This window comes from Nerophis lumbriciformis, linkage group LG17 (genome assembly GCF_033978685.3).
Source record: "Nerophis lumbriciformis linkage group LG17, RoL_Nlum_v2.1, whole genome shotgun sequence".
Taxonomy (NCBI): Eukaryota; Metazoa; Chordata; class Actinopteri; order Syngnathiformes; family Syngnathidae; genus Nerophis; species Nerophis lumbriciformis.
The window spans coordinates 41,563,858-41,838,857 of NC_084564.2; the positions used below are offsets into that span (position 1 = coordinate 41,563,858).

The 275,000-nt window shown below is 39.6% G+C and overlaps 5 protein-coding genes across 7 annotated transcripts in view; 4 read left to right on the top strand and 1 right to left on the bottom strand.

Annotated features, from left to right (window-relative positions):
• The window catches only part of ppm1lb (protein phosphatase, Mg2+/Mn2+ dependent, 1Lb), a 249,386-nt gene extending 193,893 nt beyond the window's left edge, over positions 1-55,493 (top strand). The window contains exons 2-4 of the mRNA XM_061973249.1: positions 2,490-2,697; positions 45,829-45,990; positions 54,340-55,493. Coding sequence (XP_061829233.1) covers positions 2,490-2,697; positions 45,829-45,990; positions 54,340-54,680 — 711 coding nt within the window. The 3' untranslated portion in view covers positions 54,681-55,493. The remainder of the gene's footprint in view (positions 1-2,489; positions 2,698-45,828; positions 45,991-54,339) is intronic.
• Positions 55,494-74,635: 19,142 nt separating this feature from the next.
• Positions 74,636-95,690, top strand: LOC133614305 (ADP-ribosylation factor-like protein 14). The gene is made up of 2 exons (XM_061972155.1): positions 74,636-74,950; positions 95,130-95,690. Exons 1-2 carry the CDS (start codon positions 74,636-74,638, stop codon positions 95,424-95,426), a joined length of 612 nt encoding a protein of 203 aa, XP_061828139.1. The 3' UTR covers positions 95,427-95,690.
• An 8,664-nt stretch (positions 95,691-104,354) lies between these two features.
• Positions 104,355-173,874, top strand: kpna4 (karyopherin alpha 4 (importin alpha 3)). Its single transcript, XM_061973240.2, has 17 exons — positions 104,355-104,549; positions 115,197-115,241; positions 122,109-122,198; positions 143,817-143,846; positions 143,944-143,996; positions 144,161-144,256; positions 144,565-144,650; positions 153,552-153,638; positions 153,731-153,900; positions 153,976-154,020; positions 156,281-156,412; positions 159,215-159,343; positions 164,001-164,105; positions 164,187-164,258; positions 164,338-164,500; positions 164,587-164,681; positions 171,851-173,874. The coding sequence occupies exons 1-17, from the start codon at positions 104,481-104,483 to the stop codon at positions 171,944-171,946; spliced, it is 1,563 nt and encodes a 520-aa protein (XP_061829224.1). The 5' UTR covers positions 104,355-104,480; the 3' UTR covers positions 171,947-173,874.
• Positions 173,875-174,305: 431 nt separating this feature from the next.
• On the top strand, positions 174,306-222,854 carry trim59 (tripartite motif containing 59). 2 transcript variants are annotated; one of them, XM_061973239.1, is made up of 6 exons: positions 174,306-174,583; positions 182,661-182,710; positions 194,343-194,621; positions 208,120-208,341; positions 218,727-218,936; positions 222,223-222,854. In XM_061973239.1, the coding sequence occupies exons 3-6, from the start codon at positions 194,367-194,369 to the stop codon at positions 222,766-222,768; spliced, it is 1,233 nt and encodes a 410-aa protein (XP_061829223.1). In that variant the 5' UTR covers positions 174,306-174,583; positions 182,661-182,710; positions 194,343-194,366; the 3' UTR covers positions 222,769-222,854. The 2 variants fall into 2 exon arrangements, with proteins under 2 accessions (XP_061829223.1, XP_061829222.1); XM_061973238.1 differs by lacking the exon at positions 182,661-182,710.
• A 13,374-nt stretch (positions 222,855-236,228) lies between these two features.
• smc4 (structural maintenance of chromosomes 4) overlaps positions 236,229-275,000 on the bottom strand; it is a 110,362-nt gene continuing 71,590 nt past the window's right edge. For both annotated transcript variants that reach the window (XM_061973235.2, XM_061973234.2), the window contains 12 exons: positions 273,378-273,539; positions 273,077-273,302; positions 272,923-272,999; positions 255,431-255,583; positions 255,225-255,351; positions 254,967-255,156; positions 252,909-253,053; positions 245,942-246,115; positions 239,072-239,254; positions 238,782-239,014; positions 238,536-238,719; positions 236,229-236,497 (listed from right to left, as the gene is read on the bottom strand). In XM_061973235.2, the coding sequence (XP_061829219.1) occupies positions 236,333-236,497; positions 238,536-238,719; positions 238,782-239,014; positions 239,072-239,254; positions 245,942-246,115; positions 252,909-253,053; positions 254,967-255,156; positions 255,225-255,351; positions 255,431-255,583; positions 272,923-272,999; positions 273,077-273,302; positions 273,378-273,539 (2,019 nt within the window). In that variant the 3' untranslated portion in view covers positions 236,229-236,332. The remainder of the gene's footprint in view (positions 236,498-238,535; positions 238,720-238,781; positions 239,015-239,071; positions 239,255-245,941; positions 246,116-252,908; positions 253,054-254,966; positions 255,157-255,224; positions 255,352-255,430; positions 255,584-272,922; positions 273,000-273,076; positions 273,303-273,377; positions 273,540-275,000) is intronic.

Sequence of the window (275,000 nt, forward strand, 5' to 3'; positions counted from 1 at the left end):
CTATTGTAAGGTGTGCTGGATGCAAGAATTTGCCATGTTATTGAATATTCAACATTATTGTCTTTGAGGTCCCAAATGTGTTTGCTGAGTTCTGTGGTATTTCGCAGGTTTTGGTTCCTGAAAGAAGCCTTGTGATTGTTCCATCTGGTTTTGAACTCTCCTTCAGTTAATCCTACATATGTGTCGGATGTGTTAATGTCCTTGCGTGTTACCTTAGATTGGTAGACAACTGATGTTTGTAAGCACCCCCCGTTGAGAGGGCAATCAGGTTTCTTTCGACAGTTGCAACCTTTGTTGGTTTTGGAGTCGCTCTGTCCGGGGGCCGACGGCTCATTTGCAATTGTTTTGTTGTGGTTTGAGATGATTTGTCGTATATTGTTCATACAGCTGTAGCTCAATTTAATGTTGTTCTTGTTGAATACTTTTCTTAGGGTGTTGTCTTTGGGAAAGTGTTTGTCAATCAGATTGAGGAATTTGTGTCCAATGTTAGTTGAGACGTTTTTTGCTGTATGGGGGGTTGTACCAGATGATGTCGTTTCGTTTTCTGTTCTTTTTCGGTTGGTTTCCTGGCGTGGGTTCATAGGTGAGGGTGAAATTGTATCCGCTTTCATCAAGGGCTTTTTGGTACGGGGGGGTTGCTTGGTCAAATTCAGCTTTGCTAGATGACAGCATCGATAGCCTTTTATTAATTCCGGTAGGTATTCTTTTCGTGGTGGTGGGTGGGTGGTTGCTGTCATGGTGCACGTATTGGAGTGTTGTGTTGGGTTTCGTGAATGGTTGGTAGCTGTTATTTCTCAGGTTGAAAGTGACGTCAAGGAAGTTGACGGTTTGCTTGTTGGCTTCAATCGTGATCCGTAGGCCGTTCTCTTTGAAAATTTGGCATATGCGCTTCTTGGTATTCTCGCTGCTCCTTGGCGAGGCGCGACACACTGCCAGTCCATCATCACGGTAAATACCAAGGTTCAGATTGAGGCTGGCGAGCTGGGAGAGGAGGAAACTCCCAACGAGTTCACACGTTTCTGCTCCGTCAAAACTTCCCATAGTGACGTCAAATGTTGCATTGTTCTTTTTTTGCCATGGTGTACTGTTGTGGATGAGAATGGAGTTTTTTGCGTGGATGATGATGTTTCTTTCGTTGCCTGTGATTGAGTCGTAGTCTGAGGCGAAGTCTAGTGCTTGAGTCAGTAGGTCTTGCGTGATGGAAGGGTAAAATTCTTCGATATCAAAGGAGATAAAGTTGTGCTGTTGTTTGTCTTGGATGTTGTTGAACCATTTGATTACTGCTGCTGTATTTCTCCATTGGTTGAGTGGTGTTTTGTCCTTGATTTTTGTGTTGACTCTGTCCAGGATTATATATATATACGTATATATATACATACATATACATACATATATATACATATATATATACATATATACATACATATATATATACATATATACATATATATATGTATATATATACATATATATACATATATATACATATATATATATACATATACATATATATACATATATACATATATATATATACATATATACATACATATATATACATATATATACGTATATATATACATATATATATACATATATACATATATATATATACATATATGTATATACATATTTATACATACATATACATATATATACATATGTACACGTATACATATATATACATATACATACATATACATATATATACATATACATACATATACACATATATATTATGTATATATATATATATATACATATATATATATATGTATATATATATACACATACATATATCTATATATACATATACGTGTGTATATATATATATATTATATATATATATATATATATACAGATACACTATAAAATATCAACATCCCTACACTGTCAGCGGCTACAGTTCATGTCTTATTTGATTTTAATGACTTTTGAAATCCAATATGTTGACAGAAATATTGGGAGACGTGGCTGTTAAACTAATCTGTGAAAATATGCTGGGGTTGAGGTCAGGGTTTCCCGCAACAAACTCTGACTTTTTCTTCATGCACAAGCTGCAAGGATCCATTAAGAGATTTTGACAAATGGCTAATTCCATAAAACTCATATGAGCTCTTCATACAAGTAGCTTTGTCATAAACTCATGAATTAGTTCATTATTTCATTGTATAAAACATGTACATCATTGATTTTTTTTTTTTAAATAAATGTAATTAATAAAAATACATCTTTTTCAAATGTAAATCCAAAACAAAAACAATATATTTCATCAATGAAAACAATTTCATACTTTTTTACAAATCTGAAATAAAAAATAAATTTTATATCAAATTGCTATTCACAATACAATGGATCTGAGTATTATTTTACCAAAGTTTTATATTTCTCTCCTTCGTTTTTTTCCACCTTTTCATTGATATTTGACTTCACCGACAGACACCAAACATGATCATAATGAATTCCTCCTCTCTGCACTTTGTTATCAGGCGGCTGCTGACTATGCCAAGGCTCACCTGCCTGAAGCGCTGCGCCAGCAGCTGCTGACCTACGAGCGGGAGAGAGAGCGGGACAGAGAGAAGGAGAAGGAAAAAGAGGAGAGAAAAAAGATGTCCTACCCGTCCATCTTGGAGCAGCAGATTCTGGCGTTGGACCGGCAAATGTTGGAAAAGCTGTCCTCCACATACAATGAAGCAGGTAAGAAAAGATGTTATGAAAAATGTGTTTTTCCCAAGATAATAATGCTGCTTTAATTGATTGACTGTGTAAAAAAACAGGCTTCGCTACACACCACAAAGGAGTGCCTTGAGCTCTGCCAGTCAGTCAGCGACAGACGTGAACGCTGCACGTTTTATCATATTGTTTCTCATTAGCATTGAGGCTAACCTAGCGTGATGTGGCCATTGAAAAGTGAGTGTAATGTTAATGCTTACATAGCTATGCTAATGTTGCTAACGTTTGTGTCCTTTTAATTTTGTCATATGTAATATATGACATCTATTGTAATATGTGACATAATAAATAATAATAATAATAATAATAATAGATTTTATTTGTAAAAAGAACTTTACATTGAGCAAACATCCTCAAAGTGTATTAAAAAAAAAAAGATAATAAAAATAAATAAAAATAAAAACTAGAACTAGCACACATATATCTTAAAAAAAAAAGGCTTTTTTAAAAAGAAGGGTTTTTATGCCTTTTTTTAAAAGCATCCACAGTCTGTGGTACCCTCAGGTGGTCAGGGAGAGCGTTCCACAGACTGGGAGCGGCAGAGCATTCATCTATTGTAATATATGGCATCTATTGTAATATATGACATATATTGTAATATATGACATATATTTCAATATATGGCATATATTGTAATATATAATAGGCTCCAGCGCCCCCCGCGACCCCGAAGGGAATAAGCGGTAGAAAATGGATGGATGGATGGATGTAATATATGACATATATTGTAATATATGACATATATTGCAATATATGGCATATATTGTAACACAAGATCTATTGTAATATGAGATCTATTGTAACATATGGCATCTCTTGTAATATATGAGATCTATTGTAATATATGGCATCTGTTGTAATATATGACATCTATTGTAATATGTGGCATCTATTGTAATATGTGCCATAATAATAAATAATAATAATAATAATAGATTTTATTTATAAAAAGAACTTTACATTGAGCAAACATCCTCAAAGTGCTACAGTGTATTAAAAAAAAAAAAGGTAATAAAAATAAATACAAATAAAAACTAGAACTAGCACGCATACTGTATATCTAAAAAAAGGCTTTTTAAAAAAAAAGGGTTTTTAAGCCTTTTTTTAAAAGCATCCACAGTCTGTGGTACCCTCAGGTGGTCAGGGAGAGCGTTCCACAGACTGGGAGCGGCAGAGCATTCATCTATTGTAATATATGGCATCTCTTGTAATATATGACATATATTGTAATATATGACATATATTGCAATATATGGCATATATTGTAACACGAGATCTATTGTAATATGAGATCTATTGTAATATATGACATATATTGTAATTTATGGCATCTCTTGTAATATATTAGATCTCTTGTAATATATGGCATCTAATGTAATATATGGCATCTATTGTAATATATGGCATATATTGTAATATATGGCATCTATTGTAATATATGGCATCTATTGTAATATATGACATCTATTGTAATATGTGGCTTCTATTGTTATATGTGACATAATAATAAATAATAATAATAATAGATTGAATTTGTAAAAAGCACTTTACATTGAACAAACAACCTCAAAGTGCTACAGTGTATTAAAAAAAAGATATAAATAAATAAAAATAAAAACTAGAACTAGCACGCATATATCTAAAAAAAAAAAAGGCTTTTTTAAAAAGAAGGGTTTTTAAGCCTTTTTTTAAAAAGCATCCACAGTCTGTGGTACCCTCAGGTGGTCAGGGAGAGCATTCCACAGACTGGAAGCAGCGGAGCATTCATCTATTGTAATATATGGCATCTATTGTAATATATGACATATATTGTAATTTATGGCATCTATTGTAATATATTAGATCTCTTGTAATATATGACATCTATTGTAATATATGGCATCTATTGTAATCTATGAGATCTATTGTAATATATGGCATATATTGTAATATATGTCATATTGCAATATTTGACATCTATTATAATATATGGCATCTTAGATGAGCTTGGACCGAGCGGAGCCGGCAGCGTTTCTGGGTGTTGTTGATAAATGGCTTTTGCTTTGCATAGTAGAGTTTTAACTTGCACTTACAGATGTAATTACCAACTGTAAAGGTAAAGTACCAATGATAGTCTCACACACACACACACACACACACACACACTAGGTGGTGAAATTTGTCCTCTGCATTTGACCCATCACCCTTGTTCACCCCCTGGGAGGTGTGCGGGAGCAGTGAGCAGCAGCGGTGGCCGCGCCCGGGAATCATTTTTGGTGATTTAACCCCCAATTCCAACCCTTGATGGTGAGTGCCAAGCAGGGAGGTAATGGCTCCCATTTTTATAGTCTTTGGTATGACCTACCGATCTCAGGGCGGACACTCTAACCACTAAGCCACTGAGTAGGTACTGACAGTGGTTTTCTGAAGTGTTCCTGAGCCCATGTGGTGATATCCTTTACACACTGATGTCGCTTTTTGACGCGGCACCGCCTGAGGGATGGAAGGTGCGTATTATAATTGCTTACGTGCAGTGATTTCTCCAGATTCTCTGAACCTTTTGATGATATTACGGAGCGTAGATGGTGAAATCCCTAAATTCCTTGCAATAGCTTGGTTGAGAAATGTTGTTCTCGGGGGCGTGGTTGGGGGCGTGGTTAAGATATATATATATATATATATATATATATATATATAAGAAATACTTGACTTTCAGTGAATTCTAGCAATATATATATTTTATTTTATATATATATATATATAAATAAATAAAATAAATACTTGAATTTCAGTGTTCATTTATTTACACATATACACACACATAACACTCATCTACTCATTGTTGAGTTAAGGGTTGAATTGTCCATCCTTGTTCTATTCTCTGTCACTATTTCAGAACACACACATTATACAAATATACATTATAAAATCAATAAGAAAACGGGAGCTCTAATTTGGGAGTCTGAATTAGGATCAGAAGTTCCTATATAAACATTGCGCACTCACGTCGCCTTTTTGTATTGATTACTGCAGCTGTGCACTGGATTCATTCCCAAATACAAACTACAACTCACAAACACTTTAGAGTTAGGCTCCACCATCAGAATGTGTACTTAGACTTATAAAGATCACATGGATATTATTCAGTGAGTTGATTCACCAAAACTAACCTGTTATACAGGAGGAAAAAGCACACAGGACGTTCCAATTGTTCACAGACTGGTCGCGCTCACCAGAATGACAAGACACTTCCGGTCTGCAGGTGATAGCATTCAATTGGGAAGAAACAGCCCTACTGCCCCCTACTGACCAATGTGAATACTGATAAATGTGTAATGACAGCTCCAATAACGAATTCAAACCACAAAATAAAATAAATAAATCAACACAAAAATGTGACACATTATGGGTGGGTCACATACAGTATGCATGTACAGTAGATGGCAGTATTGTCCTGTTTAAAAGTGTCACAACATTGCTGTTTACGGCAGACGAACTGCTTTACGGTAGGTAGACGAAAACTTGACTGCTGTTGTTGTGTGTTGTTACCGCGCTGGGAGGACGTTAATGAAACTGCCTAACAATAAACCCACATAAGAAACCAAGAACTCGCCCTCGATCATTAGCGGTTTATATTGTGGGAAAGCGGACGTGTGAACAGGCTGTCAGCACGTCACTCAGGTCCGCATGGAGCTGGAGGGGGCGTGGCCTCCAGCTCCGCCTGAATTTCGGGAGATTTTCGGGAGAAAATTTGTCCCGGGAGGTTTTCGGGAGAGGCGCTGAATTTCCTGGAGTCTCCCGGAAAATCCGGGAGGGTTGGCAAGTATGTAGTTAGTGGACGTGGTGGAAGGATTCTGCATTTGAAAGTATTTCCACATGACAGGAAAACCCATTAAAACACTTCTCTAGTCCTCAGTGGTGTTTTCCCCCCACTCTTGTCTGTCAGAGGACTATTGTTGGACTCTGACTGTCTGCAGCCTTGCTTATTCAGCTGTTTAAATAGCAGCCATCTTCACAGAGCTTGTAGTCATTATCTCTGCAGGAAGGAGTGAGAAGAGAGAGAGAGAGGGAGAGTTGAGGATGCAGTGAGGTAAGAGAAGGGTCAGAGGAAATAATATGGAGTGTTCATAGGTGACATAGGGCAGGAAGACATGCCACATTCAGAGTAAAGACCAGGGTAATGACTATATGACAAAAGGAGGTGCAGCATGTTTTATTGACATATTCATAAATATTCCTGACAACCTTATTTTGGGGGTTATTACATGTTGGCGGTTTATTATTATTATTATTATTGATTGCTTGATTTTATCGCCAATTCCAAATGAAATTGAAAATCGTTTACCTTTTTTGAATAAATGTTGGACAATGTTGTTGTTTTTGTGCTTTCATACAAACAACCCAAAATGTTGAAAGAGCCATATTGGACCAAAAATACAAAAAACTAAATCTGTCTGGAGCCGCAAAAAATTAAAAGTCTTATATAAGTGTTATAATGAAGGAAACACATGATGTAAGTGTCTATATTAGCTATAATAGCCTACTATCAAAATGACTTTAAAAGTCTTATATAAGTGTTATAATGAAGGCAACACATGATGTAAGTGTCTATATTAGCTTACTATCAAAATGACTTTAAAAGTCTTATATAAGTGTTATAATGAAGGCAACACATGATGTGAGTGTCTATATTAGCTATATTAGCCTACTATCAAAATGACTTTAAAAGCCTTATATAAGTGTTATAATGAAGGCAACACATGGTGTAAGTGTCTATATTAGCTATATTAGCCTACTATCAAAATGACTTTAAAAGTCTTATATAAGTGTTATAATGAAGGCAACACATGATGTGAGTGTCTATATTAGCTATATTAGCCTACTATCAAAATGACTTTAAAAGCCTTATATAAGTGTTATAATGAAGGCAACACATGGTGTAAGTGTCTATATTAGCTATATTAGCCTACTATCAAAATGACTTTAAAAGTCTTATATAAGTGTTATAATGAAGGCAACACATGATGTGAGTGTCTATATTAGCTATATTAGCCTACTATCAAAATGACTTTAAAAGCCTTATATAAGTGTTATAATGAAGGCAACACATGGTGTAAGTGTCTATATTAGCTATATTAGCCTACTATCAAAATGACTTTAAAAGTCTTATATAAGTGTTATAATGAAGGCAACACATGACATAAGTGTCTATATTAGCCTACTGTCAAAATGACTTTAAAAGTCTTATATAAGTGTTATAATGAAGACAACACATGATGTAAGTGTCTATATTAGCTATAATAGCCTACTATCAAAATGACTTTAAAAGTCTTATATAAGTGTTATAATGAAGACAACACATGACGTAAGTGTCTATATTAGCTATAATAGCCTACTATCAAAATGACTTTAAAAGTCTTATATAAGTGTTATAATGAAGGCAACACATGATGTAAGTGTCTATATTAGCCTACTATCAAAATTACTTTAAAAGTCTTATATAAGTGTTATAATGAAGGCAACACATAATGTAAGTGTCTATATTAGCTATATTAGCCTACTATCAAAATTACTTTAAAAGTCTTATATAAGTGTTATAATGAAGACAACACATGATGTAAGTGTCTATATTAGCTTACCATCAAAATGACATTAAAAGTCTTATATAAGTGTTATAATGAAGGCAACACATGATGTAAGTGTCTATATTAGCTATATTAGCCTACTATCAAAATGACTTTAAAAGTCTTATATAAGTGTTATAATGAAGGCAACACATGATGTAAGTGTCTATATTAGCAATATTAGCCTACTATCAAAATGACTTTAAAAGTCTTATATAAGTGTTATAATGAAGGCAACACATGACGTAAGTGTCTATATTAGCCTACTATCAAAATGACTTTAAAAGTCTATATAAGTGTTATAATGAAGGCAGCACATGACGTAAGTGTCTATATTAGCTATATTAGCCTACTATCAAAATGGCTTTAAAAGTCTTATATAAGTGAAGGCAACACATGATGTAAGAGTCTATATTAGCTATATTAGCCTACTATCAAAATGACTTTAAAAGTCTTATATAAATGTTATAATGAAGGCAACACATGACGTAAGTGTCTATATTAGCCTACTATCAAAATGACTTTAAAAGTCTATATAAGTGTTATAATGAAGGCAACACATGATGTAAGTGTCTATATTAGCTATATTAGCCTACTATCAAAATGACTTTAAATGTCTTATATAAGTGTTATAATGAATGCAACACATGATGTAAGTGTCTATATTAGCTATATTAGCCTACTATCAAAAGACTTTAAAAGTCTTATATAAGTGTTATAATGAAGACAACACATGATGTAAGTGTCTATATTAGCTTACTATCAAAATGACTTTAAAAGTCTTATATAAGTGTTATAATGAAGGCAACACATGATGTAAGTGTCTATATTAGCTATAATAGCCTACTATCAAAATTACTTTAAAAGTCTTATATAAGTGTTATAATGAAGGCAACACATGGTGTAAGTGTCTATATTAGCTATAATAGCCTACTATCAAAATGACTTTAAAAGTCTTATATAAGTGTTATAATGAAGACAACACATGATGTAAGTGTTTATATTAGCTATAATAGCCTACTATCAAAATGACTTTAAAAGTCTTATATAAGTGTTATAATGAAGGCAACACATTATGTGTCTATATTAGCCTACTGTCAAAATGACATTAAAAGTCTTATATAAGTGTTATAATGAAGACAACACATGGTGTAAGTGTCTATATTAGCTATAATAGCCTACTATCAAAATGAATTTAAAAGTTTTATATAAGTGTTATAATGAAGACAACACATGATGTAAGTGTCTATATTAGCTATATTAGCCTACTATCAAAATGACTTTAAAAGTCTTATATAAGTGTTATAATGAAGGCAACACATGACGTAAGTGTCTATATTAGCCTACTATCAAAATGACTTTAAAAGTCTTATATAAGTGTTATAATGAAGGCAACACATGATGTAAGTGTCTATATTAGCCTACTATCAAAATGACTTTAAGTCTTATATAAGTGTTACAATGAAGGCAACACATGACATAAGTGTCTATATTAGCTATAATAGCCTACTATCAAAATGACTTTAAAAGTCTTATATAAGTGTTATAATGAAGACAACACATGATGTAAGTGTCTATATTAGCTATAATAGCCTACTATCAAAATTATTTTAAAAGTCTTGTATAAGTGTTATAATGAAGGCAACACATGATGTAAGTGTCTATATTAGCTATAATAGCCTACTATCAAAATGACTATGTGTCGCAGGCTGAAGCAAATCTTGGTTGACAGAAATGTTGAAATGTAATATTTATTCTACACATTTTTACAACATTAGACACCATTAGTAAATCAGAGGCTACTCAGAAGGTGAGATAACTCCTGGAAATGACTGGCTTGTAATGAGCAAAGGTATAGATGTGTGTGTCCAAGTTAAAGGAAACTGCAGGCTGTCTTCTTCTAATAGATTTATTACAATCTTTGGCAAGCTTGGTAACATTTGCTGTGGTCTGGAACAACATGGCATGAAATGCAGCCAATATTACATACAGATAATGTGTCATGAGACATGCAAATATAAATGATATACAAAGAGGATAAAAGTAAAGGATATTAAATGAGCTCAAATATAGCTACAAACGAGGCATAATGATAGCCTAAATAGCATGTTAGCATCGATTAGCTTGCAGTCATGCACTGACCAAATATGCCTGATTAGCATAACATCAACAAAGCTCACCTTTGTGCATTCACGCACAGCATAAAACGTTTGGTGGACAAAATGAGACAAAGGAGTCTTTCTGTGGCAGCGTCGGAGAAAGTTGCACACATGAAAACAAACTGCAGTGCGTTCAAGGACCACTGATATGTGTAGGACAAAAGGGCGCTCACCAAATACTCTCATAGGTGAATCATGTCGATATATACAAATGTTGCCGAGCCCTGGTTTAAGGAGACATGCTTAAAATGAAAACAAGTGAAGATGCCCAGTGAGATACATGGTGGTTCTTCTACAGGCATGAACCTTCCCCAACAGCGAGATAAATTAGATTGTGAACCTGATTGTAGTGATTCACTATGGACTTACGGGCCAACAGAAGGCAATGTGTAGTGGAAAGAAGAACATGTGACTGTCATGTGACACACACCTTACTGGACTAATGCTCCTCCTTAGATAAGATGGCCAGCAACATTACCTTCTCTTGTCCACCTCTACCTTCTCTTTTTCTTTTATGGCCGTCCTCTCTCACTGATCTATGTTGCTCTTGCCAGAAAAGCTCCTGTCCTGATGCGTTGTAGGCTTCTACGGTATATACCGCCACTAGTATAGTACCACCATACTAATGAATCATATTCCGTACTATACCGCCTCTAAAAAAAGGCATGCCCTTTTTTTATTTTTAACGGGCGCGTCGTTGCTGGTTTTACGAGCAGAGGAGCATGTTGGCCAGCGCACACACACAGAGTACTTACAAGCAGACACAGTGTGTAGACAGAAAAGGGAGAACGGACGCATTTTGGTGTAAAAAGTAAAGAAACACCCTCAGGAAGAGGTGGTTTAAGACATGGCTCGCTAGTTAGCAGCTAACATCCATCCTTAGCTACTTCTAAATCACTAATCCTCGCATCTATGGCGACAAATAAAGTATGTTTTTTACAAGTATCATTATCACTGGAGGACGAGGAATAGCTAAACATGCTTCACTACACACCGTAGGAGGATACAAAAGCTCTTCACCGTCACAATGTAAACAAATGCCATGGGTGGATCTACACCTGACATCCACTGTAATGATACCAAGTACAATAACGTGGTCGATACTACTATGATTACATTGATATTTTTGATCTTTTTTCCTTTTTTTAAAATGTATATTATGTTTATAAAGTCAGTAAATACGTCCCTGGCATACTTGCCAACCCTCCCGGATTTTCCGGGAGACTCCCGAAATTCAGCGCCTCTCCCGAAAACCTCCCGGAACAAATTTTCTCCCGAAATTCAGGCGGACTCAGGTCAGTTTCATCCTCCCAGCGCGGCAACAACACACAACAACAGCAGTCACGTTTTTGTATACCGTAAAGCAGTTCGTCTGCCGTAAACAGCAATGTTGTGACACTCTTAAACAGGACAATACTGCCATCTAGTGCATTTGATGAAAGCACTTTTGTGCGTGCCACACAGCAATGCATCATCAGAGAGGGCGTTCAGCATGGTTCGAAAAATAGTGACAGAGAATAGAACAAGGATGGCCAATTCAACCCTTAACTCAACAATGAGTAGATGAGTGTTATGTGTGTGTATATGTGTAAATAAATGAACCCTGAAATTAAAGTATTTATTTTATATATATATATATATATATATATATATATATATATATATATATATATATATATATATATATATATATATATATATATAATAAAATAAATATATGTATATATATATATATATATATGTATATATAATTTAAAAAAAAAATATATATATATATATATATATAATAAAATAAATATATATATACGTATATATATATATATATATATATATATATATATATATATATATAATAAAATACATATAGACATATGCGTATATATATATATATATATATATATATGAAATACTTGACTTGGTGAATTCTAGCTGTAAATATACTCCTCCCCTTTTAGCCACGCCCCCGTCCCACCCCGACCACGCCCACCCCAACCCCCCTCCCCCCACCTCCCGAAATCGGAGGTCTCAAGGTTGGCAAGTATGGTCCCTGGACACATGAGGACTTAAATTATGACCAATGTATGATCCTCTAACTACTTGGTATCGCATCGATACCTAAATGTGTTGATATCATCCAAAACTAATGTAAAGTATCAAAGAAGAGAAGAATAAGTGATTATTACATTTTAACAGAAGTGTAGATAGAACATGTTAAAACAGAAAGTAAGCAGATATTAACAGTAAATGAACAAGTACAAACCCCGTTTCCATATGAGTTGGGAAATTGTGTTAGATGTAAATATAAACGGAATACAATGATTTGCAAATCCTTTTCAACCCACATTCAGTTGAATATGCTACAAAGACAACATATTTGATGTTCAAACTCATAAACATTTATTTTTTGCAAATAATCATTAATTTAGAATTTGATGCCAGCAACACGTGACAAAGAAGTTGGGAAAGGTGGCAATAAATACTGATAAAGTTGAGGAATGCTCATCAAACACTTATTTGGAACATCCCACAGGTGTGCAGGCTAATTGGGAACAGGTGGGTGCCATGATTGGGTATAAAAGTAGATTCCATGAAATGCTCAGTCATTCACAAACAAGGATGGGGCGAGGGTCACCACTTTGTCAACAAATGCCTCAGCAAATTGTTGAACAGTTTAAGAAAAACCTTTCTCAACCAGCTATTGCAAGGAATTTAGGAATTTCACCATCTACGGTCCGTAATATCATCAAAGGGTTCAGAGAATCTGGAGAAATCACTGCACGTAAGCAGCTAAGCCCGTGACCTTCCATCCCTCAGGCTGTACTGCATCAACAAGCGACATCAGTGTGTAAAGGATATCACCACATGGGCTCAGGAACACTTGAGAAACCCACTGTCAGTAACTACAGTTAGTCGCTACATCTGTAAGTGCAAGTTAAAACTCTCCAATGCAAGGCGAAAACCGTTTATCAACAACACCCAGAAACGCCGTCGGCTTCGCTGGGCCTGAGCTCATCTAAGATGGACTGATACAAAGTGGAAAAGTGTTCTGTGGTCTGACGAGTCCACATTTCAAATTGTTTTTGGAAACTGTGGACGTCGTGTCCTCCGGACCAAAGAGGAAAAGAACCATCCGGATTGTTATAGGCGCAAAGTGTAAAAGCCAGCATGTGTGATGGTATGGGGGTGCATTAGTGCCCAAGACATGGGTAACTTACACATCTGTGAAGGCGCCATTAATGCTGAAAGGTACATACAGGTTTTGGAGCAACATATGTTGCCATCCAAGCAACGTTATCATGGACGCCCCTGCTTATTTCAGCAAGACAATGCCAAGCCACGTGTTACATCAACGTGGCTTCATAGTAAAAGAGTGCGGGTACTAGACTGGCCTGCCTGTAGTCCAGACCTGTGTAGATAGAACATGTTAAAAGAGAACATACGCAGATATTAACAGTAAATGAACGAGTGGATTAATAATCATTTTTTACAGTTTGTCCCTCATAATGTGTACAAAATAATAGGTGTATAAATGATGTTACTGCATAGACTAATTAGGAGTCTTTGTTTGTTTACTTACTACTAAAAGACAAGTTCACTATTTTATTTAAGGACTAAATGACAATAATAAACATGCTTAATGTACCTTAACATTTATTGTTAAAATAAAGCCAATAATGACATTTTTTGTGGTCTCCTTTATTTAGACAAGTATGGACCTGTATAGGACTTGGTCTATTTCTACTGACTTAAGGCGTAGAGAAAAGTGATGCATGTTGGAATTGATTACAGTCTTTTACTGATCAGGTAATTGCTGCTCAGTCTGTGTCTGATTCACACTCTTCTTTCTTTGCAATCAGGCTGCCAATTAAGCTGGCAGGGTCGTTAGAGGAGGGATGGATGGATGGATGGATGGATGGATGATGGATGGACTAAAAGTTGAACTTCTACTCCAACATATCAGATTTATCCCACAGCATGTGGTTTTTTTTGGTGTTGTTATCAGCAAACAAAAGCAGATGAACCATAGATGGGACTGATGTGGCAATAATGATGAGTTTATTATGGAAACAGTCACCTTGATGCAGTGTGATGTTGACCTTCATGCCACCGCATGACCTCTGTCACAGGTTGTGATGTGCATGCCAACATGGCGCCATTGTCTAGTCATGCATGAGTTCAATAATCCAAAGTTAATGGTGGTGTCAGCAACAGAGAGAACAGCAGAGACAAAATAGCTCGGCAGAATTTTGACCTTGAAGGCATCACAACTATGAATGAACATGTGGAGTTATGCACTTTAGAAATATATATATATATATATATATATATATATATATATATATATATATATATATATATATATATATATATATATATATATATATATATATATATATATATATATATATACATGAAATGTATATATATGATAATGATAAATTATATAAACACATTTAGCTGTAAAAACCTGCTGTGCAATATACAAACCCCGTTTCCATATGAGTTGGGAAATTGTGTTAGATGTAAATATAAACGGAATACAATGATCATTTTCAACCCATATTCAGTTGAATATGCTACAAAGACAACATATTTGATGTTCAAACTCATAAACTTTTTTTTTTTTTTTTTGCAAATAATAATTAACTTAGAATTTCATGGCTGCAACACGTGCCAAAGTAGTTGGGAAAGGGCATGTTCACCACTGTGTTACACGGCCTTTCCTTTTAACAACACTCAGTAAACGTTTGGGAACTGAGGAGACACATTTTTGAAGCTTCTCAGGTGGAATTCTTTCCCATTCTTGCTTGATGTACAGCTTAAGTTGTTCAACAGTCCGGGGGTCTCCGTTGTGCTATTTTAGGCTTCATATTTTCAATGGGAAACAGGTCTGGACTACAGGCAGGGCAGTCTAGTACCCGCACTCTTTTACTATGAAGCCACGTTGATGTAACACGTGGCTCGGCATTGTCTTGCTGAAATAAGCAGGGGCGTCCATGATAACGTTGCTTGGATGGCAACATATGTTGCTCCAAAACCTGTATGTACCTTTCAGCATTAATGGTGCCTTCACAGATGTGTAAGTTACCCATGTCTTGGGCACTAATACACCCCCATACCATCACACATGCTGCCTTTTACACTTTGCGCCTATAACAATCCGGATGGTTCTTTTCCTCTTTCGACGTCCACAGTTTCCAAAAACAATTTGAAATGTGGACTCGTCAGAACCACAGAACACTTTTCCACTTTGTATCAGTCCATCTTAGATGAGCTCAGGCCCAGCGAAGCCGACGGCGTTTCTGGGTGTTGTTGATAAACGGTTTTCGCCTTGCATAGGAGAGTTTTAACTTGCACTTACAGATGTAGCGACCAACTGTAGTTACTGACAGTGGGTTTCTCAAGTGTTCCTGAGCCCATGTGGTGATATCCTTTACACACTGATGTCGCTTGTTGATGCAGTACAGCCTGAGGGATGGAAGGTCACGGGCTTAGCTGCTTACGTGCAGTGATTTCTCCAGATTCTCTGAACCCTTTGATGATATTACGGAGCGTAGATGGTGAAATCCCTAAATTCCTTGCAATAGCTGGTTGAGAAAGGTTTTTCTTAAACTGTTCAACAATTTTCTCACGCATTTGTTGACAAAGTGGTGACCCTCGCCCCATCCTTGTTTGTGAATGACTGAGCATTTCATGGAATCTACTTTTATACCCAATCATGGCACCCACCTGTTCCCAATTAGCCTGCACACCTGTGGGATGTTCCAAATAAGTGTTTGATGAGCATTCCTCAACTTTATCAGTATTTATTGCCACCTTTCCCAACTTCTTTGTCACGTGTTGCTGGCATCAAATTCTAAAGTTAATGATTATTTATTATTATCAGTTTGAACATCAAATATGTTGTCTTTGTAGCATATTCAACTGAATATGGGTTGAAAATGATTTGCAAATCATTGTATTCCGTTTATATTTACATCTAACACAATTTCCCAACTCATATGGAAACGGGGTTTGTACACTGCAAAAAGTGAGTGTTCAAAAACAAGAAAAAAAAAATACAAAAATGAGGGGTATTTTATTTGAACGAAGCAAAATTATCTGCCAATAGAACAAGAAAATTTGGCTTGTCAAAACTTTCTAAAACAAGTAAAATTAACTAACCTCAATGAACCCAAAAATAGCTTAAAATAAGTATATTCTCACTAATAACAAGTGCACTTTTCTTGGTAGAAAATGAGACCTTTTTTCTCAATATGTTGAAAAATATTCGTAAATATATTTTTTATTTCATGCTTGAAATAAGAAATGATTACTTTAAAAAAGTAGTTTTATACTTGTGAGTGTTGATGACACAGCTTTGCAACACTGCAAAAAGTGAAGTCTAAGTAAGATGAAATATGTCAAATAAGGGTGATATTTGCTTATTTTCTGTCTGATAAGATCATTCTTCTCACTAAGCAGATTTTATGTTAGAGTGTTTTACTTGTTTTAAGTGTTTTGGTCCTAAATGATCTCAGTAAGATATTACAGCTTGTTGCTGAGATGTGATGACCTATATTGAGTAAAACATGCTTGAAACTAGAATATCAAGTGTTGCGCTACAAAAAGTCAGTGTTCAGGAACAAGAAAAAAAATACAAAAATGAGGGGTATTTTATTTGAACTAAGCAAGATTATCTGCCAATAGAACAAGAAAATTTGGCTTGTCAAGACTTTCCAAAACAAGTCAAATTAGCTAACTTCAATGTAAATAATGATTGTAAATAATGTAAATAATTCAATGTATATACTCTCATGATTAAGTTTCAATCAATCAAAATGAACCCAAAAATACCTTAAAATAAGTATATTCTCACTAATTGTCAAGACGTGGACTATGGTGTGTTTGTTTTCCCGAGATGCAAGTAAAGCTGGACTGGTCATGGCGTGAAGGTGAATACATATTTATTTATAACACTCCAAGGAACAAAAAGCGCGCTCAAGGCGGATGTACAAATTTGACTAACGAAAAAAAAAGACTTGCACGTGGGCAAAAAACTGTGAACAATGAAACAAAAACACTAACTGTGGCATTAATAAACAAAAAACTTACTTGGCATGGACTATGAAGTGCGCAGAGGTAAAAGTGTGACAGGGGTATGAATCCGGGATTTCGCCAGGACGACGAACTGAAAACAATGAACTTAAATACTACCGACATGATTAACGAGAACAGGTGCGTGACTCAAAACGTGAAACAGGTGCGTGACGTGACAAAACAAAAGTGCAGAAAAAGTCCAAAAACAAAACCGAACATGAACACAGACATGACACTAATAACAAGTGCACTTTTCTTGGTAGAAAAAAAAGAGAGACATTTTTTCTCAATATGTTGAAAATATTCTGAAATATATTTTTTATTTCATGCTTGAAATAAGAAATTATTACTTTAAAAAGGTAGTTTTATACTTGTGAGTGTTGATGACACAGCTTTGCAACACTTGATATAAATGATATAAACACATTTAGCTGTAAAAACCTGCTGTACAATATACACTGCAAAAAGTCAGTGTTCAAAAACAAGAGAAAAAAAATACAAAAATGAGGGGTATTTTAGTTGAACTAAGCAAAATTATTTTCCAATAAAACAAGAAAATTTGGCTTGTCAAGACTTTCTAAAACAAGTAAAATTAGCTAACCTCAATGAACCCAGAAATAGCTTAAAATAAGTATATTCTCACTAATAACAAGTGCACTTTTCTTGGTAGAAAATGAGACCTTTTTTCTCAATATGTTGAAAAATATTCGTAAATATATTTTTTATTTCATGCTTGAAATAAGAAATTATTACTTTAAAAAAGTAGTTTTATACTTGTGAGTGTTGATGACACAGCTTTGCACACTGCAAAAAGTGAAGTCTAAGTAAGATGAAATATGTCAAATAAGGGTGATATTTGCTTAATTTCTGTCTGATAAGATAATTATTTAGTGGTCAATTGTACGGAATATGTACTTCACTGTGCAATCTACTAATAAAAGTTTCAATCAATCAAAATAAACCCAAAAATACCTTAAAATAAATATATTCTCACTAATAACAAGTGCACTTTTCTTGGTAGAAAAAAAAGAGACCTTTTTTCTCAATATGTTGAAAATATTCTGAAATATATTTTTTATTTCATGCTTGAAATAAGAAATGATGACTTTAAAAAAGTAGTTTTATACTTGTGAGTGTTGATGACACAACACTTGATATAAATGATATAAACACATTTAGCTGTAAAAACCTGCTGTACAATATACACTGCAAAAAGTCAGTGTTCAAAAACAAGAGAAAAAAAATACAAAAATGAGGGGTATTTTATTTGAACTTAGCAAAATTATCTGCCAATAGAACAAGAAAATTTGGCTTGTCAAGACTTTCCAAAACAAGTCAAATTAGCTAACTTCAATGTAAATAATGATTGTAAATAATGTAAATAATTCAATGTATATACTCTCATGATTAAGTTTCAATCAATCAAAATGAACCAAAAAATACCTTAAAATAAGTATATTCTCACTAATTGTCAAGACGTGGACTATGGTGTGTTTGTTTTCCCGAGATGCAAGTAAAGCTGGACTGGTCATGGCGTGAAGGTGAATACATATTTATTTATAACACTCAAAGGAACAAAAAGCGCGCTCAAGGCGGATGTACAAAAACGAAACAAAAAGACTTGCACGTGGGCAAAAAACTGTGAACAATGAAACAAAAACACTAACTGTGGCATTAATAAACAAAAAACTTACTTGGCATGGACTATGAAGTGCGCAGAGGTAAAAGTGTGACAGGGGTATGAATCCTGGATTTCGCCAGGACGACGAACTGAAAACAATGAACTTAAATACTACCTACATGATTAACGAAAACAGGTGCGTGACTCAAAACGTGAAACAGGTGCGTGACGTGACAAAACAAAAGTGCAGAAAAAGTCCAAAAACAAAACCGAACATGACTAAAACAAAACATGATCACACAGACATGACACTAATAACAAGTGCACTTTTCTTGGTAGAAAAAAAAGAGACCTTTTTTCTCCATATGTTGAAAATATTCCGAAATATATTTTTTATTTCATGCTTGAAATAAGAAATGATGACTTTAAAAAAGTAGTTTTATACTTGTGAGTGTTGATGACACAGCTTTGCAACACTTGATATAAATGATATAAACACATTCAGCTGTAAAAACCTGCTGTACAATATACACTGCAAAAAGTCAGTGTTCAAAAACAAGAGAAAAAAAATACAAAAGTGAGGGGTATTTTATTTGAACTAAGCAAAATTATCTGCCAATAGAACAAGAAAAGTTGGCTTGTCAAGACTTTCTAAAACAAGTAAAATTAGCTAACCTCAATGAACCCCAAAATAGCTTAAAATAAGTATATTCTCACTAATAACAAGTGCACTTTTCTTGGTAGAAAATGAGACCTTTTTTCTCAATATGTTGAAAAATATTCGTAAATATAATTTATTAATTTAAAAAAAGTAGTTTTATACTTTTGAGTGTTGATGACACAGCTTTGCACACTGCAAAAAGTGAAGTCTAAGTAAGATGAAACATGTCAAATAAGAGTGATATTTGCTTATTTTCTGTCTGATAAGATCATTCTTCTCACTCAGCAGATTTTATGTTAGAGTGTTTTACTTGTTTTAAGTGTTTTGGTCCTAAATGATCTCAGTAAGATATTACAGCTTGTTGCTGAGATGTGATGACCTACCGTATTTTCCGCACCATAAGGCGCCCTGGGTTATAAGCCGCGCCTTCAATGAACGGCATATTTCAAAACTTTGTCCACCTATAAGCCGCCCCGTGTTATAAGCCGCATCTAACTGCGCTAAAGGAATGTCAAAAAAACAGTCAAATAGGTCAGTCAAACTTTAATAATATATTAAAAACCAGCGTGATGTGGGCGCGCATGGAGTCGTATATCAACATGGACAGAGCTGCGTGAAAAAAGCCACCCGGCCTCTTCGCGTAAACTTAAACTTACCTTAACCACTCGCTCATCTTTTCTTCATCCATCCCTTCAAGTTAGCTTTTATGATGACGCCGGCTGGAAAGGTCTCTTTTGGCAAGGTCTTCCTTTTGAATATCACCATGGGTGGAAGTTTCTGGCCATTAGCATGGCAAGCTAGAACCACAGTGAAGGATGACTTCTCATTCCCTGTGGTGCGAATATTCACCGTACGTGCTCCCGTTGTATCCACAGTGCGGTTCACAGGAATATCAGTTGCTGCGAAATAGTAATCCGTGTGCGGATGGAGAGATTGCGTCTTTTCATGAACCGGAAACCTGTCGCTTAGTAGGAGCCATTTTGTGGTCTTTACAGATGTAAACACACAAAGGAAATGAAACGTACGGTAATATCCGCGCGCTTTTTCTTCTTCTACGCGGGCGGGTGGTTGCTTACAGTAGAAGAAGAAGCGCTTCCTGTTCTATGGGGGCGGGTGCTTACCTTGGCGGTTGCTTGCGTAGAAGAAGAAGCGCTTCCTGTTCTACCGGGAAAAAAGATGGCGGCTGTTTACCGTAGTTACGAGACCGAAACTTTATGAAAATGAATCTTAATATTTATCCATATATAAAGCGCACCGGGTTATAAGGCGCACTGTCAGCTTTTGAGAAAATTTGTGGTTTTTAGGTGCGCCTTATAGTGCGGAAAATACGGTATATTGAGTAAAACATGCTTGAAACTAGAATATCAAGTGTTGTGTCATCAACACTCACAAGTATAAAACTACTTTTTTAAAGTCATCATTTCTTATTTCAAGCATGAAATAAAAATCATGATGCCGAGCGCATATCATTATGTCAAGATAATGGCACTAGCATTTACTTCATTTCAGAATATTTTTCAACATATTTTCAACACCAAGAAAAGTGCACTTGTTATTAGTGAGAATATACTTATTTTAAGGTATTTTTGGGTTCATTTTGATTGATTGAAACTTTTATTAGTATATTGCACAGTACAGTACATATTCCGTACAATTGACCACTAAATGGTAACACCCCAATAAGTTTTTCACACTTGTTAATAAATTCATGGTACAAATATATACTATCATCATAATACAGTCATTGTCATGTCTGTGTGATCATGTTTTGTTTTAGTCATGTTCGGTTTTGTTTTTTGGACTTTTTGTGCATTTTTGTTTTGTTTTGTCACCATAGCAACCATTAGTTTGTCACACACCTGTTTCACGTTTTGAGTCACGCACCTGCTTTCACTAATCATGTCTATAGTATTTAAGTTCATTGTTTTCAGCTTGTCGTTCTGGCGACATCTCACATTTATGCTTCTGTACATTCCTGACACTTGTTTTCATGTCCATCCTTCATGCTGCTATTCTTGTCCAAGCTAAGTAAGTTTTTGTTTATTAATGCTATAGTCTTTTGGTTTCATAGTTTGTTCTCCGCCACTGTTGCGCGCTTTTCGTTTGTACCGTATTTTCCGCACTATTAGCCGCACCTAAAAACCACAAATTTACTCAAAAGCTGACAGTGCGGCTTATAACCCGGTGCGCTTTATATATGGATTAATATTAAGATTCATTTTCATAAAGTTTCGGTCTCGCAACTACGGTAAACAGCCGCCATCTTTTTTCCCCGTAGAAGAGGAAGTGTTTCTTCTTCTACGCAAGCAACCGCCAAGGTAAGCACCCGCCCCCATAGAAGAGGAAGCGCTTCTTCTTCTACTCTAAGCAACCACCCGCCCCCGTAGAAGAAGAAGAAGCGCGCGGATATTACGTTTCATTTCCTTTGTGTGTTTACATCTGTAAAGACCACAAAATGGCTCCTACTAAGCGACAGGTTTCCGGTTCATGAAAAGACGCAATCTCTCCATCCGCACACGGACTACTATTTCACAGCAACTGCCTAAAGACTTTCAAGAAAAGCTGGCTACTTTCCGTGCATATTGTAAAAACAAGATAGCTGAAAAAAAGATCCGGCCAGAGAACATTATCAACATGGACGAGGTTCCACTGACTTTTGATATTCCAGTGAACCGCACTGTGGATACAACGGGAGCACGTACGGTGAATATTCGCACCGCAGGGAATGAGAAGTCATCCTTCACTGTGGTTCTAGCTTGCCATGCTAATGGCCAGAAACTTCCACCCATGGTGATATTCAAAAGGAAGACCTTGCCAAAAGAGACCTTTCCAGCCGGCGTCATCATAAAAGCTAACTCGAAGGGATGGATGAAGAAAAGATGAGCGAGTGGTTAAGGTAAGTTTAAGTTTACGCGAAGAGGCCGGGTGGCTTTTTTCACGCAGCTCCGTCCATGTTGATATACGACTCCATGCGCGCCCACATCACGCTGGTTTTTAATATATTATTAAAGTTTGACTGACCTATCTGACTGTTTTTTTGACATTCCTTTAGCGCAGTTAGATGCGGCTTACAACACGGGGCGGCTTATAGGTGGACAAAGTTTTGAAATATGCCGTTCATTGAAGGCGCGGCTTATAACCCAGGGCGCCTTATGGTGCGGAAAATACGGTACTTTTTTTTAATATATTAAATAAATCATGTACTTACATTCCCGTCTCGCCCGAGCCTTCTAGAAAAACTAAACCCCAGGACCGAGTCTTGACAGTCATCACACAAGTTAATAATGAGAGTATATACATTGAATTATTTACATTATTTGCAATCATTATTTACATTGAGGTTAGTTAATTTTACTTGTTTTGGAAAGTCTTGACAAGCCAAATTTTCTTGTTCTATTGGCAGATAAACTTGCTTAGTTCAAATAAAATACCCCTAATTTTTGTATTTTTTTAAAATTGTTTTTGAACACTGACTTTTTGTAGCGCAACACTTGATATTCTAGTTTCAAGCATGTTTTACTCAATATAGGTCATCACATCTGTAATATCTTACTGAGATCATTTAGGACCAAAACACTTAAAACAAGTAAAACACTCTAACATAAAATCTGATGTATGGCCGCGCAAGTCCCGGGATGCCCAAAATGTCCATAACACACCCATCCGAGACCCACGGGGAGGGGGGATAAACGTTGGAAAAGTCGACAAAAGTCCCAAAAATGTTCGAAATACCTACCCAGGTTCGAGTCCCACAAGTCCCGTCGCCGGCCGGGATGCCCCAAATGTCCAAAACGCGCCCAGCAAAGTCCCACGGGAAGGCGGGGAGAAAAGTGAGAAAAGTCGGTAAAATGTTAAAAAATCACACAATCAAGTCTTAAGACTTGTGGCACTCCAACCCGCGTGCACTCAAAGTCCCGTGGGACTTTGCTGGGCGCGTTTTGGACATTTTGGGCATCCCGGCCGGCGGTGGGACTTGTGGGACTCGAACCTGGGTAGGTATTTTGAACATTTTTGGGGACTTTTGACGACTTTTCTCCCACACTTCCCGTGGGACTTTGCTGGGTGCGTTTTGGACATTTTTTGCAACCCGGGACTCGTGGGACTGGAACCCCGGGAGGTATTTTGGACAAAATTGGGACTTTTGACCATTTTTGCTGCCTTTTCCCCTCTTCTTCCCCGCCTTCCTGTGCACCATTCCTGGGTGGGTTTTGGACATTTTTTGCATCCCGGGACTTGTGCGGCCGGTGGCGGGACTCGTGGGACTGGAACCCCGGGAGGTATTTTGGACAAAATTGGGACTTTTGACCATTTTTGCCGCCTTTTCTCCTCTTCTTCCCCGCCTTCCTGTGCACCATTCCTGGGTGGGTTTTGGACATTTTTTGCAACCCGGGACTCGTGGGACTGGAACCCCGGGAGGTATTTTGGACAAAATTGGGACTTTTGACCATTTTTGCTGCCTTTTCTCCTCTTCTTCCCCGCCTTCCTGTGCACCATTCCTGGGTGGGTTTTGGACATTTTTTGCAACCCGGGACTCGTGGGACTGGAACCCCGGGAGGTATTTTGGACAAAATTGGGACTTTTGACCATTTTTGCTGCCTTTTCCCCTCTTCTTCCCCGCCTTCCTGTGCACCATTCCTGGGTGCGTTTTGGACATTTTTTGCATCCCGGGACTTGTGCGGCCGGTGGCGGGACTCGTGGGACAGGAACTTCGGGAGGTATTTTGGACAAAATTGGGACTTTTGACCATTTTTGCCGCCTTTTCTCCTCTTCTTCCCCGCCTTCTTGTGCACCATTGCTGGGTGTGTTTTGGACATTTGGACAAAAATAGTTTCAAGCATGTTTTACTCAATATAGGTCATCACATCTGTAATATCTTACTGAGATCATTTAGGACCAAAACACTTAAAACAAGTAAAACACTCTAACATAAAATCTGATGTATGGCCGCGCAAGTCCCGGGATGCCCAAAATGTCCATAACACACCCATCCGAGACCCACGGGGAGGGGGAATAAACGTTGGAAAAGTCGACAAAAGTCCCAAAAATGTTCGAAATACCTACCCAGGTTCGAGTCCCACAAGTCCCGTCGCCGGCCGGGATGCCCCAAATGTCCAAAACGCGCCCAGCAAAGTCCCACGGGAAGGCGGGGAGAAAAGTGAGAAAAGTCGGTAAAATGTTAAAAAATCACACAATCAAGTCTTAAGACTTGTGGCACTCGAACCCGCGTGCACTCAAAGTCCCGTGGGACTTTGCTGGGCGCGTTTTGGACATTTTGGGCATCCCGGCCGGCGGCGGGACTTGTGGGACTCGAACCTGGGTAGGTATTTTGAACATTTTTGGGGACTTTTGACGACTTTTCTCCCACACTTCCCGTGGGACTTTGCTGGGTGCGTTTTGGACATTTTTTGCAACCCGGGACTCGTGGGACTGGAACCCCGGGAGGTATTTTGGACAAAATTGGGACTTTTGACCATTTTTGCTGCCTTTTCCCCTCTTCTTCCCCGCCTTCCTGTGCACCATTCCTGGGTGCGTTTTGGACATTTTTTGCATCCCGGGACTTGTGCGGCCGGTGGCGGGACTCGTGGGACTGGAACCCCGGGAGGTATTTTGGACAAAATTGGGACTTTTGACCATTTTTGCCGCCTTTTCTCCTCTTCTTCCCCGCCTTCTTGTGCACCATTGCTGGGTGTGTTTTGGACATTTGGACAAAAATAGTTTCAAGCATGTTTTACTCAATATAGGTCATCACATCTGTAATATCTTACTGAGATCATTTAGGACCAAAACACTTAAAACAAGTAAAACACTCTAACATAAAATCTGATGTATGGCCGCGCAAGTCCCGGGATGCCCAAAATGTCCATAACACACCCATCCGAGACCCACGGGGAGGGGGGATAAACGTTGGAAAAGTCGACAAAAGTCCCAAAAATGTTCGAAATACCTACCCAGGTTCGAGTCCCACAAGTCCCGTCGCCGGCCGGGATGCCCCAAATGTCCAAAACGCGCCCAGCAAAGTCCCACGGGAAGGCGGGGAGAAAAGTGAGAAAAGTCGGTAAAATGTTAAAAAAATCACACAATCAAGTCTTAAGACTTGTGGCACTCGAACCCGCGTGCACTCAAAGTCCCGTGGGACTTTGCTGGGCGCGTTTTGGACATTTTGGGCATCCCGGCCGGCGGTGGGACTTGTGGGACTCGAACCTGGGTAGGTATTTTGAACATTTTTGGGGACTTTTGACGACTTTTCTCCCCCACTTCCCGTGGGACTTTGCTGGGTGCGTTTTGGACATTTTTTGCAACCCGGGACTCGTGGGACTGGAACCCCGGGAGGTATTTTGGACAAAATTGGGACTTTTGACCATTTTTGCCGCCTTTTCCCCTCTTCTTCCCCGCCTTCCTGTGCACCATTCCTGGGTGCGTTTTGGACATTTTTTGCATCCCGGGACTTGTGCGGCCGGTGGCGGGACTCGTGGGACTGGAACCCCGGGAGGTATTTTGGACAAAATTGGGACTTTTGACCATTTTTGCCGCCTTTTCTCCTCTTCTTCCCCGCCTTCTTGTGCACCATTGCTGGGTGTGTTTTGGACATTTGGACAAAAATAGTTTCAAGCATGTTTTACTCAATATAGGTCATCACATCTGTAATATCTTACTGAGATCATTTAGGACCAAAACACTTAAAACAAGTAAAACACTCTAACATAAAATCTGATGTATGGCCGCGCAAGTCCCGGGATGCCCAAAATGTCCATAACACACCCATCCGAGACCCACGGGGAGGGGGGATAAACGTTGGAAAAGTCGACAAAAGTCCCAAAAATGTTCGAAATACCTACCCAGGTTCGAGTCCCACAAGTCCCGTCGCCGGCCGGGATGCCCCAAATGTCCAAAACGCGCCCAGCAAAGTCCCACGGGAAGGCGGGGAGAAAAGTGAGAAAAGTCGGTAAAATGTTAAAAAAATCACACAATCAAGTCTTAAGACTTGTGGCACTCGAACCCGCGTGCACTCAAAGTCCCGTGGGACTTTGCTGGGCGCGTTTTGGACATTTTGGGCATCCCGGCCGGCGGTGGGACTTGTGGGACTCGAACCTGGGTAGGTATTTTGAACATTTTTGGGGACTTTTGACGACTTTTCTCCCACACTTCCCGTGGGACTTTGCTGGGTGCGTTTTGGACATTTTTTGCAACCCGGGACTCGTGGGACTGGAACCCCGGGAGGTATTTTGGACAAAATTGGGACTTTTGACCATTTTTGCCGCCTTTTCTCCTCTTCTTCCCCGCCTTCTTGTGCACCATTGCTGGGTGTGTTTTGGACATTTGGACAAAAATAGTTTCAAGCATGTTTTACTCAATATAGGTCATCACATCTGTAATATCTTACTGAGATCATTTAGGACCAAAACACTTAAAACAAGTAAAACAATCTAACATAAAATCTGATGTATGGCCGCGCAAGTCCCGGGATGCCCAAAATGTCCATAACACACCCATCCGAGACCCACGGGGAGGGAAGGGGGATAAACGTTGGAAAAGTCGACAAAAGTCCCAAAAATGTTCGAAATACCTACCCAGGTTCGAGTCCCACAAGTCCCGTCGCCGGCCGGGATGCCCCAAATGTCCAAAACGCGCCCAGCAAAGTCCCACGGGAAGGCGGGGAGAAAAGTGAGAAAAGTCGGTAAAATGTTAAAAAAAAAATCACACAATCAAGTCTTAAGACTTGTGGCACTCGAACCCGCGTGCACTCAAAGTCCCGTGGGACTTTGCTGGGCGCGTTTTGGACATTTTGGGCATCCCGGCCGGCGGTGGGACTTGTGGGACTCGAACCTGGGTAGGTATTTTGAACATTTTTGGGGACTTTTGACGACTTTTCTCCCACACTTCCCGTGGGACTTTGCTGGGTGCGTTTTGGACATTTTTTGCAACCCGGGACTCGTGGGACTGGAACCCCGGGAGGTATTTTGGACAAAATTGGGACTTTTGACCATTTTTGCTGCCTTTTCCCCTCTTCTTCCCCGCCTTCCTGTGCACCATTCCTGGGTGGGTTTTGGACATTTTTTGCATCCCGGGACTTGTGCGGCCGGTGGCGGGACTCGTGGGACTGGAACCCCGGGAGGTATTTTGGACAAAATTGGGACTTTTGACCATTTTTGCTGCCTTTTCCCCTCTTCTTCCTTGCCTTCCTGTGCACCATTCCTGGGTGCGTTTTGGACATTTTTTGCATCCCGGGACTTGTGCGGCCGGTGGCGGGACTCGTGGGACTGGAACCCCGGGAGGTATTTTGGACAAAATTGGGACTTTTGACCATTTTTGCCGCCTTTTCTCCTCTTCTTCCCCGCCTTCTTGTGCACCATTCCTGGGTGCGTTTTGGACATTTTTTGCATCCCGGGACTTGTGCGGCCGGTGGCGGGACTCGTGGGACTGGAACCCCGGGAGGTATTTTGGACAAAATTGGGACTTTTGACCATTTTTGCTGCCTTTTCCCCTCTTCTTCCTTGCCTTCCTGTGCACCATTCCTGGGTGCGTTTTGGACATTTTTTGCATCCCGGGACTTGTGCGGCCGGTGGCGGGACTCGTGGGACTGGAACCCCGGGAGGTATTTTGGACAAAATTGGGACTTTTGACCATTTTTGCTGCCTTTTCCCCTCTTCTTCCCCGCCTTCCTGTGCACCATTCCTGGGTGCGTTTTGGACATTTTTTGCATCCCGGGACTTGTGCGGCCGGTGGCGGGACTCGTGGGACTGGAACCCCGGGAGGTATTTTGGACAAAATTGGGACTTTTGACCATTTTTGCCGCCTTTTCTCCTCTTCTTCCCCGCCTTCTTGTGCACCATTGCTGGGTGTGTTTTGGACATTTGGACAAAAATAGTTTCAAGCATGTTTTACTCAATATAGGTCATCACATCTGTAATATCTTACTGAGATCATTTAGGACCAAAACACTTAAAACAAGTAAAACACTCTAACATAAAATCTGATGTATGGCCGCGCAAGTCCCGGGATGCCCAAAATGTCCATAACACACCCATCCGAGACCCACGGGGAGGGGGGATAAACGTTGGAAAAGTCGACAAAAGTCCCAAAAATGTTCGAAATACCTACCCAGGTTCGAGTCCCACAAGTCCCGTCGCCGGCCGGGATGCCCCAAATGTCCAAAACGCGCCCAGCAAAGTCCCACGGGAAGGCGGGGAGAAAAGTGAGAAAAGTCGGTAAAATGTTAAAAAATCACACAATCAAGTCTTAAGACTTGGGGCACTCGAACCCGCGTGCACTCAAAGTCCCGTGGGACTTTGCTGGGCGCGTTTTGGACATTTTGGGCATCCCGGCCGGCGGTGGGACTTGTGGGACTCGAACCTGGGTAGGTATTTTGAACATTTTTGGGGACTTTTGACGACTTTTCTCCCACACTTCCCGTGGGACTTTGCTGGGTGCGTTTTGGACATTTTTTGCAACCCGGGACTCGTGGGACTGGAACCCCGGGAGGTATTTTGGACAAAATTGGGACTTTTGACCATTTTTGCTGCCTTTTCCCCTCTTCTTCCCCGCCTTCCTGTGCACCATTCCTGGTTGCGTTTTGGACATTTTTTGCATCCCGGGACTTGTGCGGCCGGTGGCGGGACTCGTGGGACTGGAACCCCGGGAGGTATTTTGGACAAAATTGGGACTTTTGACCATTTTTGCCGCCTTTTCTCCTCTTCTTCCCCGCCTTCCTGTGCACCATTCCTGGGTGGGTTTTGGACATTTTTTGCAACCCGGGACTCGTGGGACTGGAACCCCGGGAGGTATTTTGGACAAAATTGGGACTTTTGACCATTTTTGCTGCCTTTTCCCCTCTTCTTCCCCGCCTTCCTGTGCACCATTCCTGGGTGGGTTTTGGACATTTTTTGCATCCCGGGACTTGTGCGGCCGGTGGCGGGACTCGTGGGACTGGAACCCCGGGAGGTATTTTGGACAAAATTGGGACTTTTGACCATTTTTGCTGCCTTTTCCCCTCTTCTTCCCCGCCTTCCTGTGCACCATTCCTGGGTGGGTTTTGGACATTTGGACAAAAATAGTTTCAAGCATGTTTTACTCAATATAGGTCATCGAATCTCAGCAACAAGCTGTAATATCTTACTGAGATCATTTAGGACCAAAACACTTAAAACAAGTAAAACACTCTAACATAAAATCTGATGTATGGCCGCGCAAGTCCCGGGATGCCCAAAATGTCCATATCACACCCATCCGAGACCCACGGGGAGGGGGGATAAACGTTGGAAAAGTCGACAAAAGTCCCAAAAATGTTCGAAATACCTACCCAGGTTCGAGTCCCACAAGTCCCGTCGCCGGCCGGGATGCCCCAAATGTCCAAAACGCGCCCAGCAAAGTCCCACGGGAAGGCGGGGAGAAAAGTGAGAAAAGTCGGTAAAATGTTAAAAAATCACACAATCAAGTCTTAAGACTTGTGGCACTCGAACCCGCGTGCACTCAAAGTCCCGTGGGACTTTGCTGGGCGCGTTTTGGACATTTTGGGCATCCCGGCCGGCGGCGGGACTTGTGGGACTCGAACCTGAGTAGGTATTTTGAACATTTTTGGGGACTTTTGACGACTTTTCTCCCACACTTCCCATGGGACTTTGCTGGGTGCGTTTTGGACATTTTTTGCAACCCGGGACTCGTGGGACTGGAACCCAGGGAGGTATTTTGGACAAAATTGGGACTTTTGACCATTTTTGCTGCCTTTTCCCCTCTTCTTCCCCGCCTTCCTGTGCACCATTCCTGGGTGCGTTTTGGACATTTTTTGCATCCCGGGACTTGTGCGGCCGGTGGCGGGACTCGTGGGACTGGAACCCCGGGAGGTATTTTGGACAAAATTGGGACTTTTGACCATTTTTGCCGCCTTTTCTCCTCTTCTTCCCCGCCTTCCTGTGCACCATTCCTGGGTGGGTTTTGGACATTTTTTGCAACCCGGGACTCGTGGGACTGGAACCCCGGGAGGTATTTTGGACAAAATTGGGACTTTTGACCATTTTTGCTGCCTTTTCCCCTCTTCTTCCCCGCCTTCCTGTGCACCATTCCTGGGTGGGTTTTGGACATTTTTTGCATCCCGGGACTTGTGCGGCCGGTGGCGGGACTCGTGGGACTGGAACCCCGGGAGGTATTTTGGACAAAATTGGGACTTTTGACCATTTTTGCTGCCTTTTCCCCTCTTCTTCCCCGCCTTCCTGTGCACCATTCCTGGGTGGGTTTTGGACATTTGGACAAAAATAGTTTCAAGCATGTTTTACTCAATATAGGTCATCGAATCTCAGCAACAAGCTGTAATATCTTACTGAGATCATTTAGGACCAAAACACTTAAAACAAGTAAAACACTCTAACATAAAATCTGATGTATGGCCGCGCAAGTCCCGGGATGCCCAAAATGTCCATATCACACCCATCCGAGACCCACGGGGAGGGGGGATAAACGTTGGAAAAGTCGACAAAAGTCCCAAAAATGTTCGAAATACCTACCCAGGTTCGAGTCCCACAAGTCCCGTCGCCGGCCGGGATGCCCCAAATGTCCAAAACGCGCCCAGCAAAGTCCCACGGGAAGGCGGGGAGAAAAGTGAGAAAAGTCGGTAAAATGTTAAAAAATCACACAATCAAGTCTTAAGACTTGTGGCACTCGAACCCGCGTGCACTCAAAGTCCCGTGGGACTTTGCTGGGCGCGTTTTGGACATTTTGGGCATCCCGGCCGGCGGCGGGACTTGTGGGACTCGAACCTGAGTAGGTATTTTGAACATTTTTGGGGACTTTTGACGACTTTTCTCCCACACTTCCCATGGGACTTTGCTGGGTGCGTTTTGGACATTTTTTGCAACCCGGGACTCGTGGGACTGGAACCCAGGGAGGTATTTTGGACAAAATTGGGACTTTTGACCATTTTTGCTGCCTTTTCCCCTCTTCTTCCCCGCCTTCCTGTGCACCATTCCTGGGTGCGTTTTGGACATTTTTTGCATCCCGGGACTTGTGCGGCCGGTGGCGGGACTCGTGGGACTGGAACCCCGGGAGGTATTTTGGACAAAATTGGGACTTTTGACCATTTTTGCCGCCTTTTCTCCTCTTCTTCCCCGCCTTCTTGTGCACCATTGCTGGGTGTGTTTTGGACATTTGGACAAAAATAGTTTCAAGCATGTTTTACTCAATATAGGTCATCACATCTGTAATATCTTACTGAGATCATTTAGGACCAAAACACTTAAAACAAGTAAAACACTCTAACATAAAATCTGATGTATGGCCGCGCAAGTCCCGGGATGCCCAAAATGTCCATAACACACCCATCCGAGACCCACGGGGAGGGGGGATAAACGTTGGAAAAGTCGACAAAAGTCCCAAAAATGTTCGAAATACCTACCCAGGTTCGAGTCCCACAAGTCCCGTCGCCGGCCGGGATGCCCCAAATGTCCAAAACGCGCCCAGCAAAGTCCCACGGGAAGGCGGGGAGAAAAGTGAGAAAAGTCGGTAAAATGTAAAAAAATCACACAATCAAGTCTTAAGACTTGTGGCACTCGAACCCGCGTGCACTCAAAGTCCCGTGGGACTTTGCTGGGCGCGTTTTGGACATTTTAGGCATCCCGGCCGGCGGTGGGACTTGTGGGACTCGAACCTGGGTAGGTATTTTGAACATTTTTGGGGACTTTTGACGACTTTTCTCCCACACTTCCCGTGGGACTTTGCTGGGTGCGTTTTGGACATTTTTTGCAACCCGGGACTCGTGGGACTGGAACCCCGGGAGGTATTTTGGACAAAATTGGGACTTTTGACCATTTTTGCTGCCTTTTCCCCTCTTCTTCCCCGCCTTCCTGTGCACCATTCCTGGGTGCGTTTTGGACATTTTTTGCATCCCGGGACTTGTGCGGTCGGTGGCGGGACTCGTGGGACTGGAACCCCGGGAGGTATTTTGGACAAAATTGGGACTTTTGACCATTTTTGCCGCCTTTTCTCCTCTTCTTCCCCGCCTTCTTGTGCACCATTGCTGGGTGTGTTTTGGACATTTGGACAAAAATAGTTTCAAGCATGTTTTACTCAATATAGGTCATCACATCTCAGCAACAAGCTGTAATATCTTACTGAGATCATTTAGGACCAAAACACTTAAAACAAGTAAAACACTCTAACATAAAATCTGATGTATGGCCGCGCAAGTCCCGGGATGCCCAAAATGTCCATAACACACCCATCCGAGACCCACGGGGAGGGGGGATAAACGTTGGAAAAGTCGACAAAAGTCCCAAAAATGTTCGAAATACCTACCCAGGTTCGAGTCCCACAAGTCCCGTCGCCGGCCGGGATGCCCCAAATGTCCAAAACGCGCCCAGCAAAGTCCCACGGGAAGGCGGGGAGAAAAGTGAGAAAAGTCGGTAAAATGTTAAAAAAAAAATCACACAATCAAGTCTTAAGACTTGTGGCACTCGAACCCGCGTGCACTCAAAGTCCCGTGGGACTTTGCTGGGCGCGTTTTGGACATTTTGGGCATCCCGGCCGGCGGTGGGACTTGTGGGACTCGAACCTGGGTAGGTATTTTGAACATTTTTGGGGACTTTTGACGACTTTTCTCCCACACTTCCCGTGGGACTTTGCTGGGTGCGTTTTGGACATTTTTTGCAACCCGGGACTCGTGGGACTGGAACCCCGGGAGGTATTTTGGACAAAATTGGGACTTTTGACCATTTTTGCTGCCTTTTCCCCTCTTCTTCCCCGCCTTCCTGTGCACCATTCCTGGGTGGGTTTTGGACATTTTTTGCATCCCGGGACTTGTGCGGCCGGTGGCGGGACTCGTGGCACTGGAACCCCGGGAGGTATTTTGGACAAAATTGGGACTTTTGACCATTTTTGCCGCCTTTTCTCCTCTTCTTCCCCGCCTTCTTGTGCACCATTCCTGGGTGCGTTTTGGACATTTTTTGCATCCCGGGACTTGTGCGGCCGGTGGCGGGACTCGTGGGACTGGAACCCCGGGAGGTATTTTGGACAAAATTGGGACTTTTGACCATTTTTGCTGCCTTTTCCCCTCTTCTTCCTTGCCTTCCTGTGCACCATTCCTGGGTGCGTTTTGGACATTTTTTGCATCCCGGGACTTGTGCGGCCGGTGGCGGGACTCGTGGGACTGGAACCCCGGGAGGTATTTTGGACAAAATTGGGACTTTTGACCATTTTTGCTGCCTTTTCCCCTCTTCTTCCCCGCCTTCCTGTGCACCATTCCTGGGTGCGTTTTGGACATTTTTTGCATCCCGGGACTTGTGCGGCCGGTGGCGGGACTCGTGGGACTGGAACCCCGGGAGGTATTTTGGACAAAATTGGGACTTTTGACCATTTTTGCCGCCTTTTCTCCTCTTCTTCCCCGCCTTCTTGTGCACCATTGCTGGGTGTGTTTTGGACATTTGGACAAAAATAGTTTCAAGCATGTTTTACTCAATATAGGTCATCACATCTGTAATATCTTACTGAGATCATTTAGGACCAAAACACTTAAAACAAGTAAAACACTCTAACATAAAATCTGATGTATGGCCGCGCAAGTCCCGGGATGCCCAAAATGTCCATAACACACCCATCCGAGACCCACGGGGAGGGGGGATAAACGTTGGAAAAGTCGACAAAAGTCCCAAAAATGTTCGAAATACCTACCCAGGTTCGAGTCCCACAAGTCCCGTCGCCGGCCGGGATGCCCCAAATGTCCAAAACGCGCCCAGCAAAGTCCCACGGGAAGGCGGGGAGAAAAGTGAGAAAAGTCGGTAAAATGTTAAAAAATCACACAATCAAGTCTTAAGACTTGGGGCACTCGAACCCGCGTGCACTCAAAGTCCCGTGGGACTTTGCTGGGCGCGTTTTGGACATTTTGGGCATCCCGGCCGGCGGTGGGACTTGTGGGACTCGAACCTGGGTAGGTATTTTGAACATTTTTGGGGACTTTTGACGACTTTTCTCCCACACTTCCCGTGGGACTTTGCTGGGTGCGTTTTGGACATTTTTTGCAACCCGGGACTCGTGGGACTGGAACCCCGGGAGGTATTTTGGACAAAATTGGGACTTTTGACCATTTTTGCTGCCTTTTCCCCTCTTCTTCCCCGCCTTCCTGTGCACCATTCCTGGGTGCGTTTTGGACATTTTTTGCATCCCGGGACTTGTGCGGCCGGTGGCGGGACTCGTGGGACTGGAACCCCGGGAGGTATTTTGGACAAAATTGGGACTTTTGACCATTTTTGCCGCCTTTTCTCCTCTTCTTCCCCGCCTTCTTGTGCACCATTGCTGGGTGTGTTTTGGACATTTGGACAAAAATAGTTTCAAGCATGTTTTACTCAATATAGGTCATCAAATCTGTAATATCTTACTGAGATCATTTAGGACCAAAACACTTAAAACAAGTAAAACACTCTAACATAAAATCTGATGTATGGCCGCGCAAGTCCCGGGATGCCCAAAATGTCCATAACACACCCATCCGAGACCCACGGGGAGGGGGGATAAACGTTGGAAAAGTCGACAAAAGTCCCAAAAATGTTCGAAATACCTACCCAGGTTCGAGTCCCACAAGTCCCGTCGCCGGCCGGGATGCCCCAAATGTCCAAAACGCGCCCAGCAAAGTCCCACGGGAAGGCGGGGAGAAAAGTGAGAAAAGTCGGTAAAATGTTAAAAAATCACACAATCAAGTCTTAAGACTTGTGGCACTCGAACCCGCGTGCACTCAAAGTCCCGTGGGACTTTGCTGGGCGCGTTTTGGACATTTTGGGCATCCCGGCCGGCGGTGGGACTTGTGGGACTCGAACCTGGGTAGGTATTTTGAACATTTTTGGGGACTTTTGACGACTTTTCTCCCACACTTCCCGTGGGACTTTGCTGGGTGCGTTTTTGGACATTTTTTGCAACCCGGGACTCGTGGGACTGGAACCCCGGGAGGTATTTTGGACAAAATTGGGACTTTTGACCATTTTTGCTGCCTTTTCCCCTCTTCTTCCCCGCCTTCCTGTGCACCATTCCTGGGTGCGTTTTGGACATTTTTTGCATCCCGGGACTTGTGCGGCCGGTGGCGGGACTCGTGGGACTGGAACCCCGGGAGGTATTTTGGACAAAATTGGGACTTTTGACCATTTTTGCCGCCTTTTCTCCTCTTCTTCCCCGCCTTCTTGTGCACCATTGCTGGGTGTGTTTTGGACATTTGGACAAAAATAGTTTCAAGCATGTTTTACTCAATATAGGTCATCAAATCTGTAATATCTTACTGAGATCATTTAGGACCAAAACACTTAAAACAAGTAAAACACTCTAACATAAAATCTGATGTATGGCCGCGCAAGTCCCGGGATGCCCAAAATGTCCATAACACACCCATCCGAGACCCACGGGGAGGGGGGATAAACGTTGGAAAAGTCGACAAAAGTCCCAAAAATGTTCGAAATACCTACCCAGGTTCGAGTCCCACAAGTCCCGTCGCCGGCCGGGATGCCCCAAATGTCCAAAACGCGCCCAGCAAAGTCCCACGGGAAGGCGGGGAGAAAAGTGAGAAAAGTCGGTAAAATGTTAAAAAATCACACAATCAAGTCTTAAGACTTGTGGCACTCGAACCCGCGTGCACTCAAAGTCCCGTGGGACTTTGCTGGGCGCGTTTTGGACATTTTGGGCATCCCGGCCGGCGGTGGGACTTGTGGGACTCGAACCTGGGTAGGTATTTTGAACATTTTTGGGGACTTTTGACGACTTTTCTCCCACACTTCCCGTGGGACTTTGCTGGGTGAGTTTTGGACATTTTTTGCAACCCGGCACTCGTGGGACTGGAACCCCGGGAGGTATTTTGGACAAAATTGGGACTTTTGACCATTTTTGCTGCCTTTTCCCCTCTTTTTCCCCGCCTTCCTGTGCACCATTCCTGGGTGGGTTTTGGACATTTTTTGCATCCCGGGACTTGTGCGGCCGGTGGCGGGACTCGTGGGACTGGAACTCCGGGAGGTATTTTGGACAAAATTGGGACTTTTGACCATTTTTGCCGCCTTTTCTCCTCTTCTTCCCCGCCTTCTTGTGCACCATTGCTGGGTGTGTTTTGGACATTTGGACAAAAATAGTTTCAAGCATGTTTTACTCAATATAGGTCATCACATCTGTAATATCTTACTGAGATCATTTAGGACCAAAACACTTAAAACAAGTAAAACACTCTAACATAAAATCTGATGTATGGCCGCGCAAGTCCCGGGATGCCCAAAATGTCCATAACACACCCATCCGAGACCCACGGGGAGGGGGGATAAACGTTGGAAAAGTCGACAAAAGTCCCAAAAATGTTCGAAATACCTACCCAGGTTCGAGTCCCACAAGTCCCGTCGCCGGCCGGGATGCCCCAAATGTCCAAAACGCGCCCAGCAAAGTCCCACGGGAAGGCGGGGAGAAAAGTGAGAAAAGTCGGTAAAATGTTAAAAAATCACACAATCAAGTCTTAAGACTTGTGGCACTCGAACCCGCGTGCACTCAAAGTCCCGTGGGACTTTGCTGGGCGCGTTTTGGACATTTTGGGCATCCCGGCCGGCGGTGGGACTTGTGGGACTCGAACCTGGGTAGGTATTTTGAACATTTTTGGGGACTTTTGACGACTTTTCTCCCACACTTCCCGTGGGACTTTGCTGGGTGCGTTTTGGACATTTTTTGCAACCCGGGACTCGTGGGACTGGAACCCCGGGAGGTATTTTGGACAAAATTGGGACTTTTGACCATTTTTGCTGCCTTTTCCCCTCTTCTTCCCCGCCTTCCTGTGCACCATTCCTGGGTGCGTTTTGGACATTTTTTGCATCCCGGGACTTGTGCGGCCGGTGGCGGGACTCGTGGGACTGGAACCCCGGGAGGTATTTTGGACAAAATTGGGACTTTTGACCATTTTTGCCGCCTTTTCTCCTCTTCTTCCCTGCCTTCTTGTGCACCATTGCTGGGTGTGTTTTGGACATTTAGACAAAAATAGTTTCAAGCATGTTTTACTCAATATAGGTCATCACATCTGTAATATCTTACTGAGATCATTTAGGACCAAAACACTTAAAACAAGTAAAACACTCTAACATAAAATCTGCTTAGTGAGAAGAATGATCTTATCAGACAGAAAATAAGCAAATATCACCCTTATTTGACATATTTCATCTTACTTACATTTCACTTTTTGCAGTGTCCCCTATTGACCTTTTCCTCGGACTTTAGTGGAGGCAAACATCACACCAGCGTAAGCAAGTTTAAAGACAAGTCTGACTGGACAGTTGTTGGCAAAATAAAGTGGCTCCATCTGATCAAGCAGAACTCAACCCTGAGTTTACTGCTCACTTGCTCATCCGACCTTCCCCACTCTATGCTGTTATAGTACAGGCCACTTCTCTCTCTCTTGTCTTTGGGCTGTGGTGGCAGCAGATGGCCTCAGAGGCACAACTTTGGCTCTCTCACAAAAGTCTGGAGAGTCCTCACAGGTCTGTGTGTCTGGCTGAAGAGGAGACAAATAGAGGACCAGGTTTTTACTTCTAAATGTTTCAAAGCACACATCTCTTTCTTTGGGCTCATATTGAGCTGGCAAAAGTAAAAAAAAATGACACTTAACCGTATTTTCCAGACTATAAGAGCACTTAAAATCTGTTTTTTTTCCCCTCAAAACTCGACAGTGCGCCTTATAACCCGCTGCACCTAATGTATGGAATAATTCTGGTTGTGCTTACCGACCTCGAGGCTATTTTATTTGGTGCATGGTGTAATGATAAGTGTGACCAGTAGATGGCAGTCAAACATAAGAGATACGTGTAGACTGCAATATGGTGGCAGTCACACATAAGAGATACGTGTAGACTGCAATATGATGGCAGTCACACATAAGAGATACGTGTAGACTGCAATATGATGGCAGTCACACATAAGAGAGACTGCAATATGATGGCAGTCACACATAAGAGATACGTGTAGACTGCAATATGATGGCAGTCACACATAAGAGAGACTGCAATATGATGGCAGTCACACATAAGAGATACATGTAGACTGCAATATGATGGCAGTCACACATAAGAGATACGTGTAGACTGCAATATGATGGCAGTCACACAGAAGAGATACGCGTAGAGTGCAATACGATGGCAGTCTCACATAAGAGATACGTATAGACTGCAATATGATGGCAGTCACACATAAGAAATACGTGTAGACTGCAATATGATGGCAGTCACACATAAGAGATACGTGTAGACTGCAATATGATGGCGGTCACACATAAGAGATACGTGTTGACTGCAATATGATAGGAGTCACACATAAGAGATACGTTTAAACTGCAATATGATGGCAGTCACACATAAGAGAGACTGCAATATGATGGCAGTCAAACATAAGAGATACGTTTAGACTGCAATATGATGGCAGTCACACATAAGAGATATGTGTAGACTGATGGCAGTCACACATAAGAGATACGTGTAGACTGATGGCAGTCACACATAAGAGATACATGTAGACTGCAATATGATGGCAGTCACACATAAGAGATACGTGTAGACTGATGGCAGTCACACATAAGAGATATACGTGTAGACTGCAATATGATGGCAGTCACACATAAGAGATAGGTATAAACTGCAATATGATGGCAGTCACACAGAAGAGATACGTGCAGAGTGCAATATGATGGCAGTCAAACATAAGAGATACGTGTAGACTGCAACATGATAGGAGTCACACATAAGAGATACGTTTAAACTGCAATATGATGGCAGTCACACATAAGAGATACGTGTAGACTGATGGCAGAAACACATAAGAGATACGTGTAGACTGATGGCAGTCACACATAAGATATACGTGTAGACTGATGGCAGTCACACATAAAAGATATACGTGTAGACTGCAATATGATGGCAGTCACACATAAGAGATACGTGTAGAGTGCAATATGATGGCAGTCACACATAAGAGATACGTGATGACTGCAATATGATGGCAGTCACACATAAGAGATACGTGTAGACTGCAATACGATGGCAGTCACACATAAGAGATAGGTGTGGACTGCAATATGATGGCAGTCACACATAAGACATATGTGTAGACTGCAATATGATGGCAGTCACACATAAGGGATACGTGTTGACTGCAATATGATGGCAGTCACACATAAGAGAGACTGCAATATGATGGCAGTCACACATAAGAGATACGTGTAGACTGCAATACGATGGCAGTCACACATAAGAGATACGTGTAGACTGCAATACGATGGCAGTCACACATAAGAGATACGTGTAGACTGCAATATGATGGCAGTCACACATAATAGATATGTGTAGACTGCAATATGATGGCAGTCACACATGAGAGATACGTGTAGACTGCAGTATGATGGCAGTCACACATAAGATATACGTGTAGACTGCAATATGATGGCAGTCACACATAAGAGATACGTGTAGACTGCAATTTGATGGCAGTCACACATAAGAGATACGTTTAGACTGCAATATGATGGCAGTCACACATAAGAGATACGTTTAGACTGCAATATGATAGCAGTCAAACATAAGAGATATGTGTAGACTGCAATATGATGGCAGTCACACATAGGAGATACGTGTAGACTGCAATATGATGGCAGTCACACATAAGAGATACGTGTAGACTGCAATATGATGGCAGTCACACATAAGAGATACGTGTAGACTGCAATATGATGGCAGTCACACATAAGAGATACGTGTAGACTGCAATATGATGGCAGTCACACATAAGAGATACGTGTAGACTGCAATATGATGGCAGTCACTCATAAGAAATACGTGTAGACTGCAGTATGATGGCAGTCACACATAAGAGATACGTGTAGACTGCAATTTGATGGCAGTCACACATAAGAGATACGTGTAGACTACAATATGATGGCAGTCACTCATAAGAAATACGTGTAGACTGCAGTATGATGGCAGTCACACATAAGAGATACGTGTAGACTGCAATATGATGGCAGTCACACATAAGAGATACGTGTAGACTGCAATATGATGGCAGTCACACATAAGAGATACATGTAGACTGCAATACGATGGCAGTCACACATAAGAGATACGTGTAGACTGCAATATGATGGCAGTCACACATAAGAGATACGTGTAGACTGCAATATGATGGCAGTCACACATAAGAGATACGTGTAGACTGCAATATGATGGCAGTCACACATAAGAGAGACTGCAATATGATGGCAGTCACACGTAAGAGATACGTTTAGACTGCAATATGATGGCAGTCACACATAAGAGATAGGTGTAGACTGCAATATGATGGCAGTCACACATAAGAGATACGTTTAGACTGATGGCAGTCACACATAAGAGATAAGTGTAGACTGATGGCAGTCACACATAAGAGATACGTGTAGACTGCAATATAATGGCAGTCACACATAAGAAATACGTGTAGACTGCAATATGATGGCAGTCACACATAAGAGATACGTGTAGACTGCAATATGATGGCGGTCACACATAAGAGATACGTGTTGACTGCAATATGATAGGAGTCACACATAAGAGATACGTTTAAACTGCAATATGATGGCAGTCACACATAAGAGAGACTGCAATATGATGGCAGTCAAACATAAGAGATACGTTTAGACTGCAATATGATGGCAGTCACACATAAGAGATATGTGTAGACTGATGGCAGTCACACATAAGAGATACGTGTAGACTGATGGCAGTCACACATAAGAGATACATGTAGACTGCAATATGATGGCAGTCACACATAAGAGATACGTGTAGACTGCAATATGATAGCAGTCACACATATGAGATAGGTGTAGACTGCAATATGATGGCAGTCACACATAAGAGATAAATGTAGACTGCTATATGATGGCAGTCACACATAAGAGATACGTGTAGACTGCAATTTGATGGCAGTCACACATAAGAGATACGTGTAGACTGATGGCAGTCACACATAAGAGATACGTGTAGACTGATGGCAGTCACACATAAGAGATACATGTAGACTGCAATATGATGGCAGTCACACATAAGAGATACGTGTAGACTGCAGTATGATGGCAGTCACACATAACACATACGTGTAGACTGCAATATGATGGCAGTCACACATAAGAGATACGTGTAGACTGCAATATGATGGCAGTCACACATAAGACATACGTGTAGACTGCAATATGATGGCAGTCACACATAAGAGATAGGTATGAACTGCAATATGATGGCAGTCACACAGAAGAGATACGTGTAGACTGCAATACGATGGCAGTCACACATAAGAGATATGTGTAGACTGCAATATGATGGCAGTCCCGCATAAGAGATACGTGTAGACTGCAATATGATGGCAGTCACACATAAGAGATACGTGTAGACTGCAATATGATGGCAGTCACACATAAGAGATACGTGTAGACTGCAATATGATGGCAGTCACACATATGAGATAGGTGTCGACTGCAATATGATGGCAGTCACACATAAAGAGATACGTGTAGACTGCAATATGATGGCAGTCACACATAGGAGATATGTGTAGACTGCAATATGATGGCAGTCACACATAAGAGATACATGTAGACTGCAATATGATGGCAGTTACACATAAGAGATACGTTTAGACTGCAATATGATGGCAGTCACACATAAGAGATACGTTTAGACTGCAATATGATGGCAGTCACACATAAGAGATACGTGTAGACTGCAATATGATGGCAGTCACACATAATAGATATGTGTAGACTGCAATATGATGGCAGTCCCGCATAAGAGATACATGTAGACTGCAATATGATGGCAGTCACACATAAGAGATATGTGTAGACTGCAATATGATGGCAGTCACACATAAGAGAGACTTCAATATGATGGCAGTCAAACATAAGAGATACGTGTCGACTACAATATGATGGCAGTCACACATAAGAGATACGTGTAGACTGCAATATGATGGCAGTCACACATAAGAGATACGTGTAGACTGCAATATGATGGCAGTCACACATAAGAGATACGTGTAGACTGATGGCAGTCACACATAAGAGATACATGTAGACTGCAATACGATGGCAGTCACACATAAGAGAGACTGCAATATGATGGCAGTCAAACATAAGAGATACGTGTCGACTACAATATAATGGCAGTCACACATAAGAGATATGTGTAGACTGCAATATGATGGCAGTCACACATAAGAGATACGTGTAGACTGATGGCAGTCACACATAAGAGATACATGTAAACTGCAATACGATGGCAGTCACACATAAGAGATACGTGTAGACTGCAATATGATGGCAGTCACACATAAGAGATACGTGTAGACTGCAATATGATGGCAGTCACACATAAGAGATACTTGTAGACTGCAATATGATGGCAGTCACACATAAGAGATATGTGTAGACTGCACTACGATGGCAGTCACACATACGAGATACGTGTAGACTGCAATATGATGGCAGTCACACATAAGAGATACCAGTAGACTGCAATTTGATGACAGTCACACATAAGAGATACGATTGGACTGCAATATGAAGGCAGTCACACATAAGAGAGACTGCAATATGATGGCAGTCAAACATAAGAGATACGTGTAGACTGCAATATGACGCAGTCACACATAAGAGATACGTGTAGACTGATGGCAGTCACACATAAGAGATACGTGTAGACTGATGGCAGTCACATATAGGAGATACATGTAGACTGCAATATGATGGCAGTCACACATAAGAGATACGTGTAGACTTCAATATGATGGCAGTCACACATAACACATACATGTAGACTGCAATATGATGGCAGTCACACATAAGAAATACGTGTAGACTGCAGTATGATGGCAGTCACACATAAGAGATACGTGTAGACTGCAATATGATGGCAGTCACACATAAGACACACGTGTAGACTGCAATATGATGGCAGTCACACATAAGAGATACGTGTAGACTGCAATATGATGGCAGTCACACATAAGAGACACGTATAGACTGCAATATGATGGCAGTCACACATAAGAGATACGTGTAGACTGCATTATGATGGCAGTCACACATAAGAGACACGTTTAGACTGCAATATGATGGCAGTCACACATAAGAGATACGTGTAGACTGCAATATGATGGCAGTCACACATAATAGATATGTGTAGACTGCAATATGATGGCAGTCACACAGAAGAGATACGCGTAGAGTGCAATACGATGGCAGTCTCACATAAGAGATACGTATAGACTGCAATATGATGGCAGTCACACATAAGAGATACGTGTAGACTGCAATATGATGGCAGTCACACATAAGAGATACATGTAGACTGCAATACGATGGCAGTCACACATAAGAGATACGTGTAGACTGCAATATGATGGCAGTCACACATAAGAGATACGTGTAGACTGCAATATGATGGCAGTCACACATAAGAGATACGTGTAGACTGCAATATGATGGCAGTCACACATAAGAGATACGTGTAGACTGCAATATGATGGCAGTCACACATAAGAGATACATGTAGACTGCAATATGATGGCAGTCACACATAAGACATATGTGTGACTGCCATACGATGGCAGTCACACATAAGAGATACGTGTAGACTGCAATATGATGGCAGTCACACATAAGAGATACGTGTAGACTGCAGTATGATGGCAGTCACACATAAGACATACGTGTAGACTGCAATATGATGGCAGTCACACATAAGAGATACGTGTAGCCTGCAATATGATGGCAGTCACACATAAGAGATACGCGTAGACTGCAATATGATGGCAGTCACACATAAGAGATATGTGTAGACTGCAATTTGATGGCAGTCACACATAAGAGATACGTGTAGACTACAATATGATGGCAGTCACACATAAGAGATACGTGTAGACTGCAATTTGATGGCAGTCACACATAAGAGATACATTTAGACTGCAATATGATGGCAGTCACACATAAGAGGTACGTGTAGACTGCAATATGATGGCAGTCACACATAAGAGATACGTGTAGACTGCAATACGATGGCAGTCACACATAAGAGATACGTGTAGACTGCAATATGATGGCAGTCACACGTAAGAGATACGTGTAGACTGCAATATGACTCAAGTAAACAACACCAACATGTTATATGTTCCATTGAAAATATAGAACATGACACACGGCGCTCAAGAATCCATCAAAATGTTTTAGTAGGACTTTGGTAAGCTATGAAGCCACACCGCTTGATGGATTGTACTGTGCTTCAACACAGGAGTATTATTATGGTGTGCGCCTAATGTACGGAATAATTCTGGTTGTGCTTACCGACCTCGAGGCTAATTTACCTTTGTGCATTCACGCACAGCATAAAACATTTGGTGGACAAAATGAGACAAAGAAGGAGCGGAAGATTTTACATGTAAACAAACTGTTGTGTCACAGTCCACACTACGGTGAGTTCAAGAACCGCCGAAATTAGTAGGACAAAAGGGATGTTCCCCCAAATAGTGTCATCAGTGAAGCATACACACACACATATTAAACAGTGGTAGTTCTAACAATTGGGAAGGTTTGTGTCATGTTTGAAATCATTCTCTGCATTTGACCCATCACCCTTGATCAACCCCTGGGAGGTGAGGGGAGCAGTGAGCAGCACTTGGGGCCACGCCCGGGAATAATTTTTGGTGATTTAACCCCCAATTCCAACCCTTGATGCTGAGTGCCAAGCAGGGAGGTAATGGCTCCCTTTTTTATAGTCTTTGGTATGACTCGGCCGGGGTTTGAACTCACAACCTACCCATCTCAGGGCGGACACTCTAACCACTGAGTAGGTAAAATGCTCCAGGAGCCACATGCGGGTTGCTGACCTCCGCTCAAGTAGATATTTTCCTGTTCTGTGATGTCTTCAAATTAAAATTCCCAGCCACTCTCCATCTTCGTGTCCCCCCCTGCAGGCACCACGTGTCTGGTGGCCCTCTTGTCCGATAAGGAGCTGACGGTGGCCAACGTGGGCGATTCCCGAGGAGTGTTGTGCGATAAGGACGGCAACGCCATTCCTCTATCACACGACCACAAGCCGTACCAGCTCAAGGAACGCAAGAGGATCAAAAAAGCTGGTGAGTCAAGCCCACGTCTTTGCAGGCACATACCAACAGTACATACCGACAGACCGTCAACATAACAAGGACTTAGTCGTGTGGTACTGAAGCTGATGGACTGGAGGCACAGCCATCATCCTCTCTCCCACTCTGCTGCATCCTGAGGACCAGAGGAGTGAGTCCTGCAGGGTCAGACTGCACAATGGTCCATCACTGCCATCTAGTGGCTCATTTAGCTACTGGAGGAAGGAAAAAACGTACATTTCCATTACAGTACTATATATATATATACAGGTAAAAGCCAGTAAATTAGAATATTTTGAAAAACTTGACTTATTTCAGTAATTGCATTCAAAAGGTGTAACTTGTACATTATATTTATTCATTGCACACAGACTGATGCATTCAAATGTTTATTTCATTTAATTTTGATGATTTGAAGTGGCAACAAATGAAAATCCAAAATTCCGTGTGTCACAAAATTAGAATATTACTTAAGGCTAATACAAAAAAGGGATTTTTAGAAATGTTGGCCAACTGAAAAGTATGAAAATGAAAAATATGAGCATGTACAATACTCAATACTTGGTTGGAGCTCCTTTTGCCTCAATTACTGCGTTAATGCGGCGTGGCATGGAGTCGATGAGTTTCTGGCACTGCTCAGGTGTTATGAGAGCCCAGGTTGCTCTGATAGTGGCCTTCAACTCTTCTGCGTTTTTGGGTCTGGCATTCTGCATCTTCTTTTTCACAATACCCCACAGATTTTCTATGGGGCTAAGGTCAGGGGAGTTGGCGGGCCAATTTAGAACAGAAATACCATGGTCCGTAAACCAGGCACGGGTAGATTTTGCGCTGTGTGCAGGCACCAAGTCCTGTTGGAACTTGAAATCTCCATCTCCATAGAGCAGGTCAGCAGCAGGAAGCATGAAGTGCTCTAAAACTTGCTGGTAGACGGCTGCGTTGACCCTGGATCTCAGGAAACAGAGTGGACCGACACCAGCAGATGACATGGCACCCCAAACCATCACTGATGGTGGAAACTTTACACTAGACTTCAGGCAACGTGGATCCTGTGCCTCTCCTGTCTTCCTCCAGACTCTGGGACCTCGATTTCCAAAGGAAATGCAAACCAAACCAACCCAAACCATCAGTGATGGTTTGGGGTGCCATGTCATCTGCTGGTGTCGGTCCACTCTGTTTGCTGAGATCCAGGGTCAACGCAGCCGTCTACCAGCAAGTTTTAGAGCACTTCATGCTTCCTGCTGCTGACCTGCTCTATGGAGATGGAGATTTCAAGTTCCAACAGGACTTGGCGCCTGCACACAGCGCAAAATCTACCCGTGCCTGGTTTACGGACCATGGTATTTCTGTTCTAAATTGGCCCGCCAACTCCCCTGACCTTAGCCCCATAGAAAATCTGTGGGGTATTGTGAAAAGGAAGATGCAGAATGCCGGACCCAAAAACGCAGAAGAGTCGAAGGCCACTATCAGAGCAACCTGGGCTCTCATAACACCTGAGCAGTGCCAGAAACTCATCGACTCCATGCCACGCCGCATTAACGCAGTAATTGAGGCAAAAGGAGCTCCAACCAAGTATTGAGTATTGTACATGCTCATATTTTTCATTTTCATACTTTTCAGTTGGCCAACATTTCTAAAAATCCCTTTTTTGTATTAGCCTTAAGTAATATTCTAATTTTGTGACACACGGAATTTTGGATTTTCATTTGTTGCCACTTCAAATCATCAAAATTAAATGAAATAAACATTTGAATGCATCAGTCTGTGTGCAATGAATAAATATAATGTACAAGTTACACCTTTTGAATGCAATTACTGAAATAAATCAAGTTTTTCAAAATATTCTAATTTACTGGCTTTTACCTGTATATATATATATATATATATATATATACCAGTGACGTGCAGTCACTAGAGGCAGGTGAGGCGGGGCCTCACCTGCCATCATGGAAAGAAAAAAAAATTAAAAAGGAAAAAAAAAAATTAAATTGTTATATGTATCCAGTGATTATACGATAAAATTATTTTCCATTTAACTTCACCAGTTTTAGATTATTTTTATTCAAAATCGCTGAATTTTCACATTTGCCGTTCAAATACTGAGAAGAGACGGTGCGGTGAACAGCAGCCAGTCGAGGCACGTCACTCAGTGCCTCAACATGGATTGCGCAATGACTCGGCTAACTGCTGGCCTGCTGTGCAGTGAGGTCGTATTGCTATATGAACTATATTATACATTTCCATAGTTTAGTTAGCTGAGGTATATAATGTACAGTGTATTTTGTCAACAACTGTATGTGTGTAAAGTATTTCTTGTGCTGAGCGATCATAAAACGGCTGCAAAAGACGCACTGGCTGAGGCTCCAGTAATCCCGCCTCCTGCACCCCCGCCGTAGAATTGTTATATCAACTAAAGCCCACACTTCAACTTTCCACGTGCAAGATTGAATCTATTTTTAAAAATTATTTCATAAGAAGCCAAAAAGTGCAAAAACAATAATGTTGGTGTTGGAGGAGTTGTGAATGACTGCAGGGCCACAACATTAGATACACCTGCAGACTGCAGGTGTACCTAATTCACAACTCCTCCAACACGAACATTATTGTTTTTGCACTTTTTGGCTTCTTATTAAATAACTTTTGTAACCTATTTTCATGGGCTTTCCTCTTTGTGATGTTAAGTTCCTGTTATGCGCTGTTATACAGTATATGCCTTGAGCTCTTATTTTGAAGGCGCTAAGAGCGGAAGTGATGTCACGTTGCGGAGGTTTTTTGAAAGAAGGTAAATAAAGTGGTCCTCGTGTAAACCGGAGCCTCCGTGTTTGTTATTTTGTAGTTTCATACAGTATAGGCCACATTTATAAACCCTCGGTTACACTTTTTTAAATAGATTCAATCTTGCACGTGGAAAGTTGAAGTGAGGGCTTTAGTTGCGGCGCATGGACTTAATTTATAAGTAAAGGTAAGACCATAATAACGTTTTTTTTAATTAAATGTGCTTTTTTGTGTGCTACAGTTTGTATGTGTAAAGTTAAAGTTAAGTTAAAGTAGCAATGATTGTCACACACACACTAGGTGTGGTGGAGTTTGTCCTCTGCATTTGACCCATCCCCTTGTTCACCCCCTGGAAGGTGAGGGGAGCAGTGGGCAGCAGCGGCGCCGCGCCCGGGAATCATTTTTGGTGATTTAACCCCCAATTCCAAGCCTTGATGCTGAGTGCCAAGCAGGGAAGAATGCTGGTATGAGCTTTTAAACATAACCCCTTTAACGGCTGCCAATCAAATGGTGAATAAGATACTCTTTAGGGTTCATATGTTTGTAAATCTGACTGTGATGAAGTCAGTGCCTCACCAGCCATCAACCTCACTGCATGTCACTGATATATATATATATTGCTTTAGTATTTGGCCACCTGCCTTTACTTACATATGAACTTGAAGTGCCATCCCATTGTAATTCATCCCAAAGGTGTTCTATCGGGTTCAGGTCAGGACTCTGTGCAGGCCAGTCAAGTTCATCCACACCAGACTCTTGTCATCCATGTCTTTATGGACCTTGCTTTGTGCACTGGTGCACAGTCATGTTGGAAGAGGAAGGGGCCCCGCTCCAAACTGTTCCCCACAAGGTTGGGAGCATGGAATTGTCCAAAATGTTTTTTGGTATCCTGGAGCATTCAAAGTTCCTTTCACTTGGAACTAAAGCAACCCCACACCATAATTCCTCCTCCACCAAATGTCACACTCTGCACAATGCAGACTGGTCCATCAGATTGCCAGGTGGAAAAGTGTGTCAGTCCAGAGAAGGCGTCTCCACTGCTCTAGAGTCCAGTGGCGACGTGCTTTACACCACTGCATCCCACGCTTTGCATTGTATGTCTTAGATGCAGCTGCTCGGCCATGGAAACCCATTCCGTGAAGCTCTCTGCGTACTGTACGTGGGCTAATTGGAAGGTCACGTGAAGTTTGGAGCTCTGTCGCAACTGACTGTGCAGAAAGTCTTTGCACTATGCACTTCGGTCAGTTTACGTGGCCTACCACTTGGTGGCTGAGTTGCTGTTGTTCCCAAGCTCTTCACTTTTCTTGTAATAAAGTTGACTTTGGAATATTTAGGAGCGAGGAAATTTCACGACTGGATTTGTTGCACAGGTGGCATTCTATGACAGATCCACGCTGGAAATCACTGAAAGCGGCCCATTCTTTCACAAATGTTTGTAGAAACAGTCTCCATGCCTACGTGCTTGATTTGATACACCGGGCCAAGTGATTAGGACACCTGATTCTCATCATTTGGATGGGTGGACAAATACTTTTGGCAATATAGTGTATATCTATAAATAGTACAGGTCAAAAGTTTGGACACACCTTCTCATTTCAATGTGTTTTCTTTATTTTCATGACTATTTACATTGTAGATTTGTCAAAACTATGAATGAACACATGTGGAGTTATGTACTTAACAAACAAAAAAAAGGTGAAATAACTGAAAACATTTTTTTATATTCTAGTTTCTTCAAAATAGCCACACTCTTGGCATTCTCTCCATGAGCTTCAAGCACACCTGTGAGGTGAAAACCATTGCAGGTGACTACCTCTTCAAGCTCATGGAGAGAATGCCAAGAGTGTGCAAAGCAGTGATCCGAGCAAAGGGTGGCTATTTTGAAGAAACTAGAATGTAAAACATGTTTTCAGTTATTTCACCTTTTTTTTTATTGTTAAGTACATAACTCCACATGTGTTCATTCATAGTTTTGACAAATCTACTGTTGTGTTTACTGAGGGGAGGTGACAGCAAACAGACACCAGGGGGCAGTATATACAATTATTTATTATATATATATATATATAAATAATAATAAACAATACTACTGACCTAAGGAAATGGAGTGTGAACTATATCCAAAAGGGAATGGTGTAAGACTATGTGTAGAATTTAACTGAAGTGAGTGTTACCAACGTGTTGAACGAGATACGCGGAAGTCCAGGGGGCAGGCAGATGATCCGGGGCGAGAGCGAGGCGTCAGAATCCAGGGACGAGCAAGAGGTCGAGGAACGAAGGAGGCAGTCAGAGTCCAGAGGGAGATCCAGGGAAAAGTGAGATGCACAGCTCACTTTCCAGGTGACGAAGGGTACTGCGGGGTCACGGGAGAAGACAAGGGACAAATCAAGGCACGGAGAGGAAACACGAATAGAGAGCATGAAGCTTGTTGCTTACGGTACACCATGAGAAAACTAAGTTCCCGCGACGATCCTTGGGTCCACTGGTCCTTTATTGAGCTTGCCCTCATCAGACCCAGGAGTGTAGATTGCCGGTGAGTGATTGCAGCTGGTGGCTGCTGCAGGGCGGGGACGCGCGCGGCGCGTCCCTGGATGTGCGCACCCGTGGGCGTGTCCCGAGGTGCGCACAGACGGATGAGCGGCGTTGGCAGGAGCCTGAGCCGTAACATCTACAATGTAAATAGTCATGAAAATAAAGAAAACACATTAAAATGAGAAGGTGAGTCTAAAATTTAGGCCTGTACTATAGTATTTTTTAAAATCCTGGCTTTGACCTTGCTTGGAGAAGATTAAAGAAAGTTCCTTGATGTCAGGTTCAAACACTGATGACATTTATTAAACAAGACAAGAAGCAAGGAATCATGCAGAGACAAGAGTTCAATTTGGCTCAATGAGGAGAGACGTATTCAATCAATCAATCAATGTTTATTTATATAGCCCTAAGTCACAAGTGTCTCAAAGGGCTGCACAAGCCACAACGACATCCTCGGTACAAAGCCCACATAAGGGCAAGGAAAAACTCACCCCAGTGGGACGTCGATGTGAATGACTATGAGAAACCTTGGAGAGGACCGCATATGTGGGTAACCCCCCACCCCTCTCTAGGGGAGACCGAATGCAATGGATGTCGAGTGGGTCTGACATAATATTGTGAGAGTCCAGTCCATAGTGGATCTAACATAATAGTGTGAGAGTCCAGTCCATAGTGGATCTAACATAATAGTGTGAGAGTCCAGTCCATAGTGGATCCAACATAATAGTGAGAGTCCAGTCCATAGTGGATCTAACATAATAGTGAGAGTCCAGTCCATAGTGGATCTAACATAATAGTGTGAGAGTCCAGTCCATAGTGGATCTAACATAATAGTGTGAGAGTCCAGTCCATAGTGGATCCAACATAATAGTGAGAGTCCAGTCCATAGTGGATCTAACATAATAGTGAGAGTCCAGTCCATAGTGGATCTAACATAATAGTAAGAGTCCAGTCCATAGTGGATCTAACATAATAGTGTGAGAGTCCAGTCCATAGTGGATCCAACATAATAGTGAGAGTCCAGTCCATAGTGGATCTAACATAATAGTGAGAGTCCAGTCCATAGTGGATCTAACATAACAGTAAGAGTCCAGTCCATAGTGGGGTCAGCAGGACACCATCCCGAGCGGAGACGGGTCAGCAGCGCAGAGATGTTCCCAGCCGATGCACAGGCGAGCGGTCCACCCCGGGTCCCGACTCTGGACAGCCAGCACTTCATCCATGGCCACCGGACCTGTGCCCCCCCTCCACAAGGAAGAGGGGAGCAGAGGAGAAAAGAAAAGAAACGGCAGATCAACTGGTCTAAAAGGGGGGCTATTTAAAGGCTAGAGTATACAAATGAGTTTTAAGATGGGACTTAAATGCTTCTACTGAGGTAGCATCTCTAATTGTTACCGGGAGGGCATTCCATAGTACTGGAGCCCCAATAGAAAACGCTCTGTAGCCCGCAGACTTTTTTTGGGGCTGTACACTTAGTTACAGTTCCAACCTACGCTCTAAGGCACAGCCCACGTGCTCCTCTATTTATTTGGGAGGTCCCTGGTTACATCACTGAGGCTGCTTCTGAAGGAAGGGGGGGGTAATTTCAGCAGCCCCAGTTAGACACAATATGTGATTACCGTATTTTCCGCACCATAAGGCGCCCTGGGTTATAAGCCGCGCCTTCAATGAACGGCATATTTCAAAACTTTGTCCACCTATAAGCCGCCCCGTGTTGTAAGCCGCATCTAACTGCGCTAAAGGAATGTCAAAAAAACAGTCAGATAGGTCAGTCAAACTTTAATAATATATTAAAAACCAGCGTTCTAACAACTCTGTTCACTCCCAAAATGTACGCAAATGTGCAATCACAAACATACGTATATCAACATGGACGGAGCTGCGTGAAAAAAGCCACCCGGCCTCTTCGCGTAAACTTAAACTTACCTTAACCACTCGCTCATCTTTTCTTCATCCATCCCTTCGAGTTAGCTTTTATGATGACGCCGGCTGGAAAGGTCTCTTTTGGCAAGGTCTTCCTTTTGAATATCACCATGGGTGGAAGTTTCTGGCCATTAGCATGGCAAGCTAGAACCACAGTGAAGGATGACTTCTCATTCCCTGTGGTGCGAATATTCACCGTACGTGCTCCCGTTGTATCCACAGTGCGTTCACAGGAATATCAGTTGCTGTGAAATAGTAATCCGTGTGCGGATGGAGAGATTGCGTCTTTTCATGAACCGGATCCCTGACGCTTAGTAGGAGCCATTTTGTGGTCTTTACAGATGTAAACACACAAAGGAAATGAAACGTACGGTATATCCGCGCGCTTTTTCTTCTTCTACGCGGGCGGGTGGTTGCTTACAGTAGAAGAAGAAGCGCTTCCTGTTCTATGGGGGCGGGTGGTTGCTTACAGTAGAAGAAGAAGCGCTTCCTGTTCTATGGGGGCGGGTGCTTACCTTGGCGGTTGCTTGCGTAGAAGAAGAAGCGCTTCCTGTTCTACCGGGAAAAAAGATGGCGGCTGTTTACCGAAGTTGCGAGATCGAAACTTTATGAAAATGAATCGTAATATTAATCCATATATAAAGCGCACCGGGTTAAAAGCCGCACTGTCAGCTTTTGAGTAAATTTGTGGTTTTTAGGTGCGGCTAATAGTGCGGAAAATACGGTATTCATGAAATGGAAATGTGCTGACACTCGTGATATCGCCCTGTCTCTGCTTTGTCTGCGTCAAGGTACTCGATGTTCGCACTTGGGTCTGGACACAAACACTGATGCGAGACGACTCGCAATCCAGGATTGCAAGTTGTCCCTTTGTACAGATAGAAAAGTACAACTTCAGCACAATTGATGATAACTATAGCAACGGCCTTTAAAGCATAAGAGTTGTGTGATAACTTACACGTAATTATTCTAACATTTGACCAAGTAAGGAAGTCTTAATGTAATCCAATGGTCTCCAGGACACGTCCATGTTTGCGGATCCATTGCAGCTACACATTGTGGAATGTCTCGTCAACTCTTCCTGCTTCCTTATTTTGGAATGACTTGATCCCACAGGCGGCTTCATCAGCTTCAACGGCTCGTGGCGCGTCCAGGGCATCCTGGCCATGTCCCGCTCGCTGGGCGACTACACCCTGAAGAACCTCAACGTGGTGGTCTCCGATCCCGACGTGCTGTCCTTTGACCTGGACAAGGTGCAGCCCCGCTTCATGATCCTGGCGTCGGACGGCCTTTGGGACACCTTCAGCAACGAGGAAGCGGTGCGCTTCGTCCGAGAGCGCCTGGACGAGCCTCACTTCGGCGCCAAGAGCATCGTCCTCCAGTCGTACTACCGCGGTTGCCCCGACAACATCACCGTCATGGTGGTGAAGTTCAAAGGGAAGGCTGGTGAGCAGTAGACACTTTTTGTGGGATTTCTATTACAGATGAGCGCTCCGCCCCCTTTTTTATTTATTTGCTTTTAAAGTACGCAGTAAGGATGTCCGTCAAGCGTGGACGTGATTGTGTCGCGTTGAAGCAAAAAGAAGTGCACTACTCGGCTGCACTAGATGCAAATCCATGCTATAGCGCGGCTCCTCGGAATATTCCGAGAGCCACGTTCTGCCGTCCCATTGAAAATAACACGACACTTGCTTATTGCATCAGTATGAGCAGCTTAAAAGTCATTCTTTTAAATCTCTTCATGTCCCTAGAAACATTTCCTAATGGATTTAAGTCTAGTCCCAGACTTTAAACCTCTTCTAAAGTACCGAGGCCCTTGTTTTGTTGACGTCAACGCACCACGGGAGGTGAGTAACTTGATGTCATGCTGCAAGGTGTTCTACAAAAGCAGTGAACTTGTCACGTTGTGTAAATGGTAAATAAAAAGAGAATACGACAAATCCTTTTCAACTTACCGTATTTTCCGCACCATAAGGCGCCCTGGGTTATAAGCCGCGCCTTCAATGAACGGCATATTTCAAAACTTTGTCCACCTATAAGCCGCCCCGTGTTATAAGCCGCATCTAACTGCGCTAAAGGAATGTCCAAAAAAACAGTCAGATAGGTCAGTCAAACTTTAATAATATATTAAAAACCAGCGTGATGTGGGCGCGCATGGAGTCGTATACACAATGTTGTGTTAAATTGCTATGTGTGTGTATCTTTTCATCGTCTGTGGCTTTCAAACTGGACACGAAGTCATCCACTATTTATGTTCATATTTGACAATAATGTAACAGATGAACATTATTTATGTTCATATTTCACAATAATGTAAAATATGAACATTATTTATGTTCACAATAATGTAACAGATTAACATTATTTATGTTCATATTTGACAATAATGTAACAGATGAACATTATTTATGTTCCATTTTCACAATCATGTAACAGATGAACATAATTTGTCTTCATATTTCACAATAATGTAACAGATCAACATTATATATGTTCCATTTTCACAAAAATGCAAGGAAATGAACATTATTTAAGATCCACTTTCTTGATATTTCACAATAATGTAACAGATGAACATTATTTATGTTCATATTCACATAACACTCATCTACTCATTGTTGAGTTAAGGGTTGAATTGGCCACCCTTGTTCTATTTTTCGAACCATGCTGAACACCCTCTCTGATGCTGCATTGCTGTGTGGCACGCACAAAAGTGCTTTCATCAAATGCACTAGATGGCCGTATTGTCCTGTTTGAGAGTGTCACAACATTGCTGTTTACGGCAGACGAACTGCTTTACGGTATACAAAAAAGTGACTGCTGTTGTTGTGTGTTGTTGCCACGCTGGGAGGACGTTAATGAAACTGCCTAACAATAAACCCACATAAGAAACCAAGAACTCGCCCTCCATCATTCTACAGTTATAACGTGATTGGGCAGGTACGCTTTTTTATATTGTGGAGGACCGGAGTCCGCCTGAATTTCGGGAGATTTTCGGGAGAAAATTTGTCCCGGGAGGTTTTCGGGAGAGGTGCTGAATTTTGGGAGTCTACCGGAAAATCCGGGAGGGTTGGCAAGTATGATATGACATGTTGTTGCATTAGCTGGTTGTAGTGCAGAATATATGTATGTATATATATATATATATATATATATATATATATATATATATATACCGTATTTTCCGCACCATAAGGCGCCCTGGGTTATAAGCCGCGCCTTCAATGAACGGCATATTTCAAAACTTTGTCCACCTATAAGCCGCCCCGTGTTGTAAGCCGCATCTAACTACGCTAAAGGAATGTAAAAAGAACAGTCAGATAGGTCAGTCCAACTTTAATAATATATTAAAAACCAGCGTGATGTGGGCGTGCATGGAGTCGTATATCAACATGGACGGAGCTGCGTGAAAAAAGCCACCCGGCCTCTTCGCGTAAACTTACCTTAACCACTCGCTCATCTTTTCTTCATCCATCCCTTCGAGTTAGCTTTTATGATGACGCCGGCTGGAAAGGTCTCTTTTGGCAAGGTCTTCCTTTTGAATATCACCATGGGTGGAAGTTTCTGGCCATTAGCATGGCAAGCTAGAACCACAGTGAAGGATGACTTCTCATTCCCTGTGGTGCGAATATTCACCGTACGTGCTCCCGTTGTATCCACAGTGCGGTTCACAGGAATATCAAAAGTCAGTGGAACCTCGTCCATGTTGATAATGTTCTCTGGCCGGATCTTTTTTTCAGCTATCTTGTTTTTACAATATGCACGGAAAGTAGCCAGCTTTTCTTGAAAGTCTTTAGGCAGTTGCTGTGAAATAGTAGTCCGTGTGCGGATGGAGAGATTGCGTCTTTTCATGAACCGGAAACCTGTCGCTTAGTAGGAGCCATTTTGTGGTCTTTACAGATGTAAACACACAAAGGAAATGAAACGTAATATCCGCGCGCTTCTTCTTCTTCTTCTACGCGGGCGGGTGGTTGCTTACAGTAGAAGAAGAAGCGCTTCCTGTTCTACGGGGGCGGGTGCTTACCTTGGCGGTTGCTTGCGTAGAAGAAGAAGCACTTCCTCTTCTACGGCTGTTTACCGTAGTTGCGAGACCGAAACTTTATGAAAATGAATCTTAATATTAATCCATATATAAAGCGCACCGGGTTATAAGCCGCACTGTCAGCTTTTGAGTAAATTTGTGGTTTTTTAGGTGCGGCTAATAGTGCGGAAAATACGGTATATTCAATTGAATAGACTGCAAAGACAAGGAATTTAACGTTCAAACTGGCAAACTTTGTTATTTTTTTTGCAAATAATCATGAACTTAGAATTGAATGGCAGCAACACGTTGCAAAAAAAGGCATTTTTACCACTGTGTTGCATGGCCTTTCCTTTTAACAACAGGTTCAAACACTGATGACATCTATTAAACAAGACAAGAAGCAAGGAATTAAACAGAGACAGAATTCAATTTGGCTCAATGAAGAGAAACGCGTACACCTGTACCCTTGCACAGTGTCCCACCACGCTCTGACGAAAGATTGTACGCCTCCTCTTTTATTTGGACTTTCCCTGATTACATGGCAACAGCTGTTTCTAAAGGGAGGGGGGTCGTAAACAGCCGTCGCTAGTGATGGGTTGATGAGGCGTCATGAAGCGTTTCGACACATTGCAAAACTGTATTGATACTGTGTCGATACTGTGTCACTAAATACTGACATCTGCTGGACATTAAAAATCCCTACAGGCAACCTATGGACCGACTCAACTGACACTGATTTGATGCCCTAGTACAGGGGTCACCAACCTTTTTGAAACCAAAAACTACTTCTTGGGTACTGATTAATGCGAAGGGCTACCAGTTTGATACACACTTAAATAAATAAATATATTGTCATTTGTAAGTTACACGTAAGTGTGATTTAAACAAGAATACCTAAATAAATAAATGTATATATATAAAAAAAAATGGGTATTTCTGTCTGTCATTCCGTCGTACATTTTTTTTTTCCTTTTACGGAAGGTTTTTTGTAGAGAATAAATGATGAAAAAACCACTTAATTGAACGGTTTAAAAGAGGAGAAAACATGAAAAAAATTAAAATAAAATTTTGAAACATAGTTTATCTTCAATTTCGACTCTTTAAAATTCAAAATTCAACCGACAAAAAGGAGAAAAACTAGCTAATTTGAATCTTTTTGAAAAAATTAAAAAAAAGAATTTATGGAACATCATTGGTAATTTTTCCTGTTTTAGATAAATTTTAGAATTTTGATGACATGTTTTTAAATTGGTTAAAATCCAATCTGCACTTTGTTAGAATATTTAACAAATTGGACCAAGCTATATTTCTAACAAAGACAAATCAGTATTTCTTCTAGATTTTCCAGAACAAAAATGTTAAAAGAAATTCAAAATACTTTGAAATAAGATTTAAATTTGATTCTACAGATTTTCTAGATTTGCCAGAATATTTTTTTTTTTTGAATTTTAATCATAGTAAGTTTGAAGAAATATTTCACAAATATTCTTCGTCGAAAAACCAGAAGCTAAAATATTTATTATTCTTTACAATAAAAAATAAATAAATTTACTTGAACATTGATTTAAATTGTCAGGAAAGAAGAGAAAGAAATTTAAAAGGTATATTTGTTTAAAAATCCTAAAATCATTTTTAAGATTATATTTTTTCTCTAAAATTGTATTTCTAAAAGTAATAAGAAGCAAAGTAAAAAAATAAATGAATTTATTTAAACAAGTGAAGACCCATCCATCCATCCATTTTCTACCGCTTATTCCAAGTGAAGACCAAGTCTTTAAAATATTTTCTTGGATTTTCAAATTCTATTTGAGTTTTGTCTCTTTTAGAATTTAAAATTTAAAAAATACAGCTTGCTAGTAAATAAATAAAATTTAAAAAAATAGAGGCAGCTCACTGGTAAGTGCTGCTCTTTGAGCTATTTTTTAGAACAGGCCAGCGGGCGACTGATCTGGTCCTTACGGGCTACCTGGTGCCCGCGGGCACCGCGTTGGTGACCCCTGCCCTAGTATATACAATAATATAAACCAAGTCATTTAGGATTATTTCATATCTTCATTTAAATAAAAATATATTTGTATCTTTTTTTAGATACAGTCAATAAATAATGTGAACATGTATCATAGACTGGGAATTTTTTTTAATTTTATTTTTTTACACATTTTTATAAAAAAATAAAGTTTTTCCGACGTATTCCATTTTAGACGATTTCTCTTCTTAGTTATTATTTCTCCGGCTGTAGAAAAGAGCCGCTCACAGGGCACAGAGGAGGCGACACAGTTGGCGTATCGGTCACGTGACCAAAACAGCTCATGATCGGTCACGTGACTTTCTAAAACCGACACAGGGTTTTGCTCTATGAGCTCGACGCATGCGCCGACGCATCGGTGTTGCATTGGACCCATCACTAGCCGTCGCTTTTGTTACAAAACAGTTCAAAGAAAAGGTGCCTGGAGGGGGGGGTCAGGTCCTGCTTCCTACTTGTAGACCTCAGGTCAAGACAAAATCTTCCTGTCGATTACAACACATCAAAGAAACCGACACCTTCATGTCGCTTCCCATCCTACACAGTGGAGTTTTACAAGCCTTTCGATTGGTAAGATCAAAGACAGCTTTTTGTCCTCTTGCCGGGAACTCATTGACACACAAAGTTTTGTGATAACTTAGATACTGCGATGGCGGAAGAAGGCTGCAGCAGAAAAGGGTCCCCAGTCGTCTTGGACTCCATGCCACTGGACCCTGACCCGATTCTGTCAAGGATCGTGTGGTGACTGTCTGTGCACCAGTCTCCCACGTTAAACAAAGTCACGCACAGGCATCCTCCATAAAGGGATACACCCCTACCAGGAGGAGCAGAAAAGGGTCCCCAGTCGTCTTGGACTCCATGCCACTGGACCCTGACCCGATTCTGTCAAGGATCGTGTGGTGACTGTCTGTGCACCAGTCTCCCACGTTAAACAAAGTCACGCACAGGCATCCTCCATAAAGGGATACACCCCTACCAGGAGGAGCAGAAAAGGGTCCCCAGTCGTCTTGGACTCCATGCCACTGGACCCTGACCCGATTCTGTCAAGGATCGTGTGGTGACTGCCTGTGCACCAGTCTCCCACGTTAAACAAAGTCACGCACGGGCATCCTCCATAAAGGGATACACCCCTACCAGGAGGATCGTCATACTCGTTCGAGTGACCGCCAATGATGATGACAATTATTCTGACAGTAAAGGTTCGGGAACTGAGGAGACATCATTTTTGAAGTGGAATTCGTTCCCATTCTTGCTTAAGTCGTGCGTTTTTTAGGCCGCACATTTTCAACGGGAGACAGGTCTGGACTACAGGCAGGCCAGTCTAGTACCCGCACTCTTTTACCGCGAAGCCACGCTGTTGTAACACGCGACTTGGCATCGTCTTGCTGAAATAAGCAGGGGCGTCCATGACAACGTTGCTTGGATGGCGACATATGTTGCTCCAAAAGCTTCATAATGCGCCACACATTTTCGATGGGAGACAGGTCTGGACTGCAGGCGGACCAGGAAAGTACCCGCACTCTTTTTTTTACGAAGCCACGCTGTTGTAACACGTGCTGAATGGGGCTTTGCATTGTCTTGCTGAAATAAGCAGGGGCGTCCATGAAAAAGACGGCGCTTAGATGGCAGCATATGTTGTTCCAAAACCTGTATGTACCTTTCAGCATTAATGGCGCCTTCACAGATGTGTAAGTTACCCATGTCTTGGGCACTAATACACCCCCGTACCATCACACATGCTGGCTTTTACACTTTGCGCCTAGAACAGTCCGGATGGTTCTTTTCCTCTTTGGACGTCCACAGTTTCCAAAAAAAATTTGAAATGGGAACTCGTCAGAGAACACTTTTCCACTTTGTATCAGTCCATCTTGGATGAGCTGAGGCCCAGCGAAGCCAGCGGCATTTCTGGGTGTTGTTGATAAATGGCTTTGGCTTTGCATAGTAGAGTTTTAACTTGCACTTACAGATGTAGCGACCAACTGTGGTTACTGACAGTGGTTTTCTGAAGTGTTAATGAGCCCATGTGGTGATATCCTTTACACACTGATGTGGCTTTTTGATGTGGTACCGCCTGAGGGATCGAAGGTCCGTAATATCATGGCTTACGTGCAGTGATTTCTCCAGATTCTCTGAACCCTTTGATGATATTACCGAGCGTAGATGGTGAAATCCCTCAATTCCTTGCAATAGCTTGGTTGAGAAATGTTGTTCTTAAACAATTTTCTCAGGCATTTGTTGACAAAGTCTGTTTGTGAATGACTGAGCATTTCATGGAAGCTGCTTTTATACCCAATCATGGCACCCACCTGTTCCCAATTAGCCTGTTCACCTGTGGGATGTTCCAAATAAGTGTTTGATGAGCATTCCTCAACTTTCTCAGTCTTTTTTGCCGCTTGTGCCAGCTTTTTTGAAACACCAAATTCCAAATGAGCTAATATTTGCAAAAAAATAACAAAGTTTTCCAGTGTGAACGTTAAATATCTTGTCTTTGCAGTCTATTCAATTGAATATAAGTTGAAAAGGATTCTCTTTTTATTTACCATTTACACAACGTGACAACTTCACCACTTTTTGGGGTGTGGTAGATTGGTCATTCCCTCATTTTCACCGTGTCTACTTTAAAGTTGACGTGGTGTCCACGTTAAAGTCACCCTAAAGGGCCGCACATGCAATGTATCTTCTCCAGTGACAGCACTATAGAAATGAATCTTGGAAGTACTTTAGAGTAGTCAGTGTACAGCTTGCGTCGCTGAAAATAAGTCAACACATGGCAACACAAGTGAGTCCACATTTTTAACAGGTAGTATAAGTCTACACTGCAAGATAAGGTGTACATTGACTACTCTAAAGTAAATCCAATTGTTGTTTCTATAGTCGTGTTGCTTGGGAAGCTCTACTCACTTTGGTGAGATAGTGTGAGTCAATTAGGTTCTGGCTGAGGAAAATAAATATGGTGGAGTTACTGCTAGTCACCATGCAGAGTCATGTTCATGATAATAGTATGGGACTGCAACACCACTTCATTCTTTTGGACGTTTTAGTTCAGAATATTTCATGGATGCCTGATATTATTTTTTTATTGTTTTTGTTCCACGGCTTTTAAAACTCTAGATTGATCAGATTTTGGGACCGGTGCACCCAGAACAGTCCATATCACCCCCCATTTCATCTAGTCTTCATCGGCTTACAGTCTAATTCAGTTCAAGATTTTAGTCCTGACTTCCCGTGCGTTGCATGGTGGGGCCCCTCAGTACATGACTTGTTAAGCCCCTACTCTTCAGTTGCATGGTGGGGCCCCTCAGTACATCACTGACTTGTTATGCCCCTACTCTTCAGTTGCATGGTGGGGCCCCTCAGTACATCACTGACTTGTTATGCCCCTACTCTTCAGTTGCATGGTGGGGCCCCTCAGTACATCACTGACTTGTTAGGCCCCTACTTTTCAGTTGCATGGTGGGGCCCCTCAGTACATGACTTGTTAAGCCCCTACTCTTCAGTTGCATGGTGGGGCCCCCTCAGTACATCACTGACTTGTTATGCCCCTACTCTTCAGTTGCATGGTGGGGCCCCTCAGTACATGACTTGTTCGGCCCCTACTCTTCAGTTGCATAGTGGGGCCCCTCAGTACATGACTTGTTAAGCCCCTACTCTTCAGTTGCATGGCGGGGCCCCTAAGTACATCACTGACTTGTTATGCCCCTACTCTTCAGTTGCATGGTGGGGCCCCTCAGTACATGACTTGTTAAGCCCCTACTCTTCAGTTGCATAATGGGGCCCCTCAGTACATCACTGACTTGTTAAGCCCCTACTCTTCAGTTGCATAGTGGGGCCCCTCAGTACATCACTGACTCATTATGCCCCTACTCTTCAGTTGCATGGTGGGGCCCCTCAGTACATCACTGACTTGTTAGGCCCCTACTCTTCAGTTGCATGGTGGGGCCCCTCAGTACATCACTGACTTGTTAGGCCCCTACTCTTCAGTTGCATGGTGGGGCCCCTCAGTACATGACTTGTTAAGCCCCTACTCTTCAGTTGCATAATGGGGCCCCTCAGTACATCACTGACTTGTTATGCCCCTACTCTTCAGTTGCATGGTGGGGCCCCTTAGTACATCATTGATTTGTTAGGCCCCTACTCTTCAGTTGCATGGTGGGGCCCCTCAGTACATCACTGACTTGTTATGCCCCTACTCTTCAGTTGCATGGTGGGGCCCCTCAGTACATGACTTGTTCGGCCCCTACTCTTCAGTTGCATGGTGGGGCCCCTTAGTACATCACTGACTTGTTAGGCCCCTACTATTCAGTTGCATGGTGGGGCCCCTCAGTACATGACTTGTTCGTCCCCTACTCTTCAGTTGCATGGTGGGGCCCCTCAGTACATCACTGACTTGTTAGGCCCCTACTCTTCAGTTGCATAATGGGGCCCCTCAGTACATCACTGACTTGTTAGGCCCCTACTCTTCAGTTGCATGGTGGGGCCCCTCAGTACATCACTGACTTGTTATGCCCCTACTCTTCATTTGCATGGTGGGGCCCCTCAGTACATCACTGACTTGTTATGCCCCTACTCTTCAGGGTCTTCTAGAGCTCCCCAAAAACTCATTTTAAAACCCTGGCATTCTAGACTATAGCTCCCAGACTCTGGAACAACTTGCACCAGACCCTCCCTGATCTTGACTGTGTTGACACTTTGAAGAAACATTACAAAACGTATCTTTTTAGTAAAGCTTTTAGTTAATGCACCTTTTAACTATCTGTTAGGTTCAAACACTGATGACATATATTAAACAAGACAAGAAGCAAGGAATTAAACAGAGACAGAATTACATTTGGCTCATTTTGAGGAGAAACGTCTGGGCTGTACTCTTGTACCGTCTCCAGCACGCTCTGGCGAAAGGTTGTACGCCTCCTCTTTTATTTGGACTTTCCCCGATTACATGGCAACGGCTGTTTCTAAGGGACGGGGGTCGTAAACAGCCACCGCCTTTGATTACAACAGTTCGAAGACAAGGTCGTAAAACAGTTCACAGAAAAGGTCGTAGAACAGTTCAAACAAGCGTTGCCTGGAGGGGAGCCAGGCCCTGCTTCCTCTCCGCTTTGTAGTTCTTAGGTCAAACAATATCTTTCTGTTGCTTGCAATACATGAAAGAAACAGAACACCTTCATGTTGCTCCCCATCCTACACAGTGGATGTTATGATGTTGCCCCTGTTGTTTTCATTGAGTTGTTGTTTTACTTCACCTATGTTTTGCACGGCGCTTTGTCATTTTACCCGTGAAAAGCGCTTTTATAAATAACATTTAATGTCATTGCACCAATACAACATGAAACATTTCCTATAGTGGCTTACATCGATTGTTCATGTAAACATAAAATACACCACCGTGGAAGTCGCTTCCTAGCGGTCCCACTGACAGACACTTCACAGGAGCCAAAAATTTTCTCCAAGTCTCCTGCAGAACGTGACTTTTCAGTCACGTCCGTATCCTCTCTCCCCTCCTGCTCCCGGCCGCCTACTGTTGAAGACAACAGATGATTAGATTAACACGTACCACCTGTGAAATCGAATCGCCCGCCAGCTGTGTCTCGCCGTCAGCACTGCCACGGTGCTCTGTCCTCAGCACCATGGACAGAGGCGGTGACCTTTGCTCCTGCAGGCAGCGCTGGCCACACCTCCCTCCACAATAACATTGTTCAATAAAGTTCTTTCCTTCCCCCCCCCCCCCGAAGGAAAGGTGTTGAAGCTTAGGGAAGGCTAACTAAACTAAAACTGAACTGGCTACAAAGTAAACAAAAACAGAATGCTGGACGACAGCAAAGACTTACTGTGGAGCAGAGACGGCGTCCACAAAGTATGTCCCAACATGACATGACAATCAACAATGTCCCCACAAAGAAGGATAAAAACAACTGAAATATTCTTGATTGCTAAAACAAAGTAGATGCGAGAAATATCGCTCAAAGGAGGACATGAAACTTGCTACATGAAAATACCAAAAACAGAGAAAAAGCCACCAAAATAGGAGCGCAAGACAAAAAGTAAAACATTGCACACAGGAAAACAGCAAAAAAAAGCTCAATTAAGTCAGGGTGTGATGTGACAGGTGGTGACAGTACACCTACTTTGAGACAAGAGCTATAGTGATGCATGCTTGGTTATGCTTTAAAATCATATCCAACAATTGCGACAACGACTTTTTACTGTCAACCGAGTTTCGTTTTTTAATGATTTATTCTGGTGGTGTGCCTCTGCGTTTTTTTCAACGCAAAAAATGTGCCTTGGCTTAAAAAAGGTTGAAAAACACTGCTCTAGTTGTTATCTATTGTGCTCAAGCTGTACTTTTTCTTCTCGTGCAAAGGCACACAACTTGTTACCTTCCACTGCGTGTGAGGAGTGGCCTCGCCGCAGATGTTTCCTGTCTTTCAGCCTGCTAACAGCCAAAGGACGAACCAGCACCTCAACGAAGATAAGTAAAGCTAAGAGACAGGGCGCAATCACAACGCCCCCCCCCAGCACATTCCGTATCGTATTGTGCGTGCTGAGCTCCTCGCATAATGTGTGACCCCCTCCCTTTAGAAGCGGCCTCAGCGATGTAACTAGGGAACGTCCTAAACTGGAATAAATAGAGGAGCGCGGGGACTGTTCCTCAGAGCGTAGGGTAAGACTGTAACTTAGTGCGCAGCTCCATGCGTTGTCCTCATGAGCAAAATTGAACTCTGTCTCTGCCTGATTTCTTGCTTCTTGTTTTGTTTAATACGTTTGTAGATAGTTTGGTGCTTAAACCTGACAGTAATAAAATAGATTTTTGCTGAAATGGTTTTCATGGGAATAAAAAAGGCTCCAGCAAGCGAATACACTGTAAAATAGATGTTTTAAAAATGAATGTACATACTTTACTCATGTTGGCGTCTGCCTTGCTCTTCTTATGCCGCAACTAAGAAAGCGAGGCTGATTGTATAGCATCAGCAATATTTACAGTACCTGCCGTTGTTTTCTTTTCTCATTTTGCAGAATGTTATTTAGCATTTGTTTGGTTCACTTATGTCAGTGTGGGTTTAAAAAAAAAAAAAAAGATATTTTCAAGTGTACTAAAAAAAAAAAATTAACATTAAAATGATTCAATAATCTTTGTGTTGTGGGCTGTTTTTTTTTTTTTCTGTTTTCCAACTTTAAAGTTCCAATTTAGTGCAAAATTGACATTATAATTTGACTCTAACAGTAATGTGTCCGTCAAGCCTTTTTATGCACGCCAAACATAACAAAATCTAACATCTCCCTCCCTTTTTTTCCTCCACTCAGGGTTTCCGCGATGGCATTAAAAACCATTAAAAGTCATTTTGTGTAAATGAATGTCATTTAAAAGCATTGAGTACGAGGTCCAGAGGCATTAACAATATAACACAATATGTCAATATGTCAATCCATCATGAAAATGAACATAATGTTGTGTTCATTGTTAAATTGCTATGTGTGTGTTTCTTTTCATCGTCTGTGGCTTTCAAACTGGACACGAAGTCATCCTCTATTTATGTTCATATTTGACAATAATGTAACAGATGAACATTATTTATGTTCATATTTGACAATAACGTAACAGATGAACATTATTTATGTTCATATTTGACAATAATGTAACAGATGAACATTATTTATGTTCATATTTGACAATAATGTAACAGATGAATATTATTTATGTTCATATTTGACAATAATGTAACAGATGAACATTATTTATGTTCATATTTGACAATCATGTAACAGATGAACATTATTTATGTTCATCCATCCATCCATCCATTTTCTACCGCTTATTCCCTTTGGGGTCGCGGGGGGCGCTGGAATGTAACAGATGAACATTATTTATGATTCACAATCTTGATATTTTACAATAATGTAACAGATGAACATTATTTATGTTCATATTTCACAATCATGTAACAGACGAACATAATTTGTCTTCATATTTCACAATAATGTAACAGATCAACATTATTTATGTTCCATTTTCACAAAAATGCAAGAAAATGAACATTATTTAAGATCCACTTTCTTGATATTTCACAATCATGTAACAGATGAACATTATTTATGTTCATATTTCACAATCATGTAACAGATGAACATTATTTATGTTCATATTTCACAATAATGTAACAGATGAACATTATTTATGATTCACATTCTTGATATTTCACACTAATGTAACAGACGAACATAATTTGTCTTCATATTTCACAATAATGTAACAGATCAACATTATTTATGTTCCATTTTCACAAAAATGCAAGAAAATGAACATTATTTAAGATCCACTTTCTTGATATTTCACAATAATGTAACAGATGAACATCATTTATGTTCATATTTGACAATAATGTAACAGATGAACATTATTTATGTTCATATTTCACAATAATGTAACAGATGAACATTATTTATGTTCATATTTCACAATAACGTAACAGATGAACATTATTTATGTTCATATTTCACAATAATGTAACAGATGAACATTATTTATGCTTCACATTCTTGATATTTCACAATAATGTAACAGATGAACATTATTTATGTTCATATTTCACGATCATGTAACAGATGAACATAATTTGTCTTCATATTTCACAATAATGTAACAGATCAACATTATTTATGTTCATATTTCACAATCATGTAACAGATGAACATAATTTGTCTTCATATTTCACAATAATGTAACAGATCAACATTATTTATGTTCCATTTTCACAAAAATGCAAGAAAATGAACATTATTTAAGATCCACTTTCTTGATATTTCACAATAATGTAACAGATGAACATCATTTATGTTCATATTTGACAATAATGTAACAGATGAACATTATTTATGTTCATATTTGACAATAATGTAACAGATGAACATTATTTATGTTCATATTTGATAATAATGTAACAGATGAACATTATTTATGTTCATATTTGATAATAATGTAACAGATGAACATTATTTATGTTCATATTTGATAATAATGTAACAGATGAACATTATTTATGTTCATATTTGACAATAATGTAACAGATGAACATTATTTATGTTCATATTTGACAATAATGTAACAGATGAACATTATTTATGTTCATATTTGATAATAATGTAACAGATGAACATTATTTATGTTCATATTTGACAATAATGTAACAGATGAACATTATTTATGATTCACATTCTTGATATTTCACAATAATGTAACAGATGAACATTATTTATGTTCATATTTCACAATCATGTAACAGACGAACATAATTTGTCTTCATATTTCACAATAATGTAACAGATCAACATTATTTATGTTCCATTTTCACAAAAATGCAAGAAAATTTACATTATTCAAGATCCACTTTCTTGATATTTCACAATAATGTAACAGATGAACATTATTTATGTTCATATTTTACAATAATGTAACAGATGAACATTATTTATGTTCATATTTCACAATAATGTAACAGATGAACATTGTTTATGTTCATATTTCACAATCATGTAACAGATGAACATTATTTATGTTCATATTTCACAATCGTGTAACAGATAAACATTATTCATGATTCACGTTCTTGATATTTCACAATAATGTAACAGATGAACATTATTTATGTTCATATTTCACAATCATGTAACAGATGAACATAATTTGTCTTCATATTTCACAATAATGTAACAGATCAACATTATTTATGTTCCATTTTCACAAAAATGCAAGAAAATGAACATTATTTAAGATCCACTTTCTTGATATTTCACAATAATGTAACAGATGAACATTATTTATGTTCACATTTCACAATAATTTAACTGATGAACATTATTTATGTTCATATTTCACAATAATGTAACAGATTAACATTATTTATGTTCATATTTGACAATAATGTAACAGATGAACATTATTTATGTTCATATTTGACAATAATGTAACAGATGAACATTATTTATGTTCATATTTGACAATAATGTAACAGATGAACATTATTTATGTTCATATTTGACAATAATGTAACAGATTAACATTATTTATGTTCATATTTGACAATAATGTAACAGATGAACATTATTTATGTTCATATTTGACAATAATGTAACAGATGAACATTATTTATGTTCATATTTCACAATAACGTAACAGATGAACATTATTTATGTTCATATTTGACAATAATGTAACAGATGAACATTATTTATGTTCATATTTGACAATAATGTAACAGATGAATATTATTTATGTTCATATTTGACAATAATGTAACAGATGAACATTATTTATGTTCATATTTCATAATAATGTAACAGATGAACATTATTTATGTTCATATTTCACAATAATGTAACAGATGAACATTATTTATGATTCACAATCTTGATATTTTACAATAATGTAACAGATGAACATTATTTATGTTCATATTTCACAATCATGTAACAGATGAACATAATTTGTCTTCATATTTCACAATAATGTAACAGATCAACATTATTTATGTTCCATTTTCACAAAAATGCAAGAAAATGAACATTATTTAAGATCCACTTTCTTGATATTTCACAATAATGTAACAGATGAACATTATTTATGTTCATATTTCACAATAATGTAACAGATGAACATTATTTATGTTCATATTTGACAATAATGTAACAGATGAACATTATTTATGTTCATATTTCAAAATGTAACAGATGAACATTATTTATGTTCATATTTCACAAACATGTAACAGATGAACATTATTTATGATTCACGTTCTTGATATTTCACAATAATGTAACAGATGAACATTATTTATGTTCATATTTCACAATCATGTAACAGATGAACATAATTTGTCTTCATATTTCACAATAATGTAACAGATCAACATTATTTATGTTCCATTTTCACAAAAATGCAAGAAAATGAACATTATTTAAGATCCACTTTCTTGATATTTCACAATAATGTAACAGATGAACATCATTTATGTTCATATTTGACAATAATGTAACAGATGAACATTATTTATGTTCATATTTCACAATAATGTAACAGATGAACATTATTTATGTTCATATTTCACAATAACGTAACAGATTAACATTATGTTCATATTTCACAATCATGTAACAGATGAACATTATTTATGTTCATATTTCACAATCATGTAACAGATGAACATAATTTGTCTTCATATTTCACAATAATGTAACAGATCAACATTATTTATGTTCCATTTTCACAAAAATGCAAGAAAATGAACATTATTTAAGATCCACTTTCTTGATATTTCACAATAATGCAACAGATGAACATTATTTATGTTCATATTTGACAATAATGTAACAGATGAACATTATTTATGTTCATATTTGACAATAATGTAACAGATGAACATTATTTATGTTCATATTTCACAATAATTTAACTGATGAACATTATTTACGTTCATATTTCACAATAATGTAAAAGATGAACATTATTTATGTTCATATTTCACAATAATGTAACAGATGAACATTATTTATGTTCATATTTCACAATAATGTAACAGATTAACATTATTTATGTTCATATTTGACAATAATGTAACAGATGAACATTATTTATGTTCATATTTCACAATAATTTAACTGATGAACATTATTTATGTTCATATTTGACAATAAGGTAACAGATGAACATTATGTATGTTCATATTTCACAATAATGTAACAGATGAACATTATTTATGTTCATATTTGACAATAATGTAACAGATGAACATTATTTATGTTCATATTTGACAATAATGTAACAGATGAACATTATTTATGTTCATATTTCAAAATAATGTAACAGATGAACATTATTTATGTTCATATTTGACAATAATGTAACAGATGAACATTATTTATGTTCATATTTGACAATCATGTAACAGATGAACATTATTTATGTTCATATTTCACAATCATGTAACAGATGAACATTATTTATGTTCATGTTTCAAAATAATGTAACAGATGAACATTATTTATGATTCACGTTCTTGATATTTCACAATAATGTAACAGATGAACATTATTTATGTTCATATTTCACAATCATGTAACAGATGAACATAATTTGTCTTCATATTTCACAATAATGTAACAGATCAACATTATGTTCCATTTTCACAATCATGTAACAGATGAACATAATTTGTCTTCATATTTCACAATAATGTAACAGATCAACATTATTTATGTTCCATTTTCACAAAAATGCAAGAAAATGAACATTATTTAAGATCCACTTTCTTGATATTTCACAATAATGTAACAGATGAACATTATTTATGTTCATATTCACATAACACTCATCTACTCATTGTTGAGTTAAGGGTTGAATTGGCCACCCTTGTTCTATTTTTCGAACCATGCTGAACACCCTCTCTGATGATGCATTGCTGTGTGGCACGCACAAAAGTGCTTTCATCAAATGCACTAGATGGCAGTATTGTCCTGTTTAAGAGTGTCACAACATTGCTGTTTACGGCAGACGAACTGCTTTACGGTATACAAAAAAGTGACTGCTGTTGTTGTGTGTTGTTGCCACGCTGGGAGGACGTTAATGAAACTGCCTAACAATAAACCCACATAAGAAACCAAGAACTCGCCCTCCATCATTCTATAGTTATAACGTGATTGGGCAGGTACGCTTTTTTATATTGTGGAGGACCGGAGTCCGCCTGAATTTCGGGAGATTTTCGGGAGAAAATTTGTCCCGGGAGGTTTTTGGGAGAGGTGCTGAATTTCGGGAGTCTCCCGGAAAATCCGGGAGGGTTGGCAAGTATGATATGACCAATGTATGATCCTGTAACTACTTGGTATCGGATCCATACCTAAATGTGTGATATCATCCAAAACTAATGTAAAGTATCAAAGAAGAGAAGAATAAGTGATTATTACATTTTAACAGAAGTGTAGATAGAACATGTTAAAAGAGAAAATAAGCAGATATTAACAGTAAATGAACAAGTAGATTAATAATGCATTTTTACAGTTTGTCCTTAATAATGTGTACAAAATAATAGGTGTATAAATGACACAATATGTTACTGCATAGACTAATGAGGAGTCTTTGTTTGTTTACTTACTACTAAAGGACAAGTTGTCTATTATGTTCACTATTTTATTTAAGGACTAAATTACAATAATAAACATACAGGTAAAAGCCAGTAAATTAGAATATTTTGAAAAACTTGATTTATTTCAGTAATTGCATTCAAAAGGTGTAACTTGTACATTATATTTATTCATTGCACACAGACTGATGCATTCAAATGTTTACTTCATTTAATTTTGATGATTTGAAGTGGCAACAAATGAAAATCCAAAATTCCGTGTGTCACAAAATTAGAATATTACTTAAGGCTAATACAAAAAAGGGATTTTTAGAAATGTTGGCCAACTGAAAAGTATGAAAATGAAAAATATGAGCATGTACAATACTCAATACTTGGTTGGAGCTCCTTTTGCCTCAATTACTGCGTTAATGCGGCGTGGCATGGAGTCGATGAGTTTCTGGCACTGCTCAGGTGTTATGAGAGCCCAGGTTGCTCTGATAGTGGCCTTCAACTCTTCTGCGTTTTTGGGTCTGGCATTCTGCATCTTCCTTTTCACAATACCCCACAGATTTTCTATGGGGCTAAGGTCAGGGGAGTTGGCGGGCCAATTTAGAACAGAAATACCATGGTTCGTAAACCAGGCACGGGTAGATTTTGCGCTGTGTGCAGGCGCCAAGTCCTGTTGGAACTTGAAATCTCCATCTCCATAGAGCAGGTCAGCAGCAGGAAGCATGAAGTGCTCTAAAACTTGCTGGTAGACGGCTGCGTTGACCCTGGATCTCAGGAAACAGAGTGGACCGACACCAGCAGATGACATGGCACCCCAAACCATCACCCAACCATGCAAATTTTGCATTTCCTTTGGAAATCGAGGTCCCAGAGTCTGGAGGAAGACAGGAGAGGCACAGGATCCACGTTGCCTGAAGTCTAGTGTAAAGTTTCCACCATCAGTGATGGTTTGGGGTGCCATGTCATCTGCTGGTGTCGGTCCACTCTGTTTCCTGAGATCCAGGGTCAACGCAGCCGTCTACCAGCAAGTTTTAGAGCACTTCATGCTTCCTGCTGCTGACCTGCTCTATGGAGATGGAGATTTCAAGTTCCAACAGGACTTGGCGCCTGCACACAGCGCAAAATCTACCCGTGCCTGGTTTACGGACCATGGTATTTCTGTTCTAAATTGGCCCGCCAACTCCCCTGACCTTAGCCCCATAGAAAATCTGTGGGGTATTGTGAAAAGGAAGATGCAGAATGCCAGACCCAAAAACGCAGAAGAGTTGAAGGCCACTATCAGAGCAACCTGGGCTCTCATAACACCTGAGCAGTGCCAGAAACTCATCGACTCCATGCCACGCCGCATTAACGCAGTAAGTGAGGCAAAAGGAGCTCCAACCAAGTATTGAGTATTGTACATGCTCATATTTTTCATTTTCATACTTTTCAGTTGGCCAACATTTCTAAAAATCCCTTTTTTGTATTAGCCTTAAGTAATATTCTAATTTTGTGACACACGGAATTTTGGATTTTCATTTGTTGCCACTTCAAATCATCAAAATTAAATGAAATAAACATTTGAATGCATCAGTCTGTGTGCAATGAATAAATATAATGTACAAGTTACACCTTTTGAATGCAATTACTGAAATAAATCAAGTTTTTCAAAATATTCTAATTTACTGGCTTTTACCTGTATGTTTCATGTAGCCTAAGATGTTTTGTTAAAATAAAGACAATAATGCCATTTTTTTGTGGTCCCCTTTATTTAGAAAAGTATGGAAAAGTATTAAAATAACCAAAATGTTGGCATGGGGACAACACTATTGTGGACGGTTTAATCCGACACAACAACCTCATCATTTCCTCATAGTAGGATGAATAAAGTCTAGCATGTCCGGTCCTATTAAGTGGTCTAGTATTTCCCATTCAACAGCACTGCCAGGCTGGGAAATAATGCGGATGTTGTCCCAAATAAGGACTTCCTGCCATGTGTGCATGAGTGACGGTTGCGACCAGGTGTGACATGACTCCAGAGGAAACCAAAGAACCCGGTCGAGCTGTGCATATGCACTGTCACTTTTGATATAAATAGCTTTACTGAAAGCTGCACAGGGACTGGGAGGACCCCGTCACCAGAGAGGGGCGGTATCCCTTTAAAGTGTGTGTACATAAACCATAGTGACTGCTGCGGACTGACAGCACTGCAGGACCCACCGGGCGCCAGAGATCTTAGTTTACCCTGTTACGCAACCAGCCCGTTCAGAAATGGGGATGCACGGCTCCAAGCCTCGGAAGCAAGCGCAGGTCCTGATGCTGGGCCTGGACGAGTCGGGGAAGAGCACCCTCCTATACAAACTCAAATACAATGAGAACGTGGTGACCGTGCCCACTGTGGGCTTCAACGTGGAGACGCTGGAGACGGACAGGAGCGGCCCCGGTCTCACCGTCTGGGACGTGGGTGGCCAGAGGAAGATGAGGCCCCACTGGAAGCATCACTACGCCGACACAGCCGGACTGCTGTTTGTGGTGGACAGCGCGGACCACGGGAGACTGGATGAGGCCTGCAAGGAACTCCATCGGGTAAGTCCCGCACTTACCCTTTGACAGCACACATGGGTAGTCAATGATGCCTGGCACACCGCAGGACGGTGCATGCAAAGGACTTGAATGTTGGATGCAGCACTTTATATTCAACCCGTTGCCGTGGAAAATTATGCAACTTCACCTAACTGGTCCAAAAAATATTTTTTGCAAATCCATCCATCCATCCATTTTCTTCCCTAGGGAGGCGTTCGGGTGGCATCCTAAGCAGATAATATAAATAATAGATTTTTATTTGTAAAAAGCACTTTACATTGAGCAAACAACCTCAAAGTGCTACAGTGTATTAAAAAAAATATATATATATATATATAATAAAAATTAAAAAATTAAAACTTGAACTAGCACACATATATCTAAAAAAAAAAGGCTTTTTTTTTAAAAAAAAAGAAGGGTTTTTAAGCCTTTTTTAAAAGCATCCACAGTCTGTGGTGCCCTCAGGTGGTCAGGGAGAGCGTTCCACAGTTCCATGCCCGAACCACCTCATCTGACAGCGGCTTTACTTTGAGTTCCTCCCGGATGGCAGAGCTTCTCACCCTAGCTCTAAGGGAGAGACCCGCCACCCGGCGGAGGAAACTCATTTACCCATGATCTTGTCCTTACGTAGATCGACCGGTAAATTGAGAGCTTTGCCTTCCGGCTCAGCTCCTTCTTCACCAAAACGGATCGATACAGCGTCCGCATTACTGAAGACGCCGCACCGATCCAACCTCAAAGTGCTACAGTGTATTAAAATAATGAATAAAAAGATAATACTTTTTTTTTTTTTTTAAATAGAGCTAGCACACATATATCTAAAAAAGGCTTTTTTTAAAAGAAGGGTTTTTAAGCTTTTTTTAAAAGCATCCACAGTCTGTGGTGCCCTCAGGTGGTCAGGGAGAGCGTTCCACAGTTCCATGTGATCTTGTCCTTTCGGTCATAACCCAAAGCTCATGACCATAGGTGAGGATGGGAACGTAGATCGACCGGTAAATTACCACAACGGATCGATACAGCGTCCGCATTACTGAAGACGCCGCACCGATCCAACCTCAAAGTGCTACAGTGTATTAAAAAATAAAATAAAAAGATAATACAAATAAATAAAAATAAAAATTAGAACTAGTACACATATATCTAAAAAAAGGCTTTTTTTTAAAAAAGAAGGGGTTTTTAAGCTTTTTTCAAAAGCATCCACAGTCTGTGGTGCCCTCAGGTGGTCAGGGAGAGCATTCCACAGTTCCATGCCCAAACCACCTCATCTGGCTCCTCTCCATGTGGAGGAGCAGCAGCTTTACTTTGAGCTCCTCCCTGGTTGACAGAGCTTCTCACCCTATCTCTAAGGGAGAGACCCGCCACCCGGCGGAGGAAACTCATTTACCCGTGATCTTGTCCTTTCGGTCATAACCCAAAGCTCATGACCATAGGTGAGGATGGGAACGTAGATCGACCGGTAAATTGAGAGTTTTGCCTTCCGGCTCAGCTCCTTCTTCACCACAACGGATCGATACAGCGTCCGCATTACTGAAGACGCCGCACCGATCCAACCTCAAAGTGCTACAGTGTATTAAAAAAATAAAATAAAAAGATAATAAAAATAAATACAAATTAAAACTTGAACTAGCACACATATATCTAAAAAAAAAAGGCTTTTTTAAAAAAAAAAAGAAGGGTTTTTAAGCCTTTTTTAAAAGCATCCACAGTCTGTGGTGCCCTCAGGTGGTCAGGGAGAGCGTTCCACAGTTCCATGCCCGACCCTCCTCATCTGGCAGCGGCTTTACTTTGAGTTCCTCCCGGATGACAGAGCTTCTCACCCTATCTCTAAGGGAGAGACCCGCCACCCGGCGGAGGAAACTCATTTACCCGTGATCTTGTCCTTTCGGTCATAACCCAAAGCTCATGACCATAGGTCAGGATGGGAACGTAAATCGACCGGTAAGTTGAGAGCTTTGCCTTCCGGCTCAGCTCCTTCTTCACCACAACGCATTACTGAAGACGCCGCACCGATCCAACCTCAAAGTGCTACAGTGTATTAAAAAATTAAATAAAAAGATAATACAAATAAATAAATAAATAAATTAGAACTAGCACACATACATCTAAAAAAAAGGCTTTTTTAAAAAGAAGGGTTTTTAAGCTTTTTTTAAAAGCATCCACAGTCTGTGGTGCCCTCAGGTGGTCAGGGAGAGCGTTCCACAGTTCCATGCCCGAACCACCTCGTCTAGCAGCGGCTTTACTTTGAGTTCCTCCCGGATGACAGAGCTTCTCACCCTAGCTCTAAGGGAGAGACCCGCCACCCGGCGGAGGAAACTCATTTACCCGTGATCTTGTCCTTTCGGTCATAACCCAAAGCTCATGACCATAGGTGAGGATGGGAACGTAGATCGCCCGGTAAATTGAGAGCTTTGCCTTCCGGCTCAGCTCCTTCTACACCACAACGGATCGATACAGCGTCCGCATTACTGAAGACGCCGCACCGATCCAACCTCAAAGTGCTACAGTGTATTAAAAAATAAAATAAAAAGATAATACAAATAAATAAAAATAAAAATTAGAACTAGCACACATACATCTAAAAAAAAGGCTTTTTTAAAAAGAAGGGTTTTTAAGCTTTTTTTAAAAGCATCCACAGTCTGTGGTGCCCTCAGGTGGTCAGGGAGAGCGTTCCACAGTTCCATGCCCGAACCACCTCATCTGACAGCGGCTTTACTTTGAGTTCCTCCCGGATGACAGAGCTTCTCACCCTATCTCTGAGGGAGAGACTCGCCACCCGGCGGAGGAAACTCATTTAGCCATGATCTTGTCCTTTCAGTCATAACCCAAAGCTCATGACCATAGGTGAGGATGGGAACGTAGATCGACCGGTAAATTGAGAGCTTTGCCTTCCGGCTCAGCTCCTTCTTCACCACAACGGATCGATACAGCGTCCGCATTACTGAAGACGCTGCACCGATCCAACCTCAAAGTGCTACAGTGTATTAAAAAATTAAATAAAAAGATAATACAAATTAATAAATAAATAAATAAATTAGAACTAGCACACATACATCTAAAAAAAGGCTTTTTTAAAAAGAAGGGTTTTTAAGCTTTTTTTAAAAGCATCCACAGTCTGTGGTGCCCTCAGGTGGTCAGGGAGAGCGTTCCACAGTTCCATGCCCGAACCACCTCATCTGGCAGCGGCTTTACTTTGAGTTCCTCCCGGATGGCAGAGCTTCTCACCCTGTGGCTATGAAAGTAGCTTACCACCACCAGGTGTGAATGAATGATGGGTTCTACATGTAAAGCGACTTTGTGTACTTAGAAAAGCGCTATATAAATCCCAGTTATTATTATTATTATTATTATTATCTCTAAGAGAGAGACCCGCCACCTGGCAGAGGAAACTTATTTACCCGTGATCTTGTCCTTTCGGTCATAACCCAAAGCTCATGACCATAGGTGAGGATGGGAACGTAGATCGACCGGTAAATTGAGAGCTTTGCCTTCCGGCTCAGCTCCTTCTTCACCACAACGGATCGATACAGCGTCCGCATTACTGAAGACGCTGCACCGATCCAACCTCAAAGTGCTACAGTGTATTAAAAAATAAAATAAAAAGATAATACAAATAAATAAAAATAAAAATTAGAACTAGCACACATACATCTAAAAAAAGGCTTTTTTTAAAAGAAGGGTTTTTAAGCTTTTTTTAAAAGCATCCACAGTCTGTGGTGCCCTCAGGTGGTCAGGGAGAGCGTTCCACAGTTCCATGCCCGAACCACCTCATCTGACAGCGGCTTTACTTTGAGTTCCTCCCGGATGGCAGAGCTTCTCACCCTAGCTCTAAGGGAGAGACCCGCCACCCGGCGGAGGAAACTCATTTACCCGTGATCTTGTCCTTTCGGTCATACCCCAAAGCTCATGACCATAGGTGAGGATGGGAACGTAGATCGACCGGTAAATTGAGAGTTTTGCCTTCCGGCTCAGCTCCTTCTTCACCACAACGGATCGATACAGCGTCCGCATTACTGAAGACGCCGCACCGATCCAACCTCAAAGTGCTACAGTGTATTAAAAAAATAAAATAAAAAGATAATAAAAATAAATACAAATTAAAACTTGAACTAGCACACATATATCTAAAAAAAAAAGGCTTTTTTAAAAAAAAAAAGAAGGGTTTTTAAGCCTTTTTTAAAAGCATCCACAGTCTGTGGTGCCCTCAGGTGGTCAGGGAGAGCGTTCCACAGTTCCATGCCCGAACCACCTCGTCTGACAGCGGCTTTACTTTGAGTTCCTCCCGGATGGCAGAGCTTCTCACCCTATCTCTAAGGGAGAGACCCGCCACCCGGCGGAGGAAACTCATTTACCCGTGATCTTGTCCTTTCGGTCATAACCCAAAGCTCATGACCATAGGTGAGGATGGGAACGTAGATCGACCGGTAAATTGAGAGCTTTGCCTTCCGGCTCAGCTCCTTCTTCACCACAACGGATCGATACAGCGTCCGCATTACTGAAGACGCCGCACCGATCCAACCTCAAAGTGCTACAGTGTATTAAAAAATAAAATAAAAAGATAATACAAATAAATAAAAATAAAAATTAGAACTAGCACACATACATCTAAAAAAAAGGCTTTTTTAAAAAGAAGGGTTTTTAAGCTTTTTTTAAAAGCATCCACAGTTTGTGGTGCCCTCAGGTGGTCAGGGAGAGCGTTCCACAGTTCCATGCCCGAACCACCTCATCTGGCAGCGGCTTTACTTTGAGTTCCTCCCGGATGGCAGAGCTTCTCACCCTAGCTCTAAGGGAGAGACCCGCCACCCGGCGGAGGAAACTCATTTACCCGTGATCTTGTCCTTTCGGTCATACCCCAAAGCTCATGACCATAGATGAGGATGGGAACGTAGATCGACCGGTAAACTGAGAGCTTTGCCTTCCGGCTCAGCTCCTTCTTCACCACAACGGATCGATACAGCGTCCGCATTACTGAAGACGCCGCACCGATCCAACCTCAAAGTGCTACAGTGTATTAAAAAAATAAATAAAAAGATAATAAAAATAAAAAAAAATAAAAAAAATAGAGCTAGCACACATATATCTAAAAAAGGTTTTTTTTAAAAAGAAGGGTTTTTAAGCCTTTTTTAAAAGCATCCACAGTCTGTGGTGCCCTCAGGTGGTCAGGGAGAGCGTTCCACAGTTCCATGCCCGAACCTCCTCATCTGACAGCGGCTTTACTTTGAGTTCCTCCCGGATGACAGAGCTTCTCACCCTAGCTCTAAGGGAGAGACCCGCCACCCGGCGGAGGAAACTCATTTACCCATGATCTTGTACTTTCGATCATAACCAAAAGCTCATGACCATAGGTGAGGATGGGAACGTAGATCGACCGGTAAACTGAGAGCTTTGCCTTCCGGCTCAGCTCCTTCTTCACCAAAACGGATCGATACAGCGTCCGCATTACTGAAGACGCCGCACCGATCCAACCTCAAAGTGCTACAGTGTATTAAAAAATTAAATAAAAAGATAATACAAATAAATAAATAAATAAATTAGAACTAGCACACATACATCTAAAAAAAAGGCTTTTTTAAAAAGAAGGGTTTTTAAGCTTTTTTTAAAAGCATCCACAGTCTGTGGTGCCCTCAGGTGGTCAGGGAGAGCGTTCCACAGTTCCATGCCCGAACCACCTCATCTGGCAGCGGCTTTACTTTGAGTTCCTCCCGGATGGCAGAGCTTCTCACCCTATCTCTAAGGGAGAGACCCGCCACCCGGCGGAGGAAACTCATTTACCCGTGATCTTGTCCTTTCGGTCATAACCCAAAGCTCATGACCATAGGTGAGGATGGGAATGTAGATCGACCGGTAAATTGAGAGTTTTGCCTTCCGGCTCAGCTCCTTCTTCACCACAACGGATCGATACAGCGTCCGCATTACTGAAGACGCCGCACCGATCCAACCTCAAAGTGCTACAGTGTATTAAAAAAATAAAATAAAAAGATAATAAAAATAAATAAAAATTAAAACTTGAACTAGCACACATATATCTAAAAAAAAAGAGGCTTTTTTTTTTTTTAAAAAGAAGGATTTTTAAGCCTTTTTTAAAAGCATCCACAGTCTGTGGTGCCCTCAGGTGGTCAGGGAGAGCGTTCCACAGTTCCATGCCCGAACCACCTCATCTGGCAGCGGCTTTACTTTGAGTTCCTCCCGGATGGCAGAGCTTCTCACCCTATCTCTAAGGGAGAGACCCGCCACCCGGCGGAGGAAACTCATTTACCCATGATTTTGTCCTTACGTAGATCGACCGGTAAATTGAGAGCTTTGCCTTCCGGCTCAGCTCCTTCTTCACCACAACGGATCGATACAGCGTCCGCATTACTGAAGACGCCGCACCGATCCAACCTCAAAGTGCTACAGTGTATTAAAAAATAAAATAAAAAGATAATACAAATAAATAAATAAATAAATTAGAACTAGCACACATACATCTAAAAAAAAAGCCTTTTTTAAAAAGAAGGGTTTTTAAGCTTTTTTTAAAAGCATCCACAGTCTGTGGTGCCCTCAGGTGGTCAGGGAGAGATTTCCACAGTTCCATGCCCGAACCACCTCATCTGGCAGCGGCTTTACTTTGAGTTCCTCCCGGATGGCAGAGCTTCTCACCCTATCTCTAAGGGAGAGACCCGCCACCCGGCGGAGGAAACTCCTTTACCCGTGATCTTGTCCTTTCGGTCATAACCCAAAGCTCATGACCATAGGTCAGGATGGGAACGTAGATCGACCGGTAAATTGAGAGCTTTGCCTTCCGGCTCAGCTCCTTCTTCACCACAACGGATCGATACGGCGTACGCATTACTGAAGACGCCGCACCGATCCAACCTCAAAGTGCTACAGTGTATTAAAAAATAAAATAAAAAGATAATTAAAAAAAATTAAATAAAAAAATAGAACCAGCACGCATATATTTTAAAAAAGGCTTTTAAAAAAAGAAGGGTTTTTAAGCCTTTTTTAAAAGCATCCACAGTCTGTGGTGCCCTCAGGTGGTCAGGGAGAGCGTTCCACAGTTCCATGCCCGAACCACCTCATCTGACAGCGGCTTTACTTTGAGTTCCTCCCGGATGGCAGAGCTTCTCACCCTATCTCTAAGGGAGAGACTCGCCACCCGGCGGAGGAAACTCATTTACCCATGATCTTGTCCTTTCGGTCATAACCTAAAACTCATGACCATAGGTGAGGATGGGAACGTAGATCGACCGGTAAATTGAGAGCTTTGCCTTCCGGCTCAGCTCCTTCTTCACCACAACGGATCGATACAGCGTCCGCATTACTGAAGACGCCGCACCGATCCAACCTCAAAGTGCTACAGTGTATTAAAAAATAAAATAAAAAGATAATACAAATAAATAAAAATAAAAATTAGAACTAGCACACATACCGTACATCTAAAAAAAAGGCTTTTTTAAAAAGAAGGGTTTTTTAAGCTTTATTTAAAAGCATCCACAGTCTGTGGTGCCCTCAGGTGGTCAGGGAGAGCGTTCCACAGTTCCATGCCCGAACCACCTCATCTGGCAGCGGCTTTACTTTGAGTTCCTCCCGGATGGCAGAGCTTCTCACCCTATCTCTAAGGGAGAGACCCGCCACCCGGCGGAGGAAACTCATTTACCCGTGATCTTGTCCTTTCGGTCATAACCCAAAGCTCATGACCATAGGTGAGGATGGGAATGTAGATCGACCGGTAAATTGAGAGTTTTGCCTTCCGGCTCAGCTCCTTCTTCACCACAACGGATCGATACGGCGTACGCATTACTGAAGACGCCGCACCGATCCAACCTCAAAGTGCTACAGTGTATTAAAAAAATAAAATAAAAAGATAATAAAAATAAATAAAAATTAAAACTTGAACTAGCACACATATATCTAAAAAAAAAGAGGCTTTTTTTTTTTTTTAAAAGAAGGATTTTTAAGCCTTTTTTAAAAGCATCCACAGTCTGTGGTGCCCTCAGGTGGTCAGGGAGAGCGTTCCACAGTTCCATGCCCGAACCACCTCATCTGGCAGCGGCTTTACTTTGAGTTCCTCCCGGATGGCAGAGCTTCTCACCCTAGCTCTAAGGGAGAGACCCGCCACCCGGCGGAGGAAACTCATTTACCCATGATTTTGTCCTTACGTAGATCGACCGGTAAATTGAGAGCTTTGCCTTCCGGCTCAGCTCCTTCTTCACCACAACGGATCGATACGGCGTACGCATTACTGAAGACGCCGCACCGATCCAACCTCAAAGTGCTACAGTGTATCAAAATAATAAATAAAAAGATAATAAAAATAAAAAAAATAAAAATTAGAACTAGCACACATATATCTAAAAAAGGTTTTTTTAAAAAGAAGGGTTTTTAAGCCTTTTTTAAAAGCATCCACAGTCTGTGGTGCCCTCAGGTGGTCAGGGAGAGCGTTCCACAGTTCCATGCCCGAACCACCTCATCTGACAGCGGCTTTACTTTGAGTTCCTCCCGGATGGCAGAGCTTCTCACCCTATCTCTAAGGGAGAGACCCGCCACCCGGCGGAGGAAACTCATTTACCCATGATCTTGTCCTTTCGGTCATAACCCAAAGCTCATGACCATAGGTGAGGATGGGAACGTAGATCGACCGGTAAACTGAGAGCTTTGCCTTCCGGCTCAGCTCCTTCTTCACCAAAACGGATCGATACAGCGTCCGCATTACTGAAGACGCCGCACCGATCCAACCTCAAAGTGCTACAGTGTATTAAAAAATTAAATAAAAAGATAATACAAATAAATAAATAAATAAATTAGAACTAGCACACATACATCTAAAAAAAAGGCTTTTTTAAAAAGAAGGGTTTTTAAGCTTTTTTTAAAAGCATCCACAGTCTGTGGTGCCCTCAGGTGGTCAGGGAGAGCGTTCCACAGTTCCATGCCCGAACCACCTCATCTGGCAGCGGCTTTACTTTGAGTTCCTCCCGGATGGCAGAGCTTCTCACCCTATCTCTAAGGGAGAGACCCGCCACCCGGCGGAGGAAACTCATTTACCCGTGATCTTGTCCTTTCGGTCATAACCCAAAGCTCATGACCATAGGTGAGGATGGGAATGTAGATCGACCGGTAAATTGAGAGTTTTGCCTTCCGGCTCAGCTCCTTCTTCACCACAACGGATCGATACAGCGTCCGCATTACTGAAGACGCCGCACCGATCCAACCTCAAAGTGCTACAGTGTATTAAAAAAATAAAATAAAAAGATAATAAAAATAAATAAAAATTAAAACTTGAACTAGCACACATATATCTAAAAAAAAAGAGGCTTTTTTTTTTTTTAAAAAGAAGGATTTTTAAGCCTTTTTTAAAAGCATCCACAGTCTGTGGTGCCCTCAGGTGGTCAGGGAGAGCGTTCCACAGTTCCATGCCCGAACCACCTCATCTGGCAGCGGCTTTACTTTGAGTTCCTCCCGGATGGCAGAGCTTCTCACCCTAGCTCTAAGGGAGAGACCCGCCACCCGGCGGAGGAAACTCATTTACCCATGATTTTGTCCTTACGTAGATCGACCGGTAAATTGAGAGCTTTGCCTTCCGGCTCAGCTCCTTCTTCACCACAACGGATCGATACGGCGTACGCATTACTGAAGACGCCGCACCGATCCAACCTCAAAGTGCTACAGTGTATTAAAAAATAAAATAAAAAGATAATACAAATAAATAAATAAATAAATTAGAACTAGCACACATACATCTAAAAAAAAAGCCTTTTTTAAAAAGAAGGGTTTTTAAGCTTTTTTTAAAAGCATCCACAGTCTGTGGTGCCCTCAGGTGGTCAGGGAGAGATTTCCACAGTTCCATGCCCGAACCACCTCATCTGGCAGCGGCTTTACTTTGAGTTCCTCCCGGATGGCAGAGCTTCTCACCCTATCTCTAAGGGAGAGACCCGCCACCCAGCGGAGGAAACTCCTTTACCCGTGATCTTGTCCTTTCGGTCATAACCCAAAGCTCATGACCATAGGTCAGGATGGGAACGTAGATCGACCGGTAAATTGAGAGCTTTGCCTTCCGGCTCAGCTCCTTCTTCACCACAACGGATCGATACGGCGTACGCATTACTGAAGACGCCGCACCGATCCAACCTCAAAGTGCTACAGTGTATTAAAAAATAAAATAAAAAGATAATTAAAAAAAATTAAATAAAAAAATAGAACCAGCACGCATATATTTTAAAAAAGGCTTTTAAAAAAAGAAGGGTTTTTAAGCCTTTTTTAAAAGCATCCACAGTCTGTGGTGCCCTCAGGTGGTCAGGGAGAGCGTTCCACAGTTCCATGCCCGAACCATCTCATCTGGCAGCGGCTTTACTTTGAGTTCCTCCCGGATGGCAGAGCTTCTCACCCTAGCTCTAAGGGAGAGACCCGCCACCCGGCGGAGGAAACTCATTTACCCATGATTTTGTCCTTACGTAGATCGACCGGTAAATTGAGAGCTTTGCCTTCCGGCTCAGCTCCTTCTTCACCACAACGGATCGATACGGCGTACGCATTACTGAAGACGCCGCACCGATCCAACCTCAAAGTGCTACAGTGTATTAAAAAATAAAATAAAAAGATAATACAAATAAATAAATAAATAAATTAGAACTAGCACACATACATCTAAAAAAAAAGCCTTTTTTAAAAAGAAGGGTTTTTAAGCTTTTTTTAAAAGCATCCACAGTCTGTGGTGCCCTCAGGTGGTCAGGGAGAGATTTCCACAGTTCCATGCCCGAACCACCTCATCTGGCAGCGGCTTTACTTTGAGTTCCTCCCGGATGGCAGAGCTTCTCACCCTATCTCTAAGGGAGAGACCCGCCACCCAGCGGAGGAAACTCCTTTACCCGTGATCTTGTCCTTTCGGTCATAACCCAAAGCTCATGACCATAGGTCAGGATGGGAACGTAGATCGACCGGTAAATTGAGAGCTTTGCCTTCCGGCTCAGCTCCTTCTTCACCACAACGGATCGATACGGCGTACGCATTACTGAAGACGCCGCACCGATCCAACCTCAAAGTGCTACAGTGTATTAAAAAATAAAATAAAAAGATAATTAAAAAAAATTAAATAAAAAAATAGAACCAGCACGCATATATTTTAAAAAAGGCTTTTAAAAAAAGAAGGGTTTTTAAGCCTTTTTTAAAAGCATCCACAGTCTGTGGTGCCCTCAGGTGGTCAGGGAGAGCGTTCCACAGTTCCATGCCCGAACCACCTCATCTGACAGCGGCTTTACTTTGAGTTCCTCCCGGATGGCAGAGCTTCTCACCCTATCTCTAAGGGAGAGACTCGCCACCCGGCGGAGGAAACTCATTTACCCATGATCTTGTCCTTTCGGTCATAACCTAAAACTCATGACCATAGGTGAGGATGGGAACGTAGATCGACCGGTAAATTGAGAGCTTTGCCTTCCGGCTCAGCTCCTTCTTCACCACAACGGATCGATACAGCGTCCGCATTACTGAAGACGCCGCACCGATCCAACCTCAAAGTGCTACAGTGTATTAAAAAATAAAATAAAAAGATAATTAAAAAAAATTAAATAAAAAAATAGAACCAGCACGCATATATTTTAAAAAAGGCTTTTAAAAAAAGAAGGGTTTTTAAGCCTTTTTTAAAAGCATCCACAGTCTGTGGTGCCCTCAGGTGGTCAGGGAGAGCGTTCCACAGTTCCATGCCCGAACCACCTCATCTGACAGCGGCTTTACTTTGAGTTCCTCCCGGATGGCAGAGCTTCTCACCCTATCTCTAAGGGAGAGACCCGCCACCCGGCGGAGGAAACTCATTTACCCATGATCTTGTCCTTACGTAGATCGACCGGTAAATTGAGAGCTTTGCCTTCCGGCTCAGCTCTTTCTTCACCACAACGGATCGATACAGCGTCCGTATTACTGAAGACGCCGCACCGATCCAACCTCAAAGTGCTACAGTGTATTAAAATAATAAATAAAAAGATAATAAAAAATAAAATAAAACAAATAGAGCTAGCACACACATATCTAAAAAAGGCTTTTTTAAAAAGAAGGGTTTTTAAGCCTTTTTTAAAAGCATCCACAGTCTGTGGTGCCCTCAGGTGGTCAGGGAGAGCTTTCCACAGTTCCATGCCCGAACCACCTCATCTGGCAGCGGCTTTACTTTGAGCTCCTCCCGGATGACAGAGCTTCTCACCCTATCTCTAAGGGAGAGACCCGCCACCCGGCGGAGGAAACTCATTTACCCGTGATCTTGTCCTTTCGGTCATAACCCAAAGCTCATGACCATAGGTGAGGATGGGAACGTAGATCGACCGGTAAATTGAGAGTTTTGCCTTCCGGCTCAGCTCCTTCTTCACCACAACGGATCGATACAGCGTCCGCATTACTGAAGATGCCGCACCGATCCAACCTCAAAGTGCTACAGTGTATTAAAAAATAAAATAAAAAGATAATACAAATAAATAAAAATAAAAATTAGAACTAGTACACATACATCTAAAAAAAGGCTTTTTTAAAAAGAAGGGTTTTTAAGCTTTTTTTAAAAGCATCCACAGTCTATGGTGCCCTCAGGTGGTCAGGGAGAGTGTTCCTGGCGGTATAGCTCGGTTGGTAGAGTGGCCGTGCCAGCAACTTGTGGATTCCAGGTTCGATTCCCGCTTCTGCCATCCTAGTCTCTGCCGTTGTGTCCTTGGGCAAGACACTTTACCCACCTGCTCCCAGTGCCACCCACACTGGTTTAAATGTAACTTAGATATTGGCTTTCACTACGTAAAGTGCTTTGAGTCACTAGAGAAAAGCGCTATATAAATATAATTCACTTCACTTCACTGTGAAGAGTTTGCCTGCTCTCTGCGTGCGTGCGTGGGCTTTCTCCGAGAACTCCGGCATCATCCCACATTCCAGAGACACACATGTTCGGTTCATTCAGTGCTACGGTCGCTACAGCTTAAAATGGAAACGGCACTTTTTTAGACTGTATTTATATTATTCACATGTGAATAATATAAATACAGTCTATTATACAGCATTATTCACATGTGAATAAAATAAATACAGTCTATTATACAGAATTATTCACATGTGAATAAAATAAATACAGTCTATTATACAGCATTATTCACATGTGAATAGTATAAATACAGTCTATTATACAGCATTATTCACATGTGAATAAAATAAATACAGTCTTTTATACAGAATTATTCACATGTAAATAATATAAATACAGTCTATCATACAGCATTATTCACATGTGAATAATATAAATACAGTCTATTATGCAGCATTATTCACATGTGAATAATATAAATACAGTCTATTATACTGCATTATTCACATGTGAATAAAATAAATACAGTCTATTATACAGCATTATTCACATGTGAATAGTATAAATACAGTCTATTATACAGCATTATTCACATGTGAATAAAATAAATACAGTCTATTATACAGCATTATTCACATGTGAATAGTATAAATACAGTCTATTATACAGCATTATTCACATGTGAATAAAATAAATACAGTCTTTTATACAGAATTATTCACATGTAAATAATATAAATACAGTCTATCATACAGCATTATTCACATGTGAATAATATAAATACAGTCTATTATGCAGCATTATTCACATGTGAATAATATAAATACAGTCTATTATACTGCATTATTCACATGTGAATAAAATAAATACAGTCTATTATACAGCATTATTCACATGTGAATAGTATAAATACAGTCTAATATACAGCATTATTCACATGTGAATAAAATAAATACAGTCTATTATACAGAATTATTCACATGTGAATAAAATAAATACAGTCTATTATACAGCATTATTCACATGTGAATAGTATAAATACAGTCTATTATACAGCATTATTCACATGTGAATAAAATAAATACAGTCTATTATACAGCATTATTCACATGTGAATAGTATAAATACAGTCTATTATACAGCATTATTCACATGTGAATAAAATAAATACAGTCTTTTATACAGAATTATTCACATGTAAATAATATAAATACAGTCTATCATACAGCATTATTCACATGTGAATAATATAAATACAGTCTATTATGCAGCATTATTCACATGTGAATAATATAAATACAGTCTATTATACAGCATTATTCACATGTGAATAAAATAAATACAGTCTATTATACAGCATTATTCACATGTGAATAGTATAAATACAGTCTATTATACAGCATTATTCACATGTGAATAAAATAAATACAGTCTATTATACAGCATTATTCACATGTGAATAGTATAAATACAGTCTATTATACAGCATTATTCACATGTGAATAGAATAAATACAGTCTTTTATACAGAATTATTCACATGTAAATAATATAAATACAGTCTATCATACAGCATTATTCACATGTGAATAGAATAAATACAGTCTATTATGCAGCATTATTCACATGTGAATAATATAAATACAGTCTATTATACAGAATTATTCACATGTGAATAATATAAATACAGTCTATTATACAGCATTATTCACATGTGAATAATATAAATACAGTCTAACATACAGCATTATTCACATGTGAATAATATAAATACAGTCTATTATACAGCATTATTCACATGTGAATAATATACACACAGTCTATGATACTGCATTATTCACGTGTGAATAGTATAAATACAGTCTATTATACAGCATTATTCACATGTGAATAATATAAATACAGTCTATTATACAGCATTATTCACATGTGAATAATATACAGTAAATACAGTCTATTATACAGCATTATTCACATGTGAATAATTTAAACACAGTTTATTATACAGCATTATTCACATGTGAATAATATACAGTAAATACAGTCTATTATACAGCATTATTCACATGTGAATAATTTAAACACAGTTTATTATACAGCATTATTCACATGTGAATAATATACACACAGTCTATTATACTGCATTATTCACGTGTGAATAGTATAAATACAGTCTATTATACAGAATTATTCACATGTGAATAATATAAATACAGTCTATTATACTGCATTATTCACATGTGAATAACATAAATACAGTCTATTATACAGCATTATTCACATGTGAATAATGTAAATACAGTCTATTATACAGCATCATTTGCATGTGAATAATATAAATACAGTCTATTATACAGCATTATTCACATGTGAATAATGTAAATACAGTCTATTATACAGCATTATTCACATGTGAATAATATAAATACAGTCTATTATACAGCATTATTCACATGTGAATAATATAAATACAGTCTATTATACAGCATTATTCACATGTGAATAATGTAAATACAGTCTATTATACAGCATCATTTGCATGTGAATAACATAAATACAGTCTATTATACAGCATTATTCACATGTAAATAATATAAATACAGTCTATTATACAGCATTATTCACATGTGAATAATGTAAATACAGTCTATTATACAGCATCATTTGCATGTGAATAATATAAATACAGTCTATTATACAGCATTATTCACATGTGAATAATGTAAATACAGTCTATTATACAGCATCATTTGCATGTGAATAATATAAATACAGTCTATTATACAGCATTATTCACATGTGAATAATATAAATACAGTCTATTATACAGCATCATTTGCATGTGAATAATATAAATACAGTCTATTATACAGCATTATTCACATGTGAATAATATAAATACAGTCTATTATACAGCATCATTTGCATGTGAATAATATAAATACAGTCTATTATACAGCATTATTCACATGTGAATAATGTAAATACAGTCTATTATACAGCATCATTTGCATGTGAATAATATAAATACAGTCTATTATACAGCATTATTCACATGTGAATAATGTAAATCAGTCTATTATACAGCATCATTTGCATGTGAATAATATAAATACAGTCTATTATACAGCATTATTCACATGTAAATAATATAAATACAGTCTATTATACTGCATTATTCACATGTGAATAATGTAAATACAGTCTATTATACAGCATCATTTGCATGTGAATAATATAAATACAGTCTATTATACAGCATTATTCACATGTGAATAATGTAAATACAGTCTATTATACAGCATCATTTGCATGTGAATAATGTAAATACAGTCTATTATACAGCATTATTCACATGTGAATAATGTAAATACAGTCTATTATACAGCATCATTTGCATGTGAATAATATAAATACAGTCTATTATACAGCATTATTCACATGTGAATAATATAAATACAGTCTGTTATACAGCATCATTTGCATGTGAATAATATAAATACAGTCTATTATACAGCATTATTCACATGTGAATAATGTAAATACAGTCTATTATACAGCATCATTTGCATGTGAATAATATAAATACAGTCTATTATACAGCATTATTCACATGTGAATAATGTAAATACAGTCTATTATACAGCATCATTTGCATGTGAATAATATAAATACAGTCTATTATACAGCATTATTCACATGTGAATAATATACAGTAAATACAGTCTATTATACAACATTATTCACATGTGAATAATATAAATACAGTCTATTATACAGCATTATTCACATGTGAATAATATAAATACAGTCTATTATACAGCATTATTCACATGTGAATAACATGAATACAGTCTATTATACAGAATTATTCACATGTGAATAATATAAATACAGTCTATTATACAGCATCATTTGCATGTGAATAATATAAATACAGTCTATTATACAGAATTATTCACATGTGAATAATATAAATACAGTCTATTATACAGCATTATTCACATGTGAATAATATAAATACAGTCTATTATACAGCATTATTCACATGTGAATAACATAAATACAGTCTATTATACAGCATTATTCACATGTGAATAATATACATACAGTCTATTATACAGCATCATTCACATGTGAATAATATAAATACAGTCTATTATACAGCATCATTCACGTGTGAATAATATAAATACAGTCTATTATACAGAATTATTCACATGTGAATAATATAAATGCAGTCTATTACACAGCATTATTCGCATGTGAATAATATAAATACAGTCTATTATACAGCATTATTCACATGTGAATAATATAAATACAGTCTATTATACAGCATTATTCACATGTGAATAATATAAATACAGTCTATTATACAACATTATTCACATGTGAATAATATAAATACAGTCTATTATACAGCATTATTCACATGTGAATAATATAAACACAGTCTATTATACTGCATTATTCACGTGTGAATAACATAAATACAGTCTATTATACAGCATTATTCACATGTGAATAATGTAAATACAGTCTATTATACAGCATCATTTGCATGTGAGTAATATAAATACAGTCTATTATACAGCATCATTTGCATGTGAATAATATAAATACAGTCTATTATACAGCATTATTCACATGTGAATAATGTAAATACAGTCTATTATACAGCATCATTTGCATGTGAATAATATAAATACAGTCTATTATACAGCATTATTCACATGTGAATAATATAAATACAGTCTATTATACAGCATCATTTGCATGTGAATAATATAAATACAGTCTATTATACAGCATTATTCACATGTGAATAATATAAATACAGTCTATTATACAGCATCATTTGCATGTGAATAATATAAATACAGTCTATTATACAGCATTATTCACATGTGAATAATGTAAATACAGTCTATTATACAGCATCATTTGCATGTGAATAATATAAATACAGTCTATTATACAGCATTATTCACATGTGAATAATGTAAATCAGTCTATTATACAGCATCATTTGCATGTGAATAATATAAATACAGTCTATTATACAGCATTATTCACATGTGAATAATGTAAATACAGTCTATTATACTGCATTATTCACATGTGAATAATGTAAATACAGTCTATTATACAGCATTATTCACATGTAAATAATATAAATACAGTCTATTATACAGCATTATTCACATGTGAATAATGTAAATACAGTCTATTATACAGCATCATTTGCATGTGAATAATATAAATACAGTCTATTATACAGCATTATTCACATGTGAATAATGTAAATACAGTCTATTATACAGCATCATTTGCATGTGAATAATGTAAATACAGTCTATTATACAGCATTATTCACATGTGAATAATGTAAATACAGTCTATTATACAGCATCATTTGCATGTGAATAATATAAATACAGTCTATTATACAGCATTATTCACATGTGAATAATATAAATACAGTCTGTTATACAGCATCATTTGCATGTGAATAATATAAATACAGTCTATTATACAGCATTATTCACATGTGAATAATGTAAATACAGTCTATTATACAGCATCATTTGCATGTGAATAATATAAATACAGTCTATTATACAGCATTATTCACATGTGAATAATGTAAATACAGTCTATTATACAGCATCATTTGCATGTGAATAATATAAATACAGTCTATTATACAGCATTATTCACATGTGAATAATATACAGTAAATACAGTCTATTATACAACATTATTCACATGTGAATAATATAAATACAGTCTATTATACAGCATTATTCACATGTGAATAATATAAATACAGTCTATTATACAGCATTATTCACATGTGAATAACATGAATACAGTCTATTATACAGAATTATTCACATGTGAATAATATAAATACAGTCTATTATACAGCATCATTTGCATGTGAATAATATAAATACAGTCTATTATACAGAATTATTCACATGTGAATAATATAAATACAGTCTATTATACAGCATTATTCACATGTGAATAATATAAATACAGTCTATTATACAGCATTATTCACATGTGAATAACATAAATACAGTCTATTATACAGCATTATTCACATGTGAATAATATACATACAGTCTATTATACAGCATCATTCACATGTGAATAATATAAATACAGTCTATTATACAGCATCATTCACGTGTGAATAATATAAATACAGTCTATTATACAGAATTATTCACATGTGAATAATATAAATGCAGTCTATTACACAGCATTATTCGCATGTGAATAATATAAATACAGTCTATTATACAGCATTATTCACATGTGAATAATATAAATACAGTCTATTATACAGCATTATTCACATGTGAATAATATAAATACAGTCTATTATACAACATTATTCACATGTGAATAATATAAATACAGTCTATTATACAGCATTATTCACATGTGAATAATATAAACACAGTCTATTATACTGCATTATTCACGTGTGAATAACATAAATACAGTCTATTATACAGCATTATTCACATGTGAATAATGTAAATACAGTCTATTATACAGCATCATTTGCATGTGAGTAATATAAATACAGTCTATTATACAGCATTATTCACATGTGAATAATATAAATACAGTCTATTATACAGCATTATTCACATGTGAATAATATAAATACAGTCTATTATACAGCATTATTCACATGTGAATAATATACATACAGTCTATTATACAGCATTATTCACATGTGAATAATATAAATACAGTCTATTATACAGCATTATTCACATGTGAATAATATACATACAGTCTATAATACAGCATTATTCACATGTGAATAATATAAATACAGTCTATTATACAGCATTATTCACATGTGAATAATATAAACACAGTCTATTATACTGCATTATTCACGTGTGAATAATATAAATACAGTCTATTATACAGAATTATTCACATGTGAATAACATAAATACAGTCTATTATACAGCATTATTCACATGTGAATAATATAAATACAGTCTATTATACAGCATTATTCACATGTGAATAATATAAATACAGTCTATCATACAGAATTATTCACATGTGAATAATATAAATACAGTCTATTATACAGCATTATTCACATGTGAATAATATAAATACAGTCTATTATACAGCATTATTCACATGTGAATAATATAAATACAGTCTATTATACAGCATTATTCACATGTGAAAAATATAAATACAGTCTATTATACAGCATTATTCACATGTGGACAACCCTGTTATAAAGGGCACTCAATTCTACCTACGCACACATTAAGCTATCATGTGCCAGAATAGTAATGCATACGTGTTCTCTGTTCTGGCGCTTCAGGTCCTGAAGTACGAGAGCCTCCGAGGAGTTCCTCTGGTCGTACTCGCCAACAAACAGGATCTTCGCGGGGCTCTAAGCCCAGAGATGGTGTGCCAGAGACTGGACCTGAGGCAGGTGTGCCAGGGCAGCAGGGCCTGGTTCATCCAGCCGTGCTCGGGCGTCACCGGCACCGGGCTGGAGCAAGGCTTCAGGAGGATAGTCTATCTGATGAAGACCCCACTGAGACAGACGCGAGAGGACATTCAGGTCAAGATGAAATCCAAGGGCTTTAGTATCGCTGCTTTGATATGTGGCTGATAGCTCCTGGAGATCCAAGGATTCATTTAATCACACTTTGTGTTCAATCCACTTCTGCCTGCCTGAGCTGTACCATCCAAACAAACATCTCCAACATGGTGGTTTGAATCAAACACAAGAGAACGTGTCTTTGGGTTTGCCCAAAAGACTTTTTGAAGACCCTTGTTTTTCATTCCAACATTCCTCTACGCTAACTTCATGTAACACGTCTCAGATCCGGTCGACAATAGAGTGAAGTGCACCTGTGGAAGCATTCTTGACTATTTGAACACTGACTTGGTTGTATGGAACAATAAACATGTTGCTGCTATGTCTACCTATTATATATTCATGTATTATTCCATTACAGTACAAGCTTTAAATTTGATGGATTTTATTGAGAACATTTTTGAAAATGTCTTTGTGGAGGGGGGCGTGGCCTGCGGGCCTGCAGCGAGGCGGGGTGTACCAGGACCGGCCTCGAAGTCAGCGACAGGTGCGTAGATGGCCCACCTGGGCCTTGTTATCTAATCACTAGTGATGGGTCCGGCAACACCAATGCATGCATGCGTCGAGCTCATAGAGCAAAACCCTGTGTCGGTGCGCGTACCGCTTTTAGAAAGTCACGTGACCGATCATGAGCTGTTTCGGTCATGTGACCGATATGCGAACTGTGTCGCACTGGCGCCTCCTCTGTGCCCTGTGAGCAGGTCTTTTCTACAGCCGGAGAAATAATAACTAAGAAGAGAAATCGTCTAAAATTTATTGGAAAAACGTTGTTTTTTTAAATAAAAATGTGTAAAAAAAATGTATAAAAAAATTCCCAGTCCACAAGCATCCTCATTCACAACACGTTCTCTTAGATTTCCATGTTATGATACATGTTCACATTATTTATTGACTGTATCTAAAAAAGATACAACTATATTTTTATTTAAATGAAGATTGTCAGGCTTGGACGGAGGAAGGGACTCAGATGCAGAGAGGTGATTCCAAATAAAGCTTTTATTTTGAAATACTCTTTAAGCCTCCTGAGCCGAGTAAATTCAATTACTATGAAACACAAAAATACTGTCGACAAAATGTTCCAAAAAGGGAAAAACCGAAAATCACTCCAAAAAAAAAGGAGGAATACAAAAATAAGGACGATATAATTAGCACCGTATCTGTTATCAAAAACTTTAACAAAAAAACGCTCCAAACAGGAGGAAGAAAATAAAGACTATAAAACTTAACTACTCTAATCAATGTAAACAAAAAATCACTCAACAAACTTTGAGGAAAAAATCTTTAAGGAAAAATAATAACTCACCACTGCGGTAGAAAAAGGTAGGATAACAAAAGTCGCTCTGAGGGAGGAAAAAAGTCAATTCAAAATTACAGCGCAAGACAGGCACGAAAGCTCGAGACAATCTGGCACAGAACAAGGGGAGGCTTGGGCTTATAAAGAACATGAGGGTAATGGGAAACAGGTGGAAACAATCAAGGGTCAGGAATGACGTCAGACTGGTGACACAAGAGGAAGGACCCGTGATCTGAAACAAGGGGAGTTGCTTTTCAAAATAAAACATGTAAATCACAAGACAGAAAAAAACCAAGACAAGACTTCCCTCACCGCGGTGTGACAAAGATATGAAATAATCCTAAATGAAATACAATGACTTGGTTTATATTATTGTATATACTAGGTCATAAAATCAGTGTCAGTTGAGTCGGTCCATAGGTTGCCTGTAGGGATTTTTAAAGGGGAACATTATCACAATTTCAGAATGGTTAAAACCATTAAAAATCAGTTCCCAGTGGCTTATTTTATTTTTCGAAGTTTTTTTCAAAATTTTACCCATCACGCAATATCCCTAAAAAAAGCTTCAAAGTGCCTGATTTTAATCACCCGTCCATTTTCCTGTGACGTCACATAGTGATGCCAACACAAACAAACATGGCGGAAAGAACAGCAAGCTATAGCGACATTAGCTCGGATTCAGACTCGGATTTCAGCGGCTTAAGCGATTCAACAGATCACGCATGTATTGAAACGGATGGTTGTAGTGTGGAGGCAGGTAGCGAAAACGAAATTGAAGAAGAAACTGAAGCTATTGAGCCATATCGGTTTGAACCGTATGCAAGCGAAACCGACGAAAACGACACGACAGCCAGCGACACGGGAGAAAGCGAGGACGAATTCGGCGATCGCCTTCTAACCGACGATTGGTATGTGTTTGTTTGGCATTAAAGGAAACTAACAACTATGAACTAGGTTTACAGCATATGAAATACATTTGGCATCAACATGCACTTTGAGAGTGCAGACAGCCCAATTTTCATTAATCAATATATTCTGTAGACATACCCTCATCCGCTCTCTTTTCCTGAAAGCTGATCTGTCCAGTTTTGGAGTTGATGTCAGCAGGCCAGGGAAGCTAGGGTCGATAGGGGGTTTAGCTCGCTCGTCTGCGGGAGCAAACTGCAGCCATTGCTTGCCGTGCTAGCGAGGTCCTTTGTCCCTGAATTGCTCACACACTCCGGCAGATTCAATGGGGGTCTGGCGGCAGATTTCTTTGACTTTATGGTTGGAAATGCATCTGCTTTGAGTGTCGCAGGATATCCACACATTCTTGCCATCTCTGTCGTAGCATAGCTTTCGTCGGTAAAGTGTGCGGAACAAACGTCCAATTTCTTGCCACTTTGGCATTTTTGGGCCACTGGTGCAACTTGAATCCGTCCCTGTTCGTGTTGTTACACCCTCCGACAACACACCGACGAGGCATGATGTCTCCAAGGTACGGAAATCAGTCGGAAAAACGGAAAAAAACAGAGCTGATTTGACTCGGTGTTTGAGAAAATGGCGGATTGCTTCCCGATGTGACGCCACGTTGTGACGTCATCGCTCAGAGAGCGAATAATAGAAAGGCGTTTAATTCGCCAAAATTCACCCATTTAGAGTTCGGAAATCGGTTAAAAAAATACATGGTCTTTTTTCTGCAACATCAAGGTATATATTGATGCTTACATAGGTCTGGTGATAATGTTTCCCTTTAATGTCCAGCAGATGTCAGTATTTCGTGACACAGTATCAATACAGTTTTGCAATGTGTCGAAACGCTTCATGACGCCTCATCGACCCATCACTACTAATCACCTGTCACTCTGTATAAGCTAAGGAGAGACGTGGTTGGAGCTGGGGGAGAGCGAGAGCACGACGAACATTCACAAAAAGACGATTGCTGAAAAGCACTAAGAGACTTGTTTGGAGAAATAAAACCGTCTTGTAACAATGAAACGGGCTCCCCTGGAAATGCTTGGTGGTCTTCGGCGGTGTAACCGGTCCGGTCCAGCACCGCCCTCCTCAGGTCCGGGAAGCGCACTCGGGAGGCCGCCGGCAGGCTGAGCGCCACCCTCTGCGCCTCCCCCGCCAGCAGTGGCAGGAGACGAACTCCCCACTCCTATTTCGGCCATGCACATGCCTCTGCTGTGGCCACAAAAATGTCAATGAAGGCATGGGGGTCTTCCTCTTCCCCCATGCGCTGCATGGCGACCAGTGTTGGGACTAACGAGTTACAAAGTAACGTGTTACTGTAACGCCGTTAGTTTCGGCGGTAACTAGTAATCTAACGCATTATTTTTTCTATTCAGTAACTCACTATATGATGCGTTACTGCGTTATTTTACCTTATTTTTTTATGTAGTATCGGCTAGAAACAGAAGATCTGAGTGTGTTTTATTGCAGCGCTGCAGTGTCGTCATTCTGTGTCACAAGGAAAAGAAGAGGCGGGGTGGGGCGGGGGCTCCCAGACTGTAGTTGAGGGGCGCAGGGGAGACGTTCCTCCAGGGCCTATGTACTTCGGGGCTAACAACCTTCACTTTACCCGGAAGTGGGTCTTTACAGCTGAGGGTGAATGACGAGGCCGGCGGTTTGTTGCAACTTTGTGACTTTATTGCACGCAGCCATCCACCAAGCTAGAGCACCTGCACGCGCTCACTGTCGCCGGTCCCTCACCTCTCTCGCCCACTCACTCACTGACGTCACTCACCTGCTGTCATATCTTAAAGGGCCACACACACACACACACACACACACACACACACACATACGCTACTCTCATAACAACTAACAAGACATCATGGTGAAGCCATAAGTCGAGTTTCTTAACATGGAGACATTCTCAATACTTTTCTTTTGTCGAGCACAAAGAAAATAACATTTTAGTTAAATGTAAGTTGTGTCTTGGATCAAAGATCCTATCTACTTAAAGTTAAAGTTTCATTATGTTGCAGCTATTTAAAATAGTTTTGTCAATTTGTTCTGGCACATGTGAATAATGCTGTAAATACACTGTGTTTATATTATTCACATGTGAATGATGCTGTATAATAGACTGTACTTATGTTATTCACATGTGAATAATGCTGTATAATAGACTATATTTATATTATTCACATGGGAACAATGCTGTATAATAGACTGTATTTATATTATTCACATGTGAATAATGCTGTGTAATAGACTGTATTTATATTATTCACATGTGAATAATGCTGTATAATAGACTATTTATATTATTCACATGTGAATAATGCTGTATAATAGACTGTATTTTTATTATTCACATGTGAATGATGCTGTATAATAGACTGTATTTATATTATTCACATGTGAATAATGCTGTATAAGAGACTGTATTTATATTATTCACATGTGAATGATTCTGTATAATAGACTGAATTTCTATTATTCACATGTGAATAAAGCTGTATAATAGACTGTATTTATATTATTCACATGTGAATAATGCTGTATAATAGACTGTATTTATATTATTCACATGGGAAAAATGCTGTATAATAGACTGTATTTATATTATTCACATGTGAATAATGCTGTATAATAGACTGTATTTATATTATTCACATGTGAATAATGCTGTATAATAGACTGTATTTATATTATTCACATGTGAATAATGCTGTATAATAAACTGTATTTATGTTATTCACATGCGAATAATGCTGTATAATAGACTGTATTTATGTTATTCACATGTGAATAATGCTGTATAATAGACCAGTGGTTCTAAAATAAAAAAGTGGAAGTAAAATACAGCACTATGTCATCAGTTTTTCATTTAATAAATTGTATAACAGTGCAAAATATTGCTCATTTGTAGTGGTCTTTCTTGAACTATTTGGAAAAAAAGATATAAAAATAACTAAAAACTTGTTGAAAAATAAACAAGTGATTCAATTATAAATTAAGATTTCTACACATAGAAGTAATCATCAATTTAAAGTGCCCTCTTTGGGGATTGTAATAGAGATACATTTGGATTCATGAACTTAATTCTACACATTTCTTCACAAAAAAATAAATCTTTAACATCAATATTTATGGAACATGTCCACAAAAAATCTAGCTGTCAACACTGAATATTGCATTGTTGCATTTCTTTTCACAGTTCTTTTTGAGAGACATTTTAGTGAGGGTCAAACCATCATGGCATGGGGGAAACTCTGGCTTTATGGTAATGAATGGAATAGCCTACTTGATTTGATGTTCAGTTTATGAACTTACATTCATATTTTGTTGAAGTATTATTCAATAAATATATTTATAAAGGATTTTTGAATTGTTGCTATTTTTAGAATATTTAAAAAAAATCTCACGTACGCCTTGGCATACCTTCAAGTACCCCCAGGGGTACGCGTACCCCCATTTGAGAACCACTGTAATAGACTGTATTTATATTATTCACATGTGAATAATGCTGTATAATACACTGTATTTATATTATTCACATGTGAATGATGCTGTATAATAGACTGTATTTATATTATTCACGTGTAAATAAGGCTGTATAATAGACTGTATTTTTATTATTCACATGTGAATAATGCTGTATAATAGACTGTATTTATATTATTCACATGTGAATAATGCTGTATAATAGACTGTATTTATATTATTCACATGTGAATAATGCTGTATAATAGACTGTATTTATATTATTCACATGTGAATAATGCTGCAAGACTGTATTTATATTATTCACATGTGAATAATTCTGTATAATAGACTGTATTTATATTATTCACATGTGAATAATGCTGTATGATAGACTGTATTTATATTATTCACATGTGAATAATGCTGTATAATAGACTGTATTTATATTATTCACATGTGAATAATGCTGTATAATAGACTATATTTACTATTCACATGTAAAAATACCTAAGTGTTTATTGTCTATTGTGAGCAAACTGTGGTGCTGAATTTCCCCCAGGGATCAATAAAGTACTTTCCATCCATCCACCCATCCATTTTCTACCGCTTGTCCCTTTCGGGGTCACCATTCTATTCTATTCTATTCTATAAGTTTTAAAAGATATGGCAGTTTAAAATTTATACAATGGACATTACATTTCCCTGCAGTTTTAAGGTACTGTAAATAATATTTTGACGTTTCGAAGGGGCGCGCGCCTGGCGGGGGCGAGCTTTTAAATATAATTTTTTTGTAGTATTTGTTTAGGTCAAATAATAGACTGCATAATAGTCGGTATAATAGACTGTATTTATATTATTCACTTGTGAATAATGCTGTATAATAGACTGTATTTATATTATTCACATGTGAATAATGCTGTAGAATAGATTGTTTTTATATTATTCACATGTGAATAATGCTGTATAATAGACTGTATTTATATTATTCACATGTGAATAATGCTGTATAATGTATTTATATTATTCACATGTGAATAATGCTGTATGATAGACTATTTATATTATTCACATGTGAATAATGCTGTATAATAGACTGAATTAATTGTATTCACATGTGAATAATGCCGTATAATAGACTGTATTTATATTATTCACATGTAAATAATGTTGTATAATAGACTGTATTTATATTATTCACATGTGAATAATGCTGTATAATAGACTGTATTTATATTATTCACATGTGAATAATGCTGTATAATAGACTATTTATATTATTCACATGGGAATAATGCTGTATAATAGACTGTATCTATATTATTCACATGTGAATAATGCTGTATAATAGACTGTATTTATAATATTCACATGTGAATGATGCTGTATAATAGACTGTATTTATATTATTCACATGTAAATAAGGCTGTATAATAGACTGTATTTATATTATTCATATGTGAATAATGCTGTATAATAGACTGTATTTATATTATTCACATGTGAATAATGCTGTATGATAGACTGTATTTATATTATTCACATGTGAATAATGCTGTATAATAGACTGTATTTATATTATTCACATGTGAATAATGCTGTAAAATAGACTGTATTTATATTTTTCACATGTAAAAATACCTAAATGTTTATTGTCTATTGTGAGCGAACTGTGGTGCTGAATTTCCCCCAGGGATCAATAAAGTACTTTCCATCCATCCACCCATCCATTTTCTACCGCTTGTCCCTTTCGGGGTCGCCATTCTATTCTATTCTATTCTATAAGTTTTAAAAGATATGGCAGTTTAACATTTATAAAATGGACATTACATTTCCCTGCAGTTTTAAGGTAATGTAAATAATAATTCGACGTTTCGAAGGGGCGCGCGCCTGGCGGGGGCGAGCTTTTAAATATAATTTTTTTGTAGTATTTGTTTAGGTCGAATAATAGACTGTATAATAGTCGGTATAATAGACTGTATTTATATTATTCACATGTGAATAATGCTGTATAATAGACTGTATTTATATTATTCACATGTGAATAATGCTGTATAATAGACTGTATTTTTATTATTCACATGTGAATGATGCGGTATAATAGACTGTATTTATGTTATTCACATGTGAATAATGCTGTATAATAGACTGTATTTATATTATTCACATGTGAATAATGCTGTATAATAGACTGTATCTATATTATTCACATGTGAATAATGCTGTATAATAGACTGTATTTATATTATTCACATGTGAATAATGCTGTATAATAGACTGTATTTTTATTATTCACATGTGAATAATGCTGTATAATAGACTATTTATATTATTCACATGGGAATAATGCTGTATAATAGACTGTATCTATATTATTCACATGTGAATAATGCTGTATAATAGACTGTATTTATATTATTCACATGTGAATAATGCTGTATAATACACTGTATTTTTATTATTCACATGTGAATGATGCGGTATAATAGACTGTATTTATGTTATTCACATGTGAATAATGCCGTATAATAGACTGTATTTATATTATTCACATGTGAATAATGCTGTATAATAGACTGTATTTATATTATTCACCTGTGAATAATGCTGTATGATAGACTGTATTTATATTATTCACATGTGAATAATGCTGTATAATAGACTGTATTTATATTATTCACATGTGAATAATGCTGTATAATACACTGTATTTTTTATTATTCACATGTGAATGATGCGGTATAATAGACTGTATTTATGTTATTCACATGTGAATAATGCCGTATAATAGACTGTATTTATATTATTCACATTTGAATGATGCTGTATAATAGACAGTATTTATATTATTCACATGTGAATAATGCTGTATAATAGACTGTATTCATATTATTTACATGTGAATAATGCTGTATAATAGACTCTAATAGGTATTTTCACATGAGAAGAATATATATACAGTCACTGTATATATATTGTCTATTGTGAGCGAACTGTGGTGCTGAATTTCCCCCAGGGATCAATAAAGTACTTTCTATTCTATTCTCTAAGTTTGAAAAGAAATGGTCGTTTAAAATTGATAAAAATGGATATTATATTTCCCTGCAGTTGTAAGGTAATGTAAATAATGTTTCACTGGGGCGCGCGCCTGGCGGGGGCGAGCTTTTCACAATGGACCAATGAGAGCCGAGGTGCTGCCCCCCCCCCCCTTCCTCTCCGCCACCGGCAATCCCAGCATGCACCGCGGCCGCCCAGCAGCAGCAAAAAATAGTCCGCTAAACGAAAGGCCGCGACGAGCAACCAGTTAGCATCAAGAGCTAATTTCCGCGAGTGAAACTGCGCCCTAACCGCTCAACATGGCCGACAACGAGAAACTGGATAACCAGCGACTGAAGAATTTCAAGAACAAGGGTCGTGATTTGGAGGTAAGTTACAAACCGCTCGTATCCCCCCCCACCCCCCTTCCGTCAACCGTTCGCGGCCAACTTCGCCTCCGCGGCTTTCCTGTGACGTCGTTTCGTCGGGAACTTTACCCCGAGGCTGCGGCCTGGGCCTTCCCTTCTAGCTATTTCCACCAACCTCCACCATGACTCCTGTTTGTTTCTTTCCACAAATATACCGCTTTTATTCCGGCTTATTGGACTGTTTACTCGCCCCCAAAAAAAAGGCTCGCCCGTTGCCTCTGCTGGAGGAGCTGGCTTGCTGCAAAGCAGGCCCACGGCTCAATCCCTCCTTTTTCTAGCTCGGTGTGGACCATGGCAAACCGGCTTAATATCCACACAAAAATCAAATAAAAGTGAAATTAATGTGAATATCGAAGTATATTTCATGGATTGGGAAGTTAGTACTAGCAACGTTACATGGAGAGTGCAGTTGAGGTAGCTCCATTTTAAGCTCGTTGGCAATGCTTTCAATCCCCCTCCCCCGTCTTTAGCATCAAAAACAATAGTGGGGATCATTTACCTAATAAGTGCCTCTTATCCACTGTTTAAACACACCGGCAAAATGATTTATAAACGCCTTAAAGTCGTAGTTGTAGTAGGCGGTTGATCAATGGCGCTCGTATGCAATAGCATTTAATGGCAGTAGCAATTGACATGTTTTACGACAGGGGTGCCTAACGTACGGCCCTCGGGCCGGATCAGGCCCGCCGACAGGTTTTATCCGGCCCGCGGGATGAGTTTGCTAAGTATAAAAATTAACCTGAAATTGTTGAATGAAAGAAACCACTGTTATAAATGTGTCCACCGGATGTCGCAATAGAAATTATACGTAACTTTGTAACCATGTAATGTTAGGGACAAGCGGTAGAAAATGGATGGATGGATGTTAGTACATCAGTTGGGGAAAATGATCAAACTACATAAATAACATACTATAATTGGATTTAGATATATATTTTTTTATCTTGATAGAGTGAACATTCGCACCAATGAGTTGACTGATGAATATTATCACATAATTTATTCAGAAAATATAAATGACAAATCCAATCCACTTTATTTATATGGCACATTTAAACAACAAAATGTTTCAAAGTGCTGCACAACAATATTAAAAATTATTAAAATATTATCCTTAGCTCCACCAATGACTGAATAAAAACAAAAAATAAATACATATAAAACCAATATAAAAAAACAATATAAAATAAATGTGATTAAAAACGATTTTAAAGGGTGAAACCAATTAAAACAGTAAATAGAAATAAACATTTTAAAGGACCACACAACTCACGTAGTGTTAAAAGCCAGAGAATAAAAGTGGGTCTTAAGACGGGACTTAAAACACTCCACTGTGGGAGCAGTTCGATCATGGAGGGGCAGAGTGTTCCAGAGCTTAGGGCCGACCACAGAGAAGACCCTGTCTCCCCTGGTTTTAAGTCTGGTCTTGGGCACTACGAGCTGGAGCTGGAGCTGGCTCTCGGACCTCAGAAAAATAAAGTATATATACTATTAACCGCAACATGCAAGTGTAAAAAAAAAACCCCAACAACATTATGATTTGTGCAATTTCAGAATGTGCTTGTTCTATTTGTAAACAAAGAAAATAGTTTTTTATCCGGCCCGCGGGATGAGTTTGCTAAGTATAAAAATTTACCTGAAATTGTTGAATGAAAGAAACCAATGTTATAAATGTGTCCACTGGATGTCGCAATAGAAATTATACGTAACTTTGTAACCATGTAATGTTAGGGACAAGCGGTAGAAAATGGATGGATGGATGTTAGTACATCAGTTGGGGAAAATGATCCAACTACATAAATAACATACTATAATTGGAGTTAGATAATTTTTTTTATCTTGATAGAGTGAACATTCGCACCAATGAGTTGACTGATGAATATTATCACATAATTTATTCAGAAAATATAAATGACAAATCCAATCCACTTTATTTATATGGCACATTTAAACAACAAAATGTTTCAAAGTGCTGCACAACAATATTAAAAATTATTAAAATATTATCCTTAGCTCCACCAATGACTGAATAAAAACAAAAAATAAATACATATAAAACCAATATAAAAAAACAATATAAAATAAATGTGATTAAAAACGATTTTAAAGGGGGAAACCAATTAAAACAGTAAATAGAAATAAACATTTTAAAAACAGGACCACACAACTCACGTAGTGTTAAAAGCCAGAGAATAAAAGTGGGTCTTAAGACGGGACTTAAAACACTCCACTGTGGGAGCAGTTCGATCATGGAGGGGCAGAGTGTTCCAGAGTTTAGGGCCGACCACAGAGAAGACCCTGTCTCCCCTGGTTTTAAGTCTGGTCTTGGGCACTACGAGCTGGAGCTGGCTCTCGGACCTCAGAAAAATAAAGTATATATACTATTAACCGCAACATGTAAGTGTAAAAAAAAAAAACCCAACAACATTATGATTTGTGCAATTTCAGAATGTGCTTGTTCTATTTGTAAACAAAGAAAATAGTTTTTTATCCGGCCCGCGGGATGAGTTTGCTAAGTATAAAAATTTACCTGAAATTGTTGAATGAAAGAAACCAATGTTATAAATGTGTCCACTGGATGTCGCAATAGAAATTATATGTAACTTTGTAGATGATGCTACATATGTACAAAATAAACCATGTAATGTTAGGGACAAGCGGTAGAAAATGGATGGATGGATGTTAGTACATCAGTTGGGGAAAATGATCAAACTACATAAATAACATACTATAATTGGATTTAGATATATTTTTTTTTATCTTGATAGAGTGAACATTCGCACCAATGAGTTGACTGATGAATATTATCACATCATTTATTCAGAAAATATAAATGACAAATCCAATCCACTTTATTTATATGGCACATTTAACCAACAAAATGTTTCAAAGTGCTGCACAACAATATTAAAAATTATTAAAATATTATCCTTAGCTCCACCAATGACTGAATAAAAACAAAAAATAAATACATATACCGTATTTTCCGCACCATAAGGCGCCCTGGGTTAAAAGCCGCGCCTTCAATGAACGGCATATTTCAAAACTTTGGCCACCTATAAGCCGCCCGGTGTTGTAAGCCGCATCTAACTGCGCTAAAGGAATGTCAAAAAAACAGTCAGATAGGTCAGTCAAACTTTAATAATGTATTAAAAACCAGCGTTCTAACAACTCTGTTCACTCCCAAAATGTACGCAAATGTGCAATCACAAACATACGTATGTCAACATGGACAGAGCAGCGTGAAAAAAGCCACCCGGCCTCTTCGCGTAAACTTAAACTTACCTTAACCACTCGCTCATCTTTTCTTCATCCCTCCCTTCGAGTTAGCTTTTTATGATGACGCCGGCTGGAAAGGTCTCTTTTGGCAAGGTCTTCCTTTTGAATATCACCATGGGTGGAAGTTTCTGGCCATTAGCATGGCAAGCTAGAACCACAGTGAAGGATGACTTCTCATTCCCTGTGGTGCGAATATTCACCGTACGTGCTCCCGTTGTATCCACAGTGCGTTTCACAGGAATATCAGTTGCTGTGAAATAGTAATCCGTGTGTGGATGGAGAGATTGCGTCTTTTCATGAACCGGATCCCTGACGCTTAGTAGGAGCCATTTTGTGGTCTTTACAGATGTAAACACACAAAGGAAATGAAACGTACGGTGATATCCGCGCTCTTTTTCTTCTTCTACACGGGCGGGTGGTTGCTTACAGTAGAAGAAGAAGCGCTTCCTGTTCTATGGGGGCGGGTGCTTACCTTGGCGGTTGCTTGCGTAGAAGAAGAAGCGCTTCCTGTTCTACCGGGAAAAAAGATGGCGGCTGTTTACCGAAGTTGCGAGATCGAAACTTTATGAAAATGAATCTTAATATTTTTCCATATATAAAGCGCACCGGGTTAAAAGGCGCACTGTCAGCTTTTGAGAAAATTTGTGGTTTTTAGGTGCGGCTAATAGTGCGGGAAATACGGTAAAACCAATATAAAAACCAATATAAAATAAATGTGATTAAAAACGATTTTAAAGGGTGAAACCAATTAAAACAGTAAATAGAAATAAACATTTTAAAGGACCACACAACTCACGTAGTGTTAAAAGCCAGAGAATAAAAGTGGGTCTTAAGACGGGACTTAAAACACTCCACTGTGGGAGCAGTTCGATCATGGAGGGGCAGAGTGTTCCAGAGCTTAGGGCCGACCACAGAGAAGACCCTGTCTCCCCTGGTTTTAAGTCTGGTCTTGGGCACTACGAGCTGGAGCTGGAGCTGGCTCTCGGACCTCAGAAAAATAAAGTATATATACTATTAACCGCAACATGCAAGTGTAAAAAAAAACCCCCAACAACATTATGATTTGTGCAATTTCAGAATGTGCTTGTTCTATTTGTAAACAAAGAAAATAGTTTTTTATCCGGCCCGCGGGATCAGTTTGCTAAGTATAAAAATTAACCTGAAATTGTTGAATGAAAGAAAGCAATGTTATAAATGTGTCCACTGGATGTCGCAATAGAAATTATATGTAACTTTGTAGATGATGCTACATATGTACAAAATAAACCATGTAATGTTAGGGACAAGCGGTAGAAAATGGATGGATGGATGTTAGTACATCAGTTGGGGAAAATGATCAAACTACATAAATAACATACTATAATTGGAGTTAGATATTTTTTTTTTATCTTGATAGAGTGAACATTCGCACCAATGAGTTGACTGATGAATATTATCACATAATTTATTCAGAAAATATAAATAATGACAAATCCAATCCACTTATATGTATACAACAGCGTTTTGTTCAGGAGTGAACACACATAAGATAATACAAATGATAACAGAAGAAATTAACAAATTAAAAAGATGGTTTGACAAAAACAGACTATCGTTGAATCTCAGTAAGACTAAAATAATGCTATTTGGTAACAGTAGAAGAGAAAGTCAAACACAGATACAAATAGACGGAATAGAAATTGAAAGAGTAAATGAAACCACATTTCTAGGTATAACGATTGATGATAAATTGAACTGGAAATCTCACGTAAAAAATATACAACATAAAGTAGCAGAAAACACGTCAATAATGAATAAAGCAAAACATGTTCTAGACAAAAAAATCACTTCATATTCTCTACTGCTCACTAGTGTTACCATATCTGAGTTACTGTGTAGAAATATGGGGAAATAACTACAAAAGTACACTTCATTCATTAACGGTGTTACAAAAAAGATCAGTTAGAATAATACATAATGTTGGATATAGAGAACATACAAATCCTTTATTGAATCAAAGATACTGAAATTCCACGACATAGTGAATTTGCAAACAGCTAAAATTATACACAAAGCAAACTATAACCTGCGACCCAAGAATATACAACAATTCTCAAAAAAAGAGGAGAAATATAATCTTCGAGAAAAATGTAATTTAAAACATTTGTACGCACGTACAACACTTAAGACCTTCAGTATATCAGTATGTGGAACTAAATTATGGAATGGATTAAGCAAAGCAATCAAACTAATATGAAAATAAACCACGTTAGTACATCAGTCGAGGAAAATCACATAAATAACATACTGTAATTGAGTTGAGTTGAGTTTGAGTTTATTTCGAACATGCAAACATACAACATGATACATCACAATTTCCAGTTTGTCTTTTCAACATGTTTGAAAAGGAGTAGGAAGAAGCAGAGCTTATTTAATCCTACCCCTTTTCTTTTACGTAACAGTTGCTAAAAACTTTTGTTCACTTCCTGTTCTCAATTTATTCACAATATACTCCATAAGTAATCACAATGAAAGTAAATTGTGATTTATTTTTCGGTGAAGTAAGTTACATGTCATATGGTGAGATGAGTAAGATTAAGATGATCTAATTGGTAATTGGATTTAGATATTTGTCTATCTTGATAGAGTGAAAATTAGCACCAGTGTGTTGACTGATGAACATTATCACATAATTTATTCAGAAAATATAAATAATGACAAATAAAGATAGAATACTATTAACCGCAACATGTAAGTGTAAATAAAACCCAACAACATTATGATTTGTGCAATTTCAGAATGTGCTTGTTCTATTTGTAAACAAAGAAAATAGTTTTTAATCCAGCCCTCGGGATGAGTTTAAGTTTAAAAAGTAACCTGAAATTGTTGAATGAAAGAACCCACTGTTCTAAATGTGTCCACTGGATGTCGTAATAGCAATTATTTGTATCTTTGTAGATGATGCTACATATGTACAAAAAAATAAAATAAACCACAATATGTCAGTGCACCAGTCGAGGAAAATTATCATACTATATAAATAATATACTGTAATCGGATTTAGATTTTTTTTTTATCTTGATGGATTGAAAATTAGCACTAATGAGTTGACTGATGAATATTATCACATCATTTAATCAGAAAATATAAACAATGACAAATAAAGTGTATATAGATGATATATACTGTATATTGTACAGTATTTTGTATATTGTACAGGATTGCTTATTTTTATTGGATAGTAGTCTGTTTATTTCAATTCTTATTTTTTATCTTTATTACTTCTTGTGTAATTTATTTTTTGTCCCATTTTTTTTTTTCCACTACTGCACCTAAAGTTGGAGTCTTTAATCTCGTTATAAGCAAATATAATGACAATAAAGTCTATTCTATACTATTAACCGCAACATGTAAGTGTAAAAAATAAACCCAACATTATGATTTGTGCAATTTCAGAATGTGCTTGTTCTATTTGTAAACAAAGAAAACGATCTGAAGTTGTCTTTATTTTTAAGTTATCGTGCCGTGATTTTACCAGTCCGGCCCACTTGGGAGTAGATTTTCCTCTTTGTGATCTAAAATGAGTTTTAGACACTGTTCTACCTAATGTTGTGGCCATCAGGTTATCGACGAGATGACGCTCATCGATGTAGCAATAGCAATTATTTGTAACTTTGTAGATGATGCTACATATGTACAGAATAAACCACATGATGTTTTAGTACATCAGTTGAGTAAAATGATCAAACTACATAAATAACATCCTGTAATTGGATTTAGATATTTTTTGATCTTGATAGAGTGAAAATTAACACCAATGAGTTGACTGATGAATATTATCACATAATTTATTCAGAAAATATAAATAATGACAAAGTCTATTCTATTCTATGCTATTAACTGCAACATGTAAGTGTAAAAAAACAACAACAAAATTATCATTTGTACAATTTCAGAATGTGCTTGTTCTATTTGTAAACAAAGAAGTTGTTTTTATTTTTAAGTTATCGCGCCGTGATTTTACCAGTCCGGCCCACCTGGGAGTAGATTTTCCTCCATGTGGCCCCTGATATAAAATGAGTTTTGGACACCGCTGCTCTAAAACTTGATAAACATTTGTCATATTTGGAGGCGGCGGGTGTACCTAATGTTGTGGCCATCAGGTTATCGACGAGATGACGCTCATCGATGTCGCAATAGCAATTATTTGTAACTTTGTAGATGATGCTACACATGTCCAAAATAAGGAAAATGATCAAACTAAATAAATAATATACTGTAATTGGATTTAGATATTTTTATATCTTAATAGATTGAAAATTAACACCAATGAGTTGATTAATTAACATTATCACATAATTTATTCAGAAAATATAAATAATGACAAAGTATATATACTATTAACCGCAACATGTATGTGTAAAAAAACCCCAACAACATTATGATTTGTGCAATTTCAGAATGTGCTTGTTCTATTTGTAAACAAAGAAAACAATCTTAATTGTCTTTATTTTTAAGTTATCGTGCTGTGATTTTACCAGTCCGGCCCACTTGGGAGTAGATTCTACTCCTTGTGGCCCCTGATCTAAAATGAGTTTGACCCCCCCTGTTTTACAACGTGCGTCGCTGCAGCGACCGCGTTGTATACTTTTTGCAGCCTTTTTTTTATTTTTTAGACTGCACGTGATAGCTGAAGACTCATACATCCTGTTTGACAAGTTGTTGTTTTCCCTGGCTGCTGCAGCGCCGTAGAGCAATACACAAAAGCTGTCTCCTTCGAGCCACCTTTTATAAATGACTTCACCACTGTCACAAGCTACAAGCTTCACCACCGTCACAAGCTACATATAAACCAGTGCACTGCAAATCATCTCCAGTATTTCCCCCCACCGCTGTTTAATGACTTGTTTACTCACTCTACTCCATGAATGTGCATGCAGATGAACTCTGGATTCCTCAGTGCCTCCTCCGAGTGTTAGTGAAACCTATGTACCCCCACTATATTAGGTACAGCTGCACAATATAATTACATTTAGCACAAATAATGCTCAGTTTTGATGGGTATTTAAAGAGGAACTTCACTTTTTTGGCATGTTGCCTATGCATTCACAATCCTAATGTAAGACAAGCACACATGTTATCTGTTTATGCACTCTAGCTAGTAAATACATGTGAGCAAAAGTACACTTATAATGGAGCCTATGGTAGTTGCTCTATTCTGCCTGTAAATCGCTTAAAAAAACATCAAAACACATACATTAGTGTATATTACACAAGTACTGTATTTTTTTAAATTTAATTTAATTTTTTTTATTCCGTCAAACAGACATACCGTATTTTCCGCACCATAAGGCGCCCTGGGTTAAAAGCCGCGCCTTCAATGAACGGCATATTTCAAAACTTTGTCCACCTATAAGCCGCCCCGTGTTGTAAGCCGCATCTAACTGCGCTAAAGGAATGTCAAAAAAACAGTCAGATAGGTCAGTCAAACTTTAATAATATATTAAAAACCAGCGTTCTAACAACTCTGTTCACTCCCAAAATGTACGCAAATGTGCAATCACAAACATACGTATATCAACATGGACGGAGCTGCGTGAAAAAAGCCACCCGGCCTCTTCGCGTAAACTTAAACTTACCTTAACCACTCGCTCATCTTTTCTTCATCCATCCCTTCGAGTTAGCTTTTATGATGACGCCGGCTGGAAAGGTCTCTTTTGGCAAGGTCTTCCTTTTGAATATCACCATGGGTGGAAGTTTCTGGCCATTAGCATGGCAAGCTAGAACCACAGTGAAGGATGACTTCTCATTCCCTGTGGTGCGAATATTCACCGTACGTGCTCCCGTTGTATCCACAGTGCGGTTCACAGGAATATCAAAAGTCAGTGGAACCTCGTCCATGTTGATAATGTTCTCTGGCCGGATCTTTTTTTCAGCTATCTTGTTTTTACAATATGCACGGAAAGTAGCCAGCTTTTCTTGAAAGTCTTTAGGCAGTTGCTGTGAAATAGTAGTCCGTGTGCGGATGGAGAGATTGCGTCTTTTCATGAACCGGAAACCTGTCGCTTAGTAGGAGCCATTTTGTGGTCTTTACAGATGTAAACACACAAAGGAAATGAAACGTACGGTAATATCCGCGCACTTCTTCTTCTTCTACGTGGGCGGGTGGTTGCTTACAGTAGAAGAAGAAGCGCTTCCTGTTCTATGGGGGCGGGTGCTTACCTTGGCGGTTGCTTGCGTAGAAGAAGAAGCACTTCCTCTTCTACGGGGAAAAAAGATGGCGGCTGTTTACCGTAGTTGCGAGACCGAAACTTTATGAAAATGAATCTTAATATTAATCCATATATAAAGCACACCGGGTTATAAGCCGCACTGTCAGCTTTTGAGTAAATTTGTGGTTTTTAGGTGCGGCTAATAGTGCGGAAAATACGGTAATGTTCCTAGTAGGACTTGTACTAAAAAGCCTTTTAAACTGTCTAAATTACTAACATCAAGGCTGGATTTTCCCCAATACACTATTGTGGAACCATCCATCCATTTCCTACCAGGGTCGCGGGGACCTATCCCAGCTCAGACCCACACTTTAAAACAAATATATTTAAATAAAGTACAATATTGTGCCTCTAGCCGTATGTTTATTTCTTAGGTTGTTTGCAGTGGTGTAGAACTGCTCTGTATTATATTTAGAAGTGTAATATTTAGACACTCAAAAATATCCTCTCTGACATAACATTATCTACTTCATATTGGAGTGCAGCTCTTGTGTTTAACACAACTTTGTAAACGGAAGTTGCATCACATTCAGTTTGGTGATAAGAAATATCGACAGTATCACAAAATATGCAAGATTGCTCCTTGCTATAAATAAAGCATGTTAAATGGCTGGTGAGTCACACACGCTGAGTCATTTTAGATTTAGTGACACATGTTTGGGTGCTGTGCCTTGTTCTTGGGTGGCTTGCTCAAGGGTCCCCGCATCCCATTGACTACCATTTATAGCTCGGTTAACTCAGTAACTGGAAACACAAAGGTCACAGCTGGCCCCAATCTTATGGCTCCAAGATGAGTACAAGTTGTGATTGAGGTACGGGGAAAACCACTGTCAGTTCGTCTCTTGGAAATTATAGAAATATAAAAACGATTCGTTACAGGGTCAAAGTTTTCTTATGAAAACGATTCAAGGCAAGCAGGTTTTGGAAAGGAAAATACGTAACCAGCGTTAATCCTTTGAAGCTCTGAACTGAGGTTATCAACGATCGCCTTCAAAAAACAAATGAAAGAATTGTATGGACTTTATATCCACTGTGACATGGTCTAGTGCTCTTACTAACATCACCATTGTGCCCACAGACTATGAGAAGACAGAGGACGGAGGTCGTGGTGGAGCTCCGAAAGGTAAATGCCTTTCTTTCTATGTTATGATGCTGTTAATTAGTGCTCTGCGATATGGACAATATATGTCTCGATATAGGCTATTTTATATTCCATGATATATATATATATATCACTATGTAGTATTTTTTTCCCTAAATTCACAAATATACACATCAAATTAATATTTTAAATTTTTTTTTAAATTTTATTTATATTTTCTCAATTTGTTTAACACAATGTATATATACAAAGGACAAGACAATTAAACGAAATGTTTTTACTACCAGCTTTTCTTCAACAGTCGTGTACATTTTAATTAGTCTGATTTCTCAAAAAAATTGGTTTCTTCTATTTTTTACACCTACACGTGAAGTCTCAGGTTACGCAGTGTGCGTCTTGTACACCAGTGGTCCGGCCCCCCCCCCCCTCCCAAGTCGCTAACAGGAAGTGATAGAAAAGAATAGACGTGTTCAAGTCGCTAACAGGAAGTGATAGAAAAGAATAGACGTGTTCAGGTCGCTAGCAAGAAGTAAAAGAAAAGAATAGACGTGTTCAAGTCGCTAACAACTAGTGATAGAAAAGAATAGACGTGTTCAAGTCGCTAACAACTAGTGATAGAAAAGAATAGACGTGTTCAAGTCGCTAATAACTAGTGATAGAAAAGACTAGACGTGTTCAAGTCGCTAATAACAAGTGATAGAAAAGAATAGACGTGTTCAAGTCGCTAACAAGTGATAGAAAAGAATAGACGTGTTCAAGTTGCTAACAAGTGATAGAAAAGAATAGACGTGTTCAAGTCGCTAACAAGAAGTGATAGAAAAGAATAGACGTGTTCAGGTCGCTAACAGGAAGTGATAGAAAAGAATAGACGCGTTCAAGTCGCTAACAAGAAGTGATAGAAAAGAATAGACGTGTTCAGGTCGCTAACAGGAAGTGATAGAAAAGAATAGACGTGTTCAAGTCGCTAACAGGAAGTGATAGAAAAGAATACACGTGTTCAAGTCGCTAACAGGAAGTGATAGAAAAGAATACACGTGTTCAAGTCGCTAACAGGAAGTGATAGAAAAGAATAGACGTGTTCAAGTCGCTAACGAGTGATAGAAAAGAATACACGTGTTCAAGTCGCTAACAGGAAGTGATAGAAAAGAATACATGTGTTCAAGTCGCTAACAGGAAGTGATAGAAAAGAATAGACGTGTTCAAGTCGCTAACAGGAAGTGATAGAAAAGAATATACGTGTTCAAGTCGCTAACAAGTGATTGAAAAGAATAGACGTGTTCAGGTCGCTAACAGGAAGTGATAGAAAAGAATAGATGTGTTCAAGTCGCTAACAGGAAGTGATAGAAAAGAATAGACATTTTCAAGTCGCCAATAACAAGTGGATAGAAAAGAATAGACGTGTTCAAGTTGCTAACAGGAAGTGATAGAAAAGAATAGACGTGTTCAAGTCGCTAACAGGAAGTGATAGAAAATAATAGACGTGTTCAAGTCGCTACCAGGAAGTGATAGAAAAGAATAGACGTGTTCAAGTCGCTAACAGGAAGTGATAGAAAAGAATAGACGTGTTCAAGTCGCTAACAGGAAGTGATAGAAAATAATAGACGTGTTCAAGTCGCTAACAAGAAGTAAAAGAAAAGAATAGACCTGTTCAAGTCGCTAACAACTAGTGATAGAAAAGAATAGACGTGTTCAAGTCGCTAACAAGAAGTGATAGAAAAGAATCGACGTGTTCAAGTCGCTAACAAGTGATTGAAAAGAATAGACGTGTTCAGGTCGCTAACAGGAAGTGATAGAAAAGAATAGACGTGTTCAAGTCGCTAACAGGAAGTGATAGAAAAGAATAGACGTGTCAGGTCGCTAACAAGTGATAGAAAAGAATAGACGTGTTCAAGTCGCTAACAGGAAGTGATAGAAAAGAATAGACGTGTTCAAGTCGCTAACAGGAAGTGATAGAAAAGAATAGACGTGTTCAAGTCGCTAACAGGAAGTGATAGAAAAGAATAGACGTGTCAGGTCGCTAACAAGTGATAGAAAAGAATAGACGTGTTCAAGTCGCTAACAGGAAGTGATAGAAAAGAATAGACGTGTTCAAGTCGATAACAAGTGAAAGAAAAGAATAGACGTGTTCAAGTCGCTAACAACAAGTGATAGAAAAGAATATATGTGTACAGGTCGCTAACAAGAAGTAAAAGAAAAGAATAGAGGTGTTCAGGTCGCTAACAAGAAGTGATAGAAAAGAATAGACGTGTTCAGGTCGCTAACAAGAAGTAAAAGAAAAGAATAGACGTGTTCAAGTCGCTAATAACAAGTGATAGAAAAGAATAGACGTGTTCAAGTCGCTAACAACTAGTGATAGAAAATAATAGACGTGTTCAAGTCGCTAACAACTAGTGATAGAAAAGAATAGATGTGTTCAAGTCGCTAACAAGAAGTGATAGAAAAGAATAGACGTGGTCAAGTCGCTAACAAGAAGTAAAAGAAAAGAATAGACCTGTTCAAGTCGCTAACAACTAGTGATAAAAAAGAATAATAATACCTGGGATGTATATAGCGCTTTTCTAAGTACCCAAAGTCGCTTTACATGTAGAACCCATCATACATTCACACCTGGTGGTGGTAAGCTACTTTCATAGCCACAGCTGCCCTGGGGTAGACTTACGGTAGAATAGACGTGTTCAAGTCGCTAACAGGAAGTGATAGAAAAGAATAGACGTGTTCAAGTCGCTAACAACAAGTGATAGAAAAGAATAGACGTGTACAGGTCGCTAACAGGAAGTGATAGAAAAGAATAGACGTGTTCAAGTCGCTAACAAGAAGTGAAAGAAAAGAATAGACGTGTTCAAGTCGCTAACAAGAAGTAAAAGAAAAGAATAGACCTGTTCAAGTCGCTAAAAACTAGTGATAAAAAAGAATAATAATACCTGGGATTTATATAGCGCTTTTCTAAGTACCCAAAGTCGCTTTACATGTAGAACCCATCATACATTCACACCTGGTGGTGGTAAGCTACTTTCATAGCCACAGCTGCCCTGGGGTAGACTTACGGTAGAAAAGATGTGTTCAAGTCGCTAACAAGAAGTGATAGAAAAGAATAGACGTGTACAGGTCGCTAACAGGAAGTGATAGAAAAGAATAGACGTGTTCAAGTCGCTAACAACAAGTGATAGAAAAGAATAGACGTGTTCAGGTCGCTAACAGGAAGTGATAGAAAAGAATAGACGTGTTCAAGTCGCTAACAACAAGTGATAGAAAAGAATAGACGTGTACAGGTCGCTAACAGGAAGTGATAGAAAAGAATAGACGTGTTCAAGTCGCTAACAAGAAGTGAAAGAAAAGAATAGACGTGTTCAAGTCGCTAACAAGAAGTAAAAGAAAAGAATAGACCTGTTCAAGTCGCTAAAAACTAGTGATAAAAAAGAATAATAATACCTGGGATTTATATAGCGCTTTTCTAAGTACCCAAAGTCGCTTTACATGTAGAACCCATCATACATTCACACCTGGTGGTGGTAAGCTACTTTCATAGCCTCAGCTGCCCTGGGGTAGACTTACGGTAGAATAGACGTGTTCAAGTCGCTAACAGGAAGTGATAGAAAAGAATAGACGTGTTCAAGTCGCTAACAGGAAGTGATAGAAAAGAATAGACGTGTTCAAGTCGCTAACAGGAAGTGATAGAAAAGAATAGACGTGTTCAAGTCGCTAACAACAAGTGATAGAAAAGAATAGACGTGTACAGGTCGCTAACAGGAAGTGATAGAAAAGAATAGACGTGTTCAAGTCGCTAACAAGAAGTGAAAGAAAAGAATAGACGTGTTCAAGTCGCTAACAAGAAGTAAAAGAAAAGAATAGACCTGTTCAAGTCGCTAAAAACTAGTGATAAAAAAGAATAATAATACCTGGGATTTATATAGCGCTTTTCTAAGTACCCAAAGTCGCTTTACATGTAGAACCCATCATACATTCACACCTGGTGGTGGTAAGCTACTTTCATAGCCACAGCTGCCCTGGGGTAGACTTACGGTAGAAAAGATGTGTTCAAGTCGCTAACAAGAAGTGATAGAAAAGAATAGACGTGTACAGGTCGCTAACAGGAAGTGATAGAAAAGAATAGACGTGTTCAAGTCGCTAACAACAAGTGATAGAAAAGAATAGACGTGTTCAGGTCGCTAACAGGAAGTGATAGAAAAGAATAGACGTGTTCAAGTCGCTAACATGAAGTGATAGAAAAGAATAGACGTGTACAGGTCGCTAACAGGAAGTGATAGAAAAGAATAGACGTGTTCAAGTCGCTAACAAGAAGTGAAAGAAAAGAATAGACGTGTTCAAGTCGCTAACAAGAAGTAAAAGAAAAGAATAGACCTGTTCAAGTCGCTAAAAACTAGTGATAAAAAAGAATAATAATACCTGGGATTTATATAGCGCTTTTCTAAGTACCCAAAGTCGCTTTACATGTAGAACCCATCATACATTCACACCTGGTGGTGGTAAGCTACTTTCATAGCCTCAGCTGCCCTGGGGTAGACTTACGGTAGAATAGACGTGTTCAAGTCGCTAACAGGAAGTGATAGAAAAGAATAGACGTGTTCAAGTCGCTAACAGGAAGTGATAGAAAAGAATAGACGTGTTCAAGTCGCTAACAGGAAGTGATAGAAAAGAATAGACGTGTTCAAGTTGCTAACAGGAAGTGATAGAAAAGAATAGACGTGTTCAAGTCGCTAACAAGAAGTGATAGAAAAGAATCGACGTGTTCAAGTCGCTAACAAGTGATTGAAAAGAATAGACGTGTTCAGGTCGCTAACAGGAAGTGATAGAAAAGAATAGACGTGTTCAAGTCGCTAACAGGAAGTGATAGAAAAGAATAGACGTGTCAGGTCGCTAACAAGTGATAGAAAAGAATAGACGTGTTCAAGTCGCTAACAGGAAGTGATAGAAAAGAATAGACGTGTTCAAGTCGCTAACAGGAAGTGATAGAAAAGAATAGACGTGTTCAAGTCGCTAACAGGAAGTGATAGAAAAGAATAGACGTGTCAGGTCGCTAACAAGTGATAGAAAAGAATAGACGTGTTCAAGTCGCTAACAGGAAGTGATAGAAAAGAATAGACGTGTTCAAGTCGATAACAAGTGAAAGAAAAGAATAGACGTGTTCAGGTCGCTAACAACAAGTGATAGAAAAGAATATATGTGTACAGGTCGCTAACAAGAAGTAAAAGAAAAGAATAGAGGTGTTCAGGTCGCTAACAAGAAGTGATAGAAAAGAATAGACGTGTTCAGGTCGCTAACAAGAAGTAAAAGAAAAGAATAGACGTGTTCAAGTCGCTAATAACAAGTGATAGAAAAGAATAGACGTGTTCAAGTCGCTAACAACTAGTGATAGAAAATAATAGACGTGTTCAAGTCGCTAACAACTAGTGATAGAAAAGAATAGATGTGTTCAAGTCGCTAACAAGAAGTGATAGAAAAGAATAGACGTGGTCAAGTCGCTAACAAGAAGTAAAAGAAAAGAATAGACCTGTTCAAGTCGCTAACAACTAGTGATAAAAAAGAATAATAATACCTGGGATGTATATAGCGCTTTTCTAAGTACCCAAAGTCGCTTTACATGTAGAACCCATCATACATTCACACCTGGTGGTGGTAAGCTACTTTCATAGCCACAGCTGCCCTGGGGTAGACTTACGGTAGAATAGACGTGTTCAAGTCGCTAACAGGAAGTGATAGAAAAGAATAGACGTGTTCAAGTCGCTAACAACAAGTGATAGAAAAGAATAGACGTGTACAGGTCGCTAACAGGAAGTGATAGAAAAGAATAGACGTGTTCAAGTCGCTAACAAGAAGTGAAAGAAAAGAATAGACGTGTTCAAGTCGCTAACAAGAAGTAAAAGAAAAGAATAGACCTGTTCAAGTCGCTAAAAACTAGTGATAAAAAAGAATAATAATACCTGGGATTTATATAGCGCTTTTCTAAGTACCCAAAGTCGCTTTACATGTAGAACCCATCATACATTCACACCTGGTGGTGGTAAGCTACTTTCATAGCCACAGCTGCCCTGGGGTAGACTTACGGTAGAAAAGATGTGTTCAAGTCGCTAACAAGAAGTGATAGAAAAGAATAGACGTGTACAGGTCGCTAACAGGAAGTGATAGAAAAGAATAGACGTGTTCAAGTCGCTAACAACAAGTGATAGAAAAGAATAGACGTGTTCAGGTCGCTAACAGGAAGTGATAGAAAAGAATAGACGTGTTCAAGTCGCTAACATGAAGTGATAGAAAAGAATAGACGTGTACAGGTCGCTAACAGGAAGTGATAGAAAAGAATAGACGTGTTCAAGTCGCTAACATGAAGTGATAGAAAAGAATAGACGTGTTCAGGTTGCTAACAAGGGCTTGTTGGCAGCATGTTTTACAGTTAATAGTGACGTGTGGATACCAGATCACAGTATTATAAAGCAGCATTATGTTATTGTAGACTATTTAGGGACACTACATACTATACAGACTTCAATATAATTAAGAACGCACTCAATTCAGAATAACGCCATTCATTCTTTCACACTGTTTTTATATTGTTTGAAGATGATTCCCCAAGAGCAGCAACACTTGAAATACACTACTTTTTACATTTTACCAGACACATTTGGTATACTTGCACAAAGTATCGGTATTGCCGATACCAGCCTGAATTTTACTTGGTGTCAGTGGTATCGCACATCACGACGTTACAATTATGATATAAATAATAGTCATTTTGTACATATTTGTGTTGTACTGTGATATATATATATATTGTAATATCGCACGGCACAACTGTTAATATAACCCAATGTGCAAGACACCTAAACGAAAGCAAGTTTGAAAATGCATAACATTGTTTCTTTTGCCACTCCACAGAACAAAAGAGACGAACACCTCTTGAAAAGAAGAAACGTGCCACATGAAGACTATTGTGAGGACTCCGACGTCGATGGAGATTTCCGATCGGTACGGCTGTGTTTACTGAATATAACATTCATTTGACTGCTTAAAATTGAGTCAGACAAGTTTTTTTCACTTGGTTTTAAATAGCCAGTGACAGTGCTGATTTAGTTTTGTGTTGTAATTTGCAACTGAGATTCTCAGCTGCACTTTTTGGGGAATTTTGCCTGTTGTTCACAATCCTTGTGATAGACAAGACAAAATGTTGTTGTTTTTTTGCATTCTAACATGTAAAAATGGGTTCGTTGTAAGTAGCTAGCAATGCAGTTAATGGAAAAAGTCAATTCTACCGCTAAATCACTTTAAAATGCATTCAAAAACCGTCACCAATACTTAATTTACGTTCTTTAACCTGTTTAATAACCAAACTGTAGCGACATTGTTATTGTAAGAGCGAACACCGAGGAACTCTCTTTCTAGCGTGGTGACACATCAGTGTGCTTCATTATTAGTCGTAAAAGCTAAATACGGCAAGAGATAAGCTACACTATATTGCCAAAAGTATTTGGCCACCCATCCAAATGATGAGAATCAGGTGTCCTAATCACAGGTGTATCAAATCAAGCACTTAGGCATGGAGACTGTTTCTACAAACATTTGTGAAAGAATGGGCCGCGCTCAGTGATTTCCAGCGTGGAACTGTCATAGGATGCCACCTGTGCAACAAATCCAGTCGTGAAATTTCCTCGTTCCTATATATTTCAAAGTCAACTTTATTGTAAGAAAAGTGAAGAGTTTGGGAACAACAGCAACTCAGCCACCAAGTGGTAGGCCACGTAAACTGTCTGAAGCGCATAGTGCAAAGACTTTCTGCACAGTCAGTTGCTACAGAGCTCCAAACTTCATGTGACTTTCCAATTAGCCCACGTGCAGTACGCAGAGAGCTTCACGGAATGGGTTTCCATGGCTGAGCAGCTGCATCTAAGCCATACATCACCATGTCCAATGCAAAGCGTGGGATGCAGTGGTGTAAAGCACGTCGCCACTGGACTCTAGAGCAGTGGAGACGACTGATGAATCACACTTTTCCATCTGGCAATCTGATGGACCAGTCTGGGTTTGGAGGTTGCCAAGAGAACGCTACATTTCGGACTGCATTGTGCCGAGTGTGAAATTTGGTGGAGGGTTGGTTTTTCAGGAGTTGGGCTTGGCCCCTTTAGTTCCAAGTGAAAGGAACTTTGAATGCTCCAGGATACCAAAACATTTTGGTCTTTTCCATGGGATGGCACTTTAAGTTCATATGTGAGTCAAGGCAGGTGGCCAAATACTTTTGGCAATATAGTGTAGCTTCTACGTCAGCACAAAACGTGTTTGAGTTTGCAATGCACAACACAGTGCGATGAGACAGCAATTTGTACCGACTGAAAAACATGAACAATCATATTACGTTGTCTGTAAAGTATTAGCCCACATGTCATGTTTTGTTTGCATATGCAGTCTGTCATGATACACACTAGAGATGCGCGGTTTGCGGACACAACCGCGGAGTCCGCGGATTATCCGCGGATCGGGCGGATGAAATTAAAAAAAATAAGATTTTATCCGCTCGCGGGTCGGGTCGGGTGGATTAATTAGATATATATATATATATATATATATTTTTTTGTTTGTTTTTTTTTGCGGGTGGCAGTTAAACCAATTGGGAAATATATATACATAGTTAAATGTTGTTACCCACATACGAAAAACGAGCAGGCACCTGCTGCATATGCCACAACAGAAGAAAAAAAAAGAAAAGAGATGGACACTTTTACGGAGCGGAGAAGGGACGCCTCGCCGGGGTCCGGGACCGAGGCCCCTTCCCCCGAGAGGGCCCCACCGGGAGCCGTAGCTGAGGCGATCCGCGAGAAGGGCCCGACGCACGTCCAGGGTCACTACCGCGCCCACCGCACCGACACCCCGCCTCGTCCGCCTTCGCCGCGGCCGGCGTCACGCGCAGCAGGTAAGCAGCTTACCTGCCCGCCACCCCCGTGGCCGGGGGCTCGTAACAGGGGTCACTCCGCGCGCTCCGCCCGCGCAGCTTACCTGCCCGCCACCCCTGTTGCCGGGGGCGCGTAACAGGGGTCACTCCGCGCGCAGTGCGCTCACGAAAGGGGTGGGGCTCACCCTGGTTGATATAGAGAGCAGGACGGTGGCCATGGAAGTCGGAACCCGCTAAGGAGTGTGTAACAACCCACCTGCCGAATCAACTAGCCCTGAAAATGGATGGCGCTGGAGCGTCGGGCCCATATACCCGGCCGTCGCCGGCAGCGAGACGCGCTTGGAGGTGCGCTCAGCGCGGCTCCCATATGATTGCGCACTGGTGTGCGTATGGGTCGTGACAGCGTGGCACGCGAAAGTTTGTGCTGCGTTGGATCAGTCTCCTTTCTTTAACAGGCAAAAGCTTTATAACCTCAGTGAGGTTATAAAGCTTGCGCACCAAACACGAAGCAAGGCCATGGTGCAGGAGAACAAAGGACTTCTTTCATTTAAGGTTTGTGATAAACCATCAAACTCATTCGTTAAAAGGACTCTATAGTAATATAAAGCGAATTTTTCTGGACATTATCATGCAAGAAAAGTTTATTTTTGGGACCGCGATCACCGCGTAATGATTTTTAAAGGTTGCATTACAAACATGTAACTGTCCCATGTGATCAGCCAGTGCGATTGGAAATCCATGCTCAATTATTGCCTCCGTAAATAAAACTTCGGCATTTATCACATCCAAAGAATCTGTTTGGGCGACGAAAAACGTTGAAAGTTTTCCACTTGTATCGCTAGCAACGGCATTAGACTTGTTTTTTTGTCCCAACGTGGTCTTTTACATCGCTAATTCCTCCGTGTCCGATCGAAAAATCTTGTCTGCACAAGGTGCAATTCGCGTAGTTTTCACCCTTTTTTTTTTTTTTTAATTAATGAAAAACCCGGAATAGGTTGATGAAAACCGTACGAATTACGGGAAAACCGGAGTAGTTGGCAGGCTCACTAATGCCTTGCATCATCTATATTAGATCCGGCGGATGGCGGGCGGGTGCAGTTCTGATCAAACGTTACATCGGGTGGATGGCGGATGGTTGACGACTTTCTGACGCGGTTGCGGATGAAATAAATTGCCTATCCGCGCATCTCTAATACACACCACATGCTGCGTGTATCATGATCAATATAAAGTTTCACTCACTCGATGGACAGTTGTCTCTTCGGTCAAGTTGGCCAGGGACGTTTTTTTCTGGTTTATTTGGGGTAAGCCTGCCATTTATGTTGGAATAGCTTGTCTCCAAATTCCGCATTTGCAGCGTCGAGTCGATTTCGCCCCACTCTTATCTATCGGCTTCCGTCTGCTCCGTTTCACCCGCTTCTCCGTGCTGGCTTCTAGAAGCAGCAGTTAATCCTTCGTTCAACTAGCTTCAAAAAGATATGGTTGTGAATCCTGAATAATGGAAATGACTGATGGAATGTGGTTGCAGAAAAACATTAAACTTTTCGCCGACTACAATTGAATTAGGGCTGGGCGATATGGCCTTTTGTTAATATCTGGATATTTTTAGGCCATGTCACGATACTCTTGAACGCAATTCCCTCAATTCCCCCCCAAAATGGATTAACTGGCTGGAATATAAAGACAATATAACATACATCCATAAACGTGGATGCATATGCAAAAGTGCAATATATTTATCTGTACAGTAATCTATTTATTTATATCTTCACATTATTGCTCTTTTATTCTGCACTACCATGAGCTAATGCCACGACTATTCGTTCTTATCTGTACTGCAAAGTTCAAATTTGAATGACAATAAAAAGGAAGTCTAAGATACACGATATATATCTGGATATTTTGCCTTAGCCTTGAATGAACACTTGATGCATATAATCACATAGGGCTGCAGCTAACGATTATTTTTCTATCGATTAATCTATAGATTATTTTTTCGATTAATCAGTTAATCTATAGATTATTTTTTTCGATTAATCTATAGATTATTTTTCCTTTTACCGATTTTTTTTAAAATTTAAAATGAAGAGGAAAAAATAAATGTAGGCCAGTTTTTTCAAAAGGCATGGCTTTTATTTACAAAAAAAAAAGTATGGCCACTCAGTCAACATTGACAACAACATGACAAAATATTCTGTAACAATGTAAACATTTAAAACTTTTAACATTTAGCAAAATTAAAAGTAGCTTATTTGCTTTTTAATGTGCAAATATAAAAGTAAACATCCAGTGCAAATCTTAATATTCTGGAATAGTATAAGCATTTCAAAAGTAAAAGTATTGCTTATTTTGCTTTAAAATGTGCAAAAATAAAGATAAACATCCAATACAAAATAGTGCAAAACGGAAATATTCTGTAACAAGTGTAAACATTTCAACAAAAGTAAAAGTATTGCTTATTTGCTAAAATGTGCAAAAATAAAGCTAAACATCCAATACAGAAAAGTGTACAGTGTAAACATTTCAACAAAAGTAAAAGTATTGCTTATTTTGCTTAATAACACAACAATGATAGTATGATTAAAGTGAAAGTTAATTGTTGGTTTGTACATAGTATATGTAACTGTTAATGTTGTAAAAGGTATTTGCACAACTAATTAACGTTAGCGTTTGTGACACGTCTTGTGCCGTGGGGTTCTTTCAGGACCGACAGACTGAACGCCAGACGGCTTTGCCAGGTTTACAATCTTTTAATTTTACACAAAGTCTTTTCTCTTCCAACTGCGCGGATCGCGCACCTGGGCACGATTGCGGCGTCGCTCCCGGCGCGCCCCGCCTCGCCGCTCGCTCGCCGCCGCCGCCTCTCCACAGCGTTAAAGAGGAGCGCGTCTTTGTAAACACTGAACAGGCACGCCAAACGCGCCTCTCAGAGCGAAACGGTGCTTTAGTTTATGAATTTACAACGCAGATACAAATGACACATTCATGTTTTTGTGTAATAATGACAACGTATACGCTAGCGGACGATTGACTTGTTGATGGTGATGGCAAGAACGCTGTCGGGGGTTTTCTTTTCAAATGTTCGTTCATAGCCGTTGTGCTGCTATGATAGGCCATTTCCGCTCGACACAGTGTGCATACAACAACATTATTAGGCCGTTTATTGAAATACTCCCACACTTTTGACGACTTTTGGCGTGCTTTTTTCCCCTCGCTCGCATCGTCTGCTTTGCGCTCCGCCATGACAGTAGTGTGACGTAAATATGCGACGCGCCGACGCACAAAAACGGCGTCGACGTATTCAGCCTTAAAATCACAGCAGTATGATGATTCTATGTGTCTACATTAAAACATTCTTCTTCATACTGCATTAATATATGCTACTTTTAAACTTTCATGCAGAGAGGGAAATCACAACTAAAAGTGTATTTATTAAAGAGTTATTAAGCAGTGGCACAAACATTCATGTCATTTCCAAAACAGAAAGTGCAAGATTGTCAGAGACGTTTTAAAACAAGCTATTAGTGCACTTTTGTGCATGATGTCCGTAAGATGACATATCAAAACAACACTAAATTAAAGGGCACTTTTTGTACAGAACGCCACTACAATCGTTTAAAACAAATAAAGTGCACTTTTGTGCATGATGTCACACAAGATATTTCAATAAGTGTCAAATAAAAATGAGCTGTATAATAGGAAATCAAATAGTGTATATCCTTCACTATGTGGTAGGTTCCTGCGGACGTTATCTCCTTCTGTTGTTGACTATTTGTTTCATACGGTGTTGATGTGGAAATGGTTGCTTTGGCATTTTGTGGGTGTGGCACCGAACGGATATGTTGACATGCGGCGTTTCAAGCACTCATCATTCTCTAGCGGGTGACTTTTCAAATGATGCTACTAATTAGCAGTAATGCTACTTTTTGTAGCAACGCTTTTGCCGCATACTGGACATATTACGGTTGTCTGTTCAACATCTTCCCGCTTGAAGCCAAACCACCGCCAAATGATGGACCGACCCCCTGCTGGTTTTCTTGGGGAATTAATTCTTCCTTCATTTGTTACCAGATTCGCACCTTCTCTCTCTCGTATTACCACTCGCATCACAGCTAATGTTACCCATGCCGCTACCTCTCTGCCCCGGGAGAGTGTATGACGTTGCACGCGCGACAGTATGTGACGTATGTAAGAAGGTGCGCTTGTTTTATGTCTCTGTGAGAAGGAGAGACAAGAAAGAGTGAGAAGAGCCTGTAGTGTTATGCCCGCAGCTAAAAGCAACTGCGTGAGAACGTATACTCCAATATCACCATATACGGTAGTCATTTTCTATATCGCACAGAGACAAACTCGCGATGTATCGAGTATATTCCATATATCGCCCAGCTCTAAATTGAATATTCATTTCTTGAAAATCGGTAGCACTGTGGCAAAATTGGTGCAAGTTTCAAAAGCACAAACTTAGTCACTGCTTGTGCACGTCTCTGTCGGGGTGAAAGGAGTTTTTTTGGCACCGGGCGGCAGACGTGAAATGGAACTAGTACTTACTGCCCACCTCGGAGTCTGTCAGAATCTGTCTCCCGTCTTGTTCATCTAAATGAGAAGACATTCATTTCCATTTAACAGATTATAGCGCTAACATGATCGACAGTGAGTTTGTACCTGTTGTGTTTACGGTAAATGTCGTGCTTGCATTACTGCTGCCGGGATGAGATCGTCGCGGTTCAAAAATACCACTTTCATTTATAGTTGTTGCATGCTGTATGGCCATTTTGCCTTCTGACGTCACTACGCACGCCATTCCCAACCACCGGCATTGATAAGTGAATCGCAATTAAAAGAAATTAGCAAGCGATTCCAAGGAAATGATACACTGGGAACAGAACCGGTTTTCGATTCCCATCCCAAGTATTTAATAACATATACAGCGGAAAACAAGCTTTTATTTTGTATTTTGATGGTTTGTTTGTAGAGTTTAACTACCGTATTTTCCGCACCATAAGGCGCCCTGGGTTATAAGCCGCGCCTTCAATGAACGGCATATTTCAAAACTTTGTCCACCTATAAGCCGCCCCGTGTTGTAAGCCGCATCTAACTGCGCTAAAGGAATGTCCAAAAAAACAGTCAAATAGGTCAGTCAAACTTTAATAATATATTAAAACCAGCGTGATGTGGGCGCGCATGGAATCGTATATCAACATGGACGGAGCTGTGTGAAAAAAGCCACCCGGCCTCTTCGCGTAAACTTAAACTTACCTTAACCACTCGCTCATCTTTTCTTCATCCATCCCTTCGAGTTAGCTTTTATGATGACGCCGGCTGGAAAGGTCTCTTTTGGCAAGGTCTTCCTTTTGAATATCACCATGGGTGGAAGTTTCTGGCCATTAGCATGGCAAGCTAGAACCACAGTGAAGGATGACTTCTCATTCCCTGTGGTGCAAATATTCACCGTACGTGCTCCCGTTGTATCCACAGTGCGGTTCACAGGAATATCAGTTGCTGTGAAATAGTAATCCGTGTGCGGATGGAGAGATTGCGTCTTTTCATGAACCGGATCTATGTCGCTTAGTAGGAGCCATTTTGTGGTCTTTACAGATGTAAACACACAAAGGAAATGAAACGTACGGTCATATCCGCGCGCTTTTTCTTCTTCTACGCGGGCGGGTGGTTGCTTACAGTAGAAGAAGAAGCGCTTCCTGTTCTATGGGGGCGGGTGCTTACCTTGGCGGTTGCTTGCGTAGAAGAAGAAGCGCTTCCTGTTCTACCGGGAAAAAAGATGGCGGGTGTTTACCGTAGTTGCGAGATCGAAACTTTATGAAAATGAATCGTAATACTAATCCATATATAAAGCGCACCGGGTTATAAGGCGCACTGTCAGCTTTTGAGAACATTTGTAGTTTTTAGGTGCGCCTTATAGTGCGGAAAATACGGTAATACAATTTTCTAAAAGCGAGACCACATGGAGTGCCAGGAACCTAAAATATGCGGGCATTGTTTCCGCCAGACTCTTTCTTATAAAATTTTGACTTTTGTCGGGTAAAATTGAGACTCTTTTCATAAAATTGCCAAGAATTTAAGCTTTTCTTGTAAAATTGCAACTGTTATTGAGTAAGATTCCAACTTTTGTCATAATATGGCACAACAAATGTTCAGTTTTTGTTGTAAGATTTTCACTTGCGTCGAGTAAAATGTCGACTTATTATAATACTGCCAAAATTGTGTGTGTGTGTGTGTGTGTGTGTGTGTGTGTGTGTGTGTGTGTGTGTGTGTGTGTGTGTGTGTGTGTGTGTGTGTGTGTGTGTGTGTGTGTGTGTGTGTGTGTGTGTGTGTGTGTGTGTGTGTGTGTGTGTGTGTGTGATGGGCAAAAAGAGTGAGAGATGGCTCAAAGAAAATGAGAGAAGGTGTCAGGAATTTGCAATCATTTAGAACAGAAAAAGACCGACATTGTAGTGAAATATATGCACTGTCCAAAGGAACTGTCATTTCACAATAGCATTACATCAATGCTACAGCACATTACGAGAAAGCATCCTGCATATTTAAAGAGCAAACAAGCAGAAATCAATCAATGTTTGCTGATATAGCCCTAAATCACGAGTGTCTCAAAGGGCTGCACAAGCCAAGAAAGAAGATGAAAGTCTATTTTGTCAGATAATGTCGTCTTATGTCTGACTTGCATAACAAATGTGTTTTTTAAACATGTGAGGGCATGTTAGCATCTACAGCTAGTATCGTATTTTCCGCACCATAAGGCGCCCTGGGTTATAAGCCGCGCCTTCAATGAACGGCATATTTCAAAACTTTGTCCACCTATAAGCCGCCCCGTGTTGTAAGCCGCATCTAACTGCGCTAAAGGAATGTCAAAAAAACAGTCAGATAGGTCAGTCAAACTTTAATAATATATTAAAACCAGCGTGATGTGGGCGCGCATAGAATCGTATATCAACATGGACAGAGCTGCGTGAAACTTAAACTTACCTTAACCACTCGCTCATCTTTTCTTCATCCATCCCTTCGAGTTAGCTTTTATGATGACGCCGGCTGGAAAGGTCTCTTTTGGCAAGGTCTTCCTTTTGAATATCACCATGGGTGGAAGTTTCTGGCCATTAGCATGGCAAGCTAGAACCACAGTGAAGGATGACTTCTCATTACCTGTGGTGCGAATATTCACCGTACGTGCTCCCGTTGTATCCACAGTGCGGTTCACAGGAATATCAGTTGCTGTGAAATAGTAATCCGTGTGCGGATGGAGAGATTGCGTCTTTTCATGAACCGGATCCCTGTCGCTTAGTAGGAGCCATTTTGTGGTCTTTACAGATGTAAACACACAAAGGAAATGAAACGTACGGTAATATCCGCGCGCTTTTTCTTCTTCTACGCGGGCGGGTGGTTGCTTACAGTAGAAGAAGAAGCGCTTCCTGTTCTATGGGGGCGGGTGCTTACCTTGGCGGTTGCTTGCGTAGAAGAAGAAGCGCTTCCTGTTCTACCGGGAAAAAAGATGGCGGCTGTTTACCGAAGTTGCGAGACCGAAACTTTATGAAAATGAATCTTAATATTAATCCATATATAAAGCGCACCGGGTTATAAGGCGCACTGTCAGCTTTTGAGAAAATTTGTAGTTTTTAGGTGCGCCTTATAGTGCGGAAAATACGGTATGTTAATGTCCCAAAAATCAAACACCACTCCAATTTAAAAACTTTTCAAAACGTGTGTTAAATTGTTAAATACATTGTCATTCGATTTTGGATATGTATATATTATTACTGATTGTGTTTTTTATCATTAAACACACATTTTTGTGTCATTTGTTTAAAAAACATTTAAAAAAAATATTTTTTTATTTTTTACATGCGTTACCTGGTTTTAGGCTAAACAAGTTGTTGCTTTTTACTTAAACATTTGAAAAAATATAAGTAATACACAGTGATCCTTCCACATTAATACTGCAAAGTCAACGTTATGTGCATTTTTAAGACAAAAAGGTAATCAAAAAGTCCTTATTTCAACCAATGTCCCTAAAAGACACAATACGGCTATAAAGTGTGTTTTATTCAAATACTCGATTAAGCAAACAAAATAATTCATATATTACCTCATTACTAAAGTAATCGATAGCTGCAGCCGTACCCACACATCACTGTCTTGCGAAACCATGGTCGCTGATTTCCAAGTTCTGATCACACCATTTTTATTAGTTACACTCCCTAAACAAATAATCAAATCAAAAAAATATAAATTTAAACTTTTACCTCATCAAACTATCATTGCGTCGTATATTTTTCTCAAGCTGAAGTCTTCTGACACGTCACACCTTAAAAAACACCAGTGCTAAAGAATACCTTTGCCCCTACACAAAATTATGTATGATTTAACATGCTATGATTATAAATCTATATTGTAAATATTTGGACCAGTAGTACAATAACGCAAGTCACCATCTTTATTTTATTTCAGTAGTATCAATTATTTGAGGTGGCAATAGAATACATATATGTAATACATTGTATTACAGTCCAAGCTTCAAAGATAGCGGACATATTTCCCGCAATGTGTTTCATGGTTGCTTACATTTGGTTTTGGTAATTGATAATAAAGCGTCTGGTGTCGGGCAATAGGGCAGGGGCCTGGTGGTATCAACAGAGGCTACTCAGCAGTTCAAGATTCAATCAAGGTAACTCGGTGCTATTGAGAGGTTAGAATACAAATGGGCTGCTTAGCAATATATCAACAATGACATGCAGCTCTGTCTCACTGCGTGCAAATGGCTCTTTTGTGGAGATAAGCCGTCTGGATGCTTAATTCAAATGCACCACTCACCTTCTAATGTTTGAAATAGATTTGATACTGTTGCCTCTGGGATAATGGCCTTTTTGTCATATGCTCTTAAAATCAGTATGCTAACTGCTTACTTTTACCTAACGCTAAGTGTTTTTAATTGGTACCAAGCCCTTCTCACCATCATTTCTAGCTTTTGCCGAGTAACTAAAATAGGCTAAAAGACACGTGGACGAGCATATGTGAAATGCTAGCAGATGACATATGGATGATCATTGTTAAACTGCAACGTTCACTTGTTTTAAATGTGACTGAAGGTTTTTTTTTTGCTTTTTTAAATATTTGCTTGAAATGGTAGATGTTCCTGCACTATTATTTTCATTTAAAAAAATAATACAAAAGAAAACACATTTGTATACAGTTTATCAACATTGACACATTTGACACTTAAAAAAAAATCCAGACTTCATGACACTTAAAAAAATGATACATTTATGCATTATCCTGTTGTATCTCACATTCTATATTGTGTTATTGAAAAAGGTTGTCAAGCATTACTTAATTCATAAAAAAAAAATACAAAAGAAAACACATTTTTATGCATATGTAAATGTATCAGTTATAAACATTCATTCACTTTCTTCTTTCCTTCATGGATCTAAACTTTACCTCTGCCGGTATTTTTTTCTATGTTTTCATTTTTTTTAAATCCCAATTTTTTGACACTTGGAAAAAATCCAGACTTTTGACACTTAAAAAAAAAAATTCCGACTTTTTGACACTTGAAAAAAATTTCCGACTTTTTTGCACTTAGAAAAAATCCAGACTTTTTGACACTTAAAAAAAAAAAGTCCAGACTTTTTGAAGAAAAAATTTCTGACTTTTTGATACTTAGAAAATATCCAGACTTTTTGACACTTAGGAAAAAAAATCCAGACTTTTTGACACTTAGGAAAAAATCCAGACTTTTTGACATTTAGGAAAAAATCCAGACTTTTTGATGAAAAAATTTCCGACTTTTTGACACTTAGAAAAAATCCCGACTTTTTGACACTTAGAAAAAACCCAGACTTTTTGACAAAAAAATTCAGACTTTTTGACACTTAGAAAAAAATCACGACTTTTTGACAAATAAACTTCCAACTTTTTGACACTTTAAATAAATCCAGACTTTTTGACACTTAAAAAAAATCCAGACTTTTTGACACTTAAACAAATGGTACATTTATGCATTATCCTGTTATATCTCACATTCTATATTGTGTTATTGAAAAAGGTTGTCAAGCGTTACTTAATTCATAAAAAAATAATACAAAAGAAAACACATTTTTATGCATACGTAAATGTATCAGTTATAAACATTCATTCACTTTCTTCTTTCCTTCATGGATCTAAACTTTACCTCTGCCGGTATTTTTTTCTATGTTTTCATTTTTTTTAAATCCCAATTTTTTGACACTTGGAAAAAATCCAGACTTTTGGCACTTAGAAAAAATTTCCGACTTTTTGACACTTGGAAAAAATGTCCGACTTTTTTACACTTAAAAAAAATCCAGACTTTTTGAAGAAAAAATTTCTGACTTTTTGATACTTAGAAAATATCCAGACTTTTTGACACTAAATAAAATCCAGACTTTTTGACATTTAGGAAAAAATCCTGACTTTTTGACACTTAGAAAAAATCCCGACTTTTTGGCACTTAGAAAAAAATCACGACTTTTTGACAAATAAACTTCCAACTTTTTGACACTTGGAAAAAAATCACGACTTTTTGACACTAGGAAAAAATTCTGACTTTTTGACACTTAGAAAAAAATCACGACTTTTTGACAAATAAACTTCCAACTTTTTGACACTTGGAAAAAAATCACGACTTTTTGACACTAGGAAAAAATCACGACTTTTTGACAAAAAAAAATCCGACTTTTTGACAGAAATATTTCTAACTTTTTGACACTTAAAAAAAATCCAGACTTTTTGACACTTAAACAAATGGTACATTTATGCATTATCCTGTTATATCTCACATTCTATAATGTGTTATTGAAAAAGGTTGTCAAGCGTTACTTGATTCATAAAAAAATAATACAAAAGAAAACACATGCATATGTGTTTGATGATGCATATGTAAATGTATCAGTTATAAACATTCATTCACTTTCTTCTTTCCTTCATGGATCTAAACTTTACCTCTGCCGGTATTTTTTTCTATGTTTTCATTTTTTTTAAATCCCAATTTTTTGACACTTGGAAAAAATCCAGACTTTTGGCACTTAGAAAAAATTTCCGACTTTTTGACACTTGGAAAAAACGTCCGACTTTTTTACACTTAGAAAAAATCCAGACTTTTTGACACTTAAAAAAAATCCAGACTTTTTGAAGAAAAAATTAAATAAATAAATGATAAATGGGTTGTACTTGTATAGCGCTTTTCTACCTTCAAGGTACTCAAAGCGCTTTGACACTACTTCCACATTTACCCATTCACACACACATTCACACACTGATGGAGGGAGCTGCCATGCAAGGCGCTAACCAGCACCCATCAGGAGCAAGGGTGAAGTGTCTTGCTCAGGACACAACGGACATGACGAGGTTGGTACTAGGTGGGGATTGAACCAGGGACCCTCGGGTCGCGCATGGCCATTCTTCCACTGCGCCACGCCGCCCCATTAAAATTTCTGACTTTTTGATACTTAGAAAATATCCAGACCTTTTGACACTAAATAAAATCCAGACTTTTTGACATTTAGGAAAAAATCCCGACTTTTTGACACTTAGAAAAAATCCCGACTTTTTGGCACTTAAAAAAACCCAGACTTTTTGACAAAAAAAATTCAGACTTTTTGACACTTAGAAAAAAACCACGACTTTTTGACAAATAAACTTCCAACTTTTTGACACTTGGAAAAAAATCACAACTTTTTGACACTTGTAAAAAATCACGACTTTTTGACAAAAAAATCCGACTTTTTGACAAAAATATTTCTAACTTTTTGACACTTAAAAAAAATCCAGACTTTTTGACACTTAAACAAATGGTACATTTATGCATTATCCTGTTATATCTCACATTCTATATTGTGTTATTGAAAAAGGTTGTCAAGCGTTACTTAATTCATAAAAAAATAATACAAAAGAAAACACATTTTTATGCATATGTAAATGTATCAGTTATAAACATTCATTCACTTTCTTCTTTCCTTCATGTATCTAAACTTTACCTCTGCCGGTATTTTTTTCTATGTTTTCATTTTTTTTAAATCCCAATTTTTTGACACTTGGAAAAAATCCAGACTTTTGACACTTAGAAAAAATCCAGACTTTTTGACACTTAAAAAAAATACAGACTTTTTGAAGAAAAAATGTCTGACTTTTTGATACTAAATAAAATCCAGACTTTTTGACATTTAGGAAAAAATCCCGACTTTTTGACACTTAGAAAAAATCCCGACTTTTTGGCACTTAAAAAAAAACCAGACTTTTTGACAAAAAAAATTCAGACTTTTTGACACTTAGAAAAAAATCACGACTTTTTGACAAATAAACTTCCAACTTTTTGACACTTGGAAAAAAATCACGACTTTTTGACACTTGGAAAAAAATCACGACTTTTTGACCAAAAAAATCCGACTTTTTGACACTTTTTAACAAAAAAAATCCTGACTTTTTGACACTTAAAAAACTGACTTTGACAAAAAAACTTCTGACTTTTTGACACTTAGGAAAAAATCCCATTTTTTTGACGAAAAAACTTCTGACTTTTTGACACTTAGAAAAAATCCACACTTTTTGATACTTAAACAAATCCAGACTTTTTGACAAACTTTTTGACACTTAAAAAAATTATAAATGTATGCATTATCCTGTTATGTGTCACATTCTATATTGTGTTTTGGAAAAAGGTTGTCAAACGTTACTTCAATCCATCCATTTTCTACCGCTTGTCCCTTTTGGGGTCATAAAAAAAAATACAAAAGAAAACACATTTTTATGCATATGTCAATTTATTCAGTTATAAACATTCACTCACTTTCTTCTTTCCTTCATGGATCTAAACTTTACCACTGCTGGTAGTTTTTTTCCTATATTTTCATTTAATAAGTTGTACGTGTATTTCAGTATAAAAGTGTAAAAAGTGTTTTGCTTGGGTCATGAAATGATGATAATGGTGTGCCAGGGCATACATGCATATGACAAATCATCAGTCCTATAAAAACCGCCACATCTACACTTTCATGGCAAATAATGCCAACAAACTTAGAATTTGGCAAGCTAGTTTCAATGTCATTTACAAAGTGGCACTCTATCATGTCATCTCTGGCTTTGTGATAGCCATAAGTTGTGTGTTCCCCTTTAAGAATGGTGGTATGTGGGGTGAGTGAGGTTTGTAAGTGAGTGGGCAAGTTAGGAGAGGGAGTATTAGCATGTTCAGGAGTGTTATAGCATGGTGGATGTCCGCTTGGCTTTGTGGAAAACATCAATAAAGACTTGTAACAAATCCACGACCAAAGAGCGGAACTGTAGGAACCCACTGCCGGGTAAAGTGGAGGTTGTTAACCCCGACAGTACATCAGCCCTGGAGGGAACGTCTCTCCTGCGCTCCTCGACCACGGTCTGGGAGCCGACAAGCAGGAAAAGTGCAACATGATGTTTCCTGGTGCCTGGTGAGGCTGGATCTTTGAAAATCAGTGCACCCGTTTGTAAAGGTCTTCTTTTTCTTAGCCCGTTTACATGGCGTGTAAAACATCTTTCATCTTCATAAGTCAGCCATTTGCTGAAAAGTGGCTTATTTTCATTGAAGCTTCGCTTCTTGGGTTTATTGCTCGCCATGACCAAAACAATAACACGCTGGAGTCCTAATACCGGAAATGCCGTATTTGTGATCCATAAAACTTCCAGCTAATCAAAATGTAAGAAAGTGTACCGGAAAGTGCCTATAATTATTTATAATTAATCATTTGACCCGGCAAATATAAACAAAACAAAACACCGGCGGAAAGTGATAATCGATTAAAAAAACAAAACCGGCAAACCAGCCGGTAAAAAGAGAAAAAAATCTGCGTCCGGGGAACGCGCGGACTTCCAGAAATGTGCGTCCTTTCTGATTTCAATGCGTAAAAAGACACAAAAAGTGCGTTAACACCAATTAAGCATCTAAAGTCAACTTGGTTTTTCCACTATACTGGTACTGTAAAGAACAGGATCATGTCAACTGATATTTTTCTATCTAATTAGCTATAATTTAAATACAAATACCCTTCACACACTATTATTCTGACTCATGCAAACAATTAGAATCCTTGTGTAGAGCAGGAGGGCCCATTAGGTCGATTGCGAGCTGCCAGTCCATCGCGGAGGGTGTGTCAGTCCATCGGCAGACCTAAAAAATAAGCGATCATCAATCTTTTCACCATCACATCACTTCCGTCATTTGATTGACATTCACGGGACCTGAGGATCTTGTGAAAGGACGCTGGCTGCTGCCAGCTCATTAAGAATAAATGGCTGTCTCACTAACACTTTCTATTTCAGCAGTCTCTCGCAGCATACCTGCTGTCAAAACCCTAAAGACCGACCGCACAGTTCCTGTCTTCACAATAAAAGCGCTGCTCCCTCCTGCTTGCGCTAACAAAATAAGAGTCTCAGAAAGCTAGCAAGCTACAGAGTTTGCCGCCAACGTATTTTTTGTAAAGTGTATAAAAAGCAGTATGGAAGCTGGACTAAATAAGATGCCTAAAACCGACCACTTTCATGTGGTATTGGACAGAAAGGAGGGCTTTTTTTCTCCTCCATTCAAAAATGTGGAGGTTATCATCACTACTGTCTGATTCCAATCAATGCAAGTCATCACAATCATACCAACTTATATTCTTGCCTTCATGAAAGAAACATGCTTGTATTATCATTAAACATTGTAACAAAAATGTACCGTTCATAAATTAACATAAATTACAAATATATACATATAAAAAATATATATATTAAATATATATTACATATTAGAGGTGTAACGGTACGTGTATTTGTATTGAACCGTTTCGGTACGGGGGTTTCGGTTCGGTTTGGAGGTGTACCGAACGAGTTTCTAAGCTAAAGTCTTAACAAGCTGCTTTGCTTCTTCTGCCTCTGTCTCAGCACCCAGCATTGTCCCACCCACACAACCATCTGGTTGGTTTACACACAAAGCGGTAACAGCCAGTCAGCAGTGCGTATTTAGAGCGCATGTAGTGAGCGCTTCAGCGTCAAGCAGATAGGTGTTTAGGCTAAACACCTATCTGCTCACCTGCTAAACTTTAGCAGGTGAGCATAAGGCAGCGTACTCTCCCCAAATTATAATAAACACCTCCCAGTCAACTACTAGTAACATCACTATGAGCCCATTGACCTTCTAGAAACTTAAACTGCAGCTCAGCTCGCTCGCAGTCCTGGCTTGAGGTGAAGGCTAATTAGCTTTTAGCGTAACGTTAGCTCATTTTGCGGTCTGTGTGTGTGTGTGTCTGTGTGTAGTCTCTCCTATTGCTATTGTACTGTTTTTTCAGCTATAGTTACATTAATCATTAGTAATGCAGCAGCCGAGTTTTGAATGGCAGGGTCCCTGCTATCACATGTTGATAAAAATATAACATTTGCAGAATAAAAATCAACTACAGGCTTCCCAAATGCTGTAATAAATTAAGCATGATGAGTTGACTTGAAACTGCTTAATGTTGCACTTTTTATATGTAAAAGAAAAGTTTTGTAATTTTATTTAATTTGAGCAACAACTTGAGGCAGTTTAATGTTGATTAACATGGGCAGAATTATTATAGTGTTCCCAATGTTAAAAGGATAAAGCCATTGTTTACAAATTTGGTAAATAAATAACCAAAAAATTTATATTTTGTTGTTTTCGTACTGTACCGAAAATTAACCGAACCGTGACCTCTAAACCGAGGTACGTACCGAACCGAAATTTTTGTGTACCGTTACACCCCTTTTATTTATTTATATATATATATATATATATATATATATATCTATGAGGTAGATCACTTCGACTTGGCCATTTGAAAAGTAGCTCGCCTGGTGTAGAGCAAAAAAAAGTAGGAATTTTTTAATTTTTCAACCCAACGCAAAGAACTAAGCCAAAATATTTTTGCATTCCAGTAACCGTAACATGTGCAGTCACAGGTAAAAAATATTTTGAATTAAATTTCAATGGTGTCCTTATTTCTTTCTTAGTCCACTGTGTATTATAGTGATGTTTATTTTTGTAATGTTCTACATAGCAAACATGCTATACAAGTAATAAAGATGCAAAATATACATCATATTAGCGTAACGAATATGAAAGAGACGTGTCAATGCAATGAGAGCAAATATTTACCTGGAGTTTTTCCCTCCGACTGTGACACGATGCCAAGAGATTGACTGGTCGACTGTACTGAAACAAAAAAAAACTGTGGCGTTTTAAAAATGAGATGAGATTAAACTGTTAAAAAAGTGGACAACAATTAAGTTTGTGGCGGAGCATACTAGCATGGCTTTAAAAACGCAAGACCACTTCCGGGTTTAGTGAAAATGTATATTTACACAAAGTTTGTATTCCGGCAGAAATGTCGTCGCCATCGTTTTCAAGTGCATCCATCTATCTCGTGTTGTTCTAAAAGAATCACGGAGCAGCCGCCTTTCAAGTCACTGCTGTTGTGTCCTTGGGCAAGACACTTTACCCACCTGCTCCCAGCGCTACCCAGACTGGTTTAAATGTAGCTTAAAGATGTAGATAATGGGTTTCAATATGTAAAGCGCGTCGAGTCTCGATAGGAAAGCGCTATATAGGCTTGAGCCAAACAAATACTGGCAATACTGGTGAGGATTCCTTTTTTCGTTGAGGGCTAAATCCAGGGCGGGGAAACGGACAAAATGCGTGATTTCCCGACGGAAACAGGAAGGTTGTCAGGTATGCTTCACACACTCCTCGTACTGGAGTTTGTGTCAAGTGAGTGTTGCCTCACTCAGTACGTAGAGGAGGAGGGACACAGAATGAGCGCAAAGACATTAAAGATGACATATATCGGGATTGCGGTATTGTCTCAAATACATATTTCTTTCTAAAATATACCGATATAACTCTTAATACCGCTATACCGCCCAGTCCTATGCAAAACCAACGTAAATTAGCATCAAACTACAATATTTTGGAAAAGTGGAGTCTTATTTTTTTTTTAGGTTTTTCCTACCAGCCATACTTGGGGTTGTTAGCATTGAAAATTGCTACATTACCTAGAGGCAGTTTGGCTGAGTCTGCTTGTTTCCTTGCCAAGTGCTTGAGCTGCAACCGGACGTGACGTCACGAGCAACAAAGGTAGAAAGGAAATATGGCACAGTTGTATTGTGCATGAATCAATACCGGATGGTACCGACGGAAATTGGATGGTGCCTTTTGAAAATACTGAAGTGGAAATGTTTTTTTTAGGAAGTCTTCAGAAATAAAGTGAAACTTTTTTGGGAGTGTACTCCTGTGGAAAGAGGCTTTATTACATTTATATTATATTTCAAAGGGTTGACATTTATATACTTATTGAAATCTATACTATATTTTTGGCCATAAATCGTCCAAATGCAAAAGACGATGCCCAACCTTATTAAAGGGGAACATAATCACAATTTCAGAAGGGTTAAAACCATCAAAAATCAGTTCCCAGTGGCTTATTTTATTTTTCGAAGTTTTTTTCAAAATTTTACCCATCACGCAATATCCCTAAAAAAAAGCTTCAAAGTGCCTGATTTTAACCATCATTATATACACCCGTCCATTTTCCTGTGACGTCACACAGTGATGCCAATACAAACGAACAGCAAGCTATAGCGACATTAGCTCGGATTCAGACTCGGATTTCAGCGGCTTAAGCGATTCAACAGATTACGCATGTATTGAAACGGATGGTTGTAGTGTGGAGGCAGGTAGCGAAAACGAAATTGAAGAGGAAACTGAAGCTATTGAGCCATATCGGTTGAACCGTATGCAAGCGAAAACGACGAAAACGACACGACAGCCAGCGACACGGGAGAAAGCGAGGACGAATTCGACGATTGCCTTCTAACCAACGATTGGTACCGTATTTTCCGCACTATAAGCTGCCCCGGGTTATTAGCCGCACCTTCAATGAATGGCATATTTCAAAACTTCGTTCACCTATAAGCCGCCCCGTGTTATAAGCCGCGCCTACGCTGCGCTAAAGGGATGTCAAAAAAACAGTCAGATAGGTCAGTCAAACTTTAATAATATATTACAAACCAGCGTTCTAACAACTCTGTTCACCCCCAAAATGTAATGTGCAAATGTGCAATCACAAAAATAGTAACACTCAAATTAGTGCAGAGCAATAGCAACATCAATAACTCAACGTTGCTCGAACGTTAATGTCACACAACACACAAAATAAACATTTAACGCTCACTTTCTGAAATTATTCCTCATCCATAAATCCCTCGAATTCTTCTTCAGTGTCTGAATTAACAAGTTGGGCGAATACGGCATCCAAAATGGCCGGCTCCGTCTCGTCGAAGTCATCAGAGTCAATGTTGCTGTTGTTGTCCAGCAGTTCCGTGAATCCTGCCTTCCGGAAAGCTCGGACCACAGTTGAGACCGATATATCCGCCCAGGCATTTACGATCCACTGGCAGATGTTGGCGTATGTCGTCCGGCGCTGTCTCCCTGTCTTAGTGGCGCAGGTCATCTTGTTGCTTCCTCTACCTACGCACCATTTATGTTCAATTCTCTTGCTGCTGCTCTATTTCCGTGTTCTACTGCGTGACTTATTGCCTTGAGTTTGAATTCTGCGTTGTACGCGTGTCTCTTAATAGGAGCCATTTTGTGGTCTTTACAGATGTAAACACACAAATGAATTGAAACGTAATATCCGCGCGCTTCTTCTTCTACGGGGGCGGGTGGTTAATTACAGTAGAAGAAGAAGCGCTTCCTCTTCTATGGGGGCGGGTGCTTACCTTGGCGGTTGCTTACCGTAGAAGAAGAAGCGCTTCCTCTTCTACGGGGAAAAAAGATGGCGGCTGTTTACCGTAGTTGCAAGACCTAAACTTTATGAAAATTAATCTTAATATTAATCCATATATAAAGCGCACCGGGTTATAAGCTGCACTGTCAGCTTTTGAGAAAATTTGTGGTTTTTAGGTGCGGCTAATAGTGCGGAAAATACGGTATGTGTTTGTTTGGCAGTAAAGGAAACTAACAACTATGAACTAGGTTTACAGCATATGAAATACATTTGGCAACAACATGCACTTTGAGAGTGCAGACAGCCCAGTTTTCATCAATTAATATATTCTGTAGACATACCCTCATCCGCTCTCTTTTCCTGAAAGCTGATCTGTCCAGTCCAGTTGGAAATGCATCTGCTTTGAGTGTCGCAGGATATCCACACATTCTTGCCATCTCTGTCGTAGCATAGCTTTCGTCGGTAAAGTGTGCGGAACAAACGTCCAATTTCTTGCCACTTTGGCATCTTTGGGCCACTGGTGCAACTTGAATCCGTCCCTGTTCGTGTTGTTACACCCTCCGACAACACACCGACGAGGCACGATGTCGCCAAGGTACGGAAAACAGTCGAAAAAACGGAAAATAACAGAGCTGATTTGACTCGGTGTTTGAGAAAATGGCGTATTGCTTCCCGGTGTGACGTCACATTGTGACGTCATCGCTCCGAGAGCGAATAATAGAAAGGCGTTTAATTCGCCAAAATTCACCCATTTAGAGTTCGGAAATCGGTTAAAAAAATATATGGTCTTTTTTCTGCAACATCAAGGTATATATTGACGCTTACATAGGTCTGGTGATAATGTTCCCCTTTAATCATAATGGGATGGCAACATTTGCAAAGCCTTCCTCATGGCCTTAACTAATGATTTTCCAAAATGTCCTTTTTCAGCAAAACACCTCCCTTGAAGCAATAGTACAAGTAAGTTGTCTACTTTTATTTTCTTCATTGCTCTTGTTTTTCTTCAGTAGTGAAGAACGCACAGTGCTGTTGTATTGAAGTATTTATTTTGTTGTAGAACGCTACCAGTGATAACCAGGGGGTCCAGCTGAGTGCAGTCCAGGCTGCCAGGTATGTAAACACACACACACGTCTATTATCTTGCATTCTATGTTCAAGATGACGCTGAAAACTGCACTTTGTGTTGTTGTTGAACATGATTTCTTTCGTTTGACTTCTTATGCAGTCAATGTGCACAAATAATTGACTGTTATCTGGCTGTTACTGTTTTGTAGGAAATTACTGTCCAGTGACCGCAACCCCCCCATAGATGACCTGATTAAGTCTGGGATCCTTCCTATTCTGGTCCACTGTCTGGATAGAGATGACAAGTAAAAAGGCTTTTTATATATTGTCTTTTATTGTAGTAAATCCAGCATGCCATAATTTCTGAATAGTTTACCTTTTTTGTGCTGAGTCAGTTTTGCATTCTTCAATGATATGCAAATGCCAGCTGTGCTCGCCTCTCATCCCAAGATGTGAACATTGAAGTAAAAATGCAAACGTGTTCCTGCCTTGAACTTCCAAGAATTGCAGCACACAAATGACCGAGCGCAGCCATAATGTTTGACACGTAATCCGTTTACGCTCAACATAACCTTAAACTGACTTTATTTTTTTCCGCTTGCCCTTCCTTTAGCCCTTCTCTTCAGTTTGAGGCAGCCTGGGCTCTAACCAACATTGCGTCTGGTACCTCAGAGCAGACCCAAGCTGTGGTGCAGTCCAGTAAGTGGCACAATATACTCTTATTTTATCTACATACATACTATGTACATTTTTAGTGTAGCTTGTTCACATGTGCAGGATATGCTCTGAACTAGGGCTGGGTTATATGGGCCTTTTTTTATTATTTGGATATTTTTAGGCCATGTCATGATACACCATATATATGTGGATATTTTTGCCTTAGCCTTGAATGAACACTTGATGCATATAATCACAGCAGTATGATGATTCTATGTGTCTACATTAAAACATTCTTCTTCATACTGCATTAATATATGCTACTTTTAAACTTTCATGCAGAGAGGGAAATCACAACTAAAAGTGTATTTATTAAAGAGTTATTAAGCAGTGGCACAAACATTCATGTCATTTCAAAACAGAAAGTGCAAGATTGTCAGAGACATTTTAAAACAAGCTATTAGTGCACTTTTGTGCATGATGTCACTAAGATGACATATCAAAACAACACTAAATTAAAGTGCACTTTTTGTACAGAACGCCACTACAATAGTTTAAAACAAATAAAGTGCACTTTTGTGCATGATGTCACACAATATATTTCAATAAGTGTCAAATAAAAATGAGCTGCATAATAGGAAATCAAATAGTGTACCGTATTTTCCGCACTATAAGGCGCACCGGATTATTAGCCGCACCTTCAATGAATGGCATATTTCATAACTTTGTCCACCAATAAGCCGCCCCGGACTATAAGCCGCGCCTACGCTGCGCTAAAGGGAATGTCAAAAAAACAGTCAGATAGGTCAGTCAAACTTTAATAATATATTAAAAACCAGCGTTCTAACAACTCTGTTCACTCCCAAAATGTACGCAAATGTGCAATCACAAACATAGTAAAATTCAAAATAGTGCAGAGCAATAGCAACATAATGTTGCTCGAACGTTAATGTCACAACACACAAAATAAACATAGCGCTCACTTTCTGAAGTTATTCTTCATTCGTAAATCCTTCGTCTTCGGTGTCCGAAGTGAAAAGTTGGGCAAATTTACGATCCACTGGCAGATGTTGGCGTCGTCTGGCGCTGCCTCCTCGTCTTAGTGAAGGTGTGTTCGCCTTCTGTCTTCCATTGTTCCCACGCAGTTAGCAGTCTAGCTTCGAATGCCCTGTTGACACCAATATCTAGCGGCTGGAGGTCTTTTGTCAATCCACCCGGAATGACGGCGAGTATTGAATTAAGCGCGTAAGCGTGTCTCTCAATGTGCTGTTATGAGCTAGCAAATATAACAACTACACTACCCAGCATGCAACGATAGTTACGAGCATGCGCGGTAGCCCTGAGAAGCGTTGTCGTATGCTGGGAGTTCGAATGTGGTTATGAGCACGCTGTGAGAAAACGTTGAGAACTCAGTTAACACGCCTCGTCTGCATTATTTATAATTAGACAGACAACACACTTAATAGGAGCCATTTTGGGGTCTTTACATAAACACACAAATGGAAATGAAACGTCACATATCCCAGCATGCACCGCGCGCTTCTTCTACGGGGAAAAAAGATGGCGGCTGTTTACCGTAGTTGCGAGACCTAAACTTTATGAAAATGAATCTTAATATTTATCCATATATAAAGCGCACCGGGTTATAAGGCGCACTGTCAGCTTTTGAGAAAGTTTGTGGTTTTTAGGTGCGCCTTATAGTGCGGAAAATACGGTACACTACCCAGCATGCAACGATAGTTACGAGCATGCGCGGTAGCCCTGAGAAGCGTTGTATGCTGGCAGTTAGAATGTGGTTATGAGCACGCTGTGAGTAAACGTTGAGAACTCAGTTAACACGCCTCGTCTGCATTATTTATAATTAGACAGACAACACACTTAATAGGAGCCATTTTGGGGTCTTTACATAAACACACAAATGGAAATGAAACGTCACATATCCCAGCATGCACCGCGCGCTTCTTCTACGGGGAAAAAAGATGGCGGCTGTTTACCGTAGTTGCGAGACCTAAACTTTATGAAAATGAATCTTAATATTTATCCATATATAAAGCGCACCGGGTTATAAGGCGCACTGTCAGCTTTTGAGAAAATTTGTGGTTTTTAGGTGCGCCTTATAGTGCGGAAAATACGGTATGTCCTTCACTATGTGGTAGGTTCCTGCGGACGTTATCTCCTTCTGTTGTTGACTAGTTTTTTCATACAGTGTTGATGTGGAAATGGTTGCTTGGGCATTTTGTTGGTGTGGCACCGAACGGAGATGTTGACATGCGGAGTTTCAAACACTCTTCATTCTCTAATGCAGGGGTCGGCAACCCAAAATGTTGAAAGAGCCATATTGGACCAAAAATACAAAAACAAATCTGTCTGGAGCCGCAAAAAATTAAAAGCCATATTACATACAGATAGTGTGTCATGAGATATAAATTGAATTAAGAGGACTTAAAGGAAACTAAATGAGCTCAAATATAGCTACAAATGAGGCATAATGATGCAATATGTACATATAGCTAGCCTAAATAGCATGTTAGCATCGATTAGCTTGCAGTCATGCAGTGACCAAATATGTCTGATTAGCACTCCACACAAGTCAATAACATCAACAAAACTCACCTTTCGTGAACAACATTAAGTTTGGTGGACAAAATGAGACAGAAAAAGAAGTGGCATAAAACACGTCCTAGAAAGTCGGAGAAAGTTATACATCTAAACAAACTACGGTGAGTTCAAGGACCGCCAAAATTAGTAGGACAGAACGGCGCTCGCCAAATACTCGAATCAGTGAAGCATGTTTAATATAAACAGTGTGCTTTGTAACAATTAGGAAGGTTTGTGTCATGTTTGTCCTCCTACAGAAACCATATTAAAACAAAAAATAGATTTTTTTCCCCTCATCTTTTTCCATTTTTCGTACATTTTTTAAAAAGCTCCAGAGAGCCACTAGGGCAGCGCTAAAGAGCCGCATGCGGCTCTAGAGCCGCGGGTTGCCGACCCCTGCTCTAGTGGGTGACTTTTCAAATGATGCTGCACATTAGCAGTAATGCTACTTTTTGGAGCAACGCTTTTGCCCCACACTTGACATATTACGGTTGTCTGTTCGACATCTTCCCGCTTGAAGCCAAACCACAGCCAGATGATGGACCCTGTGCTGTTTTTCTTGGGCATTAATTCTTCCTTCATTTGTTACCAGATTTGCACCTTTTTCTCTCTCGTATTACCACTCGTACCACAGCTAACGTTACCCATGCCGCTACCTCTCTGCTCCGCGAGGGCGTATACGTATGTGACGTATGTAAGAAGGTGCGCTTGTTTTATGTCTCTGTGAGAAGGAGAGACAAGAAAGAGTGAGAAGAGCCTGTAGTGTAATGCCCGCAGCTAAAAGCAACTGCGGGAGAACTAGGGCTGCAACTAACGATTAATTTCATAATCGATTAATCTGTCGATTGCTGCTTCGATTAATAATCGGATAAAATAGACAAACTACATTTCTATCCTTTACAGTATTTTATTGGGAAAAAAAACAGCATACTGGCGTCATGTTCTTTCAACTTGCCAAATAAAACAAGGAAAATGTTACCAAAATGCACACTTTTGACACCCCTGCTATAGATAATAAAGAATTAAATCTGATAAATGTATCGATAAAAAGCAGAGCCTGATGACGCATGCGCGGTTATCATAACTCTCTAGCTCTCTCTGTCTCTGCCCCTCCCTCACGAATGCTGCTGCACGCACAATTTGCTGTGTTTTTAACCTTCTTAACCCTGAACGTATATTGAAAATACACGCAACCCTAACTCAAAATGCCGGACATTTGAGGCATTTAAGAAACACCGCTCGACAGCTCCGCAAAAGAGGACATGTCCGGTGAAAAGAGGACGTATTGTCAGGAACTAGCCCGGTCGCTGCTAGCATGCTAGCAGCGGCCTATTTCACGTCCGGTGAAACCGATCGCTGCTAGTCCTCTTTTGCTAGCATGCTAGCAGCTAACGGGCTAGTTCCTGACCATACGTCCTCTTTTCACCGGACATGTCCTCTTTTGCGGAGCTGTCAGGGCGGAGTTTCATTCTGATTCTGATAAATGCCTCAAATGTCTGGCATTTTGAGTATTGTTTACACCAGGGGTGCTCACACTTTTTCTGCAGGCGAGCTACTTTTCAATTGATCAAGTCGTGGGGATCTACCTCATTCATATATATCATTTATATTTACTTATTTATGAAACATATGTTTTTGTTAACAAGTTAAAGGTGTTTAATGATAATGCAAGCATGTTTAACACATATAGTTAATATTGTTGATAAATTAAAGGTGTTTAATGATAATACAAGTATGTTTAATACATATAGTTACTATTGTTAACAAGTTGAAGGTGTTTAAAGATAATACAAGCATGTTTAACACTTATAGTTAATATTGGTAATAAGTTAAAGGTGTTTAAAGATAATACAAGCATGTTTAACACATATAGTTAATATTGTTAATAAGTTAAAAGTGTTTAGAGATAATACAAGCATGTTTAACACATATAGGTTCCTTTCTTTCATGAAGACAAGAATATAAGTTGGTGTATTACCTGATTCTGATGACAGTGGCGCTGATAAGGTCCGCATTTTCGAATGGAGGAGAAAAAAGTCCTCCTTTCTGTCCAATACCACATGAAAGTGGTTGGTTTTTGGCATCTTATTTATCCAGCTTCCGTACTCCTTTGTATACACTTTACAAGAAATACATTGTTGGCAAACTCCGTAGCTTGCTAGCTTGTGCACGCCAGCTTTCTGAGACTCTTATTTTCTTAGCGCAGGCAGAATGAAGCAGAGCTTTTATTGTGCAACTGTGCAGTCGGTCTTTGGAGTTTTGACGACAGGTACGGCGCCAGAGTCTGTTGAAATAAAGTGTTTCTCGCCTTCCAGTCGGTAATTTTAATGAGCTGGCAGCAGCCAGCGTCATCTCAGAAGACCCTCGGGTGCCGTGAATGTCAATCAAGTGACCAAAGTGACGTCATAGTGAAGATTTATGATCGCTCATTTTTAGGACTATTTTTTTAATGGCTGGCTGGTGATCGACTGACACACCCTCCGAGATCGACCGGTAGCTCGCGATCGACGTAATGAGCACCCCTGCTTTACACAACGTGCAGTACGCTACTTAATATGTCCGTGTGGAAACTCGTTCGGTACACTTCCGCACCGAAACGAAACCCCGTACCGAAACGGTTCGATACAAATACACGTACCGTTACACCCCTATTATTTTGATTATTGTTTCTCAGCTGTTTGTAAATGTTGCCGTTTATAAATAAAGGTTTTAAAAAAAAAGCATAGATCCAACAAATTGATGACTAAATTAATCGGCAACTATTTTTATAATCGATTTTAATCGATTAGTTGTTGCAGCCCTAGTGAGAACGTATACTTCAATATAGGGATGTCCCGATCCAGGTTTTTGCACTTCCGATCTGATACCGATATTGTTTTTGCACTTCCGATCCGATACCGATACTGACCGATACCGATACTGACCGATAATGGCCTATCCGAGCATGTATTAAAGTTTAAAGTTATTTAGCCTACTTAGTTGTCAGAATCATGTTGAAAAGGGGTTTAGTACTCTTGATAACAACTAGCCAGCTGAATTAGGGGAGTTTGAATAATACACAATGGTTGGTAACAAGAAACTGACCTGTTTATTCAAGGATAAACACAAAATAGACAAAATTATACATGACAAACAGAAATGGCATCATTGAAACTAGGGCTGGGCGATATGGCCTTTTTTTAATATTGCGATATTTTAAGGCCATATTGCGATACACGATATATATCTCGATATTTTGCCTTAGCCTTGAATGAGCACTTGATGCATATAATCACAGCAGTATGATGATTCTGTGTGTTTTGATTGATTGATTGAGACTTTTATTAGTAGGTTGCACAGTGAAGTACATATTCCGTACAATTGACCACTAAATGGTAACACCCCAATAAGTTTTTCAACTTGTTTAAGTCGGGGTCCACTTAAATTGATTAACCATACAGATATATACTATCAGATATATACTATCATCATAATACAGTCATCACACAAGATAATCACATTGAATTATTTACATTATTTATAATCCAGGGTGTGGAGGGGGGCGCCGGATGTAAGTGTCAAAAAGACAGCCAAAAGAGTTTGATATGAGAATAAATCTAAAGTTAAAATATAGGGTAGGAATGCACCCATTTGCAGGAAATGTAGTCTTGATTTTCAACATTTTCTTTCAAGGCCTGCATGTCTACATTAAAACCTTCTTCATACTGCATTAATATATGCTACTTTTAAACTTTCATGCAGAGAAGGAAATCACAACTAAAAAAAATCACTTATTTTTTCATACAGTGTTGATCTGGAAATTTTTGCCTCTGCATTTTGATGGTGTGGAAGTGTGGCACCGAACGGAGATAAGCGTCTCGACAGACGTTATAATATTTGAACAATGATGACGAAAACTGTTTTCTCTGTCGTGTCGAAAATTGTTATGCGCTTATTTTTTTATTTGATTTTGTGCGTGGCATATAATTGTTATGTGCAGAGGACGTTTAAACAGTGCGCAATTGCACAAGCGCACACCTTAGAGAGAACGTTGGTCACACGGCTGCTCTAGCATCACATCTAACGTTAGCCATACTGCTACCTCTCTGCTCGGGGAGGGCTTATACGTATGTGACGTGTGACGTATGACGTGACAGTATGTGACGTGTGTAAGAAGGTGCGCTTGCTGTCTGTGAGAGGGAGACACAGAAAAGAGTGAGAAGAGCCTGTCGTGTAATGCCAGCAGCTAAAAGCAACTGCGTTAGAATCCACAGACCTGTGCATGTGTTGAAGGTGTGCTGGAAAATGCGGAACGGAAATTATAGGGAGCAGCAGAAAAGTGGAATGTACTATTTAAATAGGTGCGTTGGAAAACACGGAGCAGAGTTGTTGTTTTTTAACTGGATCTGGATCGGCATTTTCCCATGCCTTGCCGATACGCATTTTTTTGCAAATATCGGCGGCCGATCCGATCCAAAAATCGGATCGGGACATCCCTACTCCAATATCACCATATAGTCATTTTCTATATCGAAAGAGACAAACCCCCGATATATTGTGTATATTCCATATATCGCCCAGCCCTACTCTGAACAACCATTTAAAAAATAAATAACAAGTTTACCTTTTTATTACTGGCCCTGTTAACAGTAGACATACCTGTGCAATCGAATGAGATCAACACAACTGTATATGAGTTGTTTTACCAATTTGCTGTGTAACAAAGAAAAAGACGCCTCATAAAAAGTGCCAACAGCATTATCACCTTCTACACTAGGTAGAGCAACTATACTGTGTGTAGTTATCTGTGCAAAATGTGGCACTTTCTGTGTGTCATTAGGTGTGTATCTACAGTGTTTCCCACAGGGCAGGCATCTATTTGTGGTCGGGGGGCGGGGGGTGGCAGCGGCGATGACCAAGAAGAACGCGGAGTTGGAATATAATTACAACACTTTATGTACATATTTATATACAGATTTGAACAATTAGTTATTCACTGAAATATATTTATTAATTGTGGTTCTTACAAAAAATATATCTTATAAAATATAAAAGCTAAAATGTCTCTTAAAGCTCTGCCCCTTTAATTAGTGCATACTAAATAATTTAACTTTAGCCTACTACTACAACCATATTATTTACCAGCAACATAAAGTGAAACAGAGGCAGAGGTGTATGTTTTGTCGTGGTCCTCTCTATAAGGCACATAAGAATATAAATTAGGACCCTTTTCATGAGAAAAGTGCATTTCTGATCTGACCCTGCTTTATTTTTCAGTGTTTGCTGAGTCTCACCTGTTCCCTCCGCCCTAATTTTTCTACTTGCCCGACTTCTCAAATCTTTTTGCCCCAATATTTTTACTTGTCCTGCCTAGGTTTTTTTCTGGCTGTGTAGTGCTCATGGCTTATATCTTACTAAAATCCTTCCCGTTGACTATTTACAACACTACACAGTATTTATTATTATTATTATCTATAATTACATTTAAATGGCATTGCATACATGTAAAATTAAATGCTATTTCACATTATTTGACCAGTAGCAGTTACACTCATCTGAACAGGTCAGCCACCTGTTTAAAGCCCGATCACAGTTGAAATCTTGAAATGAAGGGCCTTTAATGGCCAAAACATTAACCTGGACAACATTTTAACAGCTGGTTGGCTCAGATTTTATTCTTTTCATTGCATTCACATGCTGCAGTGGACAGTGGACATTTTAGCTCGAGTATTAATGTAGTATCTGAAGCACCGTCTCCATGTGTGTTTATTGACAACAGGGTTATAACCTGGACACGTTAGCTCGTCGGTATTGTAACAGGTGATTGTTATTACGTGCGTCTGCCCCGGACCCAGAGTCAAACAGCGGCGGTGTTAATGAAGCAGCGTCAGGCTGCTCACCGTCAGTGAAACGCTCGGTGAAATCGCGGATTAACGTTAAATATATGACGAGCCGCGAGCGATGCAGCTATAACCTATCTACATATAACCTATATTACCCTCGTATTTTGATCCCGTCCGTCCATCCGTCTTCGTCTTCTTCGTCTTCGTCTTCTTCTTCTGGCCCACCAGGTGAATTAAGTGCTATTGGCGGAGTTACAATGCATAGTAGGCTACCGCCACCTACTGCACCGGAGTTGTAACTACAAGGTACATTCACAGACAGAGTCCCATTGCTTTTATGAGCGGTCGAGCGAGTCAAAAGACGAAAAATCCATTTGTGGCGGACGTAATTCTTTTGTGGCGGGCCGCCACAAATAAATGAATGTGTGGGAAACACTGTGTATCTATTGTTGTGGCCTGTTTGTGAAAAATGTTTGAAAGATAGTTTTTTTGTTTAGTTAACCAAGGCTTTGTTCAAATATAGACGCTGTGCCGCTGTTCCTGAGGCTCCTTCACTCCCCTCATCAAAATGTGTGTGAACAGGCAGTCTGGGCTTTGGGCAACATCATCGGTAAGCTGCTCTCCGTGTGATGTGGTGCGCAATATTTTGGGTCAGTGTTGAGATAAAAGGTCAAACTGACAGCTCTTTGTGTAATTTGTCAGGCGACGGGCCACAATGCAGAGACTACGTGATTAGCTTAGGCGTTGTCAAGCCACTGCTGTCATTCATCAGTCCCTCCATCCCTATCACCTTTCTGCGCAATGTCACCTGGGTTATGGTCAATCTGTGCCGCCATAAAGACCCTCCCCCGCCTATGGAGACCATCCAAGAGGTGTGTAGTCTTTAGGCAATACATAGTGATTTCTCACATTTTTAACATCTAATCATTTCTATTTCTCATCCAAAGATCTTGCCAGCCCTCTGCGTGCTTATCCACCACACTGACGTCAGTGTGAGTAAAATCATTGTGCTCTACCATACAAGTAGACCCACTGGCTAAAACAAGAAAAATGTCTTTGTATCTGAAACTATTGCTATTTTACACAAAGAGAATCAAAAAGCATTGTATATTTTGTATAACTCACTGATTGTTCCATATCTAACATACTGTATTGAAGTGTGGGGTTAAAACATGTTTAAATCCTATCTTCCTTCTGCAGGAAAGAGCTTTAAGAATAATTACTGGAAATGCATACAGGGAATGCACAAACCCAATATTCCAACAGTTAAATTTGTTACAATTTCATGAACTGGCAGAGTATAATATCCATACCTGCCAACTACTCCGGTTTTCCCGTAATTAGTACGGTTTTCATCAACCTATTCCGGGTTACGGTTGCAGTGATAAAAAATACGGTTTTTCATTAATTAAATTATTTTTACTTTTTTTTAAGTTTTATTCACGAAATCGCGTAACAACAATAACAATCGACACTGCTTCCCGTAACTTCCTATCGAGCCATTCCGAATGCCATGCGCGAGGCTATTTATAGCACCGCTGCCAAGCACGAGGCACCAGTTGCCCATTGTTTCCAAACGAGCGAACGATCATGGAATCAGCCGGAGAAAAATCGCAAACGAGTCTTAAACCGAAAAGAAAACTGCAGTCATTCCGTGAAGAATATTCAAAAGCCTATCCGGGAATAATTATCCGTTCCAAAAAGGGTGAAAACTACGCAAATTGCACCTTGCAACAGTTCTACCGAACAACATTCAAAACAGATTTGTCAAAAGACAAAGTAATTATAAACTGAAAGGAACTGAGATCTTTAAAGAATCTATATTTAAAACAGTAATAATGAAAATTAGTATTTAAATCAGAGGTGTTTGTTCATGGAACAAATTTGATTGATAGTGGAATAAAACAATGTAAATCTCTCTTTGTATTTAAAAAAAAAAGTAAACAAATCCTGATGAAAAGGTATGACTGAGTAGAATGTTTTCTTAATTATTGGTTTAATTGTTGTAAAATGAAAATATGGCTTGAAAAGTCAATTATTTGTGAAAATAGGGGGAATACCGTATTTTCCGCACCATAAGGCGCCCTGGGTTATAAGCCGCGCCTTCAATGAACGGCATATTTCAAAACTTTGTCCACCTATAAGACGCCCCGTGTTATAAGCCGCATCTAACTGCGCTAAAGGAATGTCAAAAAAACAGTCAGGTCAGTCAAACTTTAATAATATATTAAAAACCAGCGTGATGTGGGCGCGCACGGAGTCGTATATCAACATGGACGGAGCTGCGTGAAAAAAGCCACCCGGCCTCTTCGCGTAAACTTACCTTAACCACTCGCTCATCTTTTCTTCATCCATCCCTTCGAGTTAGCTTTTATGATGACGCCGGCTGGAAAGGTCTCTTTTGGCAAGGTCTTCCTTTTGAATATCACCATGGGTGGAAGTTTCTGGCCATTAGCATGGCAAGCTAGAACCACAGTGAAGGATGACTTCTCATTCCCTGTGGTGCGAATATTCACCGTACGTGCTCCCGTTGTATCCACAGTGCGGTTCACAGGAATATCAAAAGTCAGTGGAACCTCGTCCATGTTGATAATGTTCTCTGGCCGGATCTTTTTTTCAGCTATCTTGTTTTTACAATATGCACGGAAAGTAGCCAGCTTTTCTTGAAAGTCTTTAGGCAGTTGCTGTGAAATAGTAATCCGTGTGCGGATGGAGAGATTGCGTCTTTTCATGAACCAGATCCCTGTCGCTTAGTAGGAGCCATTTTGTGGTCTTTACAGATGTAAACACACAAAGGAAATGAAACGTAATATTCGCGCGCTTCTTCTTCTTCTACGCGGGCGGGTGGTTGCTTACAGTAGAAGAAGAAGCGCTTCCTGTTCTATGGGGGCGGGTGCTTACCTTGGCGGTTGCTTGCGTAGAAGAAGAAGCACTTCCTCTTCTACGGGGAAAAAAGATGGCGGCTGTTTACCGTAGTTGCGAGACCGAAACTTTATGAAAATGAATCTTAATATTAATCCATATATAAAGCGCACCGGGTTATAAGGCGCACTGTCAGCTTTTGAGAAAATTTGTGGTTTTTAGGTGCGCCTTATAGTGCGGAAAATACGGTATATTAAGTTTTGACTTCTTTCTGCTCCTTTCATCCGTATTTTTACTCTAATACTAGATTGATTGATTTATTTTTATTTTATTCCTTTGTTTGAATTCTTTATGACTAAATGAACTGAACTGAATCTTTGCTGCTTCCAGATTTTGGTAGACACCGTGTGGGCTCTGTCCTATCTGACAGACGCTGGTAACGAGCAGATCCAAATGGTTATTGACTCCGGCATCGTGCCCCTTCTGGTACCGCTGCTCAGCCACCAGGAGGTCAAAGTACAGGTATGGGAACAAACTCTGAAAAGGTCTATAGTAGAAATGTCAGATAATATCGGCCGATAAATGCTTTAAAGTGTAATATCGGAAATGATCGGTATCGGTTTCAAAAAGTAAAATGTATGACTTTTTAAAACGCCGCTGTGTACACGGACGTAGGGAGAAGTACAGAGCGGCAATAAACCTTAAAGGCACTGCCTTTGCGTGCCGGCCCAATCACGTAATATCTACGGCTTTTCACACACACAAGTGAATGCAAGACGTACTTGGTCACACTGAGGGTGGCCATATAAACAAGTTTAACACTGTTACAAATATGCACCACACTGTGAACCCACACCAAACAAGAATGACAAACACATTTCGGGAGACCATCCGCACCGTAACACAACATAAACACACCAGAACAAATACCCAGAAGCCCTTGCAGCACTCACTCTTCCAGGACGCTACAATATACACCCCCCGCTACCACCAAACCCCCCAATCTCCCGAATTCGGAGGTCTCAAGTATGCTCTAGTATACTCTGGACTGAAGCTGTGTGCCTTCATTGTTTTTGTAGCTCTTGTTTTGAGGCATGTTTAAAAAAAATTTAAAAAATACTGCACTTTGTGAAAGTCGAAGTATAGTATTTCCCATAGTTGTAATGGGTATCAGGATTATCTCCGGGAGAGCATGTCCCAAATTCCAAGCTGTTTTGAGGCATGTTAAAAAAAATAATGCACTTTGTGACTTCAATAATAAATATGGCAGTGCCATGTTGGCACTTTTTTACATAACTTGAGTTGAAGTTGTTCTCTTATTTTGGAAAACCTTGTTTTTGACTGATTGATTGAAACTTGTATTAGTAGATTGCACAGTACAGTACATATTCCGTACAATTGACCACAAAATGGTAACACTTGAATAAGTTTTTCAACTTGTTTAAGTCGGGGTCCACGTTAATCAATTCATGGTAAAGTTACATTGTTTAATGCATCCAGCGGGGCATCACAACAAAATTAGGCATGATAATGTGTTAATTCCACGACTGTACAGGTAAAAGCCAGTAAATTAGAATATTTTGAAAAACTTGATTTATTTCAGTAATTGCATTCAAAAGGTGTAACTTGTACATTATATTTATTCATTGCACACAGACTGATGCATTCAAATGTTTATTTCATTTAATTTTGATGATTTGAAGTGGCAACAAATGAAAATCCAAAATTCCGTGTGTCACAAAATTAGAATATTACTTAAGGCTAATACAAAAAAGGGATTTTTAGAAATGTTGGCCAACTGAAAAGTATGAAAATGAAAAATATGAGCATGTACAATACTCAATACTTGGTTGGAGCTCCTTTTGCCTCAATTACTGCGTTAATGCGGCGTGGCATGGAGTCGATGAGTTTCTGGCACTGCTCAGGTGTTATGAGAGCCCAGGTTGCTCTGATAGTGGCCTTCAACTCTTCTGCGTTTTTGGGTCTGGCATTCTGCATCTTCCTTTTCACAATACCCCATAGATTTTCTATGGGGCTAAGGTCAGGGGAGTTGGCGGGCCAATTTAGAACAGAAATACCATGGTCCGTAAACCAGGCACGGGTAGATTTTGCGCTGTGTGCAGGCGCCAAGTCCTGTTGGAACTTGAAATCTCCATCTCCATAGAGCAGGTCAGCAGCAGGAAGCATGAAGTGCTCTAAAACTTGCTGGTAGACGGCTGCGTTGACCCTGGATCTCAGGAAACAGAGTGGACCGACACCAGCAGATGACATGGCACCCCAAACCATCACCCAACCATGCAAATTTTGCATTTCCTTTGGAAATCGAGGTCCCAGAGTCTGGAGGAAGACAGGAGAGGCACAGGATCCACGTTGCCTGAAGTCTAGTGTAAAGTTTCCACCATCAGTGATGGTTTGGGGTGCCATGTCATCTGCTGGTGTCGGTCCACTCTGTTTCCTGAGATCCAGGGTCAACGCAGCCGTCTACCAGCAAGTTTTAGAGCACTTCATGCTTCCTGCTGCTGACCTGCTCTATGGAGATGGAGATTTCAAGTTCCAACAGGACTTGGCGCCTGCACACAGCGCAAAATCTACCCGTGCCTGGTTTACGGACCATGGTATTTCTGTTCTAAATTGGCCCGCCAACTCCCCTGACCTTAGCCCCATAGAAAATCTGTGGGGTATTGTGAAAAGGAAGATGCCGAATGCCAGACCCAAAAACGCAGAAGAGTTGAAGGCCACTATCAGAGCAACCTGGGCTCTCATAACACCTGAGCAGTGCCAGAAACTCATCGACTCCATGCCACGCCGCATTAACGCAGTAATTGAGGCAAAAGGAGCTCCAACCAAGTATTGAGTATTGTACATGCTCATATTTTTCATTTTCATACTTTTCAGTTGGCCAACATTTCTAAAAATCCCTTTTTTGTATTAGCCTTAAGTAATATTCTAATTTTGTGACACACGGAATTTTGGATTTTCATTTGTTGCCACTTCAAATCATCAAAATTAAATGAAATAAACATTTGAATGCATCAGTCTGTGTGCAATGAATAAATATAATGTACAAGTTACACCTTTTGAATGCAATTACTGAAATAAATCAAGTTCTTCAAAATATTCTAATTTACTGGCTTTTACCTGTATATATCGGTATCGGTTGATATCGGAATCTGTAATTAAGAGTTGGACAATATCGGATATCGGCAAAAAAGCCATTATCGGACATCTCTAGTCTATAGTTATGCTGTTTTTTTAACTTGCCTGTGGCTATTTCATAACTACAACTGCGTCACAAATGTTGACATCTTTCTTCTTGACATGCAGACTGCTGCACTGAGGGCTGTGGGCAACATCGTGACTGGCACAGATGAACAGACACAGGTTGTGCTCAACTGTGACGCGCTCAACCACTTCCCCGCCCTTTTGTCGCACCCGAAGGAGAAAATCAACAAGGTACAGATGCGCACCCGGACACTTACTCTGTAACTAGGGTTGCAAAGGGGTGGAAAGTTTCCGGTAAATTTCCGGAAACTTACCACGTGGAGTTAAGCTCGGGAAATATTGACCATTTTTGGATTATTCAAAGTTGGACACCGTCCATGGGAATATATGGGAATTAATGGGGCATTACAATAATTATATATTTTTGAGCATCTTTGTGGCATTTTTGACGTAGCTCTTTGCACAGTTTTTGCAAATGTACACCGCCTTTCTGCCTACATTGGTTGGGGTGAAATGTCTCCACACATCAGATGGTGTACGTGGCATTATTATGTTTGTGTTTATTTACTCTTGATAAACACTAATGCAATGCCACACACAGATATAGTCAGCTAAACAATTGGAGTAGTCTTTAAAAATATTTGACTGATGGACAAATGAATAGAAATACCGTATTTTCCGCACCATAAGCCGCCCTGGGTTATAAGCCGCGCCTTCAATGAACGGCATATTTCAAAACTTTGTCCACCTATAAGCCGCCCCGTGTTATAAGCCGCATCTAACTGCGCTAAAGGAATGTCAAAAAAACAGTCAGATAGGTCAGTCAAACTTTAATAATATATTAAAAACCAGCGTGATGTGGGCGCGCATGGAGTCGTATATCAACATGGACAGAGCTGCGTGAAAAAAGCCACCCGGCCTCTTCGCGTAAACTTCCCTTAACCACTCGCTCATCTTTTCTTCATCCATCCATCCCTTCGAGTTAGCTTTTATGATGACGCCGGCTGGAAAGGTCTCTTTTGGCAAGGTCTTCCTTTTGAATATCACCATGGGTGGAAGTTTCTGGCCATTAGCATGGCAAGCTAGAACCACAGTGAAGGATGACTTCTCATTCCCTGTGGTGCGAATATTCACCGTACGTGCTCCCGTTGTATCCACAGTGCGGTTCACAGGAATATCAAAAGTCAGTGGAACCTCGTCCATGTTGATAATGTTCTCTGGCCGGATCTTTTTTTCAGCTATCTTGTTTTTACAATATGCACGGAAAGTAGCCAGCTTTTCTTGAAAGTCTTTAGGCAGTTGCTGTGAAATAGTAGTCCTTGTGCGGATGGAGAGATTGCGTCTTTTCATGAACCGGAAACCTTTTGCTTAGTAGGAGCCATTTTGTGGGCTTTACAGATGTAAACACACAAAGGAAATGAAACGTAATATCCGCGCGCTTCTTCTTCTTCTACGAGGGCGGGTGGTTGCTTACAGTAGAAGAAGAAGCGCTTCCTGTTCTATGGGGGCGGGTGCTTACCTTGGCGGTTGCTTGCGTAGAAGAAGAAGCACTTCCTCTTCTACGGGGAAAAAAGATGGCGGCTGTTTACCGTAGTTGCGAGACCGAAACTTTATGAAAATGAATCTTAATATTAATCCATATATAAAGCGCACCGGGTTATAAGCCGCACTGTCAGCGCTTGAGTAAATTTGTGGTTTTTAGGTGCGGCTAATAGTGCGGAAAATACGGTAGTCTAGATGAATAAAGTAACAGTCAATCAGCATGCTAAATCAAACTATAACCTACATTCTTGTATGACAACAGAATGGCTAGCAGAACAGAAGGCGGAGGAAACTACACCTTTTCATTTAGTATTTGCTAGTTCAGAGGTCGGCAACCCAAAATGTTGAAAGAGCCATATTGGACCAAAAATACAAAAACAAATCTGTCTGGAGCCGCAAAAAATTAAAAGCCATATTACATGATAGTTTGTCATGAGATATACGTTGAATTAAGAGGACTTAAAGGAAACTAAATGAGCTCAAATATACCTACAAATGAGGCATAATGATGCATAATATTGCTAGCCTAAATAGCATGATAGCATCGATTAGCTTGCAGTCATGCAGTGACCAAATATGTCTGATTAGCACTCCACACAAGTCAATAACATCAACAAAACTCACCTTTGTGGGTTCGCACACAATGTTAAAAGTTTGGTGGACAAAATGAGACAGAAAAAGAAGTGGCATAAAACACGTCCTAGACCTAGAAAGTCGGAGAAAGTTATACACTACGGTGAGTTCAAAGACCGCCAAAATTAGTAGGGACAAAACGGCGCTCGCCAAATACTCGAATCAGTGAAGCATGTTTAATATAAACAGTGTGCTTTATAACAATTAGGGAGGTTTGTGAAACCATATTAAAACAAACAAAACATTTTTTCACCTCATTCTTTTCCATTTGTCATACATTTTTGAAAAAGCTCCAGAGAGCCACTAGGGCGGCGCTAAAGAGCCGCATGCGGCTCCAGAGCCGCGGGTTGCCGACCCCTGTGCGAGTTGAACTTTACACATTACAAAGAAGGTAAATTCGGATCACTAATGTTGTTAGCATAAATGAATGGGATTTAACATAGAGAAAATTAGCATCACGGCTAACGGATAAATATTTTCAGTTCATTATGAAACTGTGGTGGTACATAAATCTAGCTAGCAACAAATATTGGCCCCAAAATCATTTAACAAGTACAGGAACAGATAGCTAGCTTGAGTGAAAGTCTGCTGGAGTAGTCTACAGTCATACAATAACAAGCAATTACACCTCTATTAAACTTAAAGGGGAACATTATCACCAGACCTAAGTAAGCGTCAATATATACCTTGATGTTGCAGAAAAAAGACCATATATTTTTTTAACCGATTTCCGAACTCTAAATGGATGAATTTTGGCGAATTAAACGCCTTTCTAATATTCGATCTCGGACGTGACGTCACATCGGGAAGCAATCCGCCATTTTCTCAAACACCGAGTCAAATCAGCTCTGTTATTTTCCGTTTTTTCGACTGTTTTCCGTACCTTGGAGACATGCCTCGTCGGTGTGTTGTCGGAGGGTGTAACAACACCAACAGGGACGGATTCAAGTTGCACCAGTGGCCCAAAGATGCCAAAGTGGCAAGAAATTGGACGTTTGTTCCGCACACTTTACCGACGAACGCTATGCTACGACAGAGATGGCAAGAATGTGTGGATATCCTGCGACACTCAAAGCAGATGCATTTCCAACGATAAAGTCAAAGAAATCTGCCGCCAGACCCCCATTGAATCTGCCGGAGTGTGTGAGCAATTCAGGGACAAAGGACCTCGCTAGCACGGCAAGCAATGGCGGCAGTTTGTTCCCGCAGACGAGCGAGCTAAACCCCCTATCGACCCTAGCTTCCCTGGCCTGCTGACATCAACTCCAAAACTGGACGGATCAGCTTTCAGGAAAAGAGCGCGGATGAGGGTATGTCTACAGAATATATTAATTGATGAAAATTGGACTGTCTGCACTCTCAAAGTGCATGTTGTTGCCAAATGTATTTCATATGTTGTAAACCTAGTTCATAGTTGTTAGTTTCCTTTAATGCCAAACAAACACATACCAATCGTTGGTTAGAAGGCGATCGCCGAATTCGTCCTCGCTTTCTCCCGTGTCGCTGGCTGTCGTGTCGTTTTCGTCGTTTTTGTCGTTTTCGCTTGCATACGGTTCAAACCGATATGGCTCAATAGCTTCAGTTTCTTCTTCAATTTCGTTTTCGCTACCTGCCTCCACACTACAACCATCCGTTTCAATACATGCGTAATCTGTTGAATCGCTTAAGCCGCTGAAATCCGAGCTAATGTCGCTATAGCTTGCTGTTCTTTCCGCCATGTTTGTTTGTGTTGGCTTCACTATGTGACGTCACAGGAAAATGGCACTTTGAAGCTTTTTTTTAGGGATATTGCGTAATGGGTAAATTTTTTTTTTTTTTTTCGAAAAATATAATAAGCCACTGGGAACTGATTTTTAATGGTTTTAACAATTCTGAAATTGTGATAATGTTCCCCTTTAAATAATTACCTGACTGGATGAAGTCCTTGGGCTCAAATACTAGTGTGGCCTCAATAGCCCTGCTGTAGTGTGTAGCATGCTGGGAATTATCTGGGCATGTGATGGAAGAATGCACTGCACATGTGATTGAGGAATGCACAGAGAAGGGTTGAAATTCTACTGAATTTGCATGAAATCAGGTTGTTTTAGCTAATAATCATGCTGCAAGATCTAGCGTGTTGCATTCAATGTTTATTTCCATTAATTCACGTGGAAAGTTTCCAACTTTGAATATTCCTGGAATTTTGCAACCCTATCTGTAACTACATGTTGTTGCGCTGGAAGTGATGAAAACTGAGACTTGTGCTTGTGTGAAAGCTTTAGCGGGGGGGTTAGAGTATTTTAGGAATATTGAACGTTGAGAACCGTGAGGACGACGTCGACGACCAAGAGGACCACCACCTGCTGAAGTTATTTAAGATCTTGGGGAGGAGGTAGTTAATTCCTGTGTGTGTGTGACGAGTGACTGTGTGAGTGTATCACTGGGTTGGTGGCCAAGAGTGCTGAGAACAAGCCTTGCTGATAAAGGAGTGCATCTGAGACCAGTCACTGAGAAATAATGAGGCTTGTTTGTGACATGGACGATGATTAAAGCCTCAACACCGCTCTAACCCCACCCAGAGTGCTTTGTCTCAGCCAGGTATCCAATCTGGATTTTGGATGACTGGATTTCTGATCCGATATACAGGCTTTTATTTATCGCTGTTTTGGCATGCTTTGTGACTTGTTTTTCTGCTTGACGTCAGGCTCCTGTATTTGTGCCTTTTGTCCTACAGGAGGCAGTGTGGTTCCTGTCAAACATCACGGCAGGAAATCAGCAGCAGGTGCAGGCTGTTATTGATGCTAAGCTTGTTCCCAAGATCATTCACCTTCTTGACAAGGTATCCCCTTTTGGATAGGTGAAAATATTAACTGATAGTAGAGGACATTTAAAAAAAAGCTCACTCGAAATGTTGATTTAGGGTGACTTTGGGACCCAGAAGGAAGCTGCTTGGGCCATCAGCAATCTTACAATAAGTGGGAGAAAAGATCAGGTAGCTAAATACAACTTTATCATCTACTATTATACATTGTCAGCTAAGTTAACTTGGACTTGTTTTCTTTCATTTTAAGGTGGCACACCTGATTGAGAAGCAGGTGATCCCTCCGTTCTGCAACCTGCTTACGGTGAAAGACGCCCAAGTTGTGCAGGTGGTTTTGGACGGCCTCAGCAATATCCTGAAGATGGCTGATGACGAGGCTGAAACTATTGCTAATCTCATTGAAGAGTGTGGAGGTCTGTACATGTTGCATTTCCACCTAATATTTATTTTTACTTACAATGCAATTTCTGATGTTGATGCGATTGTCTTGTCTGTACAGGTTTGGAGAAAGTAGAGCAGCTGCAAAATCATGAAAATGGAGATATCTACAAGCTAGCATATCAAATAATTGATCAGTTCTTCTCATCTGATGATGTAAGTATTCAATTACTTCAGGTTACATCTAGAGCTGGGGGTATACAGGTATTATGAGTTATACCAATATATTTTAGAAAGAGATATGTATTTGATACAATACCGCCATACCATTATATACTCACCTACTCAGTGGATAGAGCAGGGGTGCTCATTACGTCGATCACGAGCTACCGGTCGATCTCGGAGGGTGTGTCAGTCGATCACCAGCCAGGCATTAAAAAAATAGTCCTAAAAATGAGCGATCATAAATCTTCACTATGACGTCACTTTCGTCACTTGATTGACATTCAAGGCACCCGAGGGTCTTCTGAGATGACGCTGGCTGCTGCCAGCTCATTAAAATTACCGACTGGAAGGCGAGAAACACTTTATTTCAACAGACTCTGGCGCCGTACCTGTCGTCAAAACTCCAAAGACCGACTGCACAGTTGCGCTAACAAAATATGAGTCTCAGAAAGCTGGCGTGCACAGGCTAGCAAGCTACGGAGTTTGCCGACAATGTATTTCTTGTCAAGTGTATACAAAGGAGTACGGAAGCTGGACAAATAAGATGCCAAAAACCAACCACTTTCATGTGGAATTGGACAGAAAGGAGGACTTTTTTTCTCCTCCATTCGAAAATGCGGACATTATGAGCACCACTGTCTGATTCCAATCAATGCAAGTCATCAGAATCAGGTAATACACCAACTTATATTCTTGTCTTCATGAAAGAAAGGACTCTATATGTGTTAAACATGCTTGTATTATCTTTAAACACCTTTAACTTATTAACTATATGTGTTAAACATGCTTGTATTATCTTTAAACACCTTTAAGTTGTTAACAATATTAACTATGTGTTAAACATGCTTGTATTATCTTTAAACACCTTTAACTTATTAACAATATTAACTATATGTATTAAACATTCTTGTATTATCATTAAACACCTTTAATTTATTAACAATATTAACTGTGTTAAACATGCTTGCATTATCTTTAAACACCTTTAACTTGTTAACAATATTAACTATGTATTAAACATACTTGTATTATCATTAAACACCTTTAATTTTTTAACAATATTAACTATATGTGTTAAACATGCTTGCATTATCATTAAACACCTTTAACTTATTAACAAAAACATATATTTCATAAATAAGTACCGTATTTTCCGCACTATAAGCCGCCCCGGGTTATTAGCCGCACCTTCAATGAATGGCATATTTCAAAACTTTGTCCACCTATAAGCCGCCCCGGACTATAAGCCGCGCCTACGCTGCGCTAAAGGGAATGTCAAAAAAACAGTCAGATAGGTCAATCAAACTTTAATAATATATTAAAAACCAGCGTTCTAACAACTCTGTCCCAAAATGTACGCAAATGTGCAATCACAAACATAGTAAAATTCAAAATAGTGCAGAGCAATAGCAACATAATGTTGCTCGAACGTTAATGTCACAACACACAAAATAAACATAGCGCTCACTTTCTGAAGTTATTCTTCATTCGAAAATCCTTCGAATTCTTCGTCTTCGGTGTCCGAATTGAAAAGTTGGGCAAATGTGGGATCCAAAATGGCCGGTTCCGTCTCGTCGAAGTCATCGGAGTCAGTGTCACTGTTGTCCGGCAGTTCTGTGAATCCTGCCTTCCGGAAAGCTCGGACCACAGTTGTGACCGAAATATCTGCCCAGGCATTTACGATCCACTGGCAGATGTTGGCGTCGTCTGGCGCTGTCTCCCTGTCTTAGTGAAGGTGTGTTCGCCTTCTGTCATCCACTGTTCCCACGCAGTTAGCAGTCTAGCTTCGAATGCCCTGTTGACACCAATATGTAGCGGCTGGAGGTCTTTTGTCAATCCACCCGGAATGACGGCGAGTATTGAATTAAGCGCGTAAGCGTGTCTCTTAATGTGATGTTATGAGCTAGCAAATATAACAACTACACTACCCAGCATGCAACGATAGTGACGAGCATGCGCGGTAGCCCTGAGAAGCGTTGTTGTATGCTGGGAGTTAGAATGTGGTTATGAGCACGCTGTGAGTAAACGTTGAAAACTCAGTTAACACGCCTCGTCTGCATTATTTATAATTAGACAGACAACACACTTAATAGGAGCCATTTTGGGGTCTTTACATAAACACACAAATGGAAATGAAACGTCACATATCCCAGCATGCACCGCGCGCTTCTTCTTCTTCCGGGGGCGGGTGGTTGCTTACAGTAGAAGAAGAAGCGCTTCCTGTTCTATGGGGGCGGGTGCTTACCTTGGCGGTTGCTTGCGTAGAAGAAGCCTTCCTGTTCTACCGGCAAAAAAGATGGCGGCTGTTTACCGAAGTTGCGAGATCGAAACTTTATGAAAATGAATCGTAATATTAATCCATATATAAAGCGCACCGGGTTAAAAGCCGCACTGTCAGCTTTTGAGTAAATTTGTGGTTTTTAGGTGCGGCTAATAGTGCGGAAAATACGGTAACTATATGTGTTAAACATGCTTGTATTATCTTTAAACACCTTTAACTTATTAACAATATTAACTATATGTGTTAAACATGCTTGTATTATCTTTAAACACCTTTAACTTATTAACTATATGTTAAACATGGCTGTATTATCTTTAAACACCTTTAACTTGTTAACAATATTAACTATGTGTTAAACATGCTTGCATTATCTTTAAACACCTTTAACTTGTTAACAATAGTGACTATATGTGTTAAACATGCTTGCATTATCTTTAAACACCTTTAACTTGTTAACAATATTAACTATATGTATTAAACATACTTGTATTATCATTAAACACCTTTAATTTTTTAACAATATTAACTATATGTGTTAAACATGCTTGCATTATCATTAAACACCTTTAACTTATTAACAAAAACATGTATTTCATAAATAAGTAAGTATAAATTATATATATGAATGAGGTAGATCCCCACGACTTGATCAATTGAAAAGTAGCTCGCCTGCAGAAAAAGTGTGAGCACCCCTGGGTTAGAGTGTCCGCCCTGAGATGGGTAGGTTGTGAGTTCAAACCCCGGCCGAGTCATACCAAAGACTATAAAAATGGGAGCCATTACCTCCCTGTTTGGCACTCAGCATCAAGGGTTGGAATTATGGGTAAAATCACCAAAAATTATTCCCGGGCGCGGCCACCGCTGCTGCTCACTGCTCCCCTCACCTCCCAGGGGGTGATCAAGGGTGATGGGTCAAATGCAGAGAATAATTTCACCACACCTCGTATGTGTGTGACAATCATTGGTACTTTAACTTTAACTTTAATAATATATTTTGATGCTGCCTTTGATAGCGACTCCCACATTTACGTGCGCTTCATTGAATTTCTTCACTTTGACATTCAAAACACTGGGCAGAAATCACATTGCGTCAACATTCGTCGCGGGCCTTCACACACAAAATATTCTTTAACGAGTCGGATTCCCATTGTCCGTACCAGATCAGACCGTCTGCGATACGTGTGATGTATTGTTGCATGTTACTTTTGATGTGGTTTTATGTCAACAACACGGCGTCAGAAGCACATCAAGTTCAAGGCAGGAATATTTTTGCTAGTGAAAGCAGCAACCAGCTCCACGCTGCAATGAACTTGATATCAAATAGGAGGCGGCAACATCACACAGTGACAGCAGACAACACACACACACACAATGCTACTACTTGCCGTGGGAATAATGAACAAATCAATGATTGAAGTGAAAAGCTTTCAATACATACAATACCCTGTTTGTGGACAAGAAGATATGCCAGCCATCGAAGCACAATATATCAAACTTCTCTGAAGACATACGTATATGGTATATATATATACTACCCCCCTCATGCCCACCTCAACCTCCTCATGCTCTCTCAGGGAGAGCATGTCCAAATTCCAAGCTGCCGTTTTGAGGCATGTTAAAAAAAATTATTGCACTTTGTGACTTCAATAATAAGTATGGCAGTGCCATGTTGGCATTTTTTTCCATAACTTGAGTTGATTTGTTTTGGAAAACCTTGTTACATTGTTTAATGCATCTAGCGGGGCATCACAACAAAATTAGGCATAATAATGTGTTCATTCCACGACTGTATATATCGCTATCGGTAATTAAGAGTTGGACAATATCGGATATCGGCAAAAAAGCCATTATTGGACATCTCTAGTGTCGAGTTTAAACTAAACATGTGAACGTTTTCTTTAAAATACTGATATACCGTATTTTCCGCACTATAAGGCGCACCGGATTATTAGCCGCACCTTCAATGAATGGCATATTTCATAACTTTGTCCACCAATAAGCCGCCCCGGACTATAAGCCGCGCCTACGCTGCGCTAAAGGGAATGTCAAAAAAACAGTCAGATAGGTCAGTCAAACTTTAATAATATATTAAAAACCAGCGTTCTAACAACTCTGTTCACTCCCAAAATGTACGCAAATGTGCAATCACAAACATAGTAAAATTCAAAATAGTGCAGAGCAATAGCAACATAATGTTGCTCGAACGTTAATGTCACAACACACAAAATAAACATAGCGCTCACTTTCTGAAGTTATTCTTCATTCGTAAATCCTTCGTTTTCGGTGTCCGAAGTGAAAAGTTGGGCAAATTTACGATCCACTGGCAGATGTTGGCGTCGTCTGGCGCTGCCTCCTCGTCTTAGTGAAGGTGTGTTCGCCTTCTGTCATCCATTGTTCCCACGCAGTTAGCAGTCTAGCTTCGAATGCCCTGTTGACACCAATATCTAGCGGCTGGAGGTCTTTTGTCAATCCACCCGGAATGACGGCGAGTATTGAATTAAGCGTGTAAGCGTGTCTCTCAATGTGCTGTTATGAGCTAGCAAATATAACAACTACACTACCCAGCATGCAACGATAGTTACGAGCATGCGCGGTAGCCCTGAGAAGCGTTGTATGCTGGCAGTTAGCACGCTGTGAGTAAACGTTGAGAACTCAGTTAACACGCCTCGTCTGCATTATTTATAATTAGACAGACAACACACTTAATAGGAGCCATTTTGGGGTCTTTACATAAACACACAAATGGAAATGAAACGTCACATATCCCAGCATGCACCGCGCGCTTCTTCGTCATCCACTGTTCCCACGCAGTTAGCAGTCTAGCTTCGAATGCCCTGTTGACACCAATATCTAGCGGCTGGAGGTCTTTTGTCAATCCACCCGGAATGACGGCGAGTATTGAATTAAGCGCGTAAGCGTGTCTCTTAATGTGCTGTTATGAGCTAGCAAATATAACAACTACACTACCCAGCATGCAACGATAGTGACGAGCATGCGCGGTAGCCCTGAGAAGCGTTGTTGTATGCTGGGAGTTAGAATGTGGTTATGAGCACGCTGTGAGTAAACGTTGAGAACTCAGTTAACACGCCTCGTCTGCATTATTTATAATTAGACAGACAACACACTTAATAGGAGCCATTTTGGGGTCTTTACATAAACACACAAATGGAAATGAAACGTCACATATCCCAGCATGCACCGCGCGCTTCTTCTACGGGGAAAAAAGATGGCGGCTGTTTACCGTAGTTGCGAGACCTAAACTTTATGAAAATGAATCTTAATATTTATCCATATATAAAGCGCACCGGGTTATAAGGCGCACTGTCAGCTTTTGAGAAAATTTGTGGTTTTTAGGTGCGCCTTATAGTGCGGAAAATACGGTATATCGTATATGTGGTTTTCATCCTGGTTGTGGAACTGTGGACCAGCTCTATACTCTCGGCAGGGTCCTTGAGGGTGCATGGGAGTTTGCCCAACCAGTCTACATGTGTTTTGTGGACTTGGAGAAGGCATTCGACCGTGTCCCTCGGGAAGTCCTGTGGGGAGTGCTCAGAGAGTATGGGGTATCGGACTGTCTGATTGTGGCAGTCCGCTCCCTGTATGATCAGTGTCAGAGCTTGGTCTGCATTGCCGGCAGTAAGTCGGACACGTTTCCAGTGAGGGTTGGACACCGCCAAGGCTGCCCTTTGTCACCCATTCTGTTCATAACTTTTATGGACAGAATTTCTAGGCGCAGTCAAGGCGTTGAGGGGATCTGGTTTGGTGGCTGCAGGATTAGGTCTCTGCTTTTTGCAGGTGATGTGGTCCTGATGGCTTCATCTGGCCAGGATCTTCAGCTCTCACTGGATCGGTTCGCAGCCGAGTGTGAAGCGACTGGGATGGGAATCAGCACCTCCAAGTCCGAGTCCATGGTTCTCGCCCGGAAAAGGGTGGAGTGCCATCTCCGGGTTGGGGAGGAGATCTTGCCCCAAGTGGAGGAGTTCAAGTACCTCGGAGTCTTGTTCACGAGTGAGGGAAGAGTGGATCGTGAGATCGACAGGCGGATCGGTGCGGCGTCTTCAGTAATGCGGACGCTGTATCGATCCGTTGTGGTGAAGAAGGAGCTGAGCCGGAAGGCAAAGCTCTCAATTTACCGGTCGATATACGTTCCCATCCTCACCTATGGTCATGAGCTTTGGGTTATGACCAAAAGGACAAGATCACGGGTACAAGCGGCCGAAATGAGTTTCCTCCGCCGGGTGGCGGGGCTCTCCCTTAGAGATAGGGTGAGAAGCTCTGTCATCCGGGGGGAGCTTAAAGTAAAGCCGCTGCTCCTCCACATGGAGAGGAGCCAGATGAGGTGGTTCGGGCATCTGGTCAGGATGCCACCCGAACGCCTCCCTAGGGAGGTGTTTAGGGCACGTCCGACCGGTAGTAGGCCGCGGGGAAGACTCAGGACACGTTGGGAAGACTATGTCTCCCGGCTGGCCTGGGAACGCCTCGGGGTCTCACAGGAAGAGCTGGACGAAGTGGCTGGGGAGAGGGAAGTCTGGGCTTCCCTGCTTAGGCTGCTGCCCCCGCGATCCGACCTCGGATAAGCGGAAGAAGATGGATGGATGGATGGATGGATATCGTATATTGCCATTCGGCCTTAGAATACCGGGATATCAGTTTTGGTCCATATTTCCCATCCCTGGTTACATATTTCATAGTCATGTCACTCGTCGACCCTAGTTTTTCTTTTAGTTCATCTCCTCATGTTTTACATATCCACTCACTTTGGCCTTGTAAAACTTCTGTGCTGTTGTCAGACTGCAGTATCATGTGTTGCTTTTCTATCTTACAGTCTACTATAATCATTACTGTAATGTTTGTGTCTTGTTATTTCCACCCTGTTCAGATTGATGAAGACAACAGCCTGGTCCCCGAAGCCATCCAGGGCGGAACTTTTGGCTTTAACTCTGCCAACGTGCCAGCCGAGGGATTCCAGTTCTAGACAGCATCTGGGGTATTCTGGAGTTTTGTTCACGATGCAGCACTCTGTTCAACATATAAAAAAAAAATAGGAGAGCGAGCGAGAGAGAGAGCGAGAGTGTGAGATATTTGATCCATTGTGCTTGGCTCGTGGGATCCATGGCTGCATCTTATCTGAGAGAAAAATGTGTGGATTTCATTTGGCATTCCAGGGGGAACCGGCCCAAATGAAGTTTGAGTTGGCGAGTGGGTGCGAGTGAGAATGAGTGGCTACATGTTGCTAAAAAAAAAAAAAAAAAAGAAGCAAAACACCTTCATCAACAGTTTGGAGAGACATGCCGACATAACTGGTTATTGGAGCTGTCCTCTTCAAGAAAAACTACGAGGAAACTCCCATGTCTGCCCGAGGAGCACCACGACATCTGGAAATCTTAATGCGAGAAAATGCAGAAGTGCATCAAACTATAATCCTGAACTGAAATGAACCACGAATCATCACAATTCTGCGATCCTCCCAACTCGAGGGCGCCACCTTCATTGTGCCCCTCCCCTAATCGGCCACACTATCAGACGTGTGTGAATGGACCCATTGCGTATGAATGTCTGGACTCAGTGCTGAGGAGCCAGGTTCATCTCCTCTCAACAGGGCACCATCCTCCCACCCCCTGCCCACAGGGAGGGGGGCGGGGCCGGGAGTCCGACTGCGCGTGTCACGTGTGCGAGAGAGGGTGGGTGGGTGGGTTGTGTGTGCTTGGCTGCGTGCCTGACTAGAAGTGTGCGAACGCATGCGGGGACGGGGAAAAATACAAAATGCAACATCTTGAAGAATTGAGAAACGCAGGGAGGTTTAGAAAAGATTTCGAGAAAGAAATTCGGCCTTTGGGGCTGATCCTCAAATCCCTGAAAAGAAGAACTTTGGATATGAGAAGGAGGAGAAAAAAAAATGTCATTGCAAGGTTTATTTTGTTTTCAATTAAGTTAGTAATAATTGACACTGGACATTGCTATTGGCAGATGCAGAGAGATGGTGCATTATATATTAAGATGGATTAGGTGGCTTTGGAGCTTTTCTGTTTGCCTCCTTTTTATGCTTTTTTTTATTTTGTTTTCGGCTTTTACTTTAATTGCTTCAGTAATGGTGTTTGATGGCGATCATCAAGCCACCTTCACACCACAACCCGAAAGCTATGCCACCAGACATGCTGTGAAATTGACACCATTGTTAGGAATAACTAAAAGATTCAGTTACCCTTATGAGCGTTATTTTTAATCACAGCGGAAAAAGGAAAAAAATTGTTGCCATAGCTTTGACTAATGATCATGAAAGCGAGAAGTGAACAATGGCCATTTCATGTAGGATTGTGAATCTCATAACCTTTGCATGTACTCAAATATGGCACAGGTTTTTTTAGGGTCTTTTAGTTTCCTTAGGCTGTGGATACAGTGTAATTTTCTTTTTAAGTAAACTGTGCTTAAATGTTACATGTTTCCCCTTCCTTTATCCCCCTTTATGACTTCATTGCAAAAATGATCGGTATGGTTTTGCACACGTACTGCAAAGTAAAAGTCTCCCTTTCTTTCTGAAGATAGGTCGGTGACTTCATAGGTCGGCCACATCTGCAATGTGCATCACTTGAACACAATCTTTGTCTTTCTAGAGTAGTCCAAGGATGTTTTTAGTGATAGTTAAGAAAATATTGATCTCATTTCAAGAGCTGCAGTAAAGTATATTGGTTACTCATCGAGGTAATCTAACCTTTTCTCCCCCCCCTCAAGGTTGTAGGGTGTCCCATTGGCACAGGCCTTAGGATGCATAATCGACAAAATGATATATCTTCAGTACCCTGGGAGTCCTATGTTCATATTTTCTTCAAATAAGTGTACAAACCTAACCACTCCAGTTTGTGTTAAACCCACTGAGACACTGTAATTAAAGGACAATTACACTGATGTTGGACATAAGGGGCTTTATTTTTTATTTTTTTTCCCAGCATTCCACGTTAGCAGAGACGTGATTTTTTTGCAGATGTTAAAAAAAACATCACACTGAAGTGGTTAACCCAAATCTTCTTTGGGGGTGGGGTGGGTGGGAGGGTTAGGCTACAACTTAAGTTGTCTGAGAAAATAAAATAGTGAACCCAATGTTTGTGTCGTTTGTTTTTGACAGGACGGTTGAGCACTTGTTCCAATTTTTTTTTTTTTTTTAAACACACACAAAAAAAAACGTTCAAATTATTCCTGGTCGTTTGTTTTTGACAGGACGGTTGAGCGCTTCAAATTATTTAAAAAAAAAACAAAAAAACGTTCAAATTATTCCTGGTCGTACCGATAGGTTGGATAGCCTTGTTTGTGCGTTTGTGCGCATGCGTACTTCAGACAAGACTGATGCGTTCCCTGCTATCGAAATCTGAAGTCTACCTAACCGTTAAACGCATTTAAACAAACCCCTAAAATGCTAACCTACCTCGGACAAGTCACATCATTACTAAATAACACTTATTTGTTTATAGTCTTCCCAGAGTTCTGTTTTGTTTACAGCAGCCTCGCTACGACGTCATCATCAAACTTGGCGGTAAGAATTTTCTTACGGCCTTAAACGCACCATGAAACTACCCAGGAATGAAGGCGTTCTTGCCTAAACAACAACTCTGACCAGACGGTAAGTTTGAATTTTTTTAATAAATTCCCAACGTTTCGATGACCATATTTCGGTTTATTCGCTGTACACGATCACACGAAGACAACAACGGTGAGTCCTGGGTAATATACGCCAACCCACTTTAATATATAGCAGCTGTACGTTACAAGCTGACGATTAAAGAATAACATTTCATCAAGCAGTATTGCGTGATTATCGTCACATTCTGTGCAATAAACCATACAGCTCTTAATAATAGCATACTAACTAATTCATCTGTCATATTTTGATAACCGACCAGCAGACAATTGGCCCCGAGATAAGATTCTCCAATGGAAGTTTACACAAAGATGCCTACACATAAAGTATGCCTTCTCTCTAGGGATAGAACATAGTTATAGTACTAAGTACTATAACCATATTATAGTACTAAATACTGTACCCATATCATAGTACTAAATACTATACCCATATCATAGTACTAAATACTATACCCATATCATAGCCATGCCATACAGTAGTGTAGTAGACCTAAGTATTCATTAAGTACCACCATAATGACAACATTAAATACAGTAGTGAAGTAGACCTAAGTATTCATTAAGTATCACCATAATGACAACATTAAAATACAGTAGTGTAGTAGACCTAAGTATTCATTAAGTACCACCATAATGACAACATTAAATACAGTAGTGTAGTAGACCTAAGCATTCATTAAGTACCACCATAATGACAACATTAAAATACAGTAGTGTAGTAGACCTAAGTATTCATTAAGTACCACCATAATGACAACATTAAATACAGTAGTGAAGTAGACCTAAGTATTCATTAAGTATCACCATAATGACAACATTAAAATACAGTAGTGTAGTAGACCTAAGTATTCATTAAGTACCACCATAATGACAACATTAAATACAGTAGTGTAGTAGACCTAAGCATTCATTAAGTACCACCATAATGACAACATTAAAATACAGTAGTGTAGTAGACCTAAGTATTCATTAAGTACCACCATAATGACAACATTAAATACAGTAGTGTAGTAGACCTAAGTATTCATTAAGTACCACCATAATGACAACATTAAATACAGTAGTGTAGTAGACCTAAGTATTCATTAAGTACCACCATAATGACAACATTAAATACAGTAGTGTAGTAGACCTAAGCATTCATTAAGTACCACCATAATGACAACATTAAAATACAGTAGTGTAGTAGACCTAAATATTCATTAAGTACCACCATAATGACAACATTAAAATACAGTAGTGTAGTAGACCTAAGTATTCATTAAGTACCACCATAATGACAACATTAAATACAGTAGTGTAGTAGACCTAAGTATTCATTAAGTACCACCATAATGACAACATTAAATACAGTAGTGTAGTAGACCTAAGCATTCATTAAGTACCACCATAATTACAACATTAAATACAGTAGTGTAGTAGACCTAAGTATTCATTAAGTACCACCATAATGACAACATTAAAATACAGTAGTGTAGTAGACCTAAGTATTCATTAAGTACCACCATCATGACAACATTAAAATACAGTAGTGTAGTAGACCTAAGTATTCATTAAGTACCACCATAATGACAACATTAAATACAGTAGTGTAGTAGACCTAAGTATTCATTAAGTACCACCATCATGACAACATTAAAATACAGTAGTGTAGTAGACCTAAGTATTCATTAAGTACCGCCATAATGACAACATTAAATACAGTAGTGCAGTAGACCTAAGTATTCATTAAGTACCACCATAATTACAACATTAAATACAGTAGTGTAGTAGACCTAAGTATTCATTAAGTATCACCACCATGACAACATTAAAATACAGCAGTGTAGTAGACCTAAGTATTCATTAAGTACCACCATAATGACAACATTAAATACAGTAGTGTAGTAGACCTAAGTATTCATTAAGTACCACCATCATGACAACATTAAATACAGTAGTGTAGTAGACCTAAGTATTCATTAAGTACCACCATAATGACAACATTAAATACAGTAGTGTAGTAGACCTAAGTATTCATTAAGTACTACCATCATGACAACATTAAATACAGTAGTGTAGTAGACCTAAGTATTCATTAAGTACCACCTTAATGACAACATTAAATACAGTAGTGTAGTAGACCTAAGTATTCATTAAGTACCACCATAATGACAACATTAAATACAGTAGTGTAGTAGACCTAAGTATTCATTAAGTACCACCATAATGACAACTTTAAAATACAGTAGTGTAGTAGACCTAAGTATTCATTAAGTACCACCATAATGACAACATTAAATACAGTAGTGTAGTAGACCTAAGTATTCATTAAGTACTACCATCATGACAACATTAAATACAGTAGTGTAGTAGACCTAAGTATTCATTAAGTACCACCTTAATGACAACATTAAATACAGTAGTGTAGTAGACCTAAGTATTCATTAAGCACCACCATGATGACAACATTAAATACAGTAGTGTAGTAGACCTAAGTATTAATTAAGTACCACTTTAATGACCAACATTCATTGAGGGCCACAAGTGGTGTCAAACTTGTTTTCATTGAGGGCCACACCGCAGTCATGGCCGCTTGTAACAGTAAATTATTAATAAATTTGCCTATGAATTTAAAAAAAAAAAATTTAAATTTCTAATGTAAAGTGTAAAAGAAATATGCAGATTTGACCACTGTTTTTTTTAACAGAAAAAAGGTTGCCAGACTTTTACTGTAAAATATATGCTGTGTTTTTTTTATTATTATTTTTACAACATATTACTGTAAATAGAAATACAGTAGCGCTGTTTAGTTTTATTTTGGCAACTCAGCTGCCAGTTTTTTACCACAATAAAATGTGCTACCATAAAATCATCAACCGTGGATTTTGCAGTAAAAAAAACAAACAAACTGACAGCTCAGTCGACAGAATTTTACTGTAAAAAAACAAACATTGGTTCTTTTTTTTCAACTTACAGTAATATGCTGTAAAAAAAAAAAAAAATCCCTAAATGTTACAGTAAAATCTATTGGTCATTTTTATAGTGTACAATTTGATGGATAACTTGCTTCGAAATCATAAGTCAAGCAGATATTTAAGTATTTATTTGGATTTTGACCAACAAAGTTAGATAATATAATATTTGTTGCAATATTGGACACTATTTTTTTCCCTTGTCAAACTAGAAAAAAACAACCTAAAACCTTTAGAAAGAAAGTAAATATAAGGTATTTTTTTGACAAATATTATAATATTTGTTGCAATATTGGACACTATTTTTTTTCTCTTGTCAAACTAGAAAAAAACAACCTAAAACCTTTAGAAAGAAAGTAAATATAAGGTCTTTTTTTGACAAATATTATAATATTTGTTGCAATATTGGACACTATTTTTTTTCCCTTGTCAAACTAGAAAAAAACAACCTAAAACCTTTAGTAAGAAAGTAAATATAAGGTATTTTATTGACAAATATTATAATATTTGTTGCAATATTGGACACTATTTTTTCCCATGTCAAACTAGAAAAAAACAACCTAAAACCTTTAGAAAGAAAGTAAATATAAGGTATTTTTTTGACAAATATTATATTTGTTGCAATATTGGACACTATTTTTTTCCCCTTGTCAAACTAGAAAAAAACAACCTAAAACCTTTAGTAAGAAAGTAAATATAAGGTATTTTTTTGACAAATATTATAATATTTGTTGCAATATTGGACACTATTTTTTCCCATGTCAAACTAGAAAAAAACAACCTAAAACCTTTAGAAAGAAAGTAAATATAAGGTATTTTTTTGACAAATATTATATTTGTTGCAATATTGGACACTATTTTTTTCCCCTTGTCAAACTAGAAAAAAACAACCTAAAACCTTTAGTAAGAAAGTAAATATAAGGTATTTTTTTGACAAATATTATAATATTTGTTGCAATATTGGACACTATTTTTTTTCCCTTGTCAAACTAGAAAAAAACAACCTAAAACCTTTAGTAAGAAAGTAAATATAAGGTATTTTATTGACAAATATAATATTTGTTGCAATATTGGACACTATTTTTTTTCCCTTGTCAAACTAGAAAAAAACAACCTAACACCTTTAGTAAGAAAGTGTGTTTTTTTTAATTATTTTTTTTACAACATATTACTTTAAATAGAAATACAGTAGTGCTGTTTGATTTTATTTTGGCAACTCAGCAGCCAGTTTTTTACCATAATAAAATGTGCTACCATAAAATCATCAACCGTGGATTTTACAGTAAAAAAAACAAACAAACTGACAGCTCAGTCGACAGAATTTTACTGTAAAAAAACAAACATTGGTCGTTTTTTTTCAACTTACAGTAATATGCTGTAAAAAAACTAAAAACAAAACTCCCTAAATGTTACAGTAAAATCTATTGGTCATTTTTATAGTGTACAATTTGATGGATAACTTGCTTCGAAATCATAAGTTAAGCAGATATTTAAGTATTTATTTGGATTTTGACCAACAAAGTTAGATAATATAATATTTGTTGCAATATTGGACACTATTTTCTTTCCCTTGTCAAACTAGAAAAAAACAACCTAAAACCTTTAGAAAGAAAGTAAATATAAGGTATTTTATTGACAAATATTATTTCCAGGCCATATAAAATGAGGTGGAGGGTCTTGAAGTTGACACCTGTGCACTAGACACACTCATGAGCTTGTTCATAGATGTACAATAAAACTACTCATAGGAAGTTGTTATATTTGTTATAACTTTGTGACATTATTTTTTTACCGAAAAAAATTGGCAGTTTATTTGCCAGACTTTTACTGTAAAATATATGGTGTTTTTTTAATTTTTTTTTATTACTGTAAATAGAAATACAGTAGTGCTGTTTGATTTTATTTTGGCAACTCAGCAGCCAGTTTTTTACCATAATAAAATGTGCTACCATAAAATCATCAACCGTGGATTTTGTAGTAAAAAAAAACAAAAACCTAACAGCTCAGTCGACAGAATTTTACTGTAAAAAAACAAACGTTGCTCGTCTCCCCCCAACTTACAGTAATATGCTGTAAAAAAACAAAACTCCCTAAATGTTACAGTAAAATCTATTGGTCATTTTTATAGTGTACAATTTGATGGATAACTTGCTTGAAATCTTAAGTTAAACAGATATTTAAGTACTTATTTTAGGGATGTCCGATGATGGCTTTTTGCCGATATCCAATATTCCGATATTGTCCACCTCTTTAATTACCGATACCGATGTCAACCGATACCGATGTCAACCGATACCGATATCAACCGATATATACAGTCGTGGAATTAACACATTATTATGCCTAATTTGGACAACCAGGTATGGTGAAGATAAGGTACTTTTTTTTTTTTAATTAATAAAATAAAATAAGATAAATAAATTAAAAACATTTTCTTGAATAAAAAAGAAAATAAAACAATATAAAAACAGTTACATAGAAACTAGTAATGAATGAAAATGAGTAAAATGAAGTGTTAAAGGTTAGTACCGTATTTTCCGCACCATAAGGCGCCCTAGGTTAAAAGCCGCGCCTTCAATGAACGGCATATTTCAAAACTTTGTCCACCTATAAGCCGCCCGGTGTTGTAAGCCGCATCTAACTGCGCTAAAGGAATGTCAAAAAAACAGTCAGATAGGTCAGTCAAACTTTAATAATATATTAAAACCAGCGTGATGTGGGCGTGCATGGAGTCGTATATCAACATGGACGGAGCTGCGTGAAAAAAGCCACCCGGCCTCTTCGCGTAAACTTAAACTTACCTTAACCACTCGCTCATCTTTTCTTCATCCATCCCTTCGAGTTAGCTTTTATGATGACGCCGGCTGGAAAGGTCTCTTTTGGCAAGGTTTTCCTTTTGAATATCACCATGGGTGGAAGTTTCTGGCCATTAGCATGGCAAGCTAGAACCACAGTGAAGGATGACTTCTCATTCCCTGTGGTGCGAATATTCACCGTACGTGCTCCCGTTGTATCCACAGTGCGGTTCACAGGAATATCAGTTGCTGTGAAATAGTAATCCGTGTGCGGATGGAGAGATTGCGTCTTTTCATGAACCGGATCCCTGACGCTTAGTAGGAGCCATTTTGTGGTCTTTACAGATGTAAACACACAAAGGAAATGAAACGTACGGTATATCCGCGCGCTTTTTCTTCTTCTACGCGGGCAGGTGGTTGCTTACAGTAGAAGAAGAAGCGCTTCCTGTTCTATGGGGGCGGGTGCTTACCTTGGCGGTTGCTTGCGTAGAAGAAGAAGCGCTTCCTGTTCTACCGGGAAAAAAGATGGCGGCTGTTTACCGAAGTTGCGAGATCGAAACTTTATGAAAATGAATCGTAATATTAATCCATATATAAAGCGCACCGGGTTAAAAGCCGCACTGTCAGCTTTTGAGTAAATTTGTGGTTTTTAGGTGCGGCTAATAGTGCGGAAAATACGGTACTATTAGTGGACAATCATGTGTGCTTACGGACTGTATCCCTTGCAGACTGTATTGATATATATTGATATATAATGTAGGAACCACAATATTAATAACAGAAAGAAACAACCAACAAAATGGGGGAGGGAGGTTTTTTGGGTTGTGCACTAATTGTAAGTGTATCTTGTGTTTTTTATGTTTTAATTAAAAAAAAAAAAAACGATACCGATAATTTTCGATATTACATTTTAACACATCTCTAATTTATTTGGATTTTGACCAACAAAGTTAGATAATTTAATATTTGTTGCAATATTGGACACTATTTTTTTTTCCTTGTCAAACTATAAAAAAAACACCTAAATACCGTAAGTAAGGAAAATAAGAAAGTAAAGAAAGAAAATATAAGGTATTTTATTTTTCATGCACTTAATTTTGCTGTATTTATCTGGCACAAGTGGAAAGCCGGTCCCTGAAAATAATGCCAACATTAAACCGGTCCGTGGTGCAAAAAAGGTCGGGGGACCACTGAGTTGAGTTAGAGGACAGCTGATCCATGCAGGACTGTTCCTACCACACATGTTAGGAACTCCATGACTCTGCACAATGCAAAGCAATCGGATAGGAGCTGCTCTAGTCCCCGTTTTATACTCCTGGTCTTTTTTTTTTTTTTTTTACATTGCTTTGAGGCGGCCGTGGGTTCCAGGTTCGAGTCCCGCTTCCGCCATCCTAGTCGCCGCTGTTGTGTCCTTGGGCGAGACACTTTACCTTCACCTGCCCCCACACGGTTCAAATGTAGCTTGAAGATGTAGATAATGGCTTTAACAAAAAGCGCTTTGAGTCTCCACAAAGAAAAAGGCTATATAAATAGAAATCACTTTTCATTGTTACACTAACCACCACTTTTTAGTCAAATGCAATATAAGCAGGCCCGGCCCTTTTTTTACTTACAACTATACCTAATATATAAAGGGGTGGAAAAGTGACTATTACCTGCAGGGCAAACATTAGCTAACCAGAAGGCAATAAAGTAAACAAAAAACACCTACTTAAAAGATCTAATACAAATGTCCCTGAGGAATGTAAGGTGGGAGTACTGTAATTACCTAACGTTACATTATTATTTTCCATAACAATTTAGCCCCCTCCACAATATTAACCCGACGTTAAAACAGAACTAGCTATTTATTGATTAGCAATTGCCGAATCATGTAGCATTAGCTTAATGCTAAAAAGCCAGGTTACTATCACATTCTGTAACAGACAAATAATTTCATGTAGGCTAACGTTACCTACCTGCTACCACTGTCTTTTTCTCGTTTCTCCTCCTCTTCTTTTCTCTTTTTTCTTCCCTGGGCACCTGACAGTTTTGGCCGTTTTGACATCTTGTGTTGATTTTTTGATGTGGTGACGTCCAAAAAGAGTCATGATACGGGAAGGGAGGGGGCGCACCGTGCGGGGGGAGGAGGGGGGGCGTAATGTTGTAACAAATAATATTTCTATTAAATAGGCTTTACTTTGCATTTTAATTAACGTGAGATTATTTTTTGTATTTAGAAATAATAGTACCAACTTTTTTTTTTCTTTTTTTTTTCTCCAACATTTGTGGCACTGGCATGGCGCCCCCTGATGGACGGCGCCCTTAGCATTTGCCTTTACGGCCTATGCCACGGGCCGGCCCTGAATATAAGCAGAGGTGGGTAGTAACGCGCTACATTTACTCCGTTACATCTACTTGAGTAACTTTTGGGATAAATTGTACTTCTAAGAGTAGTTTTAATGCAACATACTTTTACTTTTACTTGAGTATATTTATAGAGAAGAAACGCTACTTTTACTCCGCTACTTTTATCTACATTCAGCTCGCTACTAATTTTTATCGATCTGTTAATGCACGCTTTGTTTGTTTTGGTTTGTCAGACAGACCTTCATACACTCTTAGAAATAAGGGTTCTAAAAGGGTTCTTCTACAAGGGCTGAGGTTCTACCTGGAACCATTTGCTTCTGAAAAACCCTTTCCCGAAGAAAGGGTTTTTCAAGGGTTCTTGGTAACGCTAATGGTCCCAGTAAGAACCATTTTGATCCAGAGAACCCTTTAAAACCCCTTTTCTGAATAATTGGTTTTAAAAGGGTTCTCACTAACACTAAGGGTTCCAGTAAGAACTATTTTGATCCAGAGAACCGTTTTTGGAAGAAAGAGTTCTTCAGGGATTTTTGAAAGCATGGGTAAGATCCTGTGTCACCAGGGACATACTTCCTGATAACATTTGCCAATAATGGTGCCTATCTTTAAATAAATGTTTTTCTCATTAAAATGTTTTGAATGTTTGTTCAATGTCAACATGATAAATGACCACAATATAATATGAACTAAACTGATCTGTAGAATACAATATGGTTCTTTATTGAACCCTCAGAAGACAAGACGGTTATCGGTGAAAACCTTTGAAAAGGGATGTTTTTAGAACCCCCTGTGTCAGGTCTAGATGAAACCCTTGAAACATGAAAGAGTTCTTTGTGGAACTCCCTGTGTGGGTTCTAGATGAAACCCTTGAAACATGAAAGGGTTCTTAGTGGAACTCCCTGCATGGGTTCTAGATGAAACCCTTGACAAACGAAAGGGTTCTTAGTGGAACTCCCTGTGTGGGTTCTAGATGAAACCCTTGAAATACGAAAGGGTTCTTAGTGGAACTCCCTGCGTGGGTTCTAGATGAAAGTCTTGAAATACAAAAGGGTTCTTAGTGGAACTCCCTGTGTGGGTTCTAGATGAAACCCTTGAAATACGAAAGGGTTCTTAGTGGAACTCCCTGTGTGGGTTCTAGATGAAACCCTTGAAATACGAAAGGGTTCTTAGTGGAACTCCCTGCGTGGGTTCTAGATGAAAGTCTTGAAATACAAAAGGGTTCTTAGTGGAACTCCCTGTGTGGGTTCTAGATGAAACCCTTGAAATACGAAAGGGTTCTTAGTGGAACTCCCTGTGTGGGTTCTAGATGAAACCCTTGAAACATGAAAGGGTTCTTAGTGGAACTCCCTGCGTGGGTTCTTTGTAGAACCTCTCATGGGGGGTTCTGGGTGGAACCTTACACACACAGTTCTAGGTAGAACCCTCCGAAAGGGTTCCAGGTGGAACCTTTATAAAAAGGTTCTACCTGGAGCCAAAAAGGGTTCTCCTATGAGGACGAGCCGAAGAACCATATATGGTTCTACTTAGCACTTTTATTTCTAAGAGTGTAGTGCCTGCGTTTCACCAAATACAGTCACTGGTGACGTTTCACTCCGTTCCACCAATCAGATGCAGTCACTGGTGACGTTGGACCAATCAAACAGAGCCAGGCGGTCACATGACCTGACTTAAACAAGTTGAAAAACTTATTCGGGTCTTACCATTTAGTGGTCAATTGTACGGAATATGTACTGTACTGTGCAATCTACTAATAAAAGTTCCAATCAATCAATCAAAAATGTGAAGGAAAAAAAGACCCTTTTTTAAAATTTCAACCGTACTTCCCGTCAAAAGCCTAAAGACTGACTACACAGTTCCTGTCTTCACAATAAAAGTGCCGCTCCATCGCGCCTGCGCTTTCATAATAAGAGTCTCCGAAAGCCAGCGCAAACAAGCTAGCAAGCTACGGAGTTTGCCGCCAATGTATTTCTTGTAAAGTGTATAAAAACGAATATGGAAGCTGGACAAATAAGATGCCAAAAACCAACCACTTTCATGTGGTATTAGACAGAAAGGAAGACTTTTTTTTCTCTTCCATTTGAAAACGTGGACGTTATCATCACCACTGTCTGATTCCAATCAATGCAAGTCATCAGAATCAGGTAATACACCAACTTATATTCTAGTCTTCATGAAAGAAAGGAATCTATATGTGTTAAACATGCATGTATATTCATTAAAACACCTTTAACATGTAAACAAAAACGGCAAAATAAATAAATATAAATTATATACTGTATATATCAATGTATGTATATATATATATATATATGATAAGAATGTGTATGTTACTCATCAGTTACTCAGTACTTGAGTAGTTTTTTCACAACATACTTTTTACTTTTACTCAAGTAAATATTTGGGTGACTACTCCTTACTTGAGTATTAAATCTCTAAAGTAACAGTACTCTTACTTGAGTACAAATTCTGGCTACTCTACCCACCTCTGAATATAAGTATATAAATATGTAACAATATCGGACCTCTAACTCTTAAATAACCCTTAATACAGGGATGTTCAATAATCCAAATGTCCATTCAAATACTGTTTAAAATGCAATTAATATTATCAGTGTTATTAATATTAACATTTCTTCATTTTCTCCGGACATTTGCCCGTTGTTCTCCACTTCAGCAGTTATTTCTGTTTGTTTCATTTGATCTTGACATGTGCCAGTCAAAATGAGCTAACCGAGGCTGCACTTTGGACTTCCGTGCCTGAAGAGATCCTTAAAATGACTCACAATTTGTTGCCATTAAGTTGTATTAGCAAATCTAGTTTTAACCAAAATAGCTCCTATGAAATTTGTGTTTTGTTAACCTAATGTTGCTAAAAATGTCAGCTTCACAAAAACTATATTATAATATGTGTGTGTATAAATATATATATACAGGTAAAAGCCAGTAAATTAGAATATTTTGAAAAACTTGATTTATTTCAGTAATTACATTCAAAAGGTGTAACTTGTACATTATATTTATTCATTGCACACAGACTGATGCATTCAAATGTTTATTTCATTTAATTTTGATGATTTGAAGTGGCAACAAATGAAAATCCAAAATTCCGTGTGTCACAAAATTAGAATATTACTTAAGGCTAATACAAAAAAGGGATTTTTAGAAATGTTGGCCAACTGAAAAGTATGAAAATGAAAAATATGAGCATGTACAATACTCAATACTTGGTTGGAGCTCCTTTTGCCTCAATTACTGCGTTAATGCGGCGTGGCATGGAGTCGATGAGTTTCTGGCACTGCTCAGGTGTTATGAGAGCCCAGGTTGCTCTGATAGTGGCCTTCAACTCTTCTGCGTTTTTGGGTCTGGCATTCTGCATCTTCCTTTTCACAATACCCCACAGATTTTCTATGGGGCTAAGGTCAGGGGAGTTGGCGGGCCAATTTAGAACAGAAATACCATGGTCCGTAAACCAGGCACGGGTAGATTTTGCGCTGTGTGCAGGCGCCAAGTCCTGTTGGAACTTGAAATCTCCATCTCCATAGAGCAGGTCAGCAGCAGGAAGCATGAAGTGCTCTAAAACTTGCTGGTAGACGGCTGCGTTGACCCTGGATCTCAGGAAACAGAGTGGACCGACACCAGCAGATGACATGGCACCCCAAACCATCACCCAACCATGCAAATTTTGCATTTCCTTTGGAAATCGAAGTCCCAGAGTCTGGAGGAAGACAGGAGAGGCACAGGATCCACGTTGCCTGAAGTCTAGTGTAAAGTTTCCACCATCAGTGATGGTTTGGGGTGCCATGTCATCTGCTGGTGTCGGTCCACTCTGTTTCCTGAGATCCAGGGTCAACGCAGCCGTCTACCAGCAAGTTTTAGAGCACTTCATGCTTCCTGCTGCTGACCTGCTCTATGGAGATGGAGATTTCAAGTTCCAACAGGACTTGGCGCCTGCACACAGCGCAAAATCTACCCGTGCCTGGTTTACGGACCATGGTATTTCTGTTCTAAATTGGCCCGCCAACTCCCCTGACCTTAGCCCCATAGAAAATCTGTGGGGTATTGTGAAAAGGAAGATGCAGAATGCCAGACCCAAAAACGCAGAAGAGTTGAAGGCCACTATCAGAGCAACCTGGGCTCTCATAACACCTGAGCAGTGCCAGAAACTCATCGACTCCATGCCACGCCGCATTAACGCAGTAATTGAGGCAAAAGGAGCTCCAACCAAGTATTGAGTATTGTACATGCTCATATTTTTCATTTTCATACTTTTCAGTTGGCCAACATTTCTAAAAATCCCTTTTTTGTATTAGCCTTAAGTAATATTCTAATTTTGTGACACACGGAATTTTGGATTTTCATTTGTTGCCACTTCAAATCATCAAAATTAAATGAAATAAACATTTGAATGCATCAGTCTGTGTGCAATGAATAAATATAATGTACAAGTTACACCTTTTGAATGCAATTACTGAAATAAATCAAGTTTTTCAAAATATTCTAATTTACTGGCTTTTACCTGTATATATTTATGTACAGTACAGGCCAAAAGTTTGGACACACCTTCTCATTCAATGTGTTTTCTTTATTTTCATGACTATTTCCATTGTAGATTGTCACATCAAAACTATGACACCTGTGAAGTGAAAGCCAGTTATTTATGTTTGTTTCATTTGATTAATACATGTGCCAGTAAAAATGAGCTAACCCGAGGCCGCGCATTCTGTCCGCGCTGCACTTTGGACTTCCGTGCCTGAAGAGATCCTTAAAATGACTAACATTTGTTCACATTAATTTGTATCAGCAAATCCGGTTTTGACTAAAATAGCTGCTATAAAATTTGTGTTTGGTTAACCCAGACCTGGGCAAATGAAGGCCCGTTAAACGTTTCAATCTGGCCCGCCGGACATTACCAAATATTTTTTTTTGATGTTTAAGATGTAAAGTGTAGCTGCCATTATGATGTTTTCTAATGACCGGAAGTCTTCAACTATACTAAGTCTTTACATGCTTGGAATCTGTATCATATACTAGTTACTATGCTCATCTAATTAGTTACTATGGTCATCTAATTCATACTTGCCAACCCTCCCGAATCTTCCGGGAGACTCCCGAAATTCAGCGCCTCTCCCGAAATCCTCCCGGGACAAATATTCTCCCGAAAATCTCCTGATTTTCAGCCGGAGCTGGAGGCCACGCCCCCTCCAGCTCCATGCGGACCTGAGTGAGGACCACAGGGTGACAAAAACTAAATCATCCAGACTAGAGATAAATTGTATTATTATGTTTGTCTTACCTATAAATAATTATATTTATTAATTTAAAAAAAAAAACTAAATACATTTTTACTATATTTTGCTAAAAACATAAAAATGAATTGTATTTTTATTTGTATTTTTTCTGACTCCTTATTACATCCAGCCATAGAATTATACACTAAAATAAACATATTGGAAATAATTAATTTTAAATGATCATAATAATTAATTTTAAATGACCATATTTAATTATTAAAATAATTGTTTGTTTATCAACAACTTTAGCATTTTATTCATTACATTTTGAAGCTCTCAAAAGCCAAGTTATGTTATATCCCTTAAGATTTATTTATGCAAGTTTGAAGGATCAATTATCTAAACACAGTTTTGTTTGCATATTTTCAGGATGTAGATATATATATATATGTAGATATATATATATATATATATATATATATATATATATATATATATATATATATATATATATATATATATATATATGTATATGTATGTGTGGGAAAAAAAATCACAAGACTATTTCATCTCTACAGGCCTGTTTCATGAGGGGGGGTACCCTCAATCATCAGGAGATTTTAATGGGAGCATTCGCATACCATGGTTTATATAGGGCACAGAGTGGGTGGGTACAGGCTGGCCTAGGGGCGTGGTGATTGGCTCATGTGTTACCTAGGAGGTGTTTCCGTCTATGGCGGCATGTTGTTACAATTTCGCTGCGCTTGTTGAGGGATGACAGGTCTGGACGGTAAATAATAAACAGTTTCTCTTTCAAGCATAGGTTGCATCTTTTATTACCACTATTGTAAGGTGTGCTGGATGCAAGAATTTGCCATGTTATTGAATATTCAACATTATTGTCTTTGAGGTCCCAAATGTGTTTGCTGAGTTCTGTGGTATTTCGCAGGTTTTTGTTCCTGAAAGAAGCCTTGTGATTGTTCCATCTGGTTTTGAATTCACCCTCGGTTAATCCTACATATGTGTCGGATGTGTTAATGTCCTTGCGTATTACCTTAGATTGGTAGACAACTGATGTTTGTAAGCACCCCCCGTTGAGGGGGCAATCAGGTTTCTTTCGACAGTTACATGCTTTGTTGGTTTTGGAGTCGCTCTGACTGGGGGTCGACGGCTCATTTGCAATTGTTTTGTTGTGGTTTGAGATGATTTGTATATATATATATATATATATGTTTGAAATACTTGACTTGGTGAATTTTAGCTGTCAATATACTCCTCCCCTCTTAACCACGCCCCCGCCCTCAACCACGCCCCCGTCCCACCCCCGACCACGCCCCCACCTCCCGAAATCGGAGGTCTCAAGGTTGGCAAGTATGATCTAATTAGTTACTATGCTCATCTAATTAGTTACTATGGTCATCTAATTAGTTACTATGGTCATCTAATTATTTACTATGCTTATCTAATTAGTTACTATGGTCATCTAATTAGTTACTATGGTAATGTAATTAGTTACTATGGTCATCTAATTAGTTACAATGGTCATCTAATTAGTTACTAAGGTAATGTAAGTCAGCTCAGACGAGGTACCAAGCAGTGTGGGTGGGGAGTGTTTCCACAGAGTGTTTCCAGAGCCTGAAATGTGGGTGTCAGGGACAAACGTGGAAGGAGATTTTTGCAACAAAGTTCTCAAGCTTAGTGATATATCACATAAATCGATTATAAAAATAGTTGGTGATTAATTTAGTCATCGATTCGTTGGATCTATGCTATGCGCATGCACAGAGGCATTTTTGTATTTAATTAAAAAAAATATTTATTTTTTATTTTTTTTATAAACCTTTATTTATAAACTGCAACATGTACAAACAGCTGAGAAACAATAATCAAAATAAGTATGGTGCCAGTATGCTGGTTTTTTTCCCAATAAAATACTGGAAAGGATAGAAATGTAGTTTGTCTCTTTTATCCGATTATTAATCGATTAATCGAAGTAATAATCGACAGATTAATCGATTATCAAATTAATCGTTAGTTGCAGCCCTAATCACATATATCAGATTGTAGTTTTTTTTTGTGTTTTTTTACCCTTCATGTTCATATTTCACTGTGTTTGTTGCATTTTTGTTGCGTTTCGCTTGATTATAAAATATGTGGATGGAGAAAGGGTGTGACGTTCATATGTTGTCAATATTCAGTCTTTTATCCTCTATAGTTAATATTGTAAATCCCACATTCTTTATTTTCATGTACATTCTGGGTGTCTCATTCAGTAAAAAAAACAAAATTCTTTAAATTCTGTTTTTTAAGGTGGTCTGTCATAACGTTTTTAGCTTTCAATCAGACATAATTGTGAGGTTTTGTATTAGTGTTCCTAAAAATAGGACCCAAGATCACATACTGTACAGCAGATTTTCACAGCTTATATATAAATTGATTGATTGATTGAGACTTTTATTAGTAGATTACACAGTACAGTACATATTCCGTACAATTGACCACTAAAGTTTTTCCACTTAAATCAATTCATGGTAGTATATATATGTATATATATATATATACATACATACATATGTGTATGTATATAGGTGTGTATATACATATGTGTGTATACAGTATGTATATATATACAGTATATATATATATATGTATATATATATATATAAATTAAAAAAATATATAAAAAAAAATATATATATATATATATAAATATATATAAATATATATATATATATATATAAATATATATATATATATATACTGTATATATATATATATATATATATATATATATACAGTATATATATATATATATATATATTTATATATATTTATATATATATATTTTTTTTTATATATATTTTTTTAATTTATATATACAGTATATGTATATACTTTTTTATATATATATATATATATATATATATATATATATATATATATATATATATATATATATATATATATACTGGACCCCAGACTCATTTGTGTCTCTAAATTTGGCCCCCCGATTGAAAATAATTGCCCAGGCCTGGGTTAAGCTAATGTTGCTAAAAATGTCAGCTTCACAAAAACTGTAAAAACAATCATTTGAAGACTTTGTACAATTTAAAAAGGTCAATCTTTTAGAACTATTGTAGCCCGTAATATACATATCAAGTGTTACTTATTTTGGACGTTTTAATCCTTACATATGTTTACATTCATCCATCCATCCATTTTCTACCGCTTGTCCCTTTTGGGGTGGCGGGGGGCGCTGGAGCCTATCTCAGCTGCATTGGGGCGGAAGGCGGCGTACACCCTGGACAAGTCGCCTCCTCACTCGCAGGGCCAACACGACTGTCTTTAACAAAAATAATTAAAAAAAACAAGCAATTTTTCATTCATAGCATGCAGCAAAAAGTAGCGCCATCTCGTGGACAAATATATATATATATATATATATATATATATATATATAAAAAGATACATGTGGAATGAAAAATAGCATTTTGAATATGAAAAATAGCATTTTGAATACCGGTAATTAGTTTTTTAGTTGTTAGGAGCAAGTGTGCTAATTTTGGTGCAGCATTGTCATCTTGGGCTAATTTTAAAGGGGAACATTATCACAATTTCAGAATGGTTAAAACCATTAAAAATCAGTTCCCAGTGGCTTATTATATTTTTCGAAGTTTTTTTCAAAATTTTACCCATCACGCAGTATCCCTAAAAAAAGCTTCATAGTGCCTGATTTTAACCATCGTTATATACACCCGTCCATTTTCCTGTGACGTCACACAGTGATGCCAACACAAACAAACATGGCGGAAAGAACAGCAAGCTATAGCGACATTAGCTCGGATTCAGACTCGGATTTCAGCGGCTTAAGCGATTCAACAGATTACGCATGTATCGAAACGGATGGCTGTAGTGTGGAGGCAGGTAGCGAAAACGAAATTGAAGAAGAAACTGAAGCTATTGAGCCATATCGGTTTGAACCGTATGCAAGCGAAACCGACGAAAACGACACGACAGCCAGCGACACGGGAGAAAGCGAGGACGAATTCGGCGATCGCCTTCTAACCAACGATTGGTATGTGTTTGTTTGGCATTAAAGGAAACTAGGGCTGCAGCTAACGATTATTTTTCTATCGATTAATCTATAGATTATTTTTTTCGATTAATCGGTTAATCTATAGATTATTTTTTTCGATTAATCTATAGATTATTTTTCCTTTTACCGATTTTTTTTTTAATTTAAAATGAAGAGGAAAAAATAAATGTAGGCCAGTTTTTTCAAAAGGCATGGCTTTTATTTACAAAAAAAAAAGTATGGCCACTCAGTCAACATTGACAACAACATGACAAAATATTCTGTAACAATGTAAACATTTAAAACTTTTAACATTTAACAAAATTAAAAGTAGCTTATTTGCTTTTTAATGTGCAAATATAAAAGTAAACATCCAGTGCAAATCTTAATATTCTGGAATAGTATAAGCATTTCAAAAGTAAAAGTATTGCTTATTTTGCTTTAAAATGTGCAAAAATAAAGATAAACATCCAATACAAAAAAGTGCAAAATGGAAATATTCTGTAACAACAGTGTAAACATTTCAACAAAAGTAAAAGTATTGCTTATTTGCTAAATTGTGCAAAAATAAAGCTAAACATCCAATACAAAAAAGTGTACAGTGTAAACATTTCAACAAAAGTAAAAGTATTGCTTATTTTGCTTAATAACACAACAATGATAGTATGATTAAAGTGAAAGTTAATTGTTGGTTTGTACATAGTATATGTAACTGTTAATGTTGTAAAAGGTATTTGCACAACTAATTAACGTTAGCGTTTGTGACACGTCTTGTGCCGTGGAGTTCTTTCAGGACCGACAGACTGAACGCCAGACGGCTTTGCCAGGTTTACAATCTTTTAATTTTACACAAAGTCTTTTCTCTTCCAACTGCGCGGATCGCGCACCTGGGCACGACTGCGGCGTCGCTCCCGGCGCGCCCCGCCTCGCCGCTCGCTCGCCGCCGCCGCCTCTCCACAGCGTTAAAGAGGAGCGCGTCTTTGTAAACACTGAACAGGCACGCCAAACGCGCCTCTCAGAGCGAAACGGTGCTTTAGTTTATGAATTTACAACGCAGATACAAATGACACATTCATGTTTTTGTGTAATAATGACAACGTATACGCACGCGGACGATTGACTTGTTGATGGTGATGGCAAGAACGCTGTCGGGGGTTTTCTTTTCAAATGTTCGTTCATAGCCGTTGTGCTGCTATGATAGGCCATTTCCGCTCGACACAGTGTGCATACAACAACATTATTAGGCCGTTTATTGAAATACTCCCACACTTTTGACAACTTTTGGCGTGCTTTTTTCCCCTCGCTCGCATCGTCTGCTTTGCGCTCCGCCATGACAGTAAAGTAGAGTGACGTAAATATGCGACGCGCCGACGCACAAAAACGGCGTCGACGTATTTACGTAACCGATGACGTCGACTACGTCGACGCGTCGTTTCAGCCTTAAAGGAAACTAACAACTATGAACTAGGTTTACAGCATATGAAATACATTTGGCAACAACATGCACTTTGAGAGTGCAGACAGCCCAATTTTCATCAATTAATATATTCTGTAGACATACCCTCATGTCAGCAGGCCAGCGAAGCTAGGGTCGACATTCTTTTCTTGATCATCTTCGGTTGCATAAGGGACGGTGTGAGCCAAGACATCCAGGGGGTTTAGCTCGCTCGTCTGCGGGAACAAACTGCCGCCATCGCTTGCCGTGCTAGCGAGGTCCTTTGTCCCTGAATTGCTCACACACTCCGGCAGATTCAACGGGGGTCTGGCGGCAGATTTCTTTGACTTTATCGTTGGAAATGCATCTGCTTTGAGTGTCGCAGAATATCCACACATTCTTGCCATCTCTGTGGTAGCGTAGCTTTCGTGGGTAAAGTGTGCGGAACAAACGTCCGATTTCTTGCCACTTTGGCATCTTTGGGCCACTGGTGCAACTTGAATCCGTCCCTGTTCGTGTTGTTACACCCTCAACGAGGCATGATGTCTCCAAGGTACGGAAAACAGTCGAAAAAACGGAAAATAACAGCTGATTTGACTCGGTGTTTGAGAAAATGGCGGATTGCTTCCCGATGTGACGTCACAACGTCCGAGAGCGAATATTAGAAAGGCGTTTAATTCGCCAAAATTCACCCATTTAGAGTTGGGAAATGGGTTAAAAAAATATATGGTCTTTTTTCTGCAACATCAAGGTATATATTGACGCTTACATAGGTCTGGTGATAATGTTCCCCTTTAAGGAATTTTCCAAGATTTTCAAGACGATGAAGGGTTCATCTTGTCAAACTACTGGTATCGGATGAAATGAACTTAATGAGTGTATTCCCTCTGTTTCCTCCATTAGGCGTGGTGGTCCTTGGTCTCCGGCATGGACACCCTTGAGGAGGACCTGACCTGTTCCGTGTGTTACTCTCTGTTCTCTGACCCCCGCGTCCTCCCGTGCTCGCACACCTTCTGCAAGGCGTGCCTGGACAGCGTGCTCCAGGCACTGCCCAACTACTCCATCTGGCGCCCCATCCACCAGCCGCTGAAGTGCCCCATCTGTCGCTGCGTGGTGGAGCTGTCCCTGAGCAGCGTGGACGCCCTCCCCACCAACGTGTGTCTGCAGGCCATCATTGAGAAGGTAGGCAGTCACCACTTGTCTGTCTGAATGATTGACAGTAGAGATGCGCGGATAGGCAAATATTTCATCCGCAACCGCATCAGAAAGTCGTCAACCATCCGCCATCCACCCGATGTAACGTTTGATCAGAACTGCACCCGCCCGCCATCCGCCCGCACCCGCCCGTTATATCTAATATAGACGATGCAAGGCATTAGTGAGGCATACCTGCCAACTACTCCGGTTTTCCCGTAATTCGTACGGTTTTCATCAACCTATTCCGGGTTACGGGTGCAGTGATAAAAAATACGGTTTTTCATTAATTAAAAAAAAAAAAAAGGGTGAAAACTACGCGAATTGCACCTTGTGCAGACAAGATTTTTCGATCGGACACGGAGGAATTAGCGATGTAAAAGACCACTTTGGGACAAAAAAACACAAGTCTAATGCCGTTGCTAGCGATACAAGTGGAAAACTTTCAAGGTTTTTCGTCGCCCAAACAGATTCTTTGGATGTGATAAATGCCGAAGTTTTATTTACGGAGGCAATAATTGAGCATGGACTTCCAATCGCACTGGCTGATCACATGGGACAGTTAAATGTTTGTAATGCAACCTTTAAAAATCATTACGCGGTGATCGCGGTCCCAAAAATAAACTTTTCTTGCATGATAATGTCCAGAAAAATTCGCTTTATATTACTATAGAGTCCTTTTAACGAATGAGTTTGATGGTTTATCACAAACCTTAAATGAAAGAAGTCCTTTGTTCTCCTGCACCGTATGCACTTTGGCCTTGCTTTGTGTTTGGTGCGCAATCCTGTCGGCTGTATTTCACAGCACGACATACTGTTAAAAGTGTTTATACTATTTATGCTTTCAAGTCCAAGTTGAAGAAATCTTGTTAAATGTTGACAGCATAACTACCAAAATACAGAATTATGTCCTTAATATTTTTGCAGTGCTATTTCTGTTGAAAAGTTCAAATGATTACATTAGAGATGTGATGTGCCACTTTTCAAGTGTCTGATGGCTTCAATTAATTGTCATTAATTTTTCATATTTTGAATTCTTTTGAAAGGCTTACAAAAAAAACTACATTTGAATTGTAATTCCATGCTATTGACAGGACTATTAATTTTAATGAAGTTAGCTTGCCATGTTTACAGTATGATAATTGTGATAGAAATGTGAATTTTAGGCACAGAATATTTTTTACAATTGAACAAGGCAGTAGATTATACAAGCTTGCACAGAAAGTTAATAATGACACCAATTTTTTTTTTAATGGAATTGTTTAGTACTGTTTTACCATTTGTTTACTGTAAAAAGTGTTTATACTGTTTATACTTTCAATTAACAAATTGAAGTCTTGTGAAAGGTTGACAGGATAACTGGCATTAACTGTCAAAATAATTTCAAACTATTGAAGTTAGCTTACAGAATAAACATGCCAATCAACCCATATGATTTTTGCTGTAATATTTTTGTTTTGAAAAGTCACTGTGACTGATAGAAAAGTGATGGTTTTAGCAACATTTTAACCTGTCTGAATGCTAATAATCATTTTGCGTTGGGGGGCGAAGCCCTGAACCCTCCACCAGGACTTTGTCCTGGACCTACCGGGGCCTGCGGCCCTTGGACCCTGGCTACTAGGTTTTTCTGATTTCAAAAGTTGGCAGGTATGGTGAGGTTATAAAGCTTTTGCCTGTTAAAGAAAGGAGACTGATCCAATGCAGCACAGACTTTCGCGTGCCACGCTGTCACGACCCAGACGCACACCAGTGCGCAATCATATGGGAGCCGCGCTGAGCGCACCTCCAAGCGCGTCTCGCTGCCGGCGACGGCCAGGTATGGGCCCACGCTCCAGCGCCATCCACTTTCAGGGCTAGTTGATTCGGCAGGTGGGTTGTTACACACTTCTTAGCGGGTTCCGACTTCCATGGCCACCGTCCTGCTCTCTATATCAACCAGGGTGAGCCCCACCCCCTTCGTGAGCGCACTGCGCGCGGAGTGACCCCTGTTACGCGCCCCCGGCAACAGGGGTGGCGGGCAGGTAAGCTGCGCGGGCGGAGCGCGCGGAGTGACCCATGTTACGAGCCCCCGGCCACGGGGGTGGCGGGCAGGTAAGCTGCTTACCTGCTGCGCGTGACGCCGGCCGCGGCGAAGGCGGACGAGGCGGGGTGTCGGTGCGGTGGGCGCGGTGGTGACCCTGGACGTGCGTCGGGCCCTTCTCGCGGATCACCTCAGCTACGGCTCCCGGTGGGGCCCTCTCGGGGGAAGGGGCCTCGGTCCCGGACCCCGGCGAGGCGTCCCTTCTCCGCTCCGTAAAAGTGTCCATCTCTTCTTTTTTTTTTCTTCTGTTGTGGCATATGCTGCAGGTGCCTGCTCGTTTTTCGTATGTGGGTAACAACATTTAACTATGTATATATATTTCCCAATTGGTTTAACTGCCACCCGCAAAAAAAAATTAATTAATCCGCCCGACCCGACCCGCGCGCGGATAAAATCTTATTTTTTTAAATTTCATCCGCCCGATCCGCGGATAATCCGCGGACTCCGCGGTTGTGCCCGCAAACCGCGCATCTCTAATTGACAGGTCACAGGTCGTACCATAGTGTGTTACACATCTGATGTCCAAAATGTCGCCTTAACCTCTTAAGGCCCAAACTGTTTGTTTACATGCTTTTTTTTTTTTTATTTCTCTTTGCTATTTGGGCTTATTGGACCCTAATTAGAATAAAAACTAAGAATCATCTTTTGATACGATGTACTTAGTCCATAAGTACACAAATGTGTACTTCATGTTTAGTGACATGCTATTTCTTATTTTTACACTTTTTTTTTCTCCCAAATTCCATTGTATGTTATACTCTTCTGACACCACCAGATGGCAGTATAAGTGGCCACATAAGCGACCCCAATTCAGTAGTGTACACAATTTTGGAAATAAGAGCTAAAAGGTGCTGTCCACGCATGTGGCCACTAAGCCTTTAGAGCAGGGGTGCTCATTACGTCGATCGCGAGCTACCGGTCGATCTCGGAGGGTGTGTCAGTCGATCACCAGCCAGGCATTAAAAAAAATAGTCCTAAAAATGAGCGATCATAAATCTTCACTTTCGTCACTTGATTGACATTCACGGCACCCGAGGGTCTTCTGAGATGACGCTGGCTGCTGCCAGCTCATTAAAATGACCGACTGGAAGGCGAGAAACACTTTATTTCAACAGACTCTGGCGCCGTACCTGTCGTCAAAACTCCAAAGACCGACTGCACAGTTGCACAATAAAAGCTCTGCTTCATCCTGCCTGCGCTACCAAAATAAGAGTCTCAGAAAGCTGGCGTGCACAAGCTAGCAAGCTACGGAGTTTGCCGACAATGTATTTCTTGTAAAGTGTATACAAAGGAGTACGGAAGCTGGACAAATAAGATGCCAAAAACCAACCACTTTCATGTGGTATTGGACAGAAAGGAGGACTTTTTTTTCTCCTCCATTCGAAAATGCGGACGTTATCATCACCACTGTCTGATTCCTATCAATACAAGTCATCAGAATCAGGTAATACACCAACTTATATTCTTGTCTTCATGAAAGAAAGGAATCTATATGTGTTAAACATGCTTGTATTATCTTTAAACACCTTAACTTGTTAACAATATTAACTATATGTGTTAAACATGCTTGCATTATCTTTAAACACCTTTAACTTGTTAACAATATTAACTATATGTATTAAACATACTTGTATTATCATTAAACACCTTTAATGTATTAACAATATTAACTATATGTGTTAAACATGCTTGTATTATCTTTAACCACCTTTAACTTGTTAACAATATTAACTATATGTGTTAAACATGCTTGCATTATCTTTAAACACCTTTAACTTGTTAACAATATTAACTATATGTATTAAACATACTTGTATTATCATTAAACACCTTTAATGTATTAATAATATTAACTATATGTGTTAAACATGCTTGCATTATCATTAAACACCTTTAACTTGTTAACAAAAACATATATTTCATAAATAAGTAAATATAAATTATATGTATGATCAATTGAAAAGTAGCTCGCCTGCAGAAAAAGTGTGAGCACCCCTGCTTTAGAGGTTTTAAAGCTGGAATTTAGACCCTTTTAAAGTACTTACGCTGGAATTTAGACCCTTTTAAAGTACTTACTGGGAACACACCATTTTGTGTGTAGCTTTAATGCATGTGAATATATTAAAATATATACAAAAGTTTGGACACACCTTCTCATTTCAATGTGTTTTCTTTATTTTCATGACTACCGGTATTTACATTGTAGATTGTCACTGAAGCCATCAAAACTATGACACCTGTGAAGTGAAAACCATTTCAGGTGACCACCTCTTGAAGCTCATGGAGAGAATGCCAAGAGTGTGCAAATCGGTAATCGGAGCAAAGGGTGGCTATTTTGAAGAAACTAGAATATAAAACATGTTTTCACTTATTTCACCTTTTTTTTTGTTAAGTACATAACTCCACATGTGTTCATTCATAGTTTTGATGTGACAATCTACAATGTAAATAGTTATGAAAATAAAGAACACACATTGAATGAGGAGAAGGTGTGTCCAAACTTTTGGCCTGTACTGTATATTACAGTATATATATATACATCATATATTATTTAGACTGCAATTGTGCACTTGCACCATGTAATTGATACCATACATCACATATACAACAAGGTGACATTAAGTATTGGGTCAGGAGGACACAAAAGTCAGAATAGAAAAATAGAATGGACTTTATTGTCATTATATTTGCATATAACGAGATTAAGGACTTCAATTTAAGGTGCGGTAGTGGAAACAAATATGGGATAAAAATAAATTACACAAAAAATGAGGATTGAAATAAACAGACAACTATCCAATACAAATAATAAGCAATCCTGTACAATATACAAAATACTGTACAATATACAGAACAAGACAAGAGTACCAGAGTGATAACAATCAGTGTCGGATGTATTGCACTCGAAGGGTAATATTGCACAGTAAGGTATTAGGGTAGGATTATATATATTATAATATTAGCATGTGCTACAGCCCTTTTAACATCAAGAAGCATTAAGTTAGCCGAATTGCTGAAGAAGACTGTTTTGACTATTTTAGGCAAAAGTAAAATCTACTTTTTTTCTTTCTCCCAAAACTAGATTTTTGGGTAAAAAAAAACAAACAATAAAAAGACAACAGAGGGTGTTGCTGACATCTTAGTGCAGGGGTGCTCACACTCTTTCTGCAGGCGAGCTACTTTTCAATTGATCAAGTCGTGGGGATCTACCTCATTCATATATATCATTTATATTTACTTATTTACGAAATATATGTTTTTGTTAACAAGTTAAAGGTGTTTAATGATAATGCAAGCATGTTTAACACATATAGTTAATATTGTTAATACATTAAAGGTGTTTAATGATAATACAAGTATGTTTAATACATATAGTTAATATTGTTAACAAGTAAAAGGTGTTTAAAGATAATGAAAGCATGTTTAACACATATAGTTAATATTGTTAAAAAATTAAAGGTGTTTAATGATAATACACGTATGTTTAATACATATAGTTAATATTGTTAACAACTTAAAGGTGTTTAAAGATAATACAAGCATGTTTAACACATATAGTTAATATTGTTAACAAGTTAAAGGTGTTTAAAGATAATACAAGCATGTTTAATACATATAGTTAATATTGTTAACAAATAAAAGGTGTTTAAAGATAATGAAAGCATGTTTAACACATATAGTTAATATTGTTAAAAAATTAAAGGTGTTTAATGATAATACATGTATGTTTAATACATATAGTTAATATTGTTAACAACTTAAAGGTGTTTAAAGATAATACAAGCATGTTTAACACATATAGTTAATATTGTTAACAAGTTAAAGGTGTTTAAAGATAATACAAGCATGTTTAACACATATAGTTAATATTGTTAATAAGTTAAAGGTGTTTAAAGATAATACAAGCATGTTTAACACATATAGTTAATATTGTTAATAAGTTAAAGGTGGTTAAAGATAATACAAGCATGTTTAACACATATAGTTAATATTGTTAATAAGTTAAAGGTGTTTAAAGATAATACTGTTACGCTTACGCGGCATTGTGATGCCGGAGGTCGTCCTTTCAAGATGCAGAGGGATGTCAGGAAGCGGCTTGCAGGTGAGAATAAATTATTTATTCTGATTGCAGAACAAAATGCTGCGCGGTGCACCACGGCACGGAAAACAAGAGGGTAGCAAAGATGCTAATATCAAAAATGTAAACTATGAGCGAAACTAGGAGCGTAACTTGTTGCGTAGGAGCAAACAAAACCAACAGACCGAATGAGGCCAGCACGTAAACTAAATAGCCCTCTGATTAGTGCCCGGGCAACAGGTGCGCGTCCGGGACACTAACCAGAGGCAGGTGACTATAATCTGCCGTCATGGCAACAGAAACAAACTCAAGAGGTGCTGAAAACACAAGTGACTTGAAAACAAAAACAAAAATATGATCCGGGCAGCGGATCATAACAAATACAAGCATGTTTAACACATATAGTTAATATTGTTAATAAGTTAAAGGTGTTTAAAGATAATACAAGCATGTTTAACACATATAGTTAATATTGTTAATAAGTTAAAGGTGTTTAAAGATAATACAAGCATGTTTAACACATAGTTAATATTGTTAATAAGTTAAAGGTGTTTAAAGATAATACAAGCATGTTTAACACATATAGTTAATATTGTTAATAAGTTAAAGGTGTTTAAAGATAATACAAGCATGTTTAACACATATAGTTAATATTGTTAATAAGTTAAAGGTGTTTAAAGATAATACAAGCATGTTTAACACATATAGATTCCTTTCTTTCATGAAGACAAGAATATAAGTTGGTGTATTACCTGATTCTGATGACTTGCAGTGATTGGAATCAGACAGTGGTGCTAAAAACGTCCGCATTTTCGAATGGAGGAGAAAAAAAGTCCTCCATTCCGTCCAATACCACATGAAAGTGGTTGGTTTTTGGCATCTTATTTGTCCAGCTTCCGTACTCCTTTGTATACACTTTACAAGAAATACATTGTCGGCAAACTCCGTAGCTTGCTAGCTTGTGCACGCCAGCTTTCTGAGACTCGTTTTGTTAGCGCAACTGTGCAACTGTGCAGTCGGTCTTTGGAGTTTTGACGACAGGTACGGCGCCAGAGTCTGTTGAAATAAAGTGTTTCTCGCCTTCCAGTCGGTCATCTTAATGAGCTGGCAGCAGCCAGCGTCATCTCAGAAGACCCTCGGGTGCCGTGAATGTCAATCAAGTGACCAAAGTGACGTCATAGTGAAGATTTATGATCGCTCATTTTTAGGACTATTTTTTTTAATGCCTGGCTGGTGATCGACTGACACACCCTCCGAGATCGACCGGTAGCTCGCGATCGACGTAATGAGCACACCTGTCTTAGTGTAATTCGTAATGAAATAGCCTAATAAAGTGTTGTAAAATAAAGTTAGGCTGTACAGCATTGGGGTCTAACTCATTTTAGATGGGGGGGCCACATGGAGGGAAATCTACTCTGGTAAAATCACGGCATGATAACTTAAAAATAAAGACAACTTCAGAAAAACTTTTTTTTTTTTTTTGTTTATAAAAATGTTTAAAAAAATAAAATTAAAAAAATTCCCAGTCTATGATACATGTTCACATTATTTATTGACTGTATCTAAAAAAGATAAAAATATATTTTTATTTAAATGAAGATATGAAATAATCCTAATTGAAATACAATGACTTGGTTTCTATTATTGTATATACTAGGGCAGGGGTCACCAACGCGGTGCCCGCGGTCACCAGGTAGCCCGTAAGGACCAGATCAGTCGCCCGCTGGCCTGTTCTAAAAATAGCTCAAAGAGCAGCACTTACCAGTGAGCTGCCTCTATTTTTTTTAAATTGTATTTATTTACTAGCAAGCTGGTCTCGCTTTGCTCGACATTTTTAATTTTAAGAGACAAAACTCAAATAGAATTTGAAAATCCAAGAACATTTTTTAAAGACTCAGTCTTCACTTGGAATAAGCGGTAGAAAATGGATGGATGGATGGGTCTTCACTTGTTTAAATAAATTCATTTATTTTTTACTTTGCTTCTTGTTACTTTTAGAAATACAATTTTAGAGAAAAAAATACAACCTTAAAAATGATTTTAGGATTTTTAAACAAATATACCTTTTTACCTTTTAAATTTCTTCCTCTTCTTTCCTGACAATTTAAATCAATGTTCAAGTAAATTTATTTATTTTTTATTGTAAAGAATAATAAATATTTTAGCTTCTGTTTTTTCGACGAAGAATATTTGTGAAATATTTCTTCAAACTTACTATGATTAAAATTCAAAAAAATTATTCTGGCAAATCTAGAAAATCTGTAGAATCAAATTGAAATCTTATTTCAAAGTATTTTGAATTTCTTTTCAAATTTTTGTTCTGGAAAATCTAGAAGAAATACTGATTTGTCTTTGTTAGAAATATAGCTTGGTCCAATTTGTTAAATAGGCTACGCCGGATAGTCGAACCTCGGATTCAGGAGGAACAGTGTGGTTTTCGTCCTGGTCGTGGAACTGTGGACCAGCTCTATACTCTCGGCAGGGTCCTTGAGGGTGCATGGGAGTTTGCCCAACCAGTCTACATGTGCTTTGTAGACTTGGAGAAGGCATTCGACCGTGTCCCTCGGGAAGTCCTATGGGGAGTGCTCAGAGAGTATGGGGTATCGGACTGTCTGATTGTGGCAGTCCGCTCCCTGTATGATCAGTGCCAGAGCTTGGTCCGCATTGCCGGTAGTAAGTCGGACACGTTTCTAGTGAGGGTTGGACTCCGCCAAGGCTGCCCTTTGTCACCCATTCTGTTCATAACTTTTATGGACAGAATTTCTAGGCGCAGTCAAGGCGTTGAGGGGATCTGGTTTGGTGGCTGCAGGATTAGGTCTCTGCTATTTGCAGATGATGTGGTCCTGATGGCTTCATCTGGCCAGGATCTTCAGCTCTCACTGGATCGGTTCGCAGCCGAGTGTGAAGCGACTGGGATGAGAATCAGCACCTCCAAGTCCGAGTCCATGGTTCTCGCCCGGAAAAGGGTGGAGTGCCATCTCCGGGTTGGGGAGGAGATCTTGCCCCAAGTGGAGGAGTTCAAGTACCTCGGAGTCTTGTTCACGAGTGGGGGAAGAGTGGATCGTGAGATCGACAGGCGGATTGGTGCGGCGTCTTCAGTAATGCGGACGCTGTATCGATCCGTTGTGGTGAAGAAGGAGCTGAGCCGGAAGGCAAAGCTCTCGATTTACCGGTCAATCTACGTTCCCATCCTCACCTATGGTCATGAGCTTTGGGTCATGACCGAAAGGACAAGATCACGGGTACAAGCGGCCGAAATTAGTTTCCTCCGCCGGGTGGCAGGGCTCTCCCTTAGAGATAGGGTGAGAAGCTCTGCCATCCGGGGGGAGCTCAAAGTAAAGCCGCTGCTCCTCCACATCGAGAGGAGCCAGATGAGGTGGTTCGGGCATCTGGTCAGGATGCCACCCAAACGCCTCCCTAGGAAGGTGTTTCGGGCACGTCCGACCGGTAGGAGGCCACGGGGAAGACCCAGGACACGCTGGGAAGACTATCTCTCCCGGCTGGCCTGGGAACGCCTCGGGATCCCCCGGGAGGAGCTGGACGAAGTGGCTGGGGAAAGGGAAGTCTGGGCTTCCCTGCTTAGGCTGCTGCCCCCGCGACCCGACCTCGGATAAGCGGAAGAAGATGGATGGATGGATGGAATTTGTTAAATATTCTAACAAAGTGCAGATTGGATTTTAACCAATTTAAAAACATGTCATCAAAACTCTAAAATGTATCTTAATCAGGAAAAATTACTAATGATGTTCCATAAATTCTTTTTTTAATTTTTTCAAAAAGATTCAAATTAGCTAGTTTTTCCTCTTCTTTTTGTCGGTTGAATTTTGAATTTTAAAGAGTCGAAATTGAAGATAAACTATGTTTCAAAATTTTATTTTAAATTTTTTCGCGTTTTCTCCTCTTTTAAACCGTTCAAGTGTTTTTTTTCATCATTTATTCTCTACAAAAAACCTTCCGTAAAAGGGAAAAAAAATGTACGACGGAATGACAGACAGAAATACCCATTTTTTTTATATATATATAGATTTATTTATTTAGCTATTCTTGTTTAAATCACACTTACGTGTAACTTACAAATGACAATATATTTATTTATTTAAGTGTGTATCAAACTGGTAGCCCTTCGCATTAATCAGTACCCAAGAAGTAGTTTTTGGTTTCAAAAAGGTTGGTGACCCCTGTACTAGGGCATCAAATCAGTGTCAGTTGAGTCGGTCCATAGGTTGCCTGTAGGGATTTTTAATGTCCAGCAGATGTCAGTATTTAGTGACACAGTATCGACACAGTATCAATACAGTTTTGCAATGTGTCGAAACGCTTCATGACGCCTCATCAACCCATCACTAATATCAAGATAAAAAAGTTATTATCAAAATCAAATTAAAAGATGTTATTTATGTAGTTTGATCATTTTACTCGACTGGTGCACTAACATCATGTGGTTGATTTTTTTTTTTTTTTTTTACATATGTATAAAAAGAATTGCTATTGTGACATCTAGTGGACACATTTAGAACAGCAGTTTCTTTCATTCAATGATTTTGGCGCATTTTTAAACTTAGCAAACTCACTTTGGAGTGACAAGTGAGTATCCAATCACAGTCTGGTTAACATCAGGCTATCTAGGTAGGCTACTGTCAACAACTTGTGATCTGATTGGCTATCGCAACTGTCTATCAACTGTATGTGCCCGTTCACTTACAGTGCACACACATTGTTGATTCTGAAGTCCAGTCCATAGTGGATCTAGCATAATAGTGTGAGAGTCAGTCCATAGTGGATCTAACATAATAGTGTGAGAGTCCAGTCCATAGTGGATCTAACATAATAGTGAGAGTCCAGTCCATAGTGGATCTAACATAATAGTGAGAGTCCAGTCCATAGTGGATCTAACATAATAGTGTGAGAGTCCAGTCCATAGTGGATCTAACATAATAGTGAGAGTCCAGTCCATAGTGGATCTAACATAATAGTGAGAGTCCAGTCCATAGTGGATCTAATATAATAGTGAGAGTCCAGTCCATAGTGGATCTAATATAATAGTGAGAGTCCAGTCCATAGTGGATCGAACAATAGTGTGAGAGTCCAGTCCATAGTGGATCTAATCTAATATTGTGAGAGTCCAGTCCATAGTGGATCTAACATAATAGTGAAAGGCCAGTCCATAGTGGATCTAACATAATAGTGAGAGTCCAGTCCATAGTGGATCTAACATAATAGTGAGAGTCCAGTCCATAGTGGATCTAACATAATAGTGTGAGAGTCCAGTCCATAGTGGATCTAGCATAATAGTGAGAGTCCAGTCCATAGTGGATCTAACATAATAGTGTGAGAGTCCAGTCCATAGTGGATCTAACATAATAATGAGAGTCCAGTCCATAGTGGGTCTAACATAATAGTGAGAGTCCAGTCCATAGTGGATCTAACATAATAGTGAGAGTCCAGTCCATAGTGGATCTAACATAATAGTGAGAGTCCAGTCCATAGTGGATCTAACATAACAGTGAGAGTCCAGTCCATTGTGGATCTAACATAATAGTGAGAGTCCAGTCCATAGTGGATCTAACATAATAGTGTGAGAGTTCAGTCCATAGTGGATCTAACATAATAGTGTGAGAGTCCAGTCCATAGTGGATCTAACATAATAGTGTGAGAGTCCAGTCCATAGTGGATCTAACATAATAGTGTGAGAGTCCAGTCCATAGTGGATCTAACATAATAGTGAGAGTCCAGTCCATAGTGGATCTAACATAATAGTGTGAGAGTCCAGTCCATAATGGATCTAACATAATAGTGATAGTCCAGTCCATAGTGGATCTAACATAATAGTGTGAGAGTCCAGTCCATAGTGGATCTAACATAATAGTGTGAGAGTCCAGTCCATAGTGGATCCAACATAATAGTGTGAGAGTCTAGTCCATAGTGGATCTAACATAATAGTGTGAGAGTCCAGTCCATAGTGGATCTAACATAATAGTGAGAGCCCAGTCCATAGTGGATCTAATATAATATTGTGAGAGTCCAGTCCATAGTGGATCTAACATAATATTGTGAGAGTCCAGTCCATAGTGGATCTAACATAATAGTGTGAGAGTCCAGTCCTTAGTGGATCTAACATAATAGTAAGAGTCCAGTCCATAGTGGATCTAACATAATAGTGTGAGAGTCCAGTCCATAGTGGATCTAACATAATAGTGTGAGAGTCCAGTCCATAGTGGATCTAACATAATAGTGATAGTCCAGTCCATAGTGAATCTAACATAATAGTGTGAGAGTCCAGTCCATAGTGGATCTAACATAATAGTGAGAGCCCAGTCCATAGTGGATCTAATATAATATTGTGAGAGTCCAGTCCATAGTGGATCTAACATAATAGTGTGAGAGTCCAGTCCATAGTGGATCCAACATAATAGTGTGAGAGTCTAGTCCATAGTGGATCTAACATAATAGTGTGAGAGTCCAGTCCATAGTGGATCTAACATAATAGTGAGAGCCCAGTCCATAGTGGATCTAATATAATATTGTGAGAGTCCAGTCCATAGTGGATCTAACATAATATTGTGAGAGTCCAGTCCATAGTGGATCTAACATAATAGTGTGAGAGTCCAGTCCTTAGTGGATCTAACATAATAGTGAGAGTCCAGTCCATAGTGGATCTAACATAATAGTGTGAGAGTCCAGTCCATAGTGGATCTAACATAATAGTGTGAGAGTCCAGTCCATAGTGGATCTAACATAATAGTGAGAGTCCAGTCCATAGTGGATCTAACATAATAGTGTGAGAGTCCAGTCCATAGTGGATCTAACATAATAGTGTGAGAGTCCAGTCCATAGTGGATCTAACATAATAGTGAGAGTCCAGTCCATAGTGGGGCCAGCAGGAGATCATCTTGAGTGGAGACAGGTCAGCAGCGCAGAGACGTCCCCAACTGATGCACAGATGAGTGGTCCACCCTGGGTCCCGACTTTGGACAGCTAGCGCGTCATCTGTGGTCACCTCTCCCCAATGTTTCCTGGGTTTTCTCTGAGGCCTCTTACCGGTCATATGTCCCCTGGACATCTCCCCAGGGAGGCGTCCAGGGGACATCCTGACCAGATGCCCAAACCACCTCATGTGGAGGAGCAGTGAGCTCCTCACCCTATCTCTGAAGGAGAGCCCTCCACCCCACGTAAGGAAACAAGGCCAAGGTCATGACCACAGGTGAAGGTGGAGTGCTTTGCCTTCCGGCTCAGCTCCTTCTTCACTATGACGGATCAATACAATATCAAGATCAATAAATGTTCCTCATCCTTAACTCTTCTTCTTCTTCTTCTTGCTCCCATGTCAGTACCAGAAGGAGAGCCAGCCCAGACTGCCCTTGTGTTCAGACCACTTCAGGCAGCCCCTCAACATGTACTGTGTCCAGGACCGCCAGCTCATCTGTGGTCTGTGTCTGACTGTGGGCCGCCACAAGAACCACCTCATTGACGACCTGCAGGCCGCCTTCATCAGGGAGAAGCAGACCCCCTCAGTCCTGCTGGCCAGACTCTCTGACAGGACCTGGGACATGGTCAGTCCACTCACATACACTCTGACAAGACCTGGGACACGGTCAGTCCACTCACATACACTCTGACAAGACCTGGGACACAGTCAGTCCACTCACATACACTCTGACAAGACCTGGGACACAGTCAGTCCACTCACATACACTATGACAAGACCTGGGACACAGTCAGTCCACTCTCATACACTCTGACAAGACCTGGGACACAGTCAGTCAACTCACATACACTATGACAAGAGCTGGGACACAGTCAGTCCACTCACATACACTCTGACAAGACCTGGGACACAGTCAGTCCACTCACATACACTCTGACAAGACCTGGGACACGGTCAGTCCACTCACATACACTCTGACAAGACCTGGGACACAGTCAGTCCACTCACATACACTATGACAAGACCTGGGACACAGTCAGTCCACTCACATACACTATGACAAGACCTGGGACATGGTCAGTCCACTCACATACACTCTGACAAGACATGGAGCACAGTCAGTCCACTCTCATACACTATGACAAGACCTGGGACACAGTCAGTCCACTCACATACACTATGACAAGACCTGGGACCCAGTCAGTCCACTCACATACACTCTGACAAGACCTGGGACACAGTCAGTCCACTCACATACACTATGACAAGACCTGGGACACGGTCAGTCCACTCACATACACTCTGACAAGACCTGGGACACTGTCAGTCCACTCACATACACTCTGACAAGACCTGGGGCACAGTCTGTCCACTCACATGCACTATAACAAGACCTGGGACACAGTCAGTCCACTCTCATACACTCTGACAAGACCTGGGACACAGTCAGTCCACTCACATACACTATGACAAGACCTGGGACACAGTCAGTCCACTCACATACACTATGACAAGACCTGGGACACGGTCAGTCCACTCACATACACTGACAAGACCTGGGACACAGTCAGTCCACTCTCATACACTCTGACAAGACCTGGGACCCAGTCAGTCCACTCACATACACTCTGACAAGACCTGGGACACAGTCAGTCCACTCACATACACTATGACAAGACCTGGGACACAGTCAGTCCACTCACATACACTCTGACAAGACCTGGGACACAGTCAGTCCACTCACATACACTATGACAAGACCTGGGACACGGTCAGTCCACTCACATACACTCTGACAAGACCTGGGACACAGTCAGTCCACTCACATACACTCTGACAAGACCTGGGACACGGTCAGTCCACTCACATACACTCTGACAAGACCTGGGACACGGTCAGTCCACTCACATACACTCTGACAAGACCTGGGACACGGTCAGTCCACTCACATACACTCTGACAAGACCTGGGACACAGTCAGTCCACTCACATACACTATGACAAGACCTGGGACACGGTCAGTCCACTCACATACACTATGACAAGACCTGGGACACAGTCAGTCCACTCACATACACTATGACAAGACCTGGGACACGGTCAGTCCACTCACATACACTCTGACAAGACCTGGGACCCAGTCAGTCCACTCACATACACTATGACAAGACCTGGGACCCAGTCAGTCCACTCACATACACTATGACAAGACCTGGGACACAGTCAGTCCACTCACATACACTATGACAAGACCTGGGACACAGTCAGTCCACTCTCATACACTCTGACAAGACCTGGGACACAGTCAGTCCACTCACATATACTATGACAAGACCTGGGACCCAGTCAGTCCACTCACATACACTCTGACAAGACCTGGGACACAGTCAGTCCACTCACATACACTATGACAAGACCTGGCACACTGTCAGTCCACTCACATACACTGACAAGACCTGGGGCACAGTCAGTCCACTCACATACACTATGACAAGACCTGGCACACTGTCAGTCCACTCACATACACTGACAAGACCTGGGGCACAGTCAGTCCACTCACATACACTATGACAAGACCTGGGACACAATCAGTCCACTCACATACACTCTGACAAGACCTGGGACCCAGTCAGTCCACTCACATACACTCTGACAAGACCTGGGACACTGGCAGTCCACTCACATACACTATGACAAGACCTGGGACCCAGTCAGTCCACTCACATACACTCTGACAAGACCTGGGACACATTCAGTCCACTCACATACACTCTGACAAGACCTGGGACACAGTCAGTCCACTCACATACACTATGACAAGACCTGGGACACAGTCAGTCCACTCACATGCACTATGACAAGACCTGGGACACGGTCAGTCCACTCACATACACTCTGACAAGACCTGGGACATGGTCAGTCCACTCACATACACTCTGACAAGACCTGGGACACAGTCAGTCCACTTCATACACTCTGACAAGACCTGGGACATGGTCAGTCCACTCACATGCACTATGACAAGACCTGGGACACTGTCAGTCCACTCACATACACTATGACAAGACCTGGGACACTGTCAGTCCACTCTCATACACTCTGACAAGACCTGGGACACAGTCAGTCCACTCTCATACACTCTGACAAGACCTGGGACACAGTCAGTCCACTCACATACACTATGACAAGACCTGGGACACAGTCAGTCCACTCACATACACTATGACAAGAGCTGGGACACAGTCAGTCCACTCACATACACTCTGACAAGACCTGGGACACAGTCAGTCCACTCACATACACTATGGCAAGACCTGGGACACAGTCAGTCCACTCACATACACTATGACAAGACCTGGGACACGGTCAGTCCACTCACATACACTATGACAAGACCTGGGACACAGTCAGTCCACTCACATACACTCTGACAAGACCTGGGACATTGTCAGTCCACTCACATACACTATGACAAGACCTGGGACACAGTCAGTCCACTCACATACACTATGACAGGACCTGGGACACAGTCAGTCCACTCACATACACTATGACAAGACCTGGGACACAGTCAGTCCACTCACATACACTATGACAAGACCTGGGACACGGTTAGTCCACTCACATACACTATGACAAGACCTGGGACACTGTCAGTCCACTCACATACACTATGACAAGACCTGGGGCACAGTCAGTCCACTCACATACACTATGACAAGACCTGGGACACAGTCAGTCCACTCACATACACTATGACAAGACCTGGGACACAGTCAGTCCACTCACATACACTATGACAAGACCTGGGACCCAGTCAGTCTACTCACATACACTCTGACAAGACCTGGGACACAGTCAGTCCACTCTCATACACTCTGACAAGACCTGGGACACAGTCAGTCCACTCACATACACTATGACAAGACCTGGGACACAGTCAGTCCACTCACATACACTCTGACAAGACCTGGGACACAGTCAGTCCACTCACATACACGATGACAAGACCTGGGACACGGTCAGTCCACTCACATACACTCTGACAAGACCTGGGACACAGTCAGTCCACTCACATACACTCTGACAAGACCTGGGACACAGTCAGTCCACTCACATACACTCTGACAAGACCTGGGACCCAGTCAGTCCACTCACATACACTATGACAAGACCTGGGACACAGCCAGTCCACTCACATACACTCTGACAAGACCTGGGACCCAGTCAGTCCACTCACATACACTATGACAAGACCTGGGACACAGTCAGTCCACTCACATACACTATGACAAGACCTGGGACACGGTCAGTCCACTCACATGCACTATGACAAGACCTGGGACACAGTCAGTCCACTCACATACACTATGACAAGAGCTGGGACACAGTCAGTCCACTCACATACACTATGACAAGACCTGGGAGACAGTCAGTCCACTCACATACACTCTGACAAGACCTGGGACACGGTCAGTCCACTCACATACACTCTGACAAGACCTGGGACACGGTCAGTCCACTCACATACACTATGACAAGACCTGGGACACGGTCAGTCCACTCACATACACTATGACAAGACCTGGGACACGGTCAGTCCACTCACATACACTCTGACAAGACATGGAGCACAGTCAGTCCACTCACATACACTATAACAAGACCTGGGACACAGTCAGTCCACTGTCATACACTCTGACAAGACCTGGGACACAGTCAGTCCACTCTCATACACTATAACAAGACCTGGGACACAGTCAGTCCACTCTCATACACTCTGACAAGACCTGGGACACAGTCAGTCCACTCACATACACTCTGACAAGACCTGGGACACAGTCAGTCCACTCACATACACTCTGACAAGACCTGGGACATGGTCAGTCCACTGTCATACACTCTGATAAGACCTGGGACCCAGTCAGTCCACTCACATACACTCTGACAAGACCTGGGACACGGTCAGTCCACTCACATACACTATGACAAGACCTGGGACCCAGTCAGTCCACTCACATACACTCTGACAAGACCTGGGACACAGTCAGTCCACGCACATACACTATGACAAGACCTGGGACACAATCAGTCCACTCACATACACTCTGACAAGACCTGGGACCCAGTCAGTCCACTCACATACACTCTGACAAGACCTGGGACACAGTCAGTCCACTCTCATACACTCTGACAAGACCTGGGACACAGTCAGTCCACTCACATACTCTCTGACAAGACCTGGGACATGGTCAGTCCACTCACATACTCTCTGACAAGACCTGGGACACAGTCAGTCCACTCACATACACTCTGACAAGACCTGGGACACAGTCAGTCCACTCACATACACTCTGACAAGACCTGGGACACAGTCAGTCCACTCACATACACTCTGACAAGACCTGGGACCCAGTCAGTCCACTCACATACACTATGACAAGACCTGGGACACAGCCAGTCCACTCACATACACTCTGACAAGACCTGGGACCCAGTCAGTCCACTCACATACACTATGACAAGACCTGGGACACAGTCAGTCCACTCACATACACTATGACAAGACCTGGGACACGGTCAGTCCACTCACATGCACTATGACAAGACCTGGGACACAGTCAGTCCACTCACATACACTATGACAAGAGCTGGGACACAGTCAGTCCACTCACATACACTATGACAAGACCTGGGAGACAGTCAGTCCACTCACATACACTCTGACAAGACCTGGGACACGGTCAGTCCACTCACATACACTCTGACAAGACCTGGGACACGGTCAGTCCACTCACATACACTATGACAAGACCTGGGACACGGTCAGTCCACTCACATACACTATGACAAGACCTGGGACACGGTCAGTCCACTCACATACACTCTGACAAGACATGGAGCACAGTCAGTCCACTCACATACACTATAACAAGACCTGGGACACAGTCAGTCCACTGTCATACACTCTGACAAGACCTGGGACACAGTCAGTCCACTCTCATACACTATAACAAGACCTGGGACACAGTCAGTCCACTCTCATACACTCTGACAAGACCTGGGACACAGTCAGTCCACTCACATACACTCTGACAAGACCTGGGACACAGTCAGTCCACTCACATACACTCTGACAAGACCTGGGACATGGTCAGTCCACTGTCATACACTCTGATAAGACCTGGGACCCAGTCAGTCCACTCACATACACTCTGACAAGACCTGGGACACGGTCAGTCCACTCACATACACTATGACAAGACCTGGGACCCAGTCAGTCCACTCACATACACTCTGACAAGACCTGGGACACAGTCAGTCCACGCACATACACTATGACAAGACCTGGGACACAATCAGTCCACTCACATACACTCTGACAAGACCTGGGACCCAGTCAGTCCACTCACATACACTCTGACAAGACCTGGGACACAGTCAGTCCACTCTCATACACTCTGACAAGACCTGGGACACAGTCAGTCCACTCACATACTCTCTGACAAGACCTGGGACATGGTCAGTCCACTCACATACTCTCTGACAAGACCTGGGACACAGTCAGTCCACTCACATACACTCTGACAAGACCTGGGACACAGTCAGTCCACTCACATACACTCTGACAAGACCTGGGACACGGTCAGTCCACTCACATACACTATGACAAGACCTGGGACACAGTCAGTCCACTCACATACACTCTGACAAGACCTGGGACACGGTCAGTCCACTCACATACTCTGACAAGAGCATTATTATGATTTACTAAGTCAATATTTTGACTCACTAATTTACAAACTCAAATTAATGACTTACTGTAAGTAAGCGTTTGCAATAAGTCACATGCTGACATATGTTCAACTCATCATGCTTCATTTATTACAGCATTTGGGAAGCCTGTAGTTGATTTTATTATGTAAATGTTATATTTGTATCAACATGTGATAGCAGGGACCCCGCCATTCAAAACTAGGCTGCTACATTACTAATGATTAATGTAACTATAGCTGGAAAAAAATAGCACAATAGCAATAGAAGAGACTATTCATCCCCTGAACACCATGATGCAGTTATATTATTATATCAACTATCAGAGACAGAAACTCTTCATTTTACATAATGTCCTTTTTTGCTGCTTCAACACAGCTCAATCAACACAGAAAAAGGTAAAGTGAAATAACTTAGTTGTTAACTGTAGGTCAAAAATGCTTGTCTTTCTCTCAGACAGACACACACGCATGCACGCACGCACACACGGCACAGTGAGCTAACGTTACGCTAAAAGCTAATTAGCCTTCACCTCAAGGACTGCGAGCGAGCTGAGCTGCCGCTTATGTTTCTAGAAGGTCAACGGGCTCATAGTGATGTTACTAGTAGTTGACTGGGAGGTGTTTATTATCATTTGGGGAGAGTCCGCTGCCTTATGCTTACCTGCTAAACACCTTTCTACTCACCCCACCGCAGGAACACTGACCATAGACATGTTATAAGTAGACGCAGCATTGGCTGCTGTGTTGCGAGAAATTGGGCCGCCATCTTGAAGTGGTGATGAGCAGCCTAAACTGACAGTTGACAGGTAGAAAACAAAGATGGTGTTCAGCGTTTTCCTGCTCAAATGAGCGGACTGTTGAAAATAGGAATCGGGGGGATTACCTTTCACAAGTAAGATTTAACATTAACGTACTGTTGGTTGTATTTGTGTAGATAATATTACCAGAGAGTTGAGAAGGAGCAAAGATCTTCAATAGTACTGAAATCGTAGCCGCTAGCAAACAAGAGTATGACCATAATAGAATTGCTTGTCAATTAAATTAATTACATTTAAAAGTGTCATACTTGAATAACATAAAGTTGAAATAAATGATGAATATATGTTAGCTAACTGGACAGAAGCTTTTATCCAAAGCGACATACATAAAAAAATACATATAAAATTATAATATAATTTAAGGGAAGAATGTAATAGAAAATATCAATACAAAGTGTCAAGACAGAATAAACTCTCAACAGAGATACAGTCTACAAGATAAATAGAAACCCATACTTGCCAACCCTCCCGGATTTTCCGGGAGACTCCCGGAATTCAGCGCCTCTCCCGAAAACCTCCCGGGACAAATTTTCTCCCGAAATTCAGGCGGAGCTGGAAGCCACGCCCCCTCCAGCTCCATGCGGACCCGAGTGACGTCAGGTGCGCAACACCGCGCAAATCGTTGGCCAACCAAAAAGTAACCCCAGTACGCTATAGCCAACATTCACCAGGAGATGGCAACAGACAAACATAGATAACTCTATTACATTCCTCCCCCTTTAGAAATGTATAGAAGTTACTCAAAATAAATAAACAACCCAACCAAAAAATGCAGCAGCTCAATTAAAAAACTGTACTTAAGCCACATTCTTTTCTTTTTTTTTTAGTACTGAACTCTTAACCCTCATTTGTAAAAAAAAAATAAAAAAATAACATGCTTATTATACAAACAGTATTTGTACACATTTAACACAGATTTTTATACTGTCTTCAGAGATTCAGTTTTTTTGGTGGTGCTCGAAACCTTTCTGGGTACCTGCGAAAGGGTGTTCAGCATGGTTGGAAAAATAGTGACAGAGAATAGAACAAGGATGGACAATTCAACCCTTAACTCAACAATGAGTAGATGAGTGTTATGTGTGTGTATATGTGTAAATAAATGAACACTGAAATTCAAGTATTTCTTTTATTTATATATATATATATATGTATGAAATACTTGACTTGGTGAATTCTAGCTGTAAATATACTCCTCCCCTATTAGCCCCGCCCCCAACCACGCCCCCGCCCCACCCCGACCACGCCCCCCGAAATCGGAGGTCGCAAGGTTGGCAAGTATGTAGATATTAGAGATGCGCGGATAGGCAAATATTTCATCCGCAACCGCATCAGAAAGTCGTCAACCATCCGCCATCCACCCGATGTAACGTTTGATCAGAACTGCACCCGCCCGCCATCCGCCCGCACCCGCCCGTTATATCTAATATAGACGATGCAAGGCATTAGTGAGGCACCTGCCAACTACTCCGGTTTTCCCGTAATTCGTACGGTTTTCATCAAGCTATTCCGGGTTACCGTTGCATTGATAAAAAATACGTTTTTTCATTAATAAAAAAAAAAAAAAGGGTGAAAACTACGCGAATTGCACCTTGTGCAGACAAGATTTTTCGATCGGACACGGAGGAATTAGCGATGTAAAAGACCACGTTGGGACAAAAAAACACGAGTCTAATGCCGTTGCTAGCGATACAAGTGGAACACTTTCAACGTTTTTCGTCGCCCAAACAGATTCTTTGGATGTGATAAATGCCGAAGTTTTATTTACGGAGGCAATAATTGAGCATGGACTTCCAATCGCACTGGCTGATCACATGGGACAGTTAATAATGTAATGCAACCTTTAAAAATCATTACGCGGTGATCGCGGTCCCAAAAATAAACTTTTCTTGCATGATAATGTCCAGAAAAATTCGCTTTATATTACTATAGAGTCCTTTTAACGAATGAGTTTGATGGTTTATCACAAACCTTAAATGAAAGAAGTCCTTTGTTCTCCTGCACCATGCATGCACTTTGGCCTTGCTTCGTGTTTGGTGCGCAATCCTGTCGGCTGTATTTCACAGCACGACATACTGTTAAAAGTGTTTATACTATTTATGCTTTCAAGTCCAAGTTGAAGAAATCTTGTTAAATGTTGACAGCATAACTACCAAAATACAGAAGTATGTCCTTCATATTTTTGCAGTGCTATTTCTGTTGAAAAGTTCAAATGATTACATTAGAGATGTGATGTGCCACTTTTCAAGTGTCTGATGGCTTCAATTAATTTTCATGAATTTTTCATATTTTGAATTCTTTTGAAAGGCTTACAAAAAAACTACATTTGAATTGTAATTCCATGCTATTGACAGGACTATTAATTTTAATGAAGTTAGCTTACCATGTTTACAGTATGATAATTGTGATAGAAATGTGAATTTTAGGCACAGAATATTTTATACAATTGAACAAGGCAGTAGATTATACAAGCTTGGACAGAAAGTTAATAATGACACCAATTTTTTTTTTAATGGAATTGTTTAGTACTGTTTTACCATTTGTTTACTGTAAAAAGTGTTTATACTGTTTATACTTTCAATTAACAAATTGAAGTCTTGTGAAAGGTTGACAGGATAACTGGCATTAACTGTCAAAATAATTTCAAACTATTGCAGTTAGCTTACAGAATAAACATGTCAATCAACCCATATGATTTTTGCTGTAATATTTTTGTTTTGAAAAGTCACTGTGACTGATAGAAAAGTGATGGTTTTAGCAACATTTTAACCTGTCTGAATGCTAATAATCATTTTGCGTCGGGGGGCGAAGCCCTGAACCCTCCACCAGGACCTTGTCCTGGACCTACCGGGGCCTGCGGCCCTTGGACCCTGGCTACTAGGTTTTTCTGATTTAAAAGTTGGCAGGTATGGTGAGGTTATAAAGCTTTGGCCTGTTAAAGAAAGGAGACTGATCCAATGCAGCACAGACATTCGCGTGCGACGCTGTCACGACCCAGACGCACACCAGTGCGCAATCATATGGGAGCCGCGCTGAGCGCACCTCCAAGCGCGTCTCGCTGCCGGCGACGGCCAGGTATGGGCCCACGCTCCAGCGCCATCCATTTTCAGGGCTAGTTGATTCGGCAGGTGGGTTGTTACACACTCCTTAGCGGGTTCCGACTTCCATGGCCACCGTCCTGCTCTCTATATCAACCAGGGTGAGCCCCACCCCTTTCGTGAGCGCACTGCGCGCGGAGTGACCCCTGTTACGCGCCCCCGGCAACAGGGGTGGCGGGCAGGTAAGCTGCGCGGGCGGAGCGCGCGGAGTGACCCCTGTTACATACTGAAAATCAGTGGTAAAATGAATGAAATGCTAATAAATAAATGAAATGCATGTTGTGTGTCATATTGTCACATATGTTGTGTGTTGTGTGTCAGATGTGTGGTGTGGGGGATCAGCTGGAGAAGGAGAAGGCAAGGTGTGAGAGTGTGGTGAGGAAAGACCGACAGGAAGTCACACAGTTCTTTCACAACTTGGAGGTGGTTCTGGCCAGGAAGAGACAGTCCTACCTGGAGGTTCTGGACTCTACCTGTGCTGAGGTGACCCGGGCCTACGACCCACTCATCCACCGCGTCAAGGAGCTGCAGGTACACTATGTTAGTTTGTGTGTCGTACACTGGTAAAGAACATGATATTTATGTATGTGTATATATATGTATATATATACAAACCCCGTTTCCATATGAGTTGGGAAATTGTGTTAGATGTAAATATAAACAGAATACAATGATTTGCAAATCCTTTTCAACCCATATTCAGTTGAATATGCTACAAAGACAACATATTTGATGTTCAAACTCATACCGGTAAACTTTATTTTTTTTTTTGTGCAAATAATAATTAACTTAGAATTTCATGGCTGCAACACGTGCCAAAGTAGTTGGGAAAGGGCATGTTCACCACTGTGTTGCATGGCCTTTCCTTTTAACAACACTCAGTAAAGGTTTGGGAACTGAGGAGACACATTTTTGAAGCTTCTCAGGTGGAATTCTTTCCCATTCTTGCTTGATGTACAGCTTAAGTTGTTCAACAGTCCGGGGGTCTCCCTTGTGCTATTTTAGGCTTCATAATGCGCCACACATTTTCAGGTCTGGACTACAGGCAGGCCAGTCTAGTACCCGCACTCTTTTACTATGAAGCCACGTTGATGTAACACATGGCGTGGCATTGTCTTGCTGAAATAAGCAGGGGCGTCCATGGTAACGTTGCTAGGATGGCAACATATGTTGCTCCAAAACCTGTATGTACCTTTCAGCATTAATGGTGCCTTCACAGATGTGTAAGTTACCCATGTCTTGGGCACTAATACACCCCCATACCATCACACATGCTGCCTTTTACACTTTGCGCCTATTACAATCCGGATGGTTCTTTTCCTCTTTGGTCCGGAGGACACGACGTCCACAGTTTCCAAAAACAATTTGAAATGTGGACTCGTCAGACCACAGAACACTTTTCCACTTTGTATCAGTCCATCTTAGATGAGCTCTGGCCCAGCGAAGCCGACGGCGTTTCTGGGTGTTGTTGATAAACGGTTTTCGCCTTGCATAGGAGAGTTTTAACTTGCACGTACAGATGTAGCGACCAACTGTAGTTACTGACAGTGGGTTTCTGAAGTGTTCCTGAGCCCATGTGGTGATATCCTTTACACACTTGTTGATGCAGTACAGCCTGAGGGATCGAAGGTCACGGGCTTAGCTGCTTACGTGCAGTGATTTCTCCAGATTCTCTGAACCCTTTGATGATATTACGGAGCGTAGATGGTGAAATCCCTAAATTCCTTGCAATAGCTGCTTGAGAAAGGTTTTTCTTAAACTGTTCAACAATTTGCTCACGCATTTGTTGACAAAGTGGTGACCCTCGCCCCATCCTTGTTTGTGAATGACTGAGCATTTCATGGAATCTACTTTTATACCCAATCATGGCACCCACCTGTTCCCAATTAGCCTGCACACCTGTGGGATGTTCCAAATAAGTGTTTGATGAGCATTCCTCAACTTTATCAGTATTTATTGCCACCTTTCCCAACTTCTTTGTCACGTGTTGCTGCCATCAAATTCTAAAGTTAATGATTATTTGCAAAAAAAAAAATGTTTATGAGTTTGAACATCAAATATGTTGTGCATTCAATTGAATATGGGTTGAAAAGGATTTGCAAATCATTGTATTCCGTTTATATTTACATCTAACACAATTTCCCAACTCATATGGAAACGGGGTTTGTACATACATACATACATACATACATACATACATACATACATATATATATATATATATATATATATATATATATATATATATATATATATAATTAGGGCTGAAACAACTAATCGATTATAAAAATAGTTGGCGATTAATTTAGTCATCGATTTGTTGGATCTATGCTATGCGCAGAGGCTACGTTTTTTTTTTTAACCTTTATTTATAAGCTGCAACATTTACGAACAGCTGAGAAACAATAATCAAAATACTAGAGGTATATATATATATATATATACACATATATATATATACATATACATATATATATGTATATATATATATATATACCAATATATATATACATATATATATACTTATATACATACATATATATACATTTATATACATATTCATATGTATACATATATATATGTATACATGTATACATATATATGTATACATATGTATGTATACATGTATATGTATACATATATATATATATACATGTATACATATATATATACATGTATACATATATACATATATATACACATGTATACATATATATATACATGTATATATATACATATATATGTATATATATATACACATATATACATACATATACATATATCTTTGTATATATATATATATATATATATACATACATACATATAAACATATATGTATATATATACCTATATATATACTTATATACATACATATATATATACATATGTATACATATATACATATATATGTATACATATATATGTATACATATATATGTATACATGTATACATATATATGTATACATACATATATATGTATGTATACATATATATGTATACATATATATGTATACATATATATGTATACATACATATGTATACATACATATATACATATATATGTATACATATATATGTATACATACATATATACGTATATATGTATACATATATACATATATATGTATACATATATACATATATATGTATACATATATATGTATACATATATGTATATATATATATGTATACATATATATGTATATATATATATATGTATACATTTATACGTATACATATATATGTATACATTTATACGTATACATATATACGTATATATATATATATATACGTATATATATATATATATATAAATATATATATATATATATATATATACGTATATATATATATATATAAATATATATATATATATACGTATATATATATATATATATAAATATATATATATATATATATATATACGTATATATATATATATAAATATATATATATATATATACGTATATATATATATATATATATATATATATATATATATATATATATATATATTCATAGTGTGTACATCTACTTTGTAATAAGTGCACAGTTACAGTTTATGCCAAAAGTGCAAATATTGCTTCTTCAAGTCAGACTTTGAGAGACAGACGTGGACACAAACATCTCGTTAGCATTAAAGCTACAGACACACAAAGGTGCACTTTGAAAGTGTCTAAATTACTGCATAGAGGCTAGAACACACTTCTAGAACACCTTAGTGGGACCTTAGACTTAGTCCAAGTTGTGGACCAACAAACTAAAAGAAGGCACAATGAAGCACTTGTTGTGACAGAGGTGTGGTTTCTCTCCCAGGAGGAGCAGGTGGAGCTGGTGTCGCTGGCGTCGTCCATCGAGGAGGAGGAGTTGCCGCTGGTCTTCCTGGAGAAGGTGCATCAGTTCCGAGAGCGCGTGGACAAATTCACCAAGGCCAGCCTGCCCTCCGTCCTCAGCCTCTCCATCACGCCCAGAGCTGCCGACTACCTGCAGCAACACTGGCCCGCCGTCACCCTCGCCAGTCTGGACGAGGCACCCGTGCCCAAGGTCTGCTGCTGTGTTCGATGTGGCAACATGGACCACCTGCCCCCCACCTCTGAGGGCTCGGTGCGGGACTTGTGCTTCAGACCCGCCATGGTGTTGATGTTCTTGCTGCTTCTCCTGCTGGCGTCGCACGGCGTGGATCAGCTCAGTCACGACCAAGTCCTGCCCTCCTTGTGGGCGTGGCTGGAGTCCACTTGGGTGCTGACGCAGGACTTGGTGGAGAGATGGAGCCTTCACGTCTCCTCCTTGGGGGAAATGTTGTTGGTGCAGCTCAACACCTTCTTCTCACCTCTGGACCTCAGCCACTTGTTTACCACTTGACTTCTGCTTCCTATAAACATTCCCCACTCATGTATTCATAGAAACACTCCTAGGAAACATAATACTAACTTTGGAACTTCTAGCCAATAAAAAGTTTTACACACGTGCATCCTCCTCACACTACATGCTCTACTCCACTGTTTTTCCAACCACTGTGCCGCGGCACACTAGATACAGTCTGGTGTGCCGTGGGAGATGATCTAATTTCACCTATTTGGGGTAAAAATCCATCCATCCATTTTCTACCGCTTGTCCCGTTCAGGGTCACAGGGGGTGCTGGAGCCTATCTCAGCTGCATTCAGGCGGAAGGCAAGGTACACCCTGGACAAGTCCCCACCTCATCACAGGGCCAACACAGATAGACAGACAACATTCACACACTAGGGACCATTTAGTGTTGTCAATCAATTTATCAGTGCTGAACTGAAGTGCTAATGGAACGTAGGACGAATGTAGAAATCGTTTAAAAACGCTGAAATGGTTTGAATGTTGAAGAGATTCAATTTCCAGGAAAAAAACGGAATTTGGTTTGGAACTTGGGAAAGTGTTGGTTTGAAAGTCCAGGGTGAGTGGAATGTGTTGATGTTGGAATGGTTTGAATAGGTTGAAAAATGTGGGAATTGTGCAACTCGGAAAAATGTCCCATTCATTTCAATGGGAATTTCCTGGAAATTTGGGGAAAAGCGGGATTTTTGGAAAATCCATCCATCCATCCATTTTCTACCGCTTATTCCCTTTGGGGTCGCGGGGGGGCGCTGGAGCCTATCTCAGACGAATGTTGAAATCGTTTAAAAACGCTGAAATGGTTTGAATGTTGAAGAGATTCAATTTCCAGGAAAAAACGGAATTTGGTTTGGAACTTGGGAAAGTGTTGGTTTAAATGTCCAGGGTGAGTGTAACGTGTTGATGTTGGAACGGTTTGAATAGGTTGAAAAATGTGGGAATTGTGCAACTCGGAAAAATGTCCCATTCATTTCAATGGGAATTTCCTGGAAATTTTGGGAAAAGCGGGATTTTTGGAAAATGATTAGTTAAAGTACCCATGATTGTCACACACACGTAAGTATGGGTAATAATAATAACAAATAGTCTATAGTCCAAAAGTAATCTCGGGGGTTAGCTCCTCCTGTGTGCCGAGGCTAAAGTTGGTAAGTGTACCATCGGTAATTCCTAGGCTGGGATGGGCGGGAATAGGAAGATGGATAATTAATCATTGTGAGTGTTGACCAATCAGCTCTCCTGGTCTGACTAATTGCAATTGACATAATAAAAATAGAGATAATAACAAAAAAATTGGATGATAAAAAAAAATTTAGATAAGAAAAAAATTGGATAATAAAAACAAATTGTAAATAAGGAAAAAACTGATAATAAAAAAACCTCCGCAAAATTCAATTTTTTATTATCCTTTTTTTTCCTTATTATATCTTTTTTTTTATTACCCAATTTTTTTTTTACCCAATTTAGTTTTATTACCCAATTTTTTTTTATTATCCAATTTTTTTCTTATCTCTATTTGCATTTTTTTGTTATTATTATGTCAATTGCAATTAGTCAGACCAGGAGAGCTGATTGGTCAACACTCACAATGATTAATTATCCATCTTCCTATTCCCGCCCATCCCAGCCTAGGAATTACGATGGTACACTTACCAACTTTAGCCTCGGCACACAGGAGGAGCTAACCCCCGAGGTTACCCTTGACTTTTGGACTATAGACTATTTGTTATTATTATTATTACCCATACTTACCTTTTTAACTACCGTATTTTCCGCATTATAAGGCGCACCTAAAAACCACAAATTTTCTCAAAAGCTGACAGTGCGCCTTATAACCCGGTGCGCTTTATATATGGATTAATATTAAGATTCATTTTCATACAGTTTCGGTCTCGCAACTACGGTAAACAGCCGCCATCTTTTTTCCCCGTAGAAGAGGAAGTGCTTCTTCTACGCAAGCAACCGCCAAGGTAAGCACCCGCCCCCATAGAACAGGAAGCGCTTCTTCTTCTACTGTAAGCAACCACCCGCCCCGTAGAAGAAGAAGAAGCGCGCGGATATTACGTTTCATTTCCTTTGTGTGTTTACATCTGTAAAGACCACAAAATGGCTCCTACTAAGCGACAGGTTTCCGGTTCATGAAAAGACGCAATCTCTCCATCCGCACACGGACTACTATTTCACAGCAACTGCCTAAAGACTTTCAAGAAAAGCTGGCTACTTTCCGTGCATATTGTAAAAACAAGATAGCTGAAAAAAAGATCCGGCCAGAGAACATTATCAACATGGACGAGGTTCCACTGACTTTTGATATTCCTGTGAACCGCACTGTGGATACAACGGGAGCACGTACGGTGAATATTCGCACCACAGGGAATGAGAAGTCATCCTTCACTGTGGTTCTAGCTTGCCATGCTAATGGCCAGAAACTTCCACCCATGGTGATATTCAAAAGGAAGACCTTGCCAAAAGAGACCTTTCCAGCCGGCGTCATCATAAAAGCTAACTCGAAGGGATGGATGAAGAAAAGATGAGCGAGTGGTTAAGGTAAGTTTAAGTTTACGCGAAGAGGCCGGGTGGCTTTTTTCACGCAGCTTCGTCCATGTTGATATACGACTCCATGCGCGCCCACATCACGCTGGTTTTTAATATATTATTAAAGTTTGACTGACCTATCTGACTGTTTTTTGGACATTCCTTTAGCGCAGTTAGATGCGGCTTACAACACGGGGCGGCTTATAGGTGGACAAAGTTTTGAAATATGCCGTTCATTGAAGGCGCGGCTTATAACCCAGGGCGCCTTATGGTGCGGAAAATACGGTATAAGTTAATTAAGCAGCTACCACTTAGCTTTACTCTGTGTGGGGGAGGTGATACACCCCCACATTGTCCGGCGTCCCCACTCCTGCATACCTTGGCTTGGCAAGCCCATCGACCTGACTGGGATTGAACCCAGAACCCTTTGATTGGGAGCAAGCTGTTTAACCATTCAGCTATCCGTGGTCTTCTTGAGATTAGATTTCGGGCCCAAATGACATATTTAATTGAGAATTTGTCTCAGTAAACTGTCATCTAAAAGGTTAACTCTTCCGACTGGATCTTTCCTAGTTACTGAGTGACCTGACTGGGTTTGAACCCAGAACCCTTTGATTGGGAGCTAGCTGTTTAACCATTCAGCTATCCGAGGTCTTTTAGAACAAAGATTTTGGGCCCCAATGACATATTTAATTGAGAACCTGTCTCAGTAAACTATGATATAAAAGTCTAAGTGGGACTTGAACCCAGTACCCCTTGGTTAACAGTTATTGGTGTTAGCCACTGAGCTACCTTGGGTCTTCTTAAGAGCAGATTTGGGGCCACAAAGACAAACTGTATTTAATGAACATGTCTCTGTAAACTATGATGGATGCCATAAAACACTAAGTCTTCCAAGTGGAACTTTGTAAGTGACCTAGCAGTCCTGCTGGGATTCCAAGCCAGTAGCACTTGTTGAAACATGAAGTCAATGCTAAAGATAATAATCAATAGTCAATGATGACACCTCAGGGGTTACCTGTGAGTGTGTGAGTGCAACTCCTGAGGTGGGTGGGAATAGGAGTAGAAAGTCAATAATAAAGAGTGTTGACCAATGAGCTCTGCTGGGTACCATTAATGTAAGATAGGTTCATTGGAATTGCATTTTAAAAAAAAGTTAATTAAATAATTTATGTTAAGAGCTACAATATACAGTATGTCACCTGGAGGTCTCCAACCTCAGAAGCTACAAATTGATCCAACTGGGATTTGACGTCCAGCGGAACTATAAGCGCTCACTTCATCACAGCAGACTGGGAGATGAGAAGACACGCCCCCTCTACGAGAGTCACCTTGCGCAGGTACTGACACAAGCAGTGGAGGAATGGAAGATAAATATATCCCAGTCACACGTGATAATGCCAAAAATCAAATAATTACAGAGAATGAGGCAGGACTGGGACCACAGATAGGTGCTTTGCACATGTAGTGAATTTGGCATCACAGAAGGGAATCTCAGTCAATAGGATAGAGCGCCTCTTTGGGAGGATCAGGAAGGTTTCTTACTTCCACCCAAGCACAACAGCTGCTCATGTGCTTAAGACAAAGCAAGAAATGCTAAAGCTGCCTGCTCATACATGATGTCCCAACGAGGTGGAACTCCACTTATGATATGTTGGAGCAGCAGGCAGCTATATACTCTGCATTGACCCACAACACCCTGAAGACAAATGTCACCCTGTCTGATGATGATGTGAGAGTGGCAGATGAGGTCCTCCAGGTGCTTAAACCCCTCAAAAGTGTTCCATCTCTCCTGAGCACTGAAACTTCACCATGTGTGTCAATGATCCTGCCACTGAAAACAAGTATTCTACAATCCATGGCTCCAAGTGTGGAAGACAGCAGCATCACTCCAGATGTCAGGCTTAATGTTTCAAGGAAGATGATGTGCCTTCTTATGTTGCACTTAAACTTGTTTTTTTATTAATGGTCATTGGTCCAAGTTTAAAGAAAGGAGGAATGCCTTTTTATGTTGCACTGTTTTTCATTCATTATGTTAAAAGGGAAATAAAAATGCATTTCAAGTTGATCAACAGATTGTATTATTCTCCAGTGCAATAACAGTACTGAAATGAAGGCAAAAAGGGCATTAATGGGAGCTTTAAAAAAAAAAGAAGAAAAAAAGAAGTAACTAAATAGTTACTTTTCACAGTAACGCATCACTTTTTGGTGTAAGTAACTGAGTTAGTAACTGAGTTACTTTTGAAATAAAGTAACTAGTAACTGTAACTAGTTACTGGTTTTCAGTAACTAACCCAACACTGAATATAATTATATAATTCTCTTAAATAGAGATGCCCGATAATATCGGCAGGTAAATGCTTTAAAATGTAATATCGGAAATTATCGATATCGTTTTTTTATTATCGGTATAGTTTGTTTTTGTGTTTTTTTTTAAATTAAATGAACATAAAAGACACAAGATACACTTACAATTAGTGCACCAACCCAAAAAAACCTCCCTCCCCCATTTACACTCATTCACACAAAAGGGTTGTTTCTTTCTGTTATTAATATTCTGGTAGGTTCCTACATTATATATCAATATATATCAATACAGGGATACAGTCTGATTGCTCCACTAATAGTACTAACCTTTAACAGTTAATTTGACTCATTTTCATTCATTACTAGTTTCTATGTAACTGTTTTTATATTGTTTGACTTTCTTTTTTATTCAAGAAAATGTTTTTAATTAATTTATCTTATTTTATTAATTAAAAAAAAAAGAAAAGTACCTTATCTTCACCATACCTGGTTGTCCAAATTAGGCATAATAATGTGTTAATTCCACGACTGTATATATCGCTTTGGTTGATATCTGTATCGGTAATTAAGAGTTGGACAATATCAAAATATCTGCAAAAAAGCCATTATAGGACATCCCTAGTTTCTAATGTTGTAAAAATGTGTAGAATAAATATTACATTTCAACATTTCTGTCAACCAAGATTTGCTTCAGGCTGCGACACAAAGTCATTTTGATAGTAGGCTAACATAGTTAATATAGACACTTACACCATGTGTTGCCTTAATTATAACACATATAAAAGACTTTTAAAGTCATTTTGATAGTAGGCTAATATAGACACACCATGTGTTGCCTTCATTATAACACTTATATAAGACTTTTAAAGTCATTTTGATAGTAGGCTAATATAGCTTTTATAGACACTTATATAAGACTTTCAAAGTCATTTTGATAGTAAGCTAATATAGACACTTTCACCATGTGTTGCCTTAATTATAAACACATATATAGGACTTTTAAAATCATTTTGATAGTAGGCTAATATAGACACTTACGTCATGTGTTGCCTTCATTATAACACTTATATAAGACTTTTAAAGTCATTTTGATAGTAGGCTAATATAGACACCATGTGTTGCCTTCATTATAACACATATACAAGACTTTTAAAGTCATTTTGATAGTAGGCTAATATAGCTAATATAGACACTTACATCATGTGTTGCCTTCATTATAACACTTATATAAGACTTTCAAAGTCATTTTGATAGTAGGCTAATATAGACACCATGTGTTGCCTTAATTATAACACATATATAAGACTTTTAAAGTAATTTTGATAGTAGGCTAATATAGACACATCATGTGTTGCCTTCATTATAACACTTATATAAGACTTTTAAAGTCATTTTGATAGTAGGCTAATATAGACACTTCCACCATGTGTTGCCTTAATTATAACACATATATAAGACTTTTAAAGTCATTTTGATAGTAGGCTAATATAGACACTTACATCATGTGTTGCCTTCATTATAACACTTATATAAGACTTTTAAAGTCATTTTGATAGTAGGCTAATATAGCTTTTATAGACACTTATATAAGACTTTCAGTCATTTTGATAGTAAGCTAATATAGACACTTTCACCATGTGTTGCCTTCATTATAACACATATATAAGACTTTTAAAGTCATTTTGATAGTAGGCTAATATAGTCACTTACATCATGTGTTGCCTTCATTATAACACTTGTATAAGACTTTTAAAGTCATTTTGATAGTAGGCTAATATAGCTAATATAGACACTTATAAGACTTTCAAAGTCATTTTGATAGTAGGCTAATATAGACACTTTCACCATGTGTTGCCTTCATTATAACACATATATAAGACTTTTAAAATCATTTTGATAGTAGGCTAATATAGACACATGTGTTGCCTTCATTATAACACTTATATAAGACTTTAAAGTAATTTTGATAGTAGGCTAATATACCGGTAGCTTTTATAGACACTTATATAAGACTTTCAAAGTCATTTTGATAATAGGCTAATATAACTAATATAGACACTTACATCATGTGTTGCCTTCATTATAACACTTATAAAACACTTTTAAAGTCATTTTGATAGTAGGCTAATATAGACACTTACACCATGTGTTGCCTTAATTATAACACATATATAAGACTTTTGAAGTCATTTTGATAGTAGGCTAATATAGACACTTACGTCATGTGTTGCCTTCATTATAACACTTATATAAGACTTTCAAAGTCATTTTGATAGTAGGCTAATACAGACACCATGTGTTGCCTTCATTATAACACATATACAAGACTTTTAAAGTCATTTTGATAGTAGGCTAATATAGCTAATATAGACACTTGCATCATGTGTTGCCTTCATTATAACACTTATATAAGACTTTCAAAGTCATTTTGATAGTAGGCTAATATAGCTAATATAGACACTTACATCATATGTTGCCTTCATTATAACACTTATATAAGACTTTTAAAGTCATTTTGATAGTAGGCTAATATAGCTAATATAGACACTTACATCATATGTTGCCTTCATTATAACACTTATATAAGACTTTTAAAGTCATTTTGATAGTAGGCTAATATAGCTTTTATAGACACTTATATACGACTTTCAAAGTCATTTTGATAGTAGGCTAATATAGACACTTTCACCATGTGTTGCCTTAATTATAAACACATATATAAGACTTTTAAAGTCATTTTGATAGTAGGCTAATATAGCTAATATAGACACTTACACCATGTGTTGCCTTCATTATAACACTTATATAAGACTTTCAAAGTCATTTTGATAGTAGGCTAATATAACTAATATAGACACTTATATCATGTGTTGCCTTCATTATAACACTTATATAAGACTTTTAAAGTCATTTTGATAGTAGGCTAATATAGAAACTTACACCATGTGTTGCCTTAATTATAACACATATATAAGACTTTTAAAGTAATTTTGATAGTAGGCTAATATAGACACATCATGTGTTGCCTTCATTATAACACTTATATAAGACTTTTAAAGTCATTTTGATAGTAGGCTAATATAGACACTTCCACCATGTGTTGCCTTAATTATAACACATATATAAGACTTTTAAAGTCATTTTGATAGTAGGCTAATATAGACACTTACATCATGTGTTGCCTTCATTATAACACTTATATAAGACTTTTAAAGTCATTTTGATAGTAGGCTAATATACCTTTTATAGACACTTATATAAGACTTTCAAAGTCATTTTGATAGTAAGCTAATATAGACACTTTCACCATGTGTTGCCTTCATTATAACACATATATAAGACTTTTAAAGTCATTTTGATAGTAGGCTAATATAGTCACTTACACCATGTGTTGCCTTCATTATAACACTTGTATAAGACTTTTAAAGTCATTTTGATAGTAGTTTTTTTTTTTTTTTTTTTTTAATTAAATGAACATAAAAGACACAAGATACACTTACAATTAGTGCACCAACCCAAAAAACCTCCCTCCCCCATTTACACTCATTCACACAAAAGGGTTGTTTCTTTCTGTTATTAATATTGTGGTTCCTACATTATATATCAATATATATCAATACAGTCCGTAAGCACACATGATTGGTCCACTAATAGTACTAACCTTTAACACTTCATTTGACTCATTTTCATTCATTACTAGTTTCTATGTAACTGTTTTTATATTGTTTGACTTTCTTTTTTATTCAAGAAAATGTTTTTAATTTATTTATCTTATTTTATTAATTAAAAAAAAAAGAAAAGTACCTTATCTTCACCATACCTGGTTGTCCAAATTAGGCATAATAATGTGTTAATTCCACGACTGTATATATCGCTTTGGTTGATATCTGTATCGGTAATTAAGAGTTGGACAATATCAAAATATCTGCAAAAAAGCCATTATAGGACATCCCTAGTTTCTAATGTTGTAAAAATGTGTAGAATAAATATTACATTTCAACATTTCTGTCAACCAAGATTTGCTTCAGCCTGCAACACATTGTCATTTTGATAGTAGGCTAACATAGTTAATATAGACACTTACACCATGTGTTGTCTTCATTATAACACATATATAAGACTTTTAAAGTCATTTTGATAGTAGGCTAACATAGTTAATATAGACACTTACATCATGTGTTGTCTTCATTATAACACATATATAAGACTTTTAAAGTCATTTTGATAGTAGGCTAATATAGTTAATATAGACACCAACACCATGTGTTGTCTTCATTATAATACGTATATATGACTTTTAAAGTAATTTTGATAGTAGGCTAACATAGTTAATATAGACACTTACACCATGTGTTGTCTTCATTATAATACGTATATATGACTTTTAAAGTAATTTTGATAGTAGGCTAATATAGACACTTACATCATGTGTTGCCTTCATTATAACACTTATATAAGACTTTTAAAGTCATTTTGATAGTAGGCTATTATAGCTAATATAGACACTTATAAGACTTTCAAAGTCATTTTGATAGTAGGCTAATATAGACACTTACACCATGTGTTGCCTTCATTATAACACATATATAAGACTTTTAAAATCATTTTGATAGTAGGTTAAATATAGACACGTGTTGCCTTCATTATAACACTTATATAGGACTTTAAAGTAATTTTGATAGTAGGCTAATATAACTAATATAGACACTTACATCATGTGTTGCCTTCATTATAACACTTATACAAGACTTTTAAAGTCATTTTGATAGTAGGCTAATATAGCTAATATAGACACTTACATCATGTGTTGCCTTCATTATAACACTTATATAAGACTTTTAAAGTCATTTTGATAGTAGGCTAATATAACTAATATAGACACTTACATCATGTGTTGCCTTCATTATAACACTTATACAAGACTTTTAAAGTCATTTTGATAGTAGGCTAATATAGCTAATATAGACACTTACATCATGTGTTGCCTTCATTATAACACTTATATAAGACTTTTAAAGTCATTTTGATAGTAGGCTAATATAGACACTTACATCATGTGTTGCCTTCATTATAACACTTATATAAGACTTTTAAAATAATTTTGATAGTAGGCTAGTATAGACACATGTGTTGCCTTCATTATAACACTTATATAAGACTTTAAAGTAATTTTGATAGTAGGCTAATATAGCTTTTATAGACACTTATATAAGACTTTCAAAGTCATTTTGATAATAGGCTAATATAACTAATATAGACACTTACATCATGTGTTGCCTTCATTATAACACTTATATAAGACTTTTAAAGTCATTTTGATAGTAGGCTAATATAGACACTTACATCATGTGTTGCCTTCATTATAACACTTATATAAGACTTTTAAAATAATTTTGATAGTAGGCTAGTATAGACACATGTGTTGCCTTCATTATAACACTTATATAAGACTTTAAAGTAATTTTGATAGTAGGCTAATATAGCTTTTATAGACACTTATATAAGACTTTCAAAGTCATTTTGATAATAGGCTAATATAACTAATATAGACACTTATATCATGTGTTGCCTTCATTATAACACTTATATAAGACTTTTAAAGTAATTTTGATAGTAGGCTAATATAGACACTTACACCATGTGTTGCCTTCATTATAACACTTATATAAGACTTTCAAAGTCATTTTGATAGTAGGCTATTATAGCTAATATAGACACTTACGTCATGTGTTGCCTTCATTATAACACTTATATAAGACTTTCAAAGTCATTTTGATAGTAGGCTCGTATAGACACACCATGTGTTGCCTTCATTATAACACATATATAAGACTTTTAAAGTCATTTTGATAGTAGGCTAATATAGACACTTACGTCATGTGTTGCCTTCATTATAACACTTATATAAGACTTTTAAAGTCATTTTGATAGTAGGCTAATATAGCTAATATAGACACTTATAAGACTTTCAAAGTCATTTTGATAGTAGGCTAATATAGACACTTACACCATGTGTTGTCTTCATTATAACACATATATAAGACTTTTAAAGTCATTTTGATAGTAGGCTAATATAGACACATGTGTTGCCTTCATTATAACACTTATATAAGACTTTAAAGTAATTTTGATAGTAGGCTAATATAGCTAATATAGACACTTACATCATGTGTTGCCTTCATTATAACATTTATATAAGACTTTTAAAGTCATTTTGATAGTAGGATAATATAGACACCATGTGTTGCCTTCATCATAACACATATATAAGACTTTTAAAGTCATTTTGATAGTAGGCTAATATAGCTAATATAGACACTTACGTCATGTGTTGCCTTCATTATAACACTTATATAAGACTTTCAAAGTCATTTTGATAGTAGGCTAATATAGACACCATGTGTTGCCTTCATTATAACACATATATAAGACTTTTAAAGTCATTTTGATAGTAGGCTAATATAGCTAATATAGACACTTACACCATGTGTTGCCTTCATTATAACACTTATATAAGACTTTTAAAGTCATTTTGACAGTAGGCTAATATAGCTTTTATAGACACTTATATACGACTTTCAAAGTCATTTTGATAGTAGGCTAATATAGACACTTTCACCATGTGTTGCCTTAATTATAAACACATATATAAGACTTTTAAAGTCATTTTGATAGTAAGCTAATATAGACACTTACACCATGTGTTGCCTTCATTATAACACTTATATAAGACTTTTAAAGTCATTTTGACAGTAGGCTAATATAGCTTTTATAGACACTTATATACGACTTTCAAAGTCATTTTGATAGTAGGCTAATATAGACACTTTCACCATGTGTTGCCTTAATTATAAACACATATATAAGACTTTTAAAGTCATTTTGATAGTAGGCTAATATAGCTAATATAGACACTTACACCATGTGTTGCCTTCATTATAACACTTATATAAGACTTTCAAAGTCATTTTGATAGTAAGCTAATATAGACACTTACACCATGTGTTGCCTTCATTATAACACTTATATAAGACTTTCAAAGTAATTTTGATAGTAGGCTAATATAGACACCATGTGTTGCCTTCATTATAACACATATACAAGACTTTTAAAGTAATTTTGATAGTAGGCTAATATAGCTAATATAGACACTTGCATCATATGTTGCCTTCATTATAACACTTATATAAGACTTTCAAAGTCATTTTGATAGTAGGCTAATATAGACACCATGTGTTGCCTTCATTATAACACATATATAAGACTTTTAAAGTCATTTTGATAGTAGGCTAATATAGCTAATATAGACACTTACATCATATGTTGCCTTCATTATAACACTTATATAAGACTTTTAAAGTCATTTTGATAGTAGGCTAATATAGCTTTTATAGACACTTATATACGACTTTCAAAGTCATTTTGATAGTAGGCTAATATAGACACTTTCACCATGTGTTGCCTTAATTATAAACACATATATAAGACTTTTAAAGTCATTTTGATAGTAGGCTAATATAGCTAATATAGACACTTACACCATGTGTTGCCTTCATTATAACACTTATATAAGACTTTTAAAGTCATTTTGATAGTAGGCTAATATAGCTTTTATAGACACTTATATACGACTTTCAAAGTCATTTTGATAGTAGGCTAATATAGACACTTCCACCATGTGTTGCCTTAATTATAAACACATATATAAGACTTTTAAAGTCATTTTGATAGTAGGCTAATATAGCTAATATAGACACTTACACCATGTGTTGCCTTCATTATAACACTTATATAAGACTTTCAAAGTCATTTTGATAGTAAGCTAATATAGACACTTTCACCATGTGTTGCCTTAATTATAAACACATATATAAGACTTTTAAAGTCATTTTGATAGTAGGCTAATATAGCTAATATAGACACTTACGTCATGTGATGCCTTCATTATAACACTTATATAAGACTTTCAAAGTCATTTTGATAGTAAGCTAATATAGACACTTTCACCATGTGTTGCCTTAATTATAAACACATATATAAGACTTTTAAAGTCATTTTGATAGTAGGCTAATATAGCTAATATAGACACTTACGTCATGTGTTGCCTTCATTATAACACTTATATAAGACTTTCAAAGTCATTTTGATAGTAGGCTAATATAGCTAATATAGACACTTACATCATGTGTTGTCTTCATTATAACACTTATATAAGACTTTAAAGTAATTTTGATAGTAGGCTAATATAGACACTTACATCATGTGTTGCCTTCATTATAACACTTATATAAGACTTTTAATTTTTTGCGGCTCCAGACAGATTTGTTCTTTGTATCTTTGGTCCAATATGGCTTTTTCGACGTTTTGGGTTGCCGACCCCTGCCTTAGTCGTTTAACTTGGTATATGAAACATGCTAACTGTTAGCATGCCAACGTTAGCACACATGCTACGTGTTAGCATTTTAATGTTAGGATGCTAACGTTTTAGGCTAAAACTCACAGATTGGGTCACGAGCCACCGTCTTTAAAAGTATGCCGGCTTCCGGCGACCCCCGGCCAGAGGTCCAGGGCACAGGTAGCAGGCCCATCAACATTTTGGAGCTTGTAATATAACAAGATGAAGTAAAAGTATTTTATTGAATAAAGAATAGAAGAGCAGCACAGGACATATTTACAATGACGGAAGAAGAATTCCTGAAGGTGTCGGACACAAGCAGAAGATCTAAGCCGTGGTGGCTCCGTGCTCTTGGAACACGATTGTCTTGGGGTTGATGCCCACGCTCTTAGTGGTGTTGTGAGTTTTGTAGATACCTATGAGGCGATCGGCGATCTCGAACATGTTGTTCCTTAGCGAGATGATGATGAACTGAGCGTTCTTGGTCTGCTCCTGTGTGCAGAGAAGTGGAGATGGTCTAGTCCAGGGGTGCTCACACTTTTTCTGCAGGCGAGCTACTTTTCAATTGATCAAGTCGTGGGGATCTACCTCATTCATATATATCATTTATATTTACTTATTTATGAAATATATGTTTTTGTTAATAAGTTAAAGGTGTTTAATGATAATGCAAGCATGTTTAACACATATAGTTAATAAATTAAAGGTGTTTAATGATAATACAAGTATGTTTAATACATATAGTTAATATTGTTAACAAGTTAAAGGTGTTTAAAGATAATGCAAGCATGTTTAATACATATGGTTAATGTTGTTAACAAGTTAAAGGTGTTTAATGATAATACAAGCATGTTTAATACATATAGTTATTATTAATAAGTTAAAGGTGTTTAAAGATAATACAAGCATGTTTAACACTTATAGTTAATATTGTTAACAAGTTAAAGGTGTTTAAAGATAATACAAGCATGTTTAACACATATAGTTAATATTGTTAATAAGTTAAAGGTGTTTAAAGATAATGCAAGCATGTTTAACACATATAGTTAATATTGTTAATAAGTTAAAGGTGTTTAAAGATAATGCAAGCATGTTTAACACATATAGTTAATATTGTTAACAACTTAAAGGTGTTTAAAGATAATACAAGCATGTTTAACACATATAGTTAATATTGTTAACAAGTTAAGGTGTTTAAAGATAATACAAGCATGTTTAACACATAGTTAATATTGTTAATAAGTTAAAGGTGTTTAAAGATAATACAAGCATGTTTAACACATATAGTTAATATTGTTAATAAGTTAAAGGTGTTTAAAGATAATACAAGCATGTTTAACACATATAGTTAATATTGTTAATAAGTTAAAGGTGTTTAATGATAATGCAAGCATGTTTAACACATATAGTTAATATTGTTAACAAGTTAAAGGTGTTTAATGATAATACAAGCATGTTTAATACATATAGTTAATATTGTTAACAAGTTAAAGGTGTTTAAAGATAATACAAGCATGTTTAATACATATAGTTAATATTGTTAATAAGTTAAAGGTGTTTAAAGATAATGCAAGCATGTTTAATACATATAGTTAATGTTGTTAACAGGTTAAAGGTGTTTAATGATAATACAAGCATGTTTAATACATATAGTTAATATTGTTAACAAGTTAAAGGTGTTTAATGATAATACAAGCATGTTTAACACATATAGTTAATATTGTTAATAAGTTAAAGGTGTTTAAAGATAATGCAAGCATGTTTAACACATATAGTTAATATTGTTAACAAGTTAAGGTGTTTAAAGATAATGCAAGCATGTTTAATACATATAGTTAATATTGTTAATAAGTTAAAGGTGTTTAAAGATAATACAAGCATGTTTAACACATATAGATTCCTTTCTTTCATGAAGACAAGAATATAAGTTGGTGTATTACCTGATTCTGATGACTTGCATTGATTGGAATCAGACAGTGGTGCTAAAAACGTCCGCATTTTCGAATGGAGGAGAAAAAAAGTCCTCCTTTCTGTCCAATACCACATGAAAGCGGTTGGTTTTTGGCATCTTATTTGTCCAGCTTCCGTACTCCTTTGTATACACTTTACAAGAAATACATTGTCGGCAAACTCCGTAGCTTGCTAGCTTGTGCACGCCAGCTTTCTGACTCTTGTTTTGTTAGCGCAACTGTGCAACTGTGCAGTCGGTCTTTGGAGTTTTGACGACAGGTACGGCGCCAGAGTCTGTTGAAATAAAGTGTTTCTCGCCTTCCAGTCGGTAATTTTAATGAGCTGGCAGCAGCCAACGTCATCTCAGAAGACCCTCGGGTGCCGTGAATGTCAATCAAGTGACGAAAGTGACGTCATAGTGAAGATTTATGGTCGCTCATTTTTAGGACTATTTTTTTAATGCCTGGCTGGTGATCGACCGACACACCCTCCGAGATCGACCGGTAGCTCGCGACCGACGTAATGAGCACCCCTGGTCTAGAGGCTCCGGCGTGATGTTGGCAGTGACGGCAGTACTCACGTAAATGTAACAGGCCACGATGGAGACGTTCTTGAAATCCAGAGCGGCGTCGATCTCGTCCATGAAGTAGAGCGGCGTGGGCTTGTAGTGGTGCAGAGCAAACACCAGCGCCAGCGAGCTGAGGGTCTTCTCTCCCCCGGAGAGGTTGAAGATCTTCTTCCAGCTCTTCTTTGGAGGTCGCACACTGCAGAGGAACATGGAGCATGAGGACACTGGTGGGAGTCCGAGCAACGCACACGGTCACACCTGAACATGATGCCCTCAGAGAAGGGGTCCAGGCTGTCCACCAGCTCCAGCTCCGCGTCGCCCCCCAGTGTGAGCATCTGGTAGTTCTCCTTCAACTTGTTGGTGATCATGTTGAAGCCCGTCATGAACTCGTTGAGGCGTTGCTTGCGGAGGTCCTCGTAGCCTTGTTTGAACTGGTCCCGCTCCGTGGTGATCTTACTCAGCTGGCCCACGCGCTCCAGGTACTGCTCCTCCTGCAAAGCAGTCACATGCTCATGTGGCTGAAGACCACGGCGACATTATTGTCGTACCTTCTTCTTGTACTCCGCGATGGCGCCCAGGTTGGGCTTCATGTGAGCGCACTGCGTCTCCAAGGTGAGCATCTTGTTGACGATGACGTTGGGGTCCGAGATGGCGTCCAGCTGCTCGGCTGTGAGAGCAGGGAGTTCTTCCTCAGGTTGGCCCTCGATGGCGTGAAAGGACAGCTTGGAAGCCTGCGGACCAAGAGAAGGGTGGTCACATGTCACACTTAACAGGGTTTCCCGCAGCGCTTTGTTGCTAAAGCGGCCGCCTAAACTAAGGTCTTAAGAAGATCTCCAGCCACACTAATCGACCGACACACCCTCCACGATCGACCATTAGCTCGAGATCGATGTAATGGGCACCCCTGAATTAGCATGTCACTAAAAATGAAGTACACGTTTGTGTACTTATGGACTAAGTACATCATATCAAAAGATGATTCTTAGTTTTTATTCTAATTAGGGTCCAATAAGCCCAAATAGCAAAAAGAGAAAAAAAAGCATGTAAACAAACCGTTTAGGCCTTTCAGAGGTTAATTAAAGTGTACATTATAAAAATGAGGATTGATTTTAGGTTAAAAAAAAAAAGTCGCCAGAATTTTACTGTTTAAAAATGTTACTGTTTAAAAAAACATCAAAGGTAGTTTTTCCATGAACAGTAAAGTGCTGTGATCTACAGACCACCAAAGCACAACAAAGATTTTATCAAGGACTTTTCGGACTTCATTGCTTTTAGTCTGGTGCGCTACGACAAGATTTTAATCGTCGGGGATTTTAATGTACCGTATTTTCCGCACTATAAGGCGCACCGGATTATTAGCCGCACCTTCAATGAATGGCATATTTCATAACTTTGTCCACCAATAAGCCGCCCCGGACTATAAGCCGCGCCTACGCTGCGCTAAAGGGAATGTCAAAAAAACAGTCAGATAGGTCAGTCAAACTTTAATAATATATTAAAAACCAGCGTTCTAACAACTCTGTTCACTCCCAAAATGTACGCAAATGTGCAATCACAAACATACCGTATTTTCCGCACTATAAGGCGCACCTAAAAACCACAAATTCTCTCAAAAGCTGACAGTGCGCCTTATAACCCGGTGCGCTTTATTACGATTCATTTTCATAAAGTTTCGATCTCGCAACTTCGGTAAACAGCCGCCATCTTTTTTCCCGGTAGAACAGGAAGCGCTTCTTCTTCTACGCAAGCAACCGCCAAGGAAAGCACCCGCCCCCATAGAACAGGAAGCGCTTCTTCTTCTACTGTAAGCAACCACCCGCCCCCGGAAGAAGAAGAAAAAACGCGCGGATATCACCGTACGTTTCATTTCCTGTTTACATCTGTAAAGACCACAAAATGGCTCCTACTAAGCGACAAGGATCCGGTTCATAAAAAGACGCAAACTCTCCATCCGCACACGGATTACTACCGTATTTCACAACAACTGATATTCCTGTGAACCGCACTGTGGAACGGGAGCACGTACGGTGAATATTCGCACCACAGGGAATGAGAAGTCATCCTTCACTGTGGTTCTAGCTTGCCATGCTAACTTCCACCCATGGTGATATTCAAAAGGAAGACCTTGCCAAAAGAGACCTTTCCAGCCGGCGTCATCATAAAAGCTAACTCGAAGGGATGGATGGATGAAGAAAAGATGAGCGAGTGGTTAAGGGAAGTTTACGCGAAGAGGCCGGGTGGCTTTTTTCACACAGCTCCGAAGGCGAACACACCTTCACTAAGACGGGCACAGCGCCGGACGACATACGCCAACATTTGCCAGTGGATCGTAAATGCCTGGGCAGATATTTCGGTCACAACTGTGGTCCGAGCTTTCCGGAAGGCAGGATTCACAGAACTACTGGACAACAACAGCGACACTGACTCCGATGACTTCGACGAGACGGAACCGGCCATTTTGGATCCCACGCTTGCGCAACTTTTCAATTCGGACACCGAAGACGAAGAATTCGAAGGATTTACGAATGAAGAATAACTTCAGAAGGTGAGCGCTATGTTTATTTTGTGTGTTGTGACATTAACGTTCGAGCAACATTATGTTGCTATTGCTCTACACCATTTTGAATTTTACTATGTTTGTGATTGCACATTTGCGTACATTTTGGGACAGAGTTGTTAGAACGCTGGTTTTCAATATATTATTAAAGTTTGACTGAACTATCTGACTGTTTTTTTGACATTCCCTTTAGCGCAGCGTAGGCGCGGCTTATAATCCGGGGCGGCTTATTGGTGGACAAAGTTATGAAATATGTAATTCATTGAAGGTGCGGCTAATAATCCGGTGCGCCTTATAGTGCGGAAAATACGGTAGTAAAATTCAAAATAGTGCAGAGCAATAGCAACATAATGTTGCTCGAACGTTAATGTCACAACACACAAAATAAACATAGCGCTCACTTTCTGAAGTTATTCTTCATTCGTAAATCCTTCGTCTTCGGTGTCCGAAGTGAAAAGTTGGGCAAATTTACGATCCACTGGCAGATGTTGGCGTCGTCTGGCGCTGCCTCCTCGTCTTAGTGAAGGTGTGTTCGCCTTCTGTCATCCATTGTTCCCACGCAGTTAGCAGTCTAGCTTCGAATGCCCTGTTGACACCAATATCTAGCGGCTGGAGGTCTTTTGTCAATCCACCCGGAATGACGGCGAGTATTGAATTAAGCGCGTAAGCGTGTCTCTCAATGTGCTGTTATGAGCTAGCAAATATAACAACTACACTACCCAGCATGCAACGATAGTGACGAGCATGCGCGGTAGCCCTGAGAAGCGTTGTTGTATGCTGGCAGTTAGAATGTGGTTATGAGCACGCTGTGAGTAAACGTTGAGAACTCAGTTAACACGCCTCGTCTGCATTATTTATAATTAGACAGACAACACACCTAATAGGAGCCATTTTGGGGTCTTTACATAAACACACAAATGGAAATGAAACGTCACATATCCCAGCATGCACCGCGCGCTTCTTCTACGGGGAAAAAAGATGGCGGCTGTTTACCGTAGTTGCGAGACCTAAACTTTATGAAAATGAATCTTAATATTTATCCATATATAAAGCGCACCGGGTTATAAGGCGCACTGTCAGCTTTTGAGAAAATTTGTGGTTTTTAGGTGCGCCTTATAGTGCGGAAAATACGGTACACGTTTGTTGTCCTTCTAAACCCATGGCCGGAGAGTTTTTGGACTTGATCGAAGGTTTTAATTTGGCTCAGCATGTTACTGGCCCAACGCATGTACCGTATTTTCCGCACCATAAGGCGCCCTGGGTTAAAAGCCGCGCCTTCAATGAACGGCATATTTCAAAACTTTGTCCACCTATAAGCCGCCCCGTGTTGTAAGCCGCATCTAACTGCGCTAAAGGAATGTCAAAAAAACAGTCAGATAGGTCAGTCAAACTTTAATAATATATTAAAAACCAGCGTTCTAACAACTCTGTTCACTCCCAAAATGTACGCAAATGTGCAATCACAAACATACGTATATCAACATGGACAGAGCTGCGTGAAAAAAGCCACCCGGCCTCTTCGCGTAAACTTAAACTTACCTTAACCACTCGCTCATCTTTTCTTCATCCATCCCTTCGAGTTAGCTTTTATGATGACGCCGGCTGGAAAGGTCTCTTTTGGCAAGGTCTTCCTTTTGAATATCACCATGGGTGGAAGTTTCTGGCCATTAGCATGGCAAGCTAGAACCACAGTGAAGGATGACTTCTCATTCCCTGTGGTGCGAATATTCACCGTACGTGCTCCCGTTCCACAGTGCGGTTCACAGGAATATCAGTTGCTGTGAAATACGGTAGTAATCCGTGTGCGGATGGAGAGATTGCGTCTTTTCATGAACCGGGTCCTTGTCGCTTAGTAGGAGCCATTTTGTGGTCTTTACAGATGTAAACAGGAAATGAAACGTACGGTGATATCCGCGCGTTTTTTCTTCTTCTTCCGGGGGCGGGTGGTTGCTTACAGTAGAAGAAGAAGCGCTTCCTGTTCTATGGGGGCGGGTGCTTACCTTGGCGGTTGCTTGCGTAGAAGAAGAAGCGCTTCCTGTTCTACCGGGAAAAAAGATGGCGGCTGTTTACCTAAGTTGCGAGATCGAAACTTTATGAAAATGAATCTTAATATTTATCCATATATAAAGCGCACCGGGTTAAAAGCCGCACTGTCAGCTTTTGAGTAAATTTGTGGTTTTTAGGTGCGGCTAATGGTGCGGAAAATACGGTACACGGACACACTTTAGACCTTGTACTGTCTTATGGTTTTAATGTTGACAATGTCGTTGTTGGTGATGCTGTGTTTTCCGATCATAGTCCTGTTATGTTCAATTTAAGTTTGGACCCTGATGTAAAACCGCCTGCCGTGCGTCATGGGCGTGTTATTAGTACTGACACTGCAGCCGCCTTTTCTCCTTTGTTCACTGTGTCTATGCAGAATATATCACACTCTGCAGACACTGAACAATTAATGTGCTCTTTTATTTCCACATGTTCTGAGATTCTGGACAGTATAGCGCCCCTCAGAGCTATACGTCCAAAGTCAAAACAGGAGCCTTGGCTCAATGAAACCACACGCACAGCTCGGCGTGAGGGCGGAGCGTAAGTGGAAAAGGGATCACTTGGAGGTCTCTTATCAAATTTTAAAAGAAAGCTGTCAGAACTATCAAAGTGTGGTTAAAGCTGAAAAAACTAAATATTTGTCAGACTTAATTTCAAATAGTATCAACAAGCCACGTGTTCTTTTTAAATCTATTAGTTCTGTTCTTAATCCGAATCCAGCCACTTCACTAGAGATGACAAGGGAAACTTGTGAAAAATTTCTCTCCTTTTTTAACGACAAGGTTGCTACTATTCGGGCAAATCTTTCTCCTTCTCCATTTAGTTTCAATGTGGCCACTCGGTGCTCGGCTGTGTTTTGTCAGTTTGAGCCTGTGTCCATGCCTGAGCTTACAGGAATAGTCGACAAACTAAAACCCTCGTCCTGTCCCACAGACCCAGTCCCCCCTCGCTTTTTTAAAGAAGTCTGGGACTCTATTGACTTATCTGTTAGGGACATCATCAACAGCAGCTTGATTTCTGGCAGTGTGCCCTCTTTTTGTAAAGGAGCTGTTGTTGAGCCTTTGATCAAAAAAACAGGTCTTGATCCTACAAGTTTGTCAAATTATCGGCCCATTTCTAAATTACCTTTTGTGTCAAAAATTTTGGAGAAATGTGTTTTGGCGCAACTACAGCCTTTCTTAGATGAAAATAGCACTTTAGATCCATTTCAGTCTGGATACAAAGCTTTGCACAGTACTGAATCTGCACTTTTAAAGGTTTTTAATGATTTGCTTTTAATATCTGATTCTGGCAGCTCTGCCATTTTAGTGCTTTTAGATCTTACAGCTGCCTTTGACACAGTCCACCACACAACTCTTTTAGATCGCCTGAGAGACTGTGTGGGTGTCAGGGGGACTGCATTAGAGTGGTTTAGATCCTACCTGTCAGAAAGGTCCTTCTCTGTCAGGCTGGGGGACGCCACTTCTTCTTCTGCTCCGCTTTACTGTGGTGTCCCCCAGGGATCTATTCTAGGCCCCATCCTGTTTGCACTGTACCTTCTTCCTCTTGGAGAGATTTTTAAGAAGCATGGAGTGTTTTATCACTTTTATGCAGACGACTGCCAAATTTATATGCCTATTTCAAAAGGCCACGGCCCCCCTGACACTCCTTCTCAACTGTCTATGCCACGTCAAGGCTTGGTTAGCCCAGAATTTTTTAATAATGAATGAGGGAAAAACGGAAATTTTAGTGTTTGGTCCGGCCCTCACTGACTTGGGACCATTGCAAAATTATGTGCGTCCCAAAGTCACCAGCCTTGGCGTCACTATAGACAGCCATTTTAAACTTGACAAACAAGTCAATGGCGTTTTAAAATCGTGTTTTTATCATCTTCGTCTTTTAGCAAAGGTAAAACCGTTTTTATCTTTTAACCTTTTTGAACAAGTCGTGCATGCTTTTATTTCAAGTCGCCTGGACTACTGCAATGCACTTTATGCTGGCATTAGCCAAAAAGCTCTCTCCCGGTTGCAGTTAGTCCAGAATGCGGCAGCAGGACTTTTAACAGGGGCCAGGAGACGCCAGCATATAACCCCAATCCTTGAGAGTTTGCACTGGCTCCCTCTTCATTTTAGAATTGATTTTAAAACCTTGCTGTTTGTTTTTAAAGCTTTACATGGACTGGCACCTCAGTATATCTCGGACCTCATCCAAACTTACAATCCTGCGCGCGCTCTGAGGTCCGAGAGCCAGCTCCAGCTCGTGGTGCCCAAGACCAGACTTAAAACCAGGGGAGACAGGGCCTTCTCTGTGGTCGGCCCTAAGCTCTGGAACACTCTGCCCCTCCATGTTCGAACTGCTCCCACAGTGGAGTGTTTTAAGTCTCGTCTTAAGACCCACTTTTATTCTCTGGCTTTTAACACTACGTGAGTTGTGTGGTCCTCTGTTGTCCTCTGTGTTTTTCAAATTTTGCTTTTTGCTTTCTATTTACTGTTTTAATTGGTTTTACCCTTTGAAATTGTTTTTAATCACATTTATTTTATATTGTTTTTAATTGTGTTTAATATTGTTGTGCAGCACTTTGGAAACATTTTGTTGTTTAAATGTGCTATATAAATAAAGTGGATTGGATTGGATTGCTGTAAAAAAAAACAAAAAAAAAAACACCCTAAATTCTGCGATAAAATTCTGGCGACTGAGCGGCCAGCCTACAGATTGTTTCAACGCAAAAAAAAACAATCAAATGCATAGGCAATTGTGTAATATCATGACCTTATAAATGTATATTCATGTTACAAGGGGCCCTCTGAGGTGTGGCCCCTCAGTGAAAAGGACTGCTCACCTCCTTCTGCCAGTGTTTCATCTTGTTTTTGTGTTCGCCGATGGCGGCCTCCATCTGCTCCACGCGCAGTCGTACGCTCAGCGACTCCTGCTGCAGGGCGTGCTCCTGCTGCTGGAGGACCTTGATCTCCTTCACCACCGCCTGGTACTGCTCCTGCACCTCAGGGAGCGCTGCCTGCACAACAAGGAGCTCCTTTAGCACACCCTCAAGTCTAATTAGCATATCCTCACCTGACAGTGGTGTTCATCTCTGTGTTTATTGTTTGCTTCAAAAAAAAATACAACGACCGTAAAACCTCCATGTATGAACCCCTCATTGTACAAACCACAGACCCAATACAAATGTGTCCCAGTGTAGCGTTTCATCCACCATTGTGTGCCTTCAGCGTTTTTGACACCGCTTTGCCAAGAAGGTGAACCGACAAGGCCAAGTGGATTTGATCATTTTTAAAAGATTGTAGCAACCTTACTGTTAAAATGAAGAAACGTCGTGATTTCAAACTTTGGTGCACCACAGGGCTAGTGACAGTAAGTGTGCGTGTCGGCTCGGCGGCTGAAAATGAAGGCAATTCAGCTTGTTGTTTTTTTATGCTTTTGTTATTAAATAGAAAGTTGATCCATCACCCCTTGTTACACAACCTCACTAAAATATGGACTTTTGTCAAAGCTGGAACCAATTGTTCATGTTTACCGTATTTTCCGCACTATTAGCCGCACCTAAAAACCACAAATTTACTCAAAAGCTGACAGTGCGGCTTATAACCCGGTGCGCTTTATATATGGATTAATATTAAGATTCATTTTCATAAAGTTTCGGTCTCGCAACTACGGTAAACAGCCGCCATCTTTTTTCCCCGTAGAAGAGGAAGTGCTTCTTCTTCTACGCAAGCAACCGCCAAGGTAAGCACCCGCCCCCATAGAACAGGAAGCGCTTCTTCTTCTACTGTAAGCAACCACCCGCCCGCGTCGAAGAAGAAGAAGAAGAAGAAGCGCGCGGATATTACGTTTCATTTCCTTTGTGTGTTTACATCTGTAAAGACCACAAAATGGCTCCTACTAAGCGACAGGTTTCCGGTTCATGAAAAGACGCAATCTCTCCATCCGCACACGGACTACTATTTCACAGCAACTGCCTAAAGACTTTCAAGAAAAGCTGGCTACTTTCCGTGCATATTGTAAAAACAAGATAGCTGAAAAAAAGATCCGGCCAGAGAACATTATCAACATGGACGAGGTTCCACTGACTTTTGATATTCCTGTGAACCGCACTGTGGATACAACGGGAGCACGTACGGTGAATATTCGCACCACAGGGAATGAGAAGTCATCCTTCACTGTGGTTCTAGCTTGCCATGCTAATGGCCAGAAACTTCCACCCATGGTGATATTCAAAAGGAAGACCTTGCCAAAAGAGACCTTTCCAGCCGGCGTCATCATAAAAGCTAACTCGAAGGGATGGATGAAGAAAAGATGAGCGAGTGGTTAAGGTAAGTTTAAGTTTACGCGAAGAGGCCGGGTGGCTTTTTTCACGCAGCTCCGTCCATGTTGATATACGACTCCATGCGCGCCCACATCACGCTGGTTTTTAATATATTATTAAAGTTTGACTGACCTATCTGACTGTTTTTTTGACATTCCTTTAGCGCAGTTAGATGCGGCTTATAACACGGGGCGGCGTATAGGTGGACAAAGTTTTGAAATATGCCGTTCATTGAAGGCGCGGCTTATAACCCAGGGCGGCTTATGGTGCGGAAAATACGGTACATGGTTTCTAATTTGCTTCAATCTGTGTACAGCTCTGGTAATGGGTACATTCGCACAAATGTACTTTAAAATGTAACAATCAAAATAAATATGACTTTTTTTTGTTTACTAGGGCATGCATATATAATATGCATTAGTTTGACCATTTAAAATCAACGATAATAAAAAGGAGATGCTTGGAAATAGCATAAAAATGCCTCAAAAACTTGGAAAAACGCGATTTATAGCGTTACTTTTTGGTGTAACCATCATGAGCGTTCTGTTCAGGTATATTTCTTTTATATTTTGATAAATCATCATATTTATGTGTTACTAAATTTAAATAGGTATTGATCAATCTTTAAGCTGTGTGTATTTGATTTCAGTTTGCTTTTGACATCTTATTTAGAATTGTAGTTGAAACTTTTACAACCTTGTGTTGCGCTCATGATGGTGTAACCCAGTGGTTCTCAAACTTTTTTTGTCATCCCCCACTTTGGACAAGGGGGAGTTTTCAAGCCCCACCTGCCCCCATCGCCCCAACAGAGCGCTAATGCCAAGCTTTAACATTTTATTGAACATCAAGTTGTATACATTCAAACTCAATAACATAAAATAACATCAAGTTCAATAATAAATAAAATAACTGTGCAGCTGTGGTATAACTTGCATCAAGTTCAATAATAAATAAAATAACTTCCATCCAGTTCAATAATAAATAAAACAAAAGTGTTATAACTTGCATCAAGTTCAATAATAAATCAAAAAAGTGGTATAACTTGCATCAAGTTCAATAATAAATCAAAAAAAGTGTTATAACTTGCATCACGTTCAATAAAAAATCAAAAAAAGTGTTGTAACTTGCATCAAGTTCAATAATAAATCAAATAAAAGTGTTATAACTTGCATCAAGTTCAATAATAAATCAAAAAAAGTGTTATAACTTGCATCAAGTTCAATATTATAATATTAATATTATATAATATTATATATATATTATATTATTTATATTATATTATATATATATATATATATATATATATATATATATATATATATATATATATATATATATTATAATATTATATTAATATTAATATAAAGCCTACAGTAAAAATAAGTACCGGTAATTTCCATTTATTTATATAGCGGATTTCACAGACAGAATCACAAAGTGATTTACAGTGTGTATAGAAAATGAAAGCGAAGTAAAAAAAAATATCTAAGAATATAATAATTAAAAAAAAAATTAAAGTGAAATTTCCTTTCACCGCCCCACCTGTCATGTCTCTATTCCCCACCAGTGGGGCGCGCCCCACACTTTGAGAAACGCTGGTGTAACCAAACTACATTTCATTTAATGATCTTATTTTGAATATTTATTCCCTTTTTTACATTTAGTATATTTAAATATTCATTTATAAACATTGAATGCATTTCAAATATCAATAAAATACAATTGCCTTCATCTTATAGGGCAGTGGTTCTCAACCTTTTTTCAGTGATGTACCCCCTGTGAACATCAGAGCAAAGCATTTTTGGTTGAAAAAAAGAGATAAAGAAGTAAAATACAGCACTATGTCATCAGTTTCTGGTTTATTAAATTGTATAACAGTGCAAAATATTGCTCATTTGTTGTGGTCTTTCTTGAACTATTTGGAAAAAAGATATAAAAATAACTAAAAACGTGTTGAAAAATAAACAAGTGATTCAATTATAAATTAAAGCTGCAAGCAGCGATGGACGGGACCGACTTTTGACGGCACATAAAATCCAAACCGGAGCAGTAATTAAAACTCTTTGGTCAACTTTTAATCAGAAAGGTTCAATCTCTCTCCTGTGCTAGTTTGAAGCCGACACGACAAACGTGCTCAGAGGAGATAATGTTTGAAAAAAGGTGACCGATTTTTACAAAACTTTTGTTTTGAAGGGGAAATTGCAAACTTCCTGTTGATTTTTGCTGGGGGCTGTCAAATTAGGAAACGTAGGTCTAAGTGAGACCTACATAGAGGTTTTTGTTTCATGTCTTTAAGACATTCCTACTGGAAGTTGCAGGCAGTTTTGTCTGAGTTTTCTTCCTAGGAGCAGTTGTGTCTGTGCTTTCTTCCTAGGGGGCGCAAGAGCGCAATTTTGAGTGTTGTTTTTTTTTTTTTTTTTTTTTATTAGATCACAGTTTTTGCCAGTCCTGATGTGAGTGTCCAGTTTGGTGAGTTTTGAAGCATGTTAAGGGGGTCAAATTACAGCTCAAAGAGGCAAAAGTGACTGTTTTTACAAAACCTTTGTTTTGAAGGGGGAATTGCCAACTTCCTGTTGATTTTTGCTGAAGGATGTTATTGTATGAAATCTAGGTCTAAGTGAGACCTACATAGAGGTTTTTGTTTCATGTCTTTAAGACATTCCTACTGGAAGTTGCAGGCAGTTTTGTCTGAGTTTTCTTCCTAGGAGCAGTTGTGTCTGTGCTTTCTTCCTAGGGGGCGCTAGAGCGCAATTTTGAGTGTTGTTTTTATTTTTATTTTTTATTAGATCACAGTTTTTGCCAGTCCTGATGTGTGTGTCCAGTTTGGTGAGTTTTGAAGCATGTTAAGGGGGTCAAATGACAGCTCAAAGAGGCAAAAGTGACTGTTTTTTTACAAAACCTTTGTTTTGAAGGGGTAATAGCCAACTTCCTGTTGATTTTAGCTGAAGGATGTTATTGTATGAAATCTAGGTCTAAGTGAGACCTACATAGAGGTTTTTGTTGCATGTCTTTAAGACATTCCTACTGGAAGTTGCAGGCAGTTTTGTCTGAGTTTTCTTCCTAGGAGCAGTTGTGTCTGTGCTTTCTTCCTAGGGGGCGCAAGAGCGCAATTTTGAGTGTTGGGGTTTTTTGTTTTTTTATTAGATCACAGTTTTTGCCAGTCCTGATGTGTGTGTCCAGTTTGGTGAGTTTTGAAGCATGTTAAGGGGGTCAAATTACAGCTCAAAGAGGCAAAAGTGACTGTTTTTTACAAAACGTTTGTTTTGAAGGGGGAATAGCCAACTTCCTGTTGATTTTAGCTGAAGGATGTTATTGTATGAAATCTAGGTCTAAGTGAGACCTACATAGAAGTTTTTGTTTCATGTCTTTAAGACATTCCTACTGGAAGTTGCAGGCAGTTTTGTCTGAGTTTTCTTCCTAGGAGCAGTTGTGTCTGTGCTTTCTTCCTAGGGGGCGCAAGAGCGCAATTTTGAGTGTTGTTTTTTTTTTTTTTTTTTTTATTAGATCACAGTTTTTGCCAGTCCTGATGTGTGTGTCCAGTTTGGTGAGTTTTGAAGCATGTTAAGGGGGTCAAATTACAGCTCAAAGAGGCAAAAGTGACTGTTTTTACAAAACCTTTGTTTTGAAGGGAGAATAGCCAACTTCCTGTTGATTTTAGCTGAAGGATGTTATTGTATGAAATCTAGGTCTAAGTGAGACCTACATAGAGGTTTTTGTTTCATGTCTTTAAGACATTCCTACTGGAAGTTGCAGGCAGTTTTGTCTGAGTTTTCTTCCTAGGAGCAGTTGTGTCTGTGCTTTCTTCCTAGGGGGCGCAAGAGCGCAATTTTGAGTGTTGGGTTTTTTTTTTTTTTTAATTAGATCACAGTTTTTGCCAGTCCTGATGTGTGTGTCCAGTTTGGTGAGTTTTGAAGCATGTTAAGGGGGTCAAATTACAGCTCAAAGAGGCAAAAAGTGACTGTTTTTACAAAACCTTTGTTTTGAAGGGGGAATTGCCAACTTCCTGTTGATTTTAGCTGAAGGATGTTATTGTATGAAATCTAGGTCTAAGTGAGACCTACATAGAGGTTTTTGTTTCATGTCTTTAAGACATTCCTACTGGAAGTTGCAGGCAGTTTTGTCTGAGTTTTCTTCCTAGGAGCAGTTGTGTCTGTGCTTTCTTCCTAGGGGGCGCAAGAGCGCAATTTTGAGTGTTGTTTTTTTTTTTTTTTTTTTTTATTAGATCACAGTTTTTGCCAGTCCTGATGTGTGTGTCCAGTTTGGTGAGTTTTGAAGCATGTTAAGGGGGTCAAATTACAGCTCAAAGAGGCAAAAGTGACTGTTTTTACAAAACCTTTGTTTTGAAGGGGGAATTGCCAACTTCCTGTTGATTTTTGCTGAAGGATGTCAATGTATGAAATCTAGGTCTAAGTCAGACCTACATAGAGGTTTTTGTTTCATTCCTACCGGAAGTTACCGGGTACAAGCAGTTTTGTCTGTTTTTTTATCCCTAGAGGGCGCTAGAGCGCAATTTTGATTCTTGGGGTTTGGTTTTTTTATTAGATGGCAATTTTCGCCAGTCCTGATGTGTGTGTTAAATATGGTGAGTTTTGAAGCATGTTAAAAGGGTCAAATTACAGCTCAAAGAGGCAAAAGTGACTGTTTTTTACACAACCTTTGTTTTGAAGGGGGAATTGCCAACTTCCTGTTGATTTTAGCTGAAGGATGTTATTGTATGAAATCTAGGTCTAAGTGAGACCTACATAGAGGTTTTTGTTTCATGTCTTTAAGACATTCCTACTGGAAGTTGCAGGCAGTTTTGTCTGAGTTTTCTTCCTAGGAGCAGTTGTGTCTGTGCTTTCTTCCTAGGGGGCGCAAGAGCGCAATTTTGAGTGTTTCTAAAAAAAAAAATGTATTAGATCACAGTTTTTGCCAGTCCTGATGTGTGTGTCCAGTTTGGTGAGTTTTGAAGCATGTTAAGGGGGTCAAATTACAGCTCAAAGAGGCAAAAGTGACTGTTTTTACAAAACCTTTGTTTTGAAGGGGGAATTGCCAACTTCCTGTTGATTTTTGCTGAAGGATGTCAATGTATGAAATCTAGGTCTAAGTCAGACCTACATAGAGGTTTTTGTTTCATTCCTACCGGAAGTTACAAGCAATTTTGTCTGTTTTTTTATCCCTAGAGGGCGCTAGAGCGCAATTTTGAGTCTTGGGGTTTGGTTTTTTTATTAGATGGCAATTTTTGCCAGTCCCCAAATACAATTTTGGGGACTTTTGACCCATCAAATGTACAAAAAACAAACATAACTTACATCAAATACATTGTAGGACTTATTGCCTACTATTAGTACTATTAGCCAGACGTTTTATGCATTATTTTTCTAAGAAAAAAACTCACACTTTAACCCTAATGACAAAAATTGGCAGGTTGGTAAAAAGGTATAAAAAGAAAGGATGATTACACATCAGTAGTGACACTTATTTTAGCAGACAGAAGAAAAGTGCTGACCTCGGTCTCTTGACAGTCCTTCATGATCTCTCCTGCCTCGTCCTCCAGTTTGTTCAGGTGTTCTGTGAAGTCCCCTAAACACTTCTCATTGCTCTCCAGCTCAGCCTGCACACGACTCACACTCTCCTCACACTTCTTCTGGTTGCTGCAGGCACACACACACACACACACACACACACACACACACACACACACACGTTACATACACACACACACACACACTATGTATGTAATGTGTATAGTATATATATCACTATGTAAAGTGCTTTGAGTCACTAGAGAAAAGCGCTATATAAATATAATTCACTTCACTTCACATACACAGACACACACGTTACATACAAAGACACACACACTACACACTGAGACACGTTACACACACACAGAGACACAGGTTACACACACAGAGACACACTACAAAGACACACACATTACACACTGAGACACACGTTACACACACACAGAGACACAGGTTACACACACAGAGACACACATTACACACACACACACACACACGTTACACACAGACACACGTTACATACAAAGACACACACATTACACACAGAGACACACGTTACACACACACAGACACACGTTACATACAAAGACACACACATTACACACAGAGACACACGTTACACACACACACAGAGAGACACACACACACAGAGACACACGTTACATACAAAGACACACACATTACACACAGAGACATACGTTACACACACACAGAGACACAGGTTACACACACAGAGACACACACGTTACACACAGACACACACGTTACACACAGACACACACGTTAAACACAGATTACACACACAGAGACAAACGTTACACACACACACACACGTTACACACAGACACACACGTTACACACACAGGCACACACGTTACACACACACAGAGACACAGGTTACACACACAGAGACACAGGTTACACACACACACACACACATGACACACATAGAGACACAGGTTACATACACAGACACACACGTTACACACACACACACACACAGAGACACACGTTACACACACACATTACACACACACAGAGACACACGTTACATACAAAGACACACACGTTACACACAGAGACACAGGTTACACACACAGAGACAAACACGTTACACACAGACACACACGTTACATACAGACACACACGTTAAACACAGATTACACACACAGAGACAAACGTTACACACACACACACACACACGTTACACACCGACACACACAGGCACACACGTTACACACACAGACACACACGTTACACACACACAGAGACACAGGCTACACACACACACACACACAGACACAGGTTACATACACAGACACACACGTTACACACACACACACACACAGAGACACATGTTACACACACAGACACCCACGTTACACACACAGACACCCACATTACACCCACACACACACACAGACACACACGTGATACACAGAGACACAGGTTACATACAGACACACATGTTACACACACAGAGACACAGGTTACACACACAAAGACACACGTTACACACAGACACACACGTTACACACAGACACACACGTTACATACAAAGACACACACACTACACACTGAGACACACGTTACACACACACAGAGACACAGGTTACACACACAGAGACGCACTACAAAGACACACACATTACACACAGAGACACACGTTACACACACACAGAGACACAGGTTACACACACAGTCACACATGTTACACACACACAGAGACATAGCTTACACACACAGAGACACAGGTTACACACACACAGACACACATTACACACACACACACTCATGACACACATAGAGACACAGGTTACATAAACAGACACACATGTTACACACACAGAGACACATGTTACACACACAGACACCCACATTACACACACAGACACACACGTGATACACAGAGACACAGGTTACATACACAGACACACACAGAGACACAGGTTACATACACAGACACACACACACACACACGTTACACACACTACATACAGCGCACACACTGGGGTCACAAGTTGTTGTTTTTTGCTCACCGGTCTGCAGTCTTGATGGCGACTTGAGCCTTGGTGATGGTGGACGAGCATTCATCCAGAGCTTTGTTGATGTTGTCCAGCTTGTCCTGTTGAGCTTTCAGCTTGTGGCTGTTGATATCCACGATGAGGTTGTGGAGCCTCTTCACCTCGTTTTCCACCTTGGCAGCTTTGTTGGAAGCTGCTTCAAAGTCTGCAAGCGGCAGCAGACGTTGATGTTGTTGCAGAATTGACAAAGTCAAGTGTTGTAGTTAACTCCACCTTTCTTGAAGGCCTCCAGGCTCTTCTCCATCTGTTTCTGTTTGCTCTTGTCTGGGGCAGCGGCCAGCACGTTGGCCTCCAGTTCCTTCATCTGGACCTTTAAGTGGCTCTCCTGGTCAGACAGACTCTGCGAGGCAGAAAGAGCGAGAGCAGTTGGGAGGCCACACCGCCTGCTGTGGTGATTGGTCAGAATGATCAAGACGTACGGTCATGCTGTTGGAGTATTTCTCCAGCGTGTTCTTCATGTCACGGAGCTGAGAGCGCAGGCGCTGGACGTTCTCCTCCAGCTGCAGCTTCCTCTCTTGGCACCCCTGCAGCTTTGACGCCTTCTCGTTCAGCTTGCGCTCCATGCAGTCAAGCTGCGCACACACACACACACACACACACACACACACACAGACACACATCATCAGAGACTGCAGACCTGCCAACTCTTCTAGATTCCAGATAGACTTTTGGATATTGGCCGTGTCTTCCCACATTCCAACTGTAGTTATCAATCTCACATATTGTGCTTTTATTGTGTTGAGTTGTTGAGTTTGTGTTTATAATAAACACCACACATTGTTCACTAATATGTATACTAGGGATGTCCCGATCCGATATTTGGATCGGATCGGCTGCCGATATTTGGCAAAAAATTGCGTATCGGCAAGGCATGGGAAAATGCCGATCCAGATCCAGTTTAAAAAAAAAACTCCGGTCCATGTTTTCCAACGCACCGATTTAAATAATACATTCCACTTTTCTGCTGCTCCGTAATTTCCGTTCCGCATTTTCCAGCACACCTTTAACACATCCACAATTCTCACGCAGTTGCTTTTAGCTGCTGGCATTACACGACAGGCTCTTCTCACTCTTTCCTGTGTCTCCCTCTCACAGACAGCGAGCGCACCTTCTTACACACGTCACATACTGTCACGTCATACGTCACATACTGTCACGTCACACGTCACATACGTATACGTCCTCTCCCAGCAGAGAGCGAGGTAGCGGCATGGCTAACGTTAGCTGTGATGCTAGCGCAGCCGCTAAGGTGCGCGCCTGCTCAAGCGTCCTCTGCGCACGGCAATTACCGTATATGCCACGCACAAAATCAAATAAAAAAATAAGCGCATAACAATTTTCGACACACGGACACGACAGAGACAACAGTTTTCGTCATCATTGTTCAAATATTGTGACGTCTGTCGAGACGCTTATCTCCATTCGGTGCCACACGTCCACACCATCAAAATGCCGAGGCAAAAATTTCCACATCAACACACCGTATGAAAAAATTTGTGATTTTTTTAGTTGTGATTTCCTTCTCTGCATGAAAGTTTAAAAGTAGCATATATTAATGCAGTATGAAGAAGAATGTTTTAATGTAGACATGCAAGCCTTGAAAGAACATTTTGAAAATCAAGACTACATTTCCTGCAAATGGGTGCATTTCTACCCTATATTTTAACTTTAGATTTATTCTCATATCAAACTCTTTTGGCTGTCTTTTTGACACTTACCGTACATCCGGCGCCCCCCTCCACACCCTGGATTATAAATAATGTAAATAATTCAATGTGATTATCTTGTGTGATGACTGTATTATGATGATAGTATATATCTGATAGTATATATCTGTATCATGAATCAATTTAAGTGGACCCCGACTTAAACAAGTTGAAAAACTTATTGGGGTGTTACCATTTAGTGGTCAATTGTACGGAATATGTACTTCACTGTGCAACCTACTAATAAAAGTCTCAATCAATCAATCAAAACACATAGAATCATCATACTGCTGTGATTATATGCATCAAGTGTTCATTCAAGGCTAAGGCAAAATATCCAGATATATATTGTGTATCGCAATATGGCCTTAAAATATCGCAATATTAAAAAAAGGCCATATCGCCCAGCCCTAGTTCAATGATGCCATTTCTGTTTGTCATGTATAATTTTGTCTATTTTGTGTTTATCCTTGAATAAACAGGTCAGTTTCTTGTTACCAACCATTGTGTATTATTCAAACTCCCCTAATTCAGCTGGCTAGTTGTTATCAAGAGTACTAAAACCCTTTTCAACATGATTCTGACAACTAAGTAGGCTAAATAACTTTAAACTTTAATACATGCTCGGATAGGCCATTATCGGTATCGGTCAGTATCGGTATCGGATCGGAAATGCAAAAACAATATCGGTATCGGATCGGAAGTGCAAAAACCTGGATCGGGACATCCCTAATGTATACATAGAAGATAAAATACAACAACAACAAAAAACACTAACCTCCGTATTGCACACCACGATATATATATTTTTAAAGATTTTTGAATCGATACAAAAAAGAATCATGATTCATTCGATTATCTTTTTTATTTTTTTGACACCTATGGAGGTTAATTTGTGTTCTAATTATGAAAGCTTTTTTTGGACACTGAATTTGCGTAACTGAATTTTTTGCATTTGAATTTTGTGAACTGAATTTTATTTATTTTTTTTACATCAAATTATGCTGACAATTTCATTTGAAAAGAATGTGTTGGCAAAATTCTGTGTTTTCAAATTCAGTGTATAAAAATTAATGTTATAAAAAAGCAGCGTTTTAAAATTCAATGTAAAAAACTAATCAGTCTTTAAAAATTCAGTGTATAAATACCGCATTTTCCGCACTATTAGCCGCACCTAAAAACCACAAATTTACTCAAAAGCTGACAGTGCGGCTTATAACCCGGTGCGCTTTATATATGGATTAATATTAAGATTCATTTTCATAAAGTTTAGGTCTCGCAACTACGGTAAACAGCCGCCATCTTTTTTCCCCGTAGAAGAGGAAGTGCTTCTTCTTCTACGGTAAGCAACCGCCAAGGTAAGCACCCGCCCCCATAGAAGAAGAAGCGCGCGGGTATTACGTTTCATTTCCTTTGTGTGTTTACATCTGTAAAGACCACAAAATGGCTCCTACTAAGCGACACACTGTGGTTCTAGCTTGCCATGCTAATGGCCAGAAACTTCCACCCATGGTGATATTCAAAAGGAAGACCTTGCCAAAAGAGACCTTTCCAGCCGGCGTCATCATAAAAGCTAACTCGAAGGGATGGATGAAGAAAAGATGAGCGAGTGGTTAAGGGAAGTTTACACGAAGAGGCCGGGTGGCTTTTTTCACGCAGCTCCGTCCATGTTGATATACGACTCCATGCGCGCCCACATCACAGATGGTGTCAAAAAACAAGTGAAGCACACAAATACAACACTCGCCGTCATTCCGGGTGGATTAACCAAAGAACTCCAACCGCTCGATATTGGTGTCAACAGGGCATTCAAATCACGACTGCGAACGGCGTGGGAACAATGGATGACCGAAGGCGAACACACCTTCACTAAGACAGGGAGACAGCGCCGGACGACATACGCCAACATCTGCCAGTGGATCGTAAATGCCTGGGCGGATATTTCGGTCTCAACTGTGGTCCGAGCTTTCCGGAAGGCAGGATTCACGGAACTGCTGGAAAAACAACAGCGACACTGACTCTGATGACTTCGACGAGACGGAGCCGGCCATTTTGGATCGCGTATTCGCCCAACTTTTTAATTCGGACACCGTAGGAGAAGAATTCGAGGGATTTATGAATGAAGAATAACTTCAGAAAGTGAGTGTTATGTTTATTTTGTGTGTTGTGACATTAACGTTCGAGCAACATTAAGTTATTGCTATTGCTCTGCACTATTTTGAATTTTACTATGTTTGTGATTGCACATTTGCACATTACCGTACATTTTGGGAGTGAACAGAGTTGTTAGAACGCTGGTTTTTAATATATTATTAAAGTTTAACTGACCTATCTGACTGTTTTTTTGACATTCCTTTAGCGCAGTTAGATGCGGCTTACAACACGGGGCGGCTTATAGGTGGACAAAGTTTTGAAATATGCCGTTCATTGAAGGCGCGGCTTATAACACGGGGCGGCTTATGGTGCGGAAAATACGGTACTCAATGTTTAAAATTTCAGTGTAAAAAAAATGCAGTGCTGAAAAATTTGCTGCTTCAAAAAGCAAGACTCACTTCCGGTAAATTAAAGGGGAACATTATCACAATTTCAGAATGGTTAAAACCATTAAAAATCAGTTCCCAGTGGCTTATTATATTTTTCGAAGTTTTTTTCAAAATTTTACCCATCACGCAATATCCCTAAAAAAAAGCTTCAAAGTGCCTGATTTTAACCATCGTTATATACACCCGTCCATTTTCCTGTGACGTCACATAGTGAAGCCAACACAAACAAACATGGCGCATAGAACAGCAAGCTATAGCGACATTAGCTCGGATTCAGACTCGGATTTCAGCGGCTTAAGCGATTCAACAGATTACGCATGTATTGAAACGGATGGTTGTAGTGTGGAGGCAGGTAGCGAAAACCAAATTGAAGAAGAAACTGAAGCTATTGAGCCATATCGGTTTGAACCGGATGCAAGCGAAACCGACGAAAACGACACGGGAGAAAGCGAGGACGAATTCGGCGATCGCCTTCTAACCGACGATTGGTATGTGTTTGTTTGGCATTAAAGGAAACTAACAACTATGAACTAGGTTTACAGCATATGAAATACATTTGGCAACAACATGCACTTTGAGAGTGCAGACAGCCCAATTTTCATCAATTAATATATTCTGTAGACATACCCTCATCCGCGGTCTTTTCCTGAAAGCTGATCTGTCCAGTTTAAGGGACGGTGTGAGCCAAGACATCCAGGGGGTTTAGCTCGCTCGTCTGCGGGAACAAACTGCCGCCATTGCTTGCCGTGCTAGCGAGGTCCTTTGTCCCTGAATTGCTCACACACTCCGGCAGATTCAATGGGGGTCTGGCGGCAGATTTCTTTGACTTTATCGTTGGAAATGCATCTGCTTTGAGTGTCGCAGGATATCCACACATTCTTGCCATCTCTGTCGTAGCATAGCTTTCGTCGGTAAAGTGTGCGGAACAAACGTCCGATTTCTTGCCACTTTGGCATCTTTGGGCCACTGGTGCAACTTGAATCCGTCCCTGTTCGTGTTGTTACACCCTCCGACAACACACCGACGAGGCATGATGTCTCCAAAGTACGGACAACAGTCGAAAAAACGGAAAATAACAGAGCTGATTTGACTCGGTGTTTGAGAAAATGGCGGATTGCTTCCCGATGTGACGTCATCGCTCCGAGAGCGAATATTAGAAAGGCGTTTAATTCGCCAAAATTCACCCATTTAGAGTTCGGAAATCGGTTAAAAAAATATATGGTCTTTTTTCTGCAACATCAAGGTATATATTGACGCTTACATAGGTCTGGTGATAATGTTCCCCTTTAAGACTGAAGCAAACGATCCTGTCTCAGAACCAGCCAATGAGGCGTCAAGCTTGAAGTCACGTGACACTGGTCTTGCAAAACAGCATAAAAAGGCAGTTTACTGGGCATAATACAACTTAATTAACATTCCAATGCGCTCGCTGGACATTTTGAAACTATAGAAATGATTCCAATAGTTAGAATCTGCACTTTTGAGTGACATACGGGTTACTACGGTTACCATAGGAAGCCCTGTTTCATGCAGATGAGGGCACGGGGCAGAGTGGGCAAGGCAGCAACAAGCCCGAGACGTTGCAAACGCAACTTTCAGACTAGGGATGTCCCGATCCGATATTTGGATTGGATCGGCTGCAGATATTTGCAAAAAAATGCGTATCGGCAAGGCATGGGAAAATGCCGATCCAGATCCAGTTAAAAAAAAACAACACCGCTCCGTGTTTTCCAACGCACCGATTTAAATAGTACCGTATTTTCCGCACCATAAGGCGCCCTGGGTTATAAGCCGCGCCTTCAATGAACGGCATATTTCAAAACTTTGTCCACCTATAAGCCGCCCCGTGTTGTAAGCCGCATCTAACTGCGCTAAAGGAATGTCAAAAAAACAGTCAGATAGGTCAGTCAAACTTTAATAATATATTAAAAACCAGCGTGATGTGGGCGCGCATGGAGTCGTATATCAACATGGACGGAGCTGCGTGAAAAAAGCCACCCGGCCTCTTCGCGTAAACTTCCCTTAACCACTCGCTCATCTTTTCTTCATCCATCCATCCCTTCGAGTTAGCTTTTATGATGACGCCGGCTGGAAAGGTCTCTTTTGGCAAGGTCTTCCTTTTGAATATCACCATGGGTGGAAGTTTCTGGCCATTAGCATGGCAAGCTAGAACCACAGTGAAGGATGACTTCTCATTCCCTGTGGTGCGAATATTCACCGTACGTGCTCCCGTTGTATCCACAGTGCGGTTCACAGGAATATCAAAAGTCAGTGGAACCTCGTCCATGTTGATAATGTTCTCTGGCCGGATCTTTTTTCCAGCTATCTTGTTTTTACAATATGCACGGAAAGTAGCCAGCTTTTCTTGAAAGTCTTTAGGCAGTTGCTGTGAAATAGTAGTCCGTGTGCGGATGGAGAGATTGCGTCTTTTCATGAACCGTAAACCTGTCGCTTAGTAGGAGCCATTTTGTGGTCTTTACAGATGTAAACACACAAAGGAAATGAAACGTAATATCCGCGCGCTTCTTCTTCTTCTACGGGGGCGGGTGGTTGCTTACAGTAGAAGAAGAAAAGCTTCCTCTTCTATGGGGGCGGGTGCTTACCTTGGCGGTTGCTTGCCGTAGAAGAAGAAGCACTTCCTCTTCTACGGGGAAAAAAGATGGCGGCTGTTTACCGTAGTTGCGAGACCTAAACTTTATGAAAATGAATCTTAATATTAATCCATATATAAAGCGCACCGGGTTATAAGCCGCACTGTCAGCTTTTGAGTAAATTTGTGGTTTTTAGGTGCGGCTAATAGTGCGGAAAATACGGTACATTACACTTTTCTGCTGCTCCCTAATTTCCGTTCGGCATTTTCCAGCACACCTTCAACACATCCACAGGTCTGTGGATTCTCACGCAGTTGCTTTTAGCTGCTGGCATTACACGACAGGCTCTTCTCACTCTTTTCTGTGTCTCCCTCTCACAGACAGCAAACGCACCTTCTTACACACGTCACATACTGTCACGTCACACGTCACATACTGTCACGTCACATACTGTCACGTCATACGTCACATACTGTCACGTCATACGTCACATACTGTCACGTCATACGTCACATACTGTCACGTCATACGTCACATACTGTCACGTCATACGTCACATACTGTCACGTCATACGTCACATACTGTCACGTCATACGTCACATACTGTCACGTCACACGTCACATACTGTCACGTCACACGTCACATACTGTCACGTCACACGTCACATACTGTCACGTCACACGTCACATACTGTCACGTCATACGTCACATACTGTCACGTCATACGTCACATACTGTCACGTCATACGTCACATACTGTCACGTCATACGTCACATACTGTCACGTCATACGTCACATACTGTCACGTCATACGTCACATACTGTCACGTCATACGTCACATACTGTCACGTCATACGTCACATACTGTCACGTCACACGTCACATACTGTCACGTCACACGTCACATACTGTCACGTCACACGTCACATACTGTCACGTCATACGTCACATACTGTCACGTCACACGTCACATACTGTCACGTCACACGTCACATACTGTCACGTCATACGTCACATACTGTCACGTCATACGTCACATACTGTCACGTCATACGTCACATACTGTCACGTCACACGTCACATACTGTCACGTCACACGTCACATACTGTCACGTCACACGTCACATACTGTCACGTCATACGTCACATACTGTCACGTCACACGTCACATACTGTCACGTCACACGTCACATACTGTCACGTCATACGTCACATACTGTCACGTCATACGTCACATACTGTCACGTCATACGTCACATACTGTCACGTCATACGTCACATACTGTCACGTCATACGTCACATACTGTCACGTCATACGTCACATACTGTCACGTCATACGTCACATACTGTCACGTCATACGTCACATACTGTCACGTCATACGTCACATACTGTCACGTCACACGTCACATACTGTCACGTCACACGTCACATACTGTCACGTCACACGTCACATACTGTCACGTCATACGTCACATACTGTCACGTCACACGTCACATACTGTCACGTCACACGTCACATACTGTCACGTCATACGTCACATACTGTCACGTCATACGTCACATACTGTCACGTCATACGTCACATACTGTCACGTCACACGTCACATACTGTCACGTCACACGTCACATACTGTCACGTCACACGTCACATACTGTCACGTCACACGTCACATACTGTCACGTCACACGTCACATACTGTCACGTCACACGTCACATACTGTCACGTCACACGTCACATACTGTCACGTCATACGTCACATACTGTCACGTCATACGTCACATACTGTCACGTCACACGTCACATACTGTCACGTCACACGTCACATACTGTCACGTCACACGTCACATACTGTCACGTCACACGTCACATACTGTCACGTCATACGTCACATACTGTCACGTCATACGTCACATACTGTCACGTCATACGTCACATACTGTCACGTCATACGTCACATACTGTCACGTCATACGTCACATACTGTCACGTCATACGTCACATACTGTCACGTCATACGTCACATACTGTCACGTCACACGTCACATACTGTCACGTCATACGTCACATACGTATACGCCCTCTACCAGCAGAGACGTAGCAGCATGGCTAACGTTAGCTGTGATGCTAGCGCAGCCGTGTGACCAACGTTCTCTCTAAGGTGCGCGCTTGTGCAATTGCGCACTGTTTAAGCGTCCTCTGCGCATAGCAATTATATGCCACGCACAAAATCAAATAAAAAAATAAGCGCATAACAATTTTCGACACACGGACACGACAGAGAAAACAGTTTTCGTCATCATTGTTCAAATATTGTGACGCCTGTCGAGACGCTTATCTCCATTCGGTGCCACACGTCCACACCATCAAAATGCCGAGGCAAACATTTCCACATCAACACTGTATGAAAAAAATAGTGAATTTTTTAGTTGTGATTTCCTTCTCTGCATGAAAGTTTAAAAGTAGCATATATTAATGCGGTATGAAGAAGAATGTTTTAATGTAGACATGCAAGCCTTGAAAGAAAATGTTGAAAATCAAGACTACATTTCCTGCAAATGGGTGCATTTCTACCCTATATTTTAACTTTAGATTTATTCTCATATCAAACTCTTTTGGCTGTCTTTTTGACACTTACATCCGGCGCCCCCCTCCACACCCTGGATTATAAATAATGTCAATAATTCAATGTGATTATCTTGTGTGATGACTGTATTATGATGATAGTATATATCTGATAGTATATATCTGTATCATGAATCAATTTAAGTGGACCCCGACTTAAACAAGTGGAAAAACTTATTGGGGTGTTACCATTTAGTAGTCAATTGTACGGAATATGTACTTCACTGTGCAACCTACTAATAAAAGTCTCAATCAATCAATCAAAACACATAGAATCATCATACTGCTGTGATTATATGCATCAAGTGTTCATTCAAGGCTAAGGCAAAATATCGAGATATATATTGTGTATCGCAATATGGCCTTAAAATATCGCAATATTAAAAAAAGGCCATATCGCCCAGCCCTAGTTCAATGATGCCATTTCTGTTTGTCATGTATAATTTTGTCTATTTTGTGTTTATCCTTGAATAAACAGGTCAGTTTCTTGTTACCAACCATTGTGTATTATTCAAACTCCCCTAATTCAGCTGGCTAGTTGTTATCAAGAGTACTAAAACCCTTTTCAACATGATTCTGACAACTAAGTAGGCTAAATAGCTTTAAACTTTAATACATGCTCGGATAGGCCAGTATCGGTCAGTATCGGTATCGGTCAGTATCTGTATCGGATCGGAAGTGCAAAAACAATATCGGTATCGGATCGGAAGTGCATAAACCTGGATCGGGACATTCCTATTTCAGACGGAGGCAGATTTATACCTCAAACGTCTGCTGAAACAGTGACAAGATATCGAATAAGTGGATGTTTTTTTACCCTTTTGCTTTTATTTTTCGCCGCATTTGTTGCATCTTTGTTGCTCTTGTTAATTTAAAAACTTGTCGAACAAGGAGGTGGTCTGGGAAGTAGAGGAGCAACGTTGATTTATTTGGAATAATCAGTGTTTTATTGTTCATAGTTAATGTTGTACATCCCACATTCTATATTGTCTTATTCGATAAAAAACTAAACAGACCATCTCAAAAGCGGAATAAACTTACGTTTTTTTACTGAATTATATGACAGTCATAATGTACATGCAAATACAAAATGTAGGATTTACAAAATTAACTATGAACAATAAAACACTGAATATTGAGAATACATGAACCTCCTTGATCGACATCTTTTATAATCGAACAAGAACAACAAAAAAAAAGCAACAAACACAGCGAAACGGCCGCCGAGGGGAAAAAACATCTGCATATTGGTACAAATATCACTGTTCTGCAGTACTTTGTTGTAGAAATCTGCCTCCGTCTGACACTCGCTATCAGGCTTTTTGCTGTGTAAACAAGCCTCGCACAGTCTGCCCCGCTCTGTTAGTGCCAGGTCTACATGAAGCAGAACTTTGCATGTCACTCAAAAGTGCAAATTCTAACCACTGCAATCATTTCTATAGTTTCAAAATATCCAGCGAGCGCATTGAAATGTTAGTTAAGTTGTATTATGCCAAGGTAGCCCAGTTAAAGGGGCACCGGAAGTTGTCAGACCCGTCAGCGATCCTGTTCTGTCTCCCTGTAATGTTCGATCCTGTTCTGTCTCCCTGTAATGTTCGATCCTGTTCTGTCTCCCTGTAATGTTTGATCCTGTTCTGTCTCCCTGTAATGTTCGATCCTGTTCTGTCTCCCTGTAATGTTCGATCCTGTTCTGTCTCCCTGTAATGTTCGATCCTGTTCTGTCTCCCTGTAATGTTCGATCCTGTTCTGTCTCCCTGTAATGTTTGATCCTGTTCTGTCTCCCTGTAATGTTTGATCCTGTTCTGTCTCCCTGTAATGTTTGATCCTGTTTTGTCTCCCTGTAATGTTTGATCCTGTTCTGTCTCCCTGTAATGTTTGATCCTGTTCTGTCTCCCTGTAATGTTTGATCCTGTTCTGTCTCCCTGTAATGTTTGATCCTGTTCTGTCTCCCTGTAATGTTTGTCTGATCTTGAATGGGATTGTGCTGAAAATTTTAATTTCCCCTCGGGGATTAATAAAGTATTTCTGATTCTGATTCTGATAACTGGCAGACCCGTCAGCGATCCTGTTCTGTCTCCCTGTAATGTTCGATCCTGTTCTGTCTCCCTGTAATGTTTGATCCTGTTCTGTCTCCCTGTAATGTTTGATCCTGTTCTGTCTCCCTGTAATGTTTGATCCTGTTCTGTCTCCCTGTAATGTTCGATCCTGTTCTGTCTCCCTGTAATGTTTGATCCTGTTCTGTCTCCCTGTAATGTTTGTCTGATCTTGAATGGGATTTTGCTGAAAATTTTAATTTCCCCTCGGGGATTAATAAAGTATTTCTGATTCTGATTCTGATAACTGGCAGACCCGTCAGCGATCCTGTTCTATCTCCCTGTAATGTTCGATCCTGTTCTGTTTCCCTGTAATGTTTGATCCTGTTCTGTCTCCCTGTAATGTTCGATCCTGTTCTGTCTCCCTGTAATGTTTGATCCTGTTCTGTCTCCCTGTAATGTTCGATCCTGTTCTGTCTCCCTGTAATGTTCGATCCTGTTCTGTCTCCCTGTAATGTTCGATCCTGTTCTGTCTCCCTGTAATGTTCGATCCTGTTCTGTCTCCCTGTAATGTTTGATCCTGTTCTGTCTCCCTGTAATGTTTGATCCTGTTCTGTCTCCCTGTAATGTTTGATCCTGTTTTGTCTCCCTGTAATGTTTGATCCTGTTCTGTCTCCCTGTAATGTTTGATCCTGTTTTGTCTCCCTGTAATGTTTGATCCTGTTCTGTCTCCCTGTAATGTTCGATCCTGTTCTGTCTCCCTGTAATGTTCGATCCTGTTCTGTCTCCCTGTAATGTTCGATCCTGTTCTGTCTCCCTGTAATGTTCGATCCTGTTCTGTCTCCCTGTAATGTTCGATCCTGTTCTGTCTCCCTGTAATGTTTGATCCTGTTCTGTCTCCCTGTAATGTTTGATCCTGTTCTGTCTCCCTGTAATGTTCGATCCTGTTCTGTCTCCCTGTAATGTTTGTCTGATCTTGAATGGGATTGTGCTGAAAATTTTAATTTCCCCTCGGGGATTAATAAAGTATTTCTGATTCTGATTCTGATAACTGGCAGACCCGTCAGCGATCCTGTTCTGTCTCCCTGTAATGTTCGATCCTGTTCTGTCTCCCTGTAATGTTTGATCCTGTTCTGTCTCCCTGTAATGTTTGATCCTGTTCTGTCTCCCTGTAATGTTTGATCCTGTTTTGTCTCCCTGTAATGTTTGAACCTGTTTTGTCTCCCTGTAATGTTTGATCCTGTTCTGTCTCCCTGTAATGTTTGATCCTGTTCTGTCTCCCTGTAATGTTTGATCCTGTTCTGTCCCCCTGTAATGTTTGATCCTGTTCTGTCTCCCTGTAATGTTTGTCTGATCTTGAATGGGATTGTGCTGAAAATTTTAATTTCCCCTCGGGGATTAATAAAGTATTTCTGATTCTGATTCTGATAACTGGCAGACCTGTCAGCGATCCTGTTCTATCTCCCTGTAATGTTTGATCCTGTTCTGTCTCCCTGTAATGTTCGATCCTGTTCTGTCTCCCTGTAATGTTTGATCCTGTTTTGTCTCCCTGTAATGTTTGATCCTGTTCTGTCTCCCTGTAATGTTTGATCCTGTTTTGTCTCCCTGTAATGTTTGATCCTGTTTTGTCTCCCTGTAATGTTTGATCCTGTTCTGTCTCCCTGTAATGTTTGATCCTGTTCTGTCTCCCTGTAATGTTTGATCCTGTTCTGTCCCCCTGTAATGTTTGATCCTGTTCTGTCTCCCTGTAATGTTTGTCTGATCTTGAATGGGATTGTGCTGAAAATTTTAATTTCCCCTCGGGGATTAATAAAGTATTTCTGATTCTGATTCTGATAACTGGCAGACCTGTCAGCGATCCTGTTCTATCTCCCTGTAATGTTTGATCCTGTTCTGTCTCCCTGTAATGTTCGATCCTGTTCTGTCTCCCTGTAATGTTCGATCCTGTTCTGTCTCCCTGTAATGTTTGATCCTGTTCTGTCTCCCTGTAATGTTTGATCCTGTTCTGTCTCCCTGTAATGTTCGATCCTGTTCTGTCTCCCTGTAATGTTTGATCCTGTTCTGTCTCCCTGTAATGTTCGATCCTGTTCTGTCTCCCTGTAATGTTTGATCCTGTTCTGTCTCCCTGTAATGTTTGTCTGATCTTGAATGGGATTTTGCTGAAAATTTTAATTTCCCCTCGGGGTTTAATAAAGTATTTCTGATTCTGATAACTGCCTTTTTATGCTGTTTTGCAAGACCAGTGTCACGTGACTTCAAGCCTGTCACCTCATTGGCTGGTTCTGAGACGGAATCGTTTGCCTCAGTCTTAATTGACCGGAGGTGAGTCTTGCTTTTTGAAGCAGCAAGTTTTTTCCATACTGAATTTTTATACGCACGCTTTTTGCTAACACATTTTTTTTTTCTAAGAAATTGTCAGCATAATTTGATGTACAAAATGTCAGACTTAGACAATAGTGCTTTAAGTTAAAGTTAAAGTACCAATGATTGTCCCACACACACCAGGTGTGGTGAAATGTGTCCTCTGCATTTGACCCATCCCCTTGTTCACCCCCTGGGAGGTGAGGGGAGCAGTGAGCAGCAGCGGTGGCCGCGCCCAGGAATAATTTTTGGTGATTTAACCCCCAATTCCAACCCTTGATGTTGAGTGTCAAGCAGGGAGGTAATGGCTCCCATTTGTATAGTCTTTGGTATGACTCGGCCGGAGTTTGAACTCACAACCTACCCATCTCAGGGTGGACACTCTAACCACTAGGCCACTGATAGATGTCAACTAGAGATGCGCGGATAGGCAATTATTTCATCCGCAACCGCATTACAAAAGTCGTCAACCATCCGCCATCACCCGAACCAACATTTTATCAAAACCACACCCGCCCGCGCCCGCCCGTTGTTATATATCTAATATAGACGATGCAAGCTTTTGCCTGTTAAAGAAAGGAGACTGATCCAATGCAGCAGAGACATTCAATGCGTGCCACGCATCTCTCAGATAGTGCGTTCCTCACACTTTGTGTGCGCAGGTGCAGCAAGCAGAACGAGGCTTTTAAGAAGTTAAAAAAATGTTTTAGAAAGACTAGGCCTATATTTTCGTTAGGTAAAAAGAATTTTCTGAATTTATTTCAATGAATATTAACTTGTTAACGTTATAATGCTCAAATAGGGACGAGGGCGGGGTGCACAGTGAAACAGTGAACAATTTCGCGACAAAGATGAACCTTTATTGATTGATCTGCAGCCATGACAAAATATCAGACAATCTCCATTGTCAATGACAGGCAGGAAAATAAAGATAAACACATAGCCTATGTTCTAGGCATAGGCTCATACGTTTTTAAGTTGAAATAAAAAAATAAATAAAAAATGTGCCTCATAAGCCTTAGGCTGTCAATCACGCGCACAAACTTAAATTATACAATAACATATGTATGTCATCTTTATTTAAACAAAAATAAATTAAATAAATAATAATAATAAATTACCTGCAACTTATTGGCCAAGGCAAATAGCTGAAGGGGGCAAATCAAACCCATCAGACTGCAATTTATCATCAAACTTGAATTATAATGAACATAGACGGTCGCGGCAAACAAAGCAGGCTAAATATCCTTACATTGTCGCCAATCGGAGATGCGCTTCACTTGAAAGCGAGGCCAAATAATTATTCACACATAGTAGTATATCTCCAATAGAAAAAAACCACAATAAACAACGCAATTGCCTTAATTCCTTTGCATTGTAGTGCGCCCAAACAACACGTAACCATCAAAATTATTCATCTGACCGAACTCAATATAGGTTAGACATGGGCTTATTTGGTATAGCCTATAGGTAACGTAGACTAATTTGTTTAACATATCCAACCGTATGTCTACTTACCGTATTTTCCGCACTATTAGCCGCACCTAAAAACCACAAATTTACTCAAAAGCTGACAGTGGCTTATAACCCGGTGCGCTTTATATATGGATTAATATTAAGATTCATTTTCATAAAGTTTCGGTCTCGCAACTACGGTAAACAGCCGCCATCTTTTTTCCCCGTAGAAGAGGAAGTGCTTCTTCTTCTACGCAAGCAACCGCCAAGGTAAGCACCCGCCCCCATAGAACAGGAAGCGCTTCTTCTTCTACTGTAAGCAACCACCCGCCCCCGTAGAAGAAGAAGAAGCGCGCGGATATTACGTTTCATTTCCTTTGTGTGTTTACATCTGTAAAGACCACAAAATGGCTCCTACTAAGCGACAGGTTTCCGGTTCATGAAAAGACGCAATCTCTCCATCCGCACACGGACTACTATTTCACAGCAACTGCCTAAAGACTTTCAAGAAAAGCTGGCTACTTTCCGTGCATATTGTAAAAACAAGATAGCTGAAAAAAAGATCCGGCCAGAGAACATTATCAACATGGACGAGGTTCCACTGACTTTTGATATTCCTGTGAACCGCACTGTGGATACAACGGGAGCACGTACGATGAATATTCGCACCACAGGGAATGAGAAGTCATCCTTCACTGTGGTTCTAGCTTGCCATGCTAATGGCCAGAAACTTCCACCCATGGTGATATTCAAAAGGAAGACCTTGCCAAAAGAGACCTTTCCAGCCGGCGTCATCATAAAAGCTAACTCGAAGGGATGGATGGATGAAGAAAAGATGAGCGAGTGGTTAAGGGAAGTTTACGCGAAGAGGCCGGGTGGCTTTTTTCACGCAGCTCCGTCCATGTTGATATACGACTCCATGCGCGCCCACATCACGCTGGTTTTTAATATATTATTAAAGTTTGACTGACCTATCTGACTGTTTTTTTGACATTCCTTTAGCGCAGTTAGATGCGGCTTATAACACGGGGCGGCTTATAGGTGGACAAAGTTTTGAAATATGCCGTTCATTGAAGGCGCGGCTTATAATCCAGGGCGCCTTATGGTGCGGAAAATACGGTACTTTTTTTTTTGTTAGCACTATGCAGGAATAAAATGGCATCTACAGTGCCAGGATTCATGCGAGAGCGCCTGGCCTCTAAAATGCGCCCTGCTGCGCTGACGGAGCGCTCACTTGCGCCACTTGTTGCTGGGACGCGGTGCCTGATGAACAATTGACTGTTTCAAAGAGTGCTGCTCGTTTTTCATATGTGGGTAACAAAATTTAACTATGTACCGTATTTTCCGCACCATAAGGCGCCCTGGGTTATAAGCCGCGCCTTCAATGAACGGCATATTTCAAAACTTTGTCCACCTATAAGCCGCCCCGTGTTATAAGCCGCATCTAACTGCGCTAAAGGAATGTAAAAAAAACAGTCAGATAGGTCAGTCAAACTTTAATAATATATTAAAAACCAGCGTGATGTGGGCGCGCACGGAGTCGTATATCAACATGGACGGAGCTGCGTGAAAAAAGCCACCCGGCCTCTTCGCGTAAACTTCCCTTAACCACTCGCTCATCTTTTCTTCATCCATCCCTTCGAGTTAGCTTTTATGATGACGCCGGCTGGAAAGGTCTCTTTTGGCAAGGTCTTCCTTTTGAATATCACCATGGGTGGAAGTTTCTGGCCATTAGCATGGCAAGCTAGAACCACAGTGAAGGATGACTTCTCATTCCCTGTGGTGCGAATATTCACCGTACGTGCTCCCGTTGTATCCACAGTGCGGTTCACAGGAATATCAAAAGTCAGTGGAACCTCGTCCATGTTGATAATGTTCTCTGGCCGGATCTTTTTTTCAGCTATCTTGTTTTTACAATATGCACGGAAAGTAGCCAGCTTTTCTTGAAAGTCTTTAGGCAGTTGCTGTGAAATAGTAATCCGTGTGCGGATGGAGAGATTGCGTCTTTTCATGAACCGGATCCCTGTCGCTTAGTAGGAGCCATTTTGTGGTCTTTACAGATGTAAACACACAAAGGAAATGAAACGTACGGTAATATCCGCGCGCTTCTTCTTCTTCTACGTGGGCGGGTGGTTGCTTACAGTAGAAGAAGAAGCGCTTCCTGTTCTATGGGGGCGGGTGCTTACCTTGGCGGTTGCTTGCGTAGAAGAAGAAGCGCTTCCTGTTCTACCGGGAAAAAAGATGGCGGCTGTTTACCGAAGTTGCGAGACTGAAACTTTATGAAAATGAATCTTAATATTTATCCATATATAAAGCGCACCGGGTTAAAAGCCGCACTGTCAGCTTTTGAGTAAATTTGTGGTTTTTAGGTGCGGCTAATAGTGCGGAAAATACGGTATGTATATATATTTCCGAATTGGTTCAACCGCCAACCGCCCGCATCTATTTAAAATCTATTTTTACCCGCCCGACCCGCGGTTTATCCGCGGACTCCGCGGTTGTGTCCGCACACCGCGCATCTCTAATGTCAACACTGGAGACTGCTTGTGAAGAAAGCAGTGGACCTCAACCTTGATGATAGTTGACTTACCTCCTCCTGGGAGACTTCCGTGTTGAGAGAAGAGCCCATCCGGCCCTTTATCATCCGTCCTCCTCCAGTCATGGTTCCTGTGAGGACACTAGATGAGCTCCAACTCCAAACAAGAAGTGTGGTAAGTGTAGAAGAGAAACAGGATGACACCGACCAGCCATCTCAATGATCTGCCCCTTGAGGGTGACCACCCTCCAACGCCTGTCTCTCTGGAAGGCAATCCTTGTTGCCTGCTCCATGTCTTGGGCGACCAGGGTGTCCCTCAAGGCAAAGTAGAACGCCGGACGCACGCTCTCGTCGTTCATTCTCACCATGTCAAAGAGACGGGGGCTGTCCTCAGGGGTGCGGATTGGTCCCATGTTCCTCTCCCACACCGTCATCTGAGGCAAGGAGAGGTCAGTCCATCGAGCTTGGTCAATCTTGGCAGTTGTTTCCGAAAAGCCAGCGGTACTTACCTTGTCAAGACCGATGAAAGTCGCCATGCCGATGTTATGCTCTTTGAGGAATACGACACATTTCTGAGCCGTGTCGATGGTGTCCACCACAATGTGGTCCAGAGCTCCACAGCAGGAGGAAATGGCCACGTCGTACTTTTCATCTATGGCTCCGAGGTCTCCCTGAAAGGAGAGAATGATCACTATCTGGAAGGGATGTAACGGTATAAAATCAAGGTATTTTGTTGCTATTAAAGGGGAACATTATCACCAGACCTATGTAAGCGTCAATACATACCTTGATGTTGCAGAAAAAAGACCATATATTTTTTTAACCGATTTCCGAACTCTAAATGGGTGAATTTTGGCGAATTAAACGCGTTTCTATCAACGTGACGTCACATCGGGAAGCAATCCGCCATTTTCTCAAACACCGAGTCAAATCAGCTCTGTTATTTTCCGTTTTTTTCGACTGCTTTCCGTACCTTGGAGACATCATGCCTCGTCGGTGTGTTGTCGGAGGGTGTAACAACACGAACAGGGACCGATTCAAGGTTGCACCAGTGGCCCAAAGATGCGAAAGTGGCAAGAAATTGGACGTTTGTTCCGCACACTTTACCGACGAAAGCTATGCTACGACAGAGATGGCAAGAATGTGTGGATATCCTGCGACACTCAAAGCAGATGCATTTCCAACCATAAAGTCAAAGAAATCTGCCGCCAGACCCCCATTGAATCTGCCGGAGTGTGTGAGCAATTCAGGGACAAAGGACCTCGCTAGCACGGCAAGCAATGGCGGCAGTTTGTTCCCGCAGACGAGCGAGCTAAACCCCCTGGATGTCTTGGCTCACACCGTCCCTTATGCCACCGAAGATGATCAAGAGAAGAATATCGACCCTAGCTTCCCTGGCCTGCTGACATCAACTCCAAAACTGGACAGATCAGCTTTCAGGAAAAGAGCGCGGATGAGGGTATGTCTACAGAATATATTAATTGATGAAAATTGGGCTGTCTGCACTCTCAAAGTGCATGTTGTTGCCAAATGTATTTCATATGCTGTAAACCTAGTTCATAGTTGTTAGTTTCCTTTAGTGCCAAACAAACACGTACCAATCGTTGGTTAGAAGGCGATCGCCGAATTCGTCCTCGCTTTCTCCCGTGTCGCTGGCTGTCGTGTCGTTTTCGTCGGTTTCGCTTGCATACGGTTCAAACAGACATGGCTCAATAGCTTCAGTTTCTTCTTCAATTTCGTTTTCGCTACCTGCCTCCACACTACAACCATCCGTTTCAATACATGCGTAATCTGTTGAATCGCTTAAGCCGCTGAAATCCGAGTCTGAATCCGAGCTAATGTCGCTATAGCTCGCTGTTCTTTCCGCCATGTTTGTTTGTGTTGGCATCACTATGTGACGTCACAGGAAAATGGACGGGTGTTAGAGATGCGCGGATAGGCAATTATTTCATCCGCAACCGCATCAGAAAGTCGTCAACCATCCGCCATCCACCCGATGTAACATTTGATCAGAACCGCACCCACCCGCCATCCGCCCGCACCCGCCCGTTGTTATATATCTAATATAGACGATGCAAGGCATTAGTGAGGTTATAAAGCTTTTGCCTGTTAAAGAAAGGAGACTGATCCAA

Coding starts and splice junctions, on each gene's coding strand:
- kpna4 (XM_061973240.2), top strand. CDS start 104,481: ATGGCCGACAACGAGAAACTGGATAACCAGCGACTGAAGAATTTCAAG. Junction 156,413..159,214: donor ACCAGGAGGTCAAAGTACAG/GTATGGGAACAA, acceptor CTTGACATGCAG/ACTGCTGCACTGAGGGCTGT. Junction 164,682..171,850: donor AGTTCTTCTCATCTGATGAT/GTAAGTATTCAA, acceptor CACCCTGTTCAG/ATTGATGAAGACAACAGCCT.
- LOC133614305 (XM_061972155.1), top strand. CDS start 74,636: ATGGGGATGCACGGCTCCAAGCCTCGGAAGCAAGCGCAGGTCCTGATG. Junction 74,951..95,129: donor CCTGCAAGGAACTCCATCGG/GTAAGTCCCGCA, acceptor CTGGCGCTTCAG/GTCCTGAAGTACGAGAGCCT.
- trim59 (XM_061973239.1), top strand. CDS start 194,367: ATGGACACCCTTGAGGAGGACCTGACCTGTTCCGTGTGTTACTCTCTG. Junction 194,622..208,119: donor TGCAGGCCATCATTGAGAAG/GTAGGCAGTCAC, acceptor CTCCCATGTCAG/TACCAGAAGGAGAGCCAGCC. Junction 218,937..222,222: donor ACCGCGTCAAGGAGCTGCAG/GTACACTATGTT, acceptor TTTCTCTCCCAG/GAGGAGCAGGTGGAGCTGGT.